Below are 288,358 nucleotides of genomic sequence, written 5' to 3' on the forward strand. Positions count from 1 at the left end.
TTGTAAAATAATGAGACGTATAAATAGAGTTGATAGTAGTTGTCTTTTCCCTAAGATGGCGAATTTCAAGACTAGAGGGCACATTTTTAAGGTGAGAGGAGAGATATAAAGCAAGTGTTTTATACAGAGGGTGGTTCGCATGTGGAATGAACTTCCTGAGGAAGTGGTAGATGTGGGTACAATTACAAAGCTTAAAAGACATTTGGGTAGATACATCAATAGGAAAGGTTTTGAGGGATGTGGTCCAGGAGCAGGCAGGTGGGAATAGTTTACTTTGGGATTATGTTTGACATGGACTGTTTGGACCGAAGGGTCCGTTTCCGTGCTGTGTGACTCTATGACTCTATGAGAGAGGATATAATAAGGGCAAAGCATTCAGTGGAGACCAGATCGGTAGAACTGAGGAACAGTAAAGGATCGAAATCTGTATTAAGTGTTGTATATAGATCTCTTGGTCTAGATTAGAGTGGTGCTGGAAAAGCACAGCAAGTCAGGCAGCATCCAAGGAGCAGGAAAATCGACATTTCGGGCAAAAGCCCTTCATCAGGAACGATGAAGGGCTTTGCCTGAAAAGTTGATTTTCCTGCTTCTCGGATACTGCCTGACCTGCTGTGCTTTCCCAGCACCACTCTAATCTAGACTCTGATTTCCAGCATCTGCAGTCCTCACTTTTGCCTATAGATCCTTTGTTAGCAGCTCTGAACTGCTGAATTGTGTAAATGCAGAAATTAGGCAAGTGTGTTGCAAAGCCAGTGTCGTATTAATGGGGGATTTTAAGTAAAACATAGGTTGGGAGAGGCAGACAAGTACCTGTCAGAAAGGTAGTTGATTTCTGGAGTGTATCCAGAATAGTTTCCAACAGTAATATGTCCAGGACGCAACAAGGGGCAAGCAGCATTGGGTTTAGTAATGAGTAATGATCTGGATTTAATTAGTAACCTAATTGTGTGTAAACATTTATCGAATAGTGATCATAACATCATCTATTTCAATATAGCAGTTGAAAGCAAAAGGCATGAATCAGCTAAGAGAGTTTAAATTGAGGTAAGGCTAACTTTAACAAAATAAGACAGAGAATGTCGACAGTGAAGTGGGAAAACCTGCTAATGGGTAAAACAATTGAAGAATACTTGAGGATGTTTAAAGAGACATTAAACACAATATAAAACCGGTTTATACCAAGTGAAAAGGCTGTATTTCAAATAAACCCTACCGCGGTAGCCCGACAACTCCCCTTCACTTTGAGATGGGCAAACCCCTCAGACATACCATGGCCAAAACCTCTCAATGACTTTGAGAGACAGCCCTGCTTGGTGAATGAACAGACCCTAATCGATATCCCAAACTCTCCAATTGCGAATCTCCAGACCTGTTGAACTGGGCCTGCAGGGCTGACCATGAACCACTCCCTGGGCTTATGATGTACGGAGCCTGTGACTCTGGATGCTTCAAGCTGACTGACCATGTTCAACTCCCTTCACCGATATTCGACAAGATCCTTGACTTACTGCAGAGAAACTCCTAAACTGAAGGCCAACACCTTTGACCTTTACAGAGGACAACTCCTCTTAAACATTGAAGAATGGCCATTTGGTTGAAGCACATGCAGTGCGTTTGCCACATAAACTGTCACGTGGTATAGGTGTATATGACATAGCACCTTGCTGTTTAGCAGCATGTCCATCCACTTGACTGATTACTGCTGACAACCACAACAAGCTGCCTGGTTCTGTGGATGCATGAAAAAGCAAGGCAGGGCAGAAGTAGTGTTAGCCTTTAAAGTGTGAATGAGGCAACATAGCATGAAAAGCCTGTGAGAATCCAACTAAAGGCAAAGTGAGTGAGCACTAAGATGCATCCTGGTCTAAACCATGAGATGGGACCGTGTCCTTGTGCACAAAGTGTTCTGGCAGCAGCATTACAATGAAAGGTGCTGATGCACTCCAAAATGTGCATTCAAGTGGAAGACAATGCAGTATTGTGAGTAGGTCAGAGATGTGTCATGATGTGGAGAGGCCAATAGGGATGGGAGTTGTGGATGGTCACTGACGATGATACATGCCCCGAGATGTTGATGTCTACTGTCCAAGACTAAAGTTTGGAGGAACAAATGCCGAGTGCCAGGTGCCTGCTCTGATTTTCATGTTGGGAATTTTCGCCCTCTACTTTTTAACCCAACAGGTGAGATTAATCCTCAATTTCTCTCGTCATCCAGCATTCCCTACACCTACCAGCCTTTCCTTTCACCCTAACAGGAATATACTGTTTCAGGACTCACATTATCTCATTTCTGAAGGCTTCCCATTTTCCACCTGTCCTTTTACCTGCAAACATCTGCCACCAAATCAACTTTTGAAAGTTCTTGCCTAATAATGTCAAAACTTTAACTTTTAGATCCAGTCTATCCTTTTTCATCACTATTTTAAAATTAATAGAATTATGGTCGCTGGCCCCCAAAGTGCTCCCCCACTGACATCTCAGTCACCTGCTCTGCCTTATTTCCCAAGAGTAGGTCAAGTTTTGCAGCGTCTCTAGTAGGTACATCCACACACTGAATCAGAAAGCTTTCTTGTACACACTTAACAAATTGCTCTCCATTTAAACCCTTAACACTGGCAGTCCCAGTCTATGTTTGGAAAGTTAAAATCCCCTTCGATAACCACCCTATTATTCTTATGGATAACAGATTTCCTTACAAATTTGTTTCTCAATTTCCCACTGACCATTGCGGACCCAATAAGGTGATCATCCCTTTCTTATTTCTCAGTTTCACCCAAATAACTTCCCTGGATGTATTCCCAGGAATATCCTCCCTCAGTACAGTTGTAATGCTATCCCTTATCAAAAACATTACTGTCCCTCCTCTCTTGCCCCCCTTTCTGTCCTTCCTAGAGCATTTATATCCTGGAACATTAAACTGTCAGTCCTGTCCATCCCTGAACCATGTTTCTGTAATTGCTATGATATCCCAGTCCCATGTTCCGAACCATGCCCTGAGTTAATCTGCCTTCCCTATTAGGTCTCTTCATTGAAATAAATGCAGTTTACTTCATTAGTCCTACCTTGTTCTCTGCTTTGTTCCTGCCTGCCCTCACTGTGACTCGCTCCTTTTCTCAACTTTCCCAGTCTCAGATTGATGTCTTTCCTCATTATTTCCCTGGGTCCCACCCCCTCCCACGTTACTAGTTGAAATCCTCTTAAGCTGCTCTAGCAAATATCCCTGCCAGTGTATTCCAGTCTATAATTCTGATATTGCACCTTTCAATTCAGGTGTAATCTTGCATAGGTCACTTTTACCACAGAAAAGATTCCAGTGATCCAAAAATGTGAACCCTTCTCCCCTACACCAACTCCTCAGCCACATATTCATCTGCTCTATCTTCCTATTCCTACTCTCACTAACTTGTGGCACCGGGAGTAATCCAGATATTACTACCCAAGAGGTTCTCCATTTTAAATTCCTGCCTAACTTTCTATATTCTCCTTTCAGAAACTCATCTTTTTCCCTTCCTATGTCATTGGTTCCAATGTGTACAACAACCTCCTGCTGGTCCCTCTCCTCCTTGAGAACACTCTACACCCTCTCCCAGATACTCTTGATCCTGGCACCAGGAGGCAACACACTATTCTGATGTTTTGCTGCTGGCCACAGAAATGTCTGTCTGTGCCTCTGACTAGAGAGACCCCGATCACAATCGATCGCTTGGAACCCAACGTATCTCTCATTACTTTAGAGCTATTCTTGGTGCCAGAAATTTGGCTGTTCCTGCTACATCCCCCTGAGAGTCCATCACCCCCTAAATTATCCAAAACAGCATACTTGTTTGAAATGGGGATAGCCACAGAAGACTCCTGCACTGCCTGCCTGCCCCTCCTACCTTTCCTGGAGTTAATCTATCTATTTGACTGTATCTGCAGCTTTTCTCCCTTCCTATAACTGCCATCCATCACACCCCGTTGCTTCTATAAATTCCTTATTGCCTCTAACTGCTACTCCAACCGATCCATGGAATGTGATAGGATTTGCAACCAAAGACACTTCCTGCAGACATAATCCTCAGTAAGATGGAAACTCTCCAGAAACTCCCATATCCGACAAGAAGAGCACATCACTCTAGTAAAGGCCATCTTTGCTCCTTCACAATCTACAGACCCAGAAAATAGCACCATCTTATTGCTCTAAAAAAACACTGCTCCAGGCTAACTTCATACTTATGTCTTATATTTTTTAAATTTAATCAAGAGACAAAGTTAAAAATCACACAACACCGGGTTATAGTCCAACAGGTTTATTTGGAAGCACTAGCTTTCAGAGTGCTGCTCCTTCATCAGGTGGTTGTGTCTGAAAACAAGAGACAGATTTCAATTAAACGTCTTATCTAGAAAGAACCCACTCAGTACTGTAGATTTACAGCAAGGTTTCATTTAGAAACTATGTACTTATCTTTTCCTGTGCTGTGAGCTTTCCTATACAGATTTCTCCAAGGTCAGCTATGAATTTCACTGTTTGTTGATTTTTCCTAGATACACTCTGTTGTCCAGAGATATTTGAAGTCAAACAGCAAAGGCAGTAATTGTGCAGATTCACTGCTGTGTCAGACAGCAGTATAGGATTCTTTCTCCGACTGTGTGGTCACTGGCTTTGTCTGTTTTCCTCCTTTTTAAAGTGCCATTGTTTCCCCTAAAGTTCCAAAACAATGCAACAGCATATAAAACAGTAATTGCTGCTCCTGGAATTCGAGGAAATCACCTCCAACATCTAAAATACCTCAAAAAAGGAGCAGCGCTTACAGCCACAATTTTTTTCCCATCCTCCATTTTGGATTACGACACTGTTCCAGAGCCAACTCTCAGAGTGAACAGGATGTCTGACACTTCTGTTCTTATCTGTTAGATAGAGCTCCCTGATTTGACCAGATTAACAAACCCAATCATATTCTATGAAGCCCATCTGGCTGACCTCATTACAATCACTGCACCATTGATCTTTAGTTTTCAATCTGTAAATTGAATCTTTTCCCCTATTTCCCGAAGACTGTTGCCTATTGTGAACTATAAGGAGAATAGATAACTGGAAGACATAAATAGGCTGGTGGAATGAATGTGGATGAGTGGCAGATGATGCAGAAAAGTATGAAGTGAGACATTTTGGTAGGATGAAAGAAGAAAGGTAATATTAAGTAAAGGATACAATTCTAAAGGCTGCAGGATCACAGGCCCAGCATGTAAACAAGTTGTTAACAATGCTGTTTGAGAGAGCAGTTAACAAGGATAAAGGATCCTCAGCTTTATAAATAGAGACAGAATGTAAGAGCAAGGAAGTCATGGTGAATCTTGATAAGACATAGGTTCAGTCTCATTTGGAATTTTGGAAATTGTGATGAACCTTGATAAGGCAATAGGAGTGGGGGTTCAGCCTCAATTGAAATATTACATCTAATTCTGTTCACCACACTTTAGAAAGGATATTAAAATATTATACAGATGCTCTGCCTTCCTTATCTTGGGGAATTCTACTTCCTCCTAACAACAAATGAATGATTTCAGTTTCCTGTTAAACATGTGTCTGGTTACTGGTTTGACTGGTCTTTCAACTTCAGTCTCTTCCTGCCCACTGATTACGTATGTACTTGCACACACAGTAATGCTTAGATCATCCTAAAGTCTCACAAATAGTCCCCTTAATGTTGGACCAAAACCCACTGTACTGAGATCACATGGTAATCAATGCACAATGATGGCCCCAGGTTAGAAAATAAAATCATGCACTAGTATCTTCCCTAAGAGCTAAGAGGGGATGCAGAAAAGATTTTAGAGAATTTTTGAGAACTAGGAGCTTCAGTTATGTGTATAGGTTCCAAAGGCCCAAATTGTTGTCCCCAGAGTAGTGTTTGCCAAACTACTTTCCAATGTGACCCCATTTTAATACTGGAAAATTAACATAATCACAGACAGCAATCATAACAAAACATAAATAAAGCAGCTTAATAATATTCAGTCTATAATTATTAAAGTGGGTATATAGTCGATCACATATAGTATATTATATGATATAAAATCTGTGTTTACAAACTACTTTGTAAAAGTGTTATTATTATACGTACTTACCAGTTCATTAGTTCATCTGAACTGTTCCAGCTCATGGACTTTAGTCAAGAGGCAGCTGATACTAATGACATGGGCAGTTACATTTACATTCAGCATTACTGATCAACAGCAACATTATAGCAATATTCCCTAAACTAATATCAATAAGTAAAGTCAACATACGTTTAATTTTCTGAGACAAAAAGAAAAGAACTGATTCGGGATAGTCAACATATCTTTGTGCGTGGGAAATCATGTCTCACAAACTTGATTGGGTTTTTTTGAAGAAGTAACAAAGAGGATTGATGAGGATTGATAAGGGCAGAGCAGTGGATATGATCTATATAGACTTCAGTAAGGCAGTCGACAAAGTTCCCCATGGGAGACTGGTGAGCAAGGTTAGATCTCATGGAATACAGGGAGAACTAGCCATTTGGATACAGAACTGGCTCAAACGTAGAAGACAGAGGGTGGTGGTGGAGAGTTGCTTTTCGGACTGGAGGCCTGTGACCATTGGAGCTGGGTCTACTACTTTTCATCATTTATATAAGTGATTTGGATGTGAGCACAAGAGGTCTTGTTATTAAGTTTACAGATGATACCAAAATTGGAGGCTTAGTGGACAGCGAAGAAGGTTACCTCAGATTACAACGGAATCTTGATCAGATGGGCCAATGGGCTGAGAAGTGGTAGATGGAGTTTAATTTAGATAAATGTGAGGTGCTGCATCTTGGGAAAGCAAATCTTAGCAGGACTTATACACTTAATGGTAAGGTCCTAGGGAGTGTTGCTGAACAAAGAGACCTTGGAGTGCAGGTTCATAGCTCCTTGAAAGTAGAGTTGCAGGTAGATAGGATAGTGAAGAAGGCGTTTGGTATGCTTTCCTTTAATGGTCAGAATATTGAGTACAGGAGTTGGGAGGTCATGTTGCGGACATTGCTTTGGCCACTGTTGGAATATTGTGTGCAATTCTAGTTTCCTTCCTATCGGAATGATGTTGTGAATCTTGAAAGGGTTCAGAAAAGATTTACAAGGATGTTGCCAGGGTTGGAGGATTTGAGCTATAGGGAGAGATTGAATAGGCTAGGGCTGTTTTCCCTGGAGCATCGGAGGCTGAGGAGTGACCTTATAGAGGCTTATAAAATCATGAGGGGCATGGATAGGATAAATAGACAAAGTCTTTTCTCTGGGGCGGGGTGAGTCCAAGATTAGAGGGCATAGGTTTAGGGTGAGAGGGGAATGATATAAAAAAGACCTAAGGGACAACTTTTTCATGCAGAGGGTGGTATGTGTATGGAATGAGCTGCCAGAGGAAGTGGTGGAGGCTGGTACAATTGCAACATTTAAAAGACATCAGATGGGTATATGAATAGGAGGGGTTTGGAGGGATTTGGACCAAGTGCTGGCAGATGGGACTAGATGGGGTTGGGATATCTGGTCAACATGGACAAGTTTCCATGCTGTACATCTCTATGGCTCTAATAGTCCTAGAGGTTACAGTTTTACTGTGGATTCTGTTACATAAAATTCAATCTTTCTAAAAAAAAATTAAATTCACAACACAAGTAGTTAACTAAATGTGGAGTCATATTTCTCCCAATCTGGAGCTGGGTTTATAAGGATACTGGAGGGTTTCTGAACTGCTGGTGAGCATGATGTCCAATGATTAGTTGTCACTGAAGTTTCAACCAAGCTGTTTGTATTCTCTAGGGACTGACTCACTAAAGTCCCATTCCTGCTTCTCTTCCCTCCACAGGCAAGATTCAGCCCTTCTCCCTCTTCCCCAGATACAAACTATAATCAACCTCTCTCTCCCCCACATACAGTGTGGTCAGCACCCATGCCCACCTGAACACAATGTCTGAGACTCAAAGTCCCAGCCAAACCATTGTCATTCTGCAGCTATTGTTAAACGCTTTTGAGAAGAAAAGGTCAAAAATCACACGACACCGGGTTACAGTCCAACAGTTCTTATTTGAAATTACAGAAGCTTTCTGAGGAACTCTCCTTCATCGGTGAAGTGAGAAAGGGCACAAATATACAGACTTTATAAGCAGAGAGATCAAAGGATCAGACAATTGGTGTAAGTGTAGTGAACAAACCTAAAATGGCTGAGGGAGAACTCTGTTAGAAAGGAAATGCATACTTCAATGGATTAAGATGCAAATTCAGAATCTGTTACAAGTCATTGCCCTGAGATAACTAAAGTTTTATCAGTGTCTGCCTAACTTTTCAAACTTCAATCAGGTAGAGATACAAAACGAGACATGTCAGGTCATAGACGGAATTGTAGGTGTGAGGTAATCAGAGTCTGTTTTGCTTTTTAAATCTCACTGGTCTTGTTCCGAAAGCAGGAATTTATAAAATTGACTGACTGTGATGACAAATTGTGTGTTTTTGAATAAAGTAGAATGTATCTGCAAAAAAATCCACATCTCGGATGAAATGATTCACCCATAGATTCTGTGTATGCGTGTGTGTATATGTACACGCACGCTTGAGAGAGAGTGTGTGTGTGAGATTGAGTATATAGAGTCATAGAGTCTTAGTGATGTACAGCACAGAAACAGACCCTTCAGTCCAACTCGTCCATGCAGATCAAATATCCTAACTTAATCTAGTCCCATTTGCCGGCACTTGGCCCATCCCTGAGCCACGTTTCTGTAATTGTTATGATATCCCAGTCCCTATCCCTAACCATGCCCTGAGTTAATCAGCCTTCCCTGTTAGGCCTCTTGCATCGAAGTAAATGCAGTTTAATTTATCAGTCCTTCCTTGTTCTCTGCCTGCTCTGACTGTTTGACTTGCTCCATTTCCCAAGTTTTTGTCAGATTTATCTCTTTCCTCACTATCTCCCTGCCCCCTCCTCCACCACCACCACCACCACCTTAATAGTTTAAATCCGCCCGAGCAGCTCTACCAAATCTCCCTGCCAGTATATTAGTCCCCTTCCAATTCAGGTGCAATCCATCCTTCTTGAACAGGTAACTTCTACCCCAAAAGAGATTCCAATGATCCAAAAATGTGAACCTTTATCCCAGCCCCTCAGCCACCAGGCATTCATCTGCTCTATCCTGCTATTCCTCCCCTCACTAGTTCGTAGCACTGGGAGTAATCCAGATATTACTACCCTTGAGAACCTCCTTTTTAAATTCCTGCCTAACTTTCCATATTTTCCCTTCAGAATCTCATCCTTTTTCCTTCCTATTTTATTGGTTCCAATGTGTAAAATGACCGCCTACTGGTCCCTCTCCCCTTTGAGAACATTCGGCACCCTCTCTGAGACATCCTTGATCCTGGCACCAGAAAGGCAACATATCCATTTTGATTTTTTGCTACTGGCCGCAGAAATGTCTGTCTGTGCTTCTGACTGCTTTTCACAATTGATCACTAGGAACCCAACATACCCCTCATAGCATTAGAGCCAGCCTCAATACTAGGAACTTGGCTGTTCATGCTACATTCCCCTGAGAGTCCATCAACCCCTACATTTTCCAAAACAGCATACTTGTTTGAAATGGGGCTAGCCATAGAAGAGTCCTGCACTACTTGCCTACCTCTCCTATCTTTCTTGGACTTAACCCAACTACCTGGCTGTATCTTTGGCTTTTCTCCCTTTCGATAACTGCCATCCATCACATCTCCCTGGCTCTGGTAAATTCCTCATTGCCTCTAATTGTCGCTCCAATCAATCCATTCGATCTGATAGGATTCATAACCAAAGACACTTCCTGTAGAAATAATCTTCAGTAACATGGAAACTCTCCCTAAACTCCCACATCCGACAAGAAGAGCATATCACTCTACTAAAGGCCATCTTTGCTCCTTCACAATCTACAGACTCAGAAAACAGCACCGTCTTTTTGCTCTTATAAAAAAGTGCTCCAGGCTAACTTAGTACTTATAGTTTATATTTTTAAAATTTAAAATTTAAAACAATTTATCAAGGTGATGCTGTCAAAACAGGACAATAAGGAAGATTGTACAGGTTCACATATAGCATGACATGAACCCAAGATCATGGTCAAGGCCATCTTCATGGGTATGGAACTTGGCTTTCAGTTTCTCCTTGGCAATTCTACATTGATTTGTACCTCAAAGACTTTCTTGGAGGATACTTACCCAAAGGCCGGAGGCTGAATGTCCTTGACTACTGAAGTGTTCCTCAAGTGGAAGGGAAATCTCTTGTCTGGCAATTGTTGCGTGGTGTCCAGTCATCCGTCTTTGTAGCATCTGCATGGACTCACCCATATACCATGCCTCGGGACATCCTTGCCTGCAGCGTATGAGGTAGACAATATTGGCTGAGTCACATGAGTATCTGCCACGTACATGGTGGGTGGTGTTCCCACATGTAATGATAGTATCCATGTCTATGATTTGGCATGTCTTGCAGAAGTAACCATGGCATGGTTGTATGGCATTGTGGTCGATGTTGTCCTGAAGGCTTGGTAGTTTGCTGTGAACAATGGTCTGTTTAAAGTTTGGCAGTTGTTTTGAAGGTGAGAGGTGGCGAGAAGAAAGAATGTCCTGTGACAAGAAATGAATAGGGGATGGGCAGGGCTTGATGGGGGTAGACTCAGAGGAGCGGATGTCCCTGATGCCACATGCTCTTTCCATGCACCCAAATAGAACCTCACCACAAGGTTTGGAAATCTTTGTCTTAGAGAAGCTGTTCAAATCCATCAGGAGACTGGCAGAATAGACAGGGAATTGCTGCCGCTCTTGTTGGCAGTAGGGTTGAGAACTAAAACCTTTTTTTACACAATGAATGGTTAGGATTTGGAATGCGACACATGAGAGTGAAGCAGGTTTAACTGTGGCTTTCAAAAAGGAATTGGATAAGTATTTGAAGAAAAAATAACAGGGCTGTGGTGTAAAGGTAGAGCTTTACAACTGAGCTGCTTTGCAGGGAGTTGGCATGGACATCATGTCAAGTGGCCTCCTTCTGTGGTGTAACCGTTCTATAGTAATTGATTCTATAAAAGATTCCTCAACATCAATCAAAGAGCTGGATAATTCTTCTCCTGTTCTGGCTAGCAATAACTTTTCAAGCAATATTACAAAAATAATCTTATTATTAATACTTTTATTGCTGTTTGTGTGATTCCACTGCCTGCAAATTGTCTGCTATCCTTCCTAAATTTACTTAACGAGATGTGAAGTATTTCAAGACATCCTGCGGTTATGAAAGGCACTATACAAATGCACTTTTGCCATTGAAAATTAAAAATATTGTTGCTTAACTGAAAAAAAATCAATTTTTTTTTTCTCTGCTGTCTTCCGGGTTTGCAGCAGAGATTGCTAATCAGTGGTCTGGAACAATGCAGGATTGTTTGGAGAAGTGTACAGGTTAGAGACAAAAAAACTGCAGATGCTGGAATCCAAGGTAGACAAGCAGGAGGCTGGGAGAACACAGCAAATCAGGCAGCATCAGGACTGGAGAAGGGTTACACCCAAAACATCGACTTCCTCATGCTGCCTCACTTGAGGTATACTGGTGGCAGCTACAAAAGCAGATCATTTTTAAAAATTGTACAATTTTGAATCACACAATAAGTCACATAACTCAGAAGGAATGAATAAATACATGAAATAAAATGGGGGAAGACTTCAGTAAACCACCTTCACATTACATGCAGCAAAATAGCAATATTGCAACAGTTTAAAAATATTTGAAGTACATGTCAGAACAGCCAGAAACTTAGGCACGATTGAGTCAATAGACAGTTACATTGAAAGATAAAATAAACAAAGACAAGATACGCGGTTGTCTGAACAAGGACTAATCTGAGATGGCCCTGCATTGGTAGATGTTAAGGCAACAGGGTATGTATAGGAGGGCAAATATGATAAAAATATATTTCACGGCCCATACTGAATTTTTTATAGCATACCTATACATAGCAGTAACTTCCCCGATTGACTAAGGAGCACAGATTGTGGGCTGAATTTTACATTCTTTTGGCGAAGTTCAAGTTGTGTTTTTTGGAGGGATTTCCACTGCGAGGCCTGGTGTGCTTTCTCACTGTATCTTGCCAAACTTGTCGCATTAATGATTCATCCCACTCTACTGGCATCTCTCCCATCTAATTCAACCCCATCTCATCATGTGCCATTGCCACTTGCCACTCAATAAATATTCTGACACCCCTTGTGCCACGCCATCTTCGAAAGACTGCTCTGTACTCGGACAAGCATTGGCAATCCAGTTTTGCCCTTCACGACAGCTATTTTCTATCTGTTAGCCTAACTTGTGGTGTGAGCACCCTTCTGAATATTCTATCAATCAATTTTTCTGCCTCATGTTGCCGATGCACCAGAGTGTCCCGATCTCCTGTTTGAACTGTGAAAACCAAAGTCAAGCTTGTGCAGCCTCTGATATTTCCTGTAAATAGACTTGTCCAGGTCATGAGAAGGGTCCACAACTCTCCATGTCACACAGTTCACGTATTCCATTTAGCTGAGCTATCCTGCCATGCTTTAAGCTTATACTTGACCTACGTCAACTTGCCCCCATGGCATCAATGTCAACTTAATTAGTTTCCAAATCTCCCCTTCCCCACCTCATCCCAAATCCAACCCTCCAACTCGGCACCGGCCTTTTGAACTGTCCTGATTAGAGTGATGCTGGAAATGCACAGCAGTTCAGGTAGCATCAGAGGAGCAGGAAAATCGACATTTCGGGCAAAAGCCCTTCATCAGCAATGAGAATCATCATTCCTGATGAAGGGCTTTTGCCCAAAACATCGTTTTCCTGCTCCTCGGATGCTGCCTGACCTGCTGTGCATTTCCAGCATCACTCTAATCTTGACTCTGATCTCCAGCATCTGCAGTCCTCACTTTTTCCACCTTTTTGACCTGTCCTACTTGTCCATCTTCCTTCACACCCATTTGCTCCATCCTCCCCACTGACCTATTACAATTACCTCCCACCTATATGCTATTGCTTTCCCAGCTACCTTTGTCCCAGCCCCACCCCTACCTGTTTATCTCTCAGCTCCCTTCTCCCCACTCCTGATGAAGGACTTATGCTCAAAACGTTGACATTCCTGCTCCTCGGATGCTGCCTGGCCCGCTGTGCTTTTCCAGCACCACACATCTGCAGTCCTCACTTTCTCTTACTCCCAGCAGAGACCGCCTGCTTTTCCAGGGGGTTCTTTTACACACAGCCCAGAGCCTCAAATTATTCACCTGATGGTGAGTTTGGGCACATCTTACCTGCTTTCACCCTATGATTGCATGTATCCCATGTGGTTGCTGCTTGCGTGTGAAATTTACCTTTTAATGCTGGCTCTCAAAATGCAAGCGAAAGTGATGCCCATCATTGTTTCTGACACAAAAAGTCGGAGCGTAGGTCAGCCATTCGGCCCCTTGAACCTGCTCCGCCATTCAATAAAATGGTGGCTGATCCACATTCCCGCCTAGCCCTGAAAACTTTTGATTCCATTTCCTAATAAAAATCTAAATATCTCTGCCTTCGGACCTGTGCCTCACAGATGAAATTCTTCAACAAAATGATTGTATGCTCTCTGCAAATAGCCAACCTCGAAACAACCGTGCGGCTAAAATATAACAAAGATTCATCGTGAAAGGGCGGGTGAGGCGTTCGTGTAGACTATTTGGGCTTTGTAACCTGTGATCCATGTTTCCTTCTCTTGAACAGCAAAGTTTTCCGATCCACCCCTCCTAAAGTTCAAATTAATTCCTGAATCTGAATTTTTAAAATGACACAATTTTCATGTAAAAGTGGTTATCAAACCTGTTTATAATTACAAGAGTGCCTTGCTTTCTGTTTGGAGCTACTGCTATCAGGAGATCTGCTGTCGTGCTCTGTCACACTTATCTGTCTTGTGATAGCCACAATGGCTTGTTTGCGTTGTTTCAGTCACATTCATCATCCAGCTATCAGCCCCTGGGTCAACCTCTCTTTTTCCTCCTCTCCTCTAGAAGCGATCTCTGTTTTCAACTCTGATCACAATGTTACATTTTGTTTTCTAGAATATATTTGTAAGAGTTGCTTTTACTCTTGCTTCACGATTCCAACAGGGACTGAACATTTCTCAGAAGAAATCCGAGCACACACCATTTCACTGAAAGAGCCACAAACACAAAACTTTATCGCACATAAAAAGTAATTAAACAAAATAAGCGCCACTGCTTTGAACGTAGTTCTATGTTTTACTACCCGCCAAGAGTTCCTTTTTGAAAAAATCTTGAAGATACAGTCTCCTTCCCGCGTTAGCAAGACTCAATGTGCACAAATTTTCCACTTGACCTGAGGCTTCAGAACAACAAAACCCACAGAGAAATAGACCTTCCTTCACCGGTCTTAGTGGTCTGATGAACTCTGAGGAGGCGGAGATGTGAATTAACAGCATTGAACCACAATAACCCTGCATGGTTAAGAACTATGAAGAAATCAATTTGAATTTTGATTTTTATCTAGAGTAGAAATGGAGATATACCTCAACCATAGGGTATAATGTCCACAAATACTGCCCCATGAATCTTTGAAACCCTCCAAACGGCAGAAACATGACATTATCGATCACAAAGTATATTAGGTCAAGCAATTTACAGCAAACTTTGAAATAAAAACGCACAACTAGCTTGATGTTCATCAATATTAAAGGTTATAACCGCTTTCACGTCCAGGTATTTGTAGCATACAATCTTTTACTTTATTTCAGTCCAAACAATGTGTGTTCATAGAATCCCTAGTGTGGAAACAGGCCATTTGGCCCAACAAGTCCACACTGACCCTCTGAAGACTATCCAACCCAGACCCATCCCCTAACCTACACATCCCTGAAAACTATGGGTAATTTAGCATGGCCAATTCACACAAACTGCCCATTTTTGGATTGTGGGAACAAACCCATGTATACGAAGGGAGAATCTGCAAACTCCACACACAGTTGCCCGGAGGCAGGAATCGAACCCGGGTCCCTGGCACTGAGGCGGAGCAGTGCTAACCACTGAGCCTCAATCTTAAACAGAGAGAAATGAGGTCGCAGGAGTTCTCTCTCAGAGGAGCTGGGGTGGGGGGGTCTCAGGGTTCACTGACAGGAGGAGCCAGAGGAAGGAGTTGGAGCGGGGGATGGAATCGGGCTGAATGGCCTGGTCAGCTCCGGCCCTGGGGTCACAGGTTTTATTTGTAAAGGGCAGGCAGAGACCAGGCGCGGTTTTGAATTCGCGATTTCCGAGCGGTTTGTGCCTCAGCGGCGACCCGTCCGCAGGTTCCCCCCCTCCTTCCCCGCGAGGCCGGCGCCATGGATCTGGAGCAAGAGCCGAAGGTTAAAGCGGCGGCGGCACCGGCACAGGCCGAGCCGCCCAAGGCCGGAGAAGCGGCGGAGGGTGAGGTCTGCCCGCCGGACAGTACGGCCGAGCAGCCGGGGCCCAGCGGCGCGGAGCCGGCGGCGGTGAGGGAAGAAGGAGAGGGGACGGAGGCGGAGGCCGGCGGCGAAGGAGGACAGGCCCAGGCCCAGGCCCAGGCGGACAAGAAGCCTGCGGCGCCTCGGGAAGGTGGTGCCGAGGAAGAGGAGGACGATGAGGAAGGAGACGCCGTCCACCAGGCCAAAAAACTGCGGGTGGAGCCCGCCAGAGACAAAAAGGACAAGAAGCAGAAGGTGGACGAGGACGAAATCCAGAAGATGCAGTGAGTGCGGGCCCTAGCAACAGACAGCTCCCGTCCCACTTTCTCCTTATTTGTTCCCTTCCCCCACACCCCTAGGCCCTGTCCTGTCGGCTTCCAATGCATCCACCCAATTTTCAAACATTTACACTTCTCATTAGCAATCCACCTAGCAATTAACTCTTTGTGAGCTTATCAACTTCTCGCCTATCCCTTCCCCCCCCTCACTCTCAGCTCCATCTCCATGTACTGTACTCTCTCCCCCAACCCCCTCCTCCAACAGCATAAATTCCACCCTTCCCCAGCTGCCTTCAGTTCGGACAAAGAGTCAGTGAACTTGGAACATTTATTTTGTTTACCGTCTATAGATGTTGCTGACCTGCTGTATTCCTTCAGTACATTCTGGTACAGATCATCTGGTCTCAAAAAAAAAGTGCCAAAACATTAAAAAGCTTTTAGCACTGAAGTTGGCGAGGGTGAGGGATAAGATATTATCTGGCAAATCAAACAGCAGATGATTCTGCTCAAGCTGTGCTGATCAAATGATCATAAAATAGTAACTTGATTTTCAAGTTACCAGTTCTGGTATTAGTGTTGTGGGATTTGATGGATACTGTACTGCTTTATTGATTTTGAGCTTTTTATCAATAATTCAATATTGATCATCTCATCCAATCTAAAAGCAAGATTGATACAAACATACAGAAGGACGGCACGGTGGCACAGTGGTTAGCACTGCTGCCTCACAGCGCCAGAGACCCGGGTTCAATTCCCGCCTCAGGCGACTGACTCTGTGGAGTTTGCACGTTCTCCCCGTGTCTGCGTGGGTTTCCTCCGGGTGCTCCGGTTTCCTCCCACAGTCCAAAGATGTGCAGGTCAGGTGAATTGGCCATGCTAAATTGCCTGTAGTGTTAGGTAAGGGGTAAATGTAGAGGTATGGGTGGGTTGCGCTTCGGCGGGGTGGTGTGGACTTGTTGGGCCGAAGGGCCTGTTTCCACACTGTATGTAATCTAATCTAATCTAATCTAATCTAATCTAAAAGGAGCAGAAGTGGGCCGTTCTGGTCTTTATTCTGCCATTCAACTGTTGATCTGTTTGAATTTCACATTCCTATCTACCCCTGATAATCTTTGATTACCTTGCCTAACAAGAATCTGTCCACCTCCACTCAATGATACTTAATTTCCACCTCCTTCCTAGCCAGAGAATTCCAAAGTCTCTCAACCTTAGAAAAAATATTCTCATCTGTGCTCTAAAAGATCAACTAAACAATGCGCCCTGGTTCTGGACTCACCCACTGGAGTGGATATCCTTTCCGTGTCAACCTGTGAAGACCATTCAGGATTTTATAAACTTAATCTAAATTGCCCCTTGCCCTTCTAAAGCTGAGTGAAAACAAACCCAGCCTGTTCAATTTTTTTTTAAAAAAAGACACTCCTCCCTATCATCAACCTAGTAAACATTCTCTGAACAACCTCCAGTGTATTTGCATTCTCCTTTAAACAAGGACCCTCACTATTTGAGGTGTGATCTTATTTGTTTGTGGGAGCTTAATGGCATTATCTGACCATGTCACATTTGGAAACTGCATTCTTGGAAGAGTGGGCGATATATTAAACAGAAAGAATGTTGACACTACAAAATATTATTTGTTCTACTTGAACAATATGAAACAATCTTAGGATTTTCCTTTGAGTATGGTTGATAGACAGTGTCCAGAAGTTGGACATGATGGAGTTGATAATGATGACGATCACTGGAGCATCAGGACAGTAACTGAAATTGATTGTATATTAACTGCCAGCCAGCCGATGGTGTTTTTCATGCCAACAAGAGAGTATCTTCAGGTCAGATCATCTACATAGGAACAGAAGTAGACCATTCAGCCCATTGGGATTGCTCCACTATTTGATCAAAACTGATCTGTTTCTCAACTCCATTCTCCTGCCTTCTCCCCATAACCCTTGAACCCCTTATTAATCAAGAACCTATCTACTTCTGTCTTAACTATACTCAGTGACTTGGCCTTCACAGCCTTCTGTGGCAATGAATTCCCACAGATTAACCATCTTCTGGCTGAAGAAATTCTTCCTTACTCTGAGGCTGTGCTCTCCTACTAGCAGAAACATCTTCTCCACATACACTCCATGCAGGGCTCTCAGTATTCTGAAAGTTTCATTGGGATTTCTCCCACTCCTTCTAAATTCCATTGAGTACAAACCCAGAACCTCAACCACTCCTCATAAGTCAAGCCTTTCATCCCCAGGATTGCCCAGTCTCCTCGCCTGCCCTTCTGCAGGCTCCTTGCTCCCTCAACATTACGTGTGATCTGCAAAGTTAGCAATAATGCCCTCAGTTTTTTCATTCAGATTAATGTATAACATGAATAGAACAAAGAAAGTTTACAGCCCAGAAACAGGCCCTTCGGCCCTCCAAGCCTGAGCAATCCAAATCCACTGTCTAAACCTATTGCCCAATTCCTAAGCATCTGTATCCCTCTGCTCCCCATCTATTCATGCATCTGTCCAGATGCATCTTAAATGAATCTACTGTGCCTGCCCCTACTACCTCTGCTGGCAACGCGTTCCAGGCACTTACCACCCTCTGTGTAAAGTACTTGCCACATCTATCCCCCTTAAACTTTTCACGTCTCACCTTGAAGACATGACCTCTCGTTACCGAATCCCTCACCCTGGGAAAAAGCTAATCTCTATCCACCCTGTCTATACTCTTCATTATTTTGTAGACCTCAATCAGATCCCCCTTCAATCTCCTTTTTTCTAATGAAAACAATCCTAACCTACTCAACCTCTCTTCATAGCTAGCACCTTCCATACCAGGCAATATCCTCATAAACCTTCTCTGCACCCTCTCCAAGGTGTCCACATCCTTTTTGTAATCTGGCGACCAGAACTGTACACCGTATTCTAAATGAAGTCCGATGAAGGCAAACATACCATTTGCCGCCTTGACCACTCTATCCACCTGTGCAGCCACCTTCAAGGTACAATGGACCTGAACTCCCAGATCTCTCAGCTCATCAACTTTTCCCAAGGCTCTTCCGTTTACTGTATAATTCGCTCTAGAATTAGACTTCTGAAAATGGATCACCTCACATTTGCCTGGATTGAACTCCATCTGGCACTTCTCCGCCCAACTCTCCAGTCTAATGATATTCTCCTGTATTGTTTGACAGTTCCCTATGCTTTCTGCTACTTCATCAATCTTCGTGTCATCTGCAAACTTACTGCACTAAATTTTCTGGGCTGTAAATTTTCTTTGTTCTTTGTTTTATTCATGTTATACATCTGCAGATCAACAATGCCCTCTTCCAGATCATTTATGTATACACAAACAACAGTGGCCCCAGCACTGACCCCTGTGGAACACCACTGATCACCTTTCTCCATTTCAAGAAACTTCCTTCAACTACTACTCTCTGTCTCCTGTTGCTCAACCAGTTCTTCATCCACCTGGCTAGAACACTTTGCACACCATGTGACTTTACTTTCTCCATTAGTCTACCATGGGGAACCTTATCAAACGCCTTACTAAAGTCCATGTATATAACATATACAGCCCTTCCTTCATCTATCAACTTGGTCACTTCTTCAAAGAACTCTATTAAGTTGGTAAGGCATGATCTACCCGCACAGAACCATGTTGCCTATTACTGATAAGTCCATTCTTTTCTAAATATAAATAGATTTTATCCCTCAGTACCTTCTCCAGCAACTCTCCCACCACTGACGTCAGGCTCACTGGTTTGTAGTTACCCTGGAATATACCTACTATCCTTCTTTCTGGATTAGTGGTGCTGGAAGAGCACAGCAGTACAGGCAGCATCCAAGGAGCAGCGAAATCGACATTTCGGGCAAAAGCCCTTCAGGAATAAAGGCAGAGAGCCTGAAGTGTGGAGAGATAAGCTAGGGGAGGGTGGGGGTGGGGAGAAAGTAGCATAGAGTACAATAGGTGAATGGGGGAGGGGATGAAGGTGATAGGTTAGGGAGGAGAGGGTGGAGTGGATAGGTGGAAAAGGAGATAGGCAGGTAGGACAAGTGATGGGGACAGTGCTGAGCTGGAAGTTTGGAACTAGGGTGAGGTGGGGGAAGGGGAAATGAGGAAACTGTTGAAGTTCACATTGATGCCCTGGGGTTGAAGTGTTCCGAGGCGGAAGATGAGGCGTTCTTCCTCCAGGCGTCTGGTGGTGAGGGAGCGGTGGTGAAGGAGGCCCAAGACCTCCATGTCCTCGGCAGAGTGGGAGGGGGAGTTGAAATGTTGGGCCACGGGGCGGTGTGGTTGATTGGTGAGTGTGTCCCGGAGATGTTCCCTAAAGCGCTCTGCTAGGAGGCGCCCAGTCTCCCCAATGTAGAGAAGACCGCATCGGGAGCAACGGATACAATAAATGATACTAGTAGATGTGCAGGTAAAACTTTGATGGATGTGGAAGGCCCCTTTAGAGCCTTGGACAGAGGTGAGGGAGGAGGTGTCGGCGCAGGTCTTGCAATTCCTGCAGTGGCAGGGGAAGGTGCCAGGATGGGAGGGTGGGTTGTATGGGAGCATGGACCTGACCAGGTCGTCACGGAGGAAACGGTCTTTGCGGAAGGCGGAAAGGGGTAGGGAGGGAAATATGTCCCTGGTGGTGGGGTCTTTTTGGAGGTGGCGGAAATGTTGGCGGATGATTTGGTTTATGCCAAGGTTGGTAGGGTGGAAGGTGAGCACCAGGGGCATTCTTTCCTTGTTACGGTTGGAGGGGTGGGGGCGGAGGTGCGGAATGTGGACGAGATGTGTTGGAGGGCATCTTTAACCACGTGGGAAGGGAAATTGCGGCCTGTAAAGAAGGAGGCCATCTGGTGTGTTCTGTGGTGGAACTGGTCATCCTGGGAGCAGATACGGCGGAGGCGGAGGAATTGGGAATATGGGATGGCATTTTTGCAAGAGGTAGGGTGGGACGAGGTGTAATCCAGGTAGCTGTGGGAGTCGGTGGGTTTGTAAAAAATGTCAGTGTCAAGTCGGTCGTCATTAATGGAGATGGAGAGGTCCAGGAAGGGGAGGGAGGTGGCAGAGATGGTCCAGGTAAATTTAAGGTCAGGGTGGAATGTGTTGGTGAAGTTGATGAATTGCTCAACCTCCTCGCGGGAGCACGAGGTGGCACCAATGGAGTCATCAATGTAGCAGAAAAGAGGTGGGGAGTGGTGCCAGTGTAATTACGGAAGATCAACTGTTCTACGTAGCCAACAAAGAGACAGGCATAGCTGGGGCCCATACGTGTGCCCATGGCTCCCCCTTTGGTCTGGAGGAAGTGGGAGGATTCGAAGGAGAAATTGTTAAGGGTGAGGACCAGTTCGGCCAAACGACTGAGAGTATAGGTGGAAGGGTACTGTTGGGGACATCTGGAGAGGAAAAAACTGAGGGCTTGGAGGCCCTGGTCATGGCGGATGGAGGTGTAGAGGGATTGGATATCCATGGTGAAGATGAGGCGTTGGGGGTCGGGGAAACGGAAGTCTTGGAGGAGGTGGAGGGCGTGGGTGGTGTCTCGAGCGTATGTGGGGAGTTCCTGGACTTGGGGGATAGGACAGTGTTGAGATAGTAGAGATGAGTTCAGTGGGGCAGGAGCATGCTGAGACAATGGGTCGGCCAGGGTGGTCAGGCTTGTGGATCTTGGGAAGGAGGTAGAACCGGGCAGTGCGGGGTTCCAGGACTATGAGGTTGGAAGCTGTGGGTGGGATATCTCCTGATGTGATGAGGTTCTGTATGGTCTGGGAGATGATGGTTTGGTGATGGGGGGTGGGGTCATAGTCGAGGGGGCAGTAGGAAGAGGTGTCCTCGAGTTGGCGGTTTGGCTTCAGTGTAGAGGTCAGTGCACCTACCACTGCGCCCCCTTTATCCGCTGGCTTGATGGTGAGGTTGGGATTGGAGGGCTGCGTGTTGTGAGGGTGAGGTGGGGGAGGGGGGTAGACAGGTTGAGGCGGTTAATGTCCCAGCGGCAGTTGGAAATGAAGAGGTCGAGGGCAGGTAATGGGCCAGCGCGGGGTGTCCAGGTGGATGCAGTGTGTTGGACGTGGGCAAAGGGGTCCTCGGAAGGTGGGCGGGAATCCTGATTGTGAAAGTAAGCTCGGAGGCGGAGGCGACGGAAGAATTGTTCGACGTCACGGCGTGTATTAAATTCATTGTGTGCACATCATCGCTGATGCCACACGCTCAGTGACTTCCGCCACAATTCTTCCGTCGCCTGCGCCTCCGAGCTTACTTTCACAATCAGGATTCCTGCCCACCTTCCGAGGACCCCTTTGCCCACCTCCAACACACTGCCACCACCTGGACACCCCATGCTGGCCCATTACCTGCCCTCGACCTCTTCATTTCCAACTGCCGCCGGGACATTAACCGCCTCAACCTGTCTACCCCCCTCCCCCACTCCAACCTCTCACCCTCACAACGCGCAGCCCTCCAATCCTTCTGCTCCAATCCCAACCTCACCATCAAGCCAGCAGATAAAGGGGGTGCAGTGGTAGTCTGGCGCACTGACCTCTACACTGCTGAAGCCAAACGCCAACTCGAGGACACCTCTTCCTACTGCCCCCTCGACCATGACCCCACCCCCCATCATCAAACCATCATCTCCCAGACCATACAGAACCTCATCACCTCAGGAGATCTCCCAACCACAGCTTCCAACCTCATATCCGGGAACCCCGCACTTCCCTTCTACCTCCTTCCCAAGATCCACAAGCCTGACCACCCTGGTCGACCCATTGTCTCAGCATGCTCCTGCCCCACTGAACTCACCTCTACCTACCTCGACACTGTCCTATCCCCCTTAGTCCAGGAACTCCCCACATACGTTCAAGACACCACCCACGCCCTCCACCTCCTCCAAGACTTCTGTTTCCCCGGCCCCCAATGCCTCATCTTCACCATGGATATCCAATCCCTCTACACCTCCATCCGCCATGACCAGGGCCTCCAAGCCCTCCGTTTTTTCCTCTCGCTACGTCCCCAACAGTACCCTTCCACCGACACTCTCATTCGTTTGGCCGAACTGGTCCTCACCCTTAACAATTTCTCCTTTGAATCCTCCAGACCAAAGGGATAGCCATGGGCACTCGTATAGGCCCCAGCTATGCCTGTCTCTTTGTTGGCTACGTAGAACAGTTGATCTTCCGTAATTACACTGGCACCACTCCCCACCTGTTCCTCCGCTACATTGATGACTGCATTGGCGCCACCTCGTGCTCCCGCGAGGAGGTTGAGCAATTCATCAACTTCACCCACACATTCCACCCTGACCTTAAATTTACCTGGACCATCTCTGCCACCTCCCTCCCCTTCCTGGACCTCTCCATCTCCATTAATGACGACCGACTTGACACTGACATTTTTTACAAACCCACCGACTCCCACAGCTACCTGGATTACACCTCGTCCCACCCTACCTCTTGCAAAAAATGCCATCCCATATTCCCAATTCCTCCGCCTCCGCCATATCTGCTCCCAGGAGGACCAGTTCCACCATAGAACACACCAGATGGCCTCCTTCTTTAGAGACCGCAATTTCCCTTCCCACGTGGTTAAAGATGCCCTCCAACGCATCTCGTCCACATCCCGCACCTCCGCCCTCAGACCCCACCCCTCCAACCGTAACAAGGACAGAACGCCCCTGGGCTCACCTTCTACCCAACAAACTTCCACATAAACCAAATCATCCGCTGTCATTTCCGCCACCTCCAAAAAGACCCCACCACCAGGGATATATTTCCCTCCCCACCCCTTTCCGCCTTCTGCAAAGACCGTTCCCTCCGTGACTACCTGGTCAGGTCCACGCTCCCCTGCAACCCACCCTCCCATCCTGGCACCTTCCCCTGCCACTGCAGGAACTGTAAAACCTGTGCCCACACCTCCTGCCTCACCTCCATCAAAGGCCCTAAAGGAGCCTTCCACATCCATCAAAGTTTTACCTGCACATCCACTAATACCATTTATTGTATCCGTTGCTCCCGATGCGGCCTCCTCGACATTGGGGAGACTGGGCGCCTCCTAGCAGAGCGCTTTAAGGAACATCTCCGGGACACCCGCACCAATCAACCACACCGCCCCGTGGCCCAACATTTCAACTCCCCCTCCCACTCTGCCGAGAACATGGAGGTCCTGGGCCTCCTTACCGCCGCTCCCTCACCACCAGACGCCTGGAGGAAGAATGCCTTATCTTCCGCCTCGGAACACTTCAACCCCAGGGCATCAATGTGGACTTCAACGGTTTCCTCATTTCCCCTTCCCCCACCTCACCCTAGTTCCAAACGTTCAGCTCAGCACTGTCCCCATGACTTGTCCGGACTTGTCCTACCTGCCTATCTCCTTTTCCACCGATCCACTCCACCCTCTCCTCCCTGACCTATCACCTTCATCCCCTCCCCCACTCACCCATTGTACTCTATGCTACTTTCTCCCCACCCCCACCCTCCTCTAGCTTATCTCTCCACGCTTCAGGCTCTCTGCCTTTATTCCTGATGAAGGGCTTTTACCCGAAACGTCGATTTCGCTGCACCTTGGATGCTGCCTAAACTGCTGTGCTCTTCCAGCACCACTAATCCAGAATCTGGTTTCCAGCATCTGCAGTCATTGTTTTTACCTACTATCCTTCTTGTAGAGGGGGACAGCATGAGCACCCTTCCAGTCCTCCGGCATTTCACCTGTGTTTAAGGATGCTACAAAGATATCTGTCAGGGCTCCAGCTATTTCCTCTCTCGCCTCCCTCAGCAACCTGGGATAGATCCCATTCAGTCCTGGGGATTTGTCCACCTTAATATCCCTTAGCCAGCTTCCCTCCTTATGTCAACGTGATCCAGATTAAACAAACATCTATCTCTAATCTCAACATTCATCATGTCCCTCTCCTCAGTGAACACTGATGCAAAGTAATCATTGAGAATGTCACCCATTTTTTTCAGGTTCGACGTACAACCTTCCTTCCTTATCCTTTAGTGGAATATTTGTGGTCCCAACACTGATCCCTGCAGAACTCCGATAATCACTAGCTGCCATCCTGAAAAAGACCCCTTTATCCCGACTCTCTGCCTCCTGCCAGTCAGCCAATCCTTTATCCATGCCAATAGCTTGCCCTTAACACCACGGGCTCTTATCTTATTTAGCAACCTCCTGTGCAGCATCTTGTCAAAGACCTTCTGGAAATCCAAATAGATCATCTCCACTGGCTCTCCTTTATCTAACTTGCTTATTTCCTCCTCAAACAGTTCTAACAGATTTGTCAAGCATGACCTACCCTTGATGAAGCTGTGCTGACTCAGTCCTATTTTGTCATGCACTCCAAGTACTCAGCAATCTCATCCTTAATAATGGACTCAAATCTTACCAGCAACTGAGGTCAGCCTGACCAGCCTGTAGTTTCCTGACTTCTGCCTCCCTCCCTTCTTAAACAGTTGTATTACATTAGCCATTTTCCAGTCCTCTGGGACCCTCCTTGATTCCATTACTTCTCTACAATCTCCTCAGCCAGTTCCTTCGGAACTCTGGGATGTAGTCTATCTGGTCTGGGTGATTTATCCACCTTCAGACTTTTCAGCTTCCCCAACATCTTTTCCTTAGTTACAATACTTACATCTGCCCACATGACTCTCTTGAAGACCTGGTATGCTGCTGTTGTCTTCCATTATGAAAATGGATACGAAATATTTAGTCAGTACCTCTGTCATTTCTTTGTTTCCCATTACTGTTTCTCCAGCCTCACTCCTGTCCACTCTTGCCTCTCTTATATGCCTGGTTGATAACAGATTTATAACCTTCCTTTATATTTCTAGTTAGCTTGCTCTCAGATTTTGTCCTCTCCTTGCTTATTGCTTTTTATAACACAAATCTTGATTTCAGTTTGGAAATCTCATCCAAAAATTATGGCATACTACACTGAGTGCTGAAAACGTAGTTACATGGTGGGTGGTTAAGAATGTGGATTTCTTTTGAGCTGCATTGTGTCAAGGCACTCAGGTTTTATTCCCCCACGGGTGATATTCTCCCTGTGTCTATGTGGATTTCCTCCAGGTGCCCCAGTTCCCCCTCTCAGTCCAGAGATGAGTGGGTTAGGTGGTGTAGCAGTGCTAAATTGCCCATAATGTCCAGGGATGTGCCATGGGAAATGCAGGTTTACAGGGATAGGGTAGGGGCGTGGGTCCGGGCGAGATGCTGTTCAGAGTGTTGGAATGAACTTGATGGGCCGAATGGTCTGCTTCAATGAGGGATTCTGAGTTCATAAATTTAAGTAAACTTTGTTTTTAAACAAACTGTAAAATAATTTGGGGAACAAGTAGTGCAGATAGTTTATATTTAACTGTAAACAATAACTATGGAATCAATGTCAATGTTTCTCTTCACCAATTGGTGACAACTCTAACACATCATGTGTGCCACATTTTCAGGCTCTTTTATCCTCCCTTTTGTTTAAACAACAGTTGGAAATCTTGCAACATCTCAATTGGTGTCACTAACTTGTATGGCACATTGCAAGTCTTAGAAATGGGTTTGTGCAAATAAAAGTTTCTTGTTCCTATTCTTAATCTGTTGCTCCAGGATATTTACCTATTTTCTTCTCTCTGTATTACAAGCTTGATCCACAGCCGTAGCATTGTAAAACGTTACTACTTCATCTGATTGACATAAATCTTTGAAACCTCACTCCTACAGCAAACCAAATTAGATAGCTAATTCCGTTAATGGATATTAAACGTCGATGAGTGAAAGGCCACAAGGCAAATGGATGTTGTGAACTAATTGGTCAGTTGTATTAAAATGTGTATGCAGGGGGCTGTTCCTTGTTTCCTTTAAATTTGGTTCACTTTGACCAATTGTTTTACTAAAAGAATATTCGGAAAGTATATAAAGCTGGATTCGCCAAAAGGTGTTCGGATTTTATAGTGCAGTTGGATGAAATAAAACTTAGGAGAAAGTGAGGACTGTAGATGCTGGAGATCACAATTGAGTGTGTGTTGCTGGAAAAGCACAACATGTATTTAAAAGAGTTCTTTTATTTGAACAGGATCTTGGTTTCATCCTTTTCAGAGGAGCAGTTAAACCGCTATGAGATGTATCGTCGTTCTGCCTTTCCCAAAGCTGCCATTAAAAGGGTTGGTTACTCTTCATCAGTCTGCATTTGTTAGATTTGCTGTCAATGATTTCTAATTTTTAAAAATCCATTCAAATGAATTAGTTTCCATGCAAATACATGCCCATAATTAGAAAATGAAGAATACTATCTAAACATTTCAGTCATTGGATTTTTTCCTACTGCATCCAGTTTTAAAATGTTTAATTGAATCCTTCTTAAATTTGTGTGGCAGCAGAGAAACATTTAAAAAAAAATCACAAAGGTAATTTTCTGTGCTAACCCAATTAGTTCAAAGGATATTATTGATGATCTTGTCCTGGTTATTTTATGACTGGACAGTAAGATTGCAATGTAGAATCTGGGATGTGCATTTTTTCCAGATTTATTGGCTGAGGGAAGGGTAATTTTGTGAAGCAAAACAGATTAGCATAGTATAGACTAGGTGTATAGTGGCTGAGCACTCTGCCCCTTCATGTGGGACATGGATTCAGTTTCAGTCCAGACTTTTGTGTTTTACAGATACAGGGATGTTGATTGTGGAGTAGTATTATCCTATTAATACATGTTCTGGGGACTTAGGTTTGAATCATGCCAAGGCAGACTATAATGTTTGAATTCAATAAAAATCTGGAATTAATAGTCAAATGATGACTATGGCAATTATCAGAAAAAAATGCTGTTATAGTAATATCTTTTAGGAAAGAATCTGCTGTCATTACCTGATTCAGTCCACATGTGACTCCAGACTCTCAGCAATGTGGTTGACTCTTAATTGGATTAGGGATAGGCAGTATATGCTGGTTTATCCAGCTGCACCCTAATCCAATGAATGATTTTTTTTTAAAAACATGGGTAATTTTATTTTATAGAGTGGTCTAACTAGAAATATGAATTGACACATACATGACCATGTCCGACATGACAGTTGTAGAGTCACACACACCAAGAAAGCTGGCTTTGCTTAAAGTAGATTCTATATTAGGATAGCATTGGAATTAGGGATTTTTTTTTAAACGCTCCAGTGCCAATATCAGTGCATTGAGTTAACACGATGCTAAACAGGTGGAGTGTGACCACCCTCATGAGGGGAAAGATTCAGAGAGACAATCCGTATCTTGTACCTCTTTGCAATGGGCCAGGTCAGTTTCAGAGGCCATGAAGTTGTGGTAGGAGAAAGTGAGGACTGCAGATGCTGGATATCAGAAAGAGTATGGTGTTCCTTATACAAAATATTTAATTATTTACAGGGAACTGGGAACTGTGTGGTGGCTCCTTTTTAGGTTTTATAAAACTAAAGGCCTAGACCAATTTGTCTTCATTTGAAACTAATACTTGGCCATTTTGTTTGTATATTATTGGTAAGTCAATAAAGCAGAAAATGTGTTGCTGGAAAAGCGCAGCAGGTCAGGCAGCATCCAGGGAACAGGAGAATCGACGTTTCGGGCATAAGCCCTCCTGAAGAAGGGCTTATGCCCGAAACGTCGATTCTCCTGTTCCCTGGATGCTGCCTGACCTGCTGCGCTTTTCCAGCAACACATTTTCAGCTCTGATCTCCAGCATCTGCAGACCTCACTTTCTCCTCAAGTCAATAAAGCAGTTTGGAGTTTAGCATTTTTTGGATGGAATATTTGTTGCCCTACAGGCACAGGGGCAGATTCATTTATAGTGAGATTTAATATGCATAAAGTATTATCCTCTATTGTGACAAGAGTTCACCCATAGAAAGTGGATTGTAATATAAGGTTAAAGGAGCATTCAATTTGGAAAGAGTAACTGCAGCATTTTAGAAAGCATGCTGGAAGCAATATTAGTTTTTTAATGTCTGCTCAAAATTAACTATTCTATGCAACGATAGATGGCTCTCTATAATGGATAATCTTAGACAGCAAGAATTCTAAGAAAACATTAGTTATAATTGTGTATATCACATCTTCTAATCCAGTATTTGAGGATTTTGCCTGTTCTCTCTTCTAGCTAATCCAGTCAATCACAGGCTGCTCAGTATCTCAAAATGTCGTGATTGCCATGTCTGGTATTTCCAAAGTGTTTGTGGGCGAAGTGATGGAAGAAGGTGAGTTCAAAGAGTAGAGGTTTTAAAGGATCAAGAGCAGACATAATAAGGCCAAATTCCAGAATTTATTTTTCAGTGGCTTGATGTCTGATAGTCCATATTCAAAGACCAGGAATGAGATTAGGTCAAATTTACTTATTCACTTCACTTTATTAATTGTACTGTTACAAAACTAACGCATCTATGATTATTGACGAGCGCATACAAAACTATTTTTTTTCCTCGATATAAAACATTGAAGGCTGGAAGCCCCAATCCAAAGTACATAATGCCAACTGCACCTGCTGGAATACTGAATTATGCTTGGCATATTCCATTGTTTGTTTGACAATTGTTTTAAGATCAGAGTATAACCTGTTAGGAAAATGTGATATTTGTCGGGAGAAATATATTTGTACAAAGTCCTGGCTGGCCATAGTCAGTTGGTCTGTTCCTCTGCTTATACTCGAGTTTGTGGCAGCTATTAAGTACATAACATGGAACAGGACCTCAGTTACTTGAATGTTCAAGAGGAGATTTAGTCTCCTGAACAAAGCTTTTAGCAAAAGTAAAACAAAGCTCATTATGATCTTCACTGCTTCTGTTGACGTTTTTGAATCAACCCATTCAGGCATGTTATTACACACTTCGAGTGGTACTTGAACCTGGGTGTCCTGGCTCAGAGACACTGACACTACTATTGCACTACAAGAACCCTCCCTTCTGTAAACTTTTGAACGTATTTGTAGCCCCAATGCCTGACTAATTAAAGAGTGGTGCAAGGATGAAACATGAAAATACTTTAAATATAATTGAAATCAGATGTATCTCAAAGTCTGCTGTATTTTTAGACACCACCTGTGTTTTTCTCTTAAGATGCCAAATTATGTAGCATCTTACGAATGGAATGCTGCAGACTAATGGCATTCGTGGAGGGAAAAAGTTCAACAGTTGAGTTGTTATTTCTTCAGAACTGAAAGGGGTTGGAAAACTTTGTTTTTGCCTGATTCACAAATGCTGAGTTTCTCCAGAATCCTCAGTATTTTGCTTTTATAAGTAGAGAGTAGCATATTCATTCTAACTGCTGTAATGATTGGTTGCTAGAAAATGAATGCACTTCTCATCTTCAGACACTGCGTGTTCAATTCCTAGGATTTTTCTCTTCCTAGGCAGAGAAGAAAAAGAACTCTAGAAACCCCAAGTGCAGAAAGGTCATTTCTAGATTATGCACTGATGCATTCCTTTACAGTATTCATTCAGGATGTGGGGTGTTGCTGGGGAGGCCAGTATTTACAACCCATTCCCTTTGCTGGGATGCAATTCAAGCCATACCCTGAAACATTTTTTGTAAAATGAACTGTGATTAACTGAATAATTAAATAAATTTACAAGTGCCTTTCCTGGCTGTCTGCACAAATCTGCCTCTTACTGGGCTCTGGTGTTATAGACTTGATTCTTGATGAAGGGCTTTTGCCCGAAATGTCGCTTTTTCCTGCTCAGATGCTGCATGACCTGCTGTACATTTCCAGCACCACACTCTTGGCTGGTATTTTGAAGCATAGTTATGCAGGATTATAACAATTGCTGAGCATCTTATTTTCAAATGCCTTTCTTATTGCTTTAGGTCTTCAGTATCTTATGTGTTCAATTGTATACCACATATTACTAAGTAACACTTTTTTGCCTCTGGCTATTGTTTGAGGACATAGACCTTTGAAATGTATTTATATTGCCTAATTGTGAGGAGTCTGTGTGGCTAAGGATGAACATGTCAGGTCCATCTCCCAGCCTCACCTCTTTTCTCCTGTAGGACCACACCACCCCTGCAGTTATTTCCATGTCAGTGCTAATTGGCAGTTTAAGAGCTGATACAATGTTCCTATGATTCCAGTACTGATTCATCGATCCTGAACTTTCCAGCAAATGCAATTAGTAGTAACCAATAATGAGAGAGTGCTATCAGAGAGACATTGAAGAATGTACAGGTGGAAGGATGACTAGATTGCAGGAAGGAGAGTTATATAAACATATCACTAAACGGATGAGAAATAATTTTGCTTCGTCTGTGCCATAAGAGATAAAGTGGTATCTATAAAACTTAGTTGGAAAGAGTGAACTATGAATACCAGTTGAAGTATTTGACCACTGAAATATTCAGGTTTTAGGCATCTATGAATCCTCTGGGATTCTGGATATGATCTACGGTAGAATGTTTTGTTTAAATTAATTGTTTTGATTTTTTTTTTGAAAAAGCTCTGGATGTCTGTGAAAAATGGGGAGAAACTCCACCTTTGCAGCCAAAGCACATGCGGGAGGCAGTGAGAAGACTTAAGTTACGCGGACAGATTCCAAACACAAAGTACAAGAAGGTTACGTTTTATTAACAAGAATCCACCATTAGTGAATATTCAAATCTATACATATTATGGCAATGTACATAGAATATTTTAACTATAATGGGGGGGTGGTGCAGGGGCGGGGTGAAAAGCTTGTTTTCCTTCTAGATCGGTCAATCTTAAGTACTCTTACTTGAAACGGATTTCAAATTATTACTTTGCTCAATAATGTTTTCAAATTTGAATAGGAACCAGAACAAATTTGTGGTAAGCAATTTTCTGGAGTCTATAAATGTTCAGCAGGCTGTTGAATCACATTCCCTTGCAGCAGACACTTAATCTCTCACCTATGCCCAATTGCCAGTGTCTACTCCATTACAATACTCTGACATGACACACAGCCACGGGGCAAGAGATCCTAAAATCAGCTGTTTAATTTCTCTATTTAGATGGCTGAAAATTTGTAAATTTGAAAACTACAAATTGGATAGGATTGTATTTACAATCTTGGCAGTTTAGTTTTTTTGTACAGTGTTTTGGATAAAATCAGTTGAGTTACATATTTATGTACTAAAGTAACAAACAAACAAACTGTTGTAAGTCGTGTATAGTATTTCATTGTTTCTGCTGTTTTGTACAGATTATAAGAAATCTTGATAATAAAGCTCATACAAAATCATCAATATGAATATTAAGTATCTGCTGGATAATGTGTGCAATAACATCTCTTAGATGGATAATATGAATGTGGAAAAAAATTATAAATGCCTTGATAGGAGGTACAGTCAAAGACAAAATTCTTAATTTATCTTGGGTTTTATTGTTCCAGGCTGCAATTATATTAAATACTTACTAATATCTACTTTAGGTCAGTTTATATGAAGTGCATTTTAAATACTGTTATGACTAACCCAACACTTCAAAATAATGTAACACTTGTGAATAAATTTTAAGTACAGCACAGTTGCAGAAGGGAAAGGGGATAGGTTTTACTGGAGATATACATAATCAAGATGAGTGAACATAAATAGAAACAAAAGTAGGCAATTTGATTCCTTCATCCAACTTTCTTGTATATCTTTATAAAGAACTTTGTAAATTTGTCAAACAAAATCACTGACCCTACTTGATCATTTTACAATTTTCTAAACTTCTTGTTTTTGCTTCCTTAATTCCCTTCCTTTTTTGAACGAGTTGAACTGAAGGGTCTGTTTCCATGCTGTACATCTGACTACCTTGCAACAACATTACCATAATGGCTATCATACCAGTTTACTTCTGTTTTATCATTTCATCTAAACCAATATTACATGCAGAGAAATTGGTCTTTTAATCATTTTCTCTTCAGTGATTATTTGTTGGTGGATTCTTTTGTAATTTCTGTTCCTTCCTGTCAAACTATGGTTATTACCAAATCAGGCATATATATTTCATCTTGTTCATTCCTTTTCTACTTTTCCTTCATTTGAAAGATTTAGCAGAATCTGTCATCTTTATGAAATAAAATGTAACAGGAAGCTTGTTTAACTAAATAAAATTGCATCAATCCAAAGATCCCTTATGAAGTAAGAGCACTCCAGTTACATTTATTGAATATTAAAGATGTTATTTCAGCAACCAATCAGAAACAAAAATGTATAGATGTTAATTTATTTCAAAAAATATTTAACAATACTGATTCACAGAACCAGCCAGCCAGTCAGTCAGTCATCAACATGTATAATAATGACTGAAAAAATGTGGAACTGAAAATACAGAATTTCAACATAAATGCCTCAAACACACATTTTAAACCACTTTACTGGTAGTTTTACCACAGTGTTGCAATGCTCATGCATTCTTAACTGTACAGTATGAAAATACTTTTGAGCAAGAAGTTGGGTGTGCCTTTCACTCAAGCATAAATGGTTTAATCAAGTTTCAGCTGTTTACATTACATTTAGTTGTGACTTCTAAAGACTTCTGTACATCAGGTAAATTACACAAATGAAACCTGGAATGATTAAAATGAGTTTTCATTACTACATTTGCTTGCACTAGACTAAGGCATTGGAAAAATTCAGTATTACAACAGTGGAGAAATGCTAGCTTCTGATGCTGACAAGAAATGGTCATCAAAATACAAACAGCAGATCATCAATCCTTTCCACAATCACAGTAAAAGAGCACCAGAAAGATCAAGGGGCAAGAAGTAAATTGATCATACAAGTTCTATCTGCAGTTTTACAAATGTATGGCACAGGAATATTATTTTTAAATGTTCTAAATCTCAAAAAAAATGAATTTGAGAGAAATTGACCTGAATTTAATTTTAAAATGAATAATAAAAAGTTTGCAGTTGTCCCAGTGAAGTCATCACATTATTTAGCCAGGATAAAAAGAGATGGACAAAGAATAGATAGGAGAGGGGAAGAAAGTAAGTAACTGGAATTTAAAGTAAAGTAATCACTTGAAACACAAGTATATTTTGATTGGCATTTTACGTTTAGAGTCTTGGGATCAAGTTCTTCCACATGGTCAGAGCCAAGCTCAGTTTGAACATTTGGGCCACTGCACTGGAGGTTTGTATTTTGGTGCTGTTTTCAAAAAGCATGTCAAAATTACATAGTCTCTGAGATGAGAGACAAAATGTTTGCACATATTCGGCCTGTTTCACTAAAATGTGTTTTGAAGTAGTTTGTGCTGCCTCAAACTTTCTGATGAAGTTCTAATTTAAATAAACTGCAATTTTAAAAGCAAAATGAAGTGTGGCACACATTAATAGTTGTACATATTGGAGAGGATTAACTAGACCAACAATTAATATGCAAGATATATAGAAGGAAAGTCAGAATTTAACACTTCAAATTTAGTAAATCAATTGTGCTTTTGTATAGATAGCGCATAATACAGCATTTGATTACAAAAGTCAGTGGCAGTATTTAAAACAATTCTGCTAAATTTCAGTCCATGCACACAAGAAAATACTTCATTCAAGCAAATAGTAGAGTTCAGTCCTTTTGTTTAGAAGACTTTTGACTGCCAGTAAATCAGTATAATAATCCCTAAGTCCTTGACAAATTAGAGCAGGGTGGTATTACGAGGTCAGTGTATGGTGGCAGAATATGTTAGTGCATGGGATGTATCCACTATTCTTCAATATTCAGTTTTCATGGGGAAATATTGTTCCAAATTGAGGGAGGAACAAAGGTAAAAAGAAAAGGTAGCCAGTCGTGCCAGTGAGGGGAAAGATTTCAAGTCAAAAGGCATTACATTGTTTAGCAAGGATAAAAGTTGTAAGATCAGATGGATGGTAAGAGACATTTAGATCACAATAATTTGGCTTTGAGAGAGTTATTTTAAACAATTCAATATGAAGACTTGTGTATGTTTTGATGGAGACTAAAAATAGTTACTTATGGATGCGTATTGCATTCAGAGACCCGTTTACAGAATATAACACCAGTAATGCTACAAAATGAAGTAGTGATATGTTAAAGGTAGATTCATTATTTCTGGTCAAGGATGAGAATGTCTTACTTCACACCAAGCAATGAATGATTCATTAAGAGATCCACCAACAACTTTGTTTCACAAAGTGCAATAGTCAAGGATGTAAAGCTTTACATTGCACTGTAGGTGGGAAAGATAAAACTAGTACCATGATATTTTACATTCTTAAATACCAAATACAGCGAGATGCTCTTTTGCCTCACATGGACTGTTGAAATGAAATCAGAAAATAGTGACTCATATCCAAGTTGGGAATCAGCATTCCAAAGCCACTATAGTTAATAAATAGGAGTAAGTACTCACTTTACAAGTTCTCAAAACAAAATAATTACATATTCAAAGTTCAAGTGTTTTTTTTAGTTAGAAGTAGAAAAAGCTAGAGACAAAAACTTCAAATTAACAAAAGGTCAAAGCCAAAAAATTGTGTTCAAAGAGATGAATTACAAAAATATCGACAGTATTTGTATTCCACATCTGGATTTAATCCAAGTAACAAAAGAATGGTTCAGTAATAAATTCAACTTGGCAAGACTACTTTGTTATTTAATGTTTAAGATTTGAAACATAGACACTCCTTCCTTACACAGTCAGTATTCAAAATATGCTATCAGGCACAATGTAAACACAATGAAATAAATTACTTTGTTCAGTGTTAATACAAAATCACTGGTTTAAACCAGGAGGTTCCAACCAGTGAAATTCCACTGGCTGCAAGATACTGTGGTTAATACTGCTATTAGATTAGTTACTTATTCAGACAACAAACTGCAAGTGCATTTCAAAGTTAGCTGTTGCATCTTCCAATCCTGATTACATAGCTCTTGGTAGACAATGATGTCCATGTTTTTAAGCTTACTTCAATATATAGAAAACTGAATTTGCACAAAGAAAAAGAAATTCATAAATCTAATTATCAAAGTAATTAGTTCTTTCAGTGTCACAGATTGAGCCTGATGAATGTAAATGGCAATTGCTATTTCCAACCTCATTTATGAGTAACAGGATAGAGAATGGTGGTTTATCCAGCTCAATTATTCAGATGAGAAGCAGATTTACAGTGTGGGAATGCAACTCAAATCTGAAATGAAAAAAATGGCAAAACTGTGACAACTGGCTAACATCTAGTTAGAGATTTTCTCTCCTTTATTTACTACACTGCTGCAGTCAGGAGAGCACGCTACTTCAAATAGTGAGCTCAAGTAGTGACAGCTCAGTTCTAAAACACAATTTAGTTTGACTCAAAGAACAGTTAGTTGGTTCAAGATTCTTTACCTCAACAATGTAACAGAAAGCTGAGCTTTACGGAAGAGTACTGCACACCCCCCAAAAAAAAAAGACAAGAAATTTGTATTCAGTATGGCCAACTTGAAAAGTCCCACTTCTAAATCACAGTGGTTAGAAACAGCTTAACTGTGGAAGAATGGACAGTGGAGAGCAACAAAGAAAATTAGGACATTGTTATCATTCCAAAATAGTGTTTTGCTCTGTAGTCACCTGAGCAATGTAATACACCCTAGGAATAGGAAAATAAGATCATGGGCTTAAGAGGTTTCCGCAAAGAGGAACAAAAACTTAACTTCCAACACATTCATAGCCAGCATGGCTACATAGGCACTGCATCCTTTCAGTCTTAATACAATATAACGTTCACACTATCCAAGCACAAACACCATGTTCCCCCCAATACCAACCCAAATAGCCACTCTTCATGTGAGCCAAGGCATTAACTGTCAATAAGTTACTCAGCTTTTATGGAATCTTAGAGAAGCACATAGCACCCAACATCATCACGCATGCACTTTCATTAGAGTCAAGCTGAGAAAGGAGTACACACTGGAGCTCATTTCTTTCTTTCCCCACCCAGTCAAAAATATGATGAAAATTCATCCTGCGGTTTGCTAAATTGGTTCAGGTTACAAATTCTTCAACTTGTTTCATCGTAAACAATAAAAATATTTTGCCAACTCTGATTGTGATGTAACACGAATTAAGTTACAGTACCTGTTACAGTAGTATGAGAATGAAAATTAGGTAGAAAAAAAAATGGTCACTGTCTCTAACCCCCTCACATTTATTTTAATAGCGAATAATGACTTTCCTCTTCTATTGTTCATCAGTTGGAAATTGATCCAAACATTTTGTTGGCACTTCAAATCTGAAGGAATGCTTCATCCTGGAACTTAATACTAATTGTGGAACAAAACAGTTTCAGTGAAGCTCTAATGTAATAAACTGACAAAAATAAAAAAAATCCATAATTACTGTAGTGAGAAGTTCAGTTGTTCCAAACTTACTGAAAATATTTGTTGATTGTGTAATCAACCAACAGTCAATTGAAACAGAGCAGGCAGGAGCACCACGGAATATCTAGCTCGTCAGAAACCAAACATATCATAGTCTTGTGCTTCATAAGAGGGTGCCATTTTTTGGCAACACCTAATACACTTCAGGATAACTTTTACTCCAAGTATTGTCCATCTAAAGAGGCAGTTCACCCTACACTTACTATGGAACAAGTTTGAATAACTTTATTTCTACTTCAACTTGATGAAAGTGGAGAGATTCTGGTGTTCTGATTCTGGACAGGATATGGGGATACAGTAACTAGGTCAAGTCTGCACTGCCTGCAAGAATTAGATCCCTATACAATTTGTTGACCAGAGCAATTTTGACTCCCAGGATTTTGGAAACAGAAAACCCAAAGCATCCTGGTGGAGGTTGGAGTGCTGCTGTATTTTCATAAAATGCTCAGACAGCAATTAATGCTGATTTCAGAGATTCATATTTAACTTGCCCACATTGGTAAAGAAACTAATCTACAAAGGTGATGCTTTTATCTTTGAAAAACATAAGTTGGTACTCCAACATGCACAGCTCTCAGAACCCCAAGGAAACAAAGAACAGTCTCATTTAACTCCATTTAACAGTTATGTTTTAAGATTACAGAAACAAAATCACAATTTGAGATGGCCACTTATTCTGGGAATAACTGTGGATATCAAATAAAAAAAAAAGGGGGGTTGGGTATGCATTGCAGCACCCAAAGTCAAAACTCGGCCATCATGTATCAAACAAAAGATTCAGAGTAGCAAGCCAAGCTCAACATCTGTTATCACAATTCAACTACCGATTCAGAGTATCTAATGAGATGTAGGTTAAAAAGAACTTGCTTCCATGAAGAAATCTGATCATGAGCAATAATGTTTAGAAAGATTATTAGTGAAGTGACTTAAATAGGTTGAAAGTACCTAAATGTACAGTACAGTACATACATTTGCCTTGAACCATTTCCTATTTTACAATGTAAATGTCACTCCCTTGTGTAAGGATAGCAAAAATTTGGACAGCAGTGTGCTATACCTCAGATAGCAAGCACAACGTTTGTTCACACTGAGGTTAGAAATAAAGTTATTTACACTAGCTTGCTGGTTTTACTTGGCAAGTGTTACAAGTAATTCAAGTACCAATGTTGCATTTTGTCAAATTTAAATTTTAGCAGATTTTTAAAAAAAAGTACAAAAGATCATTTGCACCTAGATTTTTTTGGGGGGCAAAAAAATAGGAAGATCAAAAGAGGAGAAAAACAAGTAACAGTGTGAATGTTGGATTACACCAGAAACCTGATCAATGTTAAGCTACAACAAGCCAAGTTGTAGAGAAGCTGATTTCCCAAGATTTTCCATCATTGGTCCTACCTATGGTGGAGTGTGCCATGATCATTAACTAGATGGTGGATAAGAAAATTTGGCTGAAACGATTTATGATGAAGCAGTGCAAACCAATTTGCAATACAATTATTCAGAACCTTAAACATACTGTTGTCCAGCCCAAAAGGAAGCCCTTCACAAGGGATTCTCACCAAAGCAGATTAGTTGTATTGTTGTCTACATCAACAGTTGCTCATAACTGGGAAGACTGGAACACTCATGGAATCTTAGAGATAACTCCAAAAGTTAACTGAATGTAAAGAGCTCAAAATATTCTTCTTTTTTAAAAAAAAACTGTTTCAAAATCATTGGCTAGTTTTTATTTTGCTGGCAAAATGTGCAACAATAGCCACAAGTACACCGGAACTGCTTCACAAGTTCTTCAAAAGCATACTTGCATGGCAGTCGTCAGAGGTTGCAAGTGATTTCATAGGACCTTATAAACCAGCTCTTCTGTAAAATGTGATTAATATATACACAGAATATAAATTAGGGAGCACAAGGTCACAAAGATGCACTTTTAGTTAACTTGCTGGTCCTGAATTAACAATACTGGTATCATTCGGTTGCTTGTATCAGAGTAAACCAACATTCCCAGTCAGTCGGTTATACACGCTACTAATTCAACATTCCTCTCCATTCTTCATTCAAATACACCAACCAAAACTCTGCTGCTATCAGAGGCCTCAAGCAGTAATACTTGCAACTCATTTATTCCAGGCTTTTTTTTTTAAAAAGAGGAAAGGTGGTCATCAATTTAACGATCTGAAGTTATAGTGCAATCTTATAACCACCATAATCACACTTCAAAAGTGCTGTGTGCAACAACCAGGATATTGCCATCTTGACAAATTAGTACAAAATATCACTGGAACTCAAGAAAGGTCTCTTCCACACAGATTGACCTTGCTCTTGTAGCTGCTGCTGCTGGACTCACTTGGTAACTCAAGTTTTATGCTGATCTTTCCAACAATCAATCAGAAAATACTATTTGTTCTAATCAGTGTGTGTTTGGCCTGTTAGCAGCAGCAACAGTATGCTGGGCTGTAGTGACTGTCAAAGCTTAAAGTCAGGATTCAGCTTCTTGACTTCTTGCAGCAATCTCTCCCGATCTTGATTTGCCTTGGTCAAAGCTTCCTTCATGCTGGCAAGTTCCTGCCTAAGGATTTCATTCTGCTTGAAACAGAAAAATACCCAGTAATGAGCACTATTAATCAACTTGGAAGAGTCAGAGCAACAGAAGTGTTAACATTCAACAAGTGTTAAAACCTTGCCCTCTAGAACAACGAAACAGTGTTAACAATCTACATTTTCTCAGGACATGGACTTTGCATAAACCACACTTTGTGTTGAGGCAAGCCATCACTGCAAGTTTGAACACCAAATTCCCTCTAGCTTGAATGTTAGTACTTGGAATTTTACTAACGGAACAACAGAGCAGGCACACAGTCTTACCAGCATCAGGTTTGTTTTGTATGAAACAGAATTTCTGTTGTGATAACCAGACAAATAGTCACACCTGCTCTTTCAATAACCTCTTAACATGTAAAATTGCCTATTGCTGTGAAAATACATTTTGTTGGAGCTCTTTGTCTTGTACTCCAGGCAATTAATAAGAAACATCAACTTAAAGGGAAAAACTAACATTTATACTGCATGACAGGAAACTGATGATTGACCCCAGCAAGTGGGTTATAAATGAGAGAAGCAATACTATGCAGAATGCATCCATGCAACGATTCACAGTTAACCTCCTGGTTTGTTTACATTTTAAACTAGCTAGTTAAATCTCTTTGCCCTGAAAAGCAAACCAATGTCCTGACCAATGAATAACTATCACTGATTCATTGCGTTGAGTTGTCAAACAAACCTAGCAGTTAACTGTCAATCAGTATTAACAAGAACAAAGGCAACACCTCAACCCACCACTTGCTGACCAATTAATATTCTCCTGTTATGCAGTATAGATATTGATTCATGACCGATCAACCTAAATGCCATTTTCCTGCACTATCCTCATATCTCTCATGTTTATTATCTACAAACCTAAATTTCCATGCTGCACATCAATGAGCGAGCTTCAACAATCCTTAGTGAAAGACAATTCTAATCTATCATAAATCCATGTTGACTCTGGCCAGATTACCAACCCCCACCCAAGTGTCCAGTAATCACATCCTTTAAAGCAGATTTATTACCCTGATTACAGAATTCAGGCTAACAGGTCTATGATTTACATTCTCCTCTCTCCCTCCTTTCTTAACTTGGAGATTACATTTTCCAGCAGGCATCATTCCAAAATTGACAGAATACTGGAAGATGAAAATTTTGATAGCTACCTTTCTCAACACTTTGGGGCATGGATCATTACATAATGTTTTTTAAACTAGCAAATTCTTTCACTTCATTTTTACAAGTCCCTTGCATCTTCCTCTGTAAAGACAGACCATAATTATTGTTATAAACTGGAGGTTAGCCTCCCTTCTGAGAACTAAAATCAAATCACCCAAAGGGGAGCACCTCACCCTATAAACTGTTAAAACAGTGTGAGAAGGGGTGTAATCTATTTACTTAGCAACTCCTAGTCGGTAAGATTTGGAGATGCCGGTGTTGGACTGGGGTGTACAAAGTTAAAAATCACACAACACCAGGTTATAGTCCAACAGGTTTAATTGGAAGCACACTAGCTTTCAGAGTGCCACAACCACTTGATAAAGGAGCGGCACTCTGAAAGCTAGTGTGCTTCCAATTAAACCTGTTGGACTATAACCTGGTGTTGTGTGATTTTTAACCTAGTACGTAAGAAAGATCCCTGATACTCATTTTACAACTGTCAAATGACAATTTATCCAACTCGAACAGTGAACAAATTAACTAAACCATTTAACAGACTAAACAATCCCCCTCTAACTATTAAATATTCCCAAAGAACGCAAGATTCTAATAGCATGCTTTTCCAATGAATACAAGTTCCACTTATATAACAATAGAATTTAGCCCCTCAAAATTACAGCCAGATTACACATCTTCAAACTTTGTGTCTTCTCCACTGATCCTTCCATCAGGAAGTTCTCTCTGTAGATTCTTCTTTCAGAATTTTAGATGGTGTGCCGCAGTGTACCATGGTAAATAAGTGGTGTTTTCTCTAAGAGCAGAGAGCTGTTATCTCTTAACAGATGGCAGTTGGCCCTCTCCTGATTTTCCAAATACCCATTTATGCCCTTGATGACCTATCAATTTTTGGTTCTCGGCTGTCAAAACCATCAGACTTAAATTTAATAGGTTTTTAGTAGCTGAGGGCCTAATTTAAATTGGCTAAATTTAAAAAGACGGTCTTGTTAAAAACTGCTACTTGGTCTTTCAATAAAAAATGTCTCAATTCAGGCTCTCTCTGCTCCGACAAACTTTAAAGCAGTTCACAGACATTCATTTTAACATTAATCACTGAAAAACCCCATCTTTTAAAGAGACCATGCAATGCTTTTCCCAATTTACAATTTCCCACACACCAACTTCACAACATTATTTAGCCTCTCTACCACTTCCCTACTTCTTTCCCAGCTATAAATATGTATACACAAAAGGAATGAATCATGGTTAATGGGTCTGGGAGAATTAATAGCAGTTAATGGTGACCATAATAAGTTGACAAGTAGTTGGTTGTGATAGCCCACATGATGAAAAGGCCTGGTTTGTGGGAGTTGGGGCAAGGACATGGAAAATGGTGCTCAGGCCTGAAAAGTATTGCATTTTTGTATTAAGGATCTAAAAGAACCTACTACTGATTTATAGAGGCCTTACTATACTACTTACTGGACAACATGTTGCATGAACATTTCATCTAAACTGGTTTTATTTCTAAAGCCCATGTCAAGATTCAAGTTCCATGATTACTGTAACATCTTTACTGCAAATAGTTATAATAAGAAATAAAAGTTACTGTGAGGACAAGGAATTACTTCCACTCATCTTTTCTGTCCTTTGTTATTGCTCATCTCCACCCATACTGATGCTGTTCTTGCTGTTTTTAGCCAAGGTCCTTCCTCATGACTGTCATGTCATTCTTCAGAGTTAAACACCAATCCCAAGTTCTCGACTTGTATCTCTTGTCAATGCATGGTATTCTGGAATAGTGAGATCCTAAACGCTGTTCACCACTCTACTACATCTTCATAACTGTTACCAGATCCAACTCTTGTACCTCTATTGAGTCAATAATTAATCCATCTTGGTTAGAAAGACTTCCCACATTCAGATAACAGCACCGTCAATTTTAAGTTTATAACCACTTGATTTTATCCCAATCACTGATGCACTTTTCCTGTCACAGACTACATTTTGAAAAGAAAAATCAAATAACTATGTCGGTCTTACTATTTCTTCGGATTTTTAAATTCTCCCTCATCTGAAGCCGACCCACCATGTTAAACTTAAGATCTTCTTTTCAGCTCAAGTTTGTCACTTTACCAAGGAACTGCTCGCAGTATGAATTAATGCAGCTCATTCCAACAAAGCAGCTCCCTCTCCCTTAAGTACTTTATTAGCATCCTTTGAGTCAAAGTGCTGTCTGCTACAAGCCACACAGTCAATTCTAATTTGTTTAGCACAATTAGCATGTTGCCTAAACAGCAATCCAGTCATGATCATCTCAGGAGCTCTTATTAAATTAGACACTGGCTCCTCAAAGTTCCTCAGCTATTCCTAGTTTGATCTATATTATTAGCTCCTGTTAGACCATAACAACTGGATCATGCCCCTGACTAAAAAGTCTGATGGCTTCTGCCCCAAATATTTACACCCCACCCACACCGAAAAACCCCATCTTTTAAAGAGACAATGCAATGCTTTCCCCAATTTACAATTTCCCACACACCAACTTCACAACATTATTTAGCCTCTCTACCACTTCCAAATTAATCTCCTCTAGGGAGGGGACATCCTTAATGCTGGTCAGGCATGCAACAAGAACGAACATGACTATCATCTAATGTAAGCACTAATTTGTTTTATTCCTCTCAATTTTTGATTGTGGACCAAAATGAGAAGATGACTGGTTTAAAAGCCAAAGGCTGTTGAAGGATTACTGCAATTTTTAAAAACATTACCTGATACTGATTGTGAGCAATTAGTAAATGGTTGTTGGTTTATGCAGTGCGAAAAGCCTAATTACAAACAAGCTGGAGCCAGAGGGCTGTGTGTGAATGGAAATTTAACTGATAACAAGCAGCTGAATGGTGTGCGAAATGGTGACCAATATTTGATGATAAAGTCCTACTGCAAAAATGTGACTGTCGCCCATGGTATCAGAGCAGCGTGGGGTGTAAATATTTGGGGCAGAAGCCATCAGACTTTTGAAATAAAAAGCATTGCCAAGCTTGAAGATTGCCTGTTTATTTCCCGTCATCAGTTGCTATGATTTTCAATAAGTCAGAGACCTTTATAAAAATGTAAATGAGCCTTCTTGTGTCACATGTAAACAAGTACCTAGAGAAGAAAGAAAGTTTGAGATCCAGAGGTCTCATCAACAAAAGGATTATCTCAGCAAACCCTGTGAACACTGTCCACTGAAGCAGCCTTGCCAGTCTTTCCTCACTTCGTAACACCCAGGATTTGACTGTCCATCTGAACCTGTCTGTATGTGCATAGGGAGGACATTTACTAAGTTGATTTATGTTTTAATTAGTGAAGTTAAATGCAGACAGTTCATACTTGTTTATCTGCAGTTCGAATCAACTTACTTGTAATAAAGTCATTTTAGTCAAATGCAGAAACCTGGTCCATGCTTTCTACCAACTTGGGTCTGAAAAACAACTAAATTACTAATACTGTGTAGTTTTTAATTCATTAATTTTGGTAGTGACATCTCCAGGAGTAGCAGGACTGCATTTCCAATGCATGACCTCAGTGAAGCAGAACACTAATTTCCCATCACCTAGTAACCAGTGAGCAGAAAATTAACTGAGTCAGCCACACAAATGCTACAATTTCCAAGCATTGTACAGAGAGTAACCCACCTTCTCTAACCATCCAAAGGCATAAAACTGGCTGTGATGACATCTTTTCCACATGAGCAAAATTCCAACAATACAAGAATCTCAACTTCATTAGGACACTATCCACCTTATAAATGTTTACTTTTACCAGAAAACACTGGGTCTCGCATGTACTATCCACAAGATGCATTGCAACAACTCATCAAGGACAACAAACCCTTGAGGTTCCCCTTCATGTCTTTCCTAAGTGGAAATTTATTATTGTAAAACTTGGTCAAAATCCTACAAGATTGCAAAATCCATAGGAATAACTTCACTAAACAAAATGCATGCTTCATGGCAGTAGCACCTTCTTAATGTCATAGAAGTTGAGTAAAAAGTGCTGGCTTGGGGAGCAATACCCACATCCTGTGAAAGAATTTTAAAAAAACTAAATATGACTTAGTATACATACCATGTCCTTGGTGGTGCTGATGCCCAGATCTGATGGACTCTGGGTCTCAGAGAGTGACTGCATTCCCCTATTTTTGATTGGTCCAAGTTGGGTCTGATGCGATCCAGTGGTGACCAAATAATTCTCCAGTTTTGTCAATACTGGCTCATTTTGATCTGTCTGCAACGCTAACACAGGAAGTAACAACAACAAAAAAAATCAGAACTACCAACACCACAAATTACAAACTAAATTTAATAATATTAGATGTTACAACATGGAGACAGATAGGTGAACCAAATCAGATGTTCTGCCTCTGCATTGGTAACACAGTAAAATTATAGCAAAGACCTTCCCAAATAGTTACTCCAATGGTTCATAACCAGAGTTTGCAAATAATTACGTTTCTAGACATTGGTTTTGTAGTTAAAGCATTTAACTACTTATTAAATACACACTAAATTTTGCAAAGTGAAAACCAAACATGACAAGCTGAAAGGTATCTTTGCTTTAAACCCATTAGTTCTCATTCAAACAAAAGAAAGACAGGTAGATAAATAAACACAGTTAGGGGACAAGCAAAACAACAAAACTGGCCAGATTACTTCAATGGCTTTCACTAGTGTTGTTTAACAGGACTCCATAGCTGCTTTTCCTGAAATGTTGATCAAAGTTACTTTCAGTTCACCCAACAAAGGCAACAATACTTCAAATACAGCTTTCTACTGAGTTGTCAGAACCTAATGTATCACATTAGGCAGGGAGCTTTCAAAGTTTAATACAATTTCAGTAGCAGCTCAAAACCACTCAAAGTTTAAAAAGAAACTTAAAATTCTAGTTCCACTTTGATAGGCTGACCAACTCAATTACCATTCAACAACCACTGTCTGCTTGAATTATAGGGTCTCTTCCAGACTTGTTGGAATCCATCCCCAGGAACTGATTTCATTAATAGCCAACTTCTTGTACATAATGCTTTTCCCAGGTTACTCTATATGTTAGAACTTTTCTGATCAAGGATCAGCCCGCAATTAGCTTCCAGGCCACGTCTCACAAACAAAGCTGGTTTGATCTGTTCTTCTCCTTTTACGAGTTGTCCTAAAGTCCCCCAGTAATTTCCAGTTCATAATTCAAAACTGAAATAAGAATTAAACAATGAAAAATCATTGAGGGCTTTAACAGGCTGCAGTGAATTGAACATGACTATTTCCCTGATCAACCATTTTTCTTTCAGTGAAAATAGGGAAAATGTTGATGAATTCACATCAAAGACCTCTAATAATTGGTAAGGTAAAGACTAGCCAATGATACACACAAATACCACAAGAGTTCAAATTATAAAGGACTACAATTATTCTAATGTTCTAGTCATTGAAAGTAGTGGATATTTATAGAACATAGAAAAATACAGCGCAGTACAGGCCCTTTGGCCCTCGATGTTGCGCCGATCCAAGCCCACCTCACCTACACTAGCCCACTATCCTCCATATGCCTATCCAATGCCCGTTTAAATGCCCATAAAGAGGGAGTGTCCACCACTGCTACTGGCAGGGCATTCCATGAACTCACGACTTGCTGAGTAAAGAATCTACCCCGAACATCTGTCCTATACCTACCACTCCTTAATTTAAAGCTATGCCCCCTCGTAATAGCTGACTCCATACGTGGAAAAAGGTTCTCATGGTTAACCCTATCTAAACCCCTAATCATCTTGTACACCTCTATCAAGTCACCAATTCCTAATCCAAACCTCCAACTCACCCTCAATGCCATACCTCCGTATTTTTTGCAGTAGCCTACCATGGGGAACCTTATTAAACGCCTTACTAAAATCCATATACACCACATCTACCGCTTTACCCTCGTCTACCTCCTTAGTCACCTTCTCAGAGAATTCAATAAGGTTTGTGAGGCACGACCTGCCCTTCACAAAACCATGCTGACTATCCTTGATCACATTATTCCTATCCAGATGTTCATAAATCCTATCTCTTAGAATTCTAAGACTTTGCCCACAACAGAAGTGAGACTCACCGGCCTATAGTTACTAGGGTTATCCCTACTCCCCTTCTGAACAAGGGAACCACATTTGCTATCCTCCAGTCTACTGGCACTATTCCTGTAGACGAGGACATAAAAATCAAGGACAATGGCTCTGCAATCTCCTCCCTTGCTTCCCAGAGAATCCTAGGATAAATGCCATCAGGCCCAGGGGACTTGTCTATTTTCACCCTTTCCAGAATTTCCAACACCTCTTCCCTACATACCTCAAAGCCGTCCATTCTAATTAATTGTGACTCAATATTCACATCGGCAACAATGTCCTGTTCCTGAGTGAATACTGACGAAAAGTATTCATTCAGTGTCTCCCCAATCTCTTCAGCCTCCACACGCAACTTGCCACTACTATCCTTGACTGGACCTATTCCTACCCTAGTCATTCTTTTATTCCTGACATACCTATAGAAAGCCTTAAGGTTTTCCCTAATCCTACCAACTAAGGACTTTTCATGTCCCCTCCTTGCTGCTCTTCGCTCTCTCTTCAGATCCTTCCTGGCTACATTATAACTCTCAATTGCCCCAATTGAACCTTCATGCCTCAGCTTTACATAGGCCGCCCTCTTCCATTTAACAAGGGATTCCAATTCCTTATTAAACCACGGCTCCCTCACACGACCCTTTCCTCCCTGCCTGACAGGTACATACTTATCAAGGACACTCAATAGTTGCTCCTTGAACAAGCTCCACATATCAATTGTGCCCATGCCCTGAAGTCTACTTTTCCAAGCCACGCATCCTAGGTCGTGCCTCACCGCATCATAATTTCCCTGCCCCCAGCTATAACTCTTGCCCTGCAGTGCACACTTATCCCTCTCCATCACTAGAGTAAAAGTCACCGAATTGTGGTCACTGTCCCCAAAGTGCTCACCTACCTCCAATTCTAACACCTGGCCTGGCTCGTTACCCAGAACCAAATCCAGTATGGCCTCACCTCTTGTTGGCCTGTCTACATATTGTGTCAGGAAACCCTCCTGCACACATTGGACAAACACCGACCCATCTAACGAACTCGAGCTATAGCTTTCCCAGTCAATATCTGGAAAGTTAAAGCCCCCACAACAACCACCCTATTACTTTCACTCTTCTCCTGAATCATCCTCGCAATCCTTTCATCTACATCTCTAGGACTATTAGGAGGCATGTAGAAAACTCCTAACAGGGTGACCTCACCTTTCCTATTCCTAACCTCAGCCCAAACTACCTCAGATGGCAAGTCTTCATCCATCGTCCTTTCCACCGCTGTAATACGATCTTTGACAAGTAATGCCACACCTCCCCCTCTTTTACCCCCACCTCTGACCCTACTAAAACATTTAAACCCTGGAACCTGCAACAGCCAATCCTGTCCCTGTTCTACCCATGTCTCCGTAATAGCCACAACATCGAAATCCCAGGTACCAACCCATGCTGCAAGTTCACCTACCTTATTTCGTATACTTCTTGCATTGAAGTATACACACTTCAAGCCACTTTCCTGTTTGTGAATTTTTGTGAATCATTGAAATATATCTCGCGTGAGAAAGGAAGTTATCAGTGTTTTTACATTAATCAATTCCTTATCACAACCAAGACGCTATTAGCTTACTATCTGAGAAGGCCAGCACCAATTTCTACTGGTCTCCTATCCTGAAGGCAACTATCAGTATCAAGAATAGCGATATCTAGGCTTTTCATCCGTTAACAATTCCTTGATATCAAGTAAAGATTCCCCCATTTCTAAAGAACAGTTTGACGCCTCTCTTTCAAAAACAAATGCACCTTGATCTCCTCCATCCTGCAGACAACCAGATTTCCAACCTACCCTTCCTTTCCAAACTGCTTCTTCATGTTTTGACTGCAGCCCAACCCTCAAGACATTAATCCAGTTTCCCTTAAACGCCAACGTGATTCTCTCCAGTTTTCCACCAGAGTCAACACTGACGTGACAACAAAGATCACAAATTGCAGTCCATCGTAAATGTAACAGTTACTCTCTTTTCTTGCAGCCCCCAACACAGTTGACCAAAGTATCCTTTAACACCACTCTGATACCATCCAGCTTGGCAACACTGCCCTCACTTGCCTTTACTCTGCAATTTGATTATAGTAAGAACATCTCTAGCGTAATAGCTGCCTGCATTCTGAAAACAAAACCACCAGCCACAATAATCTGTTGGCACAATAGCCTGAAGCTTGCTTCTGTATGTATCCAGTTCCAAATCTCTGTATAATTAGTTCTCAATGGTTCAACAGTTTCCACTATCAGGTTATGTGTTTATCTAACATTTGGTGTTTAATTCCCTACATGCAATATTACTGGATCAAAGCCACCACCTTCAGACTGCCATGACAATTTGTGTACATTTCTGATTGATAATATCAAACAGAAGCAGACTATTTGTGACCTCAGCATTCTATTCCAAAATGAAGTTCCCCACTCCTATCCAGCACTGAGCTCACCTCTTTTCACCTCCATGTCCAACTATCCCTATAGTGTGGCCATTCAGTCCAACAAGTCCACAACAATTCTCTGAAGAGCCGCCCACCCAGACAGCACCCTCTCCCCTAACCCCACATTTACTGTGGCTAATCCATGTAGTCTGTACATCCATGGGCAATTTAGCAAGGCCAATCCAGTTAACCTGCATACCTTTGGACTCTGGGCGGAAACCGAAACAGGTACAGGAAACCCATGCATATACAGGAAGAATGTTCAAACTCCTAATATCCCAATATTAAATTTCTCTACTCCATGGTTAAAATTGTTCATTGCATATCCTGTCAATCACAGCTCAAACATCTGCCTTTTTCTAAATTAACATTGCCACTTAAATGCACTTCTGAGAATATCAATACTTGATTACGTTTTCACTTGTGTATACAAAAACCAAGTCCAATTCAATTGGACATTCTAGTAACTAAGTGTAGATAATGGGGATAGAGATGTAAAGATCTCAAGCACACAGACTAGATTCAAAACGTTAACGACTTACCTCTTATACAAAAAGTCCCGTCATCAATCCGCTGAACCAGAAGGCGATCAACATCAAGATGCAGAGGTACAGGACCAGAAGATGTAGCATATATTCGTGGGCCATCATCCTTTTCATAAGAAGAGTTTAACGCAAGTAAGTATTTCATATTCCAATAATGCTCATTGGTTTAAATTTACAGAAAAAAAAAGCAGATTGTAAAGCACTACCAAGTATACATTGATTTTACTACAATTTTATTACAATTTTCTCATCGGATTAATAATCACTAAATAAAAAGTACAGTCAAACCGAGTGTTTATATTCCATGTGAGCGTTCTCCCATCCCTCTTCATCTAACTCCATCAACATAATATTCCACTTCTTTCTCCCTCACGAATTTAACTAATCTATCCTTAAAACACAACTTAAACTAATCACCACAACTACTCCGAAATATACACAGTGTCTTACAATCTAATCAAGGTCTGGGTGAAGAAGCTTTTCTTGATTTATCTTTATTGAATTTATCAGTGAGTAGTATCTATTCTCCCAGCTTTGAAATCACCAAGTAGAAACATCAAACTCTTGCAGAATCCAGATGAGACCCAGACAGTTCAATTTTTGCTGATGGGTATTCTCAATTCTTGTGGGAGCTTAATAAAGCCTTTTTTGCACTATTTCACAACTTTTCCATAAAATGGAGACTAAAATTTTCACTGTATTTGATGTGGTCCAAACCAAGGTTTGACAAAATCTTAAAATAATTTCTCTGCTTTTCAACTCTAACACTCTGGAAATTAACTCCTGCTTAAACAACAGGTCTTATTAATCTGGAATCACAACTTTGATTTGTGAAGCTGTGTCCTAGAGGTCTATTTACTGTAACTAAATTATACACTTATTTCCAAGGTCTGTGTGACCTTATTCTTTCTACTATCTTTCTTAGCTGTACTCAAGTCATTTGACAAATGCTTTAACTGATCAAGTTTAATGTCTTGCTCCATTTTATCACAGTCTTGACTACAACTCCTAATTTAGTGTCATCTGTAAAACTTTTTAAATTGTACTTTTTGGTCCTAGAGTCTACATTCATGTGAACAACAGTGGTTCCTATACAAATTCCCATGATCATCACTTCAACTAATTGCCATTTGAGTAACAAGCTTTAGCCCCAACTGTCTTTTCTGTATTTTAAAAAACTTGCTATTTGCCCAATGACTCATGTCTAATTTGTAGTTAGGAGTCTTTTTTGGAACTACTTTAAAAAGCCCAACTCTACTAGCTAAATTAGATTACATTTTGTTATTTTTCAAGAGAATTCAAAATAGAGCCAACTCCTATTTTCAATGCTCTGACCAATAAAGGAAAGCATACCAAACACCTTCTTCACTATCCTATCTACCTGCGACTCCACTTTCAAGGAGCTTTGAACTTACACTCCAAGGTCTCCTTGTTCATCTAGCACTCCGCAGGACCTTACCATTAAGTGTATAAGTCCTGCTAAGATTTGCTTTCCCAAAATGCAGCACTTCACATTTATCTAAATTAAACTCCATCTGCCGCTCCTCAGCCCATTGGCTCATCTGATCAAGATCCCATTGTACTCAGAGGTAACCTTCTTCGCTGTCCACTAAGCCTACAATTTTGGTGTCATCTGCAACTTATAACTATACCTCTTATGCTCACATCCAAATCATTTATATAAATGAGGGAAGTAGTGGACCCAGCACCGAACCTTGTGGCACGCCTGGACACAGGCCTCCAGTCTGAAAAACAACTCCCCACCACCACCACCACCCTCGGTCTTCTACCTTTGAGCCAGCTCTGTATCCAAATGGCTAGTTCTCCTTGTATTCCATGAGATCTAACCTTGCTAACCAGTCTCCCATGGGAAACCACATCGAATACCTTACACAAGTCCATATAAATCACATCCACCACTCTGCTCTCAATCCTCTGTTACTTTTCCAAAAACTTCAAACAAGTTTGTGAGACATGATTTCCCACGCACAATGGTTAGCAAAGCATAACCATTTTTTTTGGGACTCTGATGACACTCAATACTTGCACTTGCTGGATGATTTTCTGTTGGAATTTTGATTATAGAATTCCATTATTTGTCATGTAATGTCAAGTTGGAATCATTCTGATTCCCTTTCAAGTAAAAGAAATAATTTAATTGATAACTGTCTCATACCTTCAGAGTTAATCTACAGTTAAAAAGTTCTATCTTCATTGGAATCACTTCTGGAATGGTCTCATCTTCCAAGAACGGGCCCAGATTTGTGAGAGATGACATCAACAGCTCTGCATTGTAATTATTGATGTGGAATTGCAGAAATCCATTCTTGACAGCAAGAGGAGAGAGAACTGCCGAGTGGGGTCCTGATTCAAATCTCAAACACACAGCAGGTTGGGTTCTCTTGGACTCCAGAGAGCACGCTTTCTGAAAACCTGTTTTAAAAAAAAAGTTTTTAAAAAATTGAAAAATCTCTCTGTAAAAAGGAATGCTTCAGAACTTTATTAGATTGAAGAGAGATGTTTAATAAAGCTAAAATAATCTGACCATCACTGCTCATGATGCAATGACCTGGAACTCTGATAGGAACACAGATTGGTGACTTCAAAAAGGAAATCAGATGACCACTTGAAGACTAACTTGTCAAGCTAGCAGGATAGAGCCAAGAACAAAAAAAGGGACTAACTGGTTTTCTGTATGGAAAGCCAGAATAGACATTTAGCTTAAATGATTGATAACAGTACTAAGAGTGATAATCACTGGATTTGACATTACTGATAATAGTTTGAGAGTGTGCACCTTTAACTAATCTAAGAACTCTCCACGTCTCCCAAGGCACTAGCTCTGGCTAAGATCCCAGGACGTGTGTCATAAGATCTCCTGGAAAGCTTGTCCTGCTTATAACATGAAATACATATCTTTCCAAATGTGGAGTCGGCATAGACTTGTAAATCACTGAAGTTGACATTAAAATCACATTTAGTCACAAATCACAACACCAGGTTATAGTCCAACAGGTTTAATTGGAAGCACACTAGCTTTCGGAGCGACGCTCCTTCATCAGGTGATGAAGGAGCGTCGCTCCGAAAGCTAGTGTGCTTCCAGTTAAACCTGTTGGACTATAACCTGGTGTTGCGTGATTTTTAACTTTGTACACCCCAGTCCAACACCGGCATCTCCAAATCATATTTAGTCACAGTAGCTAACTCACCTGAAAACAAGTGCAATAGATATACAAAAGATAATCAAAGTAACAGTCAACATACTATCAACAAACATCCCCCTTCATATATATGTGACATAATTTGATTAAATATTCAAAAATAATTCCAGAGTAAACTTAACTAAAGCAAAATAAAATGAACAATTTGGATTGTGTGAAGTAATGCAACCTAAATAAAAGGAAATTAAAAATTAACCTTGTGTTGTTTTGCAATAGGTTCTGGGTATTTTCAGTGTCAAGATCTTTTTCAATTTCTGCGAGCTCTTTCTACAAAATGAGCAATTTAATGTGAAATACTTCTCCATAGCCAACAGCTTTATCCGAATGCCTAACAAATTTACCAAACATTCATACCAAATAAGCAAATGTTTACTGTTGCTTTGCATGAAGTGGAATAGCAAAGAATAAGTGTTAAATGCCAACTAAACAAACTATTCATTAAGAATTTTATGTTTAAAATTGATATTAAAAAAGTGCAATAACTTATGCCAGTAAAGAGATAGTTAGATTCACTCCTATTAAAGATGGTCAATGCTAGGCATTTGTATGGTGGACATATCACTTGCCAGTTGCCAGTCTAAACCTGGATATTGTGCAGGTTGTGCTGCATTTGGATACAGACTGTTTCAATATCGGAGCCACCGTGAATGATGCTGAAAGTTGTTGCAACAGTGAGCATCCCCACTTCTGACATGATGATCGCAGGAAGGACATTGATGAAGCAGCTGAAGATATAAAACTTCTTTGTGAAACTATTTCACACTGCAGAAGATTTAGGAATTCAACTGGTCACTTCAATTCAAAGAAGAAATGCAGAAGGAGGACCATCGACCTTCCATGCTGGGAATAGAGGTTTGTCCTTCCAACTACAATTATAAATGGCTTGGTAAATCAAGATGAACAATGAATCTTTCAGTAAAACCCTGTCATTTTTTTTCCCTTTTGGTTTAGCTCCTGAGTAGAATTGTAACTTAATCAAAAGAGCTCTAATAAAATTACTAGAAGATTGAGTTACCATAACTACCATCAATTGAATTATTAACAGCAACTCTGCTTCGTGCTTCTCACCAGTTGTACGGCTACTTAGAAACTGCTGCACTCCCAAGTTGCCCAGCTGATCAGGAATCACTTCTTTTGCTTGAACACCAATGAAAAGATCATCACCTTTTATGTCAATTCCACAATTCAAGTCAAATACCTTCAGCAACAATACAGAAGCCTGGAAAAAAAGCAACAAATCAGAGTGTGAATTTAAAAAATGTACATGAAAAACTTGAACCATGCACCAAGCAATTCTATATTCATTCCATTATCAAAGGTTGCTAAGTATTCGGTCAGTGGTAGTTTAAGCATAGATTATACATCACACGTTTCGTCCCCTGTCTAGGTGACATCCTCAGTGCTTGGGAGCCTCCTGTAAAGCGCTTCTGTGGTGTTTCCTCCGGCATTTATAGTGGCCTGTCCCTGCCGCTTCCGGTTGTCAGTTTCAGCTGTCCGCTGTAGTGGCCGGTACATTGGGTCCAGGTCTATGTGTTTGTTGATGAAGCTTGGCACTCATCCACAAACTCCTAGGAATTCCCTGGCTGTTCTTTGTTTCGCTTGCCCTATAATGGTAATGTTGTCCCAGTCAAATTCATGTTGCTTGTCGTCTGCGTGTGCGGCTACTAGGGATAGCTGGTCGTGTCGCTTCGTGGATGCGGATCGTTAGCTGTCTTCCTGTTTGTCCTATATAGTACCACAGAACCACAGCAACGAGCACCCGACCTACAAATCTTCTCACACTATATAGGACAAACAGGAAGACAGTTAACGATCCGCATCCACGAAACGACACGACCAGCTATCCCTAGTAGCCGCACACGCAGACGACAAGCAACATGAATTTGACTGGGACAACACTACCATTATAGAGCAAGCCAAACAAAGAACAGCCAGGGAATTCCTAGAAGATTGGCACTCATCCACAAACTCCATCAACAAACACATCGACCTGGACCCAATATACCGGCCACTACAGCGGACAGCTGAAACTGACAACCGGAAGCGGCAGGGACAGGCCACTATAAATGCCGGAGGAAACACCCCAGAAGCGCTTCACAGGAGGTTCCCAAGTACTGAGGATGTCACCTAGACAGGGGACGAAACATTTGCAACAAAAACTTCCAGCTCGGCGAACAGAACCACAGCAACGAGCACCCGAGCTACAAATCTTCTCACAAACTTTGAATTATACATCAGTCGGTGGCTACTTGGTCTGTTAAAAAGGATCCAATTTGCCACCTGTTTCTGCTAATTCCCTACAGCATGATCAAATTTTCAATATTTTCAACTTAAAAAAACTTAACTCCGCGATCATGACCAAGAACAAAACTTCAATCAAGATAAATACCAACGTAAAAAGTTGTATTGAAGTAGACCCACCTGTTCAGCATTAGAATCATCCTCGCTTTGAGTTGATGAGTTTGTCATTGTAGAAGGTTTATGAAAGCCTTGTGCTCCATGTCCTCCATCTACACATTCTGGTAGACTCCGATTGCTGCCCATTTCACATGCTGTATGAATATTGCTATCTGGGGGAAGAGATTCCTGTCCAGATTCTAAGAATTAGAAATCCGACAATAAACATGACAGTGCAATTGAAGTATTATTATTTAACCTGTTACTCTAAATTTCAATGCAAATAAACAGCACAAACCATTAACAACATGTGATGCTTAACATTTTAGACTCAAGAGGATTTCTCTTCCATGAAATCAAAGTTCCAAAGGCTACAAATGTTTAGAGAACCTCAGCAACAAAGTACCACCATCCTTTGAATTTGAACAAACTGATGTTTTCAATTAACTCTTTAGACCATCTGCAAAATTCCAAGTCTCTCAAAATGAAGAAGAGTTTTTTTTAGAATGGTATAACAAAACTTCTTCTAATCAATTTGGATATAGCTACACACAAGTAACCAAAATTGAGATTTTATGCAGTCAGGGAATCAATGTGAAGGAGTCAGCAATCCTATTGCAATTCTACATTCAAAAATATAGTTTTAATCAGACATTAATAACTTAGTTATATGAATGGTGAGCAAATAGGGATCAGAAGATCCAATATGGTTACTCAAGTTTTGATGTCCTAAACGATTGTTCATTTATACTTGAAGGTCACGACAATAAAGAATGGTGGTGTAATGTCAGTAGACAAACATACTGAAAGGAGGCTCATAAAAAGGTGCCAGGTTGCAACAATGATCTGTATATAATTAGTGTAGTGTAACTCAGCACTGGTAGCATAGGAGGGTATCATAATTGATCTGGACATCCTGCACAAATAATACAGGACAAAGCTTATTTTTAAAAATCAACTGCGTATCCTAATACAGTTGTACCCAGTGATTCATGTTCAGAAATGCTCATGGAAATTAACAAAAGCATCAATCTTTCTGCAATGCCAACTTGAAGATCCCACTGAGATTTACTTTCTCAGCTCAGACACTGGCACTGAGTACTTGGCTAGTCAGGAAGGGCTGACAGAGGTTGCATAGCTGCCATGGTATTGAGCTGAGAGGTCGGCCACACTGACAAAAATGGAGCATCAGCAATGTTTAGGCAAAGGCTGTCCACTTAAATCCACTTGGAAATTTTGATAAACTTCACAGAAATAAAATGTAACAATATGGCCCCTCTGAACTGGAATTATATATTCTACGTCCATATAATGGCAAAGCACAGCAAGAGGGGTTTAGGCTCAAACAGCCTGCAAAAGTACAAGTATCCTCCTATTCCACTTCCAAAATCTCAGTGTGGCTTTGCTCTCATGTAATTGTTGTGTTTCCCTTTGGAAGTATCCAAGCAATTTGCTTCCACTTTTTCTTGTGGCACCAAGTTCAACATTCCAACTATTGACTGAAATTATTTTTCACTTCCCTATTGGATTCAATGGTAATTACTTTTAACAAAGCATTTGATAAGATACCACAAAATGCCATTGTACAAGATTAGGGCTCATATGAATAGAAAAAAATATAATAGATTAAGGATTAGCTAATGGACTGAAAATAAATGTTTCAAATGTGAGGGTGTGACTCTTGAAGAGCTACAAGAATCAATATTTAACTGTGATAATTACAATCTTGATTCATGACTGAGTTAAAGGAACTGAATACACTGCATCCAAATATTAGGGGCGTGGAACGCACTGTCTGCAACAGTTGTAGACTCGCCAACTACACGGGTATTTAAGTGGTCATTGGACAGGCATATGGATGAGAATGAGTGTAGGTTAGATGGGCTTCGGATTGGTTTCACAGGGCAATGCAACATCGAGGGCTGAAGGGTCTATACTGCACAGTACTATAAATTTGCAGATGATCCAAAGCTGGGAGAAGGACACCTACACCAGAGGGATTTAGACCAATTCAGTGATCCAAGTGATTGGCAAGGAAGTGACATAAGTTTTTTCAAGAGAATGTGAAGTTATCCATTTTGGCATGAAGACTAGAATCAGAGTATAAAGGAGATAGACAAGTAAATGTCAATGAAAGTTTCCAAAAATCCCACAGGTTAACAGGTGACTAAAGCAAGCAATTAAGATGCCAAATAGTATGTCATAGCCTTAAGTGCAAAAGTCAGGAAATCTTGTTGCAGTCACATGGTGTTTTACCGAGACCACATCTGGAATGCTATGTACCTTTCTGGTCTCCTTCCCTCAGTAAGGATAAACTTGTTTAAAGAATTTGAATGTGTTGCACATGGATTCCTGGTCTGAGAGGTTTACCCAATCAGCAAACAGTAAGAATGGTCCTATATTATTTTGAGTTTAAAATCCTACAACACCAGTTTATTGTCCAACAGGTTTATTTGGAAACACTAGCTTTCAAAGCGCTGCTTTTTCATCAGTACCACCTGATGAAGAAGCAGCATTTCAAAAGCTAGTGCCTCCACATAAACCTGTTGCACTGTAACCTAATGTTGTGGAACTTTAAACTTTGTCCACCCCAGTCCAACACCTGCCCCTCTAAACCTTTTGAGTTTAGAAGAATTAGAAGCGATCTCATGAGAAAATGCAGAAGTCACAGAAACCTTGGTGAGTCAATGCAGCAACGCGGCTTCTCTCGACTCAGAAGCCCTCACTAACTGACGCTGTCTGAAGATTATACAGTGGACACTCAGGTGAAACAAGTATATTGACCTTGCCAGTGAAGCTCACATTCCAAAAATCAAGGAATATTTTTTAACAGGGTGGCAGAAATGAATTGGTGCAGAAATTGAGCAGCACGGTGGCTCAGTGGTTAACACTGCTGCCTGAAAACACCAGTGATCTGGGTTCGATTCCAGCCTTCGGTGACTGTTTGTGTGGAGTTTGCACATTCTTCCAGAGACTGCTTGGGTTTCTGCGGGGTTCTCCAATTTCTTCCCAAAGTCCAGAGATGTGCAGGTTAGGTGGAACGGCCATGATGTAGTGACTAGTGATTATGCCGGTTAGATGGATAAGCCATGGGAAATGAGGGGTTTCTGTGATAGGAGAGGGGGCTGGGCCTGGGTGGGATGGTCTCTGGATGGGCAGCGCAGACTTAATGGGCCAAATAGCCTCTTTCTGCAGTGCAGCAATTCTGATTCAGTTATGATATCTTGACAGGAAGTTCAAGCTCAAAAGGCTTCATGTTCTTGCATAGCTTGTCTGGTTTCTGAAGAAAGTAGCAGGGTCCTGTTCAATCTTTTCTGATGCTGTTATCTGTTTTGGTACCACCCCAGGTCATTCTTTTTTGTACTTTCTCCAGTGCTTCAGATCACTAGAATCACATGCAGTCTGATCAACTTTGGCATACTCGCACATTTCTGCAACCTATACCTCAAGAAAGAAATTCCAGTGCTTTATCATCAGTTGAATTGTTTTGTTCATTTGCAACACGAATTGTAATAATTTGTTCAGCTATCTGCCAGATTCCTTTTGTCTATTTGATTCAATTTAATATTTTAAAACACTGGTGTTGTTTCCATTTTTCCTCCCTAAGCACACCACTTGCCATCCATGCTGTGGTTTATTTATCATTGAATTATTCTCTTGAAGATTTCTACAGTTTTCACATCCTACAGTTACAGTTGCCAAATTAATTATATCCTAAGTGTGGTACAATCAACAAATTTTCATTGTGAGTTACTTGATCTGAAGGCCAAACTGTTGAACTCACAATGGTCCCATTATTGACCAAAATGGGACATCAATTTCAATACTTATCTCATCTGAATAACTAACCTTTGCCTGGACCCAATGCATTCAATTTTTTCAATTCATTTAAACATAGGAAGAATAGACCATTCACCTCTACAAGCATGTTCTGCCATTCCATGGGAGCATGGCTGATCTGTGGCCTAACTCCATCCACCCACCTTGAGTGAATATCCCCTAATATCTTCACTAAACAAAGAGTACCTAACGCAGATTTAAAACTAAGAACTGATCTACCACAACAACTGTTTGGAGAAGAAAATGCCAAACCTTCATCATCCTGTGTGTGTAAAAAGTGCTTCCTAATATCGGTCAACATGGGTACATTGAACCAAAGGGCCTGTTCTGGTGTTGTACTGCTCCATGTTCTATGTAACATTTCACCTGCATGGTCTAGCCCTAATTTTTAGACTATGCCCCCATTAGTTCAAGAATCCCCAACCAGTGGAAATAGTTTATCTTTATCCAATCTGTCTTTTCCTATTCATACCTTGAAGACTTGGATCACTCCTTAAACTACTAACTTTTGAAGAAAACTGGCATAATTTAGAAATTTCTCCTCATAACCTAACCTCTGAAGTCCAGGTACCATTCTTGATTTGCCATCCATACAGCTATTTGTCCTTACTTCACATGGCCTAATCCATATCATGAGTCAATAATGTGTAGCTTCTTAAAGGCCTTTTGCAGTGTGAGTTTGGAGATAACAATGACAACTCAATGCAACTCAAAATTAACGACCCACTGAGAATCTTTGCATCTCTCTGATATATTTGACTCACAAAGTGACAATGGTGTTGTAATAAACAATTTTTTCTGCTTCTGCTTAGAAATACTTCTTAGATACACTGATAACCTACATGGGAGTATGTGAGGGCTGACAGCATAATCCCAACAAAACTGCAAGTTAGTTTCACTGTCTATTTGTTAGTTAGTGCTGAAATCAATAAAACGTATGTTATTTTTCCTCTTAATTGGAATTAAAATTTTGTACCTGCTTCCAGGAGGATAACATACTTCTCACTGCCGTCACTGTCCATAGATATTCGATCTTCTGTCAGGCTTCCATCAAGTGACGCAGTGTCAAGGGAATGCTGAGAGTTGGTACGCTTCATGTTTAAAAATCGCAGTTTAGTGCTGGATAATGAGGAGGATAAACCATCTTCTCCTTTTGACAGCTGTTCTCTTCAGAAACAAAATGCAAACTTGGATTTAGTCAGGAGCAGCAGCAAAACAAAGAAATGGTGTAACAAAACCCTGAAGTTAACATATAAATGCAGTTTTTAAGACAGCAGAATAACAGTCATATGGAACAGTGCTTCATTATATCAAAGATATCTATAAAACAGAAAGTTTAATTATGGAACCATCGAGTGAAGTAGTACATTTTGAAAGTACCATACAGGCCAAATAGATCTGTCAACTTGTCACAGCTCTATTATCACTTAACTTGCTTGAAAAGGGATCAAAAAAAAGAGATTATGTGTAGGGAGCACGGTTGAGGGATTAAAGTAATATTTTGTAGCTCTTATTACCAAGGAAGGCGATTCTGTGCAAATCTTGGCAAAAACAGATAGCTTACACAGTTGAAAGGTTTAAAAATTGGTAAGGAGATGGTAATTGACAGATTGTCTGTAGTTGAGTACTTAAAGTACTCAATCCAGAATTAAAATTGCAGAAGCACTATCCATAATATTGCAAACCTCCTTAGATTGAGGGGGGCGGCCGGAAGACAGGAGGATTGCAAATGTCACTTTTTCAAAAAAAAGTGCGTCAAGACATGACAGACCAATGCTACCAGGAAGCTTTCAGAAACACAGTAATTTGGAAAAAACATAATTAACCTAGATTCATCCAAGTGACTAGCAAACTGTATGCTGATAAGCGTGCGGTGATTAATTTTGGTAGGAAGAACACAGACAATATACAATAATGGGGACAATTCTAATGGGTGTTTGGGAACAGAGGTACCTGGATGTAAATGCAGAAAAATCATTGAACATGGCAGGATAAGTTTAAGAGCACAGTCAATAAGAGCACAGACATCATAAGTAAGGTGTAGAACACAAAAGCAAGGAAGAATACAAAAACACTGGTTCAACCTCAACTGGAGTGGAGTGGTGTGATGTGAAAATTAAGGACATGTAAATCCTTTCTGCACTGTTTCTGTGCCTTTACAGGAGTCATTCCAGGGATGAGTGACTTTAATTATGTAGATACAAGGGAGAAACCACCAGGTTTAAAGGAGACTTGATAAAGGAATTCAAAATCACAAGGGTCTGGGCAAAATCAATACAGAAATAGAGAATCTGAAGTCATTCTTGGAAGAATTGAGAACCAAAGAATGCAGAGATAAGAACTTAGTCCCAAAAAAAGCAACAGCAATGTGATGAAAAGCTTTTTCCATATAATGATTAGTATATGGAATTGCCTGCCTGAGACTAGACAAAGGCAGGTTCAATCAATGCACTCAAAGAGGACTGGATTATGAGCAAGGCCATTGGAAAGAGGCAAGGGAGTAAGTTTTAGGTGCACGGTTCTTTCAGCAAGCCAGCACAAACAGTGAGCCAAGTTGCCTTCTTCTGTGCTACCTATGAAATAATGGATATAGTTTCTATCTACCTCATTGGTTTCCCTTTGTGCCTCTAATTGCAATCAAAACCCTCCTCCAGCTCTTAATCTCGGTCCCTGTGGGACACAAGCAACTACTGCCAACTAGAGTACCTGTCCATTATTTCTATTCTCCAGCTCCTGCTGCTCAGCCAGCCAAATAGGTTAATAATTTGCCCTCAATTCCATAACAGACAGAACTAAAGTTGATGCTTAAGAACTTTTTAAAATCAACAAATTGTGTACAACTTCAAGTTATTCAACCTCAATTTGACTGAAATCTGGGATACTGTGTACAACACAAAAAACGGATGAAAAAATCAAAATGATAACAAATGAATTCCCACCAGAATGGAAAACGCAAATCACACATTAATTGGAAAAAACATACTTCAAGTTGATATATTTAAAACTATTTCCCAAATGTCAACATAATGCTGAACCACAATTTTGAAGGAGGAAATGACTTCAACTGTTCTCAGTAAAAAGCTCAACTCTTCCCTCAAGGGAAAGTCACAGAAAATGAAACAATAGTGATTCATTTGATTAGGTCACATGTGTAGCTCCAGACAGATTTCATGAGCAAATCATTTTCTGTGGTCCTTTCACATTGTTTATCTATCAATCCTTAAGCTGGATGTTTTGTGGGTCGTAATGAACTGCAGTATTGTTTTTCTGTTGAGAAGTTATGATCCTTCACCAGCTACATTTACTTCCAAACTGTAGACACTTGTTATCAAGTGGAAATTTTAGTTGGAATTTAGATTCATTTTGAAGATCCAACTTTTCTGACTGGTCATTTCACATTTTTTTCCCCCCAGAATCTCAGTTACATATTTAATTCATAAAAAAATAACCTACATAGGAGAGGAGGAAAAGGAAAGAAAAGTTAGGTGTAGTAGTCATGGGGGATAACATTGTTCGATTAAGTGATACTGTTCTCTGTAGCAAAACCAGAGTCCCCAAGGCGGGGTTGCCTACGTGGTTCCAAGGTTCAGGACATCCTTTCTAGGCTAGAGAGGAACCTGTAGTGCATGCAAAAGGATCCAGTTGTCAAAGTTCATTTAGGTTACAACAACATCGGTAGGACTGGGAAAGAGGTTCTACTGAGTGATTGCATGCAATTCTGGGCTGAGCTAAGCAGAATCACAAAGGTAACTCCTCAGCCATATGCAAACTGGTGTAGCATAAATAAGATAAGAAGGGTAAATACATAGCTCAAACATGGGTGTAGAAGAGATGAGTTCTGATTCACGGGGCATGGAACTAAGACTAGGGAAAGAGAGAGTGCAGTTCTGTTGGAACAGGCTTCATTTGACAGATGCTGGCTCAACTGTCCTGAGGAATCATCTAATTAGGGTTGTAGACAGGGCTTTAAACAAATTATATGGATGTGGGGAGTGCACCTGAACAAAGAGTCCAAGGGGTGCAGGTGCATAGCTCCTTGAAAGCGGAGTCACAGGTAGACAGTGTAGGGAAGGCAGCATTTGGCTTGCTTGCCTTCGCTGGTCAGAACACTGAGTATAGGAGTTGGGACATCATGTTGTGGCTGTACAGGACATTGTACAATTTTGGTCACCCTTTGATTTGATTTATTACCATTAAGAATACGGAGGTACAATGAAAAGTGTTGTCAGGCAGATTGTACTTGACAAGTGAGAAATCAATATTAACATTTAAGAGGTACATTGTTAAACTTAGAGGATTTTGCTGGGACGTTGCTGAGACAGCAGGGGTTGGGTTATAGGAAGAGGCTAAATGGAGCATCGGAGGCGGAGGGGTGGCTTTATAGAGGTTTATAAAATCACGAGGGGCATGGATACAGTGAATAGCCAAAGTCTTTTTCTTAGGGCAGGTACAAAATTAGAAGTTTAAGGAAAGAGGGGAAAGATTGAAAAAAGACCTGACGGGTAACTTTTTCACATGGAGTGGTGTGTGAATGGAACAAGCTGCCAGAGGAAATGGTGGAGGCAGGTACAATTACAACATTTTTAAAAAGGCATCTGGATGGTTATATAAATAGGAAGGGTTTAGAGAGATATAGGGCAAATGCTGGTAAATGGAACTAGATCAGACTGGGTTGTCTGGTCGGCATGGACAAGTTGGACCAAAGGGTGTGTGTATCCATACAGAATGGATGCAAATGATAATTTAACATTAACCACATGGTGGCACTGTTGTTCTAGTTGGTGAAAAATGCTGAAGAATGCATCACAAACTGCATCATTTCTTGCCGAGCTTGGGTGTTGGTCACTGCTTCTTTCTGAAATGGAGGACAGGACAGGCAAGTCATCTCAAGTTTGTCAGTTTGCCAATGCAGTGAGAGCTTTAGAATAATTTAAACAACTTTGTTACATTGGCTTCTCTACACTGATGGAAGATAAGGACATCTTGTATTCCTGGTTCATCTTTTTGACAGGTCTTCTGTCAGAATAAACAGTTTGATTGTTTGCGCGGACAGGATGTGAGTGGGCTAATTTGGTAACGGGTCACTACCATTACCTGGGACACCTGTGCCAAAGTAGGTTTGCTTTACAGTTTAGAATCATAGAATCATCACAGAACCCCTACATCGTGGAAACAGGCCCTTTGACCCAACAAGTCCACACAGAACCTCCGAAGAGTAATCCACCCAGACCTATAGGATAATATAGGATTCCCCAATTATCCTATATTTAGCACTGACTAATGCACCTAACCTACACAGTCCTGAACACTATGGTCAATTCACCTAATCTGCACATCTCTGGGCTATAGGAGGAAACCCACGCAGACACCGGGAGAATGTCGGTGTGGAGTTGCACAGTCGCCCGAGGCTGGAATAGAACCTGGGTCTCTGGCGCTGAGAGGCAGCAGTACTAACCACTGAGCCACCATGCCACTGTTTCTGTTCTGATGTCAGAAAGATCCACTTGGTTAATGTTCCTTTCATTGCTGCCTATTTGCGGGTTATATTTGCTAGATTTTGAAAATTCGATTTTCCACTGTATTAGTCTGAATCCATGGGGAGAAATAGATTACTTGTTCTCAGAAAGTGTTACTGGACTCAAAACATGAACACTGATTTTCTCTCCAGATACTGTCTGAACTGATAAGTTTTTATAGCAGTTTGTTTTTATTTCAGATCTTCAGCATCTACAGTATTTTGCCTTAATTTGATATATCAATTAGGATTGGTATACATTTGTTATGTCATGACCCCGATCTGAGCTCATGAGCCAACGACTGAGAAGAGGCTCCCCTACAGAGTACACCTCTTTGTAGATTTATGATTCGTAGAGAAGTACTGAATAACCTCGAAACCAAAGAGTCTGAAATTACTCGAGGAACTGTAGTATTCTGCTACTGCCCTTAACCTGCAAACTAAAAGCTTTCCCTCTTCAATTTGACTGGATTACAACCAATGTTATTTCCTGCCAATTAAAAGGAGGTTCAGGAGTTAGATACACAGGCAGTGGATAACGACAGTAAATTGTTCACATTTAGCAGATTCTGCCCCTGACACTGACAGCAAGCTAAATCTTTTTGTTTGCAGTGATAAAAGTTTGCTGATTAAAGCAGAATTGTGCTCAGCGCAAGCAGAAAACATTAGCAACTCAAATCATGAAATAATAGCATGAACTTCTATGGAAAATATCAAGAAACAGAATTCAATTCTTTGATCAATCCTCAAATATTGTTTTTAGATAATCAGAAATGAAACAGAACTGAACAATGCCAAGCAAAAAAGTTACAGCGCCTCAAGATTAAAAATAAAACAATGACTAATTTTCAAAAACCCACCTGTGGCATTTAGAGTGGGAGTGGAATGAGTCACTCAAATGTACCAATTAACTAACCCAAGATAGTTCTACAATTAAAAATTTTTCAGAGTGGGAAAGCAGGAACAATGTTGTCCATTTAGTGGTGAAGGATAATACAATTACCACCTAATGATGGTTAAATGCTACTGAACAGCAGAGCAGTTATTGGAGAGCAATAGACCCAGGTGTTGTCACTTATCAATTCACTATGCTTTGAAACAAGCTGTATGGTACAAAAGATCAGATAAGCCCAATTATTTAGCTTGGACCTTCTTGTGCAATATCACACCTACACTTAATATTTAGGTTGCACTTTTAAAATAAAAATATGTTCTTATTTTGCCAGAGCTTAGGATAAAAGACAGATTTTGATTCGATTTACTAATGAGAAAGAGAGACAGATGAAATCTCACACATGCTCGCATATGGATGGGACTCCAAGTTGCAAGTGGCAAGACCTTGGCAGACAGAAGTTTTGCCACCAACAGTGGGATAGAGCAAACGTCAAAAAAAATCCAAGATCAGAATCAGAAGATTGAACACTGGAGAAGTGAGAGCAGGGAGATAACAAAATTAGGTGGATTAAAGCCAAGGATAAGTTGAAGACCAGCTTTTGGATTTTAAAAATTTGAAGAGCAGGAGCTGGTTTTGAACTTTAGGTCTACTGAATGCCTTCACTTAAGTGCAATCATACAACCACTCCTCCCAAGTGTTGAATAATTTAAAATACCAGAGAATCCATTTTATTTGAGCAGAAATTAACTGCACAATGTGAGTGGGTTAAAGGTTTAAATGGACACCAAAAGCAAAACCACTTGACCACCCTGAAATTTTTCAGGAATCCTAACTGCCACATGCCCAATTAAAAACAAAATATACGAAACCTTCTGTTTGCTCATCATAGTAGGCTATTATTCAGCCAAGAGCCTTCTTGAATAAAGAGGGTGTGGTAGCAGGATGGCACAATCTTTAAACTGTAGCTCATTTCCTTGGAGCTGATTTCAAATAGTCTGTTAAGGCTTGGGTACAGGGCTCTGCATACAAAAATTGGAGAATGAACTACAGAATATCACGCTGTAGAAGATCATGCTATGGAAAACTCAACTGTTCAGCAGAAAACTTGCATAATGCAAGCAACATCCACAATTCAATTGCATTATAGCCAATTAGTGCGGACACTAAGCTCTAACCCTACCTCTTAATCCTCACATGGTCGATGGGAAAGCAATCACTATTTGAAACTTCATTTTGAGGGGGAAAGGGAATAAATTGGTCATTCAACCGAACAGGTTCCAATCAGGAATAAAGAAGTTGCAAATGCGTTACTCCAAAGCAGCATCACATTACCTCCTTTAAGTTTTGAAAGGTACATACATGTCATGAAGATTGGACAGGGTACGGAAGAAGAACAAAAAAACCAAACCCTCAAAATTTATTTTAAAAAATGTTACAAGGTGTACTTGTTTCAACCATTCAGTTTCTACAGTTTGCATTACATTGCACAGATATGGTGAAAAATCGAACAACAATTCAAAAGAACTTGACAAAGAGGATAGAATTGGTGTCTGCTGGGCTCTCTGAAGTTAAGACTTTTGCAATAAATGCTTTAGGTTTTATACTTAGATCAGTACTCAAATATTTATGTAAACCTTAAGATAAAATAATCACAGCTTGAAAACCATTTGAGCCTACCTAGAGGATGACAGAGAAAGCATCTTTTGCATTGTGCTCGCCATCTTTTCCTTGCTGAGACTGAAAGCATCTTTTGTAAGACAAACTGCTTCTTTCGTAAAATCCACAGTTATCAGCAGAGCTTCTTTGGCAACATCCTTTGTTACAGTCAATGGAGTTGAATCAACATCCTCAAATGGAACAGTATCAGCCTGGACATTGCCACCAGATGATCTGCTCTCTCTTTGTGGGTCTAAAATCAAAGATGTGCTTGTAGCTAAAGTGGGGTGAGAAGTAGAGTGATCAATGACATCGCCAGAACGTTCAACCTCTAGTGACTCCACTGCTTCAAATGCTTCCTCCACAAGTCCTTTTTCTAGTGTTTGAGTTGCCATCTCTTCACTGTTAGAAACAGGAGCACTGCTCACAAGCATACCATCTTGTGACAAAACACCAAGATCTAATGAGGTTGCAATACTTAAATCCCCATTGTGAATCCCACTGTCATCCATAGAAGTAATGGTATCGTCCAGTTGATCAGTTGTTGCTCTGTTCAAAGGCTTGACCTCCATGGTCAGACTCTCTTTACTTCCAGAAGGTGAAAGTTCTGACTCAGCCAGACTTGTGCTTTCAGATTCCTGGGATTTGGCATCATAATGTCCAGTTGGTGCAGGGTGAAGCAGTAAAGCAATTTCTGCACTCTTTATCAACAACCCTATGCAAGTACTGCCATATTTAACTGGGTTTTTAGTCCATCTTTCCACATCCTGACGGAGGTCCTCCTGTAGCTGAATGAGATACTCCTTCAGTCTGAGTAGAACAAGGTAATGGTAATGGTTTATATGTGCTTTTACATGGGCAGTGCTGTACACTAGAACATGTACATCTGCCTCAGAATCATCCTGTTCGCTGGCTTCTCTCAATTTCCCTTCCTCTCCAATTCCTTTAGAAGATCTCAGCACTTCTGCACCCATAAAATCTTGCTTTGTATTGGCTTGCAATCCATTTCCAAGGGATTCTTTGCAGCTGGACAAATTGAATTTATGGCCCAAACTCGTGTTGCAATCCTCTAAATCAATGCTACATTCAGATGCTAAATGACTGGATAATTCCTTGGCTTTCTGAAACTTAGATGGTTGAGACACCCAAATGGAGAGGGGAAATGCATCCACAAAGTTCAAAGGCTTGCCCTTCGAACTCTCCATACCCTCGAAGTCCAACCAGAGCAGGGAAAAATGGAGCGACCAAATATCTGCAGCTGACAATGTCTTTAATACATCATAGTTGCAGTTTTTTTGAGTGTATATTCTATCCATATTGATTTGTTGTTCAAAAGCATGATGAAAGAAAACATTTTGCAGCACATCAAAACTGTCTGCACATTTGGGGAACTCTTTATATGACACATGAAAGAATTCAAAGTCTTTGAAAGCTTTTAGCACCAGTTGGAGATCAGAGTGTGTGCAGTTTAGTGAGTGACGGGTATTCGTAGCCACAACATCTGAAGTCTGAATGGTGAGGTATTGTGGTCTGTCTGGATGAGCAATTATCTTCTTGTCCACTGGAATAATGAACTGCAAAATATACAGAAAAAGTATATGATTAATTTTTTTGGGATCAAATTATGAAGCCAAGCAAATTCTGAGCAATGGAGCACATTACCTTAATTTCTATTGTATTACAGAAAACTAGTCATTTAATTATTTCGACTTCCCTCCTCAACAAAATCCTTCTATTCAGAGGGTAGAAAGTCTTGCTTTGACTCTAGAGTTTAAACATTTTTTCATCTATTTTGAACTTTACAATAAACATGAAATTTTAATAGTGAAGCAAACAGCAAAGCAAAACTTTACACTGGTACATGTTCTGTTGGTAAACTCTCATTACAGTTCTGGCAAATTGTGATTTACTACCCATCCAAGCAAGTTATGATCATTTAACCAAACTGCATCTTTTTAGTGATTTAAATCCAGAAAGCTCTTTGTTATACACTTTGGAGAATGTAATGTGGAAAAATGTGAGGCTTTGCACTTGGATAAGAAGAGGGCTAGAGTATTTTCTAAATGGGGTAAGGTGTCAGAAATCTGAAACATAAAAGGGACTTGGGAGTTCTAGTTCAGGATTCTCAAGGTTCACATGCAGGTTCAATTAGCAGTTAGGAAGGCAAATGAAAGGTAAACATTCATTTTGATGGGGCATACAAGAGCCGGGATGTACTACTAAGGCTTTGATCAGACTGAGTTTGGAAAATCATGAGCAGTTTTGGAGATGATGTTTCCACTATTAGGAGAGACGAGGATCCAAGGGTATTGCCTCAGGAAGGGATGACCCTCTAGTCCCAAGATCAAGAGAAATTTCTTCATCCAGAGGGGTGTGAAGCAATGGAGCTTATCACATTGGCTTTGGAGTTCAAGTGATTGAGTGTAGCAAAGACAGACATAGATAGGTTCTTGATTAGTAAAGGCATCAGGAGTTACAGAGAAAGGCAAGAGAATCAGATTGAGAAATTCCTCATTCCTGATGAATTACTTATGTCCAAAACATTGATTCTCCTGCTCCTTGGATGCTGCCTGACCTGCTGTACTTTTCCAGCACCACACTCTCGACTCTGATCTCCAGCAACTGTAGTCCTCACCTTTTTCGTGAGAAACATATCAGCAATGATCAAATGGGGGAGCAGACTTGATGGGGTGCATGGCCTAATTCTGTTCCTATATCTTATCGATCCCTTATGGAAGGAGTGTATTCTTGAAGGTACAGTATCAGGGCTATAAAGAAAATTGCTGCCTGTGTAGATTTCTCAAGAGAATGGATTGTGACTGAAATATGGTGTACAGTTGACCAAAAAGTGTTATTTAAAAATGTGAAGATAAAATTTTTGATTATGAACAAATGATCTTCATACTTTGAGTGCCATGAAGCAATTAACGTTAAGAATTGTAGGCTTCGAATCACTTATCGATCAGGTTTTATTGTACAGTTGCTAGCAGTTACACCAGATCATGGCAAAAAAAAAAGACACCCCTCAGAATACAACACTTCAGCACTGATTCAAGAACCTACATTACACTGGGACCATGATATAATGTAATGTATTGTAGTGTAGAAGTCAGTATACTATAGGTCTGTTCTGGACACAGAAGTTTTATTTAAATTTCTCTTTGCAGAACATATTTAAAATACTACAGAAGTATAAATATTATCGAATGACAAAAACTGGCCAGATCATAGATTCACAACCAATAAGACTGTAATCTCATCATTAATTAAATTCACATTCAATAGCAAATAAATACCAGTCAAACCTGCACTGATACCTACACATTCTCTAATACAAAAATACATATACTAAACTGTAATAAAAAGTTTAGACCATGGTCCAGAAGGTGAAAATCATTGATCAAGTCAAGGAAGCTTCTACATAAGTATTTATTTTGAAGAGCATGGGGATCACGGAATCATCCTTCATGGATGCTTGGACATATTGAGAAGAATATTCATAGAGATAGATAGGAATCTAGCAGAAAGAAATTCAAATTTTGTTCTCATTTTGTGATTTGAAATTGGTTTGCTTATATCATTTCAAATAGTTCAACAGTCTTCTGATCCCTAGCAACAGATTCCATCCCTCTGAGATCAAGCCAATTTGTTTGCAACCTTGGTATTGCATGACTTTGGAGAGGAGCTTCTCGGTCATGTGTTTATAGTTCGCTGAAGACAAATATTTTGTCAAAGCTTTTTAATCTTATAATCAGAATAGTTCACAAGAATACAAATTTAAGGGGAAACCAACTTTTATATTGCATGAGTGGACAATGCTGATTAGTTGACAGTGGACTCTACTTCGGAGAGACGTTTAAGAGAGACATTGTGATGGACAACGTACCAGTTAACAATAATTCACAGTTCACTGCCAGGCTGTGTCTATATTTTAGGTCAGGCATGTTGCCCTGACAAATAAACCAGTGAATGGCTGTCACCTATTTTATTAAGTTAAAATAGGCAAGTACATATACAAGTTCTTTTTGTTTGCAAAGAACAAGATTAGGGGGTTAGATAGGGTTGACAGTGTGAACCTTTTCCCGCGTATGGAGTCGGGTATTACAAGGGGGCATAGCTTTAAATTAAGGGGGGGTAGATATAGGACTGAAGTTAGGGGTAGGTTCTTCACTCAGCGAGTCGTAAGTTCATGGAATGCCCTGCCAGTAGCAGTGGTGGACTCTCCCTCTTTATGGGCATTTAAGCGGGCATTGGATAGGTATATGGAGGATAGTGGGTTAGTATAGGTTAGGTGGGCTTGGATCGGCGCAACATCGAGGGCCAAAGGGCCTGTTCTGCGCTGTATTCTTCTTCTGTGCATTAATATGTACCCTCCAGTATATGCAAGTTCATCACATTGCCAGTCCAACTGAAGATCTAACCTTCGTTGCCAAAGAACATTACGCTACAATCAGATTATTTAGAAGTTGTACAATTGTGGAACCAGATCTAACTTTTGATACTGTTGAGTGTGTCTGGCTGGGTACCATCAGGACCTTGCTTGCTGCAAAAGGTCAAAGGGATATGCCATTGGTAACAATCTGCCAGTTATTTTGGGAAACATGGCCTCCATGCCTGGCATCACAGTCTTTGCATTTTCCTGTATTAATTCAACAACTAGTGAGAGTCATTGCTTGCTTATTCCTTGACTCGTCAAACAACTTAAACCAAGCTTGGCAGATAACTGTTAATCATCATTAATTGGTCCATTTCACCCAGCAATGTCTCACATCAGCCAATCTTCTGACGCAATATAAATTGTGGTTTATCGTCAAACTAGTTTTCTTAATACCTAATCACTAATGCAAAATGTTTTTTGTTGACAACATTCAAGTTCTATACTTCAAAATGGTCAGGCTATATTGACTAAGCCAAATCTAACATATGAAACAAATTTAAATAACATGTTAACAGAACTTGTGGAGTAAACCATAACAGAACTGAAAACTTACTCCCTCTATAACGGGCCTCAGCAACCCTTCCCCTCCACCCCAAATAAATCATATTCCTACAGGATTTCATAGCATATTCTTGTCAAGTTTTAAACACTAACTTGAAAAATCTTTAGCAGCAACTAACCTTCAACATGAGTCCATTCATACAAAAGTCAACATGTTCATCCACTTTCACAGAATTATTCAGTTTATAGATGGCTTTAAACTGTTGTAGTGTCTGATACAAATCCAAAAAGAAGGAGTTCATCCACAGCATGCTGACTGGATCCAGTGTAAATTGCAAGGTATTGAGATTTACATAAAGATTAGGAGAAGGCACTGTAAATGGGACAAAAGGATATAAAAGGAAAGCAAAGAATAACATATTGCTTCAAGCTAACATGATGGTAAAATACAGAATCTAATGAAAACATACTGTCATATTCTGATAAAATGTCCATGACACTTAGTGCACCCAATAGTTGGTATATAAACTGTCCCAGTAGACTAGTAAACAAATAGTATCAAATACAGAACAATGAAGGTGCCCAACATGTATGCACCATACAGGTATGCTTTTGTGTAAACTAATTATAATGTTTCACATCAACAATTGCTCTTAAGTCACAAATATTACATGTTGTTGGCTTGGCCTGTTTCATAGCCTGAATTTGAAATGTGAGACAAAGTTAAAACAGCTATTTCCAAATCAGTTTGCTCTCAAAACACTAAATCCCAATCTACACTGTAAGCGTAAATAAGAATAAGCATAATTAAGAATAAATGTAAAGGTTGATGGTTAAATTGAAGGGTCAGGATTGTAACACATGGTCCTCAGAGGACTGCCAACATTTCAATGGGAGGATATTAAAAGGATATCCATCAATAACCTACCCTCCGCACTACCTAAATATCCAGAATAATTAGATAGTTTCTATTGGCAGTCCAACCTTTGGGAGAAGATGGCAATATTTCCGTACAGATTATCAAAAATCAGGAGCCAAACAAAGACCAGTGTTAGAAGGCATAAAAACATTAGGGAGCGTTGCTGAACAAAGAGACCTTGGAGCGCAGGTTCATAGCTCCTTGAAAGTGGAGTTGCAGGTAGATAGGATAGTGAAGGCGGCATTTGGCATGCTATCGGTTATTGGTCACAGTACTGAGTACAGGAGTTTGGGAGGTCATGTTGCGGCTGTACCAGGCATTGGTTAGGCCACTGTTGGAATATTGCATGCAATTCTGGTCTCCTTCCTAATCAGAAAGATGTTGTGAAACTTGAAAAGAGTTCAGAAAAGATTTACAAGGATGTTGCCAGGGTTGGACGATTTGAGGCTGAACAGGCTGGGGCTGTTTTCCCTGGAGCGTTGGAGGCTGAGGGATGACCTCAGAGGTTTATAAAATCATGAGGGGAATGGATAGGATAAATAGACAACATCTTTTCCCTGGGGTGGGAGAGTCCAGAATTAGAGGGTACATGTTTAGGGTGAGGGGGGAAAAGATATAAAAAAGACCTAAGAGGCAACTTTTTCCACACAGAGGGTGGTATGTTTATGGAATGAGCTGCCCGAGGAAGTGGTGGAGGCTGGTACAATTGCAACATTTAAAAGGCCTCTGGACAGGTATATGAATAGGAAGGGTTTGGAGGGATATGGGCAGTGTGCTGGCAGGTGGGACTATAATTGGATTGGGATATCTGGTCAGCATGAACAACTTGGACTGAAGGGTCTGTTTCCGTGCTGTACATCTCTATGACTATGACTAGACAGAGAACACGGTTAACAAATGATTGCTCAAAACTAATTTACCCACACAAACTTGTCAGCTGTTGATGAATTATGTATACAATCTTCAACCAGTATGATTTCCATGGAATATTTCCATTCTCTTCTCAAGACACTACCTCAAAAAGGAAGCATCTTCAATAATTTAGTTTCTTAGGGACTTTAGACTGATCTAAATATGGGGTGATGCAAGGCTAAAGTAATTCACTGCTGAGAACTTACAATCTGGAACACACTGCCTATAAAAAATGATGGCAAAAACAGACGATACAGAATTGGATTTATGGTTGTAAAAGAACAAATGTGCACGGCTATGAGGAAAAGACAGAAATGAGATGAATTGGATAGCTCTTTCAAAGAGATAAGAGTTGAATTTCCTCCTGTGCCATTTCATGATTCTGTGAAATGCCTCAGAAATACAATCATGCAACAATTAATATTGCACAGCTGCAGATGAACAAACACCTTGAAAATATTTCTCCAGCTGCATGGTGCACACAAAATGGAGTGAAGCTGCTTGATCTGTTCACTTCAATTAGATGTATAGAGAGGCATAATATTTATTCCTAATCCATTACAACTACAGTATGAAAATCAACACCAGCTTGTCCCATCACTGTCAATTTGTCAATCTCCGATCTGTTTTTACTTCTGCAATAGGCATGTAACAAGATTGTCACCAAATTTTACCAAATATGCAGAGCAATTATAAAACAGGACATATTGTACAAGACAAATGATGTCAAACAAGTGACGAACAAGAATGACAAATTCACTATGTATTTGTTGAACTTACTATTTATAATAACCTTACCAGGAAATTCTTTACTGTCAGGAAAATAGTATTCAGTGAATTCAATGTGAATTGCTGACATGCCAGCTGGAAGATGGTATGACGTCCTGTTGCAGGAAAGTAATGTTGTTGGCTTCTTACTGTGCTGACCTGCAGCTGAGACCTTAAATAAATTGAAGTATCAATATTCTATTGATCAAAATATCCAAATGGATCATCTTTTCTCTTTATTAAACCACTTCATTACAAAACCTTCTCCAGGATGGTGGTGATTTAATGAATCAATAAATGAGTGATATAGACAGACAGAAAGCATGATAACCAATGATATCAACAGATATCATCTTCCCAGAGTACAAGAACACAAATTCTTCCACTGATTAGCATTCAAATTTGATTGATGTGGAGCAACCTGGAAGGAAAGTCTGGATCGTAAACAAAATTTTCACCACAGCCCAAACTACTGCCCACCATCTAATCAAAATACAAAGTAGGGTGCTGAAAAAAAAATGGAGTAACTAAAAAAGAAAGTGAGTATTTTCATCTGGTAGTCACCATCCAGTTCAGGTTCTAAATTACACTTGCACATCCTGGATCACACCACTGACTATATTGAGGAAACACATCTAGGAGTGATAAGAGTTACTTCCTTTCATCACTTAAAACTGTCAACAGTTCGGTGCTGCTTTTCCCAGAAGATAATCAAAACAGAGCTTAAAAATGTGTTGCTGGAAAAGCGCAGCAGGTCAGGCAGCATCAAAACGAACGGGAGAATCGACGTTTCGGGCATAAGAAGAGCTTATGCCTGAAACGTCGATTCTCCTGCTCCTTTGATGCTGCCTGACCTGCTGCGCTTTTCAAGCAACACATCTCAAAAACATTCAATGTCAACAAAATAGCTAAGTAGATACCAGTAGTATTAATGGAGATCTTCAAAATCAGGCACCAGCACCGAATAGAGCTTGACAAGCATGTAAAATGCAGTACAAGCCTATCACAATCCCAAGGCCACCATAATAGTATCAACATTCAAAATGTCTGGGATCATTACTTCTTCAGATTAATAACTCTTCAGGGAAAGGCCTATTCAAAACTTTAGGTCTTTGTGACATTAAGACTAGGCCAATATAACTAAAATGTTTTATCCATCAGCTGGTGTTTGCTATTAACTAAGGTTACCAGACAAAACAGAACTGGCAGCAATTACAATTTTCCATTTAAAGTCATTACCTAAGTCTCTTCTAACTTGTCCTTTGCTTCTACATGGTCCTCTGAGGTCAGTCTATGGCAAGAACCTCCAAACTGGAAATTAATGCTGGCAATGACACCGCAGGGTACCGCAGTGCGGCTATGTGGTTGCATGGCCGAGGGGAAACGCCGGTCATTACTACCACAACAAGAATTAATAGAAAGGAGATGTTCCCTAATTTGAAAATTTAAGTAGCAATTTCCAAGCTCATACAACCAATAGATGTGTTGGTGTCAGCAGCATTATACACAGATCAAAATCAAACACCCGCTCCTTACCTGATAAACATCCAGGTCATCAATGCGGATGACCACACAGCTGGAGAGCAGCCTGTTCCATGGGGGTTGCCGAGAATCGGAATTAGCAACTGATGCTGACTGATCACTTGCACGTCTTTTGCCAGCATCTACCTTTCGTGTTGGTGACCCTGATGTCAAGAAAACAAGAGAGAACGGCAATTGCAATAAGTCAGTATCTTATCCAGCGTCAAACAAAGTAAGTCATAATTGTTAGAGACATTACAGAGCATTCTGTCAAGGTGCAGTTCAACAAGATTAACTATCAAAGCTGTTCTGGATACAAGTTTTACTTTAATTGCATGTTTCTACTACCCATCCATGGATTACCAGTTAACATTCAATACTTCATAAAAAATGCTGATCCTTTTGGACATCAGCTATTTACAATCATTCATTGCTGAATTCAGCACCCTGTGCCTCATTCATCTGAGGCCCTGCATCCAATCACGTAAAGCTATGGTGAGACCACACCTGGATTAGCGGAGGGTTTGGCCTCCTTGTCCAAGGAGGAAATACTTGCAATTGAGGGGAGATGAAGATTGACTCAACTGATTCCTTGGAATGCAAGGATTGTCCTGTGAGGGGAGATTGAATCTGCGCTCGAGCAGTTTAGCTGAATGAGAGGTCATGTACCTAAAACATACTAAATTCTTATAAGGTACAACTGGGTAGATGTTGGGAGCACATTTTTTGTGATTGAGGAGCCTAGAACTATGCCATCCGGTTTTAATTCAAGCAGTCAGCCATTTAGGACGCCAATGCTTTACTGAAATACTCTTATTTCATAGGTCTGTGAAAGCTCAAATCACTAACTTTATACAAGTGTTAGGATTCCAGCTGATATTAAATCACTGTACATGGAGATCCCAGACTGAAATCTGGCTTCAAAGATCGAATTTTGTTACCTATTTGATATCAGAATGCATTCATAATATGTGCAATGGTGAATTTTTGAGTAAAGCATCCAAATAAAAATAGGTTCTTCCACCCTCTTAATACCAGAGCTACCTTGTGTCAATGAGAATCACCTAATTTAGGTATATCCTCCAAGAATGCAAACTTCAGTTGGAAGTAACCAGTTGTAGAGTACAGTATCAATCTAGAAGCAAAATCAAACCCATGCTTCTCAGTTCTATTTATACTACATTGAAAACTTTTAATTCTTGGTGGGTGGGAAGGAAATTAACAATCTTGTTTGTTCAAGTTATCTCAAAGTCATTAAGTTTCTTTTGATAGGGGGAAAAAAGCCTTTGCTCAGATCACCTGAACTCAAATCAGTAAAACACTGGAAAGATGACAGTCTTGTGATCTGTCAAGACAAGCAGCTTCGTTCATTTTTAAAAAACATACTGACATCTGAAACCCCAATTATTTACAGAAATAGTGAAGCCCCAACATTTTGTATTTAAGACAAGAATTTTTACAATGAAAAAAATCAAACAAAGCAAAGCAAACTTCAAATATTAGCTTTGATAACCACATACACTCAGCTCAGAATCAACATATATTGAACATGAATTTGTAGGAAAATTCAGTTACTTGTACATAAATTACATATTACAAATGAAACATGACTAAGACAAGTCTTGCCAATTGATTAGATAGTCCAATCTGCATATATATCTGCAACCTCAGTCACAAAGTATTCACTTTGGATGTGAACATAGGAGGTATAGTTAGTAAGTTTGCAGACGACTCCAAAATCGGAGGTGTAGTGAACAATGAAGGAGATTACCTCAGAGTACAATGGGATCAGTTGGGCCAATTAGCCAAAGGAGTGGCAGATGTAAGTTAATTTAGGTAGATGAGAGATGCTGCATTTTGGAAAGGCAAATCTGGGCAGGACTTAGACACTTAACGGAAAAGTCATGGGGAGTGTTGCTGAACAAAGAGACCTTGGAGTGCAGGTTCATAGCTCCTTGAAAGTAGAGTCGCAGGTAGATAGGATAATGTAGGTGGTGTTTGGTATGCTTTCCTTTATTGGTCAGAGGATTGAGTATAGAAATTGGGAGGTCATGTTGCAGCTGTACCGGACATTGGTTCGACCACTTTTGGAATATTGTGTGCAGTTCTGGTCTCCCTCCTGTAGGAAGGATATTGTGAAATTTGAAAGGGTTCAGAAAAGGTTCATAAGGATGTTGCGAGGGTTGGAGGATTTGAGCTATACGGAGAGGCTAAATAGGCTGTGGCTAATTTCCCTGGAGCGTCTGAGGCTGAGGGGTAACCTTGTAGACGTTTATAAATTCATGTGGGGCATGGATAGGATAAATAGACAAAGTATTTTCCCTGGGGTGGGGGAGTCCAGAACTAGATGGCAGAGGTTTAGAGTGAGGTGAAAAATTTAAAAGGAACCTACGGGGCAACTTTTTCATGCAGAGGGTGATGTGTGTATGGAATGAGCTACGAGAGCACATGGAGGAAGCTAGTACAATTGCAACATTTAAAAGGCATCTGGATGGGTATATGAATAGGAAGGGTTTAGAGGGTTATGGGCCAAGTGCTGGCAAATGGGACTAGATCATTTTAGGATATCTGGTCAGCATGGACAAGTTGGACCGAAGGGTCTGTTTCCATGCTGTACACCTCAATGACTCTAATATCATTGAATGGAGAAAAAAACAAGTACTCTTATGGCAGCATTTCAATTACGCTGTCCTAGAAAGTGGCCAACATTTATTCTCCATCATTTGATAAAACAATTGATTTATATAATTCACTGTTTATGGAGCAATGTAGTATGCTCACTGGCTATCACATTTTCCAAAAGAACTGAAATTCATTGTGCCGTGTACACAGAGCTCCTAAGATGTAAAGCCAAGTCTACTCCAGTTATTTTGAAGCAAGTTTTTTTAAATCAACAATTCATCCGTTCAAAATAGGAAAGCTAAGCAGCAGTAAAATAGTAATTTAATGCCAGTAAATTTAGTTTGTGCATGTGAATTGAATGCCTAATAATTAAGGGTTGCTGTGTAGGAGGGAGTTTCTTTTTCTGTATGCTTACTTATCCAAGGTTATCGAAGTAGTGGTCCTATTTACTTGTTTCAGTTCATCCCACAACTATTTAAGATCCCAAAACATTATTGATAATAGCAGAGAACTTGCTCAGTGTTCTGGGTAAAATTTCTTCAATCAACGTCAGGAAAAAAATAGACTTGATCAGTGAGCTTATTTGTGTGATCGTGCTAGCGTTAAATGTTGCTGTACCTAACTTATTACAACCGTACAAATACTCTCTTTTTGTGACACGTTTCGGCTTCATCCACAAATTCCAATGATTGAAATATAACTTAACAAAAATTCAAAATCCAGTCCACAATATAAATTCCTTTTGTGTTACATTGTTCAGTTTCCATAATAGGCAACACAATGGAATACACTTGGATAAAGTCAAATTATAAACATAATTCACAATTACATCACCTAGATTGAAACTTAAAAGGTAGAGATACTAATTGAGCGTAAAAAAGTTTTAACCCATATTTCTCATTGATATGCATACAAAACTGAGCACAGTGGAAGTAATTATAATTATGAGAAATTAAAATTATGAGAAATTAAGGGGAGATTCATTTACACAGATGTCCTGTGGTCATGAAAGCTGCTAAAATGCTTTATGATCAAAAGTAGATTCAGAGACTAGTTACTGCTGCAACATTGGAAATGCAGCAGTCAAGTTGGGCATAGTGAGGTACCATTAAAAGCAATGTGATAATAACCAGATGAGTTTTTTTTTGCCAAGTTGATTTAAATATAAATATTCACCATGACACTGGTGATAACTTACATGCTCTTTGAGACAATGCTATCGGGTTTTCTATGCCTACTTGAGGCAGCAAAAATGGGAGTCTCGACTTAACATCCCATCCAAAAAGTTAGTAACATCACAGATAGCACCTGGCATTGCAGTACACTCTTCATCCTATTCAGGAGTAAACCTCTGGCTTAACAAGTGGGTGAAATACCAATTTAGGATGGCTAACACAGGAACCCATCTTGGATAGATTTTCATGCCTTCACCCTCTATTGTTACAGAAAACCTTTCTGACATTACCAAACTTTAACCTTTGAAAAAGAACTGCAAATAGATTCTACAGACAAAACAATCGCTGTACCAGGTTCACAGGTCATAGTAAAGCTATTGAGTTGTCATGAGCTCATGCTCACAAATGCTTTATCTACAGGCAGGCAGCCAAATATGCTGCAAAATTCCAACAGCATGATGAATTTGAATGAACAAGACCCAAAACAAAGACATTATCTCTTTACTTTCATTTGTATTTCATTAACAAAAACACTACATTATTTTAGACACGGTGGAAAAGCAGAGTGAGACACTGAACACTGACCTACATTTTGGTCAAAGAAAGAGTGAGAGATAATACACGTTAAACTTGTAAAGGGAGTGCAATCATACCAAGTTTCAATAGTGCATCTGCATGAACCTTTGAAAGTAGGAGGACATAATAACAGGCCCTGAAGGCGGCACATGGGATCCTGGGTTTTAAATTTAATGGTTTTAAAGCATGGGATTTTGCACTAGAATACACAAAAGCAAGGGTCATGTACTAAACCCACATAAAATATGAATCCTGCTCCAAATGGAGTATTGCAACCATTTCAGGAAAAACACGAAGGCTTTGTAGAGGATACTGTTATTAGCGTGTTTCAGAGATGACAAATTAAGGTTACATGTTTTGGTTGGAGAATCTGAGATTGACATCTTCATTTGGAGGCCAAAGTAAAAATTACAGTATTTTATATAGCGTTTCCAGATCCTCCATCACCATGAACTAGAGATCACAGATTTAATATGATTGGCAAAGGAAGCTGAAGGGAGATGGATAAAAATTTTAACCAACAAGTGATCAAGGTGAAGAAGGAATTTGCAGAGATATGGGCCACAGGACCAAAGAGACTGTTTGGCAAAAGCTAAACAAAAATTGTGGTTTATCACACCACAACAGTAGCCTGGCTGACAAGTAGTTACTTAGTTGCAAAGCACTTAATGACAGCCTGAGATTGTGAAAACTGTTCTAGAAGTCCAAGTCACCATTTTCTTGGTCTGCATAAATATTATCCTGATGCAACTTGGGTTTGAACAGTGTTTAAGGGTCTCTATATTTCCAATGTATTCAAACCAGTTTCTTTGTGGGACTGACAGGATAAATTAAAATAGTCAAATGAGCCACGAGAGGTGAGCAGTGGTGGGAGGGGCAAGAAGAGAAAGAAATGAAAAAACTGGACTGAATTGCTAATAAACTCATTTAAAAGCTTTGAGCTCGACATCCCTCTCCCCTCTATTTAATTAAAAAGTTATAGATTATAAAAATACAACCGGATTGTTCAGAATTTCAGACCATTTTGGGAGTTCATTTAAGAAATCTAGCTTCAAAACAAAATCACATACCCTTTCTTTTGCCAGGAGATTCTTTTGTTGGCGATCTGACAACTGTTAGACCCTCATGATGATCTATTATTGTTTGCACTTTGGACTGAAACTCTTGAAGCAGGTCTTTAGCCCAGCGTGATCTCGCTTCCATTGTTTCACAATGTCTAACCCAATGTTTGCAACTATCATCTGCAAGCAGAATAAATTAGAATAATAAATTCATAATCACTTCAGACTGAAGCCAACAATGTCTGGAGTACTGCATATCACCTTCTAGTCATGATAACGTCAGACTATGACCACCATTTGGAATCCTACCATCAAATCAGTACCATACCAGACCAACTTTGATTATGGAAGCTCCTACACATGTTTGGCTAAAGTCACCTTGCATGACCACATGGCACAGGTAAACAGATCTTCAAAGTACACGCAATTTGTTTGCGTGCACATGCAACTACTTTTCATTTTTTTCATTTGTCCAGTTCTAATGTGGATAGTTAGAGCTAGGGAGGCTTAGTCCTGCTAAAAACGTTTTAAAACTAGTGGGTAAATTCCACAACAAGTGTGTTAATGTGTACGGCCTGGTACATAAGCAAAGCAATGGCAATCTCAAACAAATTTTATACAAGCTCTTTCCTAACTCAGAGGCTCATGATACTCTTTAAAAAGATACAAATCTGAGCTATTCTCCATCTTGAATAGGATGAACAAAGCAGCAAAGGCTTCAATGACAATTTTCTCAAAGTTTTTTCATTTTGTTCCCATTTGAGCTTTTTCCCCGATCCTGTACTACACCCGAATAGTGAGTTACAGCTCCAAAAGTCAAGTATCTAGTCACTTTAAATATACACCAGTTCTTGTAACAATAGAATTCACTCACTTGCCCAGTGGAAGGGATAATAGTCGAAGCTCAGGTTTCTGAATGTTAACTGTATAGCTCCTCCAGCAATTCGATGTTTAGATGCTCCTGTGCAATAAAGGCAAAACATAGTAAGGAACCAACTGCAGAGATGGAAAGTTAATTGGACAGACTGAAGCAAGGACTAGCATACAAGATTAACAGGCATCTGGGAGGCACCTTACACCTCCAACATTTGCATTTTTTTCCCCTTTCTTCTCATCTCAAGCACAACCATGTACACCACTTCACTCTCTACCAAATCATGTCTTAAGTTCAAAAATAGCTTTTAACAAGATATCTTCAGCTAAAGTAAGGCTTTTTGAAAACAAAGCATTTGTCTTTTATCTCCTTTCATAGCATGTGAATGTTATTAAACATTATAGACGTACTTGCAGTGCTTTGCATCCTTGAATGAAAGCTTGTCCTCCCCCAACCAAGAGTCAAACCGGAATTATAGTAACTCACTTTACCATTTCACCTACTCTCAGAGTAACTTCTGGTGTGCACAAATTACATAAATGGATCAGTAAAAAGTCATTTTCTTTCCTCAGGTGTAGGCATCATAGATTGCTCGTACCTTGTTCCATTGAGGCGCCATCATCACAAATGTGCAAATCCAGGCGTGAGATCTGACTGTGATAGGATGATTCTTTCACATCATACATATCAAAATACTGACTAATACTGTTCAAACTGTTGCTTGAGGAAGCTGGTTGCATTCGCGTCTGATGGACACTAGGCACTGATCCACTTGTCTGTAGAGAAGGCATTTACAAAAATAATTTTAAAAAGGTGAAGTCAACTACAGGTAAACTTGCAGGACACCTGTAGTAGAGTCTCAGATTGCACAATGCTCAAAAGGTCTTAATTAATCAGCTTTATGTCAGACCTAATGAAATTCAGTGAAATGTGTAAGAACAATAATTAACCTTTTAATTATCTCCTCCATTACCACTTACGGTCTTGCATGTATTTGCTATGTATTGCATATTTAGGAAAAACCAAGACACCCCAAAGTCTGAAGCTAGAGCAAGGTTAAGAGTTCTCATATTTGGGTACAAATTCCATGCAACCTCAGGCAAGGCAAGACGGACAATTAAATACTAAAATGAAAAAAAGTTCTTTCAGACATACACTATTGGTATTTTGTCAAGATTAGAGTGGTACTGAAAAATCACAGCAGGTCAGCAGCATCAGAGGACCAGGAAAATCAACATTTCGGGCAGGAGGCCTTTCATCAGGATTTTCCTGCTCCTTGGATGCTGCCTGACCTGCTATGCTTTTCCAGCACCACTCTAATCTAAACTCTGATCTCCAGCATCTGCAGTCCTCACTTTCACCTGATTGATATTTTGTAGCTACTGTGACGTTTCTGTCATGGTATGATAGATACTTAGGAAAAGTTAAGTTTCCATTTTAAGCCAGAGTATCGTTTAACAATGTAGTAATATTATGTAATGCTAGCCAACCACTTCTGCATTGAAAACAAATGCAGAGTCTCATCCCTTTGTTAATTCATGAGCAAAGGTCCTTTTTATTTTATAATCTCAATCTAAACCTTTCACTCTTGCTCACCAATTTGACAGAGTTAATGATTCTGATTAACAATTCCTCCTCATATTAGAAATTTTCATATGCTTCAGTCTAATTGGTTAAGAAAATACACAGCTTAGCTCAAGATTCCAGCTTGTGGAAAACTCCAGGCTGCTTTAATACTAGGCTTCCCATGCAAAACATTGCCAATACTGAAATGGGTGGGGCAAATTTAACAGCAGGCACAATTAAATTATTACTTTTACCACCCTTCAACTATTGATGTGCTTAAAGACTTTAGGATTTCACTGCATGCTAAAAGCCAGTCCTTTGTTTAAAAAAAATCCTCGACTTCTCTTTTTTTTTTAAACCTCCTTTCGGACACTTCTGTATTTGTTCTCAATTATATTTTCGAAGCAACATGTTATAAAACATCTACCTCCATCGGTCAACAGCTTGTTTGACTGACTTTGCACTTTTGAGGGAATATACCTTGACTGTGCCAAATTCATCTCTTCTTTGAAGGTTGCATAGTTCCAGTTTTACTCTGCTATCCAGTCTATCCTGCCCAGCAGCAATCATAGAACATAGAACAGTACAAGCCCTTTGGCCCACAATGTTGTGCCGAGCATTTATCTTAATCTAAGATCAACCTAACCTACACACCCTTCAATTTACTGCCATCTACATGCTTCTCCAGCAGTCGCTTAAAATGTCTCTGACTGTACCACCGCTGGCAGTGCATTCCACACACCCACCACTGAGTCAAGAACCTACCTCTGACATCTCCCCTCTACCTTCCTCCAATCACCTTGAAATTATGACCTCTCGTGACAGCCATTTCTGCCCTGGGGAAAGTCTCTGGCTATCTACTCTATTTATGCCTCTCATTACCTTGTATCAAGTCACTTCCCCTCCTCCTCCTCTCCAGTATGAAAACCACTGGCTCACTCAACCTCTCTTCATAAGACAAGCCCTCCAATCCAGGCAGCATCCTTGTAAATCTCCTCTGCACCCTCTCTAAAGCATCTACATCCTTCCTATAATGAGGTGACCAGAACTGGGCACAATATTCTAAGTGTGGTCTAACCATGGTTTTACAGAGCTGTAGCAAAACCTCACGGCTCTTAAACTCCATCCCCCTGCTAATGAAAGCCAAAACACCATTGCCTTAACAACGCTATCAACGTGGGTAGCTACTTTGAGGGATCTATGTATGTGGACCTCAAGGTTCCACTGTTCCTCCACACTGCCAAGAATCCGGTCTTTAACCTTGTATTCAGCATTCAAATTTGACCTTCCAAAAGACATTTCACATTTATCAAAGTTGAACTCCATCTGCCACTTCCCAATCTAGCTCTGCATCCTGTCAATGACTTATTGTAGCCTGGAACAGCCCTCAACACTACACATCATCAACCTTCGTGTCATCGACAAACTTATTAACCCATCCTTCCACTTCTTCATCTAGTCATTTATAAAACTACAAAGAGCAGAGGCCCAAGAACAGATCCCTGCAGGACACCACTGGTCACCAATCTCCAGGTGGAATGCTTTCCATCCACTACCACTACTACTTGCTGTCTTCTTTCGGCAAGCTAATTCGGTATCCAGACAGCTACATTTCTCTGTATCCAATACCTCCCAACTTTGAGTGAGCCTACTGTGGGGAACCTTATCAAATGACTTTCCTAAGTAGTCATAAATCCTCTCTCAGAATCCTTTCCAGCACCTTGCTTACCACAGATGAAAGACTGACTGGTCTGTAATCCCCAGGGATTTCCCTATTTCCTTTCTTGAACAGAGGAACAACATTCGCCTCCCTCCAATCAGCCGGCACTATTCCAGTGGAGAGTGAGGATGCAACGTTCATCACTGGAAGCGCAGCAATCTCATTCCTTGTTTCCTATAGTAACCATGGATAATATCTGGTCTGGCTCTGGGGACTTCTTAATCTTGATACTTCCCAGAATTTCCAGCACATCCACTTTCTTAATATCAATCTGTTCAAGCCTATTACCCTAGTCCAGTGTCCAAAATATCTAAACCCTGGAACATCCAGCAAACATTCTTACCGTTGTGAAATCCATGTCTCGGTTATGGCCACAACATTGTAATTCCAAGCACTGATCGATGGCCGAACCTTATTATTCTTATTCCTGACACCCCTTGCATTGAAACAGACACACTAACCCATCCCTTTGCCCTGTCAACCGTGTATCCTTCCTTAGAGACTCTCTGCATTCTATTTCTGCCCATTCAACAACTACCCTCTCCTCTGATCTGTAACTCTGGTTCCAATCCCCCTGCCAAACTAGTTTAAACCCTCTCGAAGTGCTCTAGCAAATCTCCCATCCAGGACATTGGTTCCCCTCCACTTTAAGTGCAACCATCCTTCATAGACAGGCCCCACCTTCCCCAGAAGGTACCTCAATGATCGACATTACTGAAGTCCTCCCTCCTCCACCAGCCCTGTAGCCATGCGTTTAGCTGTACCTCGGTCGCTGTTCCTCGCCTCACTGGCATGTGGCACCTGTAGCAATCCAGAGATTACTACGCTACTCGTCCTGCTTTTTAGCTTCCAACCTAACTCCCTGAAGTCACTTTTTAGATCCTTATCCCTTTTCCTAGCGATGTCATTGGTGCCAATGTGCACCACAACTTTTGGCTGCTCACCCTCCCCCTTCAGAATCTCGTAGACTCTAATCAGAGACATCCCGGACCATGGCATCCACGAGACAACATACCCTCTGGAGTCCCGTCGCGACCACAGAATCGCCCGTCCATTCCTCTAACTAGAGAGTCTCCTACCATTAATGCTTTTCTACTTCCCACCCCCCCCTTCCCTTCTAAGCCACAGAGTCAGACTCAGTGCCAGAGACCTGACCACTATGGCTTCCCCCAGTAGCCCCCACAAACAGTATCCAAAAACAGTATACTTATGAGTGAGGTGAACTGCCACAGGGGATCCTTGCATTGTCTGCCTGTTCCCTTTGTGTCCCCTGATTGTAACCCATCTACCAGAGGTAAGACTACCTCCCTATAACTCCTCTCTGTTACCCCCCCTGCCTCTTGAACGATCCGAAGTTCATCCAGCTCCAATTCCCTAACATGGTTTCCAATGGAGCTGGAATTGGGTGAACTTCCTGCAGATCAAGTCTACCCTTCCCTCCCACATCCTACAGGAGGAGCATACAACTACCCTATCACCCATTCCCACTGTTCTGAATTCCAAAGTGACTATTGAAAAAAAACTAGTAACCATCCCAAATCTGCGCATACAACCGTTTGTTTTTTTTAAATTTAGAGAAGGATGGGTGGGAGACCCTACCTTTTGAAGTGGGCTTTCCAGGTGACGGTGACTTTTTTTTTTCCAAACAAAGATCAGAAAGCCAATTTGAACCACTAGTTCAAAAATCATTTTCAAGAGAGCATATTATGCAAGCGAGATAAACAGAAGAAGAACTAAATAGAATGTTAATTGATGAAACTGAAAGTTCAACTTTCATGACAAACAGAAAATCAGACATGGGCCACATTCAGGTTTCAGTTGAGAAGTATGGTTTCGTACCAGCAAAAGGGCAACTCAGTTCATGCCAGACTTTGTTAAAATTGTTTTAGCTGTTTAGGCAGACAGGGGATATTGTTTTCCAAGTGCAGTTAGCAAAATTTGGTGAAGGAGCTATGTCTCTCTATCTCAGAGAGATACAGTACTGGAAACAAACCCCCTAGTGAACGTATGGTATGATTAAACTGAGAGGTAGACATTATTACTTGGAACTACAGTTCGACTATAGGTTATTCTGTGTGTTTGAACAAAACTATTAGCTTTTTCTAACAAAATACAACACCCATAACTCTAAGTGAGACAAAGTTATTCAGAGGGCTTAGAGCGAGCAGGCTAGATTCGTCCAGTCTGAGCTGGGGTGTTTTTGAAAAAACATAAGCATGCATCAAGCTCTGAAGTGTTGAGAAGTCTTTCACTGGAGTAGCATGTGCTCAGCAATATTGAAGAAATGAAATTTAAGGAAATAGAATCTTAGAAAAAAAAAGTATCCCAGACTAGACTGCTGTGATTATAGACAGTGGGAAAGAAGAGAAGTTAAGATTTTGAAGGTTTTTCTAAAAAAAAAAGCTGCGTCAGAGACAGTGGAGCACATGAAGGAGACAAAGTCAGGAGCATAATAATAAAGAAAGAGTTATATGATTTGAAATGGTGTTTTCAACATAAAATCAAAAGTATGAAACTAAACAGAAAAGACTCTCCCCCTTGGAAATGATCTAGCCTGTGTCTTGTTAGAGGTGCAGTACTAAATGTTCTTAGAATCTCAACATTTTTAAGCTGTGAGAGTGTGCATAGACCAGTACAAAGCTGTTGCCTTGTTCATTCTATCAAAAAAATGCTGGAGTTATTTTTACTCAGTGTTTAAATATCTTAGAACCTAATTTCTAATGCAATAGTATTTTCTAACAGAACAGGATGTTGTTTTAAAAATATCACTTCAGTAATAAAAAGTTTTAAAAATTATGATCTATCCAGCGTGGTTCCTTTTGGGCGTCGGACTTGTCCTGCATCAACATCAAGCAGACATTATCCCATAACAGTTAGGGCTACTAGATCATAATAACAGTAATAGGAAGTAATTGAAAGGATATGCTTGCAAACTCATCAGTCAAGAAAGAAATCACAGTTAAGATAGGACTGATACTCCATCACCTGATGAAGGAGCGTCGCTCCGAAAGCTAGTGTGCTTCCAATTAAACCTGTTGGACTATAACCTGGTGTTGTGTGATTTTTCACAAAAGTTAGTGTGCCTGCAAAGGATATTGCTGGAAAAGGGGTTGAATCTTCCTTTGTACTAAACACACAATCTTTGCTATTTGCTGTTGATAGTGTTCCTAATGTGTCATACATGTATTTTTGCTTTCTTATTCTTTTGTGCAATAAACTTGGAGGTCTTTTTGTTAAAAGTACATTTACAGTCTCATGTGATTATGTTCATTGACTAAGATTACCAAACTGCAAAAACAAAACTTATGATCTATCAAGCTAGATTTCACTTAGATCTTACTTGTCCATTTGGGATCAGTATAGTATATTTTCCATGTAAAACAAAACATACATTACTTCTACTAAAGCACACATTTCATATTTTGGCGGTATAGGGATCAAACATATCCTCCAATATAATGTGCACATACAAAACAGTTGAAATCCCTTAAAAATCTTAAGGTCCATACAATATGCCTTCCTGCTTTTTGTCAACCTTCAACTTGCTCTTCCACTATGAATTTCATCTTCTAACAAGATTGCAAATGTAAACTCACTGCGTTCCCAAAAAATATATCCATTTATTCTATTTTCCAACTGCTTCTGCGCCAACCTCATGCCACACAGCAGTGAAAACTAGCAAAAAAGGTTCTCAAGAAAGGTCAAATTATGGGTTTCCAAGGTTGATGTCCAAGTCAGGGAACTGGTGCATCCATATTTAGTGCCCACCCACTAATCAAAAAATGAATATTGCTGGCTAATCCTATAAATTGCTCAACAGCAGATTAACAGTGGCATGGCTATGTACAGTACTTTTAAAGTGTCTCAGTTGCAAGTAGATTCAAAACATGCCCTGGGATGATGAAAAAAAAAATTATATTTAAATTGTATCCCTTCCTACTTGGTTGTCAGTACCGTTTTAGTTTTAGAAAATGTGACAATGGAGCCAAACTAGCTAACTCTTAAAACAGGAAATTCAGATTATTACATTATTTGGGGCTACACCTTCATTTTTAGAAAGGGGAGGGGTGACAAAACCAATATGCTGAACATAATGTCTTATTGGAATGGTTTATATGCATTGTTGTTGTTGATACCTGAGAATTCAGCAGGGTATTGCCCAATTAGGCCAGATGTTTCTATTACAGATTTACAGATTACATTACAGTGTGGAAACAGGCCCTTCGGCCCAACAAGTCCACACCGCCCCGCCTAAGCGAACCCACACCATACCCCTACATTTACCCCTTACCTAACACTACGGGCAATTTAGTATTGCCAATTCACCTGACCCTGCACATCTTTGGACTGTGGGAGGAAACCGGAGCCGCCCATTCTTGGCTAAATATTAAGGTTGACATTGAAGTCAGGCCAATTTGATTAAACAGCAGATGGCAAGAGTGTCATGGCTAAAATACTAGCAGTTAGTTTTTCTTTATAGAAAAAGTTACCCAGAAAAGTGGAATTAAACAGCTTTATGTACAGGATATAAAGTCCAGTGAAATCAATGACGTGAGACTACAGTTTATATTTAATTTGTAGACCTGCTGTTAAATTAAGAAGCCTAAAATGATGGACAGGTGGCCACATGATACAAAGTTCACATTCGTTCAGCCTGTCTTCAAAGGAGTTGAAGTCGTACACAAGCGGAAAACTTCCAATGAGTTCAAGACACAAGAGGGCTCTAGCCTGACATTCCTTACTCATACAGTGTGGAAGTCTATTTTGCATGGTGGAAATCAAATCCTGGAGTAAGATGCCTGACAAAAACTGAGCTCAAGGATGGGGGTATGTAGCAGACAACAATTATTATCAGCCAAACTTCCGAAAAAAATCCCAAATTTAATTCTCGGACTTTTTCAGCTCAAACAATGAATGCTACAAAACTGAACACCATCTGAAATATGTTTAAATTATAAAGTAACCAGCACAAGCTTTACTGTAATTCTCTTGACATGCTTTCCATATCAATATCCTGTTTAGATGGCCAAGCATTTTGCCAGAGCAACTGCATCTACTTAATGTTTATGCATGTTTAATGAAACCACATTAACCCACTTCCAGGATACTCCAGAACTTTCATAAAAGTTCTGCATTTTTAAAATAGCTTATTCAAAGCCACAAGCACACAAGGTCCAGAAAGCTGTTTAGACATTTCTAATCTGCATAATCAGAGTTTTAAAAAAAAAAAATTAATAAATTCTGCTTCACAAAGCCAAACAAAATTCATTCGGTCAGTCAGAATACATATGGCAATGTTCAAAGAGACTATGACTATGTTTCTGTCTCGAAACAAGAATTATTTATTCAAAGTGCTTGATAACACAACAGGGGAAAAAACCCACATCATCTTGGCTTTGAGGGCATCACGAAAAAAAGGATAAAGATAGTTCAACCAGTGATCAAATTCCACTTGTCAGGCGTCACGCAACTTGGAAATAAAAACACAAATTGGATTTACTGCAATGAGAAAAACTGCATCACTTAATTTCCCCAAGTAATAACTGAACTAATCTAAATCAAGCTACTGGATTTCATTTGCACTCACCCCTTGAGCATCTGGAGCCATTCTCTTCCGCTGCTTGGCTGAATTCTCCATGGCCTCACTGAGTGACTGTGCATATTCAATCATCGCTTTCAGCTGGGAGTCAGTAAGAACCCACAGCAAGTCACCCAAAAGGAACATTAGCTTCGAGCCTACCACATTGCAATCTTTCACCTGAGTAAATCAAAAAAGAAGTAATGTCGATTGTTTAACGCCAGTTTGCAATTCTTTTAATTCCAATTCACCAAAAGAATTTCTTAAAAGCAATTTTAAAAACAGAATTACAGTTTTCATGAGAAAATTGTTGGTACTTCTTTTCCCCAGCTCAAGGGATTCCCCTTGCAAAATCCACCATGCAAGCAATACTACATTACTGGACTACTATATGCATTGTAGCATTCACACACGTGCATCCAGTTTTATTTGGACTCCCATAACTATCTGAACTACACCTCCTCCCAACCAGTATCCTGCAAAAACTCCATCCCGTTTTCCCAATTCCTCTGTCTTTGTCGCAACTGCTCCGATAAGATTTTCCACTCCCAAGCATCCCAGGTGTCCACCTATTTTAAACAACGTGCTTTTCCTCTCCCCATTTCATCCAGACAGCCGTCCACCGCACCGCCTCCATTCCCCACTCCAATGCTCTTAACCTCGCCCTAATAAAGACTGGGTCCCCCTTATCCTCACTTTCCACCCCATCAGTCTATGTATCAAATGTATCATCCTCAAACACTTCTGTCAACTCCAACTCTACCCCACCACCAAGAACATTTTCCCCTCCCCACCCTTCTCTGCCTTCTGCAAGGACCGTTCCCTTTGCTATGCCTTGGTTTGTGCCATTCTCCCCAATAATCACTCCTTGAACCCTCTTATACCTTCCCCTGCAATTGTGAGAGATGCAGAACCTGCCGAAAAACCACCCCCCCTCACCTACACCCAGGGCTCCAAATAGTTCTTCCAGATGGGACAGAGGTTCTTCTGCCTCTCTCCCACCCTACTTTACTGTATCCGGTGCTCGCAATGTGGTCTACTCTACATTGGTGAGACTAAATGTAAACTAAGGGCACATTTCACAGAGCATCTCAGCCGGGCCCATAAGGGCAAGCATGACCTCCCAGTCACCACCCATTTTAATTGCCCCTACCACTCCCTCTCTGACATGTCTATCCCTGGTCTCGTCCATTGCCACACAGTGAAGCAGACCGCAGAAGATGAGGAACAATATCCCTCATCTTCTGCCTGGGCACCCTACAGCCTGGAGGACTCAACATGGAGTTCTCCATTTTCAAATAACATCCCCAACCATTCCACAACTCAATTTCCATCCTGACTGCCTCCTTTCCATCCCTCTGACCAACACCTCCTTCCAGCTATTAACTGGATTCATTCCCATCAAACTACTAGGTTGTACCTAACACCTATATTCACCTATCACTACCTCACCACTCCGCCTCACTCCCCACCCATAACCCTTCCCTCCCTCCCACCCCCCCCACTTTTATTTGCAACTCACCCCACCCCCACCTTCATTCCTGAAGAAGGGTTATACCTGAAACATCGGACTTCTCCACCTCCTGATACTGCCGGGCTCGCTGTGCTCCTCCAGGCTCCTGCTTGCCCACTCAAGTTTTATTCACCCAACATCTTTGTTTGTTGAATTACACAAAATGCTTTCATTTTAAGATTCTCATCTTTGTTTTTAAATTTCTTCTCCAGCCTTGCCATCTGTTACCTCATCCCATCCTCAAAACTTCTGCATATCTCCCATTCTGACCTCTTGAATGTTCCCAGTTTTAATCACTTAACATTGGCCATGCCTTGAACTACGCTAGACTGCAAGACATTGACTTCCATTCCTAAAGTTCTCCACCTCAGGATTCCAAGAAATTTCTTAGATATCCTAATACCTCCTTATGTCACACAATGTTGAGTATTCTTCAAAACTCCTGCTGTAAAGAACCATGGAATGTTTTATTATGTTAATGAGTTTGGATATTTCAACAGTGAATTGGTTTTACTAATACAAAACAAGTGGATATAAGCCAAGTTTAAAGAAATGAAAGATTCAAGCTCTTTTTACTCCATTATCATCAAATTAACATGTTTCATAACCAATTACTGAATTTATACAGTTAAACTGACAAGCCAGTGGGGGGTCAAATTTTCAGAATTTGAATGCCTTTATATTACAATTCTCCATCTGACAAGAAATATGTACCATAAAGGATGCAGCCAAAATGCAACAGGATATGTACAGAAAATTCAACTGGACTACTGGTCAACGATGTTGCCATAAATAGATGGGTAACTGAAGTGCAAGATGGCACAGAACAAGTCTCCTGCAAAGCTTACTAAACTGCGCAGCTTAGCTGACACACTGTAAATTTCAGAAACTAAGGGAAAACATGGTTTTAAAATGTAATTGGCAAAGTTATAATTCTCTATACATGCTGCCATATTCTCAGTTGAAATTGCACACAAGTACAAAATTTCCTAATAGGTTTACTGAATGCAGTGAAACAGCCCGAATCACAGGTTTGTACGTCATGACATTTACCTTCCTTCCAATTATTAAGTGAGTTGGGTGATGGAAAACAATGAAATAATATCTATAGATTTTATGGCCAGTACAGCATTGGGTTCAAATGCATCCATCTGAAGGTCAAAAAAAATTGAATGATTGTTCACCTTTATTTCTTTGCGCCAGGCAGCAGATACACACAAAACTATGAAATCAATCCCAATGACATGAAGCAGAATGATCATGTGACTGCTTTGTTACTGGACTGGCTCAGTTTAAAAAAAGTAAAAGGTAGTAAAGCAGTGACGGACATTTCAGGAGATATTTCAGAGCTTTCAACAAAGACATACAATACTGACGAAACAACAAAAAACCAGAAAAATGCATCATTGGTGGCTATCAAAATCCAGGATGGAATCAAATGGAAAGAAAAGGAATATAATGATGTGAGAGATCAATGCAAGACCAAAAGATGAGAACATTTTAGGAATTTGCAAAGCATAATTCAGAAAAAAGGGAACCATGGGAATACAAAAAAATACTAGCAAAAATAAAAACCAGTAAAGTTCCTACAAATAAGAGTGACTCGGTCCCTTAGAGAAGGTGACTGGGTAGTTAATAATGGGAAACAAAGAACTAGCAGAATATTTTCCAATCTTCACAGCAGTAGACGCAAAAAGGATAGTACAAAATCAAGTGGCTTAAAGGTGGCAGGAACGTAAAACCATCACCCTCAGAGAAAAGTCAGAGGAACGCCAACACGACTAAAGGCTGACAATTCAGCTGAAATGGATGGGCTGCGTCCTCAAGTCTTAAAGGAAGTGGCTGAAGATATATTAATGCACTGGTTATACCTTCTAAAATTCCCTAGATTATGGAAAGGTCCATAATAGCAAATATATACACCACTAAATATAGCCTAACACGTCATTGCAAAAAAGGTAGAAATCATTGAGATTAATATCAAGACATTTAGACTTTAGAACTTTTAGAGTTCTTTGTACATGCAACAAACAATGTGGATAAAGAGCAGGTGTTGAACATCTGAATCTCCAGAAGGAGTCAATGTGGACAGATTAAGAGGTGATCTCATTAAAGCATAAGTAGTTCTTATGGAGCTTGACAGAGATGCAGAAAGATGTCCAGCCAGGGAGTGGGGGAAAAGGGTGGTGGTTTGAGAACCAGTGGGCAGACAGTTTCAGATATGGGCAAGCCACTTATGATTGAGATCAGGAATCAGATCTCACTCAGAAGATGGCAAGCCTTCCCTACCGGACAGCACTGTTGAAGCTCAATGATTGTAGCATTGAACACATTTAACCTAAAAATCTGTGGATCTCAAAAAGATCAAGGGATATGGGGATAGCAAGGAAAATGACATTCAGGTAGAAGATCACATGCGATTTAGTTCAATAGCAGAGCAAGTTCAAGCAGCTGAATGGTTTACTCTAAATCTATGATTAACTTATTGGAAGCGAGGACAGGCATGAATGAGTCACTTTCAGAATGTCTAACTAGTGCAGTTCCAGAGATAAATGCCAGGGCCTAAATATATGTGATCCATGTTAATTACTTGGATGAAGGACTGGACTGCACTGTAGCTAAGTTTTTTGACAAACATATATAGTCAACCAACTGGTGAAAAGGATGCAAGAGTCTGAAAAAGGATACAAGGCAAGCTAATTGAGATAGCAAAAGTTCTGCAGATGGAGTATAATATGGGAATGTGAGAAATTGCCACTTTGGTGACATGAATAGAAAAGCAGATCATCCACATGGCGAGAAACTGCAAAATGCTATGGTACAGAGTGTGCTTGGGATCTTTGTACACAAACCCTATTAAGTTTACATACAGACACAGCAAATAATTAGGAAATCAAACAGGATGTTAGCCATAGGGGTGTGAAATGTTAAAGAAAGGAAGTCTTGTTACAGCTGTACAGGATACTGGAAAATGCAGCGTGTACAGTTTTGGTCACAGTAAAAAGGCACACAAGTCGTTACTTTCAGCAAAGATTCACTAAGCTGCAGTTTGGCATGAGGGATCATTTGAATGAAGAAACATTTAGAAAGTGGCAGCTAAATCATTGGGGTTTATAAGGAGGTGATCTTACTGGAGCTCAGAGTTGGGAGGACTTGATAGAGTTGATGCTTGGACAACGTTTCTCTTCATGGGAGGATCAATAAAAAGGGGGTACAGATCCAAAACAGGGGACCTCCCATTTAACACGGAGACAACAGAATTTATTCTCTCAATGTCGCTAACTTTAAGACTTTTCTTCCTCTGTGAGCAGTCAAAGCGAGATTGTTGAGAATATTTGATTTACAAGGGATTTAAGAGTAATGAAGATAGGCAGGAAAAGGTAGTTAACACCTCAAATCAGATCTGCTATGGTCTTACAGTCATAGAATCCCTAGTGCTGAAGTAGGCCATTTAACCCATCAAGTCCACACCACCCTTCCAAAGAGAATCCCACCCAGATCCACCTCCACAGTTCTATCCCTGCATTTCCCTTGGCTAATTCATCTCACCCTACACATCCTAAGAGGCAATTTAACATTGCTAATCCACCGAATCTGCAACTGTTTGGACTGAGAGAGGAAACCTAAGCAGACACAAGAAGAATGTGCAAACTCTACTCAGACTTAAAACCCTGCTCAGCCCAGATAGGGCTTGAACCCACAATCTCTGACTTAGGAGGTCAATGTCTTATCCATTGAGCCACTGGGGAGTGTTGAAGAGAGACCTGGGGGTGCAGGTGCCTAATTCCTGGAAAGTGGAGTTGCAGGTAGACAAGGTAGTGAAAAAAGCATTTGGCATGCTTGCCTTCATTGCTCAGTGCATTGAGTTTAGAAGTTGGGAGGTCATGTCCTGTACAGTTGCAATATTAGTGATGCCACCATTACATACTGCATTCATTTCTGGTCTCATCTTTTTGAATGGCTGAACAGGTGCAATAGATAAAATGATCTAATTTTTTTAAAAATTCATAAGTTCACACAATATGCATGTTTTCCAGCTGCATGCAATCAAAACTTGGAAACCAAAAAACCCAAATGCAAAGGCACCTACGCTCTGTAATATTTAATACTACCACTGTTCATTCAAATACCCTTGTTAACTCATGACTATATCTATAAACAGCACAAGGGAAAAAGTACTAAGGTTCTTGTACTGTACATACCCTTCTCTTGAGTACAAGTTTGATTTTCGACTGGTTGGTGATTAGTCTTAGTGGCGTACTGATAATGCTCTGATCGCCTGGGATTGCATCAGCTTCTATACGGAGTGTCTGCCAATTTATTTCCTTAAAAGTCAATACCTGTTAAAAATACAAACAATTCTAATTAGACTCAAAACAAAAAAGGCAAATTCCTAAGCTAACTGCTGTTATTTGGTTTTCATATTTACGAACACAATACAGCCCAGGAAATTGCTCACCAAAACCTGTACATGTATTGACATGACAGGGAAAACAGAATTACATTAAATCAAAGCTCTGATTATATAGGACACAAAAACATTTTGCATACTGGTTCAGAGACTGCACCTTGTAAACATGTTATTTTGTATCTGTCTCCTTTACCAGTACCCAATGATTAGGTGCCATCCAGTCAGAACCAGGGTCAATATTGCATGCGTAACTTTACAGTGTTCAATCTCCATACTTCAAACCAAATTAATAAAACAGACCTACATGGAGTGTTTTTAGAGTTTCTTTTTGAATTGTTTGGTAGCTTACGGCTGCAATTGCAGAATGAAAACATCTGTATCTTGGACACTCCAAATAATACAGACTTCCACCTATTTGAACGCAACGTCTCTCAGAAAGAGTCAGACAACTCAGAGGAACTTCCTGAACAATTTACTGTCATAATACTGAGTATCAACAGTTTCATGATTAGTTTAACAGCAAACTTTGTTCAAATATAAAGCGGAGAACAGGTTTATTATGGGCAAATTATGGTAGGACAAGTTTAGTTTGAGATTATGTTTGGCATGGACTGATTGGACCAAATGATCTGTTTCCATGCTGTATGACTATTATTCTACAAGATCAGAACAAGTTTGGTCTAAGTCCCCAAATCTCAATATACTTACCCACAATACAAGGATTCACCCAAATGTTTCTTTAACTTAAAAATAACAAATCCCAAAACCAACACCCATGTTGCTGGTTCCATGCCAGGGCTAGAGCCAATGTTAGGTTCTTTTGTATGACTGTCTGACAGCCCTGTTTTTTTGGGGTGGGGGGTGGTGAACTGCCTCATGATCAGCGGTGCCATAATATAAACAAAATAACGAAACTATTCTACGATTTTGAAAAAAAGGCAAAGTTCATGCAACTGGTGCAAGCATGGAATCTTACTATTGCAAGGTGGTGCAACTGAATTCCATTCTCCAAGTAAAACTTTTTGACTCCAGTTACTTTTGAAAATCAATTATGAAGTCGTACAACAGGGAAACTGACTACGCGATCCAACTAGTCCATGCCAACCCAAGCTAAAATAGACCCACTTGCCGGCATTTGGCCAATATCCCTCTAAACCTTTTCTATCCATATAACTGTCCATGTGCCTTTTAAATGTCACAGCTGTACCTGCATCTTACACTTCCTCTGACAGTTTACATAAAAACCTGTGTGTGAAAAAGTTGCTCCTCAGGTCCCTTCTAAACCTTTTCCCTCTCACCTTAAAAATACACTGCCTAGTTTGGAACTTACCCACCAGAAAGAAAAAAAGACTCGCTTTTCAGCTTGTGTGCCCCTCATTTTATTAACGCCTAAAGTCACCCCTCAATCTCCTATGTTCCAATGAGAAAAATCCAAGCTTATCCAGCCTCTCCTTATCATTCAAACCTTCCAGTCCCTGCAACGTCCTAGTAAATCTTTTCTGAACCCTCTCCGGTTCATTGCTTCGGAGTCTTACAGAAGATTAAAAGTTTTTGGAGTAGATTTGTAGCTCATGTTGTGGATCAGGTTATAAGTTTGCTCACTAAACTGGTGGATTTGTTCTCAGACATTTTGTTACCATGCTAGCTAACATCATCAGTGAGCCTTTGGCAAAGCATTGGTGTTCTGACCCACTTGCTAGTTATCTGTCTCGGTTTGTTGTGGTAGGTGATATAATTTCATATTCTGTTTCTGAGAAGTTGGTAAATGGGGTCCAGATCTATGTTTGTTAATGGAGTTCCGATTTGAATGCCAGGCCTCTAGGAATTCCCATGTTTTGTTTAGCCTATCCCAGTGTCATCAAGTTATCCCCCCTCCTCAGTCGAAGCAAAACGCTCAGAGACAGTGTAGTTTTACTTCCTTCATCTTTATTCTGGGCCCTGGAGGAGAGACAGAATGATCACACATGTGAACAGGGACAAGTTCTCAGTCTTCTCGCTTGAACAGCAGTTTCTTAATGAATTATATAGTCATTTTAAGGGAGGAGCATCCCAGATAAGGCAACATACATATTAAATTAGGTGACCATTACAATCAGCGAGTGTCAATAGTGAAGATTAAACCATCTACTGTTACACAATGAATGCTCTTAACCTTAACTGGCATCACTAATGAATAAATTTCACCTTGTTAAACTGAACTTACATACTGAATGCTTCCAATATTGGGAAATGGCTCCAGACAATGAATGCTTTTCCACCTTGTTAACCTGTTACCCTTACCTCCAGCACCGGATAACTGCACGTTGTTATCTGATCTGAGTCATGCTCAGCTGAACCTCTTGTTTCACAAAACTCAACTTTAACTCTTTTCCTACCTACTTATACCCAATACACATTCTCACCAGGTTGGATGTACTGTGCCAGTTGAACGTGTGTGTGTATGGCTACCAGTGATAATTGGTCATGTTTTTCGGTGGCTAGTTGGTGCTCATGTATCCTGGTCCCTAGCTTCCTGCCAGTTTGTCCAATGTAATGTTTGTAGTAGCCCTTGCAGGATATTTTGTATATGACTTTTGTTCTGCAGGCTGCCAGTGTGGTGGTAGGTTTGTGGGTTACCATGGTGTCCTGCAAGGACTGTAACAAACATTACATTGGACAAATGGGCAGGAATCTCCCCACCAGGATGCATGAGCACCAACTAGCCACCAAAAAGACGACCAACTATCACTAATATCCATACACACAGACGAAGAGAGACACCAGTTCGACTAGCACAATACATCCATCTGGGACAGGCTTAACAAAGACACCAAAGGGAATTCCAAGAAACCTGGCATTCAAACCAGAACTCCATTAACTAACACATAGATTTGGACTCCATTTACCAATCTTTCAGAAAAAGAACTGAACATGATATCACCTATCACAACAAACCGCGACAGATAACAGGACAGAATACCAAATGTTTCACCAGAAGTTAACGGATGCTACCTAGCATGGGTGACGAAATGTCCGAGAACAAATCCACCAGCTCAGCGAGCAAACATACAACTAGAATATTATAAAGCAGACTGCAATTTGTTTAGCTCATTAGCTTTCTCTGCTCTAAAATCATAGTCACTAATAATATGCAATTGGATTTCCCACAACCGTAAAAGTTTTTGGCCTACTTAAGTGTGGTAATAAGATTAGTTGCCAAATATATGGTTTATAACAAACACACCATTTGAAATGAAAGTCTAAGCCCGGATGTGAACAGAGGCATTAAAATATTATTCAGCTTAGGAAAAAACAAGCTGTACATTATGTTCACTGGTGTCCACTTTGACTCGGCTTCATGATTTTAACAGAGATCCAGTGCTGACAAGGAAGAAAAAAGAACAAGGTACATTTCATGAATTGAGGATTCATAAGAGGCACTTTATTCTCCAGGTATTCACCATCACAGTACAGGTACTAAGCTCAACTGTGTCAATAGCATTGTCGAGAAGTTAATTGTTTCAGAGTAACACAAGCATAGAGAGGACAAAAGACTTTTGTGCTTTTCTAGAACAGCTGCCTTTGCTCTGCAACTGTAATTCAGCTCCCCAATGACAGGAAAAGGAATACATTAAGCATTTCCAAACCATGTCAATTGTACAACTAATCATACACCTGGCAGCTTACCCATCTCTGTTAAATTCTATATTTGAATACCAATATTACAACTTTCATCCATGGTCACGTAACCAAATCACCAGTTATAAATAACTTGGTTCGGAAACGAAAAATGCTCAGCTAAGTATGGCTCATGCATAACCACCTGTTGACAAAACAAAATTTTTTTTACACATTTCTACCAAGATATTTTCATGCAATGTTTTTAATTTAAAGATGGCAAATCATTCAATTTGTAAAATGCTATTCATTCTACAAATACAACAAATCAGCTAAAAATCGCTCCCATTTTTCTTGCTACTGAAAACACTGCTATTATATGTAACAAGGTTGTACTGGACCACTGTAATGCTTAATCAATGAATTTCCTTAGATATAGATTTTGTCTACTGATAGTAGTTAGTTCATTTATAGGCATAGCAGTGATACAGCAAAACTAAGTGAAGAGCTGGAAAAATTGACTGAATACAATATTACCTCCCCTCGCTCTGGATCTGTAATTCTTGTGAATCGGAGATCACTCTGCTGCCACTTCGGATTCACACTGTAGCCTTGGAGTTGCCACAGTTCAAAGGAAGTATTGAAAGCTTTTGCTTCAATTTTAACTATAATGGAATTCACCACAATAGACATTCCTTCCACCACCTTTTCTGCAAAGCCATACTCACTGGAGACAAACAATAAGTAGGTTAGCATCATAAACTGAATGCTGCAGCTCAAATCAATTCAGGAACTTAGACTGTATAAACACATACAAATGAATTGAGAATAATGATATGCATCACAGCGTGAATGCATAGACACATCTTCACACGTGAAAAACAATGTGAAGGTATGTAAAAGTGCAACTTAGACACAATCTTATGAGTCTTGTCAAAGATTACTGTTTACTTACCTTTTTAAAAACAAAGTGAAACAAAATTCTTGAAAGAAAGATTAATAAACACTATTGTTTAGATGACAAAGTTTGGGAAGTAAATGCAAATAGAATGGAAAGAAAACAGCAAACATCACAGAGAAAGGAAGAGAAATATAAAATGCTGGAAATACTCAGTAGGACTCAAGGTATCTGTGGAGAGGGTGTCAGAATTAGCATTTCAGGTTGATGACTCTTTGCAATAATTATTTTGATAAAGAATCTTTAATTTGAAACATGAACTCCGCACAACATTCTTGCAAGTCTTCTTCAGACTTCACCGTATGCTACATTCCAACTATGGTCAAACCAATGTTTTAAAAAAGTTCCAACAGAACCATCTAATGCTTCCTCAACTCAGTTAATCAAGCAGGTTACTCATAATGCCTTAACCACCTTATCTATCCATTGAGTTACCTTCCTGCATCTGAAGGCATAAACTCCAAGATCTGTCCTTCCCCAGTTCTCAGTGACCAAAGAACACACCCGTGAATTAAACACACTGATCAGAACTTTGGATCCAGTCCTTCAGAGTTCCCTACGCGCCCTCATCCCACGTACTTCTTGTGTAGGCGACTTCTACTGCCTTCCAAAGGTACACAAAGCCAACACACCAGGACGTCCCATCGTGTCAGGCAATGGGACCCTATGTGAGAATCTCTCCGGCTACGTGGAAGGCATCTTGAAACCTATTGTACAGGGGATCGCCTGATTCTGTCACAACACTACGGATTTCTTACAGAAATTCAGCACCCACGGACCAGTCGAACCGGGAACATTCCTCATCACAATGGACTTTTCCACACTCTACACCAGCTTCCCCCCACAATGATGGCATTGCGGCAACAGCCTCAGGTACTCTACACCAACTGCCAAACACTATCCTACAACTCATCCGCTTTATCCTTGATCACAACGTCTTCACCTTTGACAACCAGTTCTTCATCCAGACACACGGAACAGCCATGGGGACCAAATTTGCACCCCAATTTGCACCCCAATATACAAACATTTTTATGCACATGTTCGAAAAAGACTTCTTCCCTATGCAGGATCTCCAACCAACATTGTACACCAGGTACATTGACGACATTTTTTGCCTCTGGACCGATGGCGAGGAGTCACTGATAGGGGCGGCAATGTGGCACAGTGGTTAGCACTGCTGCCTCACAGCGTTAGAGACCCGGGTTCAATTCCCGCCTCAGGCGACTGACTGTGTGGAGTTTGCACGTTCTCCCAGTGTCTGCGTGGGTTTCCTCCGGGTGCTCCGGTTTCCTCCCACAGTCCAAAGGTGTGCAGGTCAGGTGAATTGGCCATGCTAAATTGCCCGTAGTGTTAGGTAAGGGGTAAATGTAGGGGTATGGGTGGGTTGCGCTTCGGCGGGGCGGTGTGGACTTGTTGGGCCGAAGGGCCTGTTTCCAAACTAAGTAATCTAATCTAATCTAAAAAAAACTACACAGTGACATCAAGTTTCATCCCACCAAACTCACCATGGACTACTCTCGACTATCTCATTCTTGGACACATGCATCTCCATCAAGGATGGACACCTCAGCACCACACACTACCTCACAATGCTACACTTCTCCAGCTTCCACCCAAAACATATTAAAACAGCCATCCCCTATGGACAAGCCCTATATCGCATACACCGGATCTGCTCAGATGAGGAGGAACGTGACGGACACCTGGAAGTACTGAGGGATGCCCTCACAAGAATGGAGTACAATGCCCAACTTATCGACTGCTAGTTCCGACGTGCCACAGCAAGGAACCGTAATGACCTCCTCAGGAGACAGACACATGCTGCAAGCGACAGGGTACCCTTTGTTGTTCAGTATTTCTCAGGAGCTGAAAAATTACACCATGTTTTTCGTGACCTGCAACACATTATCAATGAGGATGAGCACCTCACCAAGACTTTCCCCACACCTCCACTACTTGCCTTTAAACAACTACCAAACCGCAAACAGATAATTGTTCGTAGCAAGCTGCCCGGCTCTCAGGACAACTCCATACAACCCTGTCATGGTAGGCGCTGCAAGACGTGTCAGAGTGTGGACATAGATACCACCATTACATGTGGGGACACCTCTCACCATGTACGTGGCAGGTACTCATGTGACTCAGCCAATGTTGTCTATCTTATACGTTGCAGGTAAGGATGCCCGGAGGCATGGTACATTGTGGAAACCGAGCAAAGGCTACAGCAACGGATGAATGGGCACTGCACAACAATCAACAATCAACTGTTCGCTCCCAGTTGGGGAACACTTCAGTGGTCCAGGACATTCGACCTCGAACCTTTGGGTGACCATCCTCCAAGGCGGACTTTGGGACAGGCAGCAGCGAAAAGTGGCCAAGCAGAGGCTGATAGCTAAGTTCGGTACCTAAAGGGAGGACCTCAACCGGGACCTTGGGTTCATGTCACATTACAAGTGACCACCATTGTGCGCGCATGCACGCGCACACACATGCACTCCTATGCACACACACACATACAGACACACACATGCACCCCCTCACAGACTTAAGACACTCTGCACTCACTATATATACACACACACACACACACACACACACACTTTCTCACAGTCAACCCCCAACCCAGACAGACAGACACACGCACACAGACAGTCAAAGACTCACATGCACACATATTTTGTGGGGTGAATTTGTACTTGCAGGGTTACATTGTATTTTGCTCAAAAACTGCATGCATTCATGTAGAACTCCATTATCTCACTTTTTAAATTAGAATCAATCTAAACATCATGGCATAGACAGAGAACACAGGGGGCTAACACCTTCAACTTATTCTGGATTAGTAGTGCTGGAAGAGCACAGCAGTTCAGGCAGCATCCAAGGAGCAGCGAAATTGACTTTTTGGGCAAAAGCCCTTACCTTCAACATATTGTCTAGCTATCACCATTGTTAACAGCTAACCCAAGAATGCAACTTTTTAAAAAAAGGTTTTGGTGATTTACACATGAAAAGAGGGAAATTATCACGGTATTCTAACAGATGAAAGGCTTAACAGACAATCAATTTTTCAATGCATAATTTCAGTTACATCACACTAAATTTTTGCTATAAATTCTGTGTTAGGATTGAGCCCTCCATTACCACCTGATGAAGGAGCAATGCTCCGAAAGCTGGTGTGCTTCCAATTAAACCTGTTGGACTATAACCTGGTGTTGTGAGATTTTTAACTTTGTACACCCCAGTCCAACACCAGCATCTCCAAATCATCACTTTTCCCCAATTGTCTGATTTCTTTCAGCTCTCAATTGAACACAATTACACCAACTACCTGCAAAGTCCATTTATAACTTCCTGCAATTATATCTTTATTCATTATAATCATATTTCTTGCACCATCTGCAAGCTTCTTAATCATACCCTTACATTCAAATTCAAACCACTGACAGTACTGAAACCAAAGGGACTAAGTATTGAGCTCTTTGGAATTTCACTGAAAACAATCTTCCATTTGCAAGATCCACCCATTGATCATCAACCTTGCTTCCTCCCTTGAAACCAATTTGCTACTTGGTTTGGAGCCAGCAAGTTTTTAAAATTGTGACCAGTTGGTCATGTGGGACTTTATTAAATGTACTGCTGAAATCCAAATAGATGACATCACATGTATGATTAGAAAAGCTGAAAATTTTGATGCAACAATCGAAACGATTTTGAAAAACATCATTACACAAGCCAGAATATTCCAAGCACGCACATACTTTGAATTAAAACCAAGCAACATTTCAATAAAGGGAAATTCACAGTGTAAAAAGCCTTGGGAGTAAGAAAAAGTGGGAAAATCAGTTGGCAAAGTATGCAAACAATCAAGTAATCGAAGTTAAATCAAATCACGTGTAAGATTTTGAGGTTTGTTTTAATTTGAAGTCCAGAATCAAATACCATTATAAATCAAACTGCAGCAGCCAAAGTTTACGAATCATGAATAGTTACAAGATCCATTTCAGGTACAATTGTAAATTTCACAAACACAAGTACAAACAAGTAATATTTAAAAAAAGAGAGTAGTTTATCTAGTTGATGCACTATGGGACAACTGGATACAACGTTGGTTGACCGGGCATATGTTTCTGGTTGTCTTCTGTTGACTGAAGTTCTTGTCTTTGGTCTTCCTTTTTTGCACACTGAGCAGTGAAGCATCATTTACTAACCCTTACATACCTCCACACACAGTCAAAGGCATCCTGAGCTCTCAAACAGTGTATGCCCAAATCCTAATGGCTTTCTTCACATGCAACAGTCATCTTGCTACCATTACTCTCTCCCATTTTCAGGTTCGTTCTTGGACATGCCAGACACAGATCATCCCTTTTAACAGCTTGCCTCTAACTTTTCACATCTTTACTGACAATGAATCCACGGTAGTGTCTGCTGAGGAATATACAATGACTCCCCCCAAAGATTCAATGTCGTTCTAAATGATCTGAGTGGTATATCATCATATGCTTTAATTAAACGAGCCATTTGCCAATACAGGACTTCACCATGACTCTGAAGTCCAAGACAAGTCAACTGAAAATAAGAGGACGAGCTGATGCAGCATAAAAATCTACACAAACTGTATAAAAATAGTGCATAGAAATAATGAGTATATTAAAATTGAAGTACACATGAAATGCATCATGCTTGTATCAATATATCTACAAAGGCCAAAACAAACAGAACCACATAACTGACCACAGATATAGATATATACACACATACACACAGCGCCAGAGAGCCGGGTTCAATTCCTGCCTCGGGCAACTGTGTGTGGAGTTTGCACATTCTCCCCGTGTCCCCATGGTTTTCCTCCAGGTACTCCGGTTTCCTCCCACAATCCAAAAATGTGCAGGTTTGGTGAATTGGCCATGCTAAATTGCCCGTAGTGTTAGGTGATGGGGTAAATGTAAGGGAATGGGTCTGGGTGGATTGCGCTTCGGCGGGTCGGTGTGGACTTGTTGGGCCATAGGGCCTGTTTCCACACTGAGTAATCTAATCTAATCATATCATATATCCAAATGTCTGTTGCTACATAGTTTATGCTACAATCCAAACAGTTTTAAAACATAAATAATGTTCTCAGGAAATGTTTTTTGCCTCAGGGCAATTCCACATTTGTCAGCCTAAATTTCCATTAGCTTGAGCCACAAAAAAAAAACAAAGTTGTAAACTTTTGACCTTACTTTTCTTACTGTTACATGGATAATCTTTCTTACAGATGCATCTAATCACAATTAAACTAAAAAGTGAAAACGGCTTAATCCATTCAAAACTATAAATTGTTGAAGAATAACTCAAACCAACGCTTGTGCAGTGGGAGAATTTCAGAAATGATTGACTAGAATGTGTCTTTCATATTCTCACCAAGGCCAAGAATACTTGACAGCAAATTAGTTACTTTTGGACTGTTTCATACACCATCTGAGCCAGGATGATAGCTCATATATGCAGAGCAAGATTCTGCAAATCAAAACAGGCCAGTTTGGTTTTGGAGTTGATGGAGAGTGAAACGGATAAAATGTGTTATTTCAAAAGCGCACTGGGATCTCCTACATGTAATCAAACAAATACATCCTGCATCACAAAACAGCACACCTCTAAAGCACACACTACAAAATCAACACCAAATCCATATCATTACACACTCAAATCCAAATGTGGAGTTTGTACAAACAGCAACCATTGCTCAGTAGGAAGCACACACTGCATCACAAAGTCGGGGTTCAAGTGTCACTAGGGTTGCAGCACAAAAATCAAAGCAGTCTCTCACAGTGGAGCTCTGAGGGGGGATTGTACTGTCTAAAGTGACAGCTTTCAGATGTGCTAAACCCATGACCCATCTGCCCTGGGAAATTATCGCCCAAAATAATCATAAATTGCAGGAAATAATCAGTGGTCTGGTAGCATCTTTGAAGAGTGAAACATTAATACCAAGTCAAATAGGTTTCTTCCAGAATTTCCAGTTAAGAGTTGCCAATCAAACTGCTCTACCCACCTCAAAAGAAACAATGTGGTCACTCCGATATTGTTGCTGCAGCTATTCGCTGAACCCATATTCAGTGTGATTCTTACAGTATGACAGTAATTACACTTCATTGGTTACTAAGGATTGAGATGTCCTGTGGTCATGAATAGTGATGCATGAATGCAGGAGTTATTTTTAAGAATCCAGAATCCCCGATTTAAATAAAACTAAAAAGGATTGAGACCTTTGATCATAACGAATGGTGGTGCTGGCTTGAAGGGCCGAATGGCCTACTCCTGCACCTATTGTCAATACCTCAGTATTACCAAAAGATGATGCATCACATTGTTAAGAAGTCGAAAGCACGTATGTTCACTTTAAAATAGGAAGCATTTTCTGCATTTTGAAGTAAACTTAACATGTAGGCTCAGCTGGCTGATTTGAGAAACTGGGAGACGAGTTGTTCCAAAATGGATACATGTAGCAAATGGCTGTTAATTGGATACCTGAGTTTTGATTGCTGTTTTGACAACCATTCAAATTTAACCAATTGTTTAAATTATGCCCAGGATACCAGAAGCCAATGGAATTTGAATGTTTAAATACCTAGAAACCAACCAAATAATAAGAATTTAATGTATCATGGGGTATATATGAACCCAGCATTTTGAAAATTAGAGGGAGAACAACTGCCTTCGATCAGCGATAGAACTAATTGCCCATCTAACATCTTGCTCTTAAAGAAATTAGAAAACACTATCAGAAGTACCTTTTCACATAAAACATACTCCCAGTAAAACAAAAGATGACGACGACCCAGGAAGATCAGCAGCTAAAAGATTAAAGACAGCAGAAAAGACAGACGGTGTGGTCTTGAGATTAAGTTAATGTAATGTTTAATAAGTGTGCTATTGGAATAACATTTTTTTTTAAAATAGAGTTTGGGTCAGATAGTAAGCAATTAAGAAAAGGGGGCTTAGATTTGTGAATAGGTTTTGTCTAATGTTCACTATTAGATTTAGGAAGATAAATTGTAATTTTTCTTTAAATAGTGTTGGTTAGGAGTTCTGTCACTCACATTAACCGGTTACGAAGCGAGGTGAGCTTTTCTGGGCATTTGGTTTTAATTAACACAGGGGTTCAACTTCTATGTTGTAACAACATATAGACAGGGTGGTTAAAAAGGCATTTGGCACCCTCTTCATTGCTTACTCTTTTGAGTCTAGGAGTTGCAAAGTCATGTTGAGGTTGTACAGGACATTGATGAGGCCTCTTCAGGAATACTATGAGCGGTTCTGGTCACCAGTTATAGAGAGAATATCAAGTTGGACAGGGTTTAGAACATAGTTACCAGGATGTTGCTAGGTATGGAATGTTTGAGTTAAAGAAAGGCTTGATAGGCCGGGAATTTTTTCACGAGAGCATAGGAAGTTGAGAATCCACCTTATAGAAGTTTATAAAATAATGAGTATATATAGTTAATGGTAGGTGACTTTTCCCTAGGATGGGGGCTTTCAAGACTAGGAGGCACATTTTTAATGTGACAGGAGAGAGATTTAAAGATGACATGGGGGAATTTTTTTTAAATTGTAATTTTCTTTAAATAGCGGAAGTTAAAGTTCTGTCACTCACATTTTAAACAAATTATGAAACGGGGTGAGCTTTTTGGGTGTTTGGTTTCAATTAACAATTTTACACAGAGGGTGGTTCACGTGTGGAATGAATTTCCAGAGGAAGTGGTGGATGTTTGTACAATTACATTTAAAAGACATTTAGATAAGTACCCAAATAGGAAAGATATATGTCGGGATACAGGTCAGGACAGGCAGATGGGTCTAGTTTAGTTTGGGATTGTGTTTGTATGCACTGGTTGGACTGAAAGTTCTGTTTCCATGCAATATGACTATACCAGAGAGTTGCATAAAAAAATTTGCATCAGAACCTAACGACCATAACTTCAATAGCTTCAAGTTAACAAGAAACTTCCATTAGATAGATAAAATGGTTAAGACAGCATTGGCATACTTGCCTTCATTAGCCAAGGCACAGAGTTTAAGAGCAGGGAGGCTTGCTGGAACAGCATTAAAAAAAATTAGTTAGGCCACAGCTAGAGTATTGCGCACAGTTCTGCAAGCCACAACCTCAGAGGGATGTGATTGCACTGGAGAGGATGCAGAGGTGTCTAACCAGTATGTTGCCTGGGCTGGAGAGTTTTAATTATAGAGAGAGATTGGATGGACTGGGGTTGTTTGCCTTGGAACAGAAGAGACTGAAAGGGGAACACGATTGAGAAGTATTAAATCACAAGGGGCACAGATAGGGTACACCAAAAGATCTTTTCCCCTTGGTGGAGAGATCAGTGACAAGGGGGCATGGATTTAAGGTTTTAAAGACAAGAGGGTTGGAGATGTGAGGAAATTTCTTTTTCACCCAGAAAGGGCTGGGAATCTGGAACTCACTGTCTGCAGAGATAGAAGAGGCAGAAATCTTCATAACACTTGGAAAGTATTTATATGCTTATTTGGAATTCCAAGGTGCACAAGACTATGGTCCAAATGCTGGAAAATGGGAGGATAGTTACATGCTCATCTTAGATCAGCACATACTTTATAGGCTGAATGGCATTTTTCTGTGCTTTAGATTTCTAGGACTATGATTCAGGTGTACTGAGAAGAGTATGGTCTTCTTATTTAAGAAAAGACATTGTTTCATTCGAGGCAGTTCAGAAAAGATTCACCAGGATGACCCCTGGTATGGAGAGACTGTCTTATGAGCAAGGACTAAACACATTGGGAATCTACTCACTGGAGCTTAGAAGAACGAGAGATGATCATTGAGCAAGTGGGCTTTTTGATGGGCTTGACAGGGCAAATTCTCAGAGGATATTTCCCCTCATGGAGAGTCTCAGAATTAAGGGTTGCCAATTTAAGACTGAGATGAGGTGGGATTTCTTAGAATAAAAGAACAAAAACACAAAAAAATACAGCAGAGGAACAGGCCCTTTGGCCTTCCAAGCCTGTACCGACACATTTAGCCCTTCCATACTAAAACTGCCTTCACTTATAGGATCCATAACCCTCCAATTCCCTTCCTATTCATGTATTCGTCCGGTGCTGCTTGAATACTGCTTGTGTCTGCTTCCACCACCACCTCTGGCAGCATGTTCCAGACACACATTGCGACAAATTTGCCTCGCACATCTCTTTTAAACTTCCACCCCAACTCCCACACAACTTGAACATGTGCCCCCTAGTAATTGATCCCTCCACCCTCGCAGAAAGCCTCACACTTTCATCTCTATCCATACTATTACCATTTTATAAACTTTTATCTGGACACCCCTCAACCTCTTATGTTTCAATGAAAACAAACCCAGTCTTTCCAACCTTTCTTCATAGCTAAAATCTCACATGCCAGGCAACATGCTGGTAAACTTTTTCTGTACCCTCTCCAAAGCATCCGCATCCTTCTGGTAGTGCAGTGACCAGAACTGTATGCAAACATGTGGCCTAACTGAAGTTCTACAAAGCTGCAGCAAAACTTGTCTATCCTTATACTCGATGCCCCTTCCGATGGAGGCATGCATGCCGTGGGCATTTTCTTTTTTTAAAACTACACTATCTACCTGCACTGCCACTTTCAGTGATCTGTGGATCTGAACACACAGATCCCTCTCCATAAATCAATACTCCTAAAAGGTTTCTGCTATTCTCTGTATAATCTCCTCCTCGATTTGACCTTCCAAAATGCATCATCTAACATCTGTCCAGATTAAATTCCATCTGCCATTTTTCTACACATGCCTCAAATGGATCTATCTCCTTCTGTATCCTTTGACAATCCTCCTCACTATTCACGACTCCACCAATCTTTGCATCACCTGCAAACTTACTAATTAGACAAGCCAAGATTTCCTCCAAATCATTTGTGTAAACTGCGAACAGCAAAAGGTCCAGTACTGATCCGTTTGGAACATCACTTGTCACAACCTCCATTCCAAAAAGCATCCTTCCACCACTACCCTCTGTCTCCTATGACTAAGCCAGTTCTGTATCTATCTTGCCAGCTCACCCCCTGATACCAAATGACTAAGCCTTTTGTCCCAGTCTGCCCTGAGAGACCTTGTCAAAGACTTTATCAAAGTCCATGTAGACAATATCAAGCGCTTTTTCCTCAATCACCTTTATCATCTCCTCAAAAAACTCAAACAAGTTAGTGAGGTACGATCTCCTCCACACAAAACCATGCTGTCTACCTTGTTTCTAAAAGGTGTATAGACCTTGTCCGAGAGAGTCTTTTCCAATAATTTTCCTACCACCAATGTGAAGCTCAGAGGCCTATAATTTCCTGTATTTTCCCTGGTACCTTTCTTAAACAATGGGACAATATTGGTTATTCTCCAGTACTCTGGGAGCTCACCTGTGGCCAAAGAAGATGGAAAGATGCCTGTCAATGCTCCAGCAATTTCTTTGAGTTTCTTGAAATTTCTTGCCACAGAGCTGTGGGGGTACAGTCCTGGTGTATATTTAAGGCCGAGATAACTGGATTCTTGCTCAGTAGGGGAAATCAAGGGTTAGTGAGGAAAGGGTAGAAAAGCAGACATGAAAAATATTGAATCAGCCATGATCTTATTGAATGATAAAGGAGGCTCAAGGGACTGAATGGCCTACTCCAGTTCCTGTTTCTTATGGTCTTATGGATTTACTGCCTCCACCTCTGTACCATTTTTAGGACTGTTAACTTCAGTCCTAACATCTCATCCTCTCTTAAATCTGGCAGCATAGGAACACCTTTTCCTTCACTTCCTCGCATCCAAATCACTTGGCTTGATTCAATTTCAAACCAACGTAACTGGATAAATTTGCTGGTGCTTCTCCCTCACCTCCCTTTAGACATGGAGGCCCTACTGTCACCAACACAGTAATTCCACTTAAGGGCATCATTTTTCATCCAGCTGCACCTTAATTTTTAAGACTGGAAACTGAAAGTAATTTACATGTTCATTACAGTGCAACCACAGTTTGTAGCAACTGAGCTTGAAGCAATTTGAATGAAAAATAAGTGATTCAGCTAGGAATTAAATGCACCAAAACCTTTTAAAATATGCCATTAACAATTACGAACAGTTGACTAACATATCCTTTACACTTCCAATCATGAAAGATAGTAAAACTCAGCAGATGTTAAAACAAGTGCCTTCTCTACATTGTAAAAAAAAAAATCACATCATAAGTCTGAGAATCACTAATGTACATGATTGTTTTTGATACTGGGGTTGCCTCCATCATTCACGTTGCTACTAGTTCACAAGTCATAAGTGAAAGGTCAGGTACAACAATTGCAATATAGGTTGACAATCCTTTATCCGAAATCCAAAAATTTTTCCTCAACTTTTTTTTTTGTCAATAACCACGTTGTTTGGCGTGCAAACAGTTAACTCAACTCCATACCCACTCAACCCACATCACTCAGGCGTGACGTAACAGTGTGGCTCAGCACTGGCAGGCATCAATTTTGTCTCAGTGTTTGTAGTAATCACAGGTGCGCCTGCTGTTTGTTTTTTAATTTTACAAAGCAAATGTCATTTAATCCTTCATCCAAAAAATTCCAAAATCCGAAAGACAGCTGATCGCGAGGGTTTCGGACAAAGGATTGTCTACCTGTATTTTGTTCTCATGAGATTCTGAAGTATGGAGGATCTCAACATGGTGATTACCTAAAACACTTGCCCTACATAGAGATTTGTCTACCATAATCATTGGTTTTTAAAAAATAAACAGGTAGCAGTGGTGTTTCTAAAGGGACATTGTGTAAATGTAAGGTTTTGAACTCAAATATTTGTTGTATAATAAGAACAGAGAAAAGTAACAGAAACTGACTAGATTGAAAGGACTAATGACTGAAATTATTGCAATGACAGAAAAAAACCCAAAGGAGGTCAAATGATTGAAACTGAAACTAGTTATAAAAAGGTGAGGAAGGAAATAGTAAACTTATCAATTTAAAAGATATTTTAAACTCATCTACATTAACACAGGATTGAGAGAGTGGAGTGGAAACAGACTCACCCACTTCTTCCCTTTCACGTTGGTGTATAATGTATCAAATTAAGTCAAAAGATCATTAAGGAGCATCTCGAGACCAAGAGCTCTTGTGTACAGTTTCAAACCTTCAATAGAAGGCACGTTTCTGGAGACAAGTGATTTCTGATAACAATTTTATTTCCAAAAGAATTCAAGGTTAGTTTGCTGAAACAGATCATTTCTAGGCTTAAATTATGCTTTAATGTACATATGCATAGATTTGTTGTAATTTTAAGACTGCCTGACAAATATGGAGCGCGATGCTTGCCAACAGAAAGAAAACATATCAAAGTGAGCAGGCAACATGTTCTTTAGATTAGATTAGATTAGATTAGATTACTTACAGTGTGGAAACAGGCCCTTCGGCCCAACAAGTCCACACCGCCCCGCCGAAGCGCAACCCACCCATACCCCTACATTTACCCCTTACCTAACACTACGGGCAATTTAGCATGGCCAATTCACCTGAACCTGCACATCTTTGTGACTGTGGGAGGAAACCAGAGCACCCGGAGGAAACCCACGCAGACACGGGGAGAACGTGCAAACTCCACACAGTCAGTCGTCTGAGGCGGGAATTGAACCCGGGTCTCAGGCGCTGTGAGGCAGCAGTGCTAACCACTGTGCCACCGTGCCGCCCACTGGACAGGTCGTGGTGAGAAAGCAGGGAGACTGCAAAAGGACTTGGTCACACTAGGAGAATAGGTGAATTGGTAGATTGAATTCAATGTGCAAAAGTGTGAGGTTATGCACTTCGGTACATAACTATTTTCTAAATCGGCAAAGGCATCAGATACCCGAAGCACAAAGGGACTTGGGAGTAGTGGTTCAAGAGTTCTTTTAGGTTTACATGCAGACTCAGGTGGCAGGAATGCAAATGCAGTGTTAGCATTCACATTGCCAGGGATAGAATACAAGAGCAGAGATGTACTGCTCTTGTAAGTCAGAAATGTAAGTCAGACCACATTTGGAATATCATGAGCAGTGTACAAGGGTGAACGTGCTGGTGTTGGAGGGGGTCAAAAGGTTTACAAGAATGATCCCTGAGACAAAGGGCTTGTCATATGAAGAGCGGATGAGTACTCTAGATCTGTACTCAATGGACTTTGGAAGGATTTGGCTGGGGGGTGCGGGGGGGGGGGGGGGGGGGGGGGGGGGGCGGGTTCAGTTGGTTAAGACTTACAGGATGCTAAGAGGGCTGGATAGAGTGGACATGCAGAAGATGTTTCCACTAGGAGAGACTAAGACCCGAGGGCACAGCCTCAAAGTGAAGGGACGATCCTTTAGAATTGTGATGAGGAGGAATTTCTTCAGCCAAGAGGTAGAGGCCTGTGGAATGTATTATTGCAATAAGGTTGTGGAGGCCAAGTCACTGGGTGCACTTAAGACAGAGATAGCTAGGTTCTTGATTATTAAGGGGATTGACGGTTATGGGGAGAAAGTAGGAGAATGAGATTCAGAAACATATCAGCCATTAATGAATAGCAGAGTGAACTCAATAAGCTGAACGGTCTAATTCTGTATCAATAACTTATGGTCTCATGGAGAAGATTCAGTTTATGACCAGTATTTTAAATTTATTAAGGGCAACAATTGGGCATGAAAGCAGAACCAGCTGAAGTGAGCTGGAGTACGAGGTTTGGCAACACAATAATTCAAGAAACAACATCAGACTTTAGGAGGTATTTCAATCGAGATACACCAAGTATATTCCTACCAAAGAAAAATTCGAAGTGGAGGATCTAATTATCCTTCGTTAAATAAAAAGTTAAGCAAAGATCAAATTCAAGGAAAAAGTATAAAATTGCACAAAGTGAGTGGCAAATTTCATGACACCCTTCATATTTAGCTGTGACAATACTATAGCTTTAAGAGGTGTATTGTATCCTGAATCTTTTTGAAGCAAAGTTTTGAGACAAAAAGATGCCGAATCTTTCTTCCAAGACAAGAAAGTAAAACAGCTCGAGAGGTGCTGGGATTTTGTCATATAAAAATTAAAACAATAGAAGCAGCACGAATGGGTTGAATCAGGCTTCCACAGAACTGTTTTAGTTTAATTTTCAGTCGCTGGGGAAGCGGTCATACATCTCTCTCTCTCTGCCAGAATTTTTTCTTAGCAAACTGAAGAAACATTGTATGTGAGACAATCTATTTCACTGAATTTGCCTTTGCCAAGGGTGTACATACAGAACGTTACTACATTGGAACTGCCAGTGTTTCGTAGTTAAATAATCTATTATTCTGTTAAGTTTTCCAATAGAGTTAAAGTTAGACCAATTCTGCTTTCTTTTGTTTGTATTTTAATTGTAGGTTAAGAATTTTTTTAAAAAGTGTTTTGTTTGAAGCCAATTGTCTAACCAACTAACTTACATCTGGAACACAGTGCCTTATATTTGCCTGTAAATACGATAAGAGTTAAGATCTAGGCCATCCCCTTGATAAATTTTCAGGGAGTTTGGTCTGATCTGTAAAATTAGCCAGGAAATGACAAAGTCACACCAGGAGAAAGAAATTAGACACTGATGGGGAACAACCAAGAAGTTTAAAAATTGAATGCTTTATATATACCTATGGAAACTCTTACAACGAGCAAGTAAAACAAAGTTGTTGTTCCTCTAGACAGAGAGGAAAAAGGAGTTAATCAGGAAATAGCACATGAAATTAACAAGTCACAATGGTAATGAGGAGATGGAAAAGAGAGAGGAATTTAAATGAAATTTCAATCACAAGGCATGCAGTGCAGTCAAAAATCTATTTGCATCTGCAGACTGACAAGTCTCCATGTCCACATGGACTTCACTCTAATGTCTTTAGAGGTGGCTAATGGAGATAACAGACACATTGAAGTTAACATTCTAAACTTTACTAGATCTATAAAAGTTTCACTGAACTGGAAAGGAGCAAATACCTCTTTCCATTCAAGAAACAACAGGAAACTACAGGCGAGTTAACTTGATGTTGGTCATTGGGAATGTGTCGGAATTAGTCATTAAGGAGATTAAATATGCACACTTACATAAATACAAGATAATTGGGAAGAGCCAAATTCTGGCATATGGGTCAAGATTTATTTCAGATATGGGGCGGCATGGTGGCTCAGTGGTTAGCACTGCTGCCTCTCAGCACCCAAGTTCAATTCCAGCCCGGGGGGACTGTCTGTGTGGAGTTTGCACATTCTCCCAGTGTCTGCGTGGGTTTCCTCCGGGTGCTCCATTTCCACCCACAGACCAAAGATGTGCAGGCCAGGTGAATTGGCCATGCTAAATAGCCCATAGTGTTAGCATTAGTCAGAGGGAAATGGGTCTGGGTGGGTTACTCTTTGGAGGGTCAGTGTGGACTTGTGGGACCAAAGGGCCTGTTTCCATACTGTAGGGAATCTGATCTCATATTTGGCTGTCATGGACGAGTCGGACCGAAAGGTCTATTCCCATGCTCAGTGACTAAGGGTCAATGTAGTTTTGTTTACATATTTGTTGGAGTTCTTTCAAAGAGTAACATGTACTGTGGACTACCAGGAACTTGTAGAGATACTGCACTGTATCTCCAGAAGGCATGCAATGAGGTACCACATAAAAGATTATTGCACAAACTAGGACCTCATGGTGGAGGGGTAAAATATTAGCATGGATAGAAGTCTGACTGACTGGAAGAAAACTTGGTCTCAGTGTGACTGGCAGGATGCGCTCAGTGGAACACTGAGGTCATTACTGAAACTTCAGCTGCTCACAATTATTGTCAATTACTTTGATAAGGGAAGCAAGAGGCTCCCGTGGTGTAGTGGTAGTGTTCCTACCTCTTGACTGAGAGCATGGTGTTCAAGTCTCAGCTGTTTGAGGGGTGTGTTACAACATGTTTCAACAGGTTGAATTAAAAAAGCTAAATATGGGGAGCGAAGGCATGGTAGCTAAATTCACAGATGTCGCAAAGATAGGTAGTAAATCATATTGAGAAAATAACAAAGAAAGCTGTAGAGAGATACGGATAGGTTGAGTGAATGGGCAAAAATCTAGCAGATGGAGTAGAATATAGGAAAAATATGAAGTTGTTCACTTTGACACAAAGAATTTGAAAAGTGGAGTTTTGAACAGAAAACAACTGTAAAATTCAAGACGCAGAGGATTTGGGTATTATTGTGCATAAATTGTGAAATGTTAGGACGCAAATACAACTACTAAAAAGGAGAGTGGAACGTTATTCTTTGCTATAATATGATTTGAATGTAGATGTATGTAAATTATACTTCTATTACCCAAAGCATTGGTGAAAACTCAAAACATTGTGCAGTTACTTTTTTTTTTAAATTGAAACAAAAATGTAAACACATTGGAGGCAGTCAGAATAGGTTTCATGGATTGATACCTGTAATGAGCAGGTTTTTTTATGTGGATAAGTTTGACAGGATGAGCGTGTTTCCATTTGGGTTTACACGAGCACGGGGTGACTTGATTAAAGTTTACAATGATCTTAAATGGACTTGACAACGTGGATATGGAAAGGATGATTCCTGTTCTTATAACTGATGCTTATAACTGAGGAATTATGGTTTTCAGACAGAGATAAAGAAAAAGCTTTTTTTGTTATGTTTGTGCACACACTGCTTGAGAAGGCAGGTTCATTGAATTTTCAAGGCAGATTTGATTCTCTTGCCTAAGAATAATCAAAAGTTACTGGGGATAGATGGCAAATGTGGAACTCAAAGAAAACAGAGCAGCTATTATCTCAGTGAATGGCCTACTTCTGCTCCCAATTCCAATGTGCGCAAAAAATATTGAAATTATTTGGTGAAACAGTTGTGGTGTCAACTGCCTGAGAGTTGATGTGAAGGTAATTAACATTTCTACATGAATGCCAAGGTATTTCATGTTGTTATGGGGAAGAGCAGACGGGAAGCCATCTTTCACTTCATGTTATAGGTTCGAAACACAGGCAGCTGTTCCAGGATTTCGGCAGGCAAAAGCGGTGAGTTTTTTTTTTAAGATTAGATGCTCTACAGTGTGGAAACAGACCATTTGGCCCAACAAGTTCACATCGACCCTCCAAAGAGTAACCCACCTAGATCCATTTCCCTCTGACTAATGCAACTAACTCATTGAGCATGTCCAATTCACCTGACCATCTTTGGAGTGTGGGAGAAAACACATGCAGACATGGGGAGAATATGCAAACTCCCCACAGACAGACAGTCGCCAGAGGCTGGAATCGAACCCAGGTCCCTGGCGCTGTGAGGCTGCAGTGCTAACCACTGAGCCACCATGCAGCCCTTTGCGGCTAGATGCTGGAGGGAGATGGTCTCCAGTTAACGAAAACACATCTTGCTGCCATTCAAGGATTGCGAGATAAATTCTGGCAGAGGTGGGAGAAGAAAAAGAATCAACCGAACAGGCTTGAATGCAGGCATTAGATAGATTTGAGAAAATTTTTAAAATTAAAGGAAGCACTTGAAGATAATTGCTCAAAGTTATTACTCAGGAAAGCAGACATATGGGAGCCCACTAGAAGTTGGAATAACAGTGTAGTGTGTGCATGTCATAAAAGGACTGTAATTCATTGGAGAGTGAAACATGTGGGAACTATATAAAGGGAATGTTTCTCTCTGCATTTCACAATTGCCAACAAAAAGTAATTCAGCCAAGAGTGTTTTGAATTACTGCATTTATTGTTCTAATAAAAAAATCTTGAAACTGGAGATGTTTGTGTCATTCAGCTAAGTTCAAGTTCAGGAAATTCAAATCTCTTAAAACCCATGTGTCTGTAGTGATCTTAACTTTTGGTTTGAAAAATAAATTGATCACTTTTATAAATAGATTCCCATACTGTGGGCCAAGTATAACGCACTGACCTTTGACCTGCTGTAATGGCAATTGGAGATGGTCCATTTGGAGGTCGAGGTTCCTCACAGGTTCTCATTTCTACCTCCACTTTATCAAGGAACTGGGGGAAACAGGAGGAGAGGCAAATATACACTTAAAATTGTGATTGAATGGCAATTACATGTTTTATCCTAAAAGTCCACAGGAATAATACATACAACTAAAACTTTCCATTAATCTGCAGTACATACACAGGGGTCAAAAATGTCCTTTTCATACTTGCAATCAGTAAGCAAAACTAATGGTTCAGATTCTGCATTTCCCGAACCACGGAAACAAGTGGGTTATTGCAGGAATACTTAATTGCATCATTACTATTCTGACCTCAATCCTGAAAAACTAAATAAACTCAATTTCTGACACGGAGATGCATTTAACATTAATCTTCCTCATTGGATCTCTCTAATCTTCCTCACTTAGAGGATTTAAAAAAAATATATAACTGCTTAATACACTCGATCAAGCTGCATATCATTCAGCCCATTTTAATGATTTTACTGCCACAAAAAAAAAACTCCACTCGGGTACAAGAACGCAAAACACATTCCATAACTAAACTCTATGCTTGACTTGTCCAAATTTGATTTCAGCCATTGCATGCTGCCACAATGCTCAACATAACTGATATTTTAAGAACCAACCGCTGCTACTCTTTGAAATAAAGATTAATTGTGTTCTAAGGTCAAGGCATGATGGAAGGCAGCAAACAAATCAAGGACAACACTTTATATGAGAACTCTTATCAAACTAAAGTAGTACAGTAAATTAAAACCACTAGAAAATTTTTTATTCATGCAGACCAGAGATCAAAAAAGGGAGGTGGTGGCATAGTGGACGAGTAACCCACAACCTCAGGCTCCTGGGGGCATGTTTGATTCCCACCCTGACAGATGGTGAAATTTGAATTCACGAAAATAGGGACCAGGTAAACACTGCCTATTGCTCTAAAAACCCATTTGGCTTACTGATGGCCTTGAGGGAAGGAAATCTCAGCCATAGCCAGTCCGGCATGTGTATTTGTCCTAACCACTTGCAAGGACTCCTGGCTACTCACTGGCTAATTCGGGATGGGCATTAAATGCTGGCCTCGGCAGGTACACTTATACCCCATGAGCAAACAGAAAATGTTACGATCAGTGCTGGACAAAACAAATTTCTTAATTTGGAAATCTGACTTACCAGACAAATGGGGTGAGTCTTCAGCTTGGTCCATTGTATCTAAATAAAAGAACAAAGGTATCTAAAATGCAATTGTTAAACATTACAATAAGGATCTATTTGCAGTTTTTGATCCTAAAAAGGATAATAATACATTACTGTATACAGTATTACTAGCCATTTCATATTTTAAGCCAAGGCTGGAGGTGTGCAGTATTACAAATTGAAAATTTCTTCCAGTAAGAAGTGTTCATTTAAACTATGTCAAGTTTTAAACCAAAAAAAAACCAAGATTCCTAATTAAACACAATTATTTATGACCAAAATAAAACTATTCAATGAAGAAGCGATGATTGGTCAACTTACTTACAGTAAGGAACACATCATTAAAATGTTTAACGCTCAAAACAGTCCCAAGATGTTCTTGACTTCATCACACTGCTCACCCTATGGTCTGCAATGTTCCGCAACTACTTCAAAATAGCTTCAAGTCCATGTGAAACCACATGACAAATCCATGTTATTTGATGCTAAGAGTAAGTTCAGTTTCCTGGTGTACAGCAGAAATGAACACATACTTTGAGAATGGTATCATACTAAAATTTACTTCCCATCTCTCCCTACTCTGCCAAGAAACTTAGTGGATCATGTTCTTTGGAACATGCATTGTTGTAGCACAATACTGACACCAAGCTAAGTAAAGGCCTGAATATGCTCTACTTACTCTAATAGCTGCCCTGTTGCAGTATACCCTGGTAATAGCCAGCCAAGTGGGCAGATCCAGCACATTTTGCAGCACTTCCTCATCCAGTTCCAGGTTTGTCAGCTGACCTTCTCCTTTTAGTGTACTTACATTGATTTTGTCAGGTGAGAGATTCTTTGTAAACCTGAAATATGAATTTCAGCTATTACTTTAACGGTTTTGAGAACTCTAAAATATTCTAGTCTATTATTTAAAACATCCACTTCCAAAAGAAATATGAGAATATTTCAGTAGCATTGTTCACACATTAAGAAAATCGACATGGAAGGGATGGATAAAGTGAGAGGGGAAAAAACCTTGGAGGAAATTTTAAAAAACCACAAAGCCATGAAATGAAAATTCTGCTCTGGCTGATAGCAAGCTTGGAGGTTAGATGGGCATTTAACATGCAAACATAGAAAACTGAAGTAAAAGTTGGCCATGCAAGCCTGCTCCACCATTCAATGTGATCATGGCTGATCAAACCCTGTACATTATTTCCACTTTCTCACCATATCCTTTGATGCCTTTAGCCCCAAGTATAACTAACTCAATGAAACATTGAATTTTTGGCCTCAACCAATTTATATGGCAGAGAACACCACAGGCTCTCCACTCTCTGGGTTAAGAAATTTCTCATTTCAGTCCTAAATACCCTCCCCTGCATCCTTAAGACTGGAGATTCTTGGTTTTGATTTCTTCATTCATTGGGAATATCCTTTCTGCATTTCCCCTGTTCAATCTTAGACCATAAATAGGGAGTGGAGTAGCTGGTTTGGTCCATCAAACCTGCTCTACTATTCAGTGGGATCACTGATGATCTGGCATTTCTGGCATCCACTTTGCTGCCCTTTCCCCATTACCCTTAATTTCTCTACCAAATCATGAACTTGTCTCAGCCTTAATATACACTCAGACTCTGCCTGCCCCAGTTCCCTGTGACAATGAATTCAAAGGATTACAACCTTGAGAAAAAAAAATTCCTCCTTATCTCAATCTTAAATTCGCACCCCCTCATTACAAGAATGTCCTCCGATTCTGGGTTCTCCCAGGAAGGTAACAATGTCAGCATCTACCCTGTCAAGCCTGTTAAGGAGGCAAGGTGGGAAGTAAGCAGGGAGAGAGGTAGAGAAGGAGCGAGATTATATTTCTGAGATGAGATATGGTGGGTAATGGCATTAAGCAGCTATACAATATGGCTTCAACTCCTTAACCATTTCCTGAAGACAAGACAATTTCCCAGTCTGCACAAAAGTGTAAAATTTAACCCACATCATTGTCAAACTCTGGAATTCAATTTCAAAGTGGAAAGAAATGTTTTTCTTTTGCAGTCACCACTTCCCTCCCAGAAAGTGAATTAAAAAATACTAGCAAATTCTTCTTAGCACTTTAAATTTAAATAGGAATTCAGATTTGTTCTGTGCAGAAGTTTTGTTATGAATTTAATCCTATTGCAGTTTGTTGACAAAAGTGATGTGAGCAAAGAGATCAATCTGAGTCTGGTACAGTTGAGAAAAGAGAGTCAAACAGTCAGGGCAGGCAGGGACAAAGCAGAGAACAAGGTCGGACTGATAAATTAAACTGCATTTATTTCAATGCAAGAGGCCTTAACAGGGACGGCAGATGAACTCAGGGCATGGTTAGGGACATGGGACTGGGATACCATCGCAATTACAGAAACATGGCTCAGGGATGGACAGGAGTGGCAGTTTAACGTTCCAGGATACAAATGCTACAGGAAGGACAGAAAGGGAGGCAGGGGGAAGGGGAGTGGTGTTTTTGAGAAGGAATAGCATTGCAGTTGTACTGAGGAAGGATATTCCTGGAAATACATTCAGGGAAGTTATTTGGGTTGAACTGAGAAATAAGAAAGATGATCACCTTATTGGGATTGTATTATAGACCCCCTTATAGTCAGAGGGAAATTGAGATTTGTAAGGAGATATCGGTTATCTGCAAGAATAATAGGATGGTTATGGTAGGAGATTTTAACTTTCCAAACATAGACTGGGACCAGAGGTAGATAGGATAGTGAAGGAGGCATTTGGTATGCTTTCCTTTATTGGTCAGAGTGTGGAGTACAGGAGTTGGGGGGGTCATGTTGCAGCTGTACAGGTCATTGGTCAGGCCACTATTGGAATATTGCGTGCAATTCTGGTCTCCTTCCTATTGGAAAGATGTTGTGAAACTTGAAAGGGTTCAGAAAAGATTGACAAGGATGTTGCCAGGGTTGAAGAATTTGAGCTACAGGGAGAGGTTGAATAGGCTGGGGCTGTTTTCTCTGGAGCATCAGAGGCTGAAGGGTGACCTTATAGAGGTTCATAAAATCATGAGGGGCATGAATAGGATAAATAGACAATATCTTTTCCATGGGGTGGACAAATCCAGAACTAGAGGGAAAAGATTTAGGGAGAGAGGAAATATATGAGAGAGACCTGAGGGGCAACTTTTTCATGCAGATGGTGGTAAGCGTATGGAATGAGCTGCCAAAGGAAGTGGTGAAGGCTAGTACAATTGCAGGCTATAGGAGTAGGAAAGGTTTGGAGGGATATGGGCCAGTTGCTGGCAGGTGAAACCAGAATGGGTTGGGATATCTGGTCAGCGTGGATGAGTTGGACTGAAGGGTCTGTTTCCGTGCTGTAAATGTCTATGACTCAGCAATCAATCTTGAACTGCAAATCAATGAATTGTTTATTTCAACCAATTATAAGTATGAAACGGAGTTGACAAATTAGAAACATTTCTCCAAAACAAAAAAGAACTTCTGTAGCATTTAACATGCCATGCAATCAGGTATCGACATTCTAAGAGCTTAATGCTATTAGCATGCTGATTTGTCTTGGAGAATACATTCCCTGTTTACTCTGTACCAAGTACAGCATTATGAAAGACTGGAAACCTTTGTCAACAGTGCACGCGGGTGTTAGTCACAAGCGTACCCAGCAACCACCTTTATTTCAATTAAGGGCCCATTATTGACAGTTTGGCTCTGGTCAGATTATTCTCAGTCTGAAACATCATCCTTCACGGACGGCAAATTAATGCTGAAAATCCTGCAGCTGACATCTCACTCAGTGTAATGACAATCTTTGCTCACTGGACTAGACTGATGGAATCAAACAAGGGTGGGTTTGAGAGTCATCACGTCTTGTACTCAGTCTGAACTGTCCAAATGTTAGATGATCAGTAATCAATGAGAACCTAAGTAATGGAGCTAATTCTAAATCCTCAGATAAAACAGCCATAACAAAGTTGAAAAGTTGCTTTCCAATGCTTAAAACAGCTTCCAGAAGGAATTTGAACAGTTCTGGTTAAGATCAACTATTTTAGCGACAATTCAAATCGATCCAGGAAGTGAACACCAAAATCCTCAGCATCTGCAGGAGTTAGGGGCATGGCCTTCCTGTAGATCACAAAAAATGAGGAACCACTTATCTACCACAAATGACCACGCGATCAGATCAGACAAGTCAAAGAGATGTCCAGCGCAGAACCAGACCCATTGGACCAAATTGTTCATGCCAACCAAATATCCTGAAGTAATCCAATCCCATTTGCTACCCCTTGGCCCATATCTCTCTCAACCCTTCCTATTTATATAGCCATCCAGATGCCTTTTAAAAGTTGTAATTGTACCAGCTTCCACCACATCCTCTGACAGCTCATTCCATATATGCACCACCTTCTGCGTGAAAAGGTTGCCCCTTAGGTCCCTTTCATCTCCTTCCCACCTCACCTTAAATCCATGCCCTCTAGTTATGGACTTGCCCACTCCAGGGAAAAGACCTTATCTATTTATGCTATCCATGCCCCTCATGATTTTATAAACCTCTATAACGTCAACCCTCAGCCTCTGACACTCCAGGGAAAACAGCCCCAGCCTATTTAACCTCTCCCTATAGCTCAAACCCTCCAACCCTGGCAACATCCTTGTAAATCTTTTCTGAACCTTTTTAAAGTTCAGCAACATCTTCCCTTTATGAGTCAAATGAGGATTTTTTTTAAAAAAAGCATCTGAGCTGACCTCAGAAGTACCTAGTACATAGGTAGCAATTCTGCTAACATTGTGAGAAACGTACATTGCAAAAAGCAATCATTGAGAACTATAGGTGGCTCACACTACTTCATTTGCTCCGAAATCCAAATTGATACAAAAGCTGCTATATTAACTCACTTTGTTCCACACAACCTCAACTAATCAGCACATCAACATGCCCCTGAACCAACTTGATCCCAATTAGAATTTCAAAACAAACATCTATGACACATAAATAGTTCTGGAAATTGTGTGTAATAGAACATAGAACATTACAGCGCAGTACAGGCCCTTCGGCCCTCGATGTTGCACCGACCTGTCATACCAATCTGAAGCCCATCTAACCTACACTATTCCACGCACGCCCATATGCTTGTCCAATGACGACTTAAATTGGCAAATCTACTACTGTTGCAGGCAAAGCATTCCATACCCTTACTACTCTAAGGAAAGAAACTACCTCTGACATCTGTCCTATATCTATCACCCCTCAATTTAAAGCTATGTGCCCTCATGCTAGCTGTCACCATATTTGGAAAAAAAGCTCTCCCTGTCCACCCGATCTAACCCTCTGATTATCTTATATGTCTCGATTAAGTCACCTCTCAACCGTCTTCTCTCCAAAGAAAACAGCCTCAAGTCCCTCAGCCTTTCCTCGTAAGACCTTCCCTCCCTACCAGGTAACATCCTAGTAAATCTCCTCTGCACTCTTTCCAAAGCTTCCACATTCTTCTTATAATGCGGTAACCAGAACTGTACACAATATTCCAAGTGCGGCCGCACTCGAGTTTTGTACAGCTGTAGCATAACCTCATGGTTCCGGAACTCGATCCCTCTATTAATAAAAGCTAAAACACTGTATGCCTTCTCGACAACCCTGTCAACCTGGGTGGCAACTTTCAAGGATCTGTGTACCTGGACACCGAGGTCTCTCTGCTCATCTACACTACCAAGAAGCTTACCATTAGCCCAGTACTTTACACTCCGGTTACTCCGACCAAAGTGAATCACCTCATATTTGTCCACATTAAACTCCATTTTCCACCTCTCAGCCCACCTCTGCAGCTTATCTATGTCTCTCTGTAACCTACAACATCCTTCGTCACTATCCACAACTCCACCGACCTTAGTGTCGTCTGCAAATTTACTAACCTACCCTTCTATGCCCTCATCCAGGTCGTTTATAAAAATGACAAACAGCAGCGGACTTAACACCGATGCTTGCGGTACGCCACTGGTAACTGGACTCCAGGATGAACATTTCCCATCAACCACCACTCTCTGTCTTCTTTCAGCAAGCCAATTACTGATCCAAACTGCTATATCTCCCACAGCCCCATTCCTCCACATTTTGTACAATAGCCTACGGTGGGGAACCTTATCGAACGCCTTGCTGAAATCCATATATACCACACCAACCAGTTTACTCTCATCTACCTGTTTGGTCACTTTCTCAAAGAACTCAGTAAGGTTTGTGAGGCACGACCTACCCTTCACAAAAACGTGCTGACTATCCCTAATCAAATTATTCTTTTCTAGATGATTATAAATCCTCTCTCTTATAAACTTTTCCAATACTTTGCCAACAACTGAAGTGAGGCTCACTGGTCTATAATTACCAGGATTGTCTCTACTCCCCTTCTTGAACAGCGGAACCACATTTGCTATCCTCCAGTCTTCTGGCACTATTCCTGTAGACAATGACGATTTAAAGATCAATGCCAAAGGCTCGGCAATCTCCTCTCTGGCTTCCCAGAGGATCCTAGGATAAATCCCATCCGGCCCAGGGGACTGATCTATTTTCACACTCTGCAGGATTTCTAATACCTCTTCCCTGTGAACCTCAATCACACCTAGTCGAGCAGCCTGTACCTCAGTAATCTCCTCGATAATACTGTTATTTTCTACAGTGAATACTGTTGAAAAATATTCATTTAGTGCTTCCCCATCTCCTCTGACTCCACACACAACGCCCCACTACTATCCTTGATTGGCCCTAATCTTACTCTCGTTATTCTTTTATTCCTTAAATACCTATCGAAAGCCTTAGGGTTTACCCTGATCCTATCCACCAACAACTTCTCATGTCTCCTCCTGGCTCTTCTGAGCTCTTTCTTTAGGTCTTTCCTGGCTACCTTGTAACCCTCAAGCGCCCTAACTGAGCCTTCACATCTCATCCAAACATAAGCCTTCTTCTTCCCCTTGTCCAGAGATTCCACTTCCTTCGTAAACCACGGCTCCCGCGCTATACAGCTTCCTCCCTGCCTGACAGGTACATACTTATCTAGGACACACAGTAGCTTTTCCTTGAATAAGCTCGACATTTCCAATGTGCCTATCCCCTGCAGTTTCCTTCCCCATCCTAAATCTTGCCTAATCGCATCATAATTGCCTTTCCCCCAGCTGTAACTCTTGCCCAGTGGTATACACCTATCCCTTTCTATCACTAAAGTAAACTTAACAGAATTGTAATCACTATCACCAAAGTGCTCACCGACTTCTAAGTCTAACACCTGGCCGGGCTCATTACCCAGTACCAAATCTCATGTGGCTTCGCCCCTTGTTGGCCTGTCTACATACTGTGTCAGGACGCCCTCCTGCACTGGACAAAAACTGACCTATCTATAGTACTCGTAGTATAGTGTTCCCAGTCAACACTTGGAAAGTTGAAGTCCCCCATGACAACTACCCTGTCTCTCTCACTCCTATCGAGAATCATCTTTGCTATCCTTTCCTCTACACCTCTGGAACTATTCGGAGGCCTATAGAAAACTCCCAACAGGGTGACCTCTTCTTTCCTGTTTCTAACTTCAGCCCATACTACTTCAGTTGACAGGTCCCCAAACATTCTTTCTGCAACTGTAATACTGTCCTTGACCAACAATGCCACACCTCCCCCTGTTTTACCATCTTCTCTGTTCTTACTGAAATATCTAAATCCTGGAACCTGAAACAACCATTCCTGTCCCTGCTCTAACCATGTCTCTGAAATGGCCACAACATCGAAGTTCCAGGTACCAACCCATGCTGCAAGTTCACCTACCTTATTCCGGATGCTCCTGGCATTGAAGTAGACACACTCCAAACCAACGTCTTGCTTGCCAGTGCCATCTTGCATCCCTGAAACTTGATTTTGGACCTCCCCACTCTCAACCTTTTCTGTACTCGAACTACAATTTTGGTTCCCATCTCCCTGCTGGATTAGTTTAAACCCACACCAATAGCCTTAGCGAATTTCCCCCCCAGGATATTGGTACCCGTCTGGTTCAGATGAAAACCATCCTGCTTGTAGAGGTCCCACCTACCCGAGAAAGAGCCCCAATTATCCAAGAATCCAAAACCCTCCCTCCTGCACCATCCCTGTGGCCACGTGTTCAACTCCTCCCTCTCCCTATTCCTTGCCTCACTAGCACGTGGCATGGGCAACAAACCAGAGACAACTTTGTTCGTCCTAGCTCTAAGCTTCCATCCTAGCTCCCTGAATTTCTGCCTTAAATCCCCATCTCTCGTCCTACCTATGTCGTTGGTGCCTATGTGGACCACGATTTGGGGCTGCTCCCCCTCCCCCTTAAGAATCCCAAAAACACGATCAGAGACATCACGAACCCTGGCATCTGGGAGGCAACACACCAACTGTGAGTCTCTCTCGTCCCCACAGAACCTCCTATCTGTCCCCCTAACTATAGAGTCCCCTGAAGAAGGGCTTATGCCCGAAACGTCGATTCTCCTGTTCCCTGGATGCTGCCTGACCTGCTGCGCTTTTCCAGCAACACATTTCCAGCTCTGATCTCCAGCATCTGCAGACCTCACTTTCTCCCTATAGAGTCCCCAATGACTACTGCTCTGCTCCTCTTCCCCCTTCCCTTCTGAGCAGCAGGGACAGACTTTGTGCCAGAGCCCTGTACCCCACTGCTTTCCCCTGGTAAGTCAGCCCCTCCCAACAGTATCCAAAACGGTATATTTATTGTTGAGGGGAATGGCCACAGGGGATCCCTGCACTGCCTGCCGGTTCCCTTTCTGTCCCCTGACTGTAACCCATTTGCCTTTTTCTTGTACCTGAGAAGTGACTACCTCCCTGTAACTCCTCTCAATAACCCCCTCTACCTCCCAAATGATCCAAAGTTCATCCAGCTCTAGCTCTAGTTCCCTAACGTGGTTTGAGGAGCTGGAGTTGGCTGCACGCCCCGCAGATGTAGTCAGCAGGGACACTAGTGGTGACCCTTACCTCCCACATTCTGCAGGAGGAACATTCAACTGCCCTAACCTCCATTCCCACTATTCTAAATTCCCAAAGAGACTGTTGGAAAATTTTTTTTAAAAAACTCGTTACCTTATCAATCTAGCGCACAGGTCTTTTATTTCGGTTAGGAGGGGGAGGATGGGTGGGAGACACTACCAGAGTAGTGTTTTGGGTAACGCAACCACACAAATATATGACTTCCCAGAAGCCCTTCGCTCCTCCCTCGCACCTCTTTTAATGTGGGAAAACTCACCATTCCTGGCAGCTCTCACTTCACCTCTCCTTCTCTCATCAGCTACTTGCAACTCTGGCCTCCAAACAGTTCCAGGTCTCCTTTACATAAATCAAGCCATTGGTGTTGTAACCAGAAACCTTGGATATTGGCACACCACAACTACTATCCCTTGACAAAATCTGGCAATATCATTAAATCCAGACACCAAAAGAATATCACTACCAAAGCGATGACCAGTGTTGATGATTGTTGGACAGAGTACCAGCTCATCCACTTCTCAAATACCACCAAATACCACCAGTGGAAGCTGAAGACGAATGCAACACTTCAGAAAAAAGCTCAATGTTGAATGTCTTAAGAGCCAAGCAGACTAGCAAACTTCCAAAAAAAAGGTCTTCCCCAAAAGCTCCAAAAAGTTAGTTTAAATGGAGTGGAGAAAAATCTGGAAAATGCTGTAGACAGACATAATCACATTACCGACAAGGCCAGAAAACCCCAAGACCGGTTTGATGACACAATGACCACATCATGCAAGAACATGACAGACAAGAGGAGAAAAGATCTGTGCCTGGCAAAATGACATGGATTTGCTGGTAAGGAGGCCATCTCATCAAACAAAGACAAATCTACAAAGAAGAACTAGGAAAAATTAAGGACATTTGGTGAATTCAGCATTAAGGAGCTGAAACCTCTTGCTGGAGAGCCCCTGGGGTTTTCTTGCTTGTCACTAAGGCAACATAGGGACACAAAGATTTAAATAGCAACCTGCAGGACAACTGTTTCACACAAATGGTGGTGCGTAAATGGAAAGAACTGCTAGAGGAAGTGGCAGATGCAGGTATAGTTGCAATATTTAAAAGTCATTGGACAGATACATGAATAGGAAAGGTTTAGTAGCATATAGCAGGCAAAATGGGACTAGTTTAATTTGGGAAACCTGGCCAGTATGCATGAGTTGGACCAAAGGGTGTGTTTCCGTGCTATATGGCTCTACGGCACAGGGGGCGACAGGAGAGGGGGCGACAGCGAATAAACAGAGAACATGTCAAAAAGAACTCAAACTGTGATGTCATGTTCAATGAAGACATGTTTGAGGGAATCCCCAACTCCCAAAAGTTTATCATGGACTTTTACCTAGTGAGGCAGAAGTTGAAGCTGCCAATAGACATACGAAGAATAGAAAAGCCACAAGAGTCAAGGGGATTCCAACAAAGATTTTAAAGTAGGAGGAGCAGAACGTACATAACATCTCCATCAGCTGTTCCTGAAAATCTTGGAAAACAAAATCCCTGTCAATCTCAGCTATGCTGTCATCGCCACCATCTTCAAAAGAAGGGAGATAAACATGAACTGGGATACCAAAAGAAACTCCCGACTGTCCATCGCCAGGAAGATCACCATCTGAATCCTGGCTAGGCATCTTCTCCCAGTTTGTGAGAAAAATCTTTCTTTAAATGCCAGTGTGACATCTAACCAAACTGTGGAACCACGAACGTGATTTTTATTGGTTGGCAACTCCAAGAGAAATGACAAGAATACCAACCACTCTGCGTGGCCTTAATTGATTTGACCAAGGCTTTTGACTCAGGCATTCAAGTAGTATTGTGGGAGACCCTGTCAAAGGCTGGCTTTCCAGTGAAATTCATCAAAACTTTATTGTCTCCTCGTCAACACTGTCGACAATGATAAGGAAGCGATTGCTGATGATTCTGGATGGAAGCGGGATCAAACGTATACAATGTTCAGTGTGTTGCTTGAATTCTCTGTCACATGTAGTTGCCATTCGTCATATGAGGTGGGTTATTTTGCATGTCTTGCAGACAGTTTGCTCAGGAAATGCCACCATAAGAAATTTTCCATGCACTTACCAAAAAAAAAGGAACACATAGGTTTCACTCTGAACACAACAGGATTTTCTATTCAGCAAAGAGACATGTGGCCAAACAGGTTCCTCTCTAACTGAATGAGATAAAACAAGCACTTTCTAAAATCAGCCCCTAATCCAAACAACCCAACAAAGTAGCTTCCACCAGTCATATAAATCCTGTGAAATCTAGATGCAAAAGATACGCATTGCCCACAGTGAACTTTCATTTATCTCTCAGGAAACCAGACCATTGCATTTCCAAAAAATAACTTGAAATAAACCAACAATCCTTTAAAATGTCAATCTCAAGAAATATTAAATGTGAAGGATCATCATTATTAGATCCAGACTAACTGATCCACACCACCATCAGCGAGGTAAACTATGGCAGGCAATGTATCATTACCATTAGAATTGATAGTAACAAAATCAGAAGGCAGCAGCACCATCCAAGAGATATCACAGAAACCAAGGTGAAGGATGAATTCTGACAGCTCAAAAGAAAAAAAAACAGCAAATTTTAAAATCTTGCTTAACAATTATTCGTAGTCTTCAAATCATATTGATGGACTATCAAATGGATGAGGACGACCTGTACACAGTTGGGTGGCAATGACAAAATTTGAGGGTGAAAAAAAGACAACTGTCACATTGCAATATGAGCATTTGGAGGCAAAGAGAAGCAAAAACAAGGCTTTATGACAGACAGTTAATACCATTGGTTTACTGTCTTAAGGCTGGAATGATTCAATTCTTGGTCAAGTTATTACTTCTCTATATTACAGCCAGAATACATTGGTTGTCAGGTACTTGGGAATTTCTGTGGGCCATAAAAGATGTTAAATAAATACAAATTCATTTTTCTTACCTAGATTAAACAGATTACATTGGCACTTGTCATGTCAGCTCTTTCCATTATTAATTACAGTGATTACATGGGTAATTCATGGAGTATTTAGGGAACGTCTGCCTTCATGATCTCTGGATTCAGAAGCAATTTAAAGTCAATGTAATACTTACAACAACGTACGGATCCGCGTTTTTCGAAGCAGAATGAGATCGTATTACCAAAAAAAAAGGGTAGAATGCTTGTTTTAATGTCTCATTTGAAACAAAGTGCCTAAAGCAGGGCAATATATGCACAACTTCGAAATCTCATTACAACCACTTTCCAAGAACTGGCAATGAAGCTGTGCAAGCAAATATTTTATTGGATGGAAGCAGCAAGAGGTCGCAATAAGATGTGAGAAAGACAAAAACTAACAGTACGCATGACCAGACCACTCAAAACATTGTTAAGCAGGCAGTCCCAGGCCACAAGTTAGCGAGGTTGACTATTAGATTTTAAAAAGAAAAGATTATTCACACAATTACACAATGAAACACAAAAAAAGAATGAAGAATGCCTCCAGAACTCTGTCTCTATACACAAGTCCTAAAACCCCTTTAAACACCAATATAAATGGAACACAGCTCCCCGTTGAACTTCTCACCAGTTCAAGACTGAACTAAAACCCCTTTCATTATACAGTCACTACTAAAACATGACCACTTCGGCCCAAGGTCTCTTTGTTTACATATAAACAAAAGGCCTCAAAATCCTTTTCATCTCAGTATCAAAACAGACTGATCGGAGCCCGGCCGGTTTACTGCCCCTCTGAAAAAAAATCAAGGACAGAGTCGCCTTGAGCCAAGGAACAGCTTTTAGAGAAAAAAGGACTAGCTTTGTGTCACAGAGTGCAATTACAAGGTAACGACTCTCCATAGAGGAACAATGATTCAAACATTTTGCATTTGCAATTAAATTGTTACATTCAAGACAGTTAACCCAAAACCAAAACAGAATCAAGCCTGTTTCAGACCCCTGATTACACAGTCTAGAGAAGATTCTGACCCCGGAGACCGTATGGAGCCAAGACTACTTCTGTAACAATCACCCAATATTAAAAACATTCGTCTAGTTTCCAATGGTTAAAAAAGATATTAAGCTAATCAAGCCCACAAGGAAACATCAATGAAACAATAAGCCTGGAGACTGTTGCAGAGGCTTGGGAAGCCCTGCAACTAGTTCAAGTATAGGCTCCAATCTTACGTCCAGGGACATGTGGATAGCACGCTTCAGAGAGTAGGGATAAAGCAAGGATGATGAACCCCTAAAGACATTGCAACCAACCATGCCAAGAAGATTCCAAATCAGACTGTGCACTTCAGGTTGACAGTTGTCCTCGGGTAAGACAAAGGGTGGAGGGGTTTGCTTTTTAATCAGCTTGTGGTGCACGGACATTGCAACCCTGGGCAGCCATTCTTCTCAAACCTGGAATTCCTCACCATCAAATGTTGACCCTTCTATCTACCACAGGAATTTACCGCTGCTATACTAACTGCTGTGTACATACCACCACAAGCAAAGGTAGAGGAAGCTCTGGATACGCTGTACTCCACCACGAACACTCTGGAGACGGAATACCCCGAGGCCTTGTTTATTGTAACTGGTAACTACAATCAAGCCAATCTAAGGAAAGTGTTGCTCAAGTACCTCCAGAACATTACCAGCCCCACCAGGGGCCCGAATATTTTAGACTGCTACACCATTGTGAAAGATGTCTACCGCTCCATCCCACACCCTCATTTCAGGAACTCCGACCACAATGGTGTGTTTTTTTCTTCTGGCTTACAGGCAAAAGCTCAAGCAGGAGATCCTGTCATGGATACAGGTCCAGTGTTGGTCCAAGGAGGCAGAGGATCAACTCCGGTGCTGTTTTGAGTCGGATGATTGGGCCATATTCAAACAGTCCGCAGGTACCTTGAATGAGTACGCCACTACCTTCACATACTTTACCACCAAGTGTGTGGAGGACTGCATACCAAGGAAGTCAATCTGGGTGTTCCCCAATAGGAAACCCTGGATGAATCAGGACATACAGAACTTGCTAAAAAAACAGGCGTGAGGCCTTCAGATCAGGAGACCCACTCAAGTATGACCTTCCCAGAGTCATTAAGACAACCAAGGACCAATACCGATCCAAACTAGAGACCCAGACATACAACCAGTGACTATGGCAAGAACTGAATGACATCACAGGTTTTAAAAAGAGACTGTGCAAGATAGCAGACGATGACATATCCCTCCCAGATCGTCTCAACGCCTTCTATGCTCGGTTTGAGCAGAATTTCTGTGGAGAGGTAACATCTATTCTGACAAGTCCTGACGAACCTATCCCAACACTGACTTCAGAGGTCAGATCGGTTTTCCTTCACGTGAATCCAAGGAAATCAATGGGACCAGACAGAGTACCAGGTTGTGTACTCAGAGCATGGCAGAGGTCTTCTCGGACATCTTCAACCTCTCCCTGCGGGAGGCCACTGTGCCTGCCTGTTTCAAGAGGCTCAACATCATCTCTGTCCCTAAGGCGGCTCATTCAGCATGTCTCAATGACTACCACCCAGTGGCCCTAACTTCAGTGGTCATGAAGTACTTTGAAAGGCTGGTCATGACATTAATCAACTCCAGCCCCCCCAAAACTCTTGACGTACTCCAAGAGATCCATCTCAGATGCTATATCACTTACCCATCACTCCTCCAGAGAACACCTTGACTCCACGAACAGCTATGTAAGAATCCTACTCACTGACTACAGTTCAGCCTTCAACACTATTATCCCCTTGAGACTGATTACTAAACTTAGTGATCTCAGACTAAGACCCACTCTCTGCAACTGGATCCTCAGTTTCCTGACCCACAGGCCACAGTGAAGACTGGGGACAATATTTCATCCTCAACACTGGAGCCCCCCAGGGGCGAGTACAGTAGGGGGCTGAGTACGCACTGTATACCCATGATTGTGTCACCAAATACCAGACTAATGCTATTTACAAGTTCGCTGATGACACCACCATATTCGACAAAACAGACTACAGATGGGAGGTGGTAGACCTGGAAAAATGGTGCACTGAGAACAACCTAGCTCTCAATGCCAACAAAACCAAGGAACTCATTAGTGACTTTCGGCAGGACACTGCTCATGCTCCCCTACAAATTAAAGCACAGAAGTGGAACGAATGGAGAGTATCATGCCCCTGGGAGTGGGCATCTGCAACAAGCTTTCTTGGACTCTTCATGCGGACATACTGGTTAAAAAGGCCCAACAACGTCTCTTCGTCCTCAGGCAGCTGAGGAAGTTTGGCATGACGGCAAATACCCTTGCCAACTTTTATAGGTGCACCATCGAGAGAGCATTCTTCTGGATAGATCACTACTTGGATAGCAACTGTACCATTCAAGATTGGAGACGGTTACAGAGAGTGGTGACGTCCGCCCAGACAATCACAAAGGCCAACCTCCCATCTATAGAATCCATCTACCAGGCCCACTGTCAAGGAAAGGCCGTCAGCATTCGCAAAGATCCATCCCACCCTGGCAATGTTTTTCTACAGAAAGGTAGAAACCTGAACACACAAGCCGGTTTCCAATCAGTTCCTACTCTACTGTTGTTAGAATACCAAATGGACTCTCAAACTCTTAGCATTCATCTGTACCTGTGTTTTTGTTTTTGCTGCTGTTTACCTATTATTTACTATCTATGCTACTTTACTATGTGATCTGCCTGCATTGCTCACAAGACTAACAAACCCAAAAGACACAAGTCCTCAGGCAAAACAAAAGTGATAACCAAGTTCGACAACCAAGCAGAAGAAAACCAACAGTCACCCAGTAAAACCCAGCATGCCTCTAACCACATCAGCAGACTCAACCCAAATTAGTCGTCGTTCAGAAATAAGTCCCCTGTCACATTCGGGGTGTGGAGTGCCAGAACAACCACATCTAGCAAACCTCAAAACCACATTTGGCTTCGTGAGCATAACCTCAAGAGCAGGAGTCTGCAAGAGCAGGATGTGCTCTAACTTGTGTCAGCAGATTGTGTCCATACATGAGGTGATAGAACAGCCTGTACTGTTCTGCCCTTGATGTAATGTTGATCTTTTATCCTACTCTAAGATCAAACAAACCGACATAACCTTAATTTTACTATCATTCATGTGCCAATCTAAGAGTTGCTTAAAATGTCCCTAGTGTATCTGACTCGACTACCACCGCTGGCAGTGCATTCCACGCACCCACCTCTCTGTGTAAAGAGACAATCTCTGACATCTGCCCTCACCCTTCCACCAATCACCTTAAAATTATGCCCCTTTGTGATAGCCATTTCTGCCCTGGGAAAAGTCTCTGACAATTCACTATCTACGCCTCTCATCATCTTGTACAACTCTACCAAGTCGCCTCTCATCTTCTATGCTCCAATGAGAGCAGCCCTAACTCCAACTTTTCTTCATCAGGCATGCCCTCCAGTCCAGACAGCATCTTGGTAAATCTCCTCTGCACCCTTTCTAAAGCTTCCACATTCTTCCTATAATAAAGGCAACCAGAAATGAACACAATATTTCAAGTGTGGTCTAACCAAGGCGCTATAGCATCACAACCTCACTGCTCTTAAACTCAAACCCCTCTGCTAATGAACGCCAACACACCATACTACTTCTTCACAACCCTATCAACTTGGGTGGCAACTTTGAGGGATCTGTGGACATGGACCCAAAGATCCTGCTGTTCCTCCACACTACCAAGAATCCTGCCTTTAACCCAATAATCTGCATTCAAATTCGACCTTCCAAAATGAATCACTTCACACTTGTCCAGGCTGAACTCCATCTGCCACTTCTCAGCTAGTTCTGCATTCTGTCAATGTCCCATTGCAACCTACAACAGCCCTCCACACTATCCATAACTCCATCAACATTCGTGTCATCAGCAAACTTACTAACCCATCCTTCCAATTCCTTATCCAAGTCTTTTATAAAAATCACAGAAAGCAGAGGTCCCCGAATAGATCCCTGCAGAACACCACTAGTCACTGAGCTCCAGACTGAATACTTCCCATCTACTACCACCCTGGGTCTTGTGGGCCAACCCTTTCTGTATGCAGAAAGCCAAATTTTCCTATATCCCATGCCTCCTTACTTTCTGAATAAGCCTACCATGGGGAACCTTATCAACACATCCTGTTCTACCTTTAACAACATATTTTATCACATCCTCAAAAGAATTCAGTAAGGTTTGCAAGGCATGACCGGCCCCTCACAAAGCCATCTCTGATCAAACTACGATTTTCCGAATAATCATAAATCCAGTCTCAGAATTTTCTAAAATAATTTGCTCACTACAGATTCCTAGGATTATCCCTATTCCCTTTCTTAAATCAAGGAAATAATGTTTGCCACCCTCCAATCATTTGGTACTAATCCAGTGGACAGTGAGGATGCAAAGATCATGGCCAAAGGCGCAGCGATCTCTTTCTTTGTTTCCTGTAGTAACCTTGGGTATATTCCATCTGGCCCAGGAACTTCTCCATTCTTATGTTTTTCAAAGTTTTCACCACATCTTTCTTAACATCAATTTGTTCGAACATATCAGCCTGGTTCACGCTGTCCTCATAAATAAGGTCCCTCTCACTAGTGAACACTGAAGCAATGTATTCATTAAGCAAATCACCTATCTCCTCTAACTCCAGTCTTCCTGATTGGCCCGACCTTCACTCTGGCCATCCTCGTGTTCCTCACGCAAGTGTAGAATGCATTCGGGTTTTCCTTAATCCTAATCACTAAAGCTTTATGTCCCTTCTAACTCCAAGTCCATTCAGTTCCTTCCTTCTAACTCTCTAGAGCCTTGTCTGATCCTTGCCTCCTCAACCATAAGCTAGTTCTTTCTTTCTCTTGACTGGGTGTTCTACATCCCTTGTCACCCAAAGCTCTTCATCGTACCATTCCTTCCTTGCCTCAGCGGGACAAACCTATCCAGCGCTATCAGCAAGTACTTCCTAAACAATCTCCACATTTCTGTCATGCACTTTCCTGAGAACATCTGTTCCCAATTTAGGTGCCCCAGTTCCTGCCCAATAGCATTATAATTCTACCACCCCCAATTAAATACTTTTCCATGCCATTTGCTCTTATCTCTCTCCACGACGATAGTAAATGTCAGGGAGTTATGATCACTATCACCAAAATGCTCTCCCAACAAGAGATCTGACATCTGGCCTGGTTCATTGCCAAGCACCAAATCCAATATGATCACCCCTCTAGTGAGCCTATCTACATATTGAGTCAGGAATCCTTCCTGGACACCTAACAAAAACTGCTCCATCCAAACTATTTGCACCAAGGAGGTTCTAGCCAAGTTAAAGCCACCCATGACAACAACCTTGTTACTTCTGCACCTTTCCAAAATCTGCCTCCCAATCTGCTTCTCCATGTCTCTGTTGTTATTGGGGAGTCTGTATGAAACTCACAATAAAAAAAGTGACTGCTCCTTTCCGATTTCTGACTTCCACCCATTCTGACTCTACAGACAAACATTCCTATATGAATTTCCTTTCTGCAGCTTTGATTCTATCCCTGAATGGCATTGCCACTCCCCCATCTCTTACCTCGCCCACCCCCACAACCCCCCATTTCTTTTGAAGCATCTGATTACTGGAATATCCAACAACCATCCCTGCCCCCGTGATATCCAAGTCTCTGTAATGGCCATAACATCATAGTTCCAAGTACTGATGCATGCTCTAAATTTCTCACCCTTATTCCTGATACTTCTTGCATTAAAATAGACACACTTCAACCCATAACACGGACTGTAACCTGGCCCTATCAGTTATCTGTACCTCCTCATAGACTCTCTGCATACTGTACCTAGCTGTTCACGAACTATTCTATCTTAACAGATGTATCTCCAGTTCCCAAAGCCCTGCTAAACGAGATTAAACCCTCCGTAAGAGCTCTAGCAAGCCTCCTGCACAGGTTATTGATGGGTCTCCAGTTCACGTGCAACCCATCTTTCTTGTCCAGGTACCACCTTCCCCAGAAGTTGTCCCTCTGATCCACATATCTGAAGCACTCCTTCCTACACTAGCCCTACAGCCACGTGTTCATCTGCACTCACTCTATTCTTAGCCTCACCAGCCCATGGCACCAGTAGCAATCCTGAGATTACTGCTCTGCTCATCCTGCCTTTTAGCTTCCAATCTAACTCCCTATATTCACTTTTCAGGTCCTTACCCATTTATGTAGCTGTGTCATCGGCACCGATGTGTACCACGACTTCTGGCTGCTCTCTCTCCCCTGCCTTAAAGAATCCTGTAGGTTCAAAGACATCCCTGACCGTGCCACCTAGGAGGCAACATACTATCTGGGAATCTCGTTTGTGACCACTGAATCTCTTATCACTATCCTATTCGCCGCAGAGCCAGACTCAGTGCCAGAGACCTGACTGCTGACGTATCCAGTAGGTTCCCCCACCCTCAACAGTACCCACAAAGGAATTCTTATTTTTGAGAGGGATGGCCACAGGGGGTTTCGGCGCTATCTATTCCCTTCCCCTCTCCTGACGATCACCAAGCTACCTTTATCCTGTAACTCAGGTGTGACTGCCTCACTAGAACTCCTCTCTATCACCCCTCAGCCTCCCGAATAATCCAAAGTTCATCCAGCTCCAGCTCCCAAACGCTGCGGTGACCCTCACCTTCCACATTCTGCAGGAGTATGCAACTCCATTGCAGCATCTTGTTGAGGTGATCCTCACAGAGAAAGAGCAGATGCTTCCAAAACCTGAGGAGTAAGTTGTTCAAAAGGGGGAGAAAAAGGGTTTCCCAGAAGGAACTAAAGAAGCAGAAGCTTATGGCAAGGGATTATATTTGACTCATTTAGCAGAAAATTCCATAATCAAACTATTGGAAAGAAAAATTACATGCAATTTAGAATCTCTCTGTTGGACTGTCTTGCTCCTATGTCAATGTGTACAAATGCTCAAAAAAAACCCAGCAAGTATTTGCCCCTTTCAGTGGAAGAGGCCAGATAAAACCCAAATCTTAACATTAATTCTGAAAAGCTAGAAGATTTTACCTATACAAATGCCCACAAACAGCAAACATATTTCTAAAAAATATATTGTCAACCTCAAATTCACTTGAGTAAATTTGACTTTTAAAAAATCCTGAGCAGCTAAAATTTGGTTAAGACTGGAGTTCAGGACAATTCCTCCAATGCAGATAGCAAGTGTGGCAATAAATGAATTTTGTATAAAGCAATAACAAAACTAGGATGCACCTGTGACCAATGGTGTGCCACAAGAATGGATTCTGGGTCCACTGCTTTTCAACATTTGTATAAATAATTTGGATGTGAAAATTGGAACTCTGGTTAGTAAGCTTGCAAATCACACCAAAATTGGAAGTGTAGCGGACAGCAAAGAAGGTTACCTCAGATTACAACAGGAGCTTGATCAGATGGGGCCAATGGGCTGAGTGGCAGATGGAGTTTAATTCAGATAAATGCAAGGTGCTGCATTTTGGAAAGACCAATCAGGGCAGGACTCATACACTTAATGGTAAGCTCCTGGGGAGTGTTGCTGAACAAAGAGAACTTGGAGTGCAGGTTCATAGTTCCTTGAAAACGGAGTCACAGGCAGATAGGATAATGAAGGTGGTGTTTGGTATGCTTTTATTTATTGGTCAGTGCATTGATTACAGGAGTTGGGAGGTCAAATTGCAGCTGTACATGACACTGGTGAGGCCCCTTTTGGAATATTGTGTGCAATTCTGGCCTCCCTCCTACAGGAAGGATGTTGTAAAACTTAAGAGTCAGAGAGTCATAGAGACATACAGCATGGAAACAGACCCTTTGGTCCAACACGTCCAAGTATCCCAATCCAATTTGTCCCACCCGGCCCCAGGTTCAGAAAAGATCTACAAGGATGTTGCCAGGGCTGAACTATAGGGAGAGACTGAATAGACTGGGGCTCAATTCCCTGGAGCGTCAGAGGCTGAGGGATAACCTTCTAGAGGTTTATAAAATCGGAGGGGCATGGATAGGGTAAATAGACAAGGTCTTTTCCCCAGGGTGAAGAAGTCCAAAACTAGAGGGTAAGTTCAAGGTCAGAGGAGAAAGATTTAAAAAGTACGCAAGACTTTTTCCACACAGAGTGGTGAGTGTATGGAATCAGCTGCCAGAGAAAGTGGTAGAGGCTGATACAATTACAACATTTAAAAGGTATCTGGATGGGTATATATGAATAGGAAGGGTTTGTAGGGATATGGGCAGGGTGCTGGAAAATGGGACTGGATTAGGTTAGGATACCTGGTCAGCATGAACAAGTTGTGCCAAAGGCAGTTTCCATGCTATACATCTCTAGGACTCTAAAAGGATGCTGCAAAATAGAGTAGATACTTGGACAAAGAACGGAGGGTATCAAGGGTGCAGCATGTCCTTTACATCAGGGCTCTCGATGTCAACCATTAAGAATGGCTTAGCAGCTACTTTACTGATCAAGCCAGGTGGGTCCTCAAGGACAGAGCTGCTAGCCTAGGTCTGCAGCAGGTAGTGAGTAATGTAACAAGTGGGAAAAACATAGTTGACTTCATCCTCAAAATCTGCCAGCTGCAGATGCATTTGCCCATAACAGTATTGATAATACTGACCATCACACAGTCTTTGTGGAGATGGAAATTCTGTCTTCACATCAACAACATCCTCCATCATGCCAAGTGCCACTACCACCGTGCTGAAGCAGACAGACTTCAAACAGATCTAGCAAACACCATCATTCAAGCTATGTTAGCAACAGCCTTCCCTTCCTGTTCCTATAATCACTTGCACGTGGCATGGGCAGTACTATGGAAACTACTACTTGTAAAAAAAAAGGTCTTGCTTGCTAACTTTCTTTGAGGAGAAAGTGAGGTCTGCAGATGCTGGAGATCAGAGATGGAAATGTGTTGCTGGAAAAGCGCAGCAGGTCAGGCAGCATCTAGGGAACAGGAGAATCGACGTTTCGGGCATTAGCCCTTCTTGAAGAAGGGCTAATGCCCGAAACGTCGATTCTCCTGTTCCCTAGATGCTGCCTGACCTGCTGCGCTTTTCCAGCAACACATTTCCATCATTGCTAACTTTCTACCTAACTTCCCAATTCCAATTTCAGGACAAAGCACTCCTACCTGCATTGTGATCATGAATGTGAGCCATGATCTCTGGTTGTTAGTCCTCCAACAGAAGAGAGTGTTCTGCAGCTGAAGACATCTTTGACTAACATCAGGAGGCAACACACCATCCTGCAATTATGCTGATGGCTGCTAATGCCTATCTACTCAACTTAATAAAGAATCCCCTATCAGTACTGTACTACCACTCTTCATTTTGCTGATCTGTACAGGTGCACCACCTGTTGTGCAATGGGCTTAGTTTTTCCAAATCAAGGGTACATCACCTTCACTAACCAAAATCTGGAATGGAAAATATTCCAAGTGAACAGCTCCTCTGGTAACTCCTGCACTCAAATTGACTTAAAACGTTTTGATCAAGTGTGCAGAATGGTCAAATCACGTAAGACAACTCAACAGTCAGTATCAAACTAATTTGATAGTCTGCAGCACATGATACAATCTGAGAAGTACATGCAGTCAATCTCCAACATTTGATTTTAAAAGTGATTGCTTTGTTCTGTCACATGGGTTCCTAGTACAGAGAGCATGAGCGCACACTTGAGCATGGTCTAAGGGTAATTAACTGTTGAGGTGATTTCCAGCAATAGACTTCATGCAAACAATTAACTTCTTTTTCTTGTGATCAGCATTTAGAGAATCGATTAAATTTCCAAGGAAGTGATACATAGAAAAGCAAAAATCTAAGAACCAAGATATTCTCCAAACAGAGCCCACCACCAAGGATATATTTCCCTCCCCACTCCTATCAACATTCCGTAAAGACCACTCCCTCCGTGACTCCCTCGTCAGATCCACACCCCCCACCAAACCAACCTCCACTCCCGGCACTTTCCCCTGCAACCGCAAGAAATGCAAAACTTGTGTCCGCACTTCCCTCCAAGGCCCCAAGAAATCCTTCCATATCCGTCAGAAATTCACCTGCACCTCCACACACATCATTCACTGCATCCGCTGCACACGATGTGGCCTCCTATACATTGGGGAGATAGGCTGCCTACTTGCGGAACGTTTCACAGAACACCTCTGGGACACCCGCACCAATTAACCCAACCGCCCCATGGCTGAACACTAACTCCCCCTCCCACTCCATCAAGGACATGCAGGTCCTTGGCCTCCTCCATCGCCAGACCATGGCAACACGACGCCTGGAGGAAAAGCGCCTCATCTTCCGCCAAGGAACCCTCCAACCACAAGGGATGAATGCAGATTTCTCCAGCTTTCTCATTTCCCCACGCCCCCATCTTTTCTCAGTCCCAACCCTCTGACTCAGCACCGCGTTCTTGACCTGCAATCTTCTTCCCGACTTCTCCGGCCTATCACCCTCACTTTAACCTCTTTCCACCTATCGTATTCCCAATGCCCCTCCCCCAGGTCCCTCCTCCCTACCTTTTATCTTAGCTTGCTTGGCACACCCTCCTCATTCCTGAAGAAGGGCTTTTGCCCGAAACATCGATTCTCCTGCTCCTTTGATACTGCCTGACCTGCTGCGCTTTTCCAGCAACACATTTTTAAGCTCTGATCTCCAGCATCTGCAGTCCTCACTTTCTCCAAGATATTCTATGTCTAGAATTCTATTCCAAAAGGGAATTTTCTAAAGGTGCCATACAATAACTTAGCAGGCAATATAAGTGTTCATGGATTGGAGGTAATAGCACAGATAGAGAACTGGTTAAATGGACAGGAAGCAAGCAAACCATTTTCAAATTGGCAGACACTGAAAAGAGAAGGAATGCAACAAGGATGAGGCTGGAACCTCAGCTATTTATAATCTGTACTGACTTGAATGAAAAAGATACACGTAAAGTTGCCAGTGTCCCACCAGATCATAGGATTGCTTTGTCATGAGAGAAAGACAACTGTGGGAGTTGAGCCAGCAGGTCACCATGTCTCAGATGAGGAAACAGGGTGAAAAGAGGAGTCCTTTGTGACAGTCTCAACTGGTGTAGAAAATGAAGCCATGCAAACCAGATATCTAGCCATTGAACTAACCAATCCCCTGGCCTCAGTGAAGAGACAGTGTCGGGTATCTACATTTGATGTTCTAAAATCCATGTGAATAGGTAAGCTGTGGGAGCTCACTGTGGTTGCAAAGAGACATTGAACGATTAACTGAATAAGCAACGAGATTGCATAATGTTACATAGACAGTTGAGATATTAGTCTTAAGAAACAAAATGTTTTCAAAAGGCATGACACTGGTATTCAATATTGTTGATATTCAGACAGATTTGCATTTGCTCGTACAAGGCACAGTCAGTATACAGCTGCAGCCAATAATTAGTAAGGCAATTGGCATGTTGGCCTTCGTTGCAAGGGGAGTGGAATAGACAAAAAGTCATCTTGCTAAAATTATACAGTTGCTAAAAACATATGCAACGTAATGTTATAACTCACCCCATATTGAAATCACTTGACTCTAAAATTCAGCAACTGAAATACAGATCAACGTTTCCTCGTTAAATTTTCTCTCACATTGTACCAGAATTAGAAGGGGCCTAATATACTGACTGGGAGATTTACGAGAACTGCTCAGCAGGATTTAAGCTAGTAAGATGGGGTGTTTGGGACCCTGGCCAATAGGAGTAAAGAAATCAATCTGAGACTGGTATAGTTAGGAAAAGGCGCGAGTCAAACAGGCAGGAACAAAGCAGAGAACAAGGTAAGACTGATAAAGTAATTTGCATTTATTTCAATGCAAGAGGCCTAACAGGGAAGGCAAATGAACTCAGGGCATGGTTAGGAACATGGTCCTGGGATATGATAGCAATTATGGAGACACAATTAGCAATTAGGGATGGACAGGACCGGCATCTTAATATTACAGGATACAAATGCTATAGGAAGGATAGAAGGGGCGGGGGTCAAGATAGGAGGGGGTGTGAAGTTTTGATAAGGGATAACAATACAGCTGTACTTGGGCAGAATATTCCTGGGATAACACCCAAGGAAGTTATTGGGTGGAATTGAGAAATAAGAAAGGGATGATCACCTTACTGATATGATACTATTGACCCCACAGTAGTCAGCACGAAATTGAAAAACAAATTTGCTAGGAGATCTCAGTTATCTGTAAGAATAACAGGGTGGTTATTGGAAGGGATTTTAACTTTCCAAACAGACTGGGACTGCCAATGTTAAGGATTTAAATAGAGAGGAGTTTGAAATGTTCTGATTCAGTATGTGGATGTACCTACTAGAGAAGGTGCAAAACTTGACGTGTTCTTGGGAAATAAGGCAGGGCAGGCAACTGAGGTGTCAGTGGGGGAGCACTTTGGGGCCAGCGACCATAACTCTATTAGTTTCAACATAGTGACGAAAAAGGATAGACCAGATCTAAAAGTTGAAGTTCTAAATTGGAAGAAGGCCACTTTGACAGTGTTAGGCAAGAACTTCCAAATGTTGATTGAGGGTAGATGTTCGCAGGTAAAGGAACGGCTCGAAAATGGGAAGCCTTCAGAAATGAGATAAAGAGAGTCCAGGGACAGTCTGTTCCTGTTGGGGTGAAAGACAAAGCTGGTAAGTGTAGGGAATGCTGGATGACTGGAGAAACTGAGGTTTTGGTTAAGAAAAAGAATGAAGCATAAGTCACGCATAGACAACAGAGATCAAGTGAATCCTTATAACAGTATAATTACAATTGGAGTATACTTGAGGGAAACCAGGAGGGCAAAAAAACAGAGACATGAGATAGATTTGGCAAATATGATTAAGAAGAAACCAAAGTGATTCTTTAAATACATTAATGATAAAAGAACTAGGCAGAGAACTTGGCCCCTCCAACATTAGCAAGGCTGCCTTTATGTTGAACTGCAGATGAGAGATACGAAATGAGTATTTTGCATTACTGTTACTGTGAAGAAGCACATGGAAGAAAAACAATGTGGGGAAATAGATGGTGACAGCTTGAAAAATGTCCATATTTCAGACGAGGTGGTGCTGGATATCTTAAACTGCATAAAATTGGAGAAAACCCCAGGACTTGATCAGGTGTATTCTAGAACTCCGTGGGAAGCTAGGGAAGTGATTGCTGCACCCCTTGCTGAGGTATTTTTATCATTGATAGTCACAGGTAAGATGCTGGAACTCTCGAAGTTGGCTAACGTGGTGCCACTATGTAAGAAAGGTGGTAAGGAAAAGCCAGGGAACTATAGATGGTGAGCCTGACATCAGTAATGGGCAGGTTGGAGGGAATCCTGAGAAACAGGATTTACATGTATTTGGAAAGGTATTAGGGATATTCAACATGACTTTGTATGTGTTAAATCATGTCTCATTAACTTGGAGTTTTTTGAAGTAGTAATGAAGAGGATTGACAAGGGCAGGGTGGTGGATGAGATCTCCATGGACTTCACTAAGGCATTCAACAAGATTCCTTATGGTAGGCTGGTAAGCAAGGTTAGATCTCATGGAATACAAGCAGAACTAGCCACTTGGATAAAAAACTGACTCAAATGGCAGAGGGTGGTGGTGGAGGATTGCCTTTCAGACAGGAGGCCTGTGACCAGTGGTGTGCCACAATGATAACAAAATTGGAGGTGTAGTGGACAGTGAAGAAGGTTATCTTAGAGTACAACAGGATCTTGATCAGATGGGCCAATGGGCGGAGGAGTGACAGATGAAGTTTAATTTAAATAAATGTGAGGTGCTGCATTTTGGAAAGGCAAATCAAGGCAGGATTCGTACACTTAATGGTAAGGTTTGGGGAGTGTTGCTGAACAAAGAGACCTTGGAGTGCAGGTTTGTAATTCCTTAAAAGTGGAGTCATAGGTAGATAGGAAATGAAGGCGATGTTTGGCATGCTTCCCTTTGTTGGTCAGAGCACTGAGTGCAAGATTTGGGAGGCCTCATTGCTGCTGTACAGGACACTGGTTAGGCCCCTTTTGGAATATTGTGTGCAATTCTGGTCTCCCTCCGATTGGCAGGATGTTGTGAAACTTGGAAGGGTTCAGAAAAGATTTAAAAGGGATGTTGCCAGGGTTGGAGGATCTGAGCTCTTGGGAGAGGCTGGATAGGCTGGGGCTGTTTTCACTGGAGCGGAGGGGTGACGTTATAGAGGTTTATAAAGTCAGGAGGGGCATGGATAGGATAAATAGACAAAAGTTTTTTCCCTGGTGTGGGGGAGTCAGCACTAGAGGGCATAGGTTTAGGGTGAGGGGGAAAGAGATATAAAAAGGGACCTAAGGGGCAATTTTTTCACGCAGAGGGTACTGCATGTATGGAATGAGCTGCCACAGGAAGTTGGAGGCTAGTACAATTGCAACATTTAAAAACCATTTGGATGGGTATACGAATAGGAAGGGTTTAGAAGGATATGACCAGGTGCTGCAAATGGGACTAGATTAGGTTAGAATACCTGGTCGGCATGGATGAGTTGGATCCAAGTGTCTATTTCTGTGCCTTACATCTCTATGACTTGACTAGCTATTTATTGTAAAATGCAAGCTAAATGTTGCAGCAGACAGTTCTGAAAATGTGGGAAATAAAATGAACTATGGTCCCTTCAATCATCTACACAATATTCTTCAAAACCATGTACATGGTTTAGATAAAAATTAAAACTCTACTTGAAGTAACTGCTGTACTGCAAATGCGCAAAACTCTCATGCCCACTGGGTTTGGATTTCTCAGACATCTCAAAGGTGACAAGTAACAAAGAATTTCACTAATTTCATTGAGACTACCAGTGTGAAAAGTACTCAAAACTGGTTAAAAAAGGACGTTTCAGCCCATATGTTCCCAAACAATTCTTCTGCTTAAATGAATCAAATCATCCTTTTAAAAAGCAATTTATTTGGGTTCTTGTCTACAAAATCCATGATCAAAATGTAAAATTGCACATTGTGGAACCTCCAAAAATTATATTAAACATTATACCAGTAGACCGGAATAAAGTAGTGCCCGATATACCCATCTGTTCCAGATTTATACTTTTCTTTCCTACCATGGCAATTCTCGAGTGAGTTGACTAACATGGTGACAAAAAAAGGGCCAGTTTAATTTCAGGATAACTAAATGTATAGAAGGAGGTAGAATTTTGTTTCACTTTGAATCTATGTTATTCACCATTTCAGACAATGGCTATTCTCAAGCTTAGCAAAGATATTGAATTGAATCAATTCAGTTTGGCAGATGCCAGAAGTTGCAGTTTCATCTAAATTACGAAGCATGACCAACTTAGTCTACTGCCTCAAAAAAGGTCTCAATATTTAAAAGTGCAGATCACTGGGCAATACATGGGTGTCTCAGTTAGACTTTAAAGCAGGACTGGCACATGAAAAAGGACCATTAGTTTTTCAAAGGCAATGGAAATATTACTGAAAATATTACAATTTAGAGAAATCCATATTTTTAACCAACAACTGATAAAATTCTGCTCCCCCCCCCAAAAAAAAGAGCTGCAATTCTTTTCTTCAAGAACTATTATCCCTATCTTTTATATCATCTGGAATTTTAACCATTGGAAATAAGCAATGCTATGCAGTCCTCAAAACAGTAAAGTCAGACTGACTTCAAAGAGCAAGATAGTTTACAACTCTTACACAGGGAAGTTAGGGTAATTCTTGAACATTTTGCAACCATTCATGATGGCACTCAATTTTAAATTCAGATTTGACCAGTTTCAAATGGCCCAGTTTTAACTTAATTGCTGTCTTTTCCTCATCACGAAGGACAAACAGGCAAGGGTAGATCATCCTATAATGAACAGTGCTCAACTGTTAACTCAATTATGTCATGTTCTCAGCTGATGTTATTACTGAACAAGTCAGATTACAAAATGAGAACTAATTTAATTGACAAGAAGTTTTATTTTTGAAATTGATTTACCCCATGGTGGTCAGTCACTGAAACTTCTCATGAGTTGCCAGTGTACTCTTAAAAGAAGCAACATTATAGTACACAAAGGAAAAGTCACTAACATTCACTAACTGTTGTCTTACTACAATAATCAGAAATGGAGATTCAACCATCATCTTACAAATATGCAAACCTCAGTGAATGGTCATATTGTCTCCACTTTTGATTCTTTGCTCAGTTTGCACAGCTGTTCCCAGTTTCCAGAGTTCTTATTACCAATTTCTGAACATTTTGAGAACTCACTCACAGGTTTCCCATACCCTCAGCTTCAAACAGTTTGCTCCTTCTGGAGTTTTCTTCCAAGTCACTCAGGACTTCTTCCATCAGCTGACTGTTGAGACTACTAAAATTGACAGCACCTCGTCACTTTTTTTGAAGCTGTACATATGTCTGGCCTTCTGGATGCCTCTGTCATTGCAATAGGTTATATCAGTATTATTCTTCTCTTCAAAGCCTGGCTGTTAATTAAAACACCATAAGCTGAAAATTTAAGAATTTTTTTAGATGTATGTCATCAAAATTTCAGATAATCTGATGCCATTCCAGGTTTCAGTTTCATATTTGTATTCCAAGTCCTCCCCTTCTAAACACAACATAGAAATGCAAATGCAACTTTACGCTATACTGAACATGGTTCTGTTCATTTTCGCACCCAAGCCACCAAATAATCATTTTTTTGTGACAGAAGCACTCTTCCCTCGAAATCAGAAAGTTCCATCTTTCAGTTCCACTCCATAACCTGACCACATTACACAGACTGATATTTATGAGCTGTACTGGAGTAACGTAGTACCTCCAGCAATGCAAATTTTTTGATAAAAAGATGAAATCAAGGCCCCGGATACTTATTTGTAGAGACCCAAGCACACAAACCCAAGCTATTTCAGTGAAAATTCTTCTCAACCAAAGCTAAAAATCAATTTACTGACAATTCATCTCACTAACTTTAAGATTTTGATATGCACTAAAACTTTGTTTCTTTCCCTTAAATAGCTCAAGTTGAGAATTTCTTCAGCTATGATGCACTTGAGAATCCCCAAGGATGCAAATAACCCATTTTAACGCAAGTCTGTTCTCTCTTTACAAAAGGAGATGGCACAGACAAAATGCGACATATGGAGCAACTAAAAAACCAATAATTCCCCACTTGATGGGTTCCAGCTTTCAGTGGTACTATCACAAGCACAAAGCAGAAGCGTGACTTAGTTAAGCATTACAGAACACATTCTGAACAGAGTATGATAAAAATGTATGATATTGGGTGTTCATGACATTTGAACCAGACAGCACATCTGTTCATGGTCGTGTTTGGAGTTCACATTTTTAAACAACAGTATGAATTAGGTTTCACTTCCTCCAGTATGATTCTTAAGAATTTTATAAGCACATTCATGTTTGTAGAAGAAGCCACGAACTAGCACTAAAATTATCTTAGTAAATTGTACTTTGAGTTTACAAGACAATGGTTCCAATTTTCAATACACTCACCATTAGAAACCCAACTGCAAAAAAGTCCAGGTCACAAGGATGATTATACAGAACTGTTCGCTTGGCACAAAGCACATATAGGAAACATTTCCTTGCTCTACCACCCATATTAAAGTCTTATAACAAGTGGTCAGTTATGTTAAGTAGTTAAAAATTGTCCTCACCTCCAACACTAAAGTACATGAAAAAGGATATCCATTCGGTGCAAAATTAAAGGACTGCAGTCCTTGCACGTGCTTTCAATGGACACATTAAAAAGTTTTTATTTCCTGCCAGTTCTGTTGGACAGCATTAGAATTTAAGCTTCTGCAGAGACTTAAACTGATATCCAATACACAAGTCAGTTTATGCAGGAGACCCTAAATTTCTTGCCAACTTAAACTAGACCTAATCACCCATTAAGCTATGATAACATGGAAACAGATCTGTTCCACATTATTGAATTACATCAAAGATTCACAACATGGGTCAGGTAAAGCACAGAAAGTATAATTGTCCTAGGGCACTGGTGACTAAAATAATATCAGGAAGCTTCGGATTATAAATGCGCAATGAAGACATGTCATTAATAACCTTATGGAAAAAGGAACTTATCAGAAAGTGACCATGATACATTCGAATGTTTTGAGACTTGGAAAGCAATTTGGTGAAACTGAAACTTGAGTCATGAAACTTGATTGAATGATACAAATGACAGCATCTTAACAGAATGTCAGTTTTGTCTTCTGGAAAATTCTAGAATTCGTGGCACACTTGAAAAATCATGTTTCCATTTAAGACAGATGAGGAGAAATTTGTTCTCAGAGGCAGAGTTTTTGGAACTCGGCTCCTCAAAAAAAGGCTGTGGAAATAGTTTTTGGGTATTTTTGAAGCACTGAGGAAATGCTACAAAAACCCTGCCTAGAAATAGTGTTCAAATGGCATAAGTCATGTGAGCTAAACAGAAGAACACCCATCAATGTTGCAGCAGTTAAAGAGGCCACTTTTTGTTTATTTAATTTTTACTTTTCTAGAATTGAAGCTACTTGACTTCCTCCCCCCCCCCATAATGAGTCAAAGAACCTTTCTGGTTAAATAGAGTGAAGAAAACTTTACTCTATTTAACCCGGTGCTGTTGCCATCACAGGAGTGCTTGAAGTGGTGGTAGTGGTGGTGGACGGCAAGGGGCGAGCATCCTGACTTTTTTGCTTCTATACTGTGTTTAAAACAGCAGAGGGTTGTCGTTCGGACTGGAGGCCCGTGACCATTAGGTCCCCTGTTGTTTGCCATTTATATAAATGATTTGGATGAGAAGATATGAGAGACGGTTAGTAAGATTGTGGATGACACCAAAATTGGTGGTATAACAGACAGTGAAGATGGTTGTCAAACTGTAAAACGTGACCTTGATCAACTAGGCCAGTGGAGCAAGGGATGGCAGATGGATTTTAATTTACCTCAATGAAAGGTGTTGCATTTTGCTAACACAAATCAGGGCAGGACATAGGGCGCTTGGGAGTGTTGTCAAAGAGACATCTCAGGATTGAGGTACATAGTTCCTTGAAAATGGTGTCATAAGTAAAAGGTGGTGAAGGCAGAATTTGGCACTCTTGGCCTCACTGTTCAGAGCACTGAATGCTGGAGTGGGGGTATCATGTTACAGCCGAACAAGACATTGGTAAGGCCACACTTGGAGTGTTGCATACAATTCTGGTCACCCTGCTATAAGGAGGATGTAACTAAACTGAAAAGGGTGCAAAAAGATTTCACAAGATTGTTATAAAGACTGGAAAGTTTTACTTACAAGGAAAGGCTGGATAGGCGGGGACTTGTTTCAGAGGCTGAGGTATGATTTTATAGAGGTTTACAAAATCATGGAGGGGCATAGATAAGGTGAGTATTCAAGGTCTCCCAGAATAGAGGAGTCCAAAACTAGAGAGTGTAGATTTAAAGTGAGGGAAGGGGGGGGGGGGGGGGGGGGGGGGAGGGAGATCGGAGGGGCAATTTTGTTTTTCAGAGGGTGGTGAATAAATGGAATGAGCTTTCAGAGGAAGCGGTAGAGATGGGTAAAATTTCAATATTTAAAAGACATCTGGTCAGATGCATACATAGGAAGGGTTCACCTGGAAATGAACAAAACACAGCCAAAGAGTTCAATTTTGGAAACCTGGTCAACATGAACAAGTTGGGCTAAAGGGCTAGTTTCTGTTCTGTGAGACTCTTGGGTTCCCATCATGAGTGTCATCATTCTATTGCAGCCTTGTCAGTATCCATTACTAGCTAAAAAATAGTGGTGAACTTAGCAAATTAAAAGAATGCACTCTCTAGATTGGTTACCCCACAATCAAGAACTCTGCTAATTTTTCTCTCTTTTTTCATTAAGATGCAAATACTTAAGATCTCAGGTTGAGAAACTGAAGAGATGATGGGCAAGTAAACCACAAAGAGTTATCATCTTGTTTCGCCACTGAAAGTTATAACTTTGGCTGCTAAAGACCCAAGCTCTGGAGTTCCCTCATTCAACTTCTCCTTCTGCAGAACTGAAACATTTGTGTAACCGTTCAGGAGGAAGTGTGAAACCTGAAAGGGTTCAGAAAAAGACTTACAAGGATGTTGCCAGGGTTGGACGATTTGAGCTACAGGGAGAGGTTGAATAGGTTAGGGCTGTTTTCCTTGGAGCGTCGGAGGCTGAAGGGTGACCTTATAGAGGTTTATAAAATCATGAGGGGCATTGATAGGATAAAATAGACAAAGTATTTTCCCTGGGGTGGGGGAATCCAGGGGCATAGGTTTAGGGTGAGACAGAAAAGATGTAAGATAGACTTAAGGGGCAACTTTTTCACTCAGAGGGTGGTATGCGTACAGAATGAGTTGCCAGAGGAAATTGAGGAGGCTGGTACAATTACAACATTTAAAATGCATCTGGATGGGTATATGAATAGGAAGGGTTTGGAGGGATATGGGCTGGGTGCTGGCAGTCGGGACTAGATTGGGTTGGGATATCTGATTGGCATGGACAGATTGAACCGCAGGGTCTGTTTCCATGCTGTGCATCTCTATGATTCTAAGACTCTAAGTGGGTATTGCAGATACTGAAGATTAGAGTCAAGATTAGAGGGGTGCAGGAAAAGCACAGCAGGTCAGACAGCATCCGAGGAGCAGGAAAATCGACGTTTCGGGCAAAAGGTCTTCCATTAGGAATGAGGCTTGTGCCCGAAACATCGATGTTCCTGCTCCTCGGATGCTGCCTGACCTGCTGTGCTTTTCCAGTACCATTCTAATCACGAAACTGGTCAGCCAGGTTTCTCTCAGTGACAATTTTTCACATCACGTCACTCGAATTTTAAACAAAAATGATTTCTCGTGGACCGACCAAAATGTCTAAAACGAACAGGGACAAAAAAATTCCCACAATCATCCGCCACCAACTCAACCTTCGGAAACTTGGGAAAAGGGAGAAACTATTGGCCATTCGATCTCAGTGACCGCGACCACAACGTGTTTGATTTTAATTTAAGCTGGATCAATACTTGTGGAGTAAATGTGTAAGACTCCGAATCGAATATAAGCGAATTGCAGCAGAGTGTAAGAAGTTTAAAGGTGGCACCGCCAATGGCGATGTTATCCTCAAGATCCATCTCCCCTCAACGGCGACAATTCGGGGTCGTCTCCGGAGCGAAGCTAAACCACAACCGGTTGGTTAGCGCCGCCTTTCAGATCACAGACTCCCCGGGTGCCCAGCTCCCACCGACCCACCCGTAACCCCGGGGAGAGGAGAGGGCAGGGGAGGGGGGGAGGAGGGCAGGGGAGAGGGGGAGAGGAGGGAAGGGGAGAGGGGGGGGAGGAGGGAAGGGGAGAGGGGGGGAGGAGGGAAGGGGAGAGGGGGGGAGGAGGGAAGGGGAGAGAGGGGGGAAGAGAGGGGGGAAGGGAGGGCGCGCGGGCAGCCCGTCCTCGCCCCCTTCCCCGCCGCACGGACAGCCCGGCCCCAGCCCCGCCTCCTACCTGGACAGGTGCTTCAGGATTTGCTTCTTGATGAGGCCGGCCATGGTGCACTCGGCTCCGGGACCTCAGCGGCCGGTCAGCTCTTTAAATAACGTCCGGCCATGCCTCGGCGGTACCCAATGGCTGAGCCCGTGGTCAGCCCACCGCCGCCTGCCTTTCCTTTACTCCTCCGCCGAGAAAAGACCGCACACTCCGGGCAAGATGGGCCGGCGGGCGCCTGGGAGCCGCACTGCGCCACCTGCTGCCCAGCGCTCGCTAAACATCCCAGTACATCGGGAGAAAACACCAGGGGGTTCTCTGAAAACTCAATGTTTCCCAAGCTTGGCTCAAACAGGTTGTGCCTGACACCTTTCACTCTTTTTGAGAGATCTGCTTTCGTAAAAAAAACACATTTGAACTCACTCCTGCTTATGGATCTTACTCCATGTGTCGTTCATAATAACTTGTCGTTCAAAATACGCAGGCTCCCTCCAGTGTTTAACCCAGGGAGCATTATTAATATGTGACCCCTGTGTCTTCAGAATATCCATGGTGGACGCTGACCATGTCCTCACAAAATATCTGACACCTGCAAACGTAGGATTCACAGCGAAGGAGTCGGAGGCAGGAACCAAGGCTGAATTTGCCTTGCCAAGCTTTTGGAAGTTCTTCATTAACAAACAGACAGCTAACACAACAAAGTTAAAACTCCACTGAGTATGTTTCTTTCTCCTGAACTTAAGTGTGGTGGCACTGCAGGAGGACAAACATTTTTGTACAAGTGGAAAAAAGAAAGACTATTACCAGGCTGTTCTTTGGATATGTCTTTTTTTACGCTGTGTGAGTTGCTGGTGATGATGACGATTGCTTTAAGTGTAGGAAAATACAGGGCGCTCTTGGTTCAGAGGAAAACAATTTCCTTGTTTCACTACAAGAATCTCTTATAGTGAACAAGATATAGTTTATTGTATGTTAACAAATTGTTGCAGGTTATATTGATATGACAGACATTGTTCCAGAGACTTTGAGGGGGACCAGATGTTGGGTGTCACTCCTTTCGTATTGTCAGCTGTTCTCCCCCCAAGTCCAGAGGCTATCATCATAATACCTATGATACTGTGCAATATTAAACCTTTGAAATTGATATGCCACACAGACTATTTGAGTCTTAAGTGGACACATACCTGGTATTGGTGGAAGCTATAAACAAGCCACTGACCTTCTAAAATACAGGATTTACTAGAGTATAAAAGAAGAAACGTTGGAACTAAAAATAGGATATACTGGAAATATTCAATAGACCAAACAGCTTTGTGAAGAGAGAAAAGCTTTTCATGATTCAGTTTGATGATCAGAGCAGGAAAAAGTGAAAGATGAGACTTACTTAAAGTAAGTATTGAAGGCTAGAAGGGAGGAGAGATTAGAACAAAGAGTCAATAATAGGCTAGAAGTCAGGACAGATTAAATAAGAAAAGGAATAATGATGCACAGTGAATGATAAAGCAAGTAAAGAGAGAAAATATGTGTCCAGTTTGCCATTGAAATAGGAAGTTGTTACCAATGACGGCAGTCTGAAAAGTAAAATCAAAAATCACATAACAAAATAGGAATGCAAAATTGTTGAATTCATTGTTGAATCAAGGAGACTGCAGTGTCTAATTGTGAAGCGAAACTTTATTTCTCAAGCTCATGTTGAGCTTCATTGAAACAGGTGAATGAGGCTTAAGACAGAGGTTCAGAATGGGGATGGAGGGGAAAATTCTAATGAAAGGAGAGGCTTGGGGTCATAAAAACAGAGTGAATCGATGTGTTTTGCAAATTGATCACTCAATTTACATTTTGTTTCTTCAATGCACATAAAATGACATCAGCATTAGTTTCCTTACTACATTTTCTCTTGTAAAAGTTATACTTATTTACTCTCCCTTTTTTGTCCAATTCAATAATTTGGTGAAGATTAGTGGGAAGCCAGAGGATATGTGGAAGGACAGGCAGTGTTGAGGAAGCAGGAAAGCTGCAGAAGGACTTGGACGTGCCAGGTGAATGGACATCGAAGAGATAGAGTTAAAAGACGAGGTCTTACATTTCCTGCATGGGAACGTGCTATAAGAGGGGGTGTTGGGGGTGATAAAGGGTTGGATCTGGATATCATGTAGAAATAGTCCTTTTGGAACACTGAAAGGGGAGGACAATGGAAGATGTCATTGGTTGTGGCATCACAATGATGGAATTGAAAATGGCAAATGGTGTAATCTGTTGAATGCAGAGCTTGGTGGGTGGAAAGTTAGAATAAGGGGTACTGTACCCTTGCATTCAACATCGTTTGCCATTTTCACATGAAGAAAAGGTTCTTGAAGAAGCTGGGGAAGAGCATGACTGCTCAGGTGGAGGTGGGGAGACCTCAATGGACTATTCATGCAGTTAGCTTCACTGTGCTGTGCTCCATATCTTTCATTGCAACGAGCAAAGAACCCCTCTAGTGCTTGTCTAATGTCCAGTACTGGGTGAGCAGAGGTTTCTTCCCAGTGAATATTAGAATGAATACGGAGGGAGAAAACCTGAAATAAATATCAACATGGACAGTAAAAGCTATTTTTGATATATAAAAGGAAGAGAGAGCCCACAGTGAATAGAGACCCCCTTAGACAATGAGGCTGGGGAAATAATAATGGGGAACCAGGAAAACTAGTTGTTGAATAGATACTTTACGTCTTTCTTCACTTTAGAAGACACTAATAGAATTCCCAAAATACTGAATTGGACTAAAAAGGGAGAGTAAGTAAGTATAACTTTTACAAGAGAAAATGTAGTAAGGAAACTAATGGGGCAAAAGAGCAATAAATCTCCCGAGCTTCTATCCCCGATGGGATACATCTTAGAATATGCTGGTAATAATCTTCGAAGAATATTTAGATTTTGGAAAATTGTGGGAGAATTGGAATTGTAGCATCTTTATTCAAAAGGAAAGAAGACAAAAACAGGTAATATAGGGCAGTTATCTTAACATCTTTCAATGGGAAAATGTCAGAGTCAGTTATAAGTAATGAACTAGCAGAGCATGGCTTCATGCTTGACAAATTTATTACAGTCTTTTTGAAGAAAACAATCTAGATAGATAATGGGGAAGCAGTGACTGTAATATATTTGGTTTTCAAGAGGAGTTTGATAAGCTACTGCAGGTTACATTATTCAATAAGACAAGATTTCATTGTGTTGAAAGTAATATATAGCATGGTTAGAGGATTGGCTAACTAATACAGAACAGAGAGTTGGGATAAAGGAGTTATTTTCAGGATAGCATCCTCTAACTAGTAGGGTGCCACAGGGATCAGTGCTGGGATCACAATAATTTTTTTATATATAATATATTTTTATTAGGAAAAAATGAATTTTTAAATATTACAACAAATACAAAACAATGCAATTCAAAACCGTACAAAAAACTACAAAACTAAACTAAACCCAAATAATAAAAAAAATTCCCCAGCCCACCCTCCTATACGAATATATAAACATATATAGAGAAGTATAAAATAAAAAAAACCTAAACGAGCTATTTAACTAACTAAATAAATACCTAACAACAAACAAATAAATAGTAATAACTCAGCCCAGCCAAACAAAACACTCATACATTCACAGTTCCTCCTCCCTGGATATTGGGACTCATGAAACACAATCGTAATGGCTATATAAAAGCCCTTGTTAGTGTGGCAGCTAAATCTGTGTCCAGGTATTTCAAAAAGGGTTGCCATGTCTTGTAAAAATTCTCAGTTTTGTGGTGTACCATATTTGTGAGAAAATCCAGGGGAATATACTCCATAACAATTTTCTGCCAATCCGACCGGCCAGGGGGGTTTTCTGATATCCAACCTAGCAAGATATTCTTCCTTGCACAGAATGTAAGAATATTGAAAAGTTTTTCTTTATGCAAGTTTGCAGGAAATACAATGGGTAGGCTCAACAGGAGCAAAATAGGGTCCTTCTCCACCCCTACATCTAAAATTCTCTCCATTGTACCGACCACAGCGCTCCAATATGTTTGAAGCCTGTCAGAAGACCAAAGACAATGGGTAAGAGTACCCGTACAGACCTTGCGCTTGGGACACGCTGAAGATACCCCTGGTTTAAATTTTGACAAACAGTCTGGGGCTAAGTGGACCCTGTGGAGAATCTTCAACTGTAAAGCATGGGTCCTATTGCAAATTGATATCTTCCTTGCATTCTCCCAAATATCCTCCCATGCCTCTGATGAAACTTCAACACCCAGCTCTCTTTCCCACATCTTGCAGAGTCGATCAGACTCATCTGAGGTGGCACCCCCCAATTGGTGATATAAAGTGCTGACAGAGAGTGTACTTTTCGCCCTTAGTACCCCTCTTTCTATGTCAGATTTGTAAGGATCAGTCAAAAGTGTGGTCTTTTTTTGAATAAAATCCCTAACTTGAAAAAACGAAAGAGGTCTCTATTAGGGAACTCGTACTTCCGTACTAACTGATCAAAGGACATCATTACATCTCCCTCAAATAAATCACCCATGCAAGATATACCCCTAGCTGCCCAACCTTTAAATCCTGAATCTATCATATCTGGTTTAAAACTCGGCATACCTACTAAAGGTGTAAACAAAGATGTTTTGCCAATATTACCTTCACTCTGCCAAATTGGCCTCCATGCTTTAACAGTATTGATGACTATTGGGTTATGGCAATATTCCCCAACTGTCCTCAGCTTGTCCAAAAACAGCAAACTGGTAAGGGGCACCTTGCCTGGGAGACTTCGATATCTAGCCATATTGAAAGAGGGTCCCCACAAACCCAATCACTTACGTAGGTCAAAAGTGAGCTTAATTGGTAATTTTTAATGACCAAAAGGTCTACTCCCCCCAATCTGTGAGGCAACTGCAGTTTGGCTAATTTAATGAGGGGCCGTTTACGGTGCCAGATAAAGGAGCTGAACCAACTGTTCAGTCTCCTGAGTGTTTGTTTATTGAAAATCAGGGGGAGCATCCGTATAGGGTATAGCAAACGAGGGAGAATATTCATCTTAATAAGCGCTATCCGACCCAACCATGAGACTGGAAGTGCCTCCCATCTTTGGAGATCTTGTTTAATTTTTTCAAATAATTGAGTAAAATTGGATTTGAACAGCCAATCCAGAACTGGAGTAATGAATATGCCCAAATACACAAACTCCCCCCATCCCCCCCCCCCCCCCCCGTGACCACCTAAATGGGAATCTATAGTCACTCTCAAGGGCCAACTCTTTCATAAGACCACCCATAGGCACAACCTCTGATTTAGCAAAATTAATCTTATACCCTGAAAAAGCGACAAACGCGTGAATGCATTGTATCAGGCAAGGCACTGAGACTGCTGGATTTGTCAAGAAAAATAGAACATCATCTGCATACAGCGAAATCTTATGTAATTTTGACCCCACTTCTGGAGCTGATATATTGAGATCCCCACGAATGGTCTCTGCCAACGGTTCAATCACCAATGTAAAAAGTAATGGTGAAAGGGGACAGCCCTGCCGGCTGCCCCTAGAAATATTAAAATTGCTTGATCGTACCCCATTGGTAATGACCGCAGCGAGAGGTACACTGTAGAGAATCTTTACCCATCTTATGAAAACTTCGCCCAGACCAAACCGGTCTAGAGTATAGAAAAGGTACGGCCACTCAACTCGATCAAATGCCTTCTCTGCATCTAAAGAAATCACCAATCCCTGTATTGACTGCTGTTGGCATGCTTGAATTATGTTAAGCAGCCTCCCAACGTTATTGGAGGATCTGCGATCCTTTATGAAGCCCGTCTGATCCTCTTTAATAATAGAGGTAACACAGTCTCCAGCCTTAAAGCGAGAGCCTTAGAGAGGATCTTAAAGTCCACATTTAAGAGCGAGATGGGCCTATATAAAGCACACTTTTCCAGATCCTTCCCTTTTTTAAGGATAAGTGAAATATTGGCCTCTCTCAGAGATGGTGGGAGACAATCATGACTGTATGAATCATTAAACATATTCAACATCGGGCCTGACAGTATACTTATAAATTCCTTATAGAATTCACTGAGAAGTCCATCAGGACCAGGCGCCTTTCCACTCTGAAGCGGCCTCACAGCATCCGGCACTTCTTGCTCTGATAATGGGGCATTGAGAAAGGACTGTTGTTCGGGAGTCACACCCAGGAGCTTCAGATCTCTAAAAAAGGATTCCATTTTGGCCTGCCCCTCCTCACAATTCTCAGACTGATATAACTTAAAGTAGAATCTCTGGAATGCCACATTAATCTTTTTAGAATCACATGTTAGGTTCCTAGACCCTTCCCTAATCGCTGTAATGGTTTGTGGGGCACTTCTCTTTCTGGCAAGGTATGCTAAGTATTTGCCTGGCTTGTCACCATGCTCGTATAACCTTTGCTTTGCAAAAGCCAGCTCCTTCTTTGCCGTCTGCGTGAGCATGGAATTTAGTGCAGACCGCAGTGCCGTAATCCTCTGTAGTTTGTCCAACGAGGGTCTGTCAAAATAGGCCTTCTCGGCTGCCTTCAATCATGCTTCAAGGAGACGTTGCTGCTCACCCTTCTGCCGCTCCCTACTTGTGGAATATGAAATAACTAACCCTCTGGCATAAGCTTTGGCAGTTTCCCAGAGAACAGCTGAGCTATCAACCAAGCCTATGTTGATGTCTAGGAATGCCCGAAATTCCCGAGAGAAATACTCCACAAACGTGCTGTCCATGAGAATAAAGGGGTCCATTCGCCAGTACCTTGAATCCACTGTAACATCCTTAATTTTAACCATGAGGTACACTGTAGCATGAACAGAGATGGCAATATTATCAATCGTACGGGATGCCACCAGATTCAGGGTTACCGTAGGGGTCAGAAAAAAATCAATCCTCGTGTGACATCTATGCGGATTGGAGAAAAATGTGAAATCCCTACCGGTAGGGTAGAGACATCTCCAGACATCCACCAAGCCTAATTCCCCACGCAAACCCAATAACTGTTTAGTTTGTGCAGAGGGTATCGAGGGACTTTTAGGCAACCTGTCTGCTGTGGGATCCATGAGGCAGTTAAAATCTCCCCCTATAATGATGTGCTGAGAGTTGAGACTTATCAGTTTAGAAAAAGGATCTACCAAGAATTTAAGAGGATAAGCTGGAGTTCAATAAACATTTAAAATGCCATATTCTTCCCCATTTATCAAGGCTTTAAGAATTACAAACCTCCCGTATGTGTCTTTAACACATTCCAATAATTTAAATGAGAGATTTTTCCTTACCAATATAGCCACTCCCCTACTTCTGGTATTAAATGATAAAAAATAAACTCAGTCAAAGCCATTCTGCTGTAATTTCAGATGCTCCTTGTCATCCAAATGTGTCTTCTGTAACAAAGCAATATCCACCTTCTCCTCTCTAAGACTCAAGAGTACCTTCTTCCTCTTAATTGGTGCGTGACTTCCCTTGATATTCCAGGTACACCATTTAATCAAATCATTAGCCATAATCTTCTGCAATTACATTTAAATTCCAGAGAGGAGGAACCCGAACCACAAATTGCTGAGCCTTAGTGTCACATGGTCCACCAAATATAAAAACTACATAAACTAAAACCACTACATTTAACAAACATAACAAACATATTAAAAATAAAAAACAACAAAAACCAGAAAACAAACCAACATATAAAGCGCCAATAGCGCTGAGTAGGGGAACTCACCTCCTGCCCGGAGGGGGCAACTACCCGTCCCGAACTGACCATAAATAGGCATCTAACCATCTCAACCACCTTCACTTCTCCCAGCTGGAGCCGTATCGCAAGCACAAGCTTCTCCGATGTGTCAAAGAGATGCATGGATCCACCTAAGGTGATCCAAAGCAGTGCCGGATATCTCAGGGAGTACTGAATCCCAAGCTCCTTCTCTTGACACCATCATACGATTTTTGTTTCTGGATCACCGGCGCTGAAAAGTCCTGAAAAAACATGATCTTAGACCCCTCGTAAATTAGGGCCTTTGAATCCTTTCCCTGGAGTCTGGAAGCCTCCATGACTCTCTCCTTATCCCGGCAATGATGGAACCGCACCAGGAAAGGACGAGGGCGTTGACCCAGACCCGACCTCCGTGCTGCGATCCGGTGAACCCTCTCTATCTTCAATCCTCTCATGCTAGTCTCCAAGTCAAGGAATTATGGAAGCCAATCTTCAACAAATTCCGCAGGCCACTCATCTTCCTTACCCTCGAGCAGACCGATGATCCGAATGTTTTTTCTCTTGCCCCTGTTTTCAAGATCATCCACTTGGTCACGCAAATTACGAACCTGCGTTTTCAGGGCTTGGATCTCTTCCTTGAATGAACTGGCATCAGCTTCCACCACTGTGACCCTGTGCTCCACCTCATCCGTCCTCTTTTCCAGGTCTCCCAGCTGCTGCTCATGCTTCTGCAGCATGAGAGAGTCTGGATCCAGCTTCTCTTCAATCTGTCTCCCCAACATCTTGTGAGATTTCGAGAGCTGGTTCACCAGGTCCTGGAGAGTAATCGGCTCCAAGGCTGCTGCAGGCTGAGCTGCAGGCCCGGCCTCAGATGCTCCTCCTCCCTTTTTAGGCATTTCTGGACAGCTGAAAATACAGGTAAGTCAATTTTTAAATGTTTCTTGGGGCTCCACAATCTTTCCAATGCCCCAAGAAATCCTGATGACCTGGGTCGGGTGGGTTAAAGAACGTCCTGCTCCTTCTGCAATGCAAAGCTCTGCAGTGTGATCTTCTCAGATCGCCGCCATCTTAGATCCCCCGGATCACAATAATTTAAGAGAAATATTGATGACCTGGATGAGGAAAGTGACCAAGTTTGTAAATTACACAAAATTAGGATTCTACAAATAGTCTGCAGAGTGGGATGCACAGGTTAAGCAATAAGATACAGGAAGCTAGGAGAGGCAAGTGAACCTCCACTCTCCCCACCAACCCTCCTGAACCCCAGGTATCTTCCCCTGCAACTGTAAAAGATGCAAAGCCTGCCGGCACGCCACCACCCTCACCTCCATCCAGGGTTCCAAACAGTCCTTCCAGGCGAAATAGAGGATCATCTGCTTCTCCTCCAACCTAGTTTACTGTATGTGGTGCTCCCGATGTGGTCTTCTCTACATCAGTGAGACCAAACATAAACTCAGGGCATGTTTCACCAGCATCTCAGCAGGGCCCGGAAGGCCAAGCCTAACCTCCTAGTCACCAGCCATTTTAATTGCCCCTCCCACTTCCTTTCCGCCATGTCCACATGGCATCCTCCATTGCCACAGTGAATCAGACCACAAATTGGAGGAACAACACTTCATCTTCCACCTGGGCAGCCAACAGCCCAGAGGGCTTAACATTGAGTTCTCCAATTTCAAATCGCCTCCCTTCACTTCTTCTGGCTCCCTTTTCAGCCCCTCCCCTCCCTTCCATTCCTCTGATCAACCCTTCCTTCCAGCTACCAACTGGATTAATTCCTCCCATCAACCAACCAGGTTGAACCTCTTCCTGTGCTCATCTATCCCTACCTTACCATTCTGCCCCTCTCCCCACCCAAAACCCTCCCCAACTCCCCCTCTAATTACAGCTCCCCTTACACTAACCCCTAGTTCTGAAGAAGGGTTACACCCAAAACATTGACTTCTCTACCTCCTGATGCTGCTTGTCTTGCTGTATTCTTCCAGCCTCCTAGTTGTTCACTAAATGAATAGAAAACCTGATGGGCTACATGACCTATTCTGCTGTGACATAGAACATAGAACAGTACAGACCCTTTGGCCCTTGATGTTGCGCCAACCTTTTATTCCTACTCTTAGATTAAACTAACCTACATAGCCTTCATTTTACTATCACCCATATGCCTATCCAAGAGTTGCTTAAAGGTACCTAATATATCTGACTCTACTACCACAGTGCATTCCATACATCCACCACTCTCTGTGTAAAGAACCTACCTCTGACATCTTCCCTAAACCTTCCTCCAATCACCTTTAAATTTTGCCCCCTCATAATAGCCATTTCCACACACGGGAAAAAGTCTCTGGCTATCCAATCTATCTATGCCCTTCTCAGCATTTGTACAACTCCTTGTACTATTCCTTCTTTACTCCAATGAGAAAAGCCCTAGGTCCCTCAACCTTTCTTCATAAGACATGTCCTCCACTCCAGCCAACTTCCTCTGCACCCTCTCGGAAGCTTCCTCATCCTTCCTATAATGAGGCGATCAGAACTGAACATAATATTCTAAGTGTGGTCTAACCAGGGCTTAATAGAGCTGCAGCATAACCTCGTGGCTCTTAAACTCAATTCCCTTGCTAATGAAAGCCAACACATCATACGCCTTCTTAACAACCCTATCAACTTGGGTGACAACTTTGAGGGATCTGTGGACGTGGATCCCAAGATCCCTCTATTTTAGTGATGTTATTGCTTTTGTTTTAACCAAAAACTCCTTCATCACTAAATCTCTTCTCTCCCTGGCAGTTGTCTGTTTCTGAAGCAGACTGCGAACAAGGTCAGTGTCACATTTAACCCAGTGATTAACTTGTAACACATATCTGTTTGAGAAATAATCTTATTTCCATCTGCATAACATCATTCAATGCTACATTACCTTGGTTAACTTTCAACTGTAAACTTGTCTATTTCAATGCTCTTCTGGTAGGCACAAAATTAAGCTCATCAAAAACTGTTGAATATGTTCAAGTCAAGACCTACTTATCCATGAAACTTTAGCTTGCTGACCTATGTCTCATTCCTGAAGAAGGGCCTGTGCCCGAAACGTCGAATCTCCTGTTCCCTGGATGCTGCCTGACCTGCTGTGCTGTTCCAGCAATAAAGTTTCAACTTTGATCTCCAGCATCTGCAGACCTCACTTTCTCCTCGACCTATGTTGACCCCAGTCCAGGAACAGCTTGTTTTTAAAATCCTCACATTTGGTCATACATAACTTGAATATTCATGAGAAAAGTCCCATTTTGTCAAAACCTTTCACTTGCATTTATCCAGAATTTGCAAAAATACTAATAAAGGGGAAAGCGAATATTCATATTATTTGAGAGGCAAGTATTGATTGATTGGTATATTGACTCTGATTGATTGCCATGAAGATGGTAGCATTTAATGACAATTGTTAGTTAACTGGTCAGCTTTGTTTATAGTTAATGTAACAAGGTCAACTAGCTAGACATCATAGAATATGAGTTCCCTGATTGGGGCTGTTAATCTGGTACAATCACGGAGTCCTGGCTGACAGATAAAAAAGGAGGGATGTGAGAGAGACTGACTCTGATAGCTGACATCAGGTGGTACTGATGTCAAGGACTGTTCATATGTGAATAAAGGGTGGCTTGGTGACAGGATACTGTCCTCTGTGGAGTTATTTCATTGTTTCAACCTCAAACAAAGAAGATTGACTCTGATTAGTCAGGACATTGCCCTGACAAATGAACCAGTGAAGAACTGTCACCTATTTTGTTGAGATGAATCCAACCTGTTCCTGGTGTTAGGTTCCCATAGGAAGACGAAGGGGAAGGGGAGGTGTCCACAGGATGGAGTGCAGGTAGATGGTCAAATCATGAGTTGTGAGGGGCTGGAGGGGGTTATGGTTGAGGTGTTTGGCTACTTTGGGGTGTTAGATGTTGAACAGGATCAGGTTGGGCTCCTGGTAGTTCAGTGTCACTGATTAGGGGTTGTCAGTTTTATATTTATATAACCTATAAAATTCTAACAGGACTAAACAGGTTAGATGTAGGTAGAAAGTTCCTGATGGTTGGGAGTAGAGAACTAGAGTTCATAGTTTAAGGATAAGGGGAAAACCTTTTAGGACTGAGATGAGGATAAATTTCTTCACTGACAGTGGTGAACCGGTTGAATTCACTGCCATAGGAAGTGGTTGAGTGCAAAACAGTATGTGTTTTCAGGAAGGAAGTGGATTTAGCTCTTGTGGCCAGAGGAATTAACGGATATGGAGGGAGGGCGGTATTGGAGTATTAAGCTCAATGATTAGCCATGGTCATAACAAATAGCGGAGTACGGCTTGACGGATTGAATGGTCTACTCCTACTCCTGTCTTCAATTTTTGTATTAAGCTGGGTGGCAACCCCTGACCAGGCTGGCATGGCCTATCTCATGACATCCACTGATCAGCCTGGAGGAGGAGAAGGCTCTGCTTTTGCAACACCCCGTTTTGTAGAACATCCAGGACACTGATTGCAAACTCTTGTGCTGATTTTCCCTGTCTGCCATCTATGGGACAATGTCAGGAACCATGCAGGGTAGCTCCAGACTGACAATGATTGTCCATTTGCTCAATGGCCTTTTAAAGATGGCGCAGGAATTGCTAGTGAATTCTGGGATATCCAGTGAGTCGCATGTTGGTCTGGTAAAGGCTCATGGTAGCAAGGGGCAGAACTTGGCACTGAAAGATGACATGGGGTGAATTAGATAAACAATAAGGTGTGTTTGGTAAGGTGCAGTGAGAAAACCTGTGAGGTCTTGAGGCAAGAAACATACCGAAAAACTTGAAAGTAAATCGGACTTTGCCAAAAAACGTGTTATGGACCAGGCCAGACCAGTGGATGTTCCAGGTGTGATGCAGCCAGCCAAACTATTTGGCTTTAAGCAAAACAGAATTAATTTAAACAATACAATTGAAATACATACAAAAGAAAGCAGAATTTAGAATAACGTAACTTTTGGAAAACTTAACCAACCCGATACTCCAACTATTACTAATTAACTGTTCCAATCCAGTAACATTCCATATACACAAAAAGGTAAATTCAAACACATTCTTACAGGCAGGAGGGAACAGCATCCAAAAATAGATTTCAGAAGAAAGTCTGAAGCTTTACTAAAGCTTCTAACTCTCCTGGAGACACACATCTTGTGATTGCTCCAACTAAACCAAACTAGAAAAAAGCCTGAACTTGGAGAACTGGCCATTTTCCCTCCATTGTTAAACTCGACCCTTTAGCATCTCCGCCTTTACGACCTCTTAAAAAAAAACCAAGGACAAAATAACCTTTTTAAAGTGACAGCATTGTCACAAACAAAAGGTTCAGCTTTATGCCTTTTCAATAGAAAATATCAAATAACCCTATGTGACCCACATGTGACTTCTCACACTGAGTAGTGGAAATTTAATGCCCAAAATGCCCTAGGAGCAGCTATATGCCTTGCTATTATTAACTATAACTCAAGAAAGAACAAATTAAAAATAGGCATTAAGAAGTAGGCCACATAGATGCTTGAATCTTTTGTTGTAAGCTTCATGGAAGAAAGAGAAGAAATAGTGAGGATAAGCAACAAAGCAGAAAGTATTGGTAGAGTGCACAAATAAATTATAATGGAATAAAGAAAGAAATGAGAGTTTTTCTGTACAATTTAGTTCAATTTTAGAATGGGAGAAGAATGCTAATGGGTATCAACTTGGCTCATTGATTGCACACTTGCTTCTGTCATGATGTTGTGGATTCATACATAATTTCAGGAATTTAAAGATGTAATCTGAGCAATTTGCCCAAATACAGACAGTGATTTCTTCACTAACGGATATTGGAAGGTAGTTCCATAATACAAATTACATGCATCAAATCAATCTCAGTCATACACAACAGGGCAGTCTCTCAATGTAACTGACAGATGAAACATCTCAAGGAATAATGGTATCATCATATGTAGGTATTATTGTAATGTTGGAAATATGGCAGTGATTACATTAGAGTTTACATTGGTGTTCAAGGTCACACTGAGCTGAAAATGTGTTGCTGGAAAAACGCAGCAAGTCAGGCAGCATCCAAGGAGCAGAAGAATCGACGTTTCAGGCATGAGCCCTTCTTCAGGAATGTTTCAAAGTCACACAACAACTGTGTAATCCTGAACAGACTTTTGCTGTAGTGGAAGTTGGATAGGTACAATTATTCAAGGAAAATAATGGGCAGAGCGAAAATAATTATATTAGAAAGCTCACTCAAATCTATTGTGCATTTATTCATCTGGCTTTAGTTATTGAAGAAAAAAGAATTTTCAACCTCTCGAGATACCCCAAAATATTTTGAATAGACCTGCATAATGAACATACCAACTTCAATATAGATAAGTCTAACATGATATATTTTGGTGGGAAGAATAAGGTGATCACATTCTATGTGGATTAAAAGATTCTAAATGGGTCCAGGAACAAAGGAATATGGAGGCTCAGATACACAAATTGCTAAAAGATGTGGTACAGGTTATTAAGGACGTGAAGAAGAAACCAAAGTACATGTACGGAGGTAATTCCAAAGGGATAGAGTTGAAATTGGGGAAATTATATTAAACTTCCACTGCACCTTGGTTAAACCATATTTTAAATCCCGTACTGTGAACAGTTCTGGTTGCAATACTGTTAAAAAGTTACGAGATACCTAGGAAGATTAAAAAAAGGCTTCCTTGCTGATACTAGGAATCCAATATTTTGCCTTCTAAGCAAGATTAAACAGGCTGGGGTTTCTTTCTCTTGAAAGGGGAGTTTGAGCACTGAGTTGAAAGAAGTCTTGAAGATTGTGAAATGGTTCACAGAGAAAATGCAACATTGGAACAGTTCATGGGCAACCTCCTCTCAACTTTCCTCATCAAGCACTTTGCATGCAACCTTCGATTCGCTTGTCTGTTATATACTTACCTGGCCTCCATTAATTGCATTAATGCAATTCACTTCTACCATAAAGCTGTTCTAATTTTGTGCTGTGCAACATTGCTGGTTTATTAATAGTTTCAGAATCAAACATCCTTTGGAAATTATAACAGTAATATTATAATTAAATGACAAATTTGAGTCATACCACAATAACATTTTTTTGTCATGGCCATGTGTATCCTTTCTGTTACAGAATAAGGAGACAACACAATCATGGTAGTATTTTCATTCAGATGTTTACAAGTACAGGCTTCTGCAGCTCTATAATAACAGAAAATAAGAATTTAGACTGTTGTGTGACGTTACCAATTTGTGCTTGGAATTCTGAGTTTTGGTGAACACTGTTGATTTTATTTCATACTGTTAATAACACAAAGAGAATAGGATGTAAAAGGAACCTGAGGAAGCTGCAGCTGTATCGTTGCGGGAAAATGTGCATTGTAAATACTGCCTCATAAAACTCAGCCGTGCAAAATCATGAAATCTTAGTGCACTGTGTAGTGATTCGTGATGGAGAAGAGGTTGCACTTGCTGTTTCTATAGTATTGAACATGTCTCTAGAGGTAGTTCATCATTTCAAGTTGTAACAACAAAGTTTGGTGTGTTTACAGTTTTATCATGTTGTTAATTTAATTCAGTGAGCTTGGTTTTAACAAATTTTGGAACGTGACATTGATTAATTGGCGTGAATATGTCAATGCTAAAGCCTTTTTTAAACAACCTGTCCAACATTGTTGTAAGTGATTGGGAGAAAATGAAGGCTGCGTAAGTTGGAGAGTCAAAGTGGAAAAATGTGGTGCTGGAAAAGCATAGCAGGTTAACAGGAATGTCCTTAATTGCCACACTTATCGACAACATAGGCATAATGTAAGTTATCCTGTTTTTTTTATTATACTAGACTAGTGATAAGATAAATAAACTTTCAGGAACTCTAGCCTTTTTCAAGCTTAGAGTGATACAGTGCATTTAAAGACAATGTGGGCTGAACGATCCAAGGAACACTTTAATTGGGTAAAGCCCAGTGTTCCAGGCATACACTAATCAAGTGTTTGCACTTACGGGTTTGTGCTACTGATAAGAAAGGGACAGTTCAAACTGACTTTAACAAAATATCTTTACAAACTTGTAAGTTTCAATGAAAGTAGAAAAAACATCTCAAACTTCAAAGATACTTGAGTATTATGACACTATAGAGATAAGCTTTTATCTGATTCTTCTATTCACTGTCATTGTATACATTGTGCCACTATGAGTTTCCAAGAACCTTTCATTCTGAGTAACAACCTTGTAAATAATTTTTGCACCCTTTCCAGTTTAAACATCCTTCTGATAGCAGAGTATCAGAATTGTATGCTGTACTCCAAATTGGTCTGACAAATACTTTAGCGGAAGTGGGTATTGCAGTTGCTGGAAATTAGAGTCAAAATTAAAGTGGTGCTGGAAAAGCACAGCAGGTCAGGCAGCATCCAAGGAGCAGGAAAATCGATGTTTCAGGCAAAATCCCTTCATCAGGAATTGTGCTTTCCTGATGAAGGGCTTTTGCCTTAAATGTCGATTTTCCTGCTCCTTGGATGCTGTCTGACCTGCTGTGCTTTTCCAGCACCACTCTAACCCTTCCAAGTGTCTTGTACAACCAGAAAATGACATCCTAACTCCTGTACTCAGTGCTCTGACCAATGAAAGCAAGCATGCCAAACACCTATTTCACCATCCTGTCGACCTGTGATGCCACTTTCAAGGAACTGTGTACATGTACCCGCAAGTGTCTCTGTTTCACAACACTCCCCAGGGCCCTACCATCAACTATGTAAGTCCTGCCCAGGTTTGTCTTACCAAAATACAACACCTTGCATTTCTCTGAACTAAACTACATCTGCCACTCCTCAGCCCTTTGACCCAATTGATCAAGATCTCTTTGTTATCTTTGATAATCTTCTTCACTGTACATTTTACCACCAATTTTGTTGACATCCATAAACTTACTAACCATGCCTCCCATATTCTCATCCAAATCATTTCCATAAATGACAAACAAAAGTAGACCCAGAACCAATACCAGTAGAACACTGCTGGTTACAGGCCTCCAGGCTGAAAAATAACCTTTCACCATCACCCCTGTCCCCTATCATCAAGCCAATTTTATATTCAATTGGCAAGTTCTCCCTGAACCCATGTGATCTGACTTCACTAATTAGTCTACCATGCAGAATCTTGTCAAAGGCTTTACTAAAGTCCATATAAACAATGTGTACTGCTCTGCCCTCAACAATTGTTTTGATTACTTCCTCAAAAAATGCAATCAAGTTTGTGAGACACGTTTTCCCTCTCAAAAACCCAGGTTGACTATTCCTAACCAGTACTTGCCACTCTAAATTCATTTAAGTAATATCTTTCAGGTTCACCTCCAACAACGTATCCACCACTGATGTTAGGCTTACAGCTCTATAGTTCTCAGAGCTTCTCCTTACAGCCTTTCTTAAATACAGGTACAACATTAGCTACCCTCCAATCCTCTTGCACCTTACCCCATGATGATAAATTATACAAAAACCTCTGCTAGAGACCTGAAAACCTCTTCCCCAACTTGCCACAACATCCTGTGATATACTTGATCAGGTGCTGGAGATTTATCCACTCTTATGTTTTCTAAGACCTCCAGCATTTCCTCTTCTGTAATGTGAACTGTTTACAAAACAGCAATATTTATTTCTCTGAGTTCTATAATCTCTATTTCTTTTTCTGTCATAAAACTGAAGTGAAATATCTCTCCCATTTCCTGAGGTTCAACATGGACAACCTTGCTGATCTTTAAGGAGCCCTATTCACTCTATCTAGTTGCTCTTTTGCTCTTAATGTACTTGCAGAATCCCTTTGGATTATCCTTATCTGCCAAGCTATCTCAGATCCCCTCTTTGCCCTCCTGATTCAACCTCTAAAGAATGCCCCTGCACTTTTTAAGAGATTCGTTTGATTCCAGTTGTCTATAGCTAATATATGTAACTTAGAAACATTGAAAATAGAAGGAGGAGTAGGCCCTTGCTGCCTGCTCTGCCATTCAATATGCTCATGGTTAATCATTCAAATAAATAATGTTTCTGCTTTTTCCCTATATCCTTCAATCCCTTTAGCCCCAAGTGCTATGTCCAATTCCTTCTTGAAATATAATGTTTTGTCTCAACTGCATTTTGCAGTAGCAAGTTTCACATGCTCACCACCCTCTGGATGAAGAAATTTCTCTGCATCTCAGTTCTAAATAGTTTTCAACATATCCTTAGACTGTCACTTGACTCTTGACTCCCCCACCGTCGGAAACATCCTTCCTACATCTATCCTGTCTGGGCCTGTTAGAATTTTATATGTTTCTATGAGAGTCCCCCCTCACTCTTCTGAACTCCAGCAAATATAAAACTAAGTAATTCAATCTCTCCTCATATGTCAGTCCAGCCACTCCAGGAATAAGTCTAATAAACCTTCACTGCACTCCTTATACAGCAAGAACATCCTTCCTCAGACAAGGAGACCAAAGCTCTACACAATATTTGTGGTTTGCCTCTCCAAGACCCTGCATAATTGCAGCAATACATCCATGCTCATCTAGAATGATTACATGAGTTGCCTACATTTGACTGGCATAAACTTGATAGGCTGAAGGGCCTTTTTCTATTTTGTAGATATCTATAACTCTGTGACTGACCATCACAACTTTTTGGGCTTAAGAATTTGAAAGACCTACAAATCTTGATGAAGAAATTCATCTCAATTCAGTCCTAAATGGTTTACCCTTTGCTTTGAAAATGTGGCCTCAATTCTCTTCTTCATGTAAGCATCTACTAATCAAGCAATTAAGAATGTTATATGTTTCAGTGTGATCAGCTCTCATTCTCCTAAATCTAGGAATGGGATGCACCGGTTCAGTAGTGTTAGGATGTGGAGGGGAAATAGAATCACAGAATCCCCACAGTGTGGAAGGAGGCCTTTCAGACCATCGAGTCTGCACTGACCCTCTGAAGAGCATCCCACCCAGAAACAACCTCCCACCACATCCCATAACCCCACATTTACCATGGCTAATCCACCTAGCCTAACACATCCCAGAAAACTATAGACAATTTCACCTAGCCTGCACATCTTGGACTATGGAAGGAAACCCATACAGACACAGGGAGTACGTGCAAACTTCATACAGTCACCTAAACCTGGAATTGAACCCAGATGTCTGGCACTCTGAGGTAGATGTGCTAACCACTGAACCACCATGCTACCCTATGAAATGATCATGTTGCTTGACTACTAACCCAAAGACTCAGGTGAATGTTTGAATCCAATTGTGACAGCTGGTGAAATTTGAATTAAATTAACAGCTAGACTACTGGCTTGAATGTGAAATCATTGAAAACCCCAGCTGCCTCACTAATGTCATTTCAGGAAGGAAATCTGAAATGTCCTTACCTGGTCTGGCCTTCAAGTGACTGCACACCCACAGCAATGTAGCTGACTCTCAAATAGTTGATTAAATTGCTCAACACAGTTTTTATTAAACATTACAACATATAAAGAAAGGAGTGAAACCAGACTGACCAATCAGAGTCAACAGAGACACCAGAAATAACTATGACAAACCAGCCCAGGTAACCCAGCAAATGTCTGCTAATTAATACCAGTACTTGTGTCTAAATTGTGAGAGCTGTCTCACAGACTAGTTATACAACTGCCTGACATAGTCATGCTCACATGCTGAGCTCATCCTTGCTGACCTATTCATTGCAGACTATCCATGACAAAGTCAGTAGGAATGAGCACAGCACAGTTTTGTGGAGACAAAGTCCCATCTTCACTTTGAGGATACTTTAATCATGCGTGTGACATTACCATCATGCTAAACAGGATAGATTTTGATAGGATCTAGCAACTCAAAACTACACATCCATGAGGTGCTGTGAGCCAAAAGCAAAAGCAGAATTGTATTCAACCACAATCTGTAACCTCAGTGGTTCAGCGTATCCCCAACTCTACCATTATCATTAAGCTGATTCAAACATCGTTTCAATAAAGAGTGCAGAGGGTATGCCAGGAGAAGCACTGGGCATATCTCAAAATTAATTATCAATCTGGTGAAGCTACAATCCAGGTGAGTTGCATGCTAAATCGTGGAAGAAGCATTCAGGGACAGCACAAATTATCCCCAAACCAATCATCAGTTCTAACCTTTACAGAGAACAGTGGTGAACAATTAAACAATTAAAATGAGGAGGAGGCTCCATAAATATCCCCACCATCAACAACTGGGGAACTAAGCACATATACAAAACTCTGGATAAGGAGCTGTGGGGGAGGTGGAAGAATGTATACAACAATGCCCTCATCCAGATGACCACCTTTGTGTGTCGCTGCATCAAGCTGCACATAGACCCCTTGTATACGCGTTCGACCTCCGGTGTAGAGTTGACCTTGACCATGTGTTGCAGACTGGCATATATCAAGGTCCAGGACTATATGTTGAAGGATGCAGTAAAGCTTGGGGCAGCTGCCACCAAGACATAATGGGGAAAGACCACCATCTAAGGTTTTTCTACCAAAGTATATGAGGGTCCATTCAGTTATCGGACTCTCTCATTGCCTCAAAATGAATGAAATTAATGCCCTGCAAAGTAGGAAATGTCTTTGTTTGCAACTGCAGGGAATGTCAAATTACAATGTTTGTACTTTTTGTCTGTAAAGATTACAGACATGCTTTGGTAATTAAAGATATTTTTTAATGAATGTAGTATATTTTTGAAATAAAAATGAACTACCACACGACCACACTGATTACCACAAAATCTATTGGTCTTGAGAACATTCCAGTAATAGTACTGAGGACTTGTGCTCCAAAACTAGTAATGTCCCTAGCCAAGTTGTTCCATTACAGCTACCACACTAGCATTTTCCAGTAATACAGAAAACTGTCCAGGTATGTCCTGTCTACAGAAATTCAAAACTTGGACAAATTCAACCTGGCCAATTACTGCTCGATCAGTCCACTCTTCATCTTCAGCAAAGTGATGGAAGTGAAGTCAATAATTTTGTCAAGCAACACATGCTCAGAAATCAGCTGCTCACTGACATTCAATTCAAATTTCTTTGAGATCATTCAGCTCCTAACCCTTTTACCTTTGTCCAAATTTAGACACAAGAGCTGAACTCAGGGCTGAGGTGAGAGTGACTGCCCTTGACATCACCGCAATATTTTACAGATTGTGGCACCAAGGAGGCCTTGCAAAACTGGAGTTAATGGGAATCAGGGGCAAGCTCTACTAGTTGATGTCATACCTGGCTCAAAGGAAGATGACTGAAGTTATTGGAGGCCTATCATTTTAGTCCCAGGACATCTCTGCAGGAGTTCCTCTTAAGCCAATCAACTTCTGCTGATTCATCATCATGAACAGAAAAAGGATGTTTCCTGATGATTGCACAATGTGAAGCCTAATTTGTCACTGCTGAGATGCTGTCACAGTCTATGTCTATACGTAATGAGATCTAGGCACAACTCAGGTTTGGGCTGGTAAGTGGGAAATAACGCTCATGCTTCAGAAGGGATAGGAAATATCCATCTTCAACAATGGAGAATCTTAAAATCTCCATTTTATGTTTAACAGTATTACCAGCACGATCAACACCTTGTGGGTTACCATTGACCATATTAACACTGTGGCTACAAGACCAGGTCAGAGGCTAGGAATTCTGCAGTCAGTAATTCACCTCCAGTCTCTCCAGCGACTTTCTGCCATTGATAAGGCTCAATTCAGGAGTGTAATGAAATACTCTTCATTTTCACGGATGGGTACAGCTCAAAGAACACTTAAAAAGCTCAACACCAGACGGGACAAAACAGCCCTCTGGAATGGCATCCCATTGCCACCTTCAACACTAACTCCCTTCTCAATCGATACACAGTGGCAGCATTGCATACCATTGACAAGATATGCTGCATTAACCCATTGTTAGAACCAGACATCAAGCGAGGTTGCAGTTGTTCCAGATGGGATACCCAAAACGTTAGGCACCTGGGTGAGGAGAGATGAACCAGGACCTCCCTTTGGTAATTTACCCAACCCCTCAGTTGATCATATCAAGGTTAATTGAGAAAGGATCTCTTCCATTGTGGGTATCTCTTCCCAGTCTCAAAAGAACTTATGTTTTAAAATAAGCAAATTTAACCAGACTTTTTTGAACTAACAAAAATAAAGAGTTTATTCATTAATAATTGTGATACATGAGCAAAGACTAGCAATAAGAGTTGAGTATACAAAGATAAAACAACAAAAAATGCGAATCAGCCCCTGAATTATTCAAGAAGAGCAATTAACGTGATGTTGTGGCTGTTATTGGATAGGTATTGGTATTAGCAGTTGAGCAGTAAGTTTCAGGATTCTAGGTTTTGCAGGGTCGTGGAAATGCTACTGTTCTGATGGCTTTCAATTGTACTGAATGCCAAAATTCTGGAAAAGAGAAAGTAATTCCCTTTGTTTTACTGACAGTGCAGTGGTTTTTAACTCTCTTTTCTTTCGTATATTCCTGGTGTTATGACATGGATAAACCTCCCTGCTTAATTTAAACCAGCAACACAGAAAGATTTATCTCGTGCAGAAATCTCTGAAAATTTGAGAGGCCAAGAATTATTTAAAGTAAAAATTAACAACTTTATTTCTCAAAAGTATAACAGAGAATAATTAACTAACAACTATTTACAACTCCTTCCTCTAACCGAACTTTTACTTTCCCCTTCTACAATACTAGTCCGATAAAACCCCTGATTAAGATTTATTAAGATTCAAATTTCAAAACCAGCCAGCTGTCAAATCTTCTCTTCATATCTTCCTCTGTCTTCTTTTCTTCTTCTTATGAATTTCTGTTTCATAGATCGCTGATCAATAAAGGTACCTTTAAGAGAGCTATTCTCTAGGCAGTCTGCATGTGATGGTGGCTTGGCAGTTCTCCCTCAACTGTTCAATTTTCCCCGGTCTTATACCCCAAAGCATCAGATTGTGTCATTGGCTTTTAATATTGTCCATATATTACATTCAAACTTGATTGGAGTTTGGTATTTTTGCGGTATAATTTAAACTGATTTAGCCTAATTCAAATTTGTTTTTTTTTGTCTCCAGGCAATCAGCTACATTAACTGCTGGACCAAAAGTTTACATTGTATTTTGGACAGAACACTTGCTGCTGTCAGGTAGGTCTGATCGCTTTTAACTTTCTTAAAGGTACAGTCCACCCATATCTTCATAACACCTCCTCCTTTAAGAAAAAATGAACCATCGTAATGAAAAGATGGCTTCATTTTCTTCTATTCTTGAAGCACATTATCCTAACATACAGATAACCTTGCTATAAATTCATCTTAACTTCTTCCCATACACCTGTATATATAACATTACATAAATACAAATCACATTTTATCAATTAAAAATGCCATAACGCATCTGCAATTACACTCTTACAACATGGATGATTTTTAAATCAAAAGTCTGTAACGTGAGGCTTCAATGAAATAGTCTCATTTGTTGTCTTTGAAGCATTCTAAGAATGTAAGAGGATTGTGATCTGTGTACACCACCGTCTCCGACACATTGTTCGTGACATACACATTAAAATGTTGTAATGGCAGTACCAAACTCAGTAGTTCCTTTTTGATTGTGGAGTATTTCCTCTGGTGGATGTTGATCTTCTTTGAAAAGTAACCAACTGGCAGTTCAATCAAATCCTCATCTTCCTGGAGGTGTACAGCTCCAATTCCTATGTCACTCGCATCAATGGTGACTTTAAAAGTTTTTGAAAAGTTTGGTGTAGCTAAAACTGGTTGGCGGTTAATATTGATATCAAATGGTCGAATGCCTCCTGGCATTGTTCTGTCCACTGCAACTTTGTGTTCTTCTTCAGCAAATTGGTTAATGATGCCACTACATTCCTGAAGTTTGGAACAAACTTCCGTTAGAATCTGCTAACTCCTAAGAATTGAATCACCTCTTTCTTCGAGGTTGGTTGTGGAAATTCCTCGATGGCCTTCGTCTTCGCTTTCCGTGGGGTCAACCTTCCATGACCAATGTTATGTCCCAAGAATGTCATCTCTGCTTTCGCGAATTCAGTTTCATTTAAATTTATCACTAATTTTGCTTCTCATAGTTGTTCAAAGAGCACTTCCAACTGTACCATGTGATCTTTCCAGGACTTACGGAAGATCACTACATCACCCAAATAGACTGCACAGTTTGTTAACCCAGCCACAACTCTGTTCATGACTCTTTGGAATGTGGCAGGTGTATTCTTCATTCCAAAGGACATCACTTTAAACTGACCGCCCATTTGGGGTTACAAATGCAGAAATTTATTTTGCTGTCTCTGATAAAAGTACCTTCCAGTAACCATGCATTAAGTCCAACTTGTTGATGTAATTGGCTTGTCCAACTTGCTCAATACAGTCCTCCGATCTTTGATTGGAAATGAGTCCAATTTTATAATGGCGTTGACCTTCCGATAATCCATGCAGAATCGTTGAGTCCCGTCCAGTTTGGGAACTAAGACAATCAGCAAATTCTATTTGCTCTGGCTTGGTTTGATGATGTCCTCATCGAGCATGGCCTCCACCTCCATCTGGACCTGTCTGGCTTTGAAAGGATTAAGTTAATAGGGGTGTTGTTTTATCGGGGCAGTATTCTCTATGTCTACTTCATATACAATAGCATTGGTCCTCCCTATCTGATTCTTACATATGTCTTTATACTGCAGTAACAAATCTTTCAACTGTGTTCTATACTTCTGCAATAGATAGCTCACTAACCTATCCCACTCCTCAATGATGAGTTCACTTTCTAATTTATTTTGAGGCACATCAAAATCCACATCATCTGGATTTGATTCCTCACTCTGCAGGGCAGTAACCAACACTGTTTCTCCAGTTCTTTCTCTCTCGTGTAATACAGTTTCAATATGCTCACATGAAATACCCGGTACTTTTTTTTTACTATCTGGCATCTTTACTGGATAATTCAATTGACTCAACTTTTTCTCAATTTGATAGGGACCACTAAACCTGGCTTCGAAGGGATCTCTTATCACTGATAACAGTACTAACACGTCATACCCTCAGGAAAACATCCAAGTCTCAGAGCTTTTATCTGCCACCTGCTTCATTCTACACTGTGCCCTGTTTTGGTGCTGTTTAGCTAACTCACGTACCCTATTTAATATCTCCCTCGCCTCCAATACATAATCTAAGTATGGATCATCGACTTTGGTCCTGTCAATTTTTCTGTAATTAAGTTCAAAGGGCCTCTCACTTCATGCCTGAATATTAACTCTAAGGGAATGAACTGAGTAGATTTGTTTGGGGCATGTCTAATGGCAAACAATTCAATGGGATACCTTTATCCCAATCAAATGGGTAGTCCTGACAGTATGCTCTTAAGATGGTCTTCAAGGTCTGATGGCACCTTTCTAAAGCTCACTGGGATTCAAGGTGATATGAACTGGTTTAAAGTGCTGTATACTAAGCTATCCATAACATCCTTGAACAGCCCAGCAGTAAAATTTGACCCCTGGTCTGACTGAATCTCTCTGGGTTGCCCATGCCGTGTGAAGAAATCTATTAACTCCTTTACTACCCTTTTTGCCTTGATACTCCATAATGAAATTGTCTTTGGAAATCTGGTAGACACATCCATTATGGTTAACAAGTACTGGTTCCCACTTTTAGTTCTTGGGACCTATACTATCAATTATAAACCGCGTGATAGGTTCTTCAAACGCAGAAATTGGTAACAAAGGTGTTGGTTTTATTACCGCCTGCGGCTTACCTACCATTTGGCATGTATGACACATACAGCAAAAGTGAACCACATCCTTGTGCATTCCAGGCCAATAAAATTTTTTATGAAACTTAGCCTTAGTCTTTCAGACCCCTAGGTGACCTCCTACAGGTATTTCATGTGCTACCCTTAACACTTCCTGTCTCTATGCGACTGGCCACTTCGGCCCATTTCTCCTCTGCACTAACCTGCCATGGTCTTCTTTTCTGTCTTAGGATTCAATCTTTCAGACAATAACCTTCTGGAATATTCTCTCCCTCCTTTTCAGAGTATGCATCCACATATATGTCTTTTAATGTTTTGTCTTGCTGTTGCAAGTCCCTTAGCCTTTCAGGACTAAACACTTCTGTCTGACCCTCTGTCTGTACACTTTTCCTGCACCATTACATCAAACAGGGTATCCACTAACTGAACCTCAACTGCTTCATCTTTCTCTTTACTTTTCGCTTCATGCTGTGACATGATAGTAGGATCTGGTTACTAACTGTCTGGGAAAATACTGGATAATTTTTGTTTTAACTCCTCAGTTTCTTGGACTTCCTTGGGCTTCTCCACAACAAGGCTTGTCATTCCCACCTTGGATTCTGCCAAATTATTCCCAAAAGCAAACTGAATTCCTGGAACCTACGCTCTACAAATCACTCCCACCGTTACTTCCCCAGTCTTGAGTTGGTACTGCAACCTGATCTTACTTAGAGGAACACTAAAGTTCTGTCCATCTATCCCATCTTTTTTCCACTCTCGGATAACAGACCAAAAAGAGTGCATATTCACTCATCTCTTACTATCAGTAACTGGTTAAATCCTGAATCTCTCAAAATTATAACTTCTTGTCCGTCTCCCCTTGTTCTTTCTGAGTAAATTTTACCCACCGAGGCAAATTCTTTGTAGAAATCAGGTACTAACTCCATACCCAGCCCCTGCCTAGGCTGTGCACTCTCCTCCAGCTCCTTAGCTCTTCTTGGGGTCTCCTCTACTACTTTCACTAATGCCACTGGTTTAGCTTATTTTACCACATCTTTTCCCACAGTGCCTTTCTTAAACAACCAGCCCTGTGAATTTACATGTCCCACTTTACTACAGTGGAAACTCCACAAACCATTCACCTCCTGTCCTTGGGGTTCTTTTTTTATCCTGTGTTAAATTTTTACCAGTGCTCCCTACTCTTGGTTTCATAGTGTAGGATCTCCTTCTCCCAACGTCTATCTCTCATCAGACAAAATCCATGCTGCAAGCTTGTCTTATGCACCAACATGTAGTCAACTGCTAATTCTTCTGCCCTTCTCACTTATGTTCCTCCACATGAATACTTACCATCTCTGGAACTGAGTTTTTAAACTACTCCAGCAGAATAATTTCTCACAGATTCCAAAAAGTCTTATCTATTTTTAAAGCGTGTACCCTTCTATCAAAATGATTATATTTAATTCTTTCAAACTCAACATAAGTCTGACCTAGTTCCTTCTTTGTGTTTCTGAACCACTGTCTATATGCTTCTGGTACCCATTCATAAGCACTTAAAATAGCCCGTTTAACCTCTTCATAATCTCTTGACCCCTCATTTGATAGTGCGGCAAATACCTCACTAGCTCTGCCGATCAGTTTAGTCTGAACTAGCTTTACCCACAAATCCTCGAACCACTCCGAGCCAATTTTTCAAATGAAGTAAAGCAAGCTTCAACATCTTTCTTATCAAAATGTGACAGAATTTTGACATATTTGTATATTTCACTACCTTCTATTTTAATCTCTAACCTGTTAACTTGACTTTGCTGACTAAATCACAACTTCTGAAGTTCAAATTCTCTTTTTGTTCAGCTAAGAAACTTCTCTGTCTCTCTTTTTCCCCACTGTATCTCTCTCTTCTCTCTCTCTGGTTCTCTCTCTTCTCCCTTTCTTTCTCCCTTTCTTCTCTCTTGTTTTGCTCAGCTCAGAACCTTCTCTCTCTCTTTCCTCTCTCCGTTTATCTCCAAACTCCATTTTCCTCAAATGTAACTTAAATTTTTCTAATTCTACTGCACTTGTCTGTTTCTTTGACACAGCTACGTTTTGGAGTAACTCCCTTACAATTTCAGCTTTACTTCTGTCCTTGGTTAAACTCAAATCTAACTTATTTGCTAATATTAAAAGTATGGCCTTCTTTTTCCTTCTAAACTTTCTTGGCAATTTTGAGAATCACCTTCAAATCCCAGAACCTCTTTAGCAATTTTAAGAGCTATTTCTCTCACTTCTAAATTAATCAACCCCAAGTCACTGAAATTAAACAAATTGTCTCACCTATGTTTTATATAAAGATTGAGGACACTTATCTGTAAATGTTTAAATCTGCTGGGATTTTTTTGTACACCCACATGTATTCAAATCTGTCTAAACCATTTCAAATCTCAATGACAAGTGCCCAAACTGTTCAAATTGCGGATAAAAGCCCCTGAAACCATTCAAATCCCGACAACGAGCCCCCAAACTGTTACAACACAGGTAAACCCTCCTGCTTAATTTAAACCAGCAACACAGAAAGGTTTATCCTGTGCAGTAATCTGTGAAAATTTGAGAGTCCAAAAATGATTTAAAACAAAAATTAATAACTTTATTTCTCAAAATATAACACAGAATAATTAACTAACAACGATTTACAACTCCTTCCTCTAACCGAGTTTTTCCTTTCCACTTCTACAGTACTTGCCTGATAAAACCCCCGATTAAGATTTACCAAGATTCAAATTTCAAAACCAGCCAGCTGTTGAGTCTTCTCTTTATATCTTCCTCTGTCTTCTTTTCTTCTTCTTAGGGATTTCTGTTTCACAGGTCACTGATCGATAAAGGTACCTTTAAGAGAGCTATTCGCTAGGCAGTCTGCATGTGTTGGTGACTTGGCAGTTCTTCCTCAACTGTTCAATTTTTCCCGGTCTTATAACCCCAAAGCATCAGATTGCATCGTTGGCTTTTAATATTGTCAATACACTAAATTTAAACTTTATTGGAGTTTGGTACTTTTTGGGATATAATTTAAACTGATGGCCTAATTTGAATTTGTTTTTTTTTGTCTCCAGGCAACCAGCTACACTAGCTGATGGACCAAAAGGTTACATTGTATCTTGTACAGAACACTTGCTGCTGTCAGGTAGTTCTGCTCACTTTTAACTTTCTTAAAGGCACAGTACACCCACGTCTTCATAACACTAGAATCATAGAGTCACGCAACATGGAAACAGGCACTTTGGCCCAATTCGTCATTTATGAAACCTGGTCAGCGTGGACGTGTTGGTTAAAACATCCTATACACAGTTTAATTTACCACCTAACTTAGTATTGTCAGCCAAGTTGTCTACAGGAAATTCAGTAACCCTCACCTAAGTTATATGAATTGGAAATAGCTGAGGCCCAAACACTGTTCTTCGTTTTACCCAGTTGGTTTAAACCAGCCTATTTATTCTTTCTCCCTGTTTCAATAAATCCAATGCAATAGTATTCATGTTTATTTTTGCTAATCTCTTCCTTTTCACAGACTTATGTCTCTTGCTCATTTATACTCGTATTCTTTTTTCTCCCTTTCGCAATTTCTTGGCCATCCTTTATTGAATTCTAAAATCCTCCCAATCCTCAAACTATTATTTTTTGGCAAAATTATTAACATTTCATGTGTTCTATTTCTAACCTCTCTTTTTAATATTTCACATTAATATTTAATTTTTAACATGAATAAATTGACATGAATTTTGTTTTAATATTCCTAGTAGTCTCAACAATGAATGTATGGGCTCACTCTTCTACCCATTCCTGATAATAGTCTCAGAGGGAGTTTGAACGAACACATAAACTGCATAAACATAGCTCTAAACCTAGTGAAGAATATTTCATAAGGTGATATGAGAATAAATGAGACACTTTCAAAACTTGAAAGAAAACAATATTTTCCAATGTTGAGCAGCTCTGGTTAAATTTGCAACTGTGTCAAGACTGTTACTGCTGCCAAGTTCTGCATCAATTAAACTGGAAATTATGCAAGGTTCAAATTTGATAAATAAGTGGGATTGAAGTCCGTTCATAAGAAAAATAATGAACAGAATTAATTTTGAATTGTTCCAGCAAAAAACAGTGCAGCTGTGATTGATTGAATAGTCATGCTCTATGCAATAAAAAACAGGTTGGCTGAAAGAATATTCTGAGCCAAAAAACGTTTAAAGTTAACAGTCCAATAAATTGACAACTGCGTTGCGCAGTAACAAACATGTTTTCAAGGGTTCAGACCTCTGATTTTCTGAATTTCAAAGATGCATATTACACACAAGTATGATATGTATCAACCCTGAGGGTACTCCTGAAAGAATGGGGATGTAACTCATCTCTACAAATGTATTTTATAATGTTTCCGAACAAGCAAGTACTTTCAGACTTTTCAAAGCCTGTACACTCTCAGTAAGGATAATATTGTTCCCTGTTTCCGCAACTGAATGATGAGTTAATTTCTCCATGTCAGATCTTTGTGATAATTAACCTGAAGATTTTATCACCATCATTAAACAATACCTCCAAGCTGTCTTTTATTCTAAACTGGATCTATATAGTGACTTAGTTTTAAGTCATTGCTCTGATATCCAATCATTTTCATCAATTTAGTTTCTTTCCTTTGGATGCCATCAGAAGCACCTGTCTTGTTTTAGCATTTGTTAATTTTACGTTATGCTGCTCATCAAAAGATAACTGTTTGATCCAGTTTCTTAAGCTGTACTTTTATCAGAATCTCAGTTATTCAAAATGCAAGATAGTCCCAAAACCTGACTTTACCAGGCATATCAAGCCAGGTTTTTCCAAACGAAGGAATGATTCTAATTTGATATGTATGATATGTATCAACCCTGAGGGTACTCCTGAAAGAATGGGGATGTAACTCATCTCTACAAATGTATTTTATAATGTTTCCTAACAAGCAAGTACTTTCAGACTTTTCAAAGCCTGTACACTCTCAGTAAGGATAATATTGTTCCCTGTTTCCGCAACTGAACGATGAGTTAATTTCTCCATGTCAGATCTTTGTGATAATTAACCTGAATAATTAACCTTTCTCTTCACAGAAAGAGCGGGAGCACCAGGGGGAAGTGACGACGACCAGAGGGGCAGCCAGGAAGGAAAGCGGTGAGTATTTATACTCACCCTTCGAAGCCGTCGGTCATTTCCAGTGCGAGCAGCAGCGAAGGTAAGACCGTTTGGTTTTAAAAGTGCTTACCGGTAGCGGGCAGCGGTGTTTTTTTTTCTCTTTCACTCTCTCTTCACAGAAAGAGCGGGAGCACCAGGGGGAAGTGACGACGACCAGAGGGGCAGCCGGGAAGGAAAGCGGTGAGTATTTATACTCACCCTTCGAAGCCGTCGGTCATTTCCAGTGCGAGCAGCAGCGAAGGTAAGACCGTTTGGTTTTAAAAGTGCTTATCGGTAGCGGGCAGCGGTGTTTTTTTTTCTCTTTCACTCTCTCTTCACAGAAAGAGCGGGAGCACCAGGGGGAAGTGACGACGACCAGAGGGGCAGCCGAGATCCGGAAGCAGTTAGTGTAAGCTTACCTGGGTAGGTTTTTTCCCCCTTTAAAAGCGCGAAGGAGAGGAACCCGAGGCACTACACGGGTAGTGCCTCCCACCCGCCCTCCTCCTCTAACCTAATAATAACACCTGTTGTGGTAAGTAGGTAAGTGCTGAATTTTGCTTGTTGTATTCTTTAGACCCAGTTTTTTTTAAAATAAAAGTTAGCTTTAGAGGGATGGCAGTGAAGGCAGTGCAATGTTCCTCCTGCAACATGTATGAGGTGAGGGATGCCATCGACGTCCCTGCCGATTACACTTGCAGGAAGTGCACCCATCTCCAGCTCCTCCAAGACCGTGTTAGGGAACTGGAGCTGGAGTTGGATGAACTTCGGATCATTCGGGAGGCAGAGGGGGTCATAGATCAGAGTTATAGGGAAGTAGTAACTCCAAAGATGGCAGATAGATGGGTGACAGTGAGGGGGACTGGGAGGAAGCAGCCAGTGCAGGGACCCCCTGCGGCCGTTCCCCTCAAGAACAAGTATACCGTTTTGGATACTTGTGGGGGGGATGACTTACCAGGGGTAAGTAACGGGGCTGAGGTCTCTGGCACGGAGCCTGTCCCCGTTACTCAGAAGGGAAGGGTGAAGAAGAGCAGAGCAGTAGTAATTGGGGACTCGATAGTTAGGGGCACAGATAGGCGGTTTTGTGGGAACGAGAGAGACTCACGTTTGGTATGTTGCCTCCCAGGTGCAAGGGTATGTGATGTCTCTGATCGTGTTTTCCGGGTCCTGGAGGGGGAGGGTGAGCAGCCCGAAGTCGTGGTCCATATTGGCACCAACGACATAGGTAGGAGGAGTGCCGAGGATGTTAGACAGGCTTTCAGGGAGCTAGGTTGGAAGCTCAGAGTTAGAACGAACAGAGTTGTTGTCTCTGGTTTGTTACCCGTGCCACGTGATAGAGATTCGAGGAATAGGGAAAGAGAACACTTAAATGTGGGGCTACAGGGATGGTGCAGGAGGGAGGGATTCCGGTTTTTGGATAACTGGGGTTCTTTCTGGGGACGGTGGGACCTCTATAAACAGGATGGTCTACACCTGAACCTGAGGGGCACCAGTATCCTTGGGGGGAGGTTTGCTAGTGCTCTTGGGGGGGGTTTAAACTAACTCTGCAGGGGCATGGGAACCCAGATTGTAGCTTCAGGGTGCAGGGCCTGGAGTGTAGGGAGGTTAGGAACATGGCATCAATTTCCAAGGATGGTGTCTGTAAACAGGAAAGTGGCTTGAAGTGTGTATACTTCAATGCAAGAAGTATACGAAATAAGGTAGGTGAACTTGCAGCGTGGGTTGGTACCTGGGACTTCGATGTTGTGGCTATTACGGAGACATGGCTAGAACAGGGACAGGATTGGCTGTTGCAGGTTCCAGGATTTAAATGTTTAAGGAGGGTCAGAGGTGGGGGTAAAAGAGGGGGAGGTGTGGCATTGCTTGTCAAAGATAGTATTACAGTGGTGGAAAGGACGATGGATGATGACTTGCCATCTGAGGTAGTTTGGGCTGAGGTTAGGAATAGGAAAGGTGAGGTCACCCTGTTAGGAGTCTTTTACAGGCCTCCTAATAGTCCTAGAATCATTGAAGAAAGGATAGGGAAGGTGATTCAGGAGATGAGTGACAGTAATAGGGTGGTTGTTATGGGGGACTTTAACTTTCCTGATATTGATTGGGAAAGCTATAGCTCAAGTTCGTTAGATGGGTCAGTGTTTGTTCAATGTGTGCAGGAGAGTTTCCTGACACAATATGTAGACAGGCCAACAAGAGGTGAGGCCATACTGGATTTGGTTCTGGGTAACGAACCAGGCCAGGTGTTAGAATTAGAGGTAGGTGAGCACTTTGGGGATAGTGACCATAATTTGGTGATTTTTACTCTCGTGATGGAGAGGGATAAGTGTGTACTACAGGGCAAGAGTTATAGCTGGGGTCAGGGAAATTATGATGCGGTGAGGCATGACTTAGGATGTGTGGCTTGGAAAAGTAGACTCCAAGGCAAGAGTGTAAATGATATGTGGAGCTTGTTCAAGGAGCAACTATTGAGTGTCCTTGATAATTATGTACCTGTCAGGCAGGGAGGAAAGGGTCGTGCGAGGGAGCCGTGGTTTAATAAGGAATTGGAATCCCTTGTTAAATGGAAGAGGGCGGCCTATCTCAAGATGAGACGTGAAGGTTCAATTGGGGCGATTGAGAGTTATAGGGTAGCCAGGAAGGACCTGAAGAGAGAGCTAAGAGCAGCAAGGAGGGGACATGAAAGGTCCTTAGTCGGTAGGATTAGGGAAAACCCTAAGGCTTTCTATAGGTATGTTAGGAATAAAAGAATGACGAGGGTAGGAATAGGTCCAGTCAAGGATAGTAGTGGGAAGTTGCGTGTGGAGGCGGAAGAGATTGGGGAGACACTGAATGAATACTTTTCTTCAGTATTTACTCAGGAACAGGGCATTGTCGTCGATGTGAATACTGAGTCACAAATAAGTAGAATGGATGGCTTTGAGGTATGTAGAGAAGAGGTGTTGGAAATCCTGGAAAAGGTGAAAATAGATAAGTCCCCTGGGCCTGATGGCATTTATCCTAGGATTCTCTGGGAAGCAAGGGAGGAGATTGCAGAGCCATTGGCCTTGATTTTTATGTCCTCTTTGTCTACTGGAGTAGTGCCAGAAGACTGGAGGATAGCAAATGTGGTTCCCTTGTTCAAAAAGGGGAGTAGGGATAACCCTAGTAACTATAGGCCGGTGAGTCTCACTTCTGTTGTGGGCAAGGTCTTAGAGAGAATTGTAAGGGATAGGATTTATGCACATCTGGATAGGAATAATGTGATCAAGGATAGTCAGCATGGTTTTGTGAAGGGCAGGTCGTGCCTCACAAACCTTATTGAATTCTTTGAAAAGGTGACGAAGGAGGTTGATGAGGGGAAAGCGGTAGATGTGGTATATATGGATTTTAGTAAGGCGTTTGATAAGGTTCCCCATGGTAGGCTACTGCAGAAAATACGGAGATATGGCATTGAGGGTGAGTTGGAGGTTTGGATTAGGAATTGGCTGGATGGAAGAAGACAGAGGGTAGTAGTTGATGGCAAAGTTTCTTCATGGAGTGCCGTCACTAGCGGTGTTCCGCAAGGATCTGTTTTGGGACCATTGCTGTTTGTCATTTTTATAAATGACCTGGAAGAGGGGTTAGAAGGTTGGGTGAGCAAGTTTGCGGATGATACGAAAGTCGGTGGAGTTGTTGACAGTGAGGAAGGATGTGGCAGGTTACAGCAGGATATAGAGAAGCTGCAGAGCTGGGCAGAAAGGTGGCAAATGGAATTCAATGTAGCTAAATGTGAGGTGATTCACTTTGGGAAGAATAACAAAAAGATGGGGTACTGGGCTAATGGTCGGATACTTGGTAGTGTGGATGAGCAGAGGGATCTTGGTGTCCATGTACACAGATCTCTGAAAGTTGCCACCCAGGTAAATAGTGCAGTGAGGAAGGCATATGGCGTACTGGCTTTTATTGGTAGAGGAATTGAGTTCCGGAGTCCTGAGGTCATGATGCAGTTGTATAAGACTCTGGTGGGGCCGCATCTGGAATATTGTGTGCAGTTTTGGTCGCCATACTATAGGAAGGATGTGGAGGCACTGGAACGGGTGCAGAGGAGATTTACCAGGATGTTGCCTGGTATGGAAGGAAGATCGTATGAGGAAAGACTGAGACACTTGGGGCTGTTTTCATTAGAGAAAAGAAGGTTTAGGGGTGACTTGATTGAGGTGTACAAGATGATTAGGGGGTTAGATAGGGTTGACAGTGTGAACCTTTTCCCGCGTATGGAGTCGGGTATTACAAGGGGGCATAGCTTTAAATTAAGGGGGGGTAGATATAGGACTGAAGTTAGGGGTAGGTTCTTCACTCAGCGAGTCGTAAGTTCATGGAATGCCCTGCCAGTAGCAGTGGTGGACTCTCCCTCTTTATGGGCATTTAAGCGGGCATTGGATAGGTATATGGAGGATAGTGGGTTAGTATAGGTTAGGTGGGCTTGGATCGGCGCAACATCGAGGGCCAAAGGGCCTGTACTGCGCTGTATTCTTCTATGTTCTATGTTTAAAAATGGGACTTGGTTCGTTGTATCTTACGCTGATAAATAAGCACACTGTGTATATAAATATGGTGAAACATGTAAAAAGATTACAGAGAACAATACCGTCCATATATCCCTGAAATGGCAGTCCTATATTTGGCTTATTTCAAGAGAATTCTGAATAATTCTGTACTTATTGGCATGAATCCACAAAGCAAAAAAACCACACACAGAAATGGAGGTGGAAACTAATCAGTGCATTGAAATACAAGTGGAGTCATTTTGAAGTAAATCTCAGAAGGTACTACTGTGACACGTTATTTAAAATTTTTGGAGGGCATATACATTAAAATGTTTAAATTTACACAAGCTGTGCTGGAAAATTTCAGACATTGAATTGAATTGAAGGTGGCCATAACGTTTAGAAATCTTGGAACACTGTGTGGGAGCTCTGGCTCAGTGGAACACTCTTGCCTCTGGGTTCCCAGATTATGAGTGCAATTTCCCATGCTAGAGACTTTTGCATATAATCTAGACTGGCACTCCATTGCGAAGGGAATGCTGCACTGTTGGCTCTGCTGTCTTTTGGTATGATTTTAAAATAATGCCCCAACTATTGTCTCAGGTAAATCTAATAGATTCCATGGCATCATTCAAAGAAGAGCAGTGGATTTATCCCTCATATCTTGCTATTTCCCTGCCAACGCTCAAGCAACTTCACTGAATACAGGTTACCTGGTCACTATCAGAGTGTTAGACCTGGCTGCATGCAAATCGATTGTGATTTAATAGGCTGTAAAGCATGTTGAAAAATTCTGAAGTTGTGAAAGGCATTATATAAATGCAAGACTTTCTTTGTAGATTTGTAAAATGAATACAGTACAGCATTTTTGAATTTGGGGAAGAAACAATGTTCTCGATTTTACTAATCATTTCTAATTACAATGGGGCTGAATGGTCTCTACTCGTAGAACATAAGACAGTACAGCACAGAAATGGGCCCTTCAGCTTACGATGTTGTGCCAAACATGATGCCAAATTAAACTAATCCCTTCTGCCTGCCCTTGGTCCATACCCTCTAGTCCTTGCATATTAATGCCCCTATCATGTCTGCCTCCACCATCACCCCTGGTAGCGCGTTCCACACTCTTAACACTCCATGTAAAAAACATTTGCCCCTCACATCTCCTTTGAACTTTACCCCCAGTCACCATGCCTTCTAGGTTTAGACATTTCAGCTCTGGGAAAAAAGATTCTGACGGTCAACCCTATGCCACGCCAGAGAAAACAACACAAATTTTTCTATAATTTGGAGATGCCGGTGTTGGACTGGGTTGTACAAAGTTAAAAATCACACAACACCAGGTTATAGTCCAACAGGTTTAATTGGAAGCACACTAGCTTTTGGAGAGTCACTCCTTCACCAGGTGATAGTGGAGGGCTCAATCCTAATACACACAATTTATAGCAAAAATTTACAGTGTGAAACTTTCATGGTATTCAAACAGATGAAAGACTTAACAATCAATTTTTCAATGTATAATTTCAGTTACATCACACTGTAAATTTTTGCTATAAATTCTGTGTGTTAGGATTGAGCCCTCCACTATCACCTGATGAAGGAGCGATGCTCCGAAAGCTAGTGTGCTTCCAATTAAACCTGTTGGACTATAACCTGGTGTTGTGTGATTTTCAAGTTTTTCTAGCCTCTCCTTATAGTTCATACCCTCTTATCCAGGCAGCGTCCCAGTAAACTGCTTGTGCACCCTCTCCAAAGTCTCCACGTCCTTCCTTTCACGTGGTGACCAAAATTGAATGCAGTACACTTAAGTGTGACCTAGCCAAATACTTATAAAGCTGTAACATGACTCTTGTCAGAGAAGGTGAGGACTGCAGATGCTGCAGATTAGTGTCGACAAGTGTGGTGCTGGAAAAGAGCAGGAGAATTGACATTTCGAGTAAAAGCTCTTCATCAGGAATGAATAGGGCTGTGCTTTTCCAGTACCACACTTTTTCATCTGGACTCTTATACTCAATTCCCTGACCAATAAAGGCAAGTATGACACATTCCTTCTTTACCACCCTATCAACTTGCACGGCCACTTTCAGGGATCTATGAACTCGAACCCCAAGATCCCTCTGTACAATAATGCTGTTCAGGGTCCTGCCATTAACTGTATACATTTCCTTAACATTTGATCACCCAAAGTGCTGCACCTCACACTTACATGGATTAAACCGTATTTGCCATTTCTCTGTCCATAAGAGAGAGGAAGCTGGCAAGGCCTTAGAGAAGCACACAGTGTGCAGAAGGATTTAAAAATGTAACAGCTGGTTAACAAATAGCTGGTCATGTGTGGTCATGGAACAAAAACAAATTCAAATTCGGCCAATCAGTTTAAATTATGTCCCAGATACTAAAATCCAATCAAATTTGAATTTTACTGTATGGGATGACATCAAACCAATGAAATGATCCGATATTTTGGGGTATAAGATCAGACATTTTGGACAGTTAGGTTGGAGAACAGCAACAAGTGCCAACAAACAGACTGCTAGACAAATAGCTCTCTGAAAGGTATCTATCGATAAGAGATTTGTGCAGCAGAACACCAAAGTCGAACTAGAGAAATCTACAGAGTAACTTTGACATGCAAATACTATACCTGGGTTTCAAAATAATTTTGCTGTAAATTTAAGAGGGAATTTTTCAAACCAGTATTGTTGAGGGGGAGATAAAAGATACGTTTAAGAGAAAGGATTTGTAAATAGTTGTTGTTTTTGTATTTTCTGTTGGACTTAAAGAATAAAATTGTTAATTTTAACTTTAAATAGTGACATCTGGGATAGTTCTTTGCCTCTCGAAATGTAACAGATGATAGTGCGAGTTGAGCTTCTCTGTGTGTCGGGTTTAAATTAGCAGACCATGTCGTAACACTAAGCCTAAATAAGGACATTCCACAAAACCCTCTAAGCCCCCAACAAGGTCAGAGTATGAGATGACGCATGTGGCACGAAGTCAATATGATAAACCTCGGAAATAATAACACAGATCATAATTCAGTAAAACGGTTGAATGGATGACTAATCTCTAGTGATAGTTATTGATTAGTTTTAAGTATAAAAATTCCTGCTCTTCTCTCTGTAAATGCCAACTTGAGGGGGAGACCCAGAACTGTGGTCGGCTCTCTCTCATTTTCAAGTTCAGCCACTCTGCATGCAATTCCTTTGATAATAAAGATCGATTGTTTTGTCTGAATTTGTGTTGAATTTTTGTTGAGTTTTGTTTAGCTCTTACAGTCTCACAGTTCTGTAGCTATTTTTAATCCATTTCTACAAAATGATCTGCTACCAAGGGAACAACTGAAAGTTGAGGCAGGGTGGAATGTAGCAAAAAGCTGAAAGACTGAAAGAGGTCGAAGCTATGATTGGAAGTTAGAAGTGCTGCTACTGAATTAAATGGATTTTAACCACAGATAGATTTACCCCACCTCATTTGCTGCTGAAATCCTCAAATATCCCTTTCCTAACTGTGGAGTCAACTCAAGCTTGGGCAATATGTTCTACCTATTGGAAATTTCAAGTTCTGATTATCCATCATCCTCATTGAGCCAGATTGGCTCTTGGTTAAGCAAAATCTTAATTTTAAGATTCTCATTCCCTGTTTTCGAATTCCTCCATGGACTCACCTTTCCTTGGCTCACACTTGTTCAATATAGACAATTCTTTGAGAACTGTGTTCCATGAATTCTGCCTCTTGTGTACCTCCAATTTTAAGTACACCACCATTGTCCAAGCTATTAAGACAAGGTATCCCACCTACTTGGACTAAGCTGTTGGCCATCTTGTCTAATAACTCTTTCTGTGAATTAATGACAATTATTTTTTATAAAGCAGCTTGAGATGAAGTTTGATAACTTTAAAGGTGCTACACAAGTTATTGTAAAAGTTACCTGCAGAGGAGAAAAATGAGTAGAAAATGGAAGTTGTACTTGGACAATTTGCCGCACCACCAATAATGGAATGACTAAAAGGCAATGATGATGAACATCATGTTAATCTCAACAAGTATTATAAAATTACTAATTTAAAGAAATATATTAGGATCCCAGCTGATGATAATAATGGACAGGTCAGATCCCAGAATGAAACCTGGGCTAATACAGCTCATAGTTAATTTCTGCCATTGGTTAATGCAATGGATAGTCACTGAAATATATTCACATGAGGCTGTGGATGACTCCTTAACAACAGAATATCAGTTTATCATTCAAAAGATTAAATAAACAAACAAGAGCTGTATTTGATGTATGCATAAAGATCTTTTTAACTGTCTTCTAAACAATGTTTCAGTCTGTTTCTTAATCCATTGCAGAGATTCAAGGCTGGAGAAATTATACTGCTAGCTCAACTCTTTAAGTTTCTCCTTAACTGATTTTTTCCAGTTGTGTTCTGGGGACTGCAGAGGCAATTTCACAATTCCTTTCCAAATCTGATAATAAGAACTTTTCAGAATTCTGAGGTCTAAACTTTCTCAGTTATTTACACTAAAGACTTCGATACACATTCTACCAGTTTGGAAACTCCACAGACTCGAAATTTGCTGAGGCACAATTCTGCTGAAATAACTGGTTCCCCTGAACCGAACTGAAAAGTTCTGTTCTCCTTCCAGGAGAAAAAAAAAAGTTCTCTTCTGAATGGAACTGAAAATCTCTTTCTGAAGTCAAACAAAACTAATAATTTTGTTCTGTTTACTCTCCCTGTCATAAACCCAACAGTATAAGCATCTGATCCATTTACACACAAGGATCTGTTACACTGAAGTAACATATGTTCCTAGCAATGATATATTTAGGTTGCTGTTCTAAAATGACTTTCTGAGTGTTAAAAAAACAACCTTACCAGAACACACTAAAATTCACCTGCCTGTATTTTAAAATCCAAGTTCCAAAAATGATAATACATGTATACTATAAAACTCTAATCACAAATGCAATCAGTTATAATAAACCATAGACCTTCATAGAATCAATAAATTAAGCTTTAGTTCTCTTGACATCTATTAATCGTATCCAAATAAAAAAATAGATATTTACAAATATCTGTTTAGAAATTTCATAATTCTTGAAATTTGCATTACAGATTGACAGTCTGGTTAAGAAGGCATTTAGCATACTTGCCTTCATTGGTCAGACCTTTGCGTATAGGAGTTGTGATGTCATGTTGAAGTTGTACAGAACACTGGTGAGGCCTCTTCTGGAGTACTGTTTACAGTTTTCATCAACCTGCTATAGGAAGGATACTATTAAGTTGGAGAAGTTTCAGAAAAGATTTACTGAATGTTGCCAAGAATGGAAGTTTGAGTTATAAAGATAGGCTGGAACATTTTTCACTGGAGCACAGGGGGTCAAGGGGTGACCTTATAGAGGTGACCTTATTGTAAAATAATGAGGAGCAGAGATAAGGTGAAAATAAGTTTTTTCCCAAAACTAGGGGGCATATTTTTAAGGAGTGAAAAGAAAGATTTGAAAAGGACATGTGAGGCAACCTTTTTACACAGATAGTTATTCACATGTGGAATGAAAGAATAATTTCTTACATGTCATAAAGCTCCCAATCAAACAAAGTTAACAATTCCCTTCAAGCTGAGTAAACAGATCTCCACTGAGCTGAGTTAACTATCACTTTAGCATGGGAGACAAGCATTCATAATGAGATTGTGTATAAAAACAGGTGCATGGCCATGTGTTCCAACTGCTTCCATTGATATGATTGCAAAATGGTTTCATTATGAATGTTTGGTTGAGCTCCAAGTCTAACGAATGGTCTCAAACATGTTAGTATAAATAGAAAGTGCTGGAAAAACTGAGCAGCCTGATAGTATTTATGCAGACAGCTATCGAGTTAACAGTTTGAGTCTAGTGAGTTTTGAGAAGATTTGTAGCTTAGGTTGACATTCTAGATGTAGGTTTGCTGCTGAGCTGGAAGGTTCATTTTCAGATGTTTCATCACCATACTAAGCAACATATTCAGTGAGCCTCCGGACGAAGCACTGCTGGTGTTTCCTGCTTTCTATTTATATGTTTGGGTTTCCTTGGGTTGGTGATGTCATTTCCTGTGGTGATGTCATTTCCAGTTCTTTTTCTCATGGAACTCTATCAACAAACACATTGACCTGGATCCCATTTACCATCTCCTGCAAGAGGAATATTCTGGCTTGTTTCCTGACTTTGTACTGACTAGATCTCAAGCCCAACGAATGGGGCAAAAGTAAGAGAAATCCATGAAACAGTGTAGTGGCTTGGAAATTCAGTTAGTGAATAAAATTTTCAAGAAATTAACTGAAAAGAATGAAGTTCAAGAAAATGCTTGGCTCATTTGCTTTTTTAGAAATGCAATAAATGGATTCAGAATTGAAATAGATAATACTTGAAAGACGAAATACGAAGAAATGGAAACTACTTCAAATATCAGCTGATGAGGAATGGGCTGTGGTCCATCAAGTGTTGGGGCCTTCTGAGTAATGTAATTAAATTTCACCAGTGGCTCACAAAATGCCATTGGCAAGTCATTTCGGTATTCGAAAAACATAAGCTAAAATATTAAAACATCTTTATTTTCCAGGATTAGAGAAAGATATCGTCAAATTGTGTTAGACATGTCAGAGAGTGGGAAAACCCCAACTATTGATGACACCTACACTTTAATTCTGATATCAGGTTTCAAAGACTGTTTAGTAGACCTTAATAGATTGTGTAAGTTCCCTACCTAAAACCAGGAACGGAAATCATGTCTTTTAATGATTATGATTGTTTCAACAAGATTTCCTGAAGCAGTGTTTTTACTAGAAATTGCTGGGAAAATCGTAATAGAAAACTTAGTTCAATTTTTCACAAAATACAGATAACCTAAAAAAAACCGATCAGATTAAAATTCAAATTTTATGTCACAAATGGATTCAAAATATTCAAATAAATGACAACTAATTTGGGAATAAAGCAATTTATATTCTTAACACCCACAATCTTAAGGTGCATTAGTGAAATAGCATCAAGTTCATACTTAAAGCTTATTGTCAAGAATGTCTTAATGTTTGAGATAAAGGAATTCCCTTGTTACTATATGCCATGAGGGATGCTCATAACGAGTTCACAGGATTCAATCCTTTTGAACTGACATATGGACACAAGATGAGGGGATCACTTAAACTGATTTAAAAAAAATTAACAAACCAAAGTTCAAAGATTATACTTCCAGCCTATGTTTTGAGTTTTAGAAATAAACTTATCAAAACACACCAATTGAAAAAGAAATATTTGAAAAGTGCTCCACAAAGAGTGAAAATGAAAGGAGACCAGAATTAAAATTTTTGTTGCTAGAGACAAGGTATTGATATTGTTATTGGACTCTGGAGACCATTAAAAACAATGTTTACTAGACCATATCAGATAAAAAAAAAGAAACTCAGCTATGTGGAATGATTACTTCAGATGGGAAAGAATCAGCAAATGTGACATGTTAATATCTTAAAGAGATATTACAACAGGGAAAATAGTTAGGAGTAAAATGTGTTTATGGCAACAAAATAGTGGGTGAAATGAAAATATCAGCAGAATCTTTTTCAATGTTTGATCATGGGATGTAGGTGTTTGCTGAATTGACCAGCATGTATTAGAGTGGTGCTGGAAATGCACAGCAGGTCAGGCAACGTCCGTGGAACAGGAAAATCGACGTTTTGGGCAGGATGAAGGGTTCCTGCCCAAAACGTCGTTTTCCTGCTCCTCGGATCCTTCCTGATCTGCTGTGCATTTCCAGCACCACTCTCATCTCCAGCATCTGCAATCCTCACTTTTGCCTAGACCAGCATTTATTGCCCATCCCTCATTGCTGCTTGAACTGATTGGCTTGTTAGAGCCATTTCACAGGGCAGTAAACAGTCAACTGCATTACTGCAGGTCTGTAATCATATGTAACCAGGTGTATTTTTACAAAAATCAACGGTAGTTAGTTACATGGTTGCTTTCAGGCTAGGTTTTCATTCCAGACTTACATTGACTCATGTCTGCCATGGTGGGATTCAAACCTATATCCCATAGCTCTAGCCTGGGTCTCTGGATTACTCATCCAGTGACAATACCAAAATGCCACTGCCTCCCCATTTGGTCAGAAGTCACACAACACCAGGTTAATGTCCAATAGGTTTATTTGAAATGACAAACTTTTGGAGTGCTGCTCCTTCTTCAGATGAGGTGACACTTCTAACAAAGGAGCAGTGCTCCGAAAGTTTGTAATTTCAAATAAATCTGTTGGACTGTAACCAAGTGTCATGTGATTTCTCAATTTGCCCATCCCAGTACAACTCTGGCATCTCCCCATTTAGAGAATGAAACAGAAATTTAAAATTCAAGTTAATGCTGCAACCATCAAATTGAATAATAGAGGTGATTAAAAGTGAGTTGGCATAATATTTTATTGTTCATATATCTAGCAAATTTACTTACAAAGGTGATTACAAATATAGATCTGTATGAATATGCCAGGCAAAAACACCCTTGCCATTCATTATATTAATGTACGGATGTTTTATCTGTTAAACAATACCATACATACTCAATCCAGAAAAATTAACTCATGTAATGGAAGAAATTAAGTTCATAATTTACAAAGACATCATTGAACTGAACCAGAGTAGCTGAGCACACTGTCGTGATAATGCTGAAACTTGATGAGTCACAAAGATTCTGTACTGATTGTCAGAAAGATAATGTAAAAACAAAAGTGGACTCATATCCAGTTCCACAGTTGGTGTACTGCATTGAGAATTCAACATATCTGATTTGTCACCAAACTTAACCTGCTAAAGGTATACTGGTAATACCGATTGGCTGAGAGAGCCAAAGAAAATCAGTTTTTGGAAGACCAAATTGACTTCTTCAATGCAAGGTCATCCATTTGGAATAAAAAATGCACTGCTATCAATTAAATGATTGACCAATAAAGTCATTATAGGACCATATAACTCCATGGTTTACATTGATTACTTGGCTGATTTCAACCAAACCTCGGAATAACAGCTAAAACATTGAACTGGTTGATCAGCGACAAAATGCCAATTTGGTTATAACTTTCGTTGAGTGAATTAGCATATATCACCAAAAACGTGGAAGGAACGATCACTTATGTGGACCAGAATCCTTTGATATCTTTGGAAATTATAGTTGTTTCAATCTTAATCCTTCAGCAATACAATCATTGAGGTGCCAGGGAAACACGATGTGGAGGTGCTGGGGTGGACAAAGTTAAAAATCACACAACACCAGGTTATAGTCCAGCAAGTTTATTTGAAAGTACAAGCTTTCGGAATGCTGCTCCTTCATCAGGTAGCTAGTGGGACAGGATCATAGGACACAGAATTTATAGTAAAAGATTAAAGTGTCATACAGCTGATGAGATGTATTGAACAAACCTAGATTGCTGTTAAGTCTTCAATCACTTGGAATGGGGATGCAGGTTTCAATTAATGTGTAAATCCCAGAACCTCTTCAAGTCACAGTCCCGAGATAACTTAAGGTTTTAACAGTATATAAAAAAGGGACATCTCAGCTCAGACAATGTATTAAAGGGGAAAGGTTAGAGTCTGTCTGTATCTCAACTTTGAGTCAGACTGGTTCTATTTCCAAAGTAGGAATTAATAAAACGTCACATGGATTGACTGCCAAAAGACAGTGTGTTTTTTGAACAATATCGAATGTATTTACAAATATAAATCTGCAAATGCAAATTCACCCCATAGACTATGTGTGTGTGTGTGTAAGCTTTCAGAATGCTGCTCCTTCATCAGGTAGCTAGTGGGACAGGATACACGATGCAGAGTTGTCAAGCACAGGCCAATAGTCAAATTTGGTAGCCATGAGGATGCCCTCAACTGGGATCTTGGATTCATGTCACCCTACAGGTGACCCCACTGCACTACAAACACACACGATCACACTCTCAAACCCTCTCTCATACACATGCTCTCTCTCTCTCTCTCTCTCACATACACACCCACCCTCTCACAGGCATGTACTCTCTCACACACAAATACACACACAGACATAAGTTTATGGGGTGAATTTGCGTTTGCAGATTCGTATTTGGGGATACATTCGATTTTGTTCAAAAAGCACACAACCTGTAAGCGGTCAGTCCATGTGACATTTTATAATTTCCTACTTTGGAAGTAAAACCAGTCTGACTCAAAGTTTGGATACAGACAGACTCTAACCCTCACACCTGTAAGACATTGTCTGAGATGAGACGTCACCTTTTTTTTATACTGATAAAATCTTAAGTTATCCCGGGACTGTGGCTTGAAAGAAGTTCTGGGATTAACATATTCATCAATTAAAACCTGCATCTCCATTCTAAATGATTAACGACTTAACAGCAATCTAGGTTTGCTTAATACATTTCATCAGTTATCTGACACTTTGATCTTTTACTGTAAATTCTGTGTCCTATGATCCTGTCCCACTAGCTGGCTGACGAAGGAGCAGCACTCCGAAAGCTTATACTTTCAAAGAAACCTGTTGGACTATAACCTGGTGTTGTGTGATTTTTAGCAACATTATAACAGACTCTTTATCAAGAGCAGATATGAAGGAAACTGAGTTCTGTAATGCAAATGGCCTTATGTAAAGTAAGGTTGCCAGGTAACTCATTGCATGTTAATGTTAATATATTATTACTGTTAATGTGACACAAATAGTGCTGGAATGAATTTCTGATGGAAATGAAAATGCCTCTTTAAGATTCATTTTCATTCTTTTTTTGGGAGCAGATGTGATAAATGTTTATGTGATTTATATGTATTAAAACATTTTTTTTAGATTTTGGATCATAAACTGGTGTCATATAGATGCTGTTTATTTTTGCTCAGGGGTTAAAAGTTAATTACCTCAGTCTTTCCAGAACCATAACTTTCAACAATATGTATCAGAGAGCAAATTATTGCAAGGCCTTGTGGAATGTTAATGGGAAGTTTTATTTTCAGGGATTGCAACCAGAGAGAGAAAACGTTAGTTTAGCAGAATCTGGAATCAGCTTTTTTTTTAAAAGTATACTTCAAAAGATTGTGTGTTCAACTTGAAGGAGACCTGAATGTGAAGCAATAATATTTCTTCCGAGAAAGGTTATTGTTTAGAACAGTTTAAGTAATAAGTGGACTCAATGAAAGAGTTTAGTTTGTGAAATTCCAGATCAGGAGTATTTATTTAGAAACTTGTACTGTTAATTCAAAGCATAGAAAATCAAAAATCTTAGTTGTGTGAGTGAATAAAGGGTGACTTGGTGATGGGATACTGGCCTCTGTGGAGATTCTCAGTGGTGATAAAAAAATAAACAGGTGTCAGAGATTTTGTTCACAGAGAAAAAAAAATAAACAGGAGATTAATAGGTCCAGGCAGCGGGCCGTGGAGGGGGTCGTTAGGGCCGACGGCCTGCCCCTCTTCCGCGGTTACGTTAGAGCCCGGGTGTCTCTGGAAAAGGAGCACGATGGGTCCACCAACACCCTGGAGTTGTTCAGGGAGAGGTGGGCGCCGCAGGGAGTGGAGTGCATTATTTCCCTCTCCAACTCTATTTCGATTTGATCCCTGCCCTCCACTGTTTGATCACGCAGCATTGCTCTTTGATGTGAAGGGCACTGCTTGTCACTGGCCACTCGGGTGATTCCTTTCTTTCTGGTGGTGGAAATTTGAATAAAGATTCATGCACGTTGTGTCTTTCACAGTGTCTCACACCTGCACACAAGAAAAAGTAACCAAGCATGTCAGACCATTCTGTTCACTCAGAGCTTGCTCTTGAGGGAGCTGGACCAGTGTGTGTACACAAGGACTCTCATTCTTGACTGTGTCAGAGGGGAGGAGGACTGACTGTGGACCAGCTGCCCCACATCAAGAAGGGAGGAAAGGAAAGAAAGAAGAAAGAAAGGAGGAAGAAGAGGAAGGAGGAGGCAGAAGGAGGTGAGAGCTCTGAGTCCTGGGCCTGCTTCTGGAGCTGCAGCCTGGGCCTCACCCAGGTCAAGGGAGTGTTGCTGCTGCCTGGGGCCCACCCCTGGTCTCTGGAACCCCACTTGGACCTGCCTCTGCTGCTACTGCTTGGGGCCTGCTTCACTGCTGCTGTCTGGGAATCGCCTTGGGCCCCTCCCAGGACCGCCACCCTGCTGTTGCTAGAGGCCCACCTCCACCGCTACTGCCTGGGACTTGCCTTGGGCCCCTCCCCAGGACCTCCACCACTGCTGCGACCAGAGGCCTACCTGGGACTCACCTTGGTGCTGCCTGGGACTTGCCTTGGGACCCTCTCAAGACCTCCACTGCTGCGACCCGCGGCCTGCCTCCACCACTGCTGCTGCCTGGGGCCTGTGACCCCAACTGGACTCAAACCACACCTGGTTCCTGGGGCCTTTCTCCACCAACAGCCGACAGCATAGCCATGGCAAGCCCAAAGACAGCAGGTCCCGGGGTTGCCACTGCTTTAGGCTCGGCTGCTCCCGTCCCGGGTACAACCCCAACCCCTTTTAGGCACCTCACTAAACACCTGAGGGTCAAGGCCTATCCCCACCCCAACATGTCCATCGAGGCCTGCAGTAAGGCCATGGCTAGTGTGGTCAGCCCACTGGCCATCGTCACTGTGGCCAGGATGTATGGGAAGGCCATATTTTTCCTCAGGACCGAGCAGGCAGTCCACCTGGCCATGGAGAGGGGGCTCACTGTGGGCAGGACACATCTGCCCATTAGCCCTTTGGAGGCTACAGCCCAGAGGGTCATGATTTCCAACATCCCGCCCTTTATTCCCAGGGAGCTCCTTCTTCCCCACCTCAACACCTTGGGGGAGATCCAGTCAGGTGTCCAACCGCTCCTGCTCAGCCTGAAGGACCCTGCCCTCCGGCATATATACTCCTTCCATCGCCAGGTGTTCATTTGCCTGGCCTGGGAGGAGGTCACCAAGGGCTCATTTACCTTCCTCCACAACAATGCCCCTGTGGCTATGCCAGCATTGCCCTGGCACAGGAGCCCTGAGCCCCAGACTTGTACCTGATCCCTGCCCTACTGCACCCACTGACCCCACATCCAACCCCCACCTCATTACAAAAATTCCTGGAGCATCAATGCCTGCTCCTGACCCTACAACACCTGACCTGGGGGTCCCAGAGCCCAAGCCACACCCCTACACTAACCTGGGGGAAGCAGCTGTGTCTCTGGGCCCTAGAGAGGGAACGAGGCCCCTGCCCCAGTGCCACCCACCATCACCTGATAAACCAGGATTGGGGCAGGAAGTGACATGCTGGCCCTCCCCACCCTGGCCACGCCTCTGCATTCCCCCAGCCAATAGTATTCCGGGAGAAGCTTGGGGGGGTCCTTGGGCCCCATGACCACCAAGACGGGCGGGGAGGGGAAGGCCCATAAATTCCCCCCTGTCTCACTGGGGAAGAGGTGCTGGCCCTTGAAGAGGAGAGATTTTCTGGCAGTGTGCCAGCAGCGCTGTCCCTCCCCAGGGGATGAGCCCATGGCATCTCCTGCCTGTCCCGCACTGTGGCCTAGCCTGCCTGAACCCCCTAGGGTTTGCAGCAGGTCCTTCTGCTATCATAATTCCATTGGCCCCTGGGGATGACTTTTAAAAAACATGGGCGCGGTGCGGGCGACAACAGCAAAATGTCAACTGGGTTGTTGAGCAGTGGGGGAAGGTTTTATCCTCGCTCCTCCCTCCTGGGGATGCACCGAGGAAGTTACTGCTGGTGACCCTCTGGGTGGGATACCGGGGTTTTGAGGCCAGTTGGCGGTGCCGGACCAGCCCCCACCCTCTTGTTGGGGGAGGGCTTGGTGACCAAGGGAGACTTCCCAGACGAGGGTTCGGGATCGGTGGTGGACACTGGGGACGACGTGGAGTCTGTCTCCAGTGAGGTTTTTGAATCCCAGGTGCCTCCCACTGATCTCTCCCTCATCGCCCTTGAGGAACTCTGGGAGTTTGTCACGGAACTCTGAGTCGCCGGGATAGAGCCCAACCGGCACTCGACTGCTGGAGCTCCTTTGAAAGAGAGTTTACTGGTTGGCCCACGCTGCTTGCCAGGCGCCTGGGCTCGATGCAAACGAGTGAAAGCGAGTCAGGAACTTCCTGGGGGCACTCCTGGTGAGGGCGAGGGACTTCTGTGCCCCTTCCTCGTCCTCCCAGTAAATGTATATAGTTTTTGACTGTATTGGTGGTGGTTGCACAATGCTTCTGACATGAAGACAACTATAGCCAGCCTCAACATCAACGACAGCAGGGAGTCACAACACAGATTCCAGACTCCCTCAGTCCTTAGGGACGGGAGGTATGTGGTGTGCTTCCTGCAAGAAACCCACACCACCTCGGGAGACGAAGATACCTGGCTCCTGGAGTTGCAAAGAGGGTGTGGTCTACATGAGTCACCTCACCCACAGATCTGGCGGGGTGGCTATCTTGTTGGCCCCGCATTTTCAGCCAGAGATCTTAGGGGTCAGGGAGCCTGTGTCAGGCCGTTTGCTTCACCTGACAGTTCGGCTGGGGGGGGACGCGGTGCTTCACTTGGTGAACGTCTACGCTCCCTTGGCCGGGCTGGGGCAAGCGAGTTTCTTCAGAGAAGTGTCTGCTCATCTCGTCTCTATCGACGAGAGCCAGTGCATCATCCTCGGGGGAGATTTTAACTGCGTCCTCGAGGACAGGGACCATGGCGGTGCCCACACTGGTTGGGCTTTGGGGAGGAGGTTGGGGGACTTGGTCAAGTCCTTCGACCTAGTGGACGTCTGACGGAATCTCCATTCCGACTCCGTCGCCTTCACCTTCGTGAGGCCTGGGGTCGGAGTGTCCAGAATCGATCGCCTGTACGTTTCGCTTGTGTACGCCTCTTGTTTTTCGAAGGCCTACACGCGGTGTCGTGCACGAACCATCACCTGGTGTGGGCGGAACTCCTTCCGTTTGGCGCCCGGCTCAGGTCCGCGTACTGGCACTTTAATAACCTGCTGCTGGAGGACGAGCAGTTCCAGGACTCGTTTCCATCGTTTCTGGGTCGGCTGGAGAAGGAAGCTGGGAAACTTCCCCTCCCTGAGGCTATGGTGGGAAGTGGGCAAGGCTCACGTCCGCGTTTTCTGTCAGGAGTACGCGAGGGAGTCGATAGAGATGGAAATCCAGGATCGAGGAGTTGGAGAAGGAGGTGCTCGACCTGGAGTCATGCCTCGGTCAGCCTGACGCAGACCCGGCCCTGCGCAGGGTGTGCAAAGAGAAGAAGGCAGCGATCCGAGACCTGCAGCTCGTCGGGTCTCGGGGCGCGTACATGAGGTCGCGTATCCAGCTCCTCCAGGACTTGGACCGTGGCTCCCCCTTCTTCTACTCGCTGGAAAAAAGGTGTGGCACCCGCCAGCAGCTCCTTGTGCTGCGGGCCGATGACTGGTCCCTCTTCTCCAATCCAGAGGGTATCAGGGCCCACGTCCGAACCCTATTATACGGCTCTGTTCTCTCCGGAACCGTCCAGCGAGGATGTTCACAGTTCTGTGGGAGGACCTGCTGCAGCTCAGAGGATGCCGGAAGGCTCGACGCTCACTTTGGAGGAGCTGACTGGCGGTCTCGAGGGGCAAGTCCCTCGGGCTGGATTGGCTGACTGTGGAGTTCTTCAGGGCGTTCTGGGACGTCCTGGGGAGCGACTGTGCACAGGTCCTGGGGGAGTGTCTAAATGCCGGAGAGCTGCCCCTTTCTTGGCACAGGGCAGTCATCGTCCTGCTGCCAAAGGAGGGGGACCTTCATTCTCTAAAAAACTGGCATCCGATCTCCCTCCTCAGCACGGACTACAAAATCTTCACCAGGGTGTTGTCTTCTCACCTGGCTTCCATGCTGGCCCACTTGATTCACCCGGACCAGTCCTACATGGTCCCGGGTTGGAGGATACACGACAACATCCACCTGATCCATTTCTGTCGACGGGCTGGTCTGCCGAGCACCTTCCTATCTCTCGACCAGTATCTGCTCAGGACTCTGCGGGCATTCTGGTTTGGGATACAGTTTGTCACCTGGATCCAACTCTTGTACGCCGCCACAGTGTCTGGTTAAAATTAATGGGTCCCTGACGGCGCCCCTTCACTTCGGGAGAGGAGTACATCAAGCCTGCCCCCTGTCCAGCCAGCTGTATTCCCTGTGCATGGAGCCTTTCCTTTGCCTCTTGCGGAGGAGGTTGTCGGGGCTGGTTCTGCGCAGCGCGGGCACGGGGGTGGTCCTCTCTGCCTACGCCGACAATGTGCTCCTCACTTTCACTGACCCGGCTGATCCTGGGGGAGGATGCGTGAGTGCCAGGCCGTGTACTCTGCAGCATCTTCCACCAGGATCAACTGGGCCAAATCTTCTGGACTACTGGTCGGTCCATGGCAGGTGGACTCTCTGCCGGAGGAGTTTTGGGGGTTTAGCTGGAGTACCACCCATCTCCTCTACCTAGGGCTCTACCTCAGCCTGGCTGAGGAATCCTGGCAGGAGCTGGAGGCCAAAGTCTCGGCTCGCCTAGGCCTCTGGACAGGACTGCTGAGTTGAGTACTGGTCATAAACCAGCTGGTGGCTGCCATGCTATGGTACCAGCTGGTCACTTTGGTCCCTCCTCCTGATTTTGTTGCAGACATCCAGAGAACATTGGTCGACTTCTTCTGGGACAAAAAGATGCACTGGGTCTTTACGCAGGTCCTGAGTCTCCCTATTGAGGAGGGCGGTCAGTCGCTGGTGTGCGTCCGCACCCAGGTCGTGACGTTCCGCCTTCAGACCTTGCAGTGATACCTTTACGTCGAGCCTCCTCCTAGGTGGTGAGCCCTGGCGACGTATTTTTTCCACCAGGTGCGTAACCTCAACTACGACACGCAGTTCCTGTTCTTCGACCGTGACGGTTTGGAGGTCGCCCTCAGGACGCTGCCTGTCTTTTACCAGGACCTGAACACTGTCTGGAACATGGTCGAATCGCGTCACACCTACCCTCCGGCAGGAGTAGCGGCTGTCGTCAGGGAGCCACTGCTCAGGAATCAGCACCTCCGTACTCGCGGATTTGAGTGGCTGTCGGAGGGGAGGGCTGTGGCGGTGAGGGTGACCAGGGTCAGGGATGTGCTGGGTGGCAGGGGCCTGGGCTGGACACTGCCACAAGACATAGCGAGCAGGGCAGCAGTAGACGTCCAGTATGTGGCCACCACCATCCAACACCTTAAAACTGTGGTGCTCGGACGCAATGTAGTGCACCAGTTGGAGAATGCTCAGGTGTGCGGTGGAATCCCATCTGTGCTTACCCCTGCTCGGATGGAATTTCACATTGGCCCCAAGGTCCTGTACTTCCCACGGGAGCCTGTGCCCCACAACCTGAGCCACCTCTGGAATTTTAGTTTTGTCCCTTTTAAGGACATAAAAAGGCAGGCCCTGTATCGACTGCTGCTGCACACCGTCCACCTCTTCTCCCTCATCCACCACCCAGACACCCCTTGGTGTGCCCATTTGCCACCGGGTGGTGGAGATTCTTAGTGGAGGGCTCTCTACGCGGGAGTCCTCCCCCCTTTCTCTGGGGATCTGGGATGGAGGGTGCGGCATGCAGCGGTCCCCTGCAACCGCAGATTACGGTGGTTCACCGACTCCCAGCCCAACTGCTTGTTCTGTGGTGCTGTGGAGTCCGTGGACCATGTATATATTGGGTGTGGGCGTTTGCGCTCCCTCTTTGATTTTCTCAAAAACCACCTTCTCTGCTTTTGGTTGCACTTCAGTCCTATGCTCCTGATCTTTGGGCACCCGGTACGGAGGGGGGAGGGCAGGTCTGAAGACCTCTTTGTGGGTCTGCTCCTAGGCCTGGCCAAACTGGCCATAAATATGTCCAGATAGCGGGCCGTGGAGGGGGAAATTAGGGCCGCCTGCCTGCCCCTCTTCCGCGGTTACGTTAGAGCCTGGGTGTCTCTGAAGAAGGAGCACGTGGTATTCACCATAACCCTGGAGTTGTTCAGGGAGAAGTGGGCACTGCAGGGAGTGGAGAACATTATTTCTCCCTCCAATTCTATTTTGATTTAATCCCTGCCCTCCCCTTCACTGTTTGATCATGCAACATTGCCCTTTGATGTGAAAGGCACTGCCTGTCACTGGCCACTCGGGTGTTTCTCTTCTTCCTGATGGTGGAAACTGAATAAAGATTCATGCACCTTGTGTCTTTCATTGTGTGTCTCTCACTCTCACTCTCACACACACACACACCCACCATAGGTGCTGGGGAAAAAATAAGCACGACTGCAGTTAGGCGGTAGTGTGAGGAAAGCAAAAAAAAATGAAAAAAAACCAGAAGATTAATCCTACAAAGAAAAATATAAACAGGAAATTCAGAAACTCCTCATTGTAGGGAGTGACTGGTCAGAGCTTATGTACTCCGCACATATACATAAACGGTGACTTGGTGACAGGATTCTAGCTTTTCTGCAGTTATTTCAAGATAGGAACTGAAAAGGTACAGTTAAGCCAATACCACAGAGTCAAGAAGGAATGAACATTTCTCTGGGATTTTGATGAACTATAACGTGATAATGTTGGGGAGTAGATGAGACTTTGTTTTGCTGAGTGTTTTGAAATTTTTCAACCTGTATTGTGTATAGCTAGCTTGGTTTGTTCAATGTTTGTGTAATAAACTTCTGTTCTAAGGTTAAAACCAAATCCACAGCCTTGTGTGTTTGTATTTCAGTCAAAGAATGCCTTGTTAATAAAAAAAATCAAATTATGATTTATCAAGCCAAATTTAACTTTGAGAACTGATGTGTTCAGTGGTAACAGTGGGATCATGATGATGAAACCACAGAAAAGTCAGCAGTGAAACAAACCACTCAGTCTACAATTCCTGTGCTGACCGGGAACAAAAAACTTGCCCATTCTAAGCCCACATATTTTTGTTTTGCCTTGAGACACTGGTCCAGATACTCCAATGGCCACAGATCAGTTGGAGCAGTGCAGACTGGTTGCACCTCAGAACTAAGTGGAATCCACAACATAGCTGGTTGCATAGCAATTGACTGGGAAATTGAATTTTCAGCTGGCCAACTCCCCTGCATCTGGAATTCTCTAAATAGGTTCATTAAATTCAGAGAATTTGAAAGGTTCCAACTTGCTGATGCTTAATAATTACTCAGGAAATGTTCGAGGATTAAAAAGCTACTCTAACTCCTGGGTGAGTATTACATTGATGCCCCCTCATTTTGCCACTAACCATCTCCACCCCCCCTGTGGTGAAACAGTTAAAAATTATGTCCCAATACATGTGTGAATCTAACCGGAATGGAGGTGTTGCTTAGTCCCGTGTGAATCTTATTACACACCTCCCCGTGTGAATCTTCTTATCTGTATGTAACCAGAATGGAATGTGTTTTTTAGCCTTGCTCTGCTGTTCACATGAATGTTTATATCTGGAAAAGAGTATATCAGCTGGAAAAGTCTCCAGTTCGGTGAGTCTGCTCCGGGGTTGCGTTTAACCGCCGAGCGTGGGTTGTTGGCAACCGCTCTACGAGAACTGACGGCTCCCAGTTCCGGTAACACATAGAGTGAGTATAAACCAGACCCGTTGTAAGTACGAGACCTGGTTGTGGCGACGCTGCGGGGAATAAAACACTTATATTCTAGCAGACTCGCCTCTTGGCTGTTTGTTCTGTGTCAGACTACTTTCCTGCGAGCCTGGTCCTTGACCTTGAGAATTTTTTAAAACATTTGGCGTAGTCGGCAGGATCAATCGCAATTGAGGAAAGATTTTGATACAGAACAATGTTTTGGAAAAAGGCTAAGAAACCAGAGGAACAAACTGTGGAGGTCCCGACCGTCCCGGGATGGCATGGACCGTGGCATGGCGTGGCAGTTTGTTTGAGAAATGGTGGGGGGCGACCGGAGAACTGGGAGGCCGAGGGCGTAGGAACCTCAGGGTCGCTGCTGTCCACCCTTGAGAGGATCCCAGTCCTGCCGAAGAACCCCTTGCCTGGGGTACAGCGGAGGATGTGGGCCTGTGCGGCGGCTTGTAGACAACAGTCAGACAAGCGCCAAAAAGCTGAAGCAGAATTAGCCCTCCTGAAACATGAGCAGGGACTCAGTTCGGGAGATGCCTCTATGTTGAGGCAGGAAATTATGAAGTTAAAAGCTGAATTGACAGCATTAACTGAACTAGCAGGACGAACTATTATGTATCTGTCTGCTAAGAAACAGAAAGAGAAAAGGAAGGTCCCTCGAACCCCGGACCCGGTACAAGTTCGGGCGTTTGTAGCCCAGTTAAATAACGGGGATCGGTGGGATATCGATCATTGGGATGGGAACATTTGGGGAGATTCAGATGATCAGTACGAAGAGGACCCACCCGTACTCCAAGCTAAACCAGTGGTTAGGAGAAAGCAGGTTCAGAGACGTCTCCCAGTGCAACGGGAGGTAATGTTAGATGAGGAAGGAAACCCTATACGGAATGAACAAGGGGAGGCAATTATGCATGAATTACCGCGGGCTCAGCCTCCTGCAGAATTCTCTGAATTAACGGAAGACTTCACTACCGATGAGGTGCTGTTTATCACCCAGAAAACCCGACGTAATCCTGGGGAGCCGTTAGAGCTATGGCTAATTCGGCTCCTCGAGGAAGGGGGGCAACAAGTGCAGGTAGACTATCAGGATGCTCCCAAGTTTGGTGGATTAGCAAAGGATGCTGCCATAGACCTGGGGTACCGCAGACAAGCCAAGGATATGGTAATAGATCGCAGTATGGGGACCTTATTTGGGATGTATGCCAGGGCAGTGGCCGAACAGTATCCCTTCCCGTCCGATTGGCCCCCCTTGGAAGGAACTTGGACAACAATTAAGGAAGGGGTTCAGAGGCTAACCCGTTTGTGTGTGCGGGATGCCCTGTTGCTGGGAGTGCTGGACGAGGTAGATAACACAAATGTTAGTAGACAGACTAGAGACCACCTAGTGAAGACTGCCCCCCCCCCATTATAAACCACTGTTATTAACCATAATGTTGAGTGGACGGGGAGAAACCCTAGGAGATGCCCGTAGTATGATGAGGGAGATGGGTGGTTTGGGGGATTGGGGACCCACAACCCGTGCTTCTCAGGGGGGCACGGAGGGGCGTCGCCCTGAGGCTCGGGCAGGGGGAAAAGTAAACCCTAATCAAGGAAGTAACCAAGGCCCCTCACGGCGTGCTTTGTGGCAAGCTTTGATACGGGCGCAGGTCCCAGCATCGGAAATTGATGGCCTACCTACACCGGAATTAAAAGACTTATGCAGACGAAAGGGACTGAAGGTGTCCCGGGTAGAGACGGAGTCCCGACCCACTATGGAAGACCTAGTGGAATTACTAACACAAAAATGTCAGACACGGGGTCCGGTTGTTAATGAGCCTCGAAGGGGTAGAACTTCCACTTCCCAGCGGTGGGAATCCTCGGAGGACGAGGAGGAGGAGGAGGTACGGCCTCCCCTCCGAGAGTGTTATAAAGTGGATAGGCGTGGCCGGAAACCTAGTAAGAAAGGCAAGAACAAAGAAGGGCGAGGCAAACGTCTTTACCCAGTGCTGTCTGGGGAAGATGAATGGGAGGAACAATAGGAATCGGGCCAAGCCCCAAGGGTTTGCCCACGAACGAGCCAATGGTCAGCAGACGACATTCGACCTCATGTATCATTGACTATCTATTGGCGCAAATCCGTCCAAACCGTTATGGCTCTAGTGGACACAGGGGCGGAGGCCACCTTAATCTATGGGACGCCCCATAAGTTTAAAGGAACCCCAGTCACGCTGGTTGGGCTGGGAGGTAATCTGATTGAAGGAAAAACAGTACAATTGCCCCTAAAGATAGGTACAATGCCCATTAAAACTTATTCAATTATCATTACACCGGTTAGAGAATGGATCCTGGGAATGGACATTCTGGCCGGTTTAACACTTCACCTCCAACAAGGGAAGTTCGAATTTGGAATCACGAAAATGGCTTTGCGCTGTAGGACGGTGTTAGTGGGAAAGGTTAAAATGGACCCCTTCCCCATCCCGATCGCCGATCGCGTAATAAGTCTTAGACAGTATAGGATTCCCGGCGGACATAAAGAAATATCCGCCACAATTAAGGATTATTTGGAAGCGGGAGTGCTTAGGACATGCACCACGGCGTGGAATAACCCCTTATGGCCCGTACATAAAGCCGATGGTCATGGCGGATGACGGTAGATTATCGGCAACTAAACCGTCACACTCCGGCCTTGACGGCAGCGGTCCCGGATGCCGTCACTATTATAGGACGAATCCAACATCGTCCAGGGGTGTGGTACGGAGTAATTGATTTGGCTAATGCCTTCTTCACAATTCCTATTCCCGAAGATAGGCAGGAACAGTTCGCATTCACTTGGGAGGGTAGACAATTCACGTTCACGCGATTGCCCCAAGGATATCTGCATAGCCCTACTATCTGCCACCGGATAGTTGCAGAACACTTGGCTGCCTTTAAAGTGCCTGACGAAGTGATGATCTCGCACTATATTGACGATATGATGATACAGGGGACAAGTCAGAAGCAGGTTCAGGAATTGCTGGACCAACTGGTTCAACATATGCGAGGATATGGGTGGGAGATCAACCCAGCCAAATTCCAGGGTCCCTCACAAACGGTAAAATTCTTAGGAATCGTGTGGAACAAGGGGGAAAGGGAAATCACTGCGAAAGCTAAAAATAAGATTCAGGTCTTTGCCGTCCCTCACACCCAGAAGGACGTGCAGCAATTTATTGGGTTATTCGGATTCTGGAGACAGCATATTCCCCATTTAGGACAAATTTTAAAACCTTTGTATCGAGTTACGAGGAAAAAGGCAGCGTTCGGATGGACGGAGGTCCATCAAACTGCATTTGAAATGGCCAAGCAAGCAATACAGCAAGCTGTATCCTTGGGAAAGATACAGTCAGGACCTGTAGAACTGCAAGTCTCAGCACAGGGGGATTATGCCAATTGGAGCTTATGGCAAAAACAGGGAAGAACCCGTAAGCCATTGGGATTTTGGTCCTGACAATTACCCCCGGCAGGGGAACGGTATACCCCCTTTGAGAAACAGTTATTAGCATGCTACTGGGGCTTGGTGGAAACCGAAGCCCTGACCATTGGACATGAAGTGATCATGAGAACAGCTATCCCTATTCTTCCGTGGGTACTTAGTGACCCCACTACCCACCGAATAGGAACTGCCCAAGAGAGCAGCATCATTAAATGGAAATGGTATGTGTCGGAGAGAGTGCGGACTGGACAGAAAGGAGTGTCAGTCCTACATGAGCAAGTGGCGGAGGCCCCTGAGGAAGGGGAAAAGCGGTTTGAGGTGATTGAATACAAGGAATCACCCGTTAAGATGGGAAAACGGTATGATGAACTGACCCCGGATGAACAAGCCACGGCTTGGTTCGTAGATGGGTCAGCCCAATGGAAAGCGGGACAGCGTAGATGGAAAGCTGCCGCCTTTAACCCAAAACAAGGCACTACCCTAGAAGAATTAGGGGAGGGAAAGAGTAGTCAGTGGGCAGAATTAAAAGCAGTGCATATGGTAGTCATGTCGGCTGGACTGGACTTACGAGCGTTAACTACACAGACTTTGGTCCAACAAAAACCTACGGTGATTAAGACCGGATTAGGATTGATTTGTCCCCCTGGGACCTATGGGCATATCCTCCCGCGATCGGGATTGTCACTAAAGGGGATTGATGTAATGGCAGGAGTAATTGACGCGGACTACCAAGGAGAATTGGGAGTAGTCCTGGTCAACATTACATCTGAACCTTATGTGATACAGAAGGGAGACAGAATAGCACAATTAGTTATTAAACCATGTAACCTTACAACGATGGAAGAGACGGGAGCTCCCGTTAAGGTTACTGAGCGTGGGACGGGGGGATTTGGGTCTACTGACACTAAGGGTGCCAAGGTATGGGTACGCCAGACAACTGGTCCCCCCAAACCGGCAGAGATCATAGCCCAAGGAAAAGACAGTCTGGTCACCATTATGTATCCTGGGGAATCAGTCTGGAGGAGTGTGCCAGCTCAGTCGTTGGTACTCTTATCGAAACAAAATGTAGGTTGGAAAATTAGTAGTGAGGAACGACAGCAAGATGATTTTAAGTGCGCGGCAAATCAATGGTGTACAATTTTAGATCTCACGAGTGATTGTCAAATGTATACTTGTGTACGATGTTATAAGGGGAGAAATGTAACTTTGATAACCCCTAACTGTACATTGATGTTGAATGCAACGGTGAATATGTGTCATTGGAATATAACCGCTCGTGAATGTGAAAGCTCAAACGGGACACGATGGAACATCACGACTGGAGATGAGGACATCTGGATCAGCAATGGAACAGTTATTCAAAACCGGACTCGAATGTTATGGCTGATCTTGGTGCGCCCTAACGTCTCTGACGCGCACCGCACACAGTTGGCTCCCATTATGTCAACTTGTCAGCAGATGGCCCAGGCAGTACTGCACACTGATGTTCACTGGCAGGTGCGGCTGCCGGCTATCCCAGAATGCCAACATAAGAGGAGGCGGCGTGCATGGTATGACACTCTACTGGGAGGTGCAGGAACTGTCATGGGTATCTCAAATGCTATTGACTCTGAGGTAACCCGTACTAAATTATCTAACACGGGACAGGCCACCTCACAAGGACTACATACTATTGGAAGGTGGATGCCATCCGTAATGATGACTCAAGGAGAGACAGCTGAAATAATGATACGATCTCTGCAATGGGAACTGGATGTCTGGGGTGCCACTCAGGAACTGTTTGAGAACATTACGGCTCAGTTAAATTGGACTGCCTGTCATATTCAAATGTTGCATGCTCAAATACAGAAAGAACGCTTTTTGCGTGTGGTAACATCCCCCAATGTACAAGCGTGGAGGGGAATATGGAATGTATCTGAGAAATTGTGGATGATAACCCATCCATGGTGTAACGCAACTATGTGTAACGGATACTTTGTTACCATGAATGTAACCCACACTGTTACGGTCTGTCGATATTATGTATTACCAGTGATTACATCTTCTGGATATTATTTTCTGAAGACAAGGGGACAGTGGTTTAGCCCAGATACCAATATTACCTATGATCTGTCCGCTTGTGAACAGACTGATCAGGGGAAAACTTGCCTACTGATGGACAGGTATCGGGACCCTTGCTTGACTAAGGGAACGGCCCTGTGCGAATGGACTGTTGAAACTCCAAGGGACATGATGTGGCAGATTGGGCCACACACGCTCTGTGTGGCTACCGATAATCCACATCCTATCGGGATGCCTCTCAAATGTCTATCAGTGGCACTGGCAGAATCAGACCTATCTGTTGACCACTTATAGCAGTGCTCGCCACTTTACCAAGGTGCAGTGGAAAGTGCTGATGAATCCTTGGAACATTTCCCTGGATCGGTTTAAGCGAGCATTGGACCGATCCGAGGAGCTTAAGCAGATATTACGAAAGCATCAAACCAATGTCACCAAGGTTACGGTGTCTACCTTTATACATGGACAGGAGGTAGTACATGCTGCCCGTGTAGTGGACGTGGAGTCAGCTCATCATTGGTGGGACATATTGAGTGGTATGTCCTCCACTGCGGGGACATTCCTGTTCCCACCCTTGTCGATCCTGGTAGCGGTCCTGGTGATTTTAACATGCTGTAATGTCCTGACTTGCTTGTATATTTGGCGTGTACGTAGGCGCTTGTTAGAAAGAATACATATGGGCATAATGTAACACATGTATTGGGCCAAGCAGTGGAATGTGGTGTAAAATTATGTCCCAATACATGTGTGAATCGTCCCAATACATGTGTGAATCATAATGCAACACATGTATTGGGCCAAGCAGTGGAATGTGGTGAAAGGGTTAAAATTGTGTCCCAATACATGTGTGAATCTAACCGAAAATGGAAGGTGTCGCTTAGTAATCTTATTACACACCTTCCCGTGTGAATACATATGGGCATAATGTAACACATGTATTGGGCCAAGCAGTGGAATGTGGTGTAAAATTATGTCCCAATACATGTGTGAATCATAATGTAACACATGTATTGGGCCAAGCAGTGGAATGTGGTGAAACGGTTAAAAATTATGTCCCAATACATGTGTGAATCTAACCGGAATGGAGGTGTTGCTTAGTCCCGTGTGAATCTTATTACACACCTCCCCGTGTGAATCTTCTTATCTGTATGTAACCAGAATGGAATGTGTTTTTTAGCCTTGCTCTGCTGTTCACATGAATGTTTATATCTGGAAAAGAGTATATCAGCTGGAAAAGTCTCCAGTTCGGTGAGTCTGCTCCGGGGTTGCGTTTAACCGCCGAGCGTGGGTTGTTGGCAACCGCTCTACGAGAACTGACGGCTCCCAGTTCCGGTAACACGTAGAGTGAGTATAAACCAGACCCGTTGTAAGTACGAGACCTGGTTGTGGCGACGCTGCGGGGAATAAAACACTTATATTCTAGCAGACTCGCCTCTTGGCTGTTTGTTCTGTGTCAGACTACTTTCCTGCGAGCCTGGTCCTTGACCTTGAGAATTTTTTAAAACACCCCCCAACCCCCAAACAACTCCACCTCTCCTCATATCAGACATTCACTCCACTCACATCTGAACTCAACTCCTCTCAGCACCCTGTTATGACCCGCTGAACCTAACATCTTCTGACCCTGCTGCTTAACCCCCCAACTATGCTCAGAATAACATCTTTCCCCACCTTTGATCTGATCACCCCCAAGAAGTAACAACCTTTCCCACTTTGTTAAGAACTAATTCCTCCAACCAGACCATGGCCTGACAGTTCATCAATTTCTGAACTGAACAATTTCCTGACCTTGAGTGACACTCTATCCATTGGTCTGATTTCTTCCCGACTTCGCAGACCCCAGGTGGGTGCCAATGCAAACCCCACCACAACCACCCCACCCCCTATCTTGGAACCAAAACCCCATACCCAATTGTTGGTTCTGACATATGTGCCACTGGAGATATGTCCAGATGTTTCCAATGTAGAAGGCGCCTAAAGGTAAGTGGATAATTTTTAATCTGAGCAGATTTTGAAATGGGGTTTCCGACTCCGATCAGAATATCTGAGCCGTTATTTTATTACCTCCTACTCTCCCCAGAATCATTCCATACAGTTTAGCTGTTCTCCTTCAGGGTGGGCAGATACAAAATTCCATTAATGTGTGCCAAAATAGTACACAACCCATTAAATTGGCACTGAAATGTAAAACAAAGTACAATAAAGCAGGAACAAACTTGTAGGCATACTTTTCATGAGCTAAGCAACTGATTGGTGTTAATAATTGCAAGTTGTTTCACTATCCTAATGTGCATTGGAAAGAAGAGACAATTGATCCCTGATATTTCAATGACTTGCTGCCGGTAGACACAACATCAGCAACAAAGTTGTTAGCAATCATACTGATAACCATAAAATGTAAATTTCAAACTCTGAATTGGTTGTGTGGGTTGATAAACATATAGAATCATGTTTAAAACCTTTACACATTTATCTGATATCCTGGGCAGCAGATGAGTGATGATCGAGTTGGTAAGCTTTGAAACAAAAGCTGTAAATTAACTGTGCTATGTGATTCAACACCAATCCTGTTTGCAGCCCACAAAATATAACTGAGTGATTCAGTATTCATGTTGCTGTTATATTGTTCTGTAACAAATAAACTGTTCTATCTTACAGTCTATTATAAATAAAATTAAAAGTTATGAAATAAAGCTTTCCACTCAAATATGTGATCGTACAAATGTAATTTTAAATTATACTTCAGTGAAAATGTGAGACCATCCCACACATCAATGAAACTGAGCAAAGCTGTGTATTCAATGGTATCTAGCTTCAAATTTTCTATCCATTTTGGCTGGTTCCTTTAACAAAACAGCCCTTGTCCAAACACATTATTTTACTATTTGGCTCTTGGCAGCCCGATAGCCCTTATTTTCGATCTAATGACTTTGACAAAAACTAAACGCACTTTCTTTTAAAGATGGGGTTTGCAGCTTTTCCGGTGAACTTTGTTTCTTGGATAAGGGTTGGAACATAATGCTGACTTGTACCTTTGGGATGCTGATCTGTTTTTCATCCTCTCAGGTTTGTTGATATGTTTGCATCCTGTTTTTCATTCTTCTGTTTCTATTTGTCTCATCTCCTTCAGTCAGAACATGAACCCTGTAAATATCTTTAGTTTATTTGATTATCTTATTATGCACTGCATTAGGGGTAAAAAAAATGTTTTGCATTTATAGAGGGATACTCATGACGATTTCAAATATCTCAAATCGTTTTATAGCAACAAAGTACTTTTCAATTGTTGTCACAGTTGATATTTTGGCAGCACAGTGGTCAGTATGTGTTTAACAAACTGACACAAACAGCAATTTGATCATGACCAGATAATCTGTTTTTTGTTATGTTTCTTGAGGGATAAATAATGGCCAAGACACTGGAGCTCCCGTTTTGCTTTGAAATCGTGCCACAGGAATTTTTATTCATTTATGGAATGTGGGCTTCTCTGGCTGAGCTAGCGCTTATTGAATATGCTTTTGCCTTTCAGATGGTGGTGGTGAGTTGCATTCTTGAACTGCTTCATACAATGCAAAAGTGAGAAGTTCCAAGATTTGGGCTAGTGAAGAAATGATGATATCTCCATTTTAGGATATTGAGAGTCTTGAGTTAAAACAACCTTTGCGCAATTACCATGTTAGGTCCCTTAAGAATCTTGTATGTTAATAAGGCCATCTCTCATTCTTCTATATTCCAATGACTACAGGCCCAAACCACTCAGTGTTTCATCATATGACAGTCTCTCCATACCTGGTATCAGCCTATTGAACCTTCTCTGGATGCATCCAACACCGGTATATCTTTCCGTGGACAAGGGGCACAAAACTGGTCACAGTATTCGAGCTGTGGTCTGACGAGTGTTTTGTATAGTTTTACGAAAATGTCCTTACTTTTATACCCCATTCCTTTTGATCTTCTCTCCACTCTCCCGCCCCCCCCCTCATTAGGTCAGAACTGGGATTTTTGCAGATAATTGCACAATGGTAAGCACTATTTGTGACTCCTCATATACTGAAGCAGTCCATGTACAAACCTGGCAAGTATTAGACAATATCCAGGCTTGACCTGTTAAGTGGAAAGTTACATTTATGTCATACAAATGCTAGAAAATGACAATCTCCACTATGAGAGAATCTAACTAACCACTGCCCCTTGAAAATACTTATTGGTGAGCACCACACAATGAAAATCCTGGGGGCTACCAGTCCAGAAACTCAAACGGACTAGTCACATAAACATAGTGGCTGGAAGAGCAGGTCAGAGGCTATGAATATTGCAATGATTAACTCACCTTTGGACTCCCGAAAGCCTGTCCATTATCTACAAGGCCCAAGTCAGGATGGAGTACTCCCCAATTACCTGGAAGAGTGCAGCTCCAACACCTGGGACAAACCAGCCTGTTTGATTGGTACCATGGCCACAAGCATCCACTCCCACCACCGATGCTCGGTGTGTACTATCTACAAGATGCCATACAGAAATTCACCAGAGGTCCTTAGATTGTGTTTTATGATCTCATAGGGAAGGTCACTGAGAATTAGCTGAAGATGATTGGGTTGAGGACACTGCACTGAGGAATTCCTGCAGACATGTTCTGTAGCTGAGGTGACTAATTTGCAATAGCGTCACCATTTTCCCTTGTGCTTAATATGACTTCAAAAAGTAGAATTTTCCTTCAGATTTTAACTTACTCTAGTTTTGCCGAGGCTCCTTGATACCACCCTCGGAATGGTTTTGGTGGAACCTGAACAAAGCATTAGTGAGCAGTTATTGTGCTACAAATGTTGTTTGATAGCACTTGTTGATGAACTCTTTCATCACATTACTGATGTTCAAGAATAGGACTCATATGGTGGGCACAGTTGGTTTCGATTTGTACAGGATATACTGGGGCAATTTTCCATTGTTGGGTAGTTTTCAGTGTTGTAACCCATATCGCATCAGCTTGACTAGAACAGCTGTGGATTCTGGAGCATATCTTCAGTGCTATTGCTGGAATGTTATCAGGGCTCATTGCCTTTGCAGTATTCAGTGCTTTCAGCCATTTCTTGACATTAGGTGGAGTCAATCAAAATGGCAGAGGAGTAGCATCTCTGGTGCAGCGGACCTCTGAAGGAGGCAGGATGGATCATCCTTAACATTTTTTGAGAATGTACTGGGCCCACCCATCATCCAAAATGGGGATATTTGTAGAAACACCTCCTCCAGTGAGTTAACTGTTCACCAAAATTCAGACTGCAAGTGGCAGGATGATAATGTTTAGATCTGATCTGTTGGGTGTGGAATCACTTACTCTTGCCTATCACTTACTGTTACTATTGTTTAGCATGCAAGTAATCCAATGTTGTCGCTTCACCAGGTTGTTACCTCATTTTTAGGTTTGTCTAATGCTACTCCTTGTATGCCCTCTTGCACTCTCCTTTGAAATAGAATTGATTCCCTTAGTTTGATGCGAATGGTAGAGTGGGGTTATGCAAATCGAGGTTGCAGATTGTGTTGGAGTGTAATGCTACTGATGGCCCCTAGTACCTCACGGAATTCCAGTCCTGAGTTGCTAGGTTTGTTCAAAGTCTGTCTGACTTAACACGGTGGATAGTGCCACACACCATAGAGGGGTATCCTCAATGTGAAGACAGGACTTTTTCTCCACTTCCCATTATAGTCATGGTCAGATGAATCTGTGGCAGGAAAAATGATGAGGATGAGGTCAAGTCTGTATTCCATTCTTGTAGCTCCTTCAACACCTGCCACATATCTGGTCTAGTGCCTTACGTCTTTTAGGACCTGACCAGCTTGACCAGTAGAGGTGCTGTCAAACCAACCATAGCAATGGATACTGACATCCACCATCCAGAGTATATTCAATGCCCAAGCAATATCAGTGCTTCCTCTGTGCTTTCAATATGAAAGAGTACTGATTCATCAGCCAAGGTGCTAGGTAGAAATCAGTAGGAAGTTTCCTTGCCTGTGTTTGACCTGATAACAAGAGACTTTGTAGGGTCATAAAGTCATAGGGATGTACAGCACAGAAATAGACCCTTCAGTCCAACTCGTCCATGCCGACCAGATGTCCTAAATTAATCGGGTCCTAGGTGCCAGCACTTCGCCAATATCCCTGTAAACCCTTTCTATTCATATACCCATCCAGATGCCTTATAAATGTTGTAATTGTACCAACTTCTCTTGCAGCTCATTTCATACTCACTAGAGTCAATGTTGAGGATTCCCAGAGTAACTCGATCACAACTGTATACCATTGCTGCCATGTCAGCTGGGTTGGATATGCAGCGGGACAGGACATGTCCGGGATTGTGGTGGTAACTGCGAAATGGTTTGCAAGGCCTATGGTTATGACTACTTCAGGCTATTGCTTGGCTATTCTGTGAGACAGCTGTCCCAGTTTTGGCACTTACCCAAATAAGTATCAAGAAAACTTTGCAGGTTTCACAGAGTTAAATTTGTGGTTTCCATTGTTTCGGCCAATGCCGCTGGTCCATTGGTTCCATTCTTTTTATTTGTTAGACTTTGTAGCACTTGATGGAACCAGGCAGCTTGCAATATCATTTTAGGGGGCACTCAAGAGTCAATAGGTCTGGAGTTCCAGGGAGATCAGACAAGGTAAAAAAAGAAAGATCTCCTTCACTTAAGGATTGTGAACAAGATGGGTTTATGAGACAATCATTTCATAGTCATGAGATTTTTTTCACTTTTGCATTCAAACTCCATCATCCACTATGATTTGAACCCAAACATTAGCTGAGTTCCTGGATTACTACAGCCACACAAGCAGGTAGATGGGATCTCAGTTTAATGCCGCCACTTTGGCAGGGCAGCATGATCGCAGTAGCTCATTGGAATTTTTGTACTTCAAGCCTTGCAGTAGAACTTGAAACCGGATACTTAAGGAAGGGAGGAGTGCTCCTGAGTTGTGGTGAAAATCACCTGTCAGTATCATCTTTGCCATTTCATCAATGATTTCAACATAAGCACTTTATAGGGCACTCTTCTCTGTGTGCATGTGCCCCCTATGGATCATACAGTCATGGAATCCCTACAGTGTGGGGGCAAGCTCTTCAGCCCATGGAGTCCACAGTGATTCTCTGAACAGCATCCCATCCAGACCCACACCCCTACCCTATCCCCACATTTCCTACAGCTAATCGATATGGCCTGCACATCCCTGGACACTACAGGCAATTTAGCAAGGCCAATCCGCCTAACCTGCACATCTCTGGACTGTGGAAGGAAACTAGAGCAACTGGAAGAAACCCACGCAGACATAGGGAGAATGTGCAAACTCCAGAGAGACCTGGAATCAAAATTGGGTCCCTGGCGCTGTGAGGGAGCAGTGCTAACTGCTGAGCCAGCATGCCATCCCGGTGCAGTGCTCAATTGTCTGGGCTCTGAGTCCTGGAATGTGGCTGTTGTTGTTCTTCAAGTATCTAATTTAAAAAGGTTATTTAACCAAGCCTCCGGGTCACCTCCATAATAATCTACATTTTGCTTCTCTTCAATATTTTGAAGGACTCTCTGTAAAACAAACTTTAAGATATTTGTCCAAATTGATAATGCATTTTTGTTTCACTATTCTTTGTATAATAAACATTGCTGTACAATAACTTTCAATCATAAGAAGCTCACACCTGAAATACAGACTCCTTTGTTCTTACTACACAGATTTATTCAGATTCTGCTTCGGCTCCTGATTTACGCATTTACTAGTAATATTTTGTTTTCACACAAGGTCTTACTATGTAAAAAGACAGGCCCTTACAACCACAACAACACAACTCACGCATTCTGTTCGACATGCCATTCGGTCCTGCACCTGTGTCAATCATAGATAGAAAGCACAGCCCAAACCAATGACGTCCTCCGGTGTGAGAAAGAAAGGGACGCCATCTTTAGCAGGCAGAGTGTGACATCAGAGCAACGCGTGACGCATCAGATGTGTGACGTCAACTGTGGGGTGACGTTGGATATGTGTGACATCAGAGCCCGGGGGTGACGCCGGGCGAGTGAGTGTGACTGGCGGGGAGGGTAGGTCTGGCTGTGCGCGCATGCGCATGGCCTGCGAGAGGGGGAGCGTGCGGTTGAAGCGGACGCCATCGGGACGAGGTAGCGACAATGTTGAAGGGGTAGGCCTCGGCCTCACCTTACACGTCACAGCGCGCCCGTACACAGCAAACTGAACGGGGGCCCCCCTCACCGACAGCCGGGCCCGGCGGCACTTCAAAGACACAAACGAGAAATAGAGAGATCAAGAAAGAGAAAAGCGATGGACGTGGATATGGACTTAGATCAGGACCTGATGCAGAAATTTAGCTGCATGGGAACCACCGACAAGGATGTGCTCATCTCCGAGTTTCAGAGGCTGCTGGGCTTCCAGCTCAACCCGGCCGGCTGTGCGTTCTTCCTGGACATGACCAATTGGTAAGCGGCAGGCCTCCCCAGGCCCTACCTTTCTTCCTCCTACTCCCTTTTGATAGGCCGATAGTGCTCACTCAGGGCCTTGTTGTTGTGCGTCTTTCCGCGGATTACATAAGCGGCTCCAGTGGGAGGGGGGACGCTACCATCAGCCTCCCTCCTCCGTTACCGAAGGGGTGATTGTTAGAGATTCGGGGAGGGGCCTCTGTTCCGGCCCTTTGCCACAAATGTACTTTTAACAGCAGCGCGCCTTTATCAGCTGGGCGCTCGGTCCTTTTTCTGTCGAGTCATTTTGCAGCGGCGAGGCTGAAAGGTTGTGTGATATGCTCGTGTACGGCTGGCTGGTGTTTCTCACTGATTAACCATCTATTGATTTTTTTTCTCTCGGTGTTCAGGCAAAAGAATTTATTTCTGATTGCACACTCGTGGAGAGTTGGAGTTGATGAGAGTTGTCTGTTTAATGACCTTCAGTACAATAATGTTAGGAAATTATAACAATGTTCTTGATACATTGCTAGAAAATTCTACGTAGTTTGCAATATTTCTGCATTTTTATTTGAATACAGTACTGTCTCACTTTTCGAATGACTTTCGAGTGGATTGACAATGGAGTAGAATTGTAGAAATTCTTGTGTAAGATTGAGATTTAAAAACTTCAAACTGACCACTTTCTCTGAAAGTTTTTTGCAGGTGGTGAAGGGATTGCAAATTTGCTTATTTTTCTTCTCATATTAGAACTGTTTGAGTGCATTTATATTTTATGTAACATGTACAATGCTAACTAGCAATGCTGAATATGAACCAGGTTAAAAGTATCGTTTAAAGCTTGAAAGTACTGGCTTTTGTTCTGATCTTGATGTGATATGATATGATATGATTAGTCCTATGTTTAGTTGCTTGTATTTTGCAATTTAAAGTTCATAATATGTGTAATATTTTCATGTTCTGCATGCTCTAATCAAATCCTTATTGCTTTACCACATATTTCATTGTTTTGGAAATTAGGATGAAGGTGTTAGTTTCTTCTTCTATCAAGTGCATTGGAATGCTGTTTTTGCTTAAGGGTGCTATTATAAGTGCAAGCTCACTATTTATCAAGCTTAGAGTTGTTAATGCTTTTGAGTCTTTTTTTTTACAAATATCTGTGTTTCATAACCAATAAATTACTTTTAATAGTACAATCTTTGTCATGTAGATAAATACTGTAGTCAGCCTATGCACAAGATTCAACAGCACTGGAAACAGGCTGTTATTTGTAATGCATATCGGGTATGGGGGTGAATAAATGTTGGCAACACTGTTAGCAGAAAATATCTTTTTTATTTCTCCAAAGAAAGTAAAGATAGCAAGTACTTTGGAAAATTCAAATTTACTCAAAGCATTACAGTTGCTGGTTACACAGGAAGTATAATGGGTACAGTGGGTGAGAAATTATAATTTTAGGTGAGTCGATACCTCAAAACCTCATGCAACCTCCTAAACTTGAACATAGGTGATAAGAGTAGGATTTGCGTAGGATTTGCGAGATAAACTCCTTCTGGTGTGCTTTGATTCCTGAAGACAGAAATTTTACAGAACTAAATCAGTTACCTTTCATCTAGAATTATGTAATACAGAATATGATAATGGTTTTAGTTGTGCCTTGTGTATTCATTTCCAACTGGTATAGTTGTTGCAGGTATGCAGCAACAACAGCCATCTCCTTTATTTGTGCCTTTTAATGTCATCAAAGGTACAGAAACCTTGAAGAACATTAACTAAATAAAATATTGCATTGAGCCACTTGAAATATTAAAACCTTGGTCAAACAAGTATGTATCATTTACCCTTTGAGGTCTTGAAAAATCCGTTATATGCTGTGTCTATGTGGGAATCACCTCTGGGTGGCTGCTCATTTTGTTGTTTGCCCAAGGGATGCTCTGTTTGGAAATCTACATAGTCAGAGAGATGTAGAGCACGGAAACAGTCCAACTTGTCCACGCTGATCAGATATCCCAAATAAATGTTCTTCTAAGTCCTTCCAATTCATATACCCATCCTGATACCTTTTTAAATGTTATAATTGTACCTGCCTCCACCACTTTCTCTGGGCAGCTAATTCCATACATGCACCACGCTCTGCGTGAAGAAGTTGCTCCTCAGATCACTCTTAAATCTTTCCCCTCTCACCTTTAAACCTTTGCCCTCTAGTTTTAGACTCCCCCCACCCCAGGGAAAATACCTTGTCTATTTACCCTCTCCATGCCCCTTGTGATTTTACAAACCTCTAAGGTCATCGCTCAGCCTCTGCTCCAGGGAAAACAGCCCAAGCCTACTCAGTTTCGCTGAAACCCTCCAACCTGGTAACATCCTTGTAAATCTTTTCTGAGCCATTTCAAGTTTCATAACATTCTTTCTTTTGGAGGGAGACTAGAATTGCATGCAGCAATTCACAAGTGGCCTCATCAACGTCCTGTACAGCTGCAACATGACTTCTGAATTCCTGTACTCGATGCATAGGCTAATAACGACCAGAGGCCGCTCTCACTATCTTATCTGCCTGTGACTCCACTTTCATGGAGCTATGAACCTGCACTCCAAGGTCTCCTTGTTCAGCAACACTCCCCAGGACCTTACCATGATGTGTCTAAGTCCTGCTTTGATTTGCCTTTCCAAAATGCAGGACCCCACGTTTATCGAAAAAGCTCATTGTGCAACTCATTACCCCCTGCACCCCCTCCCTCCCCAAAAAAAAACTCTGGCAGGAATGTTACTGCAAAAGTAAAAGCTCTATGGTAAAAGGGTAACATTTAGTTGGATAGAAGATCAGGTTGCTGACAGAAAAGAAGATAAATGAATGGACAGTTGTCTGATTGGCAGGATGTGATGAGTCGGGGCTCCTCGGAAGCCTCAACTGTTTACAATTTACATTCATGACTGGATGCATTTGGTGACACCGTGGAGCACGAGCGTTATTTCCTGCAAGTATGTGCATGTGTATTAACGGATACAGCCGTGAATTTAGCGGGGGGTTCTTGAGAATGGGCTGGATATTGGAGATTTGAACCATTCGTTCTCCTTGGCAGGCACCGGAGCAGGCCTGAAAGAAGGCAATGGATGGGATGAGAATGGAAGGGGAAGGTGATGGGTCGAAGATGGGGAATGGTTCGGGGTGAGGGTGTGAAAGGGAGAGAACATACTGGGCCAACCTCTGAAGTCTGACTGTTTCAAGGGCCACAAAAGATTAGTAAAATCTGTAAGCTCAACTGGCTGAGTGAGAACCTGGATACTGGTGAATCTTGCAGGATCTCAGCCCACAGTCATCTTCTGCAGTAAATTCAGCTAAGACTGCCGTGCCAGAGTATGGCTGTTGAGCCATATCGGAGTTGAACATGAGGGTTCTGCAGGACATGGAATACTGCGTGAATGCTCAGTGAGTGATTACCAGCATTCCCCATCGCCTCCCTAGCTGCAGAGTGGTTTGACACTTTATTTCATAGCAGCTAACAGTGCCATGCTTGTGCAGTCATCTCTTTAAAATGTTTGTCAAGCAACAGCAGACTGTTTTAAAGGGATTATGTATGTGTTGTTAAGGTATTAGCATAAAAAGGACAAATGTTGTTTTGCCACATTCTTGTGAAGTTACTACAGCTGGCTGGCTCACATAATGGAAGGGACAGAATCTTGTGTCACATGTTCCAAGGATCATCCAAACGTGCAAGATCCAACATGCCCTGAGAGAGTTCAAAGGTTTTGCAGCTGTGGAAACACCAACTGCAACAGAAACTTTCAGTTTTCTTGATATTCATGCTGATCATGCATTGGACTTAAATCATGGAACACAATGACCAAAATAAACTGTCAAGTGTCTAGCATTAGAAGGAGTAAGAACAAATAAATGTCTTATCAAAGCTAAACTGTTGGAGGTGAGGGATCGAAAACACAATGATTCTTTGAGAGACTGCGAATAGTTAATGTCGGTTCGCAATATCCAAGAAAAATACTAGGGCAATTGTTTGCTGTGTGGCAAATGTGGGCCAACCACATTACTGCAACATTTTAAGTCAGCCCTTGTATATATTTATTCATTCATAAAACAAACTCCTGTTTTCTGGTGATGGAATATGTTTTTTCTCACTTTCTAACATGTGGAATAATGGAAGAGTTGGAACCATTATATACTGCATCATTAAAAATTTAGAAAGAAGCCTTTGGAGCTGATAGTTAATGTAAGTCTTTGATGTTTCCCTTTGCATTATTTCAGGCCAGTCACATAACTATATATTCAAAGTTTGTGAAAAGATTTGTAGCTCGGATGCTCGTTGTTGTGGTTCTGTTCGCCAAGCTGGGAATTTGTGTTGCAGACATTTTGTCCCCTGTCCAGGTGACATCCTCAGTAATTGGGTGCCTCCTGTGAAGCGCTTCTGTGATCTTTCCTCCGGCATTTGTAGTGGCTTGAATCTGCCGCTTCCGGTTGTCAGTTCCAGCTGTCCGTTGCGGTGGCCGGTATATTGGGTCCAGGTCGATGTGCTTATTGAATGAATCTGTGGATGAATGACTTGCCTCTAGGAATTCCCTGGCTGTTCTCTGTTTGGCTTGTCCTATAATAGTAGTGTTGTCCCAGTCGAACTCGTGTTGCTTGTCATCTGCGTGTGTGGCTACTAAGGATAGCTGGTCGTGTCGTTTCGTGGCTAGTTGGTGTTCATGGATGCGGATCGTTAGCTGTCTTCCTGTTTGTCCTATGTAGTGTTTTGTGCAGTCCTTGCCTGGGATTTTGTACACTACATTGGTTTTGCTCATGCTGGGTATCGGGTCCTTCGTCCTGGTGAGTTGTTGTCTGAGAGTGGCTGTTGGTTTGTGTGCTGTTATGCGTCCTAGTGGTCGCAGTAGTCTGGCTGTCAGTTCGGAAATGCTCTTGATGTCCGGTAGCCAGACTACTGACTACCATCCAGGCTACTGCAACCACTAGGACTCATAACAGCACACAAACCAACAGCCACCCTCAGACAACAACCCACCAGGACGAAGGACCCGATACCCAGCATGAGCAAAACCAATGTAGTGTACAAAATCCCATGCAAGGACTGCACAAAACACTACATAGGACAAACAGGAAGACAGCTAACAATCCGCATCCATGAACACCAACTAGCCACGAAACGACACGACCAGCTATCCTTAGTAGCCACACACGCAGATGACAAGCAACATGAATTTGACTGGGACAACACTACTATGATAGGACAAACCAAACAGAGAACAGCCAGGGAATTCCTAGAGGCATGGCACTCATCCACAGATTCAATCAATAAGCACATCGACCTGGACCCAATATACCGACCACCGCAACGGACAGCTGGACTGACAACCGGAAGCGGCAGATTCAAGCCACTACAAATGACGGACGAAAGACCACAGAAGCACTTCACAGGAGGCTCCCAAGCACTGAGGATGTCACCTAGACAGGGGACAAAACGTCTGCAAAACAAATTCCCAGCTCGGAGAACAGATAATTATGTATTTTAAACCCGAAAAAGGTAAAGCATATTTTTTGAAAAAATACTGAAAGAGAAAATTAAGTATTTGGAGACTGCTTATCTTTCTGTCAAGACATTTGGTTTTCCAGTTCATGATTAGAACAGGTAAGCAGAGCTAATGATAATGACTGAGTGACAAATACTGCATATAACTATGTTTAGGAGCAATGGAGTAAAGTGAGCTGCTGCCTTAGAGATAAAAATAAACGTGATGCCATTTTGGTGCTTTTGAGTCTCGACTGGCATAATTAGCTAGTAATAAAATGAAACTCCAGCAGCTTTGTGACTCGTTCAGAAAGATGTGCAATTTCTTGCAAGGTAAATGGTTATTTCTAAATTATCACCGTTCTTCAATGTCTGAATATCAACCATATTCTAGCTGGAAAACACTGAAGGGGGAGGGTAGCAGATATGCACGCTTTCAGTAAGGGATCAAAGCCGTTATTTTTAATGAAGGGCTCTAGTTATCCTCCAGTTATTGTAGATTGCCTGCCTTTGTTCTTTTCTATTTATTCACTCAGAATGTGTCATTGGAAAAGCCAGCATTTGTTGGCCATACTGAATTGCTCGTGAAAAGATGGCAGCTGCTGCCTTGGGCACAGAAGTCTGTGTAGCAAAGGTACTCTCTGCTGTTTTGCAGCAAGTTCCAGGGTTTTGGCCTGAAGACAGTGAAGGCAGTATGTTTGCTAGTGATGAGATTGAGATTTGAAAGGGAACATGGCAGCTGGCATTTTTCGATGTTTCTTATGCCCTCGTCTTTTTAGGAATTGGGCATAGCAGATTTCAACAGAATCTTTCAAACTCAGCTACAGTGCATCTGGTGGATAGTCTTTTGCCATGGTGCTGGAGGGAGTGAATGTTGAAAGTCTTCAAGGGGACTATATTGAGTTTAAGAATGACTGGACCACTGATTTCTTCCTCTGTTATATTACTTTACTTGGCTTTGGCTCAGCTCCACTGCTGTTGAAGCTCACCTTCGAGCTTTTGTTAGCTCCAGCCCTGACAATTCCAAGATAGTCCTGCCTGGTCTCCCACTGTAAAGTTAAGGTAATCCATAGCTGTTCTACCAATGCTTTAGATTATGCAAAATTTCACTCCACCTTGGTCTTTGTGCTTGATGATCTAATATGACTCTTGATCATAGTGTTAATTTTCAGATTCTCATGCTTTCTTTCTCCATGGTGTCACCGCTTCTCATGTAGGCCATCTTCATTACAATCCTCTGATCTGCACTCCTTAAATTTTGGTCTGTTGTGCATCCCCAGTTTTAATTTCTTAATTGGTGGTCTTGGTACCCATCTCTCCTTTGCCTTGATTTCCTCCTTTTAGGAAACTTTGTTTTATAATACTTCCATGAAGTACTTTGGGACATGGTATTTACCAGTGACTGTATACATGTGAACAGACTGCTGAGTTGCCGAGGAATTGGCGACCTTAATAAATGATGTGTTGAACTTTTTTGTAACCTTGGCGATTGATTAGAACAATGTGTAATTTGTAATTTTGTTGAACTCTGTTGAGCCATAGAAAGGTTATGGAACAATGTACTGTGCCTCAAACTAATCATATCCTGTGCATTAAGGAATATATGGTTCAGACTGGGATTGATATTTAAGCTGCGCTGCTTTTGGTGTTGAAGTCCCACTAATGCTGCTTATTGTAGCATAACTAGTAATAAGTAAAATGTAACTGCAACCAATTTGGCATTCTGTTCTTAAATGCCATTTTAATAATGGTCCTCAATTTGGAAATGTTTTCTTAAAATTGTGTGGAAACCATGTTTTGTTTGCCTTCTTGCAGAGGCTATCAATGTTTATTTATGATTGGTATAGAATATCTGTTCTCAAAACCTACTATAATCTTTACTGAGATTTAAAAAAAAACGTCTGGTGACTGACCTGGAAACCCCTAATTTGAATTACACCACGTTGTGTAACATAAACAGAAATTTTCTGGAAAAGCTCAGCAGGACTGGTAGCATCTGTGGAAAATGACCCTTCCTCAACGTTGTGTTCTGTGCTTGTGTTTATGGATGGTCTGCATGGTGTTGATATAGTTTTTCATAGTAAATGGGGCGGGATGTTCTTCTTTATACTATGTGGTGCCTGTTTCATTCTAGTTTTGGGTTTGGTATGAGAAATACACTGCTTGCCTCAAATGTAATATTGTGTTTAAGTTGACTCGAATGACCTAATTAAGTGTGGTGTTAACAAATACAGAGTATGCCGTCTATGGTTTTTTACATATATATGAATGATTTGCTTTCTCTGCTTGCCTCCTTTTAGAAAAGTTATTGCTGTTAAATGTAAAGCAATATTCAGTACCACTAGTACATTTGGAAGTAAGACCATGATATTGGAGTAGAAGTAGGTCACTTGGCCCTTCGAATCTGCACTCTGCCGTTCAATGAAATCATGGTTGATCAGATAATCTTGAATACCCCATTCTTGCTTAATCCCCGTAACCCTTGATTCCCTATGTGATAGGCAGATTTGTAATCACTATCTTGAATATTCTTAACAACCCAGGCTGCTATGCTGCCGTCTGAGAGAAGAGCTTCGTCCTCCTCCAGAGTGCTAACTGGATGACCCCTTTCTCTGAGATTTATGCCCTCTGGCCCTAGAATCTTCTGAAAGAGGAAATAAGTTCTTCGCATCTATCATATCAAGCTCTCTAAGAATCTTACCTCAATAAAGTTGCCTCTCATTCTTCTTAAACATAATGTTCATGCTGCAGGTTGCTCCCAAATTCGTGAGTCCTTGTCAGACAAATTTCACTTTAAGCCAGCACAGTTAGTTTATATTTTAGTACAAAGTTATCGAGAAAATCTCCTCGCTGTCTTGAGCTTTCTCAAGATAATAGTGAAGTTTTGAAGTTTAGAACAAGGTAAATTAAGCATAGGGCAAGTTGAATTAGGAATTTGTGCAACCATAAGTTGCTTATCAGGAATGCATTTGAATTGTCAACCTTCAAAGTTACGATTTGAGAATTTTCTAGCAAATGAGTTGAGAAAAGGGTGAAATTGGGCCATTTTACTTAGTAAAGAGTAGTGACTGAAAATGCTTTCAGATTTTTCAACATTAAATTTGGAAAAAATTCTGCACATCAATTGTGAGATTGGGATAACTGGTCTGATTTGATTTAGCAGCAGTTGAGCGAGGTGGTAGTCAGATAAAACTGGATGCCAATATGGAAACTGTCATTATGCCTTTCTGTATGCAAATAATTTTCTGGTTACAGTTAGAGAGGCAAGAACTGACCACACGACGTCAGTCCCACCCAGATGAGATGACAGCAGAGAAATAATGAAGGGGAACGTGATAACAGCCATATCAAAAGGCTGCAGTTGGGTTGAGATAGATAAGCATGGAAAGTTTATCTTTGTCAAATCCGCACATTATGTCCTTTTTGATTAGAGCTATTTTGTTGGCTTTGATAAGTGCTACTTTGGTACAGGGTATTGTGTTTTGGAAACCTGATTGGGGGATTGAAACGTGGAATTTCAGGAAGGATGAGACGGATTTGGGGTAGACAGCACATTCAAGGAATTTGGAGCAGTAAGACATGTTGGAAATCAGACTGTGAATTGTATTGTTGGGGTCAATAGTTAATTTTGTGTGGAGAGAAGTTATGATGCAGATTAAGCAGTGTTTTGAACTCTTGACATGTTTAGTCAAAATGGAGACCAGTGAAGTGATCAACTTAATGTAAATAGGATTGAGGGAACAGGAGGTGAGTTCGTGGACATGTTCAGGTCATACAAGGAATAAGGGAGAGGATGGTGGTGGAGAAGGGCTTAAAGGTAGTTCACCAACATAGATTATTAATAGAATAATAGAGGTGATAGGTGTGTTAGAGGCTGTTGATCAGGATATCTCAATCCCGATCGACAGATCCATGAACTCTTGCTGGAGGTGAGGGTGCAGGATACAAGGAAGAGGGACTTAAGAAAAACAGTTAAGAAAAACAACCAGATTTTATATTTGCATTTCAGGGTTTTCTGAAAAATTGATGAGACTCAAATCCACTCATGTTGACTTGGTCCCAATTTGGTGATGGATGGTTAAACAATTGACGGCCATTTCCTTTCAAGTTTGCATCCCTTAGACTTTCGAGTGAAAGTGAGAAAATTGCCAAATTGAGAGTATTGGCTTCACTGCAGACCAGGGCATTAAAAGTAGAGGTGAGTGTATGGTTGACTAAATCAGGTACAGAAATGTTGTTGTGAGCATGGGCCCAAAGACTGGGTAATTCGGATAGTTTAAGTGAGCTCTTCATTTGGGCTAGTAATGTTTCCCAAAGGATAGGTAGAGAAGGAAGTGGGTTCAGGGCATGGAAAGGCAATGTTAATGAATGATATCAATAAGTGATTCGAAAGAGCCTTACCTGAAATTCATCAATTGGATCTGCAAAGACCATGGTCATGGAAAAAGTTTTGATGGATTTATAAGGATGGATAGATTTGGAGACAATGGAAGAATCAGGAGTTTGAGAAAGTGCAGGATGAGTTTGAGAATGTGTATAGGTATAAGTAGGCAGGGCAACAGTTAAAGTTCTGAGTTTTGTGAAACAAGAGGTTCAGTTGAGCATGAATCAGATCAGATAAGAACTTGCAGTTGACAATGAAGTGCTGGAGGCAAGGATAATGAGATAACAAGGTGGAAAAGCAGTCATAATGTGGAGCAGTTTAACAATATTGGAAGCATTCAGTATGTAAGGTCAGCTAACAAGGAGAAAAGTATCCATTGTATGAATCCAGTTAACAAGGTTAAGAACATTTATTGTTTAACAGTAAAGGGCTTGGTCTCTGCTATTGATCCTTGTTGATTGTAACAGTCACCGAATTAATATGTATGTTGCCTTATCTGGATGCCCCTCCCTATAAGATGACTATGTAGCTCATTGATAAACTGCTGTTCCAGAGAAGACCGTGAGCTCATATCCCTGTGCATATTGGCGATCGTTCTCTCTCCCTCCAGGGCCAGGAATAAAGATGGAGGTAAAACGGCACAGTCTGAGGGTGGTAATGGGACGACAATAAGTTAAGATAGAGGTTGAAACCACCAAGAGTGAGAACTGTAGAGGCTGAAGAAAGCGAGTAGTGACGATGTATATCATGGCCTTGGGCATGCAGAATGCCTGTCAATCCGTGCTGTGATCTGAAGTGCTGGTGTTTCCAGGCGTTTTTTTCGTAAAACAGTAATTTTAGAACATACTTGGAAAAAACTCTGTTTGCACAGTAGTTGGATGTTTTCTTTAATACAAATCAACAATAAATTGTGTAAATTATCCAAAAGAAAAATCCACATATCCCATAACCAGACTCTGTCTGGCACAGAAATTTAAAATAAAAGAGAAAGCTGACCTGACCATGGCCAGCAAGGGAAACTGTGGATAGTATTAAACCCAAGCAAGAGAAAAACACATCAGCCAAAAAATTTTTAAAAAGCATACACGAGTGTTGGGAGCAGATCAGGTTTCACCAAAGGAGGGACAAAGGGCTAGTTTGTATCTTGAGCAAAAGATTAGTGAAGACATATGTAGATCCTGTACAGTCAAAGGTAGAAGATGTGACAGTAGTGAACAAAGAGGGAGCAGACCAATTAAATGCATATTTTGATCCTGCTTTCACAAAGGGGGATACAAATGACATCCAAAAATATTGGGGATGACAGGGTCTAGTGAGATTGGGAAATTGAAGGAAATCTATGTTTAGTAGGGACATGATGTGGGGGCAATTCAAGGGCTTATAGACTGATAAATTCCCAGGACCCACATCTCAGAGGACTTAATGAAGTGACCCTAATGGATAAATGGTGGCCACCTTTGAAGATTAGCGAGTTTTGAGAAGATGTGTAGCTCAGGTTGAGGTTCTGAATGTAGGTTTGCTCGCTGAGCTGGAAGGTTCACTTTCAGACGTTTTGTCACCATACTTGGTAATATCCTCAGTGAGCCTCTGGATGAAGCACTGCTGATGTTTCCTGCTTTCTATTTATATGCTTGGGTTTCTTTGGGTTGATGACATCACCACAGGAAATGACATAAATAGAAGACAGGAAACAGCAATGCTTCATCTGGAGGCTCACTGAATATGTTACCTAGTACGGTGATGAAATGTCAGAAAATGAACTGTCCAGCTCAGCGAGTAAACCTACATCCAGAGCCTTTTGAAGATTCTATAGACTTTGGAATGACTCTCATGTATTTGCAGGTAGTTAATGTAATCTTACTGTTTTAAAAAGGAGGTTGACAGAAAACACAAGAATAGACTTGTTCGCCTGACATTGGTAATGTTAGAGTCCATTATAAAAATTAAATAGAAGTTCATATTGAAAACAGTGCTGGGATTGGACAGTCATTCCAGAATTATGAAAAAGGAATCCTGCTTGACAAATCTTCTGGAATTTTTCAAGGATGTAACTCGTAGACTTGGCAAACCAGTGGATGTGGTTTAATTGGACTTTGAGAAGACTTTGGATAAAATCCCACATAAAGGATTAGCATCTAAGATTTAAACATGTTGGATTGGGCTAGTGTCTTGAGAAGGATCACGAATTGGTTGGCAGTCAGAGAACAAATATTAGGAATAGACGTGTGTTTTGCTGAGCAGCCAATGACTCGTTGAGTCCTACAGGGATCAGTGCCTGAAACCCAGCTATTCTCGATACATACTCTTGATTTAGATGAGGGAAATAAAGTGATATCTACAAATTTGCAGAAAATGCAAAATGGGGTGGTAGGATGAACTGTGAAGAAGATGCAGAAATGCTGTAATGTTATTTGGTCAAGTTATATGAGTGGACAAATCCAAGCTAGATGAAGTATAATGTAGGTAAACATAAACATCCACATTGATCGCCAAAACAAAAAGGCAGATTATTTTCTGAATGAAAATAAATTGTGAAAGAGGGCGGTTGAAGCGAGACTTGTGTGTCCTTGTGAGAATGTGTATTGGGTATAAGCAGGCAGGGAAGGAGTTAAAGTTATGAGTTTTGCAAAACAAGAGGTTCAGCTGAGCATGACTCAGATGAGATAAGAACTTGCAGTTAACAATGGGGTGCTGAAGGCAAGGGTAATGGGTTAATAATGTGAAAAAGCAGTCATTATATAGATCCATTTAACAAAATGAGGTAGCATTTAGTATGTAACATCAGTTAACAAGGTTAAAAGTATTCATTACGTGAAATCATTTATTCATTGTGTAACAGCAGATGGCTTAATCTTTACTATTGACACTTGTTGATTGTAATGGTCACCCAATCAATAAATATGTTACCTTATCTGGATGCTCCTCCCTGTAAAATGACTACATAGTTCATTGAGAAACTGTTGTTCCAGAGAAGACCGTGAACTCATGTCTCTGTGCACATGGGTGATCGTTCTCTCTCTCCCACCAGAGCCTGGAATAAAGATGAAGGAGGTGAAACTATACAGTGTCTCTGAGAGTTTTGCTTTGACTGAAGAGGGCAACAGGGCGACACCACAGGGGTTGGTGCTGGGGTCCTTGCTGTTGTGGTGTACATTAATGATTTGGAATTAAATGTAGGTGGTGTTATCAAAAACCTTGCAGATGGTGAGGGTCAGAGATAAAATAGACTAGAGAATGTGTTTCCCTTGGTAGAGAGTTTAAGGACCAGAAATCACAATTTCGAGCAAAATGGAGAAGGATGAGAGAGGTGAGGAAAACAGTCTTTACATGGAGGATGAGTGGGTATCTGGAACCTGCTACCAGAGTTGGTGGAGGCAGTGACCTTTTACATAAGATCTTTTACATAAGATGAGGGAGTCCATAGCATGGGAGCATATTTTTTGAATGAGATCTATGGGGCAATGTTTTTTTTTAAACAGTGGTTAGTGTGTGCAATGAACTTCCAGAGAAGATGGTGGATGCAGGTATAGTTAGAACATATTAAAAGACATTTTGGATATGCAGATGAATGGGAAAGGTTTGGAGGGATATGGGCTAAATGCAGGCAAGTGGGGCTAGTTTAGTTGGAAACATGGTCGGCGTGAATTAGTTGGACTGAAGGGTCTGTTGTGTAAATCTATTACGAAAATTGGTAGAGTGGTAAGTCATGAGAGGATAGTTGTGAGCTGCAGGAGAATATTAATGAACTGTTTTGATGGGTAGATCAGTGACCAGTGGAATTCAACCTGAAAAAAGTGAGGTAATGCAGTGATGGAGGCTAACTAGTCAATGTTCATTGCTTCAAGGTAAACACCTCCAGCCCATTCAATCTTTCCCCATATCTCATATCTTCCAGCCCATAGAGCTTTCTGTATGAGATTGCGTTTGGAAGTGTAACATTGCAATCAAGGGGGCTCCTGATTTGCCAAATGCTGGAGATTTAAATAAAAACCAAGTGGCGGGGAAGCATCTAAAGAGAGAACATGAAGGTGCAAAAATTTCATTAGAACTGTATAACCACACGAGAGTGCACATGTTCTATGAACAACTGGGATGCTATAGGCTTTGGAAACAGTACTTGCTAGCTACGTTTGTTATCTGTTAATTTCAGAAATAGTGGTTCATTTTCCAGAATTTTTTTTTTGTTTGGGCGGGTGTGCACTTTTTCAATTTCCAGACTGTCGTCTTCCCAGGCATATCCTGATATTTCTTCTTGCTGTCTGACAGAGGTAGACCTCCTTTCACGAAAGGCTAATTTTGTAGGGTTCCTTGCCGTTAAGGTTTTGGGGTTACATGGAGCACTAATGAAGAGCCATTTATGGACATTCAGGTAGCATCTAATTTCTCCATCTTTTGGAAGAAATGTTTTCTGAGTTTAAGAGGTTGCAATACTAATTGCTTTCATTTAAGTGGGCTGCTCTGCACTTTGTTTTATCTCAGCTCTTTCTTTTTAATCTTGGGATACCTGTTACAGATGGATGGGGAAGGTTAGAGAAACTGCAAAGCAGAAGTATATTTCAATTAGTTTGATCGCAAGCACTTAGATGTTTAGCAGTGCCCTCTGTAAAATGCACAGTTATGAAATTGATTATTTGCCCATTGGATTTAGTGCTACCTTTGCTTGTGCAATTAAAAAACAAAATTAGCACTAAGTGATTAATTTGATTACAATATGTTTGTGATTACAAAATGGTGCGAGCTCCCTGATGATGTACTGCATCTATTTGTGATTTAATTGAGCCTTAATAGATCCACATACATGTAGTTTGTGTTTTGATCTCTGGTCTACACTGTGTTTTCTGTTCCTGCTGTGGGAAAGAGTTGTGGCAGAGGCTACAATGTTCGTTTCAAGAGTGTTCATGTGGGAGAAATAGATGGAAAACAATTTTTGATGAGAGCCAGATCAGTTGTTGCTATAGTAGTTCTCCTGATGTCTATGTTGAGTCTTGTCAACTTCGTGCCATTTGGGTCTGATGTTGAATTGTGTGAAGAAAAAAAAGCTGAAAGTATAAAATATGATGTATGACTTGAATGTGCTGTTTAATCTTTCTCCATGCTGCCATATTATCTAAATCAACTTGCAAAACAAAAATGACTCACTGGAAAATTTTAAAGAGGACAGTTAATATGGCTTTAGCTCAGGTCTTTGCTGCAAATATTACCCTTAATGCACTTGAAATGTTTAAGTTTGTATATGATGAACTCATTCCCAAATGGCTTAATTCCTCTGTGGTTTTCTTGAAGCATGGCCATAGTTTGGAACTCTGCCTGCCACTGAAAGTTGCCTTGCTTCAGTGCAATTGCTTGGAAATTGTTGAGCATTTGACTTGCTTCTATTCTATGATCCACATCAGGGTAACTGTGCTTACATTACTCTTGTAGTTTTCACACTTGCAGTTTCTGGATGGTTTCATTGCATGTTCTCCAAGGATCCATTCCAGGCTTCTTTCTGTTGCTGATCTTTATGCTAACCCTTTCTAATATCTGTGCTATCCCTCTATCATCTGTTTTCACGTGGTAAGCTCCTGTACACTTGCTGAAGACATTTGTTCTGTAACACTCCACCCTTCTTTGACCTAATTACCCATGAGAGCCTGTGTTGTCATAGTGCTGTTTGCTAATTGACAATTATTAGGAGACAGCAAGGTGAGAGTAAAGGTATGTATTCTGATCAGTAGAATATGATGTGTTCCCCTGGGATCTGCACTTGGGCTTCTCCGTTTCATAGTATTGATTGAGTTGGATAAAAGAATAGAACTAAGTTTGCAAGTAACTCTAAATTATGAGACACAATGTTATACAAGTGGAAGAGGGAGTTCAAAAGGGCCATAAACGGATGGAATGGATACACCTGTGGCTGATGGAATTTAACTTGTGGAAGTGAGTTATTCACTTCAGTAAATCTGCTCTGTGGTAGGGCAAAAAAATGCACTAAAAGTTTTTGTGTAGGTACAAAAAGAAATAAAATGGGCAAGGTGGGGCTTGAAGATAGCAGGGAAGGAGCTGTGGTTTGGTTATACCTAGTCTAGAGAAGCCCCAACTGGAGTACTGTGCTCAGTTTTGGGAGCGATGTATGAGCATTGTAGGGGTTATGGTGTAGATTCACAAGAATTGGGTGTGGACACTTTGGCTTAAGCTGTGGGCAGAGGTGGCATAAGCTTGTCTTGCGTTCATTTGAGTTTACAAGATTGGTGAAGTAATTGGGAATGAGTGTCAGGAAATACGGAGTTGAGGATGCATTAGTGATAGAGTTAAATGCTGAAATAGGCTTAGAGGCTAAATGGCTGACTCCTGATCCTATCATCTTGTGTTGTGGATGAGCCAGGATTTCCTACAATTGAAAATCACGATGTTGGAAGCCATTGACTCCATCTCCTTCCCTGGTTGGTTGCTCATGTTGAACCAGAGTGCTCGCATCCATGGCATCCAGGTAAACTCATAGTTGGGCTTCAAACTCATCAATCACAAAGACTGTTTGCTCAGACCTCTGCCCCTGTCTTATCACCTCTATACCTGTCCTACCCTCACCAATGCCAAAATCCTGATGCACACCTTTATTATCTCTAGACCTAGTTACATAACTTTCTTCTTGTTCCAATATCCATCTGCAGTTGAAACCTACATGAACCCATTTCTATGACCAAATGTCAGTCACCTCTCTGAAATCATTCATAAAGACTTACAATTGCTCATTGAAGCATCATGGGGCATTTTTCTATGTTAATGGATTTTATTGTGTTTGTGTGTGTAATACTGCTTGTTGTGTGTTTTTGTTCTATTTGTTCTGCCTTGCAAGTTAACTCAAGTTTTTGCCCTTATTGCATGGGTAAGCCAAGTTTTCAATGATGTTTTATGAATTCAGTTTTCAATGATGTTTATGTAAGTGATCCAGTTTGGTAACTCTAAAGCAGTTCAAATATTTTCTTATTCAAGATAATTAATGAGCGACTTTTTTTTTTGTTTTTCAGGAATTTGCAGGCTGCCATTGGTGCTTATTATGACTTTGAGAGCCCAAATATAAATGCACCTTCTATGTCATTTGTAGAAGATGTTACAATAGGAGAAGGAGAGTCTGTTCCACCTGACACCCAGTTCACCAAAACATGGAGGATACAGAACACAGGTAATTGTCCATTCAGAATGAGATTTTGAAAGGCTATGGGTTTGATCTTTTAGAACTGAGATAATGCAAAATTGGTAGACTAAAGGTTTTAAATCTTGGGAATTTTCTTCCTCAGAGGTTTGTTAATCTCCATTTTTAATACGCTTAAGGCTGGGATAGACAGAATCGAGATGTATCGGGAGCAAGTAGGAAAGTGGAAATTAATCCCAAAATTGTATTGAATGGAGGAGCAGGCCTAACCCGCTGTGATATCTATTCCTGCTCCTAATTCTTGTCCACACCATCTTGAGTGGAGGGTCACGTTAGAAGATATCCAGAGGAACATAAGACAAACGTGGATACTGGTAATTGGACAAGGGCCCACAAATGATATTCAAGCCCCTTTATTTTAACTGTGAATTAACCTTTATAATGGTAATATGTACATAAAATATATATGGGTGGGTTTCCATGTATAATGAAAGCTGCACTTGCAAGTTTGTCACAGTTTAATTGTACTCACTCGCATCTCCATAGCCTGTGTAGTCTAAAAAGTTTGTAATTATGGTACTGGTGAGGTCATGGGGAAAGTATAATGGAAAAATATTGGAAATGTTAATATTTAGTTAGAGCAAGAAAAAATTAAGAATGTACGTAAAAGTAGAAATAGACCGATTGTCTCTGAACTGACTTTGCCACTGCATGTAATCATGGCAGATTTACCTCAACTGCACTATGATTGTCCCTTATCCTTTGATTAACTGAGATCTATCCCTGCCTTGAATTTACTCAACATTTGTTCTCTCCAACTCTTCCAAAGCGTTTCAACTGTTTGGAAATAATTAACATTGAAATTTAAAAGAGAAAGTTTCTGAAATTAAGACAATTAATGAAAGCATTATAAGGCTAATGATTGGAAAGGTGAAAATGGCAAAAAGGAAATATGGATAACGGGTAATATGAAAGGAAATTTTAAGTCTCGGACAGTTCATTTCATATTCTAAATTAGAGATTTTAGCCACAAATCTTCTCATAAATCCGTGTTCTCCACATACTGACTGTCCTATCAGTGGAAACAATGGATTGAGAGAAATAATTATCAACTCTGTTAAGTGTTCTTTTAACCGCTGCGTTCTGAAGAAGGCGATTTCAGCTAATCTTCTCAGGAAACTGAAACCCTTCATCCCTGGTACCATTCTCCTGATTATTCTCAACATACCTGAAAATCCTTGACCATCTTTTTATAGTAGGAGAACTACAATTGGGCCCATGAAGCAATCTGACATTTCCCTTGTTCGGAAACTGAGGTCTTGCCACCACCTTTCCTTGGAATACGATTCTGTTTACAAAGCCAATGATCCCATATGTCTTTGTTATAACAGTCTAATCACCTTCCCCTGCCACTTGCAAAGATTTTAAGCAGTTATCCATCGGTGTCTCTTTTCCTGCGCCTCCTTTTTAAGATTGTATGATTTTTGATTTGTGTTGTCATTTCGCATTCCAAAATGTATCACTTTATAATAAAATTTAATCTGTGCATTTCTCCAGTCACTTTGAACCTATCTTTGAAAGTATTCTCTGTACACACAAATCAAAATCATTAATATGCATTCTCTTAGTTTGTTCATGTGACGTGGACATTTCTGGCTGTTAAGAGTCAGTGACATTGTAGTAGGTCTGGAGCCAGGTGTAGGTCAGCTCTGGCAAGGACAGCAGTTAGCTTCCCTGAAGGAAATTATGAACCAGATGAGTGTTTTCATTAATCGACAATAGTCATTAGCAGGCTATTGAATCGAGACTTTTTTAAAATTATTGAGTTCAAATTCTACTATCTGCCATGTAGAATTTGAACCTGGATCCCCAGAAAATTACGTGGCTCTCCAGATTATTCACAGGCAAATAAACTACATACATTGCTTGAATTCTGAAGTAATTGATTCGTGCAAATAGCTTCCAGCAGACTTCCAAGGAATACCGAGAAACATCGATTATCCAACGTTTGATTATCTGAATACCGGCTTATCAGGCAAGATCGCAAGGTCCTGATGCTCGGCTAAGCTATGTTATCCGGCATTCGATTATCTGGAATTGGATTAACTAAACAAAATACTCCCCACCTGTGTGCTTTAGAGAATCAAGGTTTCTCTGTATTCACTTAGTATATCCTTATATTCTTAGAACTTTTAATAAGTTGGTAACTGGTGGGTCATGAGAACAACCAAATTCTGTCTAGCAGCTTTGGCAGCCAAGCTGCCTTCTGCCTAACAAAAACTAGTTCAATGTGTGATTTCTATTTCAACATTCTCTTTGTTTGACTCAGCATCAGCCTCACTGTGATGGCCCTCTTCATATCTGTGCATTTGCTGGTATTTGAACATAATGCATCTTAGGTGCTCAAACATCTACAATGTTCCTAGAACCAAATTCAACCTGCAATTAACTTTCCAGGCCATTCCCCATAACCAAATATCAGCTTATTTGTTCTTTGTTTTAAAACATACTGCTGCTCAAAGTTGAAAGGCCAACTCTCAACATCAGCTCCAAATTCCATGCAAAAATGAGAAAAATAAATATCTTTGGTGTCAAAACCATGAACTTCCAAGTCCCAGTTTTGCTCCCAATGACTTTGTGTGAAACTTCTACAACTTCTGGTTGCTTATGTTATCTTGCATACCTGTTCCAAGAGAGGAGAAATATTTGTGATGCACTTGTCCTCAAGCACTGCACTCCTAGATGCAAGAATGATGAAAAGCTTCACTTTGTTCACAGTTGAAGTACTGGGCCTTTGAGAGGTTGCTAATTTACCACTAAATCAGAGATGGCTGCAAAAATTGATCAAATAAGGGAAAAACTTCAATCTGCCAGCAAGGAATGGTCAATTGTTAAAGTCATTTGTAATTAAAAAAATGAGAATAAAATTAGGAGATCCTTTAGGCCATGATAAACAAAGCAATATTTCACTACAGGATGTTGAAGCAGAAGCAATTATCTTTTTTAAAAAATAGTTTAAAATAGAGTAAGATAATGTGCTTCAGGAAGTCTTAAGTTGTGGGGCAGTGGGTTACAGTTTACCCAATTACAAGTCTGAGTCAGGGGATATGACATTCACTAATTGGAATGGTCAGCAATATTAAAGATATGAAATTAGCAGAAGAAGACATGTTTGAAAATCCTTGTATGCTCTTTTGCATTATAAAGTATCAATTTTGTCTGTTTTCTTTAAATTCATCGCCTGAGCAGAAATCTACTGTAGAATCAGTGGCTGCTGTATTTACAAATTAACCTATTGTTGTGGAATAATACTACTGTTTCAACATTGAGTGTTAAATTGCATTAGGGTCCTCAGTATGATTTTTTTTTCAGTTATACAATACTTGCAGAAAACCTATTTACAGGATAAGATATTTGTCAAATTTATAAATCATGGTGAGCCGTTATGAAAAACACAAAACTTCACAGTGCCAGGGACCCGAGTTCGATTCCACCCTCTGGCGACTGTGCAAACTCCGCACAGACATTCTCCCGAAGTCTGTGTGGTTTTCCTCAGTGTGTTCTGGTTTCCTCCCAAGTCCAGAGATGTGTAGGTTAAGTGGATTGACCGTGTTAAATTGCCCACTGTGTCCAGGGATGTGCAGACTAGGTAGATTAGCCATGAGAAATGTAGGGTTATAGGAATCAGGTAGAGGGATGAGTGAGTAGGATGCTTTTTGTAGGGTCACTGTGGACTTGATGGGCTAAATGGCCTTTTTGCACACTGTAGCAAGTACATTTTTTTTTAATAAAGAGACATTAGAGTATGTTCATCTAAATGTGTAGTGTCTGTGGCGGAGCTACAGCCAGGGACGACAGTTCAGGTACACGCAGACCTGCAGCTGCAGATATTAGTACTCCAGTCCAGTTGACAGGGGGCATGGACTTAACCCAGCTCCGATTCCATCGGAGAGTTTCCAGATTGACGTTTTAAAACTAGCTTAAAGGGAAGGTGAAGCAAAGTGAAGTCAACACTTGAACAATTTGATCATCTGTGATCATGCCATCACTCCTATGAGCCGTGGCTTGCAAACAACAGTTTCCATTCAAAATTAATGTTGGTATGGTCAACCACACACAGGGGGGGAGGTTGTTATAGTTTAACTGCAGGAGACAGTCATTGACAAGAAAAATGGGTAATGTTTACACTGAATTCATTGAATAAACTTTAGTAGGTGGATGGGCAGTCTCATTGGTACAAGGGGTATGGTTAATGGTCGAGCAAAGCATCTGTTTTATGGAAGGCCAATAATTGTACTGGAAATTTCTAGTTCCGGAATACTCTTCTGACTGTGCTTTCTGGGCTGGCGCCTGAACAGGGGTGGCACGGTGGCTCAGTGGTTAGCACTGCTGCCTCACAGTGCCAGGGACCTGGGTTTGACTATGGCCTTGGACAACTCTCCATGTGGAGTTTGTATGTTCTCCCCGTGTCTGTGTGGGTTTCCTCCCACAATCCAGAAAGATGTGCAGGTCAGGTGAATTGATCATATTACATTGCTCATCAAGTTAGGTGCATTAGTTGGGGGGTAAGTATGGGGAAAGGGTCTGGGTGGATTGCTCGTTGGAGGGTTGTTGTGGACTTGTTGGGCTGAAGGGCCTGTTTCCATACTGTAGGGAATCTAATCTAATACTATTATGAAACTGAGAGGTTCTGCTCTTAAAATGCTCTGGAATGATCTCAATCATTCCACTGATGACTACCTTGTAGTGGATTCTGGATTCTGGAAGAGCACAGCAATTCAGGCAGCATCCGAGGACACGCAAAATTGACGTTTCGGGCAAAAGCCCTTTCCTGATGAAGGGCTTTTGCCCGAAATGTCGATTTTGCCTGTCCTCGGAGTTTGCCTGTCCTCGGATGCTGCCTGAATTGCTGTGCTCTTCCAGCACCACTAATCCAGAATCTGGTTTCCAGCATCTGCAGTCATTGTTTTTACAACCTTGTAGTACCTACCAATGTTAGCATTAAAGATAGGGCATCTGAACTTATAATCATTGCATAGATCCATCATAAAATATAACCAAGCCATCAATCCAGGAGGCATCCATTGCACCTGATGTGCATGCAATTGACAGAGTAATAGTTTGTACAAGCATAAAGTTTGGTTAACCTAGATTTAAAAATAAGTGGAGACGATTGAAGTCAGTAACTTGATGGCCAAAAAGAAAACACTGTCACACTATAGTGTGAAATTTACAACCAAATTACGCTTCTATTTTTGCAGTACCAATTGAAAGCATATTGTGGACCTTTTGTGTAGCATTTCATTTGTCATCTAATTTTGCTTACAATCAGAGTAAGGTGTTGTCCAGTTAGGTCAGAGATGAGGAGGAGTGTCGTGAATTTATTGAATTTTTAATGACCGAGGGCTGTAGAGGCTTGGCCATTTGATATATTAAAGGCTTTTAATCGGGAAGAGAATTGAGTGTTATCAGCATCCAGTTTGTGATTGAGATCATAACTACCAGTTCTTTAAGGGTAAGGGGAGCAGATTTTCTTGTGCCACATTGACTTGAGTCAGAGTCACAGATGTACAGCACGGAAACACACCCTTTGGTCCAACCCGTCCATGCTGACCAGATATCCTAACCTAATCCAGTTCCATTTTCCAGTACTTGGCCCAAATCCCCCTCAACCCTTGCTACTCATACACCCATCCAAATGCCTTTTAAATGCTGCAATCATACCAGCCCCCTCCACTTCCTCTGGCAGCTTGTTCCATTCATGCATCACTGTTTGCTGGAAAAAGCTGCCCCTTAGGTAGGTCTCTTTTATATCTTTCCCCTCTCACCCTAAACCTATGCCGTCTAGTTCTGGACTTCCCCACTCCAGGGAAAAGACCTTGTCTTTTTATCTATGCATGCCCCTCATGATTTTATAAACCTCTGTAAGGTCACCCCTCAGACTTTGACGCTTCAGGTAAAACAGCCCAAGCCTATTCAGCCTCTCGCTGTAGCTCTAATCCTCCAACCCTGGCAACATCCTTGTAAATCTTTTCTGAGCCCTTTCAAGTTTCACAACATCCTTCCTCTAAGAAGGAGCCCAGAATTGCACACAATATTCCAACAGTGGCCTCACCAATGTCCTGTACAGTCGCAACATGACCTCCCAACTCCTGTACTCGGTACACTGACCAATCAAGGAAAGCATACCAAACGCTGCCTTCACTATCCTATCTAACTGTGACTTCACTTTCAAGGAACTATGAACCTGCACTCCATGGTTGCTTTGTTCAGCAACATTCCCTAGGATTTTACCATTAAGTATACAAGTCCTGCTCTGATTTTGCCTTTCCAAAATGTAGCACCTCACATTAACTAAATAAGCCACTCCTCGGCACATTGACCCATCTGATCAAGATCCCGTTGTACTCTGAGGTAACCTCCTTCGCTGTCGGCTACACTTCCAGTTTTGGTGTTATCTGCAAATTTACTAACTATACCTCCAATGTTCACATCCAAATAATTTATATAAATCACAAAAAGTAGTGGACCCAGCACCGATCCTTTGTGGCACACCACTGTTTACAGGCCTCTAGTCTGAAATGCAACCCTCCACCACGATCCTCTGTCTTCTACTTTGGAGCCAGTTCTGTATCCAAATGGCTAGTTCTCCCTCTATTCCATGTGATCTAACCTTGCTAACCAGTCTCCCATGAGGAATGTTGTCGAATGTCTTACTGACATCCATACAGATCACGTCTACTGCTCTGCCCTCATCAGTCCTCTTCATTATTTCTTAAAAAACTCAATCAAGTTCGTGAGGCATGATTTCCCAAACACAAAGCCATGCTGACTGTCCCTAATCAGTCCTTGCCTTTCCAAATACTTGTAAATTCTGACCCTCCGGATTCCCTCCAATAACTTGCCCAGCAACGACGTCAGACTTACTGGTCTATAGTTCCCTGGCTTGTCCTTACCATCCTTCTTAAACAATGGCACTATGTTAGGCAACCTCCAGTCTTCCGGCACCTCACCTGTGACTATCGATGATACAAATATCTCAGCAAGAGGTCCAGCAATCATTTCCCTGGCTTCCCACAGAGTCCTGGGGATAAAAGACAAGATTCCATCCAAAGTTAATATCGTTAAAACGTTAATCATTTTAATTGTGTAATTATATCTAAATAAAAGTAAGATATATTATCTACACACTGCATCTTTTAATTCTTTGACAAATGTGTTAATGTTGCCGAGATTCATAACATGAGAGTAAATGGGAGGGAAACGGAAGAATTTGGCGGGAAAGCTAAAGATGCTTACACATTCAAAATTTAAGTGTTTCAGTTAAGTGTGCCATTAAACCAGGCCATGATGATGTTGAACTGTGAGATTTTGCAGGATTTCAATGACCTGTTCAATTTTCATACAGGTCTCTTGCTTTTATCTGATAATTACCTTTACCATAATTCATTGTGTTTTTCTTCTTTACCCGGGATTAGTTAAGCGATTAAATCGACTTTTGCTAATAATATGGTATTTTGAACTGCCGCATGAATTTCAAGCCCTCTAAGCTTGTGCCCGTATATTAGGTGACCCCTACTTTCAACTTTAAAAAACTGTCTTCAAAATTCGACCAATACGCGAGTATATGACCTGTTTAACATCAACCAAATTACATCTGCTTTGAGAATAATTTGCTGCAAAACAATTGTTAGCATATGGTATGCAGCTATTGATGAAAACTGTCTTGGCACTTGATTTTTTAAAAACTTGTGGAAAGGGCAACTGTTTAATGCATTTAATCTTCTGATTGAAAAGGTAGGCCTGGATGTGGCTTTATTCTGCCCCGCCCCCAAATTTCTAGAAGTACCACTAGTACTGGCATTTTGTTGTATGACTGTGAAGCTTGAGCTGTACTCAGATTGATTTGTTTCATTACCTCAAATTTTGCTCATCACTGTCCCAACCTGTTGCTTCCAGTATTTGAGTCTGTATAGTTGAGATTCTGTTTGATACAATTTAAAAGACAGAAACATATTCATTGGTATAAGCCCATGTAGTGTACTCTGTTGCAATACTTTACTAACCAAAGAAATGTTGTTCCTCCCATTCATGGTAGTTTGAATTTATTTGTCTAAATCTTGAGATCTCAGTATATAGTGAAGGGCATATGGCATTTTGACAGTATGTTCCTTTTGAACAATGAAATATTGCTGTACAGTTACAGATTTTCCCTACTGAGATTGGGATGTTTTAAAGACCAATTTTAGCTAACAAATGGGGCTCAAGGACAAAACGTTAGGCTTCCAAACTGTTCATGAATAAAACTTGGTGATATACAACTTGAGTATTGCTGGAAAAATAAATATACATTTTGGCAAAAGATTTTATCTCTACTCATCAGGACAATTCACAAGAAATACCAAATTAAAGGAAAAACAATATTTATATTCAAAGTTTGTGAGAAGATTTGTAGCTCGGGTGCTCGTTGTGGTTCTGTTCGCCGAGCTGGAAATTTTTGTTGCAAATGTTTCGTCCCCTGTCTAGGTGACATCCTCAGTGCTTGGGGGCCTCTTGTGAAGCGCTTCTGTGGTGTTTCCTCCGGCATTTATAGTGGCCTGTCCCTGCCGCTTCCGGTTGTCAGTTTCAGCTGTTCGCTGTAGTGGCCAGTAGATTGGGTCCAGGTCGATGACACGATATAGGACAAACAGGAAGACCGCTAATGATCCGCATCCATGAACATCAACTAGCCACGAAACGCCACGACCAGCTATCCTTAGTAGCCACACACGCAGACGACAAGCAACATGAATTCGACTGGGACAACACTACCATTATAGGGCAAGCCAAACAAAGAACAGCCAGGGAATTCCTAGAAGCATGGCACTCATCCACAAACTCCATCAACAAACACATCGACCTGGACCCAATATACCGGCCACTACAGCGGACAGCTGAAACTGACAACCGGAAGCGGCAGGGACAGGCCACTATAAATGCCGGAGGAAACACCTCAGAAGCGCTTCACAGGAGGCCCCCAAGCACTGAGGATGTCACCTCGACAGGGGACGAAACGTTTGCAACAAAAATTTCCAGCTCGGCGAACAGAACCACAACAATATTTATGTTCTGAGGAGAAAGTTGGTTGCTGTTGGGACTGCATTAGTTAATGATGAGTGCCATTTAATTGTCACCTGTTTTGATTTGAAATGTGCACATTGTGTGTACATCTTTGTCTGCACAGAACAGTGCTCAGTCTACCTGAGATTTCTCTAGAAGGTTATCTCAGAAGCTTGCAAAACAGTTAAAGCTAGTCGTTTCACACTATAACTATGCAGTAGAATCATGCATATTGTTTGTTGCTAAAAGGATGCAGTCAGCTCATCAAAAAGGTTTTTTGCATGTAAAATAAATTGGTAACGTGGCACTGAAATTACCATACCAATGTGGTGCTTGGTATGTCCTAAAGAGAGATGGAGGAGTGTGTCAAACAACATATCCCTTTGATTGTAACAAAAAATGTACTGCCCGTACACAAGACTGCACTTGCAAAACTTTGAAAAGTGTCCAACATTAGCTGTAATTTTGTGTTTGGACAACATTGACTAAATAGTTTTGAGTGTTCAGATTATCAGTTGGACTTTGTGTGGTGCACATCAGTGTCCCTGAAGCTACATATTTTTTAACATCCAGAGGCTTTCTTCTAAAGGTAGAAAGAATGTCTGCAAACATTGTGCCTGTCTCAACTCAACAAAATAGTGACAGTCATTGTCTGGTTCATTTCTTTGACTAATCAGAGTCAACCTGCCTGCTTTAAAATTTAAGCTCAAGTTGCCAGTTAAGTTTCACTCTTCATTAACTGGTATCTTCTCCACTACAAGGCCTCCATCAGTCAGACTCTATTACCAACCAATCAGAGTTCTGCTCATGGAGTAGAAATTTTGTTTTCCCTTTACTTTGATATTTCTTGCAAATTGTCCAGATGTGTGCAAGATGAAAAGCTTTGACCAAATCTGTTTTTTTTTTCAGTAGTACATAAGTACATTTTATCATTTTAATATATATCCGTCAAACATAATGGGACACGGATGTCGTCAGGTCTCTTTCTGAATCAAACTAAATTACTGGTAGTAATAAATGCCAAAGTTGAGGGAATTCAATAATTTAGCATATGGAAGCTTATTTATTTGAGTGCTATTTTACCCACAATATTACAGAAGCCAAGTGATCTGTCCAAATGAGATTAAATTGTGTTTGTCTTGTTGGGATTTTAAAGGCAAAAATTATGTTCACATCATGTTGGATGAGAAGGGATTTGTTTTGTGCCAACTAAATCTTATTCTTTACTCAGCAGTTGTGCATTCTCCATTTCATTGTTATATTTCAGGATTAGTTTGCAGAATAAATGCTTTTTTGCTTATTTGGAAAATTAGTTATATTTTGGTAAGTTAGTAATTTTTCCAATTTGGATTAAAATTTTGAACCACTTGAGTCGATATCTCTGGACAGACAGTACTGGTCCCCTTGTTTTCCCTTCTCCTTCCTAGGCACAGAGCAGTGGCCTCCAGGTGTGTCCTTAAAATACGTGGGAGGTGACCAATTTGGGCACGTTAACATGGTGATGGTCCGGTCACTGGAACCTCAGGAAGTTACTGATGTCAGCGTTCAGATGCGAAGTCCAACAACGCCAGCAATGTACCAAGGACAGTGGCGTATGTGTACAGCAACTGGACTTTACTTTGGAGGTAATGTGATAAAATAGACCACAAATTTGAGAAGAATTAGGGCAAGTCATATTTTATCCTATTTTATTTTGTCCAAGTCATAAATAATTTGACTATCTTCAGTATATTAAAATTCCAATTACAATAATCAAATAAAAAGAAGAGGACTTTAATAAATATTCTGCATGGCTTATTAACCTGTGATAAATTAGCAAGTAAATGTGAAGTCTCGGTATAAAGAATGTTATGTTGTTAGTGGGTGGTCTTACATTAAAGTTGATTTTTTTACATCTTTGGAACTGGGATTTTCAAACTACATTGAGTCAGTCATAGCCTATGAAGCCTGATAATTTGACCATGAAATTGAGATGGTTCTTTCTTTTTAGGCTAATGTTTAAGAAACAGCAGTACATGTAAACCTTTTGTCCTGAAAGGTTTGCAAAAGACCATTCTCAGTAATGTTGCCTAATGAGTGGATAAATCTCTTCATCATGAGGGTAAAATGGTAGTATCAGCAGGTTGAAATGTATGTAGATTACCCAGGGATATTGTGACTCCTGAGACTCCATATATGCATCAATGCAGCCACTTTCGTATGCTTTTAGAAAGATTCTGATTTTGCATCATTTCTGTAATTTTATCTCCTTTCTGTTTTAACAAGACTGATACTCAGCTTTAAGATGTCTATATGTGCTTTTAAATTTGGATGCTGTATTTGCTTTACCCTCACATACTACTGTCCCTCCTAATTTGTGATTTTGAATAACAAAGCTTTAATTCATAAAAGTTTTTGATAAAGATTACCATGAAGTGGCAGTCTGGAAGGTTTATATTTTTTATTCATGTTTTTCTGAAACAAGCTGTTTGTGATGTTGTGTATGTTTCAATTAGGCTCACTCTTAAGTCCTTGCGTTTCTCCCACTTTTGTCTATCTTTGCCGTTGTCCAACTCGTCAAAAATCGGAAGATGTTGAATAATCTATGTGCAAGAGGTTTACACAGAATTTTGAATATGGAAGATGGAGCTTATTTTATTTGGAATTTGTTCAGACTGGAGAAAATGATACATTCTTTCTTTGTTGATGTGCAGAAAATTAGAGCTTTGTTGCACTAATTTATGTTAAAAATTATTTCACGTTTACAGTGGAGACACTCTAAATTGGCTTGAGATGAAAGCAGAATCTGCATAAACTTAGTTGATGCAATAGCTTAATAAGGCTATTAGCTCTTTAGTTCCTAATATTATCAAGGATGCAATTCGTTACATAAGCATCACAGCCTAATAGACATTAATAGGATGATGAGTTAGAACCATGATTTTGTCATGTAACAAATTCATCCCCATGAGCGTTTTGTTTTTGAAGTATTGCTGACTGCATGTGAAATTTGTCCAGACAACATGGAAACAATGTGATGAGTGTCATTTGTCTGTGTTTATTACAGACACTGGTTATTGAGTGGTATTTGAGCCGAGAATAAGGTTTTTCTGGGCACCTTTTAGTTGGGACCTGTGCGTGGAGTTGGAAGATAGGGGATTCTCGTGGAAAGTTTTACTGCTCCATATTATATATGTCAGGAAGTGAACTGATCTCTGATAAGTGATGGAAAGATGGCATCATTGATGGGCAAAACCAGGTAGCAGGGGCTGCAGCAGAAACTCTTATGTTTTAATGACGGTGTCCCTCTTTGCTAATCAAAGCAGCACTGTTATCGTGGAAAGTGACTGACTTGAAAAGGACCTGAAAAAGCTCATGTCGGTGTACAGAATAGTATTTGGAGCTGGAATAGATCATTCAAAGCCTCCAGCCAAAGAAAACTAGATAGACTTGTTTTTTTTCTCTCTTAAAGCAAAATATTGTAAAATTTGAAAACTTTCAAAGAATAAATTAGGCCACAGGTGGTGAGAGTGACCGGCTTTGACATTAAGACAGCATTTAACTTGGCAATCAAGACCCTTTACAAAACTGGAGTCAATGTGAGCCAGGGGAAAAGAGTCGTGTGGTTGAGTCCTACTTAGCGTAGAGAAGGATGATTGTTAGGGTCATTCATCTCAATCCAAGGATCACATCACTACAGGAGTATCTCAGGGTAGCGTCCCAGTCCCAACTACCTTCAGCTGCTTCATCAATGACCTTCCCCTATCATAACATCAGACATGAGGGTATTCAATGATTGTTGCATAATTTTAAGCACTTTTTGTACACCAAAACAGTTTATCCAAGTGCAGCAAGCCCTAGACAACATCCAAGCTTAGGAAGATAAGTAGTAAATAACCTTCATGCCACATAGGTGCCAGGAAATGACCATCACAAACAGAGGATCCGATCGCTTTAAGACATTTCTATTGCTGAATCTCCCACTGTCAACATCCTGGGTTTACTACTGAACACAAACTGAATACATCAGCTATATGTTTGGATTCAAGAATAGGTCCATGGCTGGGAATTCTGGAATGGGTAACTCCTCTTGAGTTGCAAATACCAGTCCATTGCATGCAAGGTATAAGTCAGGAGTGTGAATGAATACCTTCCTCTTGTCTGGATGAGTGGAGCTCCAACAACAGTCCAGACCAGAAGCTCAACAGCATCCAGGACAAAACAGCACACTTGATCCACATCCTAACCACCATGTTCCACATTTGCTTCCTCACTAAAGTGTAGCAGCAGTAATGTGTATCATTTACAAAATAGACAGCAGTGACTCGCCAAGGTTGCTCTGACAGCACTTTCCAAATCTGCAAACTCTCTCATGTGGAAGGACAAGGGCAGTGGATGCATGGAAACTACATTCAAATTCTGCTCCAAGTCATTCTCTTTCCTCACTGGGGACGACATTGCTATCTTTCACTTGTTGAATAAAAATCTTGGAACTCATGAACATCGCAAGACCTGTAGTGATTCAAGACAGCTCACCAGCACTTGCGTTTCTCAAGTGCAATTATGTTTGAGCAACAAATTCTGGCAAAGCTAGCAATAACCATGTGCCTGAATAAACAAAGAATTATATGTTAGAGTTGTACAGCATGCTAAAAGGCCCTTTGCGTCCGCTTCGATCATCAAGCACTTATCTACTGTAGCCCCATTATCCAGCACTTAGCCGTGTGTGCAGTAACATTTGAAGTGTTTATCTGAATACTACTTAATTGGTGTGATCATTCCCACCTCTACCACCCTTTCAGGCAGTGACCTCCAGATACCCATCATCTCTGGGTGAAACAATTCTTTCTTAAATCCCCTCTAAGCCTCCTCCCCTTAGCCTTCAATCTAGGGCTTCTTGTCCCTTAGTCAAGAGATCAATAACATGTTACTTCCTATCTTCCGTGTCTATAGGTTTATAATCTGCTTGGGCAAGTGTGCTGAGTTTTGGACTCCTCCACTCCCAGGGTTATATTACAAGTTAATGATTTAATTTAAGTACACAATCCCTAATTTACATCTGATGTAGTCAGGTTAATAGGAAATGTTCACTGGTTTCCTGTGCTGCACTGCTATTTATTTCAAGCAAAGTGTTCTGGCCACAGGTAAACAAAACTATCAAGTATCAGCATGTAACTCTACTAGTTGAAACTCTAACCCCCTTTTAAAACCCTTAAACACAGAGGCAGACACAAAAAAATTGGGGTTGTTGGTGGAGAAAATAAAAACTCAGGAAAAAGAGTTCTCGAGCACCAGTCACAAGGATTGATTGAGATGTTGCATTTGCTTCCCAAGCCTTTCTGTTCTTTTATTTACTTGCTGGTTTCTTTCACCACTTAGTAGGAAGCATTGGGTGATTGGTACATAATTAGAAAGTATCTTTCATACTGTGACATGCTCTGACTTTTAATGGTTATTTTGTCCCTCTCTTTTTAAAGAGAGATTGTACGAGAGGTCCCAAGCTGTCTGTAAGAAAGTAAACAGCTTGTATTGCCTTGGTGTTTATTTTTAGTAATTTTAGAACAATAGAGATAGCGTGACAGGTCTCTCAGAGCAGGCTTTCTATTTTGTTAGTTTTTAGGTCTAGCTTTAAGCAGTTGCTGTTGTGGGCTTGAAGTAGGAGATATCTTTTCTCTCTCCTCGGTTACAGTTGGAAGCTGGGGTTTCTCTCTGCTGGGGTACCTGTGAAACAAATCTATTTTTCCAAATTTTCTTTTCGGCAGAGGGTGTGATTAGGAAATGTTACCAGATTGGAAAAGATAATTCTTGAGGGTTACTGTATCTATTAATAAAGTTTTCCAACAGTTAAGTTATTGTAAATTCCTCATCCTTTGGTTGTATTTTAATTATAGACATAGAGATGTACAGCACGGAAAGAGACCCTTCAGTCCAACTCACCCGTGTGGACCAGATATCCCAACCTAACCTAGTCCTATTTGCCAGCACCCGGCCCATATTCCTTTAAACCCTTCCTATTCATATAGCCATCCTGATGCCTTTTAAATGTTGCAATTGTACCAGCCTTCACCACTTGCTTTGATGTTTAAATATATTATTTCTTTGCTTAAGTGTGAGTAGTTTGACCAGCTGTGTTGCCTGTAGAACAAGGCATTGACATTTACCTTTGAAAATGCCACGGTCTGTGCTACCTTAAAATGTTTTGATGGGGTCTGGTCTGGTCCAGAACGCATACGGTTAAAGGCAACAGCTTACAGCAACTGATGGGAGAAAATAACTGGTTTTATTCAGGTACTTGTACTGCAGAGAAATAGAGACACAAAAACTGCTCTTCCAGCAAGCATGGAACTTCTCGCTCTTGATTGTAAATCCACATGTTCTCAGTTCAGGTCATGATATAGGGTCTCCTGCCCAGAATCCAGTTAGAGAGTTGTTGTCAGGCTGTTGGCATTTGCTACCTGTTGCTGGCTGAATCACTGTGCACATACCCTGGTACATTATGGTCTTACCTCACCTCCCATACTGCTTGCAAAGCAACAGTGTAAACAGAATTAATAATGAGTATCCAGTAACTTGTTTTAACTGTAGCAATTCCTTTCCCAGTCCTTGATTTTTTTTTTAATATAAACAACGCTATTCTCATTTTAATCCACCAATCAAAAATACAGAAAGTAAAAAGTTGTGGCATTTATACAGGTTGCACCTCAGCTGTCTCTGTTGTAAGGCGAATAATCCTGGCTATTTATACTCTAAATAGCTAAAATACTCTAGCCCAGGCAAATAAATCCTAATGAATCTCCTCTACACTTTTTTTTAGTGCAATCATATCAAGTTCATCTCAAGAAAATGTTTGAGAGTGGAAAATATGTAAATGCAAGTTATACTGAGTGCTGTGGTTATTAGGAACATAAGAATTTTAGCACTACAAGTTATAAATGCCAAACTAATCATAACTATGTACTTTTATGTCGCTCTCAGATGTGATTTGGGTGATTCTGAGTGTTGAAATCGGAGGCCTTTTAGGAGTTACGCAGCAGCTTTCTTCATTTGAAACAGAATTTTCTTCACAACCCTGTCGCAAGATTGAAGGCAATTTTAACCCTTTCGCTTCACCACAGAAAAACCGGCAATCTGAAGACAACAATGTGAAGGACCCCGGGGGCCAAAGTACAAATCCAATTAGTAAAAATTCATGGGGCCCAACTGAAGACCAAAATGAACAAGATCAAAATGGACTGTCGCAGAACTCTGTAAATATCTCCCCTAACAGTCACTCTAGCAACTTATCTGTGGTGACTTACAGTCAGGTAAATACAGAATGATTTATTTTGTTTGTCCCTTTTTTATATTTTATATGCATGTGTGAATGAACTTATGAAGTCAAGGGATGTTAGTGTTGGGGGAGAACAATTTCCCATTTGTACTTTGAAACGCCATGAACTATCCCTAGCTCAAGTCGTGCTGTAGGTCTGATGTATTAGAAGCCTGATTTCATTTTAATTCTTGATAAAAGTAAACCTTAACTTCAGAAGCGATTGCAGGCATGGTGAGATTGTTAATATTTGAAGGTAACTTGTCTGTCTCACTTTGTATTGTAAAATTGGGTTGAACTACCCACACTGAACCACCCTGACCATATGGGACAGTGAAAATTTCATTTGTTTTTTTTTTCTTGGACTGTAATGATGCATTGTATTGGTAAGCTTTCTCTTCTCTCCTATTTATCCCCTGGATAACAGCAAGTGTAGATGGCTGACTTTTCTGCGACCTGCAATTTGACAAAGTCCTTTGAGTGCATTTCCTTGACACTGGGAGGGAACCACATTTTGCATCCTTAGCTTCATAAGAGTATTTGAATGCTTACAGAGGCTGAAGAACACAAATGTATGTTAATAGTGTTCTGTAAATAAAAGGAAAAATCAGAACTTGTTTTATACTTCATTTTAACTTTCATTGTTTTGATTGTTAACTGTCTTGCCTAGTTTGCTATCTTATCCAATCTCTTAGTTTGCGCAGTTCCAGCTGCTTTCTCTGTCATGAGTGCAATACACTGTGCCCGAATCATCTGCAACTGTTTTTCATATTAATCCAGTATGGATGATCCTGGCTATTTCTTGCTTTGAGCATAGTGCCATGTGTAGTTCCAAACTGGTGCAAGTGATTTGTCTGTTGGTTGCTTGAGATCCTTTAGCTGAGGATCCATGTTTGATTGCTGGTTACAATACAATGTACTGCGAATTTTTATTTGAAAAACAAAGCGTCTTCCTTTTTTTGAGTGTTTGAAAGCCTGTTTCTGTGTGAAATTCAGACTCTGTATAATTCTAAAATGCTAGATTTAGAAACTAGGAAATCATACTACTTAGCGTGTCATTTATTTGATATGGAAAGTATTTGGAAATTTTACAGGTACAATTTTTAATTAGTGTATTTTCTTCCCTCTGCAAAACCCTTAATGTCACATTGTTGAACAAGAGAGAGACTTCATGTAACTTTTAAAACAATGTGTACCAGGTTAAATTGCTCATTTGGGTTACCTGTCAGTTTTACTTGTGGCTTTGTTGAGCCAAAAGAGACTCTCCAAAATTAACTCTGTTCTCAGCCAATGGAAACAAAAATTTCTTGAGTTTGTGTTCCTAAGAGCATGAGTCAATAGCTCACACTGCAAGTATAATTAGAATGCTGAATGGAATTTGGGCCTATTCTGATGATGCTACCCTCAATTGAAGAGTTTTATGCACGTTATTGTTGTGTGAGGTACAAGGGTCACTTGATCTTCAGTCATATTCCACTGTGAATCATAGCTAGTCAGGACAGAGAAGTTTTAAGAGGCAAGCCCTTCAAAGATTGTTCTTTTATGTTTTAATTTTGAAAAGAAATGAACAGAATAAGCTAAAAGAAGATATTTTCTGCCTTCTGCATTCATCAATATAATTAAACTGAAAGTCTGAACTGGAATCCATGTTTTAGAAAGACATTGGATTGAGTACCTGCAATCATTCTTTTACTGAGGTAATGCACAGATGATTTGAGAGAGCTACGAATACTGTTTTTTTATCCACCAGTACTCTGGCACATTTTTGAAATACTTGCTAATGGCATCAGCAGTAAAATGAACAATGCACTGATTGGGCCAATGTTAGGAAGCATAGGAAATCTTCTGCAGAATGCTGATAGATGAAAGAAAAGGTGTCTGCTAGTGAAACCATTCTTACTACTTTTAACGATATGCATGATAAAGCAATGTGTTGAAAATAGTTTAAAGTAATATTAATATTTTCTGTATTGTGAAATAATCTTGGATTTAATTGGGGTAAAATTGTAATCAAGGATTCTGCTTTTTGTTTTAAATGGTGATGTACCAGTACTAAGTAAGATAACGAACTGAAGTCTCTTCATGCCCAACTGCTCAAAGATCAGTTATTGCTGAAGTATTGTAGTATTTAATTTTTTACTGTAGGTGGCATACTGATATGGACCAACTGAAACGCTTACATTTTCAGTGCAAGTCGTTAATTACATCTAGTTGGTTTTAATTGTCTAATCTCAATGTAAAAAATTGCCAGTGTCATTGTACTACAAGAAAGTCTGTCACCCCAAAGGACAACTGATCAAATTGTTTTGAGTTTGCCAGTTTGGGTAATTTACTAGATTAGTCCAATTGAAGCAAAATGCAGAGTGAGATCTATTTCTATTCAAATGTTGTTTCCTTGTAATAATTTATATTTAATTTTTGATGTTTGGAAACTAATTAGTATAATAAGAGATAAATATTTCAGTTTTAAGGATGAAATCTGATTGCTAAACGCCCTTTTCCCAGATTTAGTAGATTTTGTCAGCTGTTTCCTTTTGCTCATTATTGGGCCAATTTTCTGACTTCAGAGCAATTCCTGTTATAATTATCTGTTTAAGTCAATGGCAAATGTATTCCTGACATTGCCACATTTTTCAATTATAACATGGATTGGATGCTGCAAATTCATTTGGTTGTAGACTCCGCGACATGTACAACACGAAAACAGACCCTTCAGTCCAACCCATCGATGCCGACCATATATGCCAACTCAATCTAGTCCCATCTGCCAGCACCTGGCCCATATCCCTCCAAGCTCTTCCTATTCACATACCCATCCAAATGCCTTTTGAATGTTACAATTGTGCTAGCCTCCACCACTTCCTCTGTCAGCTCATTCCATACATGTACCACCCTCTGCATGAAAAATGTGCCCCTCAGGTCGCTCTCATATATCCTTTCCCTACTCACCCTAAATCTGTGCCCTTTCGTTCTGGACCCCCCCCCCCCCCCCACCCCAAGGAAAAGAATTTGTCTACTTATCCATGCCCCTTATAATTTTGTAAACCTCCATAAGGTCACCTGTCAACCTGTGACACTCCATGGAAAACAGCCTATTCAACCTCCCCCTAAAACTCAAATCCTCCAACCCTGGCAACATCCTTGTAAATCTTTTCTGAACCCTTTCAAGTTACACAACATCTTTCCAATAGTAACCAGAACAAAATTGCATGCAATATTCCAACAGTGGCCTAACAAATGTCCTGTACACCCGCAACATGACCTCCCAACTCCTGTACTCAATACTCTGACCAATAAAGGGAAGCATACAAAATGCTTTCTTCACTATCCTATCTACCTGCACTCCAAGGTCTCTTTGTTCAGCAATACTCCCTCGGAGCTTACCATTAAGTGTATAGGTCCTGCTAAGATTTGCTTTCCCAAAATGCAGCACCTCACAATTATCTGAATTAAACTCTATCTGCACTCCTCTGCCCATTGACTCATCTGATCAAGAACCAGTGTAATCCGAGGTAACCTTCTTTTGCTGTCCATTATACCTCCAATTTTGGTGTCATCTGCAAACTTTATTAACTATACCTCTTATGCTCAAATTCAAATCATTTATATAAATAATGAAAAGTAGTGAACCCACCACCAATCCTTATGGCACTCCACTGATCACCAGGCCTCCAGTCTGAAAAACAACGCACCAACACCACCCTCTCCCTTCTACCTTTTGAATCTGTTCTGTATCCAAATGGCTAGTTTTCCATGTATTCTGAGATCTAACCTTGCTCACCAGTCTCCCATGGGGAACCTTGTCGAGCACCTTACTGAAGTCCATAGAGATCGGATCTACTGCTCTGCCCTCTTTGTTATTTCTTCAGAAAACTCAATCAAGTTTTCGAGACATGATTTCCCACGCACACTGCCATGTTGACGATCCCTAATCAGTCCTTGTCTTTCCAAATACATGTACATCCTGTCCCTCAGGATTTCCTCCAAAAACTTGCCCACCACCGATGTCAGGCTCACTGATCTATAGTTCCCTGGCTTGTCTTTACTGCCCATCTTAAACAGTGGCACCATGTTAGGCAACCTCCAGTCTTCCGGCACCTCACCTGTGACTATCGATGATACAAATATCTCAGCAAGAGGCCCAACAATCACTTCCTTAGCTTCCCACAGAGTTGTAGGGAACACCTGGAGATTTATCCACCTTTACCCATTTCAAGACATCCAGCACTTTCTCCTCTGTGTAAAATGGACATTTTTCAAGATGTCACCATCTATTTCCCTACAGTCTATATCTTCCATATCCTTTTCCACAGTAAATACTGATGCAAAATACTCATTTCGTATCTCCCCCATTTTCTGTGGCTCCACACAAAAGCTGCCCTGCTGATCTTTGAGGGGCCCTATTCTCTGCTTAGTTACCCTTTTGTCCTTGATGCATTTGTAAAAATTCTTTGGATTCTTCTTTAATTCTATTTGCCAAAGCTATTTCATGTCCCCTTCTTTGCCCTCCTGATTTCCCTCTTAAGTCTCCTCCTATTTTCTTTATACTCTACTAAGGATTCACTCGATCTATCCTCTCTGTACCTGATATATGCTTCCTTCTTTTTGTTAACCAAGCCCTCAATTTCTTTAGTCATCCAGCATTCCCTATACCTACCAGCCTTTCCTTTCACCCTAACAGGAATATACTTTCTCTGGATTCTTGTCATCTCATTTCTGAAGGCTTCTCGTTTTCCAGCCGTCCCTTTACCTGCGAACATCTGCCCCCAGTGAGCTTTTGAAAGTTGTTGCCTAATACCGTCAAACTGTTTCCAGTTTAGAACATCAACTTTTAGATCTGCTCTATCCTTTTCCATCACAACTTTATTTTAAATCTAATAGAATTATGGTCACTGGCCTCAAAGTGCTCCTCCTGTGACACCTCAGTCATCTGCCCTACCTTATTTTGCAAGAGTAGATCATGTTTTGCACCTTCTCTTGTAGATACATCCACATACTGAATCAGAAAATTTTCTTGTACAAGCTTAAAAAAATCCTCTCCATCTGAACCCTTAGACTGGGACTGCCATAGTGTTATGTCTGGAAAGTTAAAATCCCCTACCAATTAACCACCCTGTTATTCTTACAGATAACAGATCTCCTTACAAATTTGTTTCTCAATTTCCCTCTATTAGGGGTCTATAATACAATCCCAATAAGGTGATCATCTCTCTCTTATTTCTTAGTTCAACCCAAATAACTTCCCTGGATGTATTTCCGGGAATATCCTCCCTCAGCACAGCTGTAATACTATTCCTTATCAAAAATGCCACTTTCCCTCCTCTCTTGCCTCCCTTTCTATCCATCCTGTAGCATTTGTATCCTGGAACATTAAGCTGCTAGTCGTGCCCATCCCTGAGCCATGTTTCTGTAATTACGATGATATCCCAGTCCCATGTTCCTAACCATTCCCGGAGTTCATCTGTCTTCCCTGTTAGGCCCCTTGCATTAAAATAATTGCAGTTTAATTTATCAGTCCTATTGTTGTGGTTCTGTTTGTCGAGCTGGGAATTTGTGTTGCAGACATTTCGTCCCCTGTCTAGGTGACATCCTCAGTGCTTGGGAGCCTCCTGTGAAGCGCTTCTGTGATGTTTCCTCCAGCCTTTATAGTGATTTGTATCTGCCACTTCCGGTTGTCAGTTCCAGCTATCCACTTCAGTGGCTGGTATATTGGGTCCAGGTCGATGTGCTTATTGGTTGAATCTGTGGATGAGTGCCATGCCTCTAGGAATTCCTTAGCTGTTCTCTGTTTGGCTTGTCCTATAATAGTAGTGTTGTCCCAGTCGAACTCGTATTGCTTGTCATCTGATTGTGTGGCTACTAAGGTCAGGGGACGAAATGTCTGCAACACAAATTCCCAGCTCGGCGAACAGAACCACAACAACAACGAGCACCTGAGCTACAAATCTTCTCCCAAACTTTATCAGTCCCATCTTGTTCTCTGCTTTGTCCCTGCCTGCCCTGACTGTTTGACTCACTTCTGTTCTCAACTGTACCTGTCTCTGATCTCTTTCCTCACTATCTCCCTGAGTTCTTTACCCCCCACCCCCACCTTACCAGTTTAAATCCTCCTGAGCAGCTCTAGCAAATCTCCCTGCCAGTATATTAGTCCCCTTCTAATTTAGGTGCAATCTGTTCTTCTTGTACAGGTCACTTCCACCCCAAGAGAGATTCCAGTAGTCCAAAAATGTGAATCCTCCCATACATCAGCTCCTCAGCCATGCATTCATCTGCTTTATTCTCCTATTCCTGCCCTCACTAGCTCGTAGCAGCGGGAGTAATCCAGATATTACTACTCTCGAGGGCCTCCTTTTTAAATTCCTGCCTAACTCTCTGTAATCTCCATTCAGAATCTCAACCTTTTCCCCTTCCTATGTCACTGGTTCCAGTATGGACAATGACCTCCTGCTGGCCCCTTTTCCCCTTGAGAACATTTTGCACCCTCTCTGAGACATCCTCTATCCCAGCACCAAGGAAGCAACGCACCATTCTGATGTTTCGCTGCTGGCCGCAGAAACGTCTGTCTGTATAGTGAGTCCCCTAACACAATTGATCTCTCGGAACCCGACATACCCCTCATTGCATTAGTGCCAGTCTCCATACCAGAAACTTGGCTGTTTGTGCTACGTTCCCTTGAGAATCTATCACCCCTACATTTTCCAAAACAGCATACTTGTTTGAAATGGGGAAAGCCACACAAAAATCCTGCACTAAACTGCCTACCTCTTTTATCTTTCCTGGAGTTAACCCATCTATGTGATTGTATCTGTGACTTTCCCCCCCCTTCCTTTAACTGCCATCCATCACATCCCCCTGCTCCTGTAAATTCCTCATTGCCTCTAACTGTCTCTACAACTGATCCATTTGATCTGATAGGATTCACAATGAATGGAATTCATTGCAGATATAATCCGCAGTAACCTGTAAACTCCCTTTTTTCACTTTATAGCTGTATTGGACATAATGCCATTGAGCATTGACTTAAAAAAACTGTATTCTATTTAATAAGGGAACATGAATTGGAGTATGGCAAACATCCGCCTCTCTAATTGCAGGACCAAATCTTGTCAAGAGACTGGGCACAGTTGTGTTGATGATAAACAATTTTATGACAAAATATTCTTCATAATAGTCTTGTCCTAATCACCATGAAAGCTGTAAATCCTGAAATGTTTGCAGGGCTGGTACAAAGAAGAATATCATGAGTTAAGCAGTTGGAGTTTCAATACTGATAATTTGGCAGCAGCTACAATTAGAATCCTTTTAAGATCATGGCTTTTACTTTTCCTCCCTGCATTCCCTTCCTCTGCTCAGGAGCTTTACTTTGTTTAATTGGGCTACTTGCATAAACTACAAAAGGCAACCAGTTGGAGGCCCTCTGTACTTAGAATGGTTTAAGTTTAGATCAGTTTATAAAGAGGTCACTAAAACTCAAAAATGTTTCAAGTGGCAAATTATGACAAACCAATTATAGCAATCACAGCATTTTTAATAAAAGGTCAACTGCAATTTTGAACTGACATAATTCCTATTCATCTGTCACTGCTAATTTCATACAGTTAATAGTATTAAAGTTCCATGTGGTGACTTTCTGTAATGCCTGTAGGTATTACAGGTTTGTGCCTGTGATCTTTGCTTTGTTAATTCCTATTGGATTGTAGCAAAACATCTGGGATCCAGGGAATAAAGAAGGGTAACTTAGAGGGTAATTGGTTTTTCAACTCTCCAATTAAGGATTCTTCAGAATAAGTTTCCAATACACTTGAAAATAATGCCTGAAGCTAGAACGCTTAAAAGGCAGGAACCCATTGTCAGGATTATAGCAATTTATTCATTTCCTCGGTCTGAATAAATGATTGATTGTGGATTGGGAATTTTTCAATATTCTGTACAATGCTAGCTCTGTATTTGAATTTGGAGGTGGAGAAGGCCTTGAAGAAAGGTTGCACCCGAAACATCAACTTCTCCACTACCTAATGCTGCCTGGCTTGCTATGTTTAGCCTCATTCCTGATGAAGTGTTTTTGCCAGAAACTTCGATTATCCTGCTCCTCTGATGCTGCCTGACCTGTGCTGCCAGCACCACATGCTTGACTGTGATCTTCTAGCCTCCTGCCTGTCTGCTTTGTATTCCAGCATCTGCAATTTTTATTTTGTCTCTATATTTGAATTTGGCAGGTTAAAAACCTTTCTGAATTTTTATTTATGCATGAACAGCTGACATATTGAATTACTGAATTTCATGATGTTGCAAGTAAACGCTTTATTTTGCTGTGCTTTGACCCCAGATGAGATTATGCAGTTTGTTATGGTTCCAAATTGTTGAGCTCTCAGGTGAGAAAAGATGAACTGGCTCCCCTTGGTTATTACTCATGCCCTTGGTTTCAATAACATTAATTTAGAAAGGGTCCCTTCTATTACATGCCTTGCTCTGAGACTCGAATGAACTTTTGCTTTTGAATAAGCCAATTTCTTTCTTCCAGCTTCTTAGCCGATCATTGCTCTTCATTTGTCCCGGCATTAAAAGTTTGCTCCTGCTACCTCCCAACTTGTGCCTCTGCCATGACTGTTCCTTCTCACTATCCTGCCACCTCTCCAGGTTTGAATGCTGCTACTTAAATAAAATTCTCAGCTTCTTTTGTTAGCTTTTCCAATGGGCCTTCCTTGAAAGCACCTGTTACAGCTCCTGCATTCTTCTAATGTCTAATCTTGTTAACCTTCCTGTCAATCACCACATTACTGCTGACTCCTTGGTGTGCAGAGTCTGCCTATCTCCATACCTTCCACCAGCATGACCATCCATTGGAAGCTGTATTAATATTATCCTCCTTTTTATTAAGGATGATTTTCTTGAAATCAAGTGATCGGCAGAAATCTTGAGTGTTGGATGCTTTTCCACATGTTGAAGTTATTGCAGCCACAACCTGCTACTGATACAAGATCCTAATTGTTTTATTTCACCTTGATGTCATCTACTCTTCTCAGTTCATCTATCTCCTTTTGGGCAATTGCCATTTTGCAAACCTTGAACAAATTTATTCTTGATTCACCCAAATTTCTCATTAAAATTGGGAAGAAAGACATGAGGCATTGACTCTGCTGAATATCTTTTTATCCTTAGTAATTTCAATCAACTTCCATGTTTTGGAAAGGAAATAATGTTTAACGAATTGTTTTCACTTTTTTGAGAAAGTGGTCAAGTGAATAACAAAGAACGTCTACTCTTGGATTTAGAGGGCAGGGGATGCTTTAATGTTAAAGTTTGTGAGGAAAAAGAATATCCCCACAGTTAAGTGAGAATTTCTTCCTGAAAACAACCTAAACTAGAAAAGAAGCATTAATAAAGTTGCCCACCATTTTACGCATCTCTGAGAGGCCAAGGTGGAGGCCAGACTCTTCAGTGAAAGGACTGTGTGAAAACTCATCCCAACCATCTGCCTCATGAAACATCACCTATTACACCTGTTGTTGGGTATTCAGATTCAGCAACGAGCTATTTATTCACCTCAGGATGCACAGCTATGGGGTGGAAGAATGTGGGGGGTGGGCGATGGAGGTGTTCACTTTGAAGATTGAAATGAGGAGATTTTTTCTCTGAGAGATGTTGGTATGTGGAATTGTCATCCCCAGAAAACAATGGATGCTGTACATGGAATTTATTCAAGGGAGAGTTATACTTTTTAATCAAAATGGGAGTTATGTTTTGTAGGACTCAGACAGGAAAGTGAAGTTGAGATCACAACCAGATAAGCCATGATTTTATTGATTGGCAGAGCAGATTTTATGGGTCAAATGGCTTACTCTGACTCATGAGTTCCATGCTCCAGTATTTCAACTTGGATTTCTTTTCTGTGTGCACTATCTTTTCCTCCATTTTTAATATTTTTCTCCATTTTAAACTGTCCTCTGCTTAATTATGGCCATACCATTTTGTACAAAGTGTGCACCTTTTGAGCTCTGAACTGAATTGCTGAACACTTGACCATCCTTCCCAGGCTTTATGGCATGTGGTTAGCACTGCTGCCTCATAGCGCCAGGGACTTGGGTTTGATTTTAGCTTTGGGTAACTCTGGAGTTTGCATGTTCTCCCTATGTCTGCCTGGATTTCCTCCAGGTGATCCAGATTCCTCCCACAGTCCAAAGATGTGCAGGTAAGGTGGATTAGCCATGCTAAATTGCCCCATGGTGTCCGAGGATGTACAGGCGAAGTGGACTAGCCATGGTAAATGCGGGAATATGGGGTAGGGTCAGGGATTAGACTGAGTGGGATGCTCTTTCGAGGGTTGGTGCAGACTTGCTGGGCCAAATGTTCTCTTTCAGCACTCCTGAGATTCTAATATTCTGTGATTATGCTAGTTGACATGGCAAATGTTTCCCTCTCCTTGGATACTGTCTTTCCTCCTTTCAAAACTGCCATAATCACCTCCCTCCTTGACATCACTGTTCTTTGAAGTAATTATTCCATCTTCAGTCTTCCATTTGAAGTCCTTGAGCATTTTTGTTGCTTTTCTAGAATACTCCCAAGTGTTTGAATCTCTCAGATAATATTTGCATCTGTTTAGTACGTTGAAAATAAACCATGATCAAATTGATTATGGGGGATATCTAATCCTTCAATTGAATGAGACTGTGATCACCTAATTCTATATTGTCAATCCAATCATAGCCAGATAAAGGCTCTATCCCACTTTCACCACTGCTCCTACTTTTGGCTCCCTCCTATTTCTCAAGGGAGTTTCGGGAGGAAATTGCAGGAGGCTTTGCAGAAATATTTCTATCATCTATAAATATAGGTGAGATGCCGAATGCCTGGAGAGTGGCTAAAGTTGTGGCTTTAAGAAGGGATGTAAGAAGAAGCATAGTAACTGTAGACCTGTGAGTCTGATATCCGTGGTGGGTAAATTGTTGGAAATGATTCTGAAAGAATATGCATTTGGAGAGGTAAGAAATGATTCAGGACAGTCAGCATGGTTTTGTGCGAGGGAAATCATGTCTCACAAACTTGAGCTGTTTGTAACCAAGCAGATTGACAAGAGCAGAGCAGTGATATTGTTTACGTGGACTTTGGTAAAGGCTTTGACAAGGTTCCACATAGTAGACTAATGGGCTGAAGAATAGCAGATGAAATTTAACTTGCATGGTATTACGTTTGGTAAAACAAAGGCAGTTACAAGTAGGTCCTTGGGTAGTCTTATATAAGAGAAACCTAGGGGTTCAGGTACATAATTCTTGTAAGTTTGGATCACATTCAGGTAGGGTGGTTAAGGTGTTTATCATGGTTGTCTTTCTTGCTCGGGTCTTTGAGTATAGGAGTTGTCGCGTTATGTTGAGGTTGTACAGGACGTGGAGGAGTACCGTGCCTAGTTCTGGTCTTCCCGAGTAAGGATATTGAGCAGGTCAAGGTTCAGAAGAGATGTGCATGGATATTGCCGGAAATGGAGGGATTGAGTTATAAGGAGAGGGTGGATAGACTAGGACTTTTTTCATTCGAATGTGTGGGGTTAAGGGGTGATTGTACAGAGGTTTATAAAATAATGAGTGGTATAGATAAGATGAATGGCAGGTGTCTTTTCCCGAGATTGGAGGGTTGCAATACGAGGGGGCATATTTTTCAGGAGAGGAGAAAGATTTTAAAAAGATGAGGGGCAGCTTTTTCACAGGGACTGGTTCATATGTGGAATGAACAATCAGAGGAAGTGGTGGATGCAGATACAGTTGTAATGTTTAAAAAACATTTGGATAAATGCATGAGAAATGTTCGGAGGGATATGGGCCAAACGTAGGCAGGTGGGGCTAGTTTTGTTTGGGATTACAGTAAGCATGGAAGTTGAACTGAAGGATCTGTTTCCATGCAGTATAATTCTATGACTCTATCCGTGTGCTGTGCCTCACCAACCTGATCTCCAACATGTGCTTGAAGCAGATCGAAAGTCTTATTTGCTTCAGCTTATGCATTAAGGGTGGTAGTGAATGCAAGTGTCAGGAGTGAAAAGCTCTGAAGGTTTGCTGCAAATTTGTCACAACAGATGTTGGGGGAAGCACAAATGACTGAAGTAGTTCAAGAATGGAACATATCTGCAAAATTTGAGGCAGATTTGGAGTTTCGATGGATGTGCTCTGAAGTTCAAAGGTATTTATACTTGTTGGCTAAGTATATGCAAAATATGTTTAGGAAACCGTTGAGTGTCATGAGTGAGGATGGTGAGCTTGAAGTGGATGCTTGTCGAAGGTACAAAACTAGATTATCCACTCTGATAAATTTTTAAAATGTGCTCTTCAAACAACATTTCTGTGGATTTGGAGTCACATATAGGCCAGACAGGTAAAGAAGGCAGATTACTTACCTGAAAAGCATGTTAGTGAACCAGATACATGTTTATGGCAATCCACAATGGGTACATAGTTGCCATGAGACTAGCTATTTTTAATTCCAGATTTTGGTGAATTCATATTTTACTCATTGCCTTGGTGGGATTTCAAACCCATCTCCCCCAGAGCTTTAACCTGAGGGTTTGGATGACCAATCCAGTGATATTACCCCTCCCCTATTGCCTCTATCATGGCATGAATTAAATTATGTCGAGATAGCACTGTCAATCACTTATTCTGTGCTGGAAAGTTGTAGCACATGAAAAACATTTTGTGTTGCCATCTTGAAATGGATAACTGTCAATTTCCTTCCATTAAACATCAGATGGTTTGAATAATTATTTTCAAACCTCCCTTTGCCCCCAACCAGCGATAGGCCTTATTGCCATGCCACTAATTCCATCTTTTCCCCAGCCACTACTACCTCAACTGAGCCAGACTGCTTGCAGCATTGAGTTTTGAATTTTGCACCTCTCCACGTCTGGCCTCTTGTGCAATGTCCAGTCTTTCACCATAGTTTTGGCAGACTTGCCGTGTGCTACCCAGGGCTTCAGGTCCAAAGTTCCCTCCATAAACCTACCTGTCATTCCACCTCCTATCTTTTCTTTTAAGATCGTTCTTAAAAAGCACTTCTTTGAGCAAGTTTGTAGTCTACCTGAGTGTCTTCTCCTCAACTTCACAAGTTTAAATAATCAAACTTGAAGTGATTTGGATGATTTTCTCTACTTAAGTGAAAGTTGACGCAATTCGGGGCAAGGAAAGCACCAAGTGCTAACAACACTGAACATAATTCTGTTTCTAAATCCATTAATCCTTGTTATGAGGCACTGTATTAGTTGCGTATTAAATGTACTAAAGAGTTTTAATTCCGTACTTATCAGGCACTTCTCCATTAAACAGAAAATCCCTATTTATTGTCACTGATTATCAGAGTTCAAAACTCTGAAGTTAACAGTAACAAGGAGTAGATGTCATAGATGATAGGCATAAGTGTAGTAGATGTGCTGCTTTAAAATTAAAGTTAAGGCATATTGCTGGTTAAACTGAGTAAGTGTTCCTCGTATCTGGCATGCACTGCAACTAAGTTAGAGTGTTTGTTCAGGGTAATGGGAGTACAAATATGTGCTCAATTATTCAGTGTTAATTCTTTGCAATTTAAGTAGTCAAATTTTTCCAGAGTATCTAATGTCTGGGCCGAATCACCTCTGCACCTTGCAGCTTGAAAAGATTGATGCATTTGCTAAGGTATTAACAGTACAGTCTGGGAATGATATCAATCATCAGAGTGATGATAGAAACTAAATATGCATGTACTTAATCAATATAATTGAAGAAACATGGAAAAATAGAAAATAATTTAAAACCAAATACAGCAAGTGAAATATTAGGGTGAGACAGAGGAATTTGGTAAGCATCACACTGCTAAACCCACTTATGCCTGAAAAGACAAAGCTACTATAATGAGTTTAGTTTGTATCTGCCACACAGTCAAAGTAACCTCATGATATTTAATGCGTGCCATTGGTGGGACAGATAGCAATGCTATTGCAAAACTCAGGCAAAGCAATATAAGTTCAACAGGTTTTAGATTGGCCTGTAACAACACTTCTGTTTTTCCCAACATAGCTGTACAAGAATTATGGTGAGTACTATTAATAAATCATGACACATTTTTCTCTTCATTTGTCCTGCAAGTGGTAATACGGGTATATAGTTCAGTGGTAGTTCATCAAAGTGGCGATTTTTATGTGTAAATGTATAAGACTATTAAGGTTGCGCATAACTTGAGTAAATCAGTACTTGGTTGGGGAGGTTTGCACCATGGCGAACCAGGAATAGATGTTGTATTTAGATGCTTGCATTTGCCAGAAGGGGCAACTGGATTGCAGTCAGAAATTGGCACACATGCTGATCTATTTCTTCCCTTACTTTCTGCTCCATGAAATTGTCCAGGGATTCTGAGGCCTGCCCCTTACTACTTGACTGTGCAGAGATCATTCAACCAAACCACAGAATAGGAATTGAAGCTGGAAGTTGTGGCTTTTGTAAATTTTCTTTACTGGGTAAGCTGTAAGTGCTCAGGATGAAACTTGAGATATCAAATTTCTGTTTACAAACCTGTAACTTCAGAGACTCAAAAAAAATTCAGGTGCCCCAACAAAAGCTAGATAGGTTTGCCATAAGATGCATTGAAGTTTTGAAGTTTCCCTGGGTTTTTATTCTGACATAAACAGCTCTTCGGTTTTCTGAGCATTGTAGTGAACCATTTATCAACTTGTCATTATTGGAAAATCTTTGATGTTTTGACATCTTTCAAATATCCCAAAATTGCCTAGGTACCAGAAGCAATTTCAGCAGTTATTTTGCTTGTAACATGATGCCATCAACAGCAAATAAGGAGAGTGACTTGTGAATCTAACCTGGTAGCATTGGTTGAATTGGTCCAGTTACAAGGAAACCCCAACTCGCTGTGAATAGTTTCATAGGACTCTGCATCTTCTAACAAATAGGACCTCAGTCTGAACTCTCATTAAACCTTTTGACAATGAAACTTGCCCTCAATAGTGTCCTGAAGTTTCAGTGTAGATTGGATGTTCAAATGCTAGGGCTTTAACTTAGTACTTTGAGTCCCTTTAGTCTGCTGTCTAATTTTGTAAGTAACCAGAGAGCATTGTATTGAAATAAGAATTGTAGCATAAGTATAAAAATACACAATAAATTCAGTCTGATTTAACTTGCCAAGACCGTTGGTTTTTTTTTGTGTTGGGCCTATCTTTGTTCTTCTACTTAAGCTTATTTCTTGAGTCGAGCTCCCTTTAATAAAGTAAAAGCATACAAATAGAAAACTCTGAAAATGCACTAATGTGTACTTTTATCATCCATGTTCCCAAGAATGCACCTGAGTCAATTGTCAGTTTAATGAATGTGAATTAAAACTGTTGATTTTTTTCTTGTTGATGAGGCAAATGAGCAGAAAGCAATGGTCAGTTATTTTGTTAAAATCTGATATAAAGTCATAGCTCATTTTCTGATGGATACACAAAATTTTTTTCTCTTATACTCTCTGACCTGAAATTAGGCAAAGTAGAATTAGCAACGTCTGACAAGTTATGAGGGAAGGAAATGACGAAAACATTTCTATGATGCCTGACACTGACTTAACTCTTGATAATCTAATAAGAATCCACAAGAGCCTTGCAGGTGGCCATGATGCACCACTATTTCAGCTATTATTTCATGTGCACTTGTTATAGCCATAGTGCAGAATTTTTCCAATATTATCACAGATATATTTTAGACTGTTCAACCCGCTGTCCCATCTGCCTTCTCATGTTGAGATGAAAATGCCATCATCATAGATTCTTCTAGTGTTCTGTCCAAGTTTTCTATCTTATTCAAACTTGGTCATCTGATTCACTTGATATTTATGGAACATTCCCATGTCAAGATGAGCTGTTGCCTTTACCTACATGATGATAGCCATATTTCAAAGATAAGTCCATTGATTGTGACTAACTTTTAGACCTCCCTTAACTTCATGCAGAATAAACCTTTTCACATTTTCAATATGGTACATAAACTGGTATTTGTTGGCCGTCTGCCATAGTTGTAACACTATGTCCAAAAGTATAAATGTGCGTTGGACACTTTTAAAATGTAGGATCAATAGAAACAGGGCACTTGGACAGAGACCTCTGAATTGGCATTAGACTAGTTTTGGAATTATAAGCATGTTTATTTGTTTGCTAGATAGAGAGTTGAAAACTGCTTCAGATAATCGTAAAAATATTGAAAATACTTTTGAGTTCCCAGTATTTTCTTTGCCTTTGAAGGAAAAGAACATGTACTGCTTGTATTATTAATTTTATATTAACAACCGAATGTCGGAATACTACAAAAAATAAAAATATGGTCTGATTTTCTTTTTAACTATCTTGCTGTCAGACCATATGACATCCGATTCTTTAGTGATCTCTCAAAATATACCAAGAAACTGGATAGAAATTTTGAAGTTGAGATGTTGCCAGGTAAGTTGTCAAGTGAGGTAGTTGGCTTAGATTGTAGGAGCTTTTAATACAAGTTAAACTTAGTTGGCACTGTGAGGGTCAATTGTACAAAAAAAATTGATATCTGGCTGTTGGGATTTCCTAGTGCTGCATTCATTTCTGTGAATTTTTCTCAGGTGACTTGTTTTTTTATTAGAATCCTCAACTTTTCTTTGTGTCTTTGGACCGTAATGTTGTGTGTGCTTGACTTTACAGAATGCCATAGAGAAATGTTCATTTTGTAAATGCCACAGCATCCAAATAGGAAATTGGAATAGCTTCAGCTGTATGGGGTGATGGATGACTGGCAGAAGGATACAAGGCACAAATCAAATAGATGGATTCTAATATCATAAATCTGTACGAGTGAAGCTTCAGCAATTTTCGGAGTGATTTATAAGTTGCTGCCTTATGTTTCTCTGAGCCATAATGTCTGTTTACTAAATGTAAAGCACCTTTTAATTATTAAAGCTTTGAATTCATAACGTAGGTTTAATATTAGATCATTGAACAGTGCAAGTTGTAAGGAGTACTTCAATACATGTATAAGAATGTGAATTTGGACTAGAAGAATCCTACATTTTGTGGCTGGTGTGACATTATTAGTTTTTCTCTGGCTCAGCCCGAGGTGGTTGAATTAGGATGATAATTTGCACTTGAAAGTTCATAACTGTCTTTGCTCCACTTTTATCTTGTATGGGCAATGGGTTGGAGACTTGTAAATTAGCCTTTACAAATCATGTCAAGTAATTATTTAATGGATAACCTGTCAAAGTGGAACAAGTCTACTGACACTGATTCTTGTTTCAACTTGCTGTTTGAGGAAGCGACAGTGTCTATCTTTTTTTAAAGACTAGATTTTAGACTAGATTCCCTACAGTGTGGAAACAGGCCCTTTGGCCCAACTAGTCCACACCGATCCTCCAAAGAGTAACCCACCCAGACCCATTCTCCTTAACTAATGCACCTAACTCTACAGGCAATTTAGCATGACCAATTCACCTAACCTGCACCTCTTTGGCCTGTGGGAGGAAACCCATGCTGACACTGGGAGAATGTGCAAACTCCACACGGACAGTCGCCCGAGGTTGGAATCGAACCCGGATTCCTGGCGTTGTGAGTCAGCAGCCTTATGATATAGTTGAAAAATAAGCTTCACCTTATGGTAACGTGACTGGCTTACAGCGTTTTGGAGCTTCACAAACCTATATTCATGTGTCCTTGCCTACAATATCCCTTTTTCTTTCCCCCTATCAGCCGAGGAGGCTGTTCTAACTTCCTGTTGTGATGACGGAAATAAAGTTATTGACTTTTTTTGTTAGGTAATTCAGAATTTTATTTATCTGAGTCTATGCGTTCGTAGTACAGAAGGTTGCATGGATGTGGAGTAATTGTCCCAGGCTAGAGCAGTAACGAAGCCTTTTTAAAATATCACCTTCTGAATTATTGACAGGACGCTTTGCAATTCTTTTGGACAATTAAGTCATTTCTATCCAGATGTTGCTCCACATAATTAGGAATTTCAATTTTGCATCCAATTATGCTGTGAATTTTCCATTTCATTCCAAAATGTCATGAAACTGAGCCCGCTAAAATTGGCCCATTTCTGGTCACTTGGACCTGGACTTAAACTGAAGCCACACAGCTGGAAATTTTTCCAGTTGGTCTATTCTGTCCAGTTTTGATTGGAAGTGGAAAGTTGAAGTGAGAGTGAGGGAGAATGAGGGGGAAAGAAAAAGATAAAAATGGAAGTTGAAATGAGAGCTTGGCAGATTGATATTTTGCTTTCAAGCTAATGAAGTATCATGCCAATTCTTGAGGCTTCGTTACAGCCCTATTTTAAACTAAGTGGAGATTGATACTAACACACTACTCCCATGAAATTCTGTTCTGTTGCTAAGAGAAACATTTTCACTCTTCTTTTTTTTCTTTTCAGGGTTTCCATGGCCCTTATCCTTTTGGTCAGTCTTAAAACGGGTATTGCCATTGTCCAGCAGCCTCTGTGGGTCTTGGTGTCACTCTGCAATTTTGCAATGGCCCCATCCCCTTTGACCCAACACTGAAAAATGATGGCTGGTTGTTTCTAAACAATGTATGCATGTGTGAATGCTAAATTAAAGAGTGCTGTAATTGTTTAAAAAATGGATTTTTTAGATGACATTGTCGGAATAATTATGTAGTTAAACACAAAGCCATGTTCAAATTATTTTGCCTACTGAGCGACTGTAGTTTAAGCAAAAGATAAAAAAAAAATTATTTTGTATTTGTTTGTTCAAAGCATCTTAATTGTTGGATTTTTTCCTGTGCGAGTGGGAGTTTGTTCTGTAACCTACAGAGTACGACATGGAGAATGCATGAGTGGAGTAGGATTGGATGCAAGATGAGTATAACTCACTTTAGAATGGGAGCAGTTGATGACAGCACAATCAATTGGAGACTTTTCCATACTGTACAAATGAAGTTTATTAAATTAACACTGAAAAGTCTCTAATCAAACTTGTGTCTAATTTTAGAAATCACGTTCTCAATTACAGTGGATACCAACTCGTGGCAAACTTTCAATTTGTTGAGAATGTTTTATTCCAGACTCCAGTTGATTGCAAATATCTTATTGTGCGCTGATGGATTTTTGCTGTGTGTGGATGATCTACTAATTGGATGATTTCATGTTCACCCAAACACCCAAAAATCACATCAATTACTCATTCATTTGTTGAAACAACTGATGTCTCTTACATCTGATGTGGGTTTGTTAAATATCCAATACCATCAATGCAACTACATTGCCTAACCTGAGAAATATCTCTTCTGTTCTTACATCTATTTTTTCGTAGAAGATTTGCTTATGGTTCTGTGTATACCAAGCAAACATTTCCTGTCCTATGCTCGCAGTTTAAAAAAAAATTATCTTAGAGCTGCTAGCCTTATAATGTGCTTTTTGGAACTATTTTGCATCACTTGATTGGTTAAGCAGTGATGTTCACCTGCATATGGTGCTTTGCCTGTAACCATATTGATGCTTATTAATAATACAGAATTGGTGTAACTTTTATACCTGTTGCTGAAGATGGTTCATAGTATGTTAGATGAGGATACTGATTGTACAGTGGTTTTGGTGCACCTTCTGTCTCAAGGAGTAGTCGAGCATGTTTGTACTTTGAATTCAACGTCATTTATGTTCCTGCTTCTATCCAGACTATGAACAATACAGAATGAAAGTAAGGGCTCTCTCAAAGAGGAAAAATTAAGAAAACTGTCATAATTGTTTCTTTATGTTTGCTATAGCTGATTCCAAAACTGCTGAGACGTGGGAGCAGCTGTCTTTGCAGCAGTGATGGGGTATTTGGGAGAAATCCCGTGAGGTTGAACTTGTAAAGTAATGGATCAGCACTGAAATTTTACTGTGTAGCCAGTGGTTATTGCACTATATTAAATTGCTTGGAATTTAGTAAAACCCACATTTTCCTCCTAAAAGCCCTTCCAAAGAATAAGTAACTTAGACATTTGATGCCATGTTTCCCAAAGTTGGAAGCACAGCACAGTTTTTATAAAATGCATTTCATTCTGGAACTACCCCAAGTTGTTCACAATACTTGTAAGCACTTTTAAAATTCTTATACTTTGGTGAGATATACCATTGCATATAGAATACGGTAGATGAAAAGGATGCATTTCGGATAGGTTTGGTCTTAGGCGTAGGACAAGGGCACTTAACCATGTAGGAAGAAGTAAGATCATAAACAGCAAGCCAAGGTGAAATGGTTCTGCAACTCTAAGCATAATTACTGTTCCTAAGATACTTTTTATTTAATTTCTGTTCAGTGCTAATGTTTTCGCTTGGGCCTCATTTCCTATTTTGTGAAGTCTTCACAAAAAGAACTGCACAAAGGAGCATCAGATTGAAGGAAGCACTGGTGATATTTTCCTTATTGGTACTTCAACACTGTATCAATTGCTTTCCAAATGGTATGAATATTCTGCATCCTGAAGATGAGGGCAACTGTTAATGAAGATGTGTGCTGTAGCCAAATACTACTTGAAGACTTCTGCGTTAACCTGTTCTGTAACACTTCTAGGAAGAAAGCCATTTGAATTGTCCAAATACTAAATAAATAAATTGGTGGTGACTGAATGTTTATTTTTTAAAATTGTGATAAAATACTAAAATCAGTAGTAAGTAGTGACATGGAGGTCTGAGCCTTTGCATATTTGGAGAGACTGCTTTAAAAATTAAGATTCTGAATTATGAATTTTGAAGTGTAACAAGTGGAGCAGTATTATGTTGCACTGACTGATGAAATGCTGTATATTTCATTATCTTCATATGCTGCTCAATTTTCATACAATTGTCTTATTATCAGTTGAAGTCATGGACTTATTTCATGGCACAGCACTTAGCATGTGAGTTTCCTGTGTGAACTGAGAGTCGCAAAAGATTTGCATTTGTTTGCAGAATTGGCCATTGCACCAATCACTTTATATTTTTTTACATTTGCAGTTCAGTCTATCAAATATGAAAGTCTGTACAGACCCCAAGATGTTCTGCAAAAGAGACTCATGTATGACAACTAAGTTGAAAATTTAACCTCCCCACCTTAGTGGTCAACAGTTGAAGAAAATTGGACAATAAAGTACAAAACTGAGGATAAACTCAAGTTGTCATTAAAACTGCACAAAACCTCTAGTACTTGTTGAAAATTGTTTTAATCTGTGCATTCTTTTAACTGCTTGATATTCTTGAGTCACCATCAATCGAAAAGTATAATCAACTGATTATGTATGCATTGGTAGACTTTTGAAAATGTTTGAAAACTGATGTATGTACATGGCTGATTGCTGCACTGAACTGATCTTCACAAGAGCACTTGGAAATGGTTTAAATTAAAGAAATGCCAATTTATAACTTGTGTGAATAATTTTACATCCTGTTTAAGGTTATATACTCATATTTCAAGTATTTCTTTCCTCAGTGTTGTAAAGGTTTTAGGATTATAAAAATGTAATTTCATGCTTTAAGTAATTTTATGGTCTTATCAAGATTTCATACAGTTTAGGTGTAGAGTAGATCACATCTTTGTAATTATATTGCACAGTAAATATGTATAGAAGCTATTTAGATATGAAATCTATTTCTTGTGATCCAACTGTTGTTTCTGTGATGGACAATCTTGAGCCATACATGAATCCAGATTATGTTAGTTCTTTTATTTTATCACTTATTGATAGCATTATGATGTATTTATTATTGTGTATGTTGTAACGCAGCATTAAGAATTGGCTGTGAGATTCTCCCTATGCAAACCAAATGCACTATTGACATTTTGAAAGTCAAAATATAATATTAAATAGATTTCACACTTAATTTAAATGATCTTAATCATAGAAAATGGGAATATAAACAAAAAATGCAAGAAATTTCTAACCGCTCTGAGAAATGCATTTCAGGTCGATAACCTTTCATCAGAACTGGGAAGAATAGAAATGTAATAGATTTTAAGCAGACCAAATGGAGGTGGATGGGAAAAGAACAAACAAGGAATGTGTGATCATGTGGGATTTGGGCAACATTAAATGACTAACGGAACAGTAATGAAACAAGTAAAGAAAACAAAACGTGTTCTGATGTGGCTCAGCACTAGCAGCCCACTGTGTGAATAAATTTATCCGAAGCGCACTACTCATTGTCTTTTTTTTAACTTGATAGCCCCACTCGTTGTCACTGACTCCCTGCATTTGCTCAATCTTCTAATGGCAGAAATAGTCCTACAATCTTAAATTAATACTCCTAGTGATTTCCCATAGTATGCTATCTTAATTTGAATTGTTTTCATTACTTTATTACCTAAAGCACAACATAATTATGAATTAACTAATCTTTTGCACAAATATACCATTACATAAAAGTATAATTGAAAGTTGCATGTATTTTGAGCAAAGGAAGCTTTTACTTGGGATGCTTGGTGAGACTTTAAGAAGTAAATACAATCTCTGCTAAGGTTTGAATCTTTTTTTAAAAATATTGCCAGAATGGTGAGATGCTGATGTGATTTTCAGTATGGCAAAATTTAATGTTTCACCTTCACTTTTGTGAGTAATATTAGAAATCACTTTTTAAAAAATCTTTGTTATGTCACATCCTTGAAGTAGGTTGGACTTGAATCCAGGTCTTTTGGTCCATAGGTAGGCACACTGCCACTGCGTCACGTGAGCCCCTTGGAACCACTTGTAAACTTGACCTAATTGACTGAAGAGTAATTCCTCCAACAATATAAGCTTTCTAATAAATTATTCAGTTGGTAACTACTTTTAAACTTAATTGATTGAAGAGTAATTCCTCTGTCAATATAAGTATTCTAATATATTATTCAACTGGTTAGAAGATCTTTGTGGTCAGAATTTGCCAGTAAGCATCGTTAAAGTAGGAATTTCACAAAATATACAGGACGAAGATACTGTCCAGTCCAGAGAGCTAATTCAAAATAATTTATTGTGAATGCTATGTTAGAAACATCAATTGTGCAAAATTAAAATCTCATCATTGGACCCAAGGAATTAACTCTAACCAGTGACCTGAACAGGCAGCATGATGGTGTCATTCTTTCCTCGTAAACTAATTTGAAACTGTGAAATTTATTCTAATTTTTAACCTTTGATTCCCACAGGGTAATTATGTTGCCTTCTAGTTCTTTGAGTTTAACTTTCACTAAACATAATTCTAGATTTTTTTCATGAAAATGAGAACCAGCTGATAAAGTTTGGGAGCTGCAAGTGAGACGTTGAGCGCATGCAGCTCTGGAACTGCAGAGTTTACCCCGGCCTTTATCATATCATCTACCTGCTGTAAGAAGCAAGTAACCAATTTCTAAATCTCCAAGGGTGATAATTTTGATACAGTTTTTGGAATAAATGTATGAATAAAGCAGGCTGAATAGCCCTCAGATTTGACCTCTTGTGAAGGAACCGAGCATCCATTTCACAATCCGTGTTCTTTCCGCTACCCTTGTACCAAGGATCTTAGAATTGGAAAGAAGTAGCTGGACTTTCACGGTGTGAATTTTCTTGGAAAGAGCTCCTAATTATGTGTTAAATGTGCTGCAGTAGGACTTTTAATATCCATGCTTCAATTACTTTGCAAGGATTGGAAGCATTTGTGGACAGAAAAATTTTAATGTTTCAGTTTGATGAAAGGTCATCAACTTTGCATTCATATTTTGAACCTGTGTCTTGTTCATCTGTATTCTCAGCGTTTAATGTGACTCAATTTTTGTCCTTGATAGATGAAAGCAGTGGGGTTTGGAATTTGTAGCTTGTCTTTATTATTTGGATTCCAAATCTTACAAAACCAACTTTAGTCAAAAGATCTGCTTTCTTCCCCCAACTGCTTTCCCAGGCCGAACAGTTTCTGCTGGGTGGAATTCGCTGAAGCATAGCCTGTACCAGTAGTGGAGTTCTCAATCTAGTGACTGAATCTGCTTGATCCAATTATAGTTTAAAATATTGTTTACATTTGCAGCTTGGCAGTGTTATCAACTAATTTACTTGACTATCACTGAAGTGAGCACTGCATTATAATCTAATATCCACAACTCTGTAGATATCCCCAGTATTTCCTTTCTAACAATCTGTCTGCGCATTGTTAGTTTCTTAGAGTTGCTACTCTATATTTTTCACACCATAGATGATGAATGGAAGAAGAGAAAATAAGCCAGGTAAGAACATGCTTTTGAATTTTTCCTCAAGACTGAAGAGTTCAGGTAAGATCAATTGGAGCAGAATTTAATGGAGAATGAAGAAGAAGAATTGGGTATTTTTGTTTCAATAATGTTAAGCTATAGTGCTCAATTCTTCTCTGATTGGAACAATCCATGATAAAGACTTCATAGACTTTTAGACTTCAGTTTCTGGATTGTGCTTTTGGGATTGTTAATATATCAACATTAAAATGAATCCTTCAATACTTTCTGTAAGCCTCCCTGCACTAATTTTGCTTTACAAGAAATTTATAATACTTTAGTCAATATTGAATTTAATTTAATTGACCAATTGTCAAACTTGATCTAAATTCTTCAAATTATAAATGTTTTGAGCCCTATTGCTCTTAATGACTTTTTTCTTTGCAAACTTACTAAGATTAAACTTGTACTTTTCCTCTTCCACTTAGGCACGTGAGTATGAGACTAAGTGATGCCTTGTAGTATTTGGCTGTTGGACTTTGACTGCTCTAACACAACTTTTTTTATATAGTATTCCATTTCCTGCTATTTCAGTCTAATTTCTTTTTGATCATCCACCATATTCTGTCCTGTATTGCCACATGGGTTGGACTTTTCCAGATGCTTTCTAAGATTCAAACACATTGCATCCCAAGCACTTTCATTGTTGAGTTTGTAAATTCATGAAAGAAGTTAAGGTTTTAGTATAACCAGAGACCAGGTTGTTTTGCAGTGCTTAGATCTTTAATTTTGATTGTTTGTTTGTCATATGATCATCTGTACACTTCAGGGCTGTCTCCCATTAAAAACGTTGGAAAGTCATAGAGATGTACAGCATGGAAGCAGACTCTTCGGTCCAACTTATTCATGCCAACTAAATATCCTAAACTAATCTAGTCCCGTTTGCCAGCATTTGGTCCATATCTCTCTAAATCCGTCCTATTCATATACCCATCCAGATGCCTTTTAAATGTTGTAATTGTACCAGCCTCTACCACTTCCTCTGGCAGCTTGTTCCATTCATGCACCACCCTCTCTGTGAAAACCTTGCCCCTTAGATCCCTTTTAAATTTTTCTCCTCTCACCGTAAGTCTATGCTGCCTACCTTTTGATTCCCCTTTCCTGGGGAAAGACTTCAGCTGTTCACCCTAACTATGCCTCTCATGATTTTATAAACCTCTAAGGTAAACCCTCAGTCTCCACTCCAGGGGAAATAGCCCAACCTATTCAGCCTCTCCCTATAGCATAAACCCTCCAACCCTGGCATTATCCTTGTAAATCTTTACTGAATCCTTTCAAGTTTCGCAACATCTTTCCTATAGCTGGGAGACCAGAACTGAATACAATATTCCAAAAGTGGCCTAACCAGTGTTTGTTCAACCACAACATGACCTCTCAACTCCTATACTCAATGCACTGATCAATGATGGCATACACTGACTCTTAATGTTTTTCGCTAGGTGTTGCCAAGTTTTGCCAAGTGTTTTTCGAGGTTTGCACATTGTGATGTTTGGAGACATCTAGCACCTTATTTTATAAAACCTGCCTGATTTATTATCTGTCCCACCCTTTGGTACGCCTCTCTCACATTCTAACACCATTATACCATATGCCATTTCCAAAACAATGCACCATTCCTGGCTATCTCAAATTTACCAACATTTATGGTGCAGCACCATCTTTAAAAAGATATCGTGCACCCACACAAGAGCTGTCAGTCTAGAGCTGCCCTGCATTGTTCCTGACTTTGGCCCTGGACGTGGCAGGCAATTGCCAGGAAAATAGCCTTTTTCTGGGCAGAAGAGAAAGTGAGGTCTGCAGATGCTGGAGATCAGAGATGGAAATGTGTTGCTGGAGAAGCGCAGCAGGTCAGGCAGCATCTAGGGAACAGGAGAATCGACGTTTCTGGCATTCCTGAAGAAGGGCTAATGCCCGAAACGTCGATTCTCCTTTTTCTGGGCAGAGACATGGAGATGCTGCTGCTAGGGATGGAGTGATGCAGACGCAGGAGGTCCTTTCTCCCAGGCCAACAGTGGACAGCATTCTACTGGAACCGTGCCCACCTGGTTACCATCCAGGCCAGTGCAGTCTCAACCATCTGAAGGAATGCACAGAATGTAGGAAGAAGATCAATGACCTCCTCCACTTTGCCAGTGAAAGTGCCACCATCTTCTGATTGATACTTCACACTCACTTTAGCTCTGCTGCTGTACCCATTTCCTGCAATATCATCCTCACACACTCATGCTCACTAACCCTGAATCTCTTCTGCACAGCCTACTCACCCACTCAGGACATTCCACACATGCACCAAAAGTAACAGTGTGCTACCCACCTTTCTCTCCTTCATGTGCTGTATGCAGAGTTTCCTGACTGTGACCACCCTGAGCAGCTGACTGATCATGCCCAAGCCCCTTTGCTGATTTTGTTTTTTTTTTGCAGTTGGTTACTATAGTGATCAGATTAGAGTGGTGTTGGAAAAGCACAGCAGGTCAGGCAGCATCCTGCTCCTCGGATGCTGCCTGACCTGCTGTTCTTTTCCAGTACCACTCTAATCTAGATTCTGGTTTCCAGCATCTGCAGTCCTTGTTTTTACCTACTATAGTGATTAGTCACTGAAACAGATTCACATGAGTCTGCAGATATTCTTTAACATCTAAGCATTTTATTAAACAAAAAGAGAAAAAAAACTCTGAATACAAGTAACAAAGCCAAGTTTCAAACTGCTCCTCAACACTATTTTGCTGTTAGTCAATTCCAGTGAAATTTCACTTAGATTACTCCTCAGGCTGTGGACACAAACATTTCACAATACCTTTCACGAAGTTCTTCATGAGAAAGCACACAAACTGACTGATCATGTGACACCGACACAGAGTCCAGTCCTCGTACACCTAATGCTGATGGTAAGAATCCCATAACAGCGAACAGGAGTTCACTTGAAAAAAAGTTGGCAATTCACAAATCACATTTTCGACAAATCACAATTAATAAACCCACGTTATAGGAGAACTACTTGTATATATTGCATTTATGCCTAGAGGATGAGGAAGACTATATCGAAAGGTCAGTAATCTTCCTTAACAAGTTTTATTGGTACTGATTTAATATGAATTAATAAGTTAGCTCATAGTAAACAATTTAGCATCTAGTGTTTTTGTACTTTGGTCAAAACTACTTATCTATTTTCCAAGATATTTAAAATAAATGATACACTTTTGGTATCCTGGGAGAATTTTGGTGCTAAAAGGAAAAAGAAGTTGTTAAAATTACAGATCTCTTGAAATTATCAGAGTCTCTTTTCTGTTTACTTTTACCTTACACAATTTGTAAGCCTTTGATCCCTGGGTATCCAAGGAAGTAGAAATTTCTATTAGAAAGAAATAGTGCACTTACGACAGGAGTAAGGCATTAAATATAGAAATATGGAAATGAAGAGGAGCTGGCCATTCAGCTACTCAAGCATGCTCCAATATTTGTAATGATCATGGCTGTTCATCAAGCTAAATAGTATCATCATGTCCCCCTCAAAACAAAAGGCCTGACCCCTTTATCACAGGTCTTTATGTACCGCCTTTTTGAAAACACAAAATGTTTTGGCCTCGATCACTTTCTGAGAGAGTGAATTCCACAGGCTCACCATTCTCTGATGAAGAATTTTCTCCTTACCTCAGTCCTATAAGATTTTCCCCTTATCCTTAAACTATGAACCTTTGAACAATCCTTTGAACAACCATCTTGCATGTAAGCTGTGTAGTTGTCTTAGAATTTTATAAGTTTCTATGAGAATTCTAACTGTGAACCACCCCCACCACCACCACTGCTCTGCTTATTATTATAAAACTGACTCAATCTCTCCTGTTACGTCAGACCTGCCATCCCAGGAATCAATTTGGTAAAGTTTCGATGCACTCTCTATAGCAAGAACATCCTTCCCCAGACAAGGAGATAAACACTGCATAAACCAGTGTCCTGTATAAATGAAGCAAGTCATGCCTGTTCAGGTCCTCAAATCATCTACTATGCAGGCCAACATAGATTGCCTTCTTTACTGCCTGCACTTAACTTCAGTAACGAGTGCATGAGGGCACCCAGGTTTTGCTGAACATTTCCCTTTAATTTATAGCCATTCAATTAATTATCTGCCTTCATATTTTTGCTATCAAAGTGCATAATGTCATTTAGCAACATTATACTCCATCTGCCATGCATTTGTTCACTCACTCAGCCTGTCACAGTCACAATACAATATCCTTGCATCCTCCTCACCACCCACCCTTCCATCCAGCTTTGCCAGAAGACTGGAGAATTGCAAAAATTATGGCCTTCAAGAAAAATAGTAAAGATAATCCCAGCAATTACAGACCAATTAGTGTAACTTTGGTGATGGGGAAACTTATGGAAACAATTATTCAGGAAAAAATTAGTAGTCACATGGAAAAAGGTGGGTTGATGAAGAAAACAAACTTGAACCTTTTTGAAGAGGTAACAGAAAGGGTTGATGAGATAACATTATTGATGCAGTATGCATGAACCTCCAGGCGTTTGATAGAGTCCTACTCCACACTGAGAAAAGTTAAAGGTCATGGCATAAAAGGACAGTAGCAATGTGGATATGAAATTGGCTGAGTGATAGGAAAGAAATAGTCAATAGATATTTTTTGGGCTGGAAGAAAGTTTGTTGTGAAGTTCCTCAGCAGTTGGCATAGGCCTTTTTCTTTTCCTGATGTATTATAATGATCTAGATCTTAGTGTATAGGGGACAATTTCAAAGTGAGCTGATAGATGGTAGATGAGGTTCAGTGTAGAAAAGTGAGGTGATGTGCTTTGGTCAGACGTATGTTGAAAGACAGTACAAAATAAGGGGTACATTTCTAAAGTATGTCCAGGAGTTGAGAGACCCTGATGTGAATGTGCACAGACCATTGGAGGTGGCAAGGCAGGTGGAGGGAGCAGTCAAAACATAGTGTTCATGGCTTTATTAATGGGTTATAGAGTACAAGGGTCTAGGATGTGATGTTGAACTTTTACAAGGTGCGTATTGGACATCAGCTGGAGTATTCTGTACAGTTGTGTGCACTGCATAATAGGAAAGGTGGGAATGTATTGGAGAGAATGTAAAAGGGATTTACAAGAAGAACTTGGGACTGTTCTTGGAGAGAAGAAGGCTGAGGGACGATTTGATAGAGTTTTTCAAAATGGAGCAGGCTGGGCGGAGAAGGTGAAACTGTTCCCACTCATGAAAGGAAGACAAGGGAGGTTATAGATTTGAAACGATGTGCAAATTAAGCAAGGGTGATGTGAAAGTGTTTTCTCACAGCGAGGAGTTAGGAAATGGAATGCAGTGCCTAGAGGCAGGTTCAGTTGAGCCATTCAAGAGGACTTTGGATGATTATTTGAATAGAAATGGTGTGCAGTGATATGGGGAAAAAGGCAGGAGATTGGCGCAGGTGGACAACCCTTTATCCAAAATCCTGAAATCCAAAAAGCTCCAAAATTGGAAGGGTTTTTTTGCGAAGTTTTTATCTCATTAACAAGGTTGTTTGGCATGCAAGCAGTTAACCCAACTCCACACCCACTCGATGCGTGTCACTCAGATGTGACATGGGGGGGGGGGGGGGGCAGCACTGGCTGACCTCAATTCTTTCCCACGGCCCGATACTCACAATAAGTCTGCTGTTAATTTTTTTTAAAATTTCACTGTTGAACTCTCCCTTATTCCGAAATTCGAAAAATTCCGAAAACCAACTGGTCCCAAGCTTTTCAGATAAAGCATTGTGTATCTGTACTAGCTAATAGAACTGGTGCAAGTGCATTGGGCCAAATGACCTCTTTCTGCCCATTACAATTCTGAGACTCTGTAAATCTACACTTTCCTCTCGGTAGCTTCAACGTTCTTCTGTTGTGTAAGACATACCTTACTACAGTTTTACATAAGCTTTGCATATGTTCATACCTTAAACTTTATTTTATGCTTCATGCAAACAATATTTAGTTAGCTCTTAAATGACATTGATGACATTGTTTACTTGAAGGGCTCCTTTTAAAGGTTGTGAACCTGAGCTGCCTCATCCTTGTCATATTTCACATCACCCAACCATCCCTGAAAGTATAATCATTTTTATTTTTATAGTCCGTCTATTGAATAGATCATTGAAAAAAAAATAGCATGGACCAGCATCATCTAACTCATAACTGACTCAACTTTTAGCAGGAAGTATCTAGCTATTGTGATTTACTGCACAAAGTTTACGTATACAGTATGTCTCCGCAAAGCATTGATTTTGATACAGTGAAAAGTGTTTTGCATACTAAAGAGGCAGATCATGTCATAGAAGATACATCAGGGTAGCAGAACAGAGTGCAGAATACAG

At 41.1% G+C, this 288,358-nt stretch overlaps 3 protein-coding genes across 11 annotated transcripts in view; 2 read left to right on the plus strand and 1 right to left on the minus strand.

Annotated features, from left to right (window-relative positions):
* Positions 1-15,190: 15,190 nt before the first annotated feature.
* Positions 15,191-31,906, plus strand: LOC122563267 (transcription initiation factor TFIID subunit 11). Its single transcript, XM_043716926.2, has 4 exons — positions 15,191-15,748; positions 26,769-26,856; positions 28,812-28,908; positions 31,141-31,906. The coding sequence occupies exons 1-4, from the start codon at positions 15,363-15,365 to the stop codon at positions 31,269-31,271; spliced, it is 702 nt and encodes a 233-aa protein (XP_043572861.2). The 5' UTR covers positions 15,191-15,362; the 3' UTR covers positions 31,272-31,906.
* Positions 31,907-32,857: 951 nt separating this feature from the next.
* bltp3a (bridge-like lipid transfer protein family member 3A) lies at positions 32,858-156,829 on the minus strand. 3 transcript variants are annotated; one of them, XM_043716922.2, is made up of 21 exons: positions 155,726-156,827; positions 121,961-122,123; positions 121,258-121,296; positions 120,048-120,139; positions 101,698-101,887; positions 97,355-97,492; positions 91,649-91,819; positions 83,374-83,551; positions 82,776-82,862; positions 81,911-82,081; positions 76,483-76,631; positions 74,977-75,118; positions 72,527-72,720; positions 67,430-68,982; positions 60,319-60,509; positions 55,527-55,702; positions 54,174-54,324; positions 52,061-52,317; positions 49,882-49,990; positions 44,870-45,036; positions 32,858-39,595 (listed from the first exon to the last, which is right to left on the minus strand). In XM_043716922.2, the coding sequence occupies exons 1-21, from the start codon at positions 155,767-155,769 to the stop codon at positions 39,479-39,481; spliced, it is 4,479 nt and encodes a 1,492-aa protein (XP_043572857.2). In that variant the 5' UTR covers positions 155,770-156,827; the 3' UTR covers positions 32,858-39,478. The 3 variants fall into 3 exon arrangements, with proteins under 3 accessions (XP_043572857.2, XP_043572856.2, XP_043572860.2); XM_043716921.2 differs by having other exon boundaries at positions 32,858-39,598; XM_043716925.2 differs by lacking the exons at positions 32,858-39,595; positions 44,870-45,036; positions 49,882-49,990 and having other exon boundaries at positions 52,114-52,317; positions 54,121-54,324; positions 155,726-156,829.
* Positions 156,830-224,025: 67,196 nt separating this feature from the next.
* The window catches only part of ilrun (inflammation and lipid regulator with UBA-like and NBR1-like domains), a 77,242-nt gene continuing 12,909 nt past the window's right edge, over positions 224,026-288,358 (plus strand). Inside the window, exons 1-6 of one of the 7 annotated variants that reach the window (XM_043716927.2) lie at positions 224,038-224,421; positions 241,308-241,462; positions 251,959-252,156; positions 257,486-257,814; positions 269,884-269,987; positions 276,209-276,758. In XM_043716927.2, the coding sequence (XP_043572862.1) occupies positions 224,267-224,421; positions 241,308-241,462; positions 251,959-252,156; positions 257,486-257,814; positions 269,884-269,987; positions 276,209-276,335 (1,068 nt within the window). In that variant the 5' untranslated portion in view covers positions 224,038-224,266 and the 3' untranslated portion in view covers positions 276,336-276,758. The other 6 variants (XM_043716942.2, XM_087973657.1, XM_043716941.2 and 3 more) reach the window with 6 other exon arrangements.

Source organism: Chiloscyllium plagiosum, unplaced genomic scaffold, assembly GCF_037043375.1.
Source record: "Chiloscyllium plagiosum isolate Xiang-an unplaced genomic scaffold, Cpla_swu_hap1 HiC_scaffold_26, whole genome shotgun sequence".
Classification (NCBI taxonomy): Eukaryota; Metazoa; Chordata; class Chondrichthyes; order Orectolobiformes; family Hemiscylliidae; genus Chiloscyllium; species Chiloscyllium plagiosum.

Coding starts and splice junctions, on each gene's coding strand:
- bltp3a (XM_043716921.2), bottom strand. CDS start 155,769: ATGGCCGGCCTCATCAAGAAGCAAATCCTGAAGCACCTGTCCAG. Junction 76,632..81,910: donor ATCTCCTGGCAAAAGAAAGG/GTATGTGATTTT, acceptor TCTTGACATCAG/GGTCACCAACACGAAAGGTA. Junction 72,721..74,976: donor TGACAGTAAAGAATTTCCTG/GTAAGGTTATTA, acceptor TCCCATTTACAG/TGCCTTCTCCTAATCTTTAT.
- LOC122563267 (XM_043716926.2), top strand. CDS start 15,363: ATGGATCTGGAGCAAGAGCCGAAGGTTAAAGCGGCGGCGGCACCGGCA. Junction 26,857..28,811: donor CCAAAGCTGCCATTAAAAGG/GTTGGTTACTCT, acceptor TCTCTCTTCTAG/CTAATCCAGTCAATCACAGG. Junction 28,909..31,140: donor GGGCGAAGTGATGGAAGAAG/GTGAGTTCAAAG, acceptor TTTTTGAAAAAG/CTCTGGATGTCTGTGAAAAA.